Source organism: Fusarium fujikuroi, chromosome FFUJ_chr04, assembly GCF_900079805.1.
Source record: "Fusarium fujikuroi IMI 58289 draft genome, chromosome FFUJ_chr04".
NCBI lineage: Eukaryota > Fungi > Ascomycota > Sordariomycetes > Hypocreales > Nectriaceae > Fusarium > Fusarium fujikuroi.
In genome coordinates, this window is record NC_036625.1 from 618,326 (window position 1) to 890,748 (window position 272,423).

General features: G+C 47.5%; 85 protein-coding genes, besides 1 other annotated feature; 45 read left to right on the forward strand and 40 right to left on the reverse strand.

Moving 5' to 3' along the window:
• Positions 1-2,582: 2,582 nt before the first annotated feature.
• FFUJ_13183 (cytochrome b561-like protein) lies at positions 2,583-3,389 on the reverse strand (the record flags this gene model as incomplete). XM_023575836.1 has 2 exons in its annotated part: positions 2,583-3,196; positions 3,251-3,389. The coding sequence occupies 2 exons, from the start codon at positions 3,387-3,389 to the stop codon at positions 2,583-2,585; spliced, it is 753 nt and encodes a 250-aa protein (XP_023429087.1).
• A 994-nt stretch (positions 3,390-4,383) lies between these two features.
• FFUJ_13184 (probable allantoicase) lies at positions 4,384-5,525 on the forward strand (the record flags this gene model as incomplete). XM_023575837.1 has 2 exons in its annotated part: positions 4,384-4,486; positions 4,546-5,525. The coding sequence occupies 2 exons, from the start codon at positions 4,384-4,386 to the stop codon at positions 5,523-5,525; spliced, it is 1,083 nt and encodes a 360-aa protein (XP_023429088.1).
• A 590-nt stretch (positions 5,526-6,115) lies between these two features.
• FFUJ_13185 (uncharacterized protein) lies at positions 6,116-8,737 on the forward strand (the record flags this gene model as incomplete). XM_023575838.1 has 4 exons in its annotated part: positions 6,116-6,266; positions 6,344-6,720; positions 6,769-7,167; positions 7,220-8,737. 4 exons carry the CDS (start codon positions 6,116-6,118, stop codon positions 8,735-8,737), a joined length of 2,445 nt encoding a protein of 814 aa, XP_023429089.1.
• A 4,233-nt stretch (positions 8,738-12,970) lies between these two features.
• FFUJ_13186 (uncharacterized protein) lies at positions 12,971-16,361 on the forward strand (the record flags this gene model as incomplete). XM_023575840.1 has 3 exons in its annotated part: positions 12,971-14,781; positions 14,857-15,952; positions 16,002-16,361. 3 exons carry the CDS (start codon positions 12,971-12,973, stop codon positions 16,359-16,361), a joined length of 3,267 nt encoding a protein of 1,088 aa, XP_023429090.1.
• A 2,608-nt stretch (positions 16,362-18,969) lies between these two features.
• FFUJ_13187 (uncharacterized protein) lies at positions 18,970-20,533 on the reverse strand (the record flags this gene model as incomplete). XM_023575841.1 has 2 exons in its annotated part: positions 18,970-19,433; positions 19,510-20,533. 2 exons carry the CDS (start codon positions 20,531-20,533, stop codon positions 18,970-18,972), a joined length of 1,488 nt encoding a protein of 495 aa, XP_023429091.1.
• Positions 20,534-26,081: 5,548 nt separating this feature from the next.
• On the forward strand, positions 26,082-26,528 carry FFUJ_13188 (uncharacterized protein; the record flags this gene model as incomplete). Its single annotated transcript, XM_023575842.1, has 1 exon — positions 26,082-26,528. The coding sequence occupies one exon, from the start codon at positions 26,082-26,084 to the stop codon at positions 26,526-26,528; it is 447 nt and encodes a 148-aa protein (XP_023429092.1).
• Positions 26,529-30,654: 4,126 nt separating this feature from the next.
• Positions 30,655-38,540, reverse strand: FFUJ_13189 (related to histidine kinase tcsA protein; the record flags this gene model as incomplete). XM_023575843.1 has 4 exons in its annotated part: positions 30,655-31,305; positions 31,350-35,938; positions 35,991-38,314; positions 38,410-38,540. The coding sequence occupies 4 exons, from the start codon at positions 38,538-38,540 to the stop codon at positions 30,655-30,657; spliced, it is 7,695 nt and encodes a 2,564-aa protein (XP_023429093.1).
• Positions 38,541-40,898: 2,358 nt separating this feature from the next.
• FFUJ_13190 (related to UDP-galactopyranose mutase) lies at positions 40,899-42,745 on the reverse strand (the record flags this gene model as incomplete). XM_023575844.1 has 5 exons in its annotated part: positions 40,899-41,945; positions 42,002-42,352; positions 42,410-42,490; positions 42,558-42,627; positions 42,735-42,745. 5 exons carry the CDS (start codon positions 42,743-42,745, stop codon positions 40,899-40,901), a joined length of 1,560 nt encoding a protein of 519 aa, XP_023429598.1.
• Positions 42,746-48,902: 6,157 nt separating this feature from the next.
• On the forward strand, positions 48,903-50,302 carry FFUJ_13191 (related to triose phosphate/3-phosphoglycerate/phosphate translocator; the record flags this gene model as incomplete). XM_023575845.1 has 4 exons in its annotated part: positions 48,903-49,036; positions 49,111-49,178; positions 49,235-49,866; positions 49,919-50,302. The coding sequence occupies 4 exons, from the start codon at positions 48,903-48,905 to the stop codon at positions 50,300-50,302; spliced, it is 1,218 nt and encodes a 405-aa protein (XP_023429094.1).
• An 812-nt stretch (positions 50,303-51,114) lies between these two features.
• On the reverse strand, positions 51,115-51,817 carry FFUJ_13192 (probable 60S large subunit ribosomal protein; the record flags this gene model as incomplete). XM_023575846.1 has 2 exons in its annotated part: positions 51,115-51,531; positions 51,755-51,817. 2 exons carry the CDS (start codon positions 51,815-51,817, stop codon positions 51,115-51,117), a joined length of 480 nt encoding a protein of 159 aa, XP_023429095.1.
• Positions 51,818-52,153: 336 nt separating this feature from the next.
• FFUJ_14909 (uncharacterized protein) lies at positions 52,154-52,384 on the forward strand (the record flags this gene model as incomplete). XM_023575847.1 has 2 exons in its annotated part: positions 52,154-52,299; positions 52,354-52,384. 2 exons carry the CDS (start codon positions 52,154-52,156, stop codon positions 52,382-52,384), a joined length of 177 nt encoding a protein of 58 aa, XP_023429584.1.
• Positions 52,385-52,496: 112 nt separating this feature from the next.
• Positions 52,497-53,294, reverse strand: FFUJ_13193 (uncharacterized protein; the record flags this gene model as incomplete). Its single annotated transcript, XM_023575848.1, has 1 exon — positions 52,497-53,294. One exon carries the CDS (start codon positions 53,292-53,294, stop codon positions 52,497-52,499), a length of 798 nt encoding a protein of 265 aa, XP_023429096.1.
• A 1,069-nt stretch (positions 53,295-54,363) lies between these two features.
• FFUJ_13194 (probable 4-hydroxyphenylpyruvate dioxygenase) lies at positions 54,364-55,638 on the forward strand (the record flags this gene model as incomplete). Its single annotated transcript, XM_023575849.1, has 1 exon — positions 54,364-55,638. The coding sequence occupies one exon, from the start codon at positions 54,364-54,366 to the stop codon at positions 55,636-55,638; it is 1,275 nt and encodes a 424-aa protein (XP_023429097.1).
• A 418-nt stretch (positions 55,639-56,056) lies between these two features.
• Positions 56,057-57,516, reverse strand: FFUJ_13195 (related to transcription factor TFIIH chain p47; the record flags this gene model as incomplete). XM_023575851.1 has 2 exons in its annotated part: positions 56,057-56,897; positions 56,951-57,516. The coding sequence occupies 2 exons, from the start codon at positions 57,514-57,516 to the stop codon at positions 56,057-56,059; spliced, it is 1,407 nt and encodes a 468-aa protein (XP_023429098.1).
• An 859-nt stretch (positions 57,517-58,375) lies between these two features.
• On the reverse strand, positions 58,376-59,471 carry FFUJ_13196 (related to export control protein CHS7; the record flags this gene model as incomplete). XM_023575852.1 has 4 exons in its annotated part: positions 58,376-58,924; positions 58,986-59,261; positions 59,348-59,383; positions 59,442-59,471. The coding sequence occupies 4 exons, from the start codon at positions 59,469-59,471 to the stop codon at positions 58,376-58,378; spliced, it is 891 nt and encodes a 296-aa protein (XP_023429099.1).
• A 7,260-nt stretch (positions 59,472-66,731) lies between these two features.
• On the forward strand, positions 66,732-69,244 carry FFUJ_13197 (related to sugar transport protein STP1; the record flags this gene model as incomplete). XM_023575853.1 has 6 exons in its annotated part: positions 66,732-66,770; positions 66,820-67,379; positions 67,432-67,509; positions 67,563-68,045; positions 68,096-68,808; positions 68,862-69,244. 6 exons carry the CDS (start codon positions 66,732-66,734, stop codon positions 69,242-69,244), a joined length of 2,256 nt encoding a protein of 751 aa, XP_023429100.1.
• A 516-nt stretch (positions 69,245-69,760) lies between these two features.
• On the forward strand, positions 69,761-70,200 carry FFUJ_13198 (uncharacterized protein; the record flags this gene model as incomplete). XM_023575854.1 has 2 exons in its annotated part: positions 69,761-70,056; positions 70,107-70,200. The coding sequence occupies 2 exons, from the start codon at positions 69,761-69,763 to the stop codon at positions 70,198-70,200; spliced, it is 390 nt and encodes a 129-aa protein (XP_023429101.1).
• Positions 70,201-70,711: 511 nt separating this feature from the next.
• FFUJ_13199 (related to regulator of mitochondrial iron homeostasis) lies at positions 70,712-71,377 on the reverse strand (the record flags this gene model as incomplete). XM_023575855.1 has 2 exons in its annotated part: positions 70,712-70,966; positions 71,021-71,377. The coding sequence occupies 2 exons, from the start codon at positions 71,375-71,377 to the stop codon at positions 70,712-70,714; spliced, it is 612 nt and encodes a 203-aa protein (XP_023429102.1).
• A 417-nt stretch (positions 71,378-71,794) lies between these two features.
• FFUJ_13200 (related to AP-3 complex subunit, sigma3 subunit) lies at positions 71,795-72,417 on the forward strand (the record flags this gene model as incomplete). XM_023575856.1 has 2 exons in its annotated part: positions 71,795-71,863; positions 71,917-72,417. The coding sequence occupies 2 exons, from the start codon at positions 71,795-71,797 to the stop codon at positions 72,415-72,417; spliced, it is 570 nt and encodes a 189-aa protein (XP_023429103.1).
• Positions 72,418-72,563: 146 nt separating this feature from the next.
• Positions 72,564-73,095, reverse strand: FFUJ_13201 (uncharacterized protein; the record flags this gene model as incomplete). XM_023575857.1 has 3 exons in its annotated part: positions 72,564-72,677; positions 72,729-72,799; positions 72,852-73,095. The coding sequence occupies 3 exons, from the start codon at positions 73,093-73,095 to the stop codon at positions 72,564-72,566; spliced, it is 429 nt and encodes a 142-aa protein (XP_023429104.1).
• Positions 73,096-73,425: 330 nt separating this feature from the next.
• Positions 73,426-77,098, forward strand: FFUJ_13202 (probable leucine--tRNA ligase, cytosolic; the record flags this gene model as incomplete). XM_023575858.1 has 5 exons in its annotated part: positions 73,426-73,518; positions 73,550-74,034; positions 74,088-75,666; positions 75,727-75,766; positions 75,921-77,098. 5 exons carry the CDS (start codon positions 73,426-73,428, stop codon positions 77,096-77,098), a joined length of 3,375 nt encoding a protein of 1,124 aa, XP_023429105.1.
• A 4,889-nt stretch (positions 77,099-81,987) lies between these two features.
• On the forward strand, positions 81,988-82,284 carry FFUJ_13203 (uncharacterized protein; the record flags this gene model as incomplete). XM_023575859.1 has 2 exons in its annotated part: positions 81,988-82,087; positions 82,148-82,284. 2 exons carry the CDS (start codon positions 81,988-81,990, stop codon positions 82,282-82,284), a joined length of 237 nt encoding a protein of 78 aa, XP_023429106.1.
• An 820-nt stretch (positions 82,285-83,104) lies between these two features.
• On the reverse strand, positions 83,105-83,415 carry FFUJ_13204 (probable Diphthamide biosynthesis protein 3; the record flags this gene model as incomplete). XM_023575860.1 has 2 exons in its annotated part: positions 83,105-83,167; positions 83,218-83,415. 2 exons carry the CDS (start codon positions 83,413-83,415, stop codon positions 83,105-83,107), a joined length of 261 nt encoding a protein of 86 aa, XP_023429107.1.
• Positions 83,416-84,040: 625 nt separating this feature from the next.
• Positions 84,041-86,323, forward strand: FFUJ_13205 (related to adrenoleukodystrophy protein; the record flags this gene model as incomplete). XM_023575862.1 has 4 exons in its annotated part: positions 84,041-84,553; positions 84,604-84,819; positions 84,869-85,542; positions 85,597-86,323. 4 exons carry the CDS (start codon positions 84,041-84,043, stop codon positions 86,321-86,323), a joined length of 2,130 nt encoding a protein of 709 aa, XP_023429108.1.
• Positions 86,324-87,281: 958 nt separating this feature from the next.
• FFUJ_13206 (related to RING finger protein Dorfin) lies at positions 87,282-88,907 on the reverse strand (the record flags this gene model as incomplete). XM_023575863.1 has 2 exons in its annotated part: positions 87,282-88,116; positions 88,165-88,907. 2 exons carry the CDS (start codon positions 88,905-88,907, stop codon positions 87,282-87,284), a joined length of 1,578 nt encoding a protein of 525 aa, XP_023429109.1.
• Positions 88,908-90,031: 1,124 nt separating this feature from the next.
• FFUJ_13207 (related to hsp70 protein) lies at positions 90,032-91,918 on the reverse strand (the record flags this gene model as incomplete). XM_023575864.1 has 4 exons in its annotated part: positions 90,032-90,069; positions 90,121-90,424; positions 90,482-91,595; positions 91,650-91,918. 4 exons carry the CDS (start codon positions 91,916-91,918, stop codon positions 90,032-90,034), a joined length of 1,725 nt encoding a protein of 574 aa, XP_023429110.1.
• Positions 91,919-93,794: 1,876 nt separating this feature from the next.
• FFUJ_13208 (uncharacterized protein) lies at positions 93,795-94,768 on the forward strand (the record flags this gene model as incomplete). XM_023575865.1 has 3 exons in its annotated part: positions 93,795-94,258; positions 94,331-94,421; positions 94,484-94,768. 3 exons carry the CDS (start codon positions 93,795-93,797, stop codon positions 94,766-94,768), a joined length of 840 nt encoding a protein of 279 aa, XP_023429111.1.
• Positions 94,769-95,174: 406 nt separating this feature from the next.
• Positions 95,175-95,498, forward strand: FFUJ_13209 (uncharacterized protein; the record flags this gene model as incomplete). Its single annotated transcript, XM_023575866.1, has 1 exon — positions 95,175-95,498. One exon carries the CDS (start codon positions 95,175-95,177, stop codon positions 95,496-95,498), a length of 324 nt encoding a protein of 107 aa, XP_023429112.1.
• A 966-nt stretch (positions 95,499-96,464) lies between these two features.
• On the reverse strand, positions 96,465-102,608 carry FFUJ_13210 (related to dock180 protein; the record flags this gene model as incomplete). XM_023575867.1 has 2 exons in its annotated part: positions 96,465-97,039; positions 97,091-102,608. 2 exons carry the CDS (start codon positions 102,606-102,608, stop codon positions 96,465-96,467), a joined length of 6,093 nt encoding a protein of 2,030 aa, XP_023429113.1.
• Positions 102,609-105,925: 3,317 nt separating this feature from the next.
• Positions 105,926-106,680, forward strand: FFUJ_13211 (related to NPP1 domain protein; the record flags this gene model as incomplete). XM_023575868.1 has 2 exons in its annotated part: positions 105,926-106,149; positions 106,197-106,680. The coding sequence occupies 2 exons, from the start codon at positions 105,926-105,928 to the stop codon at positions 106,678-106,680; spliced, it is 708 nt and encodes a 235-aa protein (XP_023429114.1).
• A 973-nt stretch (positions 106,681-107,653) lies between these two features.
• Positions 107,654-108,487, forward strand: FFUJ_13212 (uncharacterized protein; the record flags this gene model as incomplete). The annotated part of the gene is made up of 1 exon (XM_023575869.1): positions 107,654-108,487. The coding sequence occupies one exon, from the start codon at positions 107,654-107,656 to the stop codon at positions 108,485-108,487; it is 834 nt and encodes a 277-aa protein (XP_023429115.1).
• A 329-nt stretch (positions 108,488-108,816) lies between these two features.
• Positions 108,817-109,615, reverse strand: FFUJ_13213 (probable 40S ribosomal protein S5; the record flags this gene model as incomplete). XM_023575870.1 has 3 exons in its annotated part: positions 108,817-109,134; positions 109,212-109,395; positions 109,476-109,615. The coding sequence occupies 3 exons, from the start codon at positions 109,613-109,615 to the stop codon at positions 108,817-108,819; spliced, it is 642 nt and encodes a 213-aa protein (XP_023429116.1).
• Positions 109,616-109,959: 344 nt separating this feature from the next.
• Positions 109,960-110,470, forward strand: FFUJ_13214 (probable ribosomal protein S25.e.c7; the record flags this gene model as incomplete). XM_023575871.1 has 4 exons in its annotated part: positions 109,960-109,962; positions 110,044-110,081; positions 110,143-110,366; positions 110,445-110,470. The coding sequence occupies 4 exons, from the start codon at positions 109,960-109,962 to the stop codon at positions 110,468-110,470; spliced, it is 291 nt and encodes a 96-aa protein (XP_023429637.1).
• A 3,871-nt stretch (positions 110,471-114,341) lies between these two features.
• FFUJ_13215 (probable ADP, ATP carrier protein (ADP/ATP translocase)) lies at positions 114,342-115,688 on the forward strand (the record flags this gene model as incomplete). XM_023575873.1 has 4 exons in its annotated part: positions 114,342-114,380; positions 114,633-114,654; positions 114,762-114,838; positions 114,891-115,688. 4 exons carry the CDS (start codon positions 114,342-114,344, stop codon positions 115,686-115,688), a joined length of 936 nt encoding a protein of 311 aa, XP_023429117.1.
• Positions 115,689-116,211: 523 nt separating this feature from the next.
• On the forward strand, positions 116,212-116,616 carry FFUJ_13216 (uncharacterized protein; the record flags this gene model as incomplete). The annotated part of the gene is made up of 1 exon (XM_023575874.1): positions 116,212-116,616. One exon carries the CDS (start codon positions 116,212-116,214, stop codon positions 116,614-116,616), a length of 405 nt encoding a protein of 134 aa, XP_023429118.1.
• Positions 116,617-118,715: 2,099 nt separating this feature from the next.
• Positions 118,716-119,659, forward strand: FFUJ_13217 (uncharacterized protein; the record flags this gene model as incomplete). XM_023575875.1 has 3 exons in its annotated part: positions 118,716-118,764; positions 118,815-119,166; positions 119,218-119,659. The coding sequence occupies 3 exons, from the start codon at positions 118,716-118,718 to the stop codon at positions 119,657-119,659; spliced, it is 843 nt and encodes a 280-aa protein (XP_023429119.1).
• Positions 119,660-120,010: 351 nt separating this feature from the next.
• FFUJ_13218 (related to DNA damage response protein) lies at positions 120,011-120,872 on the reverse strand (the record flags this gene model as incomplete). XM_023575876.1 has 2 exons in its annotated part: positions 120,011-120,511; positions 120,567-120,872. The coding sequence occupies 2 exons, from the start codon at positions 120,870-120,872 to the stop codon at positions 120,011-120,013; spliced, it is 807 nt and encodes a 268-aa protein (XP_023429120.1).
• Positions 120,873-121,506: 634 nt separating this feature from the next.
• On the forward strand, positions 121,507-123,522 carry FFUJ_13219 (uncharacterized protein; the record flags this gene model as incomplete). XM_023575877.1 has 2 exons in its annotated part: positions 121,507-121,863; positions 121,915-123,522. 2 exons carry the CDS (start codon positions 121,507-121,509, stop codon positions 123,520-123,522), a joined length of 1,965 nt encoding a protein of 654 aa, XP_023429121.1.
• Positions 123,523-124,143: 621 nt separating this feature from the next.
• FFUJ_13220 (related to BTB/POZ domain-containing protein) lies at positions 124,144-125,701 on the reverse strand (the record flags this gene model as incomplete). XM_023575878.1 has 3 exons in its annotated part: positions 124,144-125,177; positions 125,232-125,441; positions 125,539-125,701. 3 exons carry the CDS (start codon positions 125,699-125,701, stop codon positions 124,144-124,146), a joined length of 1,407 nt encoding a protein of 468 aa, XP_023429122.1.
• Positions 125,702-126,161: 460 nt separating this feature from the next.
• FFUJ_13221 (related to replication factor C chain Rfc3) lies at positions 126,162-127,442 on the reverse strand (the record flags this gene model as incomplete). XM_023575879.1 has 3 exons in its annotated part: positions 126,162-126,556; positions 126,609-127,258; positions 127,309-127,442. The coding sequence occupies 3 exons, from the start codon at positions 127,440-127,442 to the stop codon at positions 126,162-126,164; spliced, it is 1,179 nt and encodes a 392-aa protein (XP_023429123.1).
• A 567-nt stretch (positions 127,443-128,009) lies between these two features.
• Positions 128,010-129,964, reverse strand: FFUJ_13222 (related to sphingoid base-phosphate phosphatase; the record flags this gene model as incomplete). XM_023575880.1 has 4 exons in its annotated part: positions 128,010-128,092; positions 128,151-129,412; positions 129,547-129,763; positions 129,823-129,964. 4 exons carry the CDS (start codon positions 129,962-129,964, stop codon positions 128,010-128,012), a joined length of 1,704 nt encoding a protein of 567 aa, XP_023429124.1.
• Positions 129,965-131,119: 1,155 nt separating this feature from the next.
• Positions 131,120-132,121, forward strand: FFUJ_13223 (putative 3-oxoacyl-(acyl-carrier-protein) reductase; the record flags this gene model as incomplete). XM_023575881.1 has 4 exons in its annotated part: positions 131,120-131,546; positions 131,605-131,691; positions 131,780-131,872; positions 131,964-132,121. The coding sequence occupies 4 exons, from the start codon at positions 131,120-131,122 to the stop codon at positions 132,119-132,121; spliced, it is 765 nt and encodes a 254-aa protein (XP_023429125.1).
• Positions 132,122-132,177: 56 nt separating this feature from the next.
• FFUJ_13224 (UBA2-like ubiquitin-activating enzyme) lies at positions 132,178-134,667 on the reverse strand (the record flags this gene model as incomplete). XM_023575882.1 has 7 exons in its annotated part: positions 132,178-132,460; positions 132,508-132,592; positions 132,651-133,502; positions 133,551-133,612; positions 133,662-134,023; positions 134,076-134,246; positions 134,425-134,667. 7 exons carry the CDS (start codon positions 134,665-134,667, stop codon positions 132,178-132,180), a joined length of 2,058 nt encoding a protein of 685 aa, XP_023429126.1.
• Positions 134,668-135,753: 1,086 nt separating this feature from the next.
• Positions 135,754-137,014, forward strand: FFUJ_13225 (probable cobyrinic acid a,c-diamide synthase; the record flags this gene model as incomplete). XM_023575884.1 has 4 exons in its annotated part: positions 135,754-136,165; positions 136,225-136,379; positions 136,438-136,795; positions 136,842-137,014. 4 exons carry the CDS (start codon positions 135,754-135,756, stop codon positions 137,012-137,014), a joined length of 1,098 nt encoding a protein of 365 aa, XP_023429127.1.
• A 209-nt stretch (positions 137,015-137,223) lies between these two features.
• Positions 137,224-137,883, reverse strand: FFUJ_13226 (related to DNA polymerase delta subunit 4; the record flags this gene model as incomplete). XM_023575885.1 has 2 exons in its annotated part: positions 137,224-137,394; positions 137,443-137,883. 2 exons carry the CDS (start codon positions 137,881-137,883, stop codon positions 137,224-137,226), a joined length of 612 nt encoding a protein of 203 aa, XP_023429128.1.
• Positions 137,884-138,547: 664 nt separating this feature from the next.
• Positions 138,548-140,579, reverse strand: FFUJ_13227 (related to GTP-binding protein beta subunit-like protein; the record flags this gene model as incomplete). XM_023575886.1 has 3 exons in its annotated part: positions 138,548-138,918; positions 138,972-139,517; positions 140,270-140,579. 3 exons carry the CDS (start codon positions 140,577-140,579, stop codon positions 138,548-138,550), a joined length of 1,227 nt encoding a protein of 408 aa, XP_023429129.1.
• Positions 140,580-141,246: 667 nt separating this feature from the next.
• Positions 141,247-142,421, forward strand: FFUJ_13228 (probable CDC10 cell division control protein 10; the record flags this gene model as incomplete). XM_023575887.1 has 3 exons in its annotated part: positions 141,247-141,367; positions 141,472-142,034; positions 142,089-142,421. The coding sequence occupies 3 exons, from the start codon at positions 141,247-141,249 to the stop codon at positions 142,419-142,421; spliced, it is 1,017 nt and encodes a 338-aa protein (XP_023429130.1).
• A 2,953-nt stretch (positions 142,422-145,374) lies between these two features.
• On the forward strand, positions 145,375-146,974 carry FFUJ_13229 (probable beta (1-3) glucanosyltransferase; the record flags this gene model as incomplete). XM_023575888.1 has 3 exons in its annotated part: positions 145,375-145,380; positions 145,456-145,755; positions 145,808-146,974. The coding sequence occupies 3 exons, from the start codon at positions 145,375-145,377 to the stop codon at positions 146,972-146,974; spliced, it is 1,473 nt and encodes a 490-aa protein (XP_023429599.1).
• Positions 146,975-148,066: 1,092 nt separating this feature from the next.
• On the reverse strand, positions 148,067-149,912 carry FFUJ_13230 (probable ATP citrate lyase subunit 2; the record flags this gene model as incomplete). XM_023575889.1 has 2 exons in its annotated part: positions 148,067-149,095; positions 149,472-149,912. The coding sequence occupies 2 exons, from the start codon at positions 149,910-149,912 to the stop codon at positions 148,067-148,069; spliced, it is 1,470 nt and encodes a 489-aa protein (XP_023429131.1).
• Positions 149,913-153,359: 3,447 nt separating this feature from the next.
• Positions 153,360-155,383, forward strand: FFUJ_13231 (probable ATP citrate lyase subunit 1; the record flags this gene model as incomplete). XM_023575890.1 has 2 exons in its annotated part: positions 153,360-153,794; positions 153,851-155,383. The coding sequence occupies 2 exons, from the start codon at positions 153,360-153,362 to the stop codon at positions 155,381-155,383; spliced, it is 1,968 nt and encodes a 655-aa protein (XP_023429132.1).
• Positions 155,384-156,186: 803 nt separating this feature from the next.
• Positions 156,187-156,450, forward strand: FFUJ_13232 (probable ribosomal protein L30; the record flags this gene model as incomplete). Its single annotated transcript, XM_023575891.1, has 1 exon — positions 156,187-156,450. One exon carries the CDS (start codon positions 156,187-156,189, stop codon positions 156,448-156,450), a length of 264 nt encoding a protein of 87 aa, XP_023429133.1.
• A 453-nt stretch (positions 156,451-156,903) lies between these two features.
• FFUJ_13233 (related to Chromo domain protein Alp13) lies at positions 156,904-158,982 on the reverse strand (the record flags this gene model as incomplete). XM_023575892.1 has 6 exons in its annotated part: positions 156,904-157,076; positions 157,136-157,251; positions 157,299-157,570; positions 157,672-158,054; positions 158,109-158,532; positions 158,578-158,982. 6 exons carry the CDS (start codon positions 158,980-158,982, stop codon positions 156,904-156,906), a joined length of 1,773 nt encoding a protein of 590 aa, XP_023429134.1.
• Positions 158,983-160,594: 1,612 nt separating this feature from the next.
• Positions 160,595-161,207, forward strand: FFUJ_13234 (uncharacterized protein; the record flags this gene model as incomplete). XM_023575893.1 has 2 exons in its annotated part: positions 160,595-160,891; positions 160,947-161,207. The coding sequence occupies 2 exons, from the start codon at positions 160,595-160,597 to the stop codon at positions 161,205-161,207; spliced, it is 558 nt and encodes a 185-aa protein (XP_023429135.1).
• Positions 161,208-161,367: 160 nt separating this feature from the next.
• Positions 161,368-162,305, reverse strand: FFUJ_13235 (uncharacterized protein; the record flags this gene model as incomplete). XM_023575897.1 has 3 exons in its annotated part: positions 161,368-161,428; positions 161,480-161,897; positions 162,005-162,305. 3 exons carry the CDS (start codon positions 162,303-162,305, stop codon positions 161,368-161,370), a joined length of 780 nt encoding a protein of 259 aa, XP_023429136.1.
• A 1,117-nt stretch (positions 162,306-163,422) lies between these two features.
• FFUJ_13236 (related to general RNA polymerase II transcription factor TAF12) lies at positions 163,423-165,540 on the forward strand (the record flags this gene model as incomplete). XM_023575898.1 has 2 exons in its annotated part: positions 163,423-165,234; positions 165,286-165,540. The coding sequence occupies 2 exons, from the start codon at positions 163,423-163,425 to the stop codon at positions 165,538-165,540; spliced, it is 2,067 nt and encodes a 688-aa protein (XP_023429137.1).
• Positions 165,541-166,642: 1,102 nt separating this feature from the next.
• On the forward strand, positions 166,643-168,493 carry FFUJ_13237 (probable 26S proteasome regulatory subunit p58; the record flags this gene model as incomplete). XM_023575899.1 has 3 exons in its annotated part: positions 166,643-166,904; positions 166,974-168,298; positions 168,350-168,493. 3 exons carry the CDS (start codon positions 166,643-166,645, stop codon positions 168,491-168,493), a joined length of 1,731 nt encoding a protein of 576 aa, XP_023429138.1.
• A 449-nt stretch (positions 168,494-168,942) lies between these two features.
• Positions 168,943-169,031, forward strand: a tRNA (tRNA-Trp).
• Positions 169,032-177,048: 8,017 nt separating this feature from the next.
• Positions 177,049-179,100, forward strand: FFUJ_13238 (uncharacterized protein; the record flags this gene model as incomplete). The annotated part of the gene is made up of 1 exon (XM_023575900.1): positions 177,049-179,100. One exon carries the CDS (start codon positions 177,049-177,051, stop codon positions 179,098-179,100), a length of 2,052 nt encoding a protein of 683 aa, XP_023429139.1.
• A 793-nt stretch (positions 179,101-179,893) lies between these two features.
• Positions 179,894-181,899, forward strand: FFUJ_13239 (related to histone acetyltransferase; the record flags this gene model as incomplete). XM_023575901.1 has 2 exons in its annotated part: positions 179,894-181,024; positions 181,078-181,899. The coding sequence occupies 2 exons, from the start codon at positions 179,894-179,896 to the stop codon at positions 181,897-181,899; spliced, it is 1,953 nt and encodes a 650-aa protein (XP_023429140.1).
• Positions 181,900-186,408: 4,509 nt separating this feature from the next.
• FFUJ_13240 (probable H+-transporting two-sector ATPase lipid-binding protein precursor) lies at positions 186,409-187,034 on the forward strand (the record flags this gene model as incomplete). XM_023575902.1 has 3 exons in its annotated part: positions 186,409-186,520; positions 186,639-186,961; positions 187,029-187,034. The coding sequence occupies 3 exons, from the start codon at positions 186,409-186,411 to the stop codon at positions 187,032-187,034; spliced, it is 441 nt and encodes a 146-aa protein (XP_023429632.1).
• Positions 187,035-190,522: 3,488 nt separating this feature from the next.
• Positions 190,523-193,145, reverse strand: FFUJ_13241 (related to nucleolar 100K polymyositis-scleroderma protein; the record flags this gene model as incomplete). XM_023575903.1 has 4 exons in its annotated part: positions 190,523-192,061; positions 192,112-192,445; positions 192,536-192,735; positions 192,783-193,145. 4 exons carry the CDS (start codon positions 193,143-193,145, stop codon positions 190,523-190,525), a joined length of 2,436 nt encoding a protein of 811 aa, XP_023429141.1.
• A 2,680-nt stretch (positions 193,146-195,825) lies between these two features.
• Positions 195,826-197,483, forward strand: FFUJ_13242 (probable TPS1-alpha,alpha-trehalose-phosphate synthase, 56 KD subunit; the record flags this gene model as incomplete). XM_023575904.1 has 2 exons in its annotated part: positions 195,826-196,135; positions 196,189-197,483. 2 exons carry the CDS (start codon positions 195,826-195,828, stop codon positions 197,481-197,483), a joined length of 1,605 nt encoding a protein of 534 aa, XP_023429142.1.
• Positions 197,484-198,011: 528 nt separating this feature from the next.
• Positions 198,012-200,617, reverse strand: FFUJ_13243 (related to C.cardunculus cypro4 protein; the record flags this gene model as incomplete). XM_023575905.1 has 2 exons in its annotated part: positions 198,012-200,419; positions 200,599-200,617. 2 exons carry the CDS (start codon positions 200,615-200,617, stop codon positions 198,012-198,014), a joined length of 2,427 nt encoding a protein of 808 aa, XP_023429143.1.
• Positions 200,618-201,667: 1,050 nt separating this feature from the next.
• On the reverse strand, positions 201,668-203,541 carry FFUJ_13244 (related to prenylcysteine lyase; the record flags this gene model as incomplete). XM_023575906.1 has 4 exons in its annotated part: positions 201,668-202,603; positions 202,653-202,748; positions 202,797-203,317; positions 203,448-203,541. 4 exons carry the CDS (start codon positions 203,539-203,541, stop codon positions 201,668-201,670), a joined length of 1,647 nt encoding a protein of 548 aa, XP_023429144.1.
• Positions 203,542-204,279: 738 nt separating this feature from the next.
• FFUJ_13245 (probable period clock protein FRQ) lies at positions 204,280-207,311 on the reverse strand (the record flags this gene model as incomplete). XM_023575908.1 has 3 exons in its annotated part: positions 204,280-205,562; positions 205,659-206,951; positions 207,005-207,311. 3 exons carry the CDS (start codon positions 207,309-207,311, stop codon positions 204,280-204,282), a joined length of 2,883 nt encoding a protein of 960 aa, XP_023429145.1.
• Positions 207,312-215,027: 7,716 nt separating this feature from the next.
• FFUJ_13246 (probable phosphoglyceromutase) lies at positions 215,028-216,954 on the reverse strand (the record flags this gene model as incomplete). XM_023575909.1 has 4 exons in its annotated part: positions 215,028-215,839; positions 215,895-216,276; positions 216,335-216,687; positions 216,924-216,954. The coding sequence occupies 4 exons, from the start codon at positions 216,952-216,954 to the stop codon at positions 215,028-215,030; spliced, it is 1,578 nt and encodes a 525-aa protein (XP_023429146.1).
• A 670-nt stretch (positions 216,955-217,624) lies between these two features.
• FFUJ_13247 (uncharacterized protein) lies at positions 217,625-218,065 on the forward strand (the record flags this gene model as incomplete). Its single annotated transcript, XM_023575910.1, has 1 exon — positions 217,625-218,065. One exon carries the CDS (start codon positions 217,625-217,627, stop codon positions 218,063-218,065), a length of 441 nt encoding a protein of 146 aa, XP_023429147.1.
• A 225-nt stretch (positions 218,066-218,290) lies between these two features.
• Positions 218,291-219,547, reverse strand: FFUJ_13248 (probable tubulin folding cofactor C; the record flags this gene model as incomplete). XM_023575911.1 has 4 exons in its annotated part: positions 218,291-218,494; positions 218,544-219,221; positions 219,279-219,439; positions 219,499-219,547. 4 exons carry the CDS (start codon positions 219,545-219,547, stop codon positions 218,291-218,293), a joined length of 1,092 nt encoding a protein of 363 aa, XP_023429148.1.
• A 236-nt stretch (positions 219,548-219,783) lies between these two features.
• Positions 219,784-220,335, forward strand: FFUJ_13249 (uncharacterized protein; the record flags this gene model as incomplete). XM_023575912.1 has 2 exons in its annotated part: positions 219,784-219,874; positions 219,977-220,335. The coding sequence occupies 2 exons, from the start codon at positions 219,784-219,786 to the stop codon at positions 220,333-220,335; spliced, it is 450 nt and encodes a 149-aa protein (XP_023429149.1).
• A 1,106-nt stretch (positions 220,336-221,441) lies between these two features.
• On the reverse strand, positions 221,442-224,157 carry FFUJ_13250 (related to N-acetylglucosaminyl-phosphatidylinositol biosynthetic protein gpi1; the record flags this gene model as incomplete). XM_023575913.1 has 7 exons in its annotated part: positions 221,442-221,750; positions 221,805-222,364; positions 222,418-223,543; positions 223,596-223,723; positions 223,774-223,828; positions 223,885-223,977; positions 224,038-224,157. The coding sequence occupies 7 exons, from the start codon at positions 224,155-224,157 to the stop codon at positions 221,442-221,444; spliced, it is 2,391 nt and encodes a 796-aa protein (XP_023429585.1).
• Positions 224,158-224,744: 587 nt separating this feature from the next.
• FFUJ_14434 (related to MDM35 Mitochondrial Distribution and Morphology protein) lies at positions 224,745-225,175 on the reverse strand (the record flags this gene model as incomplete). XM_023575914.1 has 4 exons in its annotated part: positions 224,745-224,876; positions 224,925-224,998; positions 225,045-225,082; positions 225,135-225,175. 4 exons carry the CDS (start codon positions 225,173-225,175, stop codon positions 224,745-224,747), a joined length of 285 nt encoding a protein of 94 aa, XP_023429635.1.
• Positions 225,176-225,722: 547 nt separating this feature from the next.
• On the forward strand, positions 225,723-227,049 carry FFUJ_13251 (uncharacterized protein; the record flags this gene model as incomplete). XM_023575915.1 has 2 exons in its annotated part: positions 225,723-225,914; positions 225,964-227,049. 2 exons carry the CDS (start codon positions 225,723-225,725, stop codon positions 227,047-227,049), a joined length of 1,278 nt encoding a protein of 425 aa, XP_023429150.1.
• Positions 227,050-227,253: 204 nt separating this feature from the next.
• FFUJ_13252 (related to GAL10-UDP-glucose 4-epimerase) lies at positions 227,254-228,276 on the reverse strand (the record flags this gene model as incomplete). Its single annotated transcript, XM_023575916.1, has 1 exon — positions 227,254-228,276. The coding sequence occupies one exon, from the start codon at positions 228,274-228,276 to the stop codon at positions 227,254-227,256; it is 1,023 nt and encodes a 340-aa protein (XP_023429151.1).
• A 943-nt stretch (positions 228,277-229,219) lies between these two features.
• On the reverse strand, positions 229,220-231,175 carry FFUJ_13253 (related to ferric reductase FRE2 precursor; the record flags this gene model as incomplete). Its single annotated transcript, XM_023575917.1, has 1 exon — positions 229,220-231,175. One exon carries the CDS (start codon positions 231,173-231,175, stop codon positions 229,220-229,222), a length of 1,956 nt encoding a protein of 651 aa, XP_023429152.1.
• Positions 231,176-232,150: 975 nt separating this feature from the next.
• On the forward strand, positions 232,151-232,750 carry FFUJ_13254 (related to copper transport protein; the record flags this gene model as incomplete). XM_023575919.1 has 2 exons in its annotated part: positions 232,151-232,198; positions 232,250-232,750. 2 exons carry the CDS (start codon positions 232,151-232,153, stop codon positions 232,748-232,750), a joined length of 549 nt encoding a protein of 182 aa, XP_023429153.1.
• A 1,490-nt stretch (positions 232,751-234,240) lies between these two features.
• FFUJ_13255 (uncharacterized protein) lies at positions 234,241-234,817 on the forward strand (the record flags this gene model as incomplete). XM_023575920.1 has 2 exons in its annotated part: positions 234,241-234,744; positions 234,800-234,817. The coding sequence occupies 2 exons, from the start codon at positions 234,241-234,243 to the stop codon at positions 234,815-234,817; spliced, it is 522 nt and encodes a 173-aa protein (XP_023429154.1).
• A 960-nt stretch (positions 234,818-235,777) lies between these two features.
• Positions 235,778-236,692, forward strand: FFUJ_13256 (uncharacterized protein; the record flags this gene model as incomplete). The annotated part of the gene is made up of 1 exon (XM_023575921.1): positions 235,778-236,692. The coding sequence occupies one exon, from the start codon at positions 235,778-235,780 to the stop codon at positions 236,690-236,692; it is 915 nt and encodes a 304-aa protein (XP_023429155.1).
• A 406-nt stretch (positions 236,693-237,098) lies between these two features.
• FFUJ_13257 (uncharacterized protein) lies at positions 237,099-237,662 on the reverse strand (the record flags this gene model as incomplete). Its single annotated transcript, XM_023575922.1, has 1 exon — positions 237,099-237,662. The coding sequence occupies one exon, from the start codon at positions 237,660-237,662 to the stop codon at positions 237,099-237,101; it is 564 nt and encodes a 187-aa protein (XP_023429156.1).
• A 463-nt stretch (positions 237,663-238,125) lies between these two features.
• FFUJ_13258 (probable DNA polymerase epsilon, calytic chain POL2) lies at positions 238,126-244,993 on the forward strand (the record flags this gene model as incomplete). XM_023575923.1 has 3 exons in its annotated part: positions 238,126-238,733; positions 238,781-238,923; positions 239,109-244,993. 3 exons carry the CDS (start codon positions 238,126-238,128, stop codon positions 244,991-244,993), a joined length of 6,636 nt encoding a protein of 2,211 aa, XP_023429157.1.
• Positions 244,994-246,891: 1,898 nt separating this feature from the next.
• On the forward strand, positions 246,892-249,553 carry FFUJ_13259 (probable DNA polymerase epsilon, calytic chain POL2; the record flags this gene model as incomplete). XM_023575924.1 has 3 exons in its annotated part: positions 246,892-247,864; positions 247,918-249,472; positions 249,532-249,553. 3 exons carry the CDS (start codon positions 246,892-246,894, stop codon positions 249,551-249,553), a joined length of 2,550 nt encoding a protein of 849 aa, XP_023429600.1.
• Positions 249,554-249,581: 28 nt separating this feature from the next.
• On the reverse strand, positions 249,582-251,598 carry FFUJ_13260 (CUE3-like protein; the record flags this gene model as incomplete). XM_023575925.1 has 2 exons in its annotated part: positions 249,582-250,392; positions 250,451-251,598. 2 exons carry the CDS (start codon positions 251,596-251,598, stop codon positions 249,582-249,584), a joined length of 1,959 nt encoding a protein of 652 aa, XP_023429158.1.
• A 711-nt stretch (positions 251,599-252,309) lies between these two features.
• FFUJ_13261 (related to NUP42-nuclear pore protein) lies at positions 252,310-254,407 on the reverse strand (the record flags this gene model as incomplete). XM_023575926.1 has 4 exons in its annotated part: positions 252,310-253,890; positions 253,952-254,145; positions 254,201-254,296; positions 254,362-254,407. 4 exons carry the CDS (start codon positions 254,405-254,407, stop codon positions 252,310-252,312), a joined length of 1,917 nt encoding a protein of 638 aa, XP_023429159.1.
• An 800-nt stretch (positions 254,408-255,207) lies between these two features.
• Positions 255,208-256,961, reverse strand: FFUJ_13262 (related to benzoate 4-monooxygenase cytochrome P450; the record flags this gene model as incomplete). XM_023575927.1 has 4 exons in its annotated part: positions 255,208-255,898; positions 255,948-256,180; positions 256,235-256,858; positions 256,896-256,961. 4 exons carry the CDS (start codon positions 256,959-256,961, stop codon positions 255,208-255,210), a joined length of 1,614 nt encoding a protein of 537 aa, XP_023429160.1.
• Positions 256,962-258,658: 1,697 nt separating this feature from the next.
• FFUJ_13263 (related to CWH43-putative sensor/transporter protein) lies at positions 258,659-261,971 on the reverse strand (the record flags this gene model as incomplete). XM_023575928.1 has 8 exons in its annotated part: positions 258,659-260,649; positions 260,704-260,749; positions 260,799-260,883; positions 260,935-260,976; positions 261,071-261,197; positions 261,252-261,584; positions 261,640-261,807; positions 261,881-261,971. 8 exons carry the CDS (start codon positions 261,969-261,971, stop codon positions 258,659-258,661), a joined length of 2,883 nt encoding a protein of 960 aa, XP_023429161.1.
• A 492-nt stretch (positions 261,972-262,463) lies between these two features.
• On the forward strand, positions 262,464-263,708 carry FFUJ_13264 (related to UTP6-U3 snoRNP protein; the record flags this gene model as incomplete). XM_023575930.1 has 2 exons in its annotated part: positions 262,464-262,553; positions 262,611-263,708. The coding sequence occupies 2 exons, from the start codon at positions 262,464-262,466 to the stop codon at positions 263,706-263,708; spliced, it is 1,188 nt and encodes a 395-aa protein (XP_023429162.1).
• A 5,289-nt stretch (positions 263,709-268,997) lies between these two features.
• Positions 268,998-272,100, forward strand: FFUJ_13265 (related to SWI1 Component of SWI/SNF global transcription activator complex; the record flags this gene model as incomplete). XM_023575931.1 has 2 exons in its annotated part: positions 268,998-269,673; positions 269,705-272,100. The coding sequence occupies 2 exons, from the start codon at positions 268,998-269,000 to the stop codon at positions 272,098-272,100; spliced, it is 3,072 nt and encodes a 1,023-aa protein (XP_023429163.1).
• Between the last annotated feature and the right edge of the window lie 323 nt (positions 272,101-272,423).

A 272,423-nucleotide genomic window follows, 5' to 3' on the forward strand; every position in this document is an offset into this window, starting at 1 on the left:
GAAGAAGCTGATATTACTTGCAGAAATCCTAGGCGAGAACTGGACAACCACGATGACAACGTAATCGCTGTGGAACAGAAATTACGTTGGATGCTATAGTACCACGCAGTTTATCAACTGAGCCTGTTTGGTCAGCGTTATATTGGATCTTCAAAAGATCGCAGGGTCCCCTTGGGCTGCTTATCACTTTTCACTGCCTGTGCAAGTTTCCAATCACAAATCATAAAGCAATAGGTACGCAGGTGTGAGTCGGTGAGAAGATTTGTCCAAATAGACCTCCCACACCAGAAAATATAATACATTACGGAGTAGGTACACTGCTTTGAAAGGTATTGATGGTTTATCTCCTGTCCCATTAGTCTCATACCCAAGCGGAGATTTTTAGGCAAAGAATGTGGGACTTTATCTCTATCAGCCAGTGTTGACATTCGATGTTGGTTCAATTTGAATTGGGGATTATCCGAGAAGTTCAACTAGTACAATATCTGTCCTGGCCTATCTTGGTAGCTTGGCTACCCTGGATTCACCAGCCGGGTCGGACACCAACGCCGTGACCGTTTTTCTGTCTGATGGATCCTGGCTCATGTTACTTTGAGCTTGGGGTCTAGTGGGGTATGGGTTATCGAATGACCTGAAGATCTTGTGTCCAAAACATAAAAAACCTGTCACACGTGCATGGATAAGACATGGTTTCCTCATTCGATGTACTCCGTATGTCCCCATGGATTCTGAAGTCTCAGCCTTCAACGTGCCTCGCTTTCATCTTAGCTTTGTATTGGCCTTTTGGCATGATGTCTCCATGAAGCTGACCCGGTTCTGGGTAGTGAGTAGCTGGTTCACTTGGCATTGTCGATTGAGCCTTGCACTTAACGGTTTGGCTTCGGCTTCGGCTTCGGCGCAGCTGGTATTTATCGCAAATAGTAAGGTAGTAATTCTATGAGAGACAATCAAATAGATATGTACCTTCAATTGCGTGTAGGTGAAGGTAATAAGACCAGGGCTAGCTTGTCGATTATTCACCGTCATAGTTGCGTTGTGAAGGAAATCTAACGATCTAGGTAAGTTAATCGTTTAGGAGGCTCGGCACTTGGGCAGTAAAATTGGCTGTCTATCATATCATGTTGCATGCTATTTATGGCACCATACCTGGCATATAATGAACTTGGCCGATATATGTGCCAAATTTAGGGTCCAGATCTCGGTTCACTAGTACATAGTAAAACGCACTGTAGTATGTTTTCCACTGGTATCTCTAGTATTGCGCATTTTGAGGAATGCCCAGACCGCAGTCATTAGTCCGAATCGTGAAGATGAGAGCTAGTCAGATTTTAAGTAGAGTATACAGACATAATAAGGGTCAGACAGGGCCTAAGAGTCTCCCGATAATGATATGCATTCTTAAAACTACTTGTTTCTTATATGATAAGTCTCCTAGCTAGCAATTGCATGTACATCTTGGGGCTCTCTAATGTCTAGCTACCAGAATTGGGTTTTCCTGAGTTTTGTATCGCCTCGTCTGTTACTACGCAACCTCCCAGACATGATGTTAGCAATGACTACTCGCAAAATACATCACCAAGGGGCATAGCAGAATTTTATGGTATATACAAGTTTGTTCTCTGTCTTATGCTGCTGCGCCAGAAACACCTTCATTGACAGAAAGTAGTATCATTTATCTCTTGCCAAGAAATTCCACAAGACGGCAGAGTGTGTTTGCACGGGGACATTTCATTACAGGACTTGAGGGGTGGAAGAAAACACCAGAATTCTTCTCTATCTCGCTCCATGAACAGGGGGTCCTCTCTCGTAAGAGCAGAGAGGGGTTTAGGTCTCTCATCAGATACGTGAATGAGTGAAATCTCGGGATTGTAGACGAAGGATTGTCCAAAGTCAGTCCCGGAGTCTTGTTGTTCAAGACTGATCTTGAAATTTATGTCATGCCAAAATTGAAACTTCAAGCTGTCTTAAAAATGTTTCGTCAGAACGTTTTACGATAGATTATTTCTGGTTATTGGATATGTTCGGCTTCAGGTCCTTGTAATGCGATATGACAGATGATATCACTCGAGCAATGGTTCAGTATGAAAGATGGAGGACATGCACATTTTGTACATTTGCCCTGAAGAAAGGGCGAATCTATGACTACGAGTCTTTGAATGGTCAGTATGATACGCAACACTGTAGCTCTTGAGGTCGATACAACTCAGAAGTCGAGAGCACTTAGTTGCTAGTTTCGTCTCAGACATATTTCCCATATTGCATCGTGAGACTGGTAAATTGAGTATATTGTGATAGTTGAGCGCCGACGCCTAGGTAATAAAAAATTCGGGAAAAAAGAATTGAATTAAACATGATGAAATGTCGCTCGCTGGTAGCGGCGAAAGGCGCGACTACTCCCAGTAAATTCCTCACAATTGTGCCAGAGGCACAGTACAAAAGCTTCAGGACGGTTCCAAACACTGAGAACATACACCAGACGCCGTGTTCCAAGGCCATTCGCGAACTCATCGCACATGGAAGTACCTACAGATTCCATGTGATCGGGTTTCCAGCAGTGGTCAAGCGATGCAGACCAAGGACGGTCAAGTCGAGCCAGGACCTGGGAAACCAAGCTTGTGCTTCTGAATCCGAGGCACAACACCCACCAATGTGAAAATAGCCAGCAAGAGCACGGCCCACAGCTTGATCTTGAGCACATTGTAGTTGTAGTCTGTCTCGACAGCACTAACTACGGTAGCCAAGAGCAGAACAAAGATGATATATCCGCTCCAGCGATGATACTTCCAGACAGCCTTGGCGTTGTCCACGCCGCCATACAGGGCTGGCGTAGCCCACATGGTGAAACCAACGCCGTACTGGAGGAGAAGAACGATAGAAGTGATGACACCGAGATAACCATGGACAGAGTGAAAGTGAGGACCGTTATTTGCAATCTTGTTGTACTCGATGATGGTCACGCCAGCAACAAGAACCAAAAAGGCCGCGAGGTTGAGACTGGCATGTACGCGCTGGCCGACACGCTTCTGTTCTGCCGTATGAGTCGGCTGCAGACTCAGAACAGACTGAGCCAGGGTGAGAACCGCGAGAGATTGAAGGAGTGGGTGAGCTGAGAAGAGGATCAAAGGCTTAGAGAGGACGCTTGCCCAGATCAGAATAGTGAGTAGGACCACGCCTAGCTGAGCTACTATCCCAGTACCTTATATACCGTACAGTCAGCTATATGTCGGTTGTTTGCAAATTCGAGGCTTACCGAGAACGAGATTCTTGATCAAGGGAACACCATCTTCTTGCGCAGCATCGCCGGGTCGACCGAGGAGAGGCTCGGTTTCTCTGGCTGACAAATCTTCGATTGGAGGGAATCGCTCTGGGACACCTGTAGCACTCGCCATTGTGAGGTGAACTGGCAGGAAGGATTGTCTTCTGAGCGTGAGACTCAAGCTCTGTGTGTACGATCTGCAACCAAAATAGTAGGTAAAGAGGTGCAGAGTCGAACTCTATAGCCACTTATTCACGCTCCGGGCTTATCAACTGCGCATGCACTTGGAGGGTATTCGCAAATGCAGATATGTCACGTATGTAAGTGAGAAGTTTACAATGACAGATTCGTGTTTTCGTTTCGCTTCTATTTGCAATCACCGTTGACGTCAATGAGATGACTGAGCTTTGGCCAATCACAGGTCATCCTTTTGCAATAGCGCGGGGTAGAGTGACGGATACATCATGTAGCGCAGTAATCGCGTCAATGTCTAGGGTATTCAAGGAAGAGGGAAATGAAACTGGAACAGAAGTATTGGCAGATGATCTATGTATAAACCTGGCATAACTAGTATCTATTACTCGATATTATCGAGCAAGCAGCTTAAGCTACTAGATTAGCTCTTCAACTATCGCTAAATTGACCCGCCACAAACGATGCTCTGGTTGGTCCGTCGTTGTTTTCAAGGTCCCTGAAAAACGGCCGGACGGCTAAACGACACAATCCTCCACTGCCCCGAAGCCGGCGACGGGACAGCAATTGGTCACACGGCCGGCGGCCAGCCGAAACTCCAGACTTATCTGCAGCTGCATCACAATAAAGGTTGGAATTGGTGAAGGATCGTACGTAAGAGGATCATCAGATTGTCTGCAGTACCGAAACGTCCAATAAAAATAAGAGATCAGACCAAAAACCCGGAAGCATTTGCCATGATCCAATATTAACGCCATATCAGTGGGCAGTTCGGAAGTGGCCGATCTCCCGTTCTCCGACTAATAGAACAGATCATGGTTCTCATCCGAAAGAAATAAGGCGATAAGACCGTCTTACAAACTTGTTCAACCCCCAAGTTCAAGAGAACTCTAGATCCGCAGACTTTCATTCGACATTGTATTAACACACACATCATGACTTCCATTGCTGACGAAATCGAATACAAGCTCGACAATGTCGAGGTCGCAACGGTTCGTCCAGACGACATTAACAAGACTTTCCGTTCAACCTGTATTGGTATGACTTATATGTGCTCATTTACACTGACCCGTGGTAACAATGCTGAACAATTACAGATCTTATCTCCAGTGGTCTTGGTGGCCAAGTGCTTGGCTACTCTGACCAATGGTTCTGTGAGGCGTCCAACTTGTTGAACCCCAGAGCTCCGATTGCTCAGCCAGGTAAGATGGTCTTCACAGGTGCTTGGTATGATGGTTGGGAGACTCGACGGCACAATCAGGAGCCCTTCGACTACGCCATAATCAAGTTGGGCGTCGCCTCTGGCACGATTGAAGGAGTCGAGATCGATACAGCCTTCTTCAACGGAAACCATGCTCCTGCTATCTCCGTCGAAGGTGTCTTCAGCCAAGATGATGCCAAGGTTGTTTCATGGGGAGGAGATCGAGGAGAATGGGAGACCATCCTCGGGATCCAGGAGTGTGGTGCTTCTCAGCGATTTGCCTGGAAGCTCAAGACTCCTAGCCAAAAGGCATACACGCATGTGAGGCTCAACATGTACCCCGATGGTGGTATCGCACGATTCCGTCTCTATGGGCACGCCGTCCCTGTCTTTCCTGAAGACAAGGATGCCATCTTCGATCTTGCTGCAGCTCAAAATGGTGGTATTGCTGTGTCGTGCAGCGACGAACACTTTGGAACCAAGGACAACCTTATCATCCCTGGCCGAGGAAAGGATATGGGCGACGGTTGGGAGACAAAGCGATCACGAGGAAAAGACCATACAGATTTCGCCATCATTAAGCTCGGTGCCCCTGGATACATCGAGAATTGGGTTGTCGACACTGCGCACTTTAGAGGCAACTATCCTCAAAAGGTCTCAATTGAAGGTTGTGAGTGGACAGGCCATGGCGATCCTGTCGCAGATGCCACAGCCTGGAGAGTCTTTGTACCCCCCAGCAAGACAGGACCCGATCAGGAGCATGAGTTTGAGAGCAAAGAGAAGGAGAAGAAGGCTCTGGTGACCCACGTAAAGCTTATCATGATTCCTGATGGTGGAGTGAAGCGATTGCGGGCATTTGGCAAGCGAGCTGTCTAGGGTACTCGGCGGACGAACTTTGGATATGTTCGTGATGAATACAAATGAAATTAATTAGCATAACTAAGATTGGCATGTATTGAAAATCATCTTACTATCAGGTGGATACATCGTCAATCTCAAACAATTCGCGTCTTATTTCACGCATCACAAACGTTAGGTGCCATGTCTATGGATCATATCGGTTTTATTTGAAGCAGAGACCTTAGGGAATACCGGATTAGGTACAAAACTATATCCAGTAATGCTGTGGCTGTACCTCGGTGACGACATTCTTGTATGTGTCCTTGTAGGTACTCCGTAGAAGTGATAATGTTAGGCGGTATCTCTTAGCGGAGCAGCTCCAAAACCTAAGCGGAATGACGGTTTCTCCACGACTTCACCAGGGACAAAGTGGGTAGGGCAACTCAGACGACATCAACACAAGCAACCAACTTCAGCTCCAACAATATCTCGATCCGATAACGCCTACTTACCGACAAAACAATAGAGAACTAACACGATTACATTTCTTTATCGCCAAACCATCTCTTGCAAGATTCCATGAACCACGCGACGAATCTGAATCTGTCTCTGCCCCTCCCTCCATCATGGATCTAGGGGACTCTATCAACCCCGAAGGACCGCCTGAGGAGAAGCCTCGCACTCTCCCTGCAGATCTACCCAGATCTCTCGATGACAGAAGGCATGTGCCCAACGAGCACCTCATCACCGAGACCGAGATGTACGATGGTTGGCAAGGTTCGTCGCATCGACACTGCGCATTTGCATTTGCGCTTCTGGTATAACCCGACACGTCACTGACATATTTGTAACAGGCCAGTCCCAGTTCCTCACGACACCAGCCATAGCAAAGCCTCTTAACTTCGGCAATCTGTCGCTAAACGACCCCGAATACGAGGATGACATTACCAAAGGACCCAAAGACAGCGACACGCGATTAATGGAAATGCTGGCCGCCCAGGCAGCGCACCAAGCAGCTCCTGCTTTCGAGAACGAAGATGAGGTTGTGAATAGTGAAAGCCTGTCCGAGGCGGAGAAGAAGGAGAAATTACAAAAGGCCCTCAACATGGCTGCAAGTAACGGCGATGTCGACAGAATTCGAAAGCTTCTCAATGGGAAGGCAAAAGACTATCTTGATTTGGACGCTGAAGACGAGGATGGAACACCGCCCCTTATCTATGCTAGCTGCTTTGTGGGTGAGCCGCCATATGTTGCACATAAGTCACTAACTTCCAGTTAGGGCCATGAACCTGTTGTTCAAGCATTGATCGATGCAGGTGCCGACGTAAACAAACAAGACCGCAATCAATGGACAGCTCTAATGTGGGCCATGACAAATCGACACAAGGGTATTGCTAAACTACTCCTCGATAATAATGCCTCCTCCGACCAAAAGACCTCGTCGGGACGAACAGCATTCGACTTTGTTCCCCCGGATAGCGAGATGTCGTTCTATCTCCACGACAATGGCTACAATATTGGAAGCGCCGGAACGGATGACTTTTACCGACCTGGATTCTCCCAGGATAGATTCGAAGAAGAGATGGCCGAGAATGAGATGCGAAGAAGGCTGATGATGGAGAGTGCTCGTGATCTAGAGGTTGACCTGGGAAACGTGGGTATGGATGACCAACCCGAGGTAGGGTCCATATCAAAATGGTGAAGAGCTGTTGGGCTGACTGATAGTACAGCCTGTCGATGAGTTTGAGGAAGAGCAGCAAGAATTCGACTGGAATCGCTGCTTACACGATCAAATGTTTGTTTTTCAAGAACACGAACTTGAACGCATCCTTGACATCGTTATTACCAATATGACGCCGCAAAGATCACCGACACAGAAACCCGTGCCAGCCAATATGATATTCCTTAGCGCACGATATGCGCATTATCACTCAAGCCCCGAACTTCTGGAGCGACTCTTGGTGTCAGCGATGGATTACATCAATGACGTTGTTGAGAGGTGTCAGTGGGACATGACTATTCTAGCCTTTTGGATCTCGAACGCCACCCTACTGCTTCACTACCTGAAGAAAGACCCTGGGCTTTTCGAGGCAACGGGTGAGTTCCAGGCGCAGCTGGCTGAATTGATAAATGAGATCTTTATTCTTATTGTGCGAGATGCTGAGCGACGTCTGGACAAGGTCTTGGACGTAGCCATGCTGGAACACGAGACCATTCCCGGATTCGAGGATATTACTTTCCAAAATGAGTGGAAGCTCTTCAAGCGAAAGAAAGAAGTCAAAGAGGAGCCACTAGAAAAGCGGTTCAGACCACCATCACCGAAGCAGCGAGCAAAGCCAGCCCCCCGAAACGTCACCTCACTTCTCTCCTCTACTCTATTTGTACTCGACCTTTACGATATCCACTCTGTGATCACTTCGCAAATCATTTCCCAGCTTATTTACTGGATTGGAGCAGAGCTCTTCAACCGCATTATGTCAAATCGAAAGTACTTGGCCAGAACAAAGGCCATGCAGATCCGAATGAATATCTCAATCCTAGAAGATTGGGCTCGGACGAATAACAGACAGGCAGAGCACTTTGAAGGAGGTGAAATGCGCTCTTCAGGGGAGTCGACAATGGACGCTGCTCGAAGACATCTGGCCCCCGTAATCCAGCTGCTCCAATGGCTCCAGTGCTTTTCATCACTTAATGGAGATGATATGGAGGCTCTAGTTATCACACTACAGCAGCTCAAGAGACTGAGTCCTCAGCAACTCATCCACTCAGCCAACCACTACAGGCCAGAAGTGGGCGAGAAGGGATTGCCAAAAAGTGCTATGAAATACTTGATCAATCTACAGAAAGAGGCGGCGCTCAAACGGGAGAGGCGGCGGAGTGGTATACCTTCACCACAAAAGTCAGGACAGGACAGCACGCCAGTGACACCGGTAAAGGGCCGGTCAAACGGGAACAATCTCGCCACTCCTGGAAGTACTGCCAGTCCTCCAGAAGATGATTGGGACGAAGATGATGACATGCCAGAGCATCTGCTGCTGGATCCCGCCCTAATGTTGCCTTTCGTGCTGCCGTCGGTAACTGACATGCTCGTAACTTACGGCGCTGGACTTGGTGGAGTTAACCGTGAGCGAGAGCGCAAGTATATCCCCACAGTGCCACCGGAGTTTCTTGAGAAGTTAGAGGTGAGCGGCGGAACTAGGAAGGGCCCCATGTTCGGCGAAGCAGATTGGGAGAATGAAGAAGTTTGAGGAAGTGACACTCAGGCCGTCAAGGATGCATGACCAAACCGGCAGACAGCGATACTCGACCTGGAAATTCTAATGATGGGGGAGGGCTGCTTCTGAGACTCTTGCGTAAGCAACGGGGTCTCTTGCCGTTGATATTTAGGACTCGGTGATAGAACGTGGACGTCAAGGAGCATCCCACGGGTCAGATTTGGCGAATCAAGCCAGTGGTAGCAGAGACTACGGAAAGTCTCCTATGCAACCTGTGAGGGGCAGAAAGCCCTGAGTGATGGGAGAAACCCCACGGTGACGGACGCGCATCCACTGCCACGTTCTCAACGCGTTGGAAGACTATCACCAGACGGTGGAGCATTTGGCCAACGGCCAATCCTACACAGTTTCCAGGGCAGAAGAGGCAAAATGGAATATGTCTTCATTTGTAATTCTAACGCGAGCGAGGTTGTATAGTTCAGCATATGGCAAATGGAGTCATGCAAGGAGAATCTAAAAACCCGATGTTATGCCAACTCGTTATTGCTTTTTGCTACCATAATCCGTCCATGAGAGGCATATGCCAGCCCTCTCAGTTCTCCCATTTACCAGCCACCTGATCGAACAGTGACTGTTTGACTCATCAGACGTGTGGTTGCAGAGCAAACTTCAAGCTTTGTGGGCCAAATGCGCCATACTCCAGCCTAGCAAGGGTTACGTATCCACTTCAGAACAACGCGGCGTTGTCTTTTGCTGCATGCACTCAACCGTTGGCAGTTGGGATGTCCAGTACGGAGTGAGCTAGAGGGAGTGCACCTTTTCTCGTTTCCCATTGTGCGTTGTTTGTGTGCCCTACCTATGTCAGACCCGTCCTCAATAAGCGTTTGTTGCTTGTTCGTCTGGGTATTTCGTCACCTTGCCAGCTTCGAAAATCTACAGAAGCGGCGCAGGAAAAAGACGATAAAAAATTACTTTACCGCTATTCGTTCCTGTCTCCCGCCTCATCATCAGGAGAAGGGAAAAGAAAAGAAGTCCCCACTAACCACACGGCACACTGATCAACGTGGAGGAAAATGCAGCAGCAAGGGGTTGCCCGATGAGTTGGCATCGGCAGACCAGGACATGGGTCTAGAGCGGTGACAACTATGTACAGTTAGTTGCAGCGTTCAGAGAGGCCATGTTATGGGCAGAACGTGGACTCACTATGGCACCGTAGCCCGGCCGGGATGGAAGGGTACGTGCAGCCTTCCCGGTGTCATCTACATGCGATATATCTTCCTTTTTGTTTTCATTATTATGCAGTCTCCCTATAAGCCAAACGGGGAGTATCTCGTGTGCTTGATGTTGCCTTAGCCGGCTCAACACCAGAGCAGGCCAAAGTCCGATCCCTGCATGTATCCCAGCATAAAAATCTCCCTAGGTTCGGGAGCGGGTAGATCTTCAGGGCAGATGGATATCCCACAGATCGCTCTGTACTCTGTAAAGATTCGCGATAATCATATGAAGACTGAGACAATTTCTAATTTTTCTTTTTCGTCTTTGCCAAGATGACTGTCTCGTTCTTGCTGGGGAAACGAAAAGAAGCATTTCGTATTTCGCGGTGCTTCATGTAAGGGAGAAATAGGTTCCGTGGTGGACCTTGGTTAAGAATGTGATAAAGTGTAAGAGCTCGCATAAAAAGGTCTCAATTAAGCACAGCCTATCGGGAGATCATCATCTGAGTTTGACCCAGAGCTAGGGAACCACTAACTCAGTAGTTGTAAACTCATAATTACTTCGAGAAGAGGTTTTGGTCTTGAATTGCAAAGCCAGAGGGAGTAAAGATGAACGAGTGCTTATTTGCTCATCAGTATTCCGTCCAAGCACGTAAAACTCATGGTGACGAAGTGATGATGATACGAATAGAGAAAAAACAGAGTTTGATACACGTTCTCGTGTATTGAAATTAGTGGCGGCAACGTTATACTGTACTAAGGCTACGGGAGGGCTGCAAAGTTGTGTAGCTGATCTAAAATAGGCGATTGCGTGGTTTACTTGCATAGGTAGTAATGCGCTCTCACTCAATCACACTAGGACATGTTATCAAAGTTCTGTCTTTGTTTTGAGGCTGTTGTTGTTGTTGTTGTTGTAAAGGGGTCTCGGCTTCGGCTAAGTGAGTGATGGCTGAGGCGCTATTAGATGTGTTCCAGAATAATTGACTGTCGTTGAATCAATGGATTTGAGCGAAAAAGAAACGCGTAATTGGAGAGTGTGAGGCTGCTGTGAGACCAGGTTATCCCGTCCCGTGCTGTCTTATTCTCGCTCAATGCAATGTGGTGCTGCGTGCTGTGTTGAGCGATGAATGGCCATCGTTTGGTGTCTGGTCGCGGGTACCTTGCAGACCCCTACATCTTCTAAGCGGCCATATCGCTAATCCTGGTCGGTATGGATGACTCTGACATTGGGCATCGATTGGATCATTGTGATAGCTCACAGAGGCCCAGTAAGCTCGCCCCGGAACCTGTTACGGCATGGTTGGAAGAGATGCTGGTTGGCAGAAGAAGTGCCTCTCTGAACAGCTGAGGAAGAAATGTGAGACTTGACGTTTGCCTACCCTGTGCTGTACTTGTCTTTGTCTTTGACTGGGGGCATGTCTCGGTGATCCTCTGCTTCTGGAATGCAAACGCTCTGGAGATACAGCACACAGCATACAGCGTGTAGATCGTGATGGTAATTAAAAGACTCATCGCCGTCGCCGTCGCCGTTTGGAGTCTTGCTTGCAGCAGCCTCCGAACTCTATACCCTGGTTCATAGCGAGGTATATTCGGCTGTAGAGGTTGTCACCATGCTTAAAACCGGACTGCATGTATAATATTTTCTGTTGGGTCTTCATTTTGGAGGCTGCCAACATTTCTTTGTGCCTGAAGAGCGAGGAGTGTGGGATGGCCGTAAAAAGGGTTACATGGGATGCATGCAATTCGCCGGCCATTCATCAATGCCTCACCTGAGCTCTTCCGAGTGCCTTTTTCTTCCTAAGCCCATGACTAACCCATGTGTCAATGTGTTGTATTCCGGTCGGTCACGTTCATTTATCTGTGATTACCTGATGGTCAACCTCCGACATTTCGACCTATACGTGCTAGACGTGGTTAGCTGGGTGTAAGTGCGGTGTGGATTCGCCCAACCCACACGTCAACCATATCGAGCCATTGAGTTTTCACCGTCTCGACTCGCTTCGTTTGCCTTGCCTTAGCTCTATGCTCGATACCCATAACTCAACTTACTTACCGCATGTAGCGGGCGGGTTCTTGCCGTAGCCAACGGAAAACCGTGGAGTCGGTGGATGATGTGGCTGTCAGTAAATGGACCAAAGAAAGAAGAGAAGAGTGAAAAAGTCAGGTTTTGTTTATTTTTTCTCGGTTGTTGTTGCATTGTCGATGAGTCGGTCTAGCAAGACTAGTCGTCAGTAGTAGAATTGATATGGTGTATAAGGAACGCACTTCCATCTCCATCTTGAGATCGATTCGCCTCGCTTGGCTTCCCCATTGCTTGCTTTAGTCGAATATTCTTGTGAGACCGTGATCTGTGCCTTCCATCAAACGCACTGCACCTCACTCTACATCGACCGTTGTTTCCACCTGCACACGACTTTACGACCTTTGTCTCACGACCAATATTTGAACAAAATTCAAAACACGGGACATTTCAGTCTCGATCAATGTTGTGCCAGCCTTTCGAGTTTTCGCTACAGAACGATCCTTGACCATTTCTTTGCATACCCGCAACTTTCAACTTGACATCTGCGAGATTGCATTGTCTCATTCAAGTCTAAGACCTGGGCGACTCGACTCGACTCAATTCAATTCTGATCGACCTACTTTCGATAGAATCAAGTTCCAGTTCAGTTCAGTCCGCATTTTGGCGCTTATTTTTGAGTCTCCCTTGATAAGACTCTCCCTTGGGTTCCCTCTGGATTCTCGACCCTGCCGCGACTGTCTATAACACCAGCTCACGGCCCTCTCCCTTTCTTCAGCTTGCTCTTGGACTCCTCACCTGAGCTGTTGGGTCTGGTCTTGGGTGTGCTCGATCCCCGGCATTAGCTTTGCCCCCTTGCATTTGCTACTCATCCAACCAACCTGCTGGGGTCTTACTTACAACCAAGCTTCTATTTACACGAGTAGACCACATTGTCGACACCAACCATTCACATTGATAGTTGCTTCGAGGTCTTTAAAACTCGCATCATTCTCGCCGTTGGCTCCTTTGTTCAATTCACAACATAGCGCCATGTTGCCATCCAAATTTGGGAGTGGGCGGCAGAAGCAGCCTGAACGCCGAACCAGTTTACGGCTTGATCCTAGCATAGTGGCTTTGCGATACGAGAAGACCATACCAGCAGAACCTCCGATTCTCATTGTATCACGAGACCCTACTCGGCTCTCACGTCGTCCTTCGTCTTCTTCGGCATCATCTCACAGCTCCCGCCACCGTCCTATTGTGATTGTACCTCCTGGTATTGTCGCACCGCCTGCCGAGGAGCACCCGGCCCTCCGAGGCTCATCATCATCATCATCGTCGTCGTCGTCATCATCATCACTACCAACTCTCAGGACGTCTCCAGTATCAGTGGAAGAGTGGAAGCGTGATTCTGGGGTTGCTAGAAACAAGTCAACTTCAACAATTCACGAAGAGGAGGACGAAGATGGCCACTCGGAACCCGAATGCAAAAACAAGATTCCTGCAGTGGAATCAAACGTATCATCACTGGCATCATCCGTCATGCCGCGGCCTAGTATGACAACGCAGCGAGACGAAGATCCATTTGTGGACGAGAATAGCATCTTTGAGCCGCTAACATCAATGCCTACCGATCCCTTTTGTGTCGTGTACAACGCTCGATGCACCACGCCGCCTCCTCCACCTCAGGTGTCCCACTCCGATACACCGTTACCATCACCAGCACCTGCAACACCTACGCGACTAAGTCGGACGACTGCTTCCACTGCTCCTTTCTCTATTCCTTACTCTGAGTGCCTTGCAGGCAAAGTTCCCTCCTCCCCAACATATCCTCCTCTATCGACTTCTCGCTCTCACAAGTCTCCCTGTTCCTCAATCCCATCGTCTCCTCGTACTTCTTGTTCTTCGTCTCCCCCCACAATCTCCAAGGGCATATCAAGATCGGGGTCCTCTCGGTTCGGTACATTTTCGCAAATGTTCAACACTCCAATTCAACCCTTGTGGCGGGGCACCGCTAGCACCGCCAATTCCAGCGTGTCTAGTACCCCAACCGTCAGTGCACAATCCACTATTACCACAGCCCTTGGCGCTACCGCCAACGCTACCGTCAACGCTCCAGCCACTGATGCCGATGCGGCGATTGATTTGGCTGAGTCTGGGTCGCTTCCGTCGGATAAGGAACAGGGCTCTTCCCGTTTTTGGAACAGGTCCCGTTCTGCCTCCACAACCTCGAATAAGAGCACTAGCACTGCTACATTGGCGGGCACCACATCCATTTCATCTAATAACGATCTCCCCTTTGTTCCCCTCGACGTGTCTATCCCTTGCGAAAGCCTCCTCGATGATGCCTTCATGAACACCGTTTCTTTTTCCAATCGCGGCAGCATCATGTTGGGAGCTCAAGACGCCGCGGCCATTGACGGCGCTATCAAACAGGACACCATATCAATTGATTCGCCCTCTTCTACCAACGCCGACACGCTCGCGACCGCAAACAATGACGAGAGCGACTCGGGCCGCGCCACTCCAACTCCCACTCCCTCCACTGCTGCCCCTCGTTCCATGACTCCTACTCCTACAACGCCAACGACCCCAAAGTCACAGACCCTTCCTCGGCCCAGCGACGAGTCCAACGACATGAACAATTCTGTTAAGGGGGCAGGCGGTGGTTCTCCTCAGGCCCAGATGTCAACCCCTGACATTCGTGTCTTGGCCGCCGACGTGGAGAAGGAATCTCAAAAGGTGAGATCGCTCTATACTGTTGGCGATGGTTCTCACGGTGAGCCTGGCAAGAGGCACTCGTACTGCGAGCGTCTTGAACCAACTCCCGAGGTCCTGTCCGAGGAGAATGAACTTGACCCGTATGGTTTTCCTTGATTGTCCCTATTGTAATTATTGCGGACTATAATTTATGCTAACCTGCGTCTCCTCTTTAGTGTTCCAAATCACCTTTCTCCGGCTTGGCAAATGCCCGCCTCTGGAAGTTCTTCTTCCCTGCGGTCTAGAGGCGGAGGGCTCGAAGATTGGGATGACCTTGAAGGTGCCCACGTTGACCGATATGGCTTCATCACACTACCGCCACCGCCTGGCTCAAGAATGGGCACACCAACAGAGACGCGGTCAGCCTCGGGCTCCCCAAGAAAACGTAGCTTGTTACAGAAACGAGACCCTTATAGTTTGACATCCACTCTCAGTGGTAGTGGCCGACGGACTCCTACCAGGAAGGTTTCCGCAAGGTCGCTCAACACACAAACATCCGAATTATCAATATCAACATCGCTTCGCTCATCTCGATCAGTAATACGGCAAGCCAGCAACTTGCTGCCCCACAATCGTGACAGGCGGTGGATGGACGAAGCAGGTGACATGCTCAATGCAGCCCCCAGCCTTCAGGACATCGTGGACGAGATTCAAGCCGAGAAGTTAACAGAAGTTATGAAGCGCAAGGAATGGGAAAGGTCAGAAAAATGGAGGAAAATGGCCAAAGTTGTTCGCCGGGGCGGCGAGGGTGAGGGCATGGAGTTTGAGTTCGACATGAGAAACCCGAAGCTGATTGAAAGGACATGGAAAGGAATACCCGACCGATGGAGGGGAGCAGCTTGGTGGTCTTTTATGGCCACTAGCGCGAGGGAACATGAGGGATCACCCTCTGAGGACAGAATCGTTGCCGAGTTTCATCGGCTCCAGCGACGAAGCTCCCCAGACGATGTACAGATCGACTTGGACGTGCCCAGAACCATTAGCCGCCATATTATGTTTCGACGACGTTATCGAGGTGGCCAGCGACTACTGTTCAGGGTCCTTCACGCGATATCAATCTACTATCCTGAGACAGGTTATGTTCAGGGCATGGCTTCGCTAGCGGCAACACTGCTCTGCTACTTTGATGAAGAGAAGTGCTTTGTCATGCTAGTGCGAATGTGGCATCTCCGTGGACTGGCTCGTCTATATCGTCCAGGTTTTGAGGAACTCATGGCAGCCATGGGTGACTTCAGCAAGCACTGGCTTAATAAGGAAGTGGCCAGTAAACTGGTGAGTCTGAAGCCTCTCGACATCCCAAGTTAGGCACTGACAATTCTAGGACGAGTTGTGCATTGACACTACTGCTTATGGTACGCGCTGGTACCTCACGCTATTTAACCTTTCCGTACCCTTTCCAGCCCAGCTGCGAATCTGGGATGTCTTCCTCCTATTGGGCAATGACACGTCTTCTATGTCTGAATCACGAAAGTCCGAGACCGGCACCCCTCAGACGGTGGAATACGATGTTTTGCACGCTACTAGTGCAGCATTGGCTCAAGCCCTCCGAGAGGTCCTCTTAGGTGCGGAATTCGAGAACGCCATGAAGGCATTAACATCACCTATCCCTGTCAAAGATGAGGACTTTTTGATGAAAGTGGTCAAGGCGGAATACAAACAACACCACGGCAAGAAGACGTAGCAGGTCTTACTGCCATGACTCAAGCCCAACGAGGGCATTTTTCTTTGTCCTTTGGCCTCCTTTCTCTTTGTACATGCGAAGCTGTATCACGATACCCTCCAAGGTGTTTTCCTGTTTTGCGTTGCGTTGCTGATACCCCCTTCATGCTTCGGCCTCTGAGGGACCACATGCCTAAACGAGGCCATTCTTTTCTTTGTATTCGTTCATGAGAGCGTCATGGATTCAGAAGAAGGATGGGAGTTTTCCCCTTTTGATGGTTGATAGCGTTTGGAGCCACGGAACCTAATCTTATATACCCCTCCTGGCATCACTTTGTTTTGCTGTCTTGCTTCCAGGGTTGTTTTGACGAGGCTTGGGAAATACGGCGTGGATTGCACTTTAATGTACACGACGAGGAAAAAGAGATGGCAAAAGATATAGAATAAGGAGAGCCGAGAGATAAATCAAGGATCGAGCGCCATGTTAGGTTATTAGCCTCGAAGTTAATGTATGACTATGGTATCATTGAATCCATTCCCAGCTTTGCCTCGCTTGTTTGGTCAGATTCATGTAACCCTCTCAGCCTTAGCTAACTGTGGCTTGATCAGATCATGCTTTGTGTGACAGAATATGGTGACATGGCTCCAGTCGTACACAAGACGGTAACATCAAGGTATAACAGTAACTGTTAAGTCGTAGTTGGGTGCATTTGGCCCCTCCCAACAAACCCCAGCAAAGTTTGTTTTCTCCAGGTATCCGTAGTTACTCGGATCTCTGTGATTTCGTCAGCCTCAATGTCTGAAGCTGTCATTCTCTTCTGTCCATCTATCCACCCCCGTTGCTTTTCTCGGCAGAGCAGTCTGTGCCCCTCCACCTCGACCGTGCTGATTGCCTCTTTGGGCATGGGTCTCCGACCCCCCCCGGAGCTCCGGTGCGGGGGAGCCGGCCATGAGGTCGGGAGCGGCTCGCCAACGCGAAGACAAGCGACCAACGTCGATTGTGGGATCACTGTCCATAATACAGCTAAGTTGAGTTATTGATATTTAAATTTGTTGGGATTGATCCATTGAGCTATGTAGCCGTAAAGCAGCCAACAACATTCGCTTACTCCCTGTCCTTATTTCTGGTACTATTGAAGATTTAAATAAAAAAAAACAGAATTGAGTTTGACCCTAGCTTCGATGTAACCAACCTGGCGATAAGTCGATGGGCTATAGCATGAGCCGAATAAGGGAATGACGCGAGATAATAGCTTCTCGAGAGGATCCTACTCTGGTCCTCATGCCTTTCTGCTGATTGCTTCCAAACTTCTTTCAATATCACGCACAGACGGCCGAGTTTACCCCTTCAAGACACCCCCACACAAGCCACACATGCGTGATGAGAGCTGAAATAAGCATGGCATGAATTTTCTGTGAACTTTTGAAAAGCACAAGGCACAGTAGCATAGTGGCTTACATGCAGAAGACCCGGTTTGTTCTTGTAGAGCTCCTCCATAAGTCCTTTCCTCTTCTGGTAAGTCAGATATACTGTGGCTTTTTCGTATTCTCGACTCCCCTCTCCCTCTCTCTCTTTCGATTGAAGACTTCTCTGAAGTTCAACGACATGGTTGGCTTTGGGTCGCAGCCCAGGTAGCATCTAGACTTTTTGAGGATTAGACCTGAGCAGACCCCTGATTTACGAGAATACAAGTTTCGATTCCTGGGTCTCTGATGCAGCTTGGAGCTCATTAGCATAAGCTATGTGCTGCTAGTGCTATGGGCGTTCAGTATCCGCAACTCTGTTTTGAGGCGTTCCTGGGACTACTTTGAGAAATAGGCTGTGAGGCTTCTAATAGATTGAGGCTGCTCTTTTTGTATGGGCCGAAGCCACTTAAAACGTGGCTTAACATTCAAAATAAACAACAGCGAGAGTGTTCTCCATTCCTCGATCTGCGACAATTGTTGTTCATTTCGCTCCGAGTCTGTTTGATGAAGCTCAAATTGACTTGACTTCCTTGAGAATGTCAGTTATGCATTGCCTGAAGCTGCGAAACTTCATCCTCCTCAATCTAAGTCCAAAGGGTGTCTATAGCCGTCCATAGAACAAGTAATATTCCCATTTTCTCCCTTTCCTTCGTCTCATCGAGCCCGAGCCCGCTATAACCAATGCTGTTCCTTAATGTCTTCGACTCATTGAACCGAAAATCAAAGTCAAAAACTCCATTTTGTACCGTGCACCCAACCTTTAGCCAAATCCTTGCCCTCTCCAGTGCAGCTCAACGAGACGTATATTTAACACAAAATGGCGCGCAAACTTCTAAAAGACTAACGTAAAGCCAAGGGACCAACTTCGATGAGTCTGAGTCCGAAAAAACTTTTAGTAGTAACCATGAGAGAATGCCACTCAACTGGTCTGATGCATATTTTGTTTCGGTAGGTAGGTGGTACAGAGCATTGATTCGGGTATGCCTACTAACAAGCCAGGGATAGTTGATCAATCCGGCCGGGCAAATTACTCTTTCATGTTTGTGTGTGATTTGTGGATTATCGTAAATTAAATAGCAGCCACGCTTAGACATAAAATGACTGACATGTGGCGCATAAGCGTGAGAGCCGATCGACAAAACCGCGTCTAGGGTGCAATATCATCAACCGCCTTGTCTGTCCCCTGAATCTTCTCGCGATTTTGAGGTTTCCTCGATGCTTCGATGCGGCTTTAAATCTCCAGGTGATGGCTGCTTGTAGCGGCTTTCTCGCTCTTCGCTCAGGCGACGGGGCCCAGGATACCGTGTGCTAGGCGGTGGCTCTTCTGACAATATAGCTGATACCGACTGTTTGTTCTCGCTACCCGGTCTTTCTTGCGAGGGCATGGGCGTGGAGGCGCGTATCGGCGACATTCGGCGTAAAGGTCCGCCAAAACTCTCTCTGCGAGACCGTCCTGGCCCGACCACTCTAAAGGGTGACATGTCACTTCTTTGTCGTGAATGACCACGTCGTGATCCACGAAAAGCTGCGCTCGACGAGCTGCTTTGACTAAGAGGCGGAGGTGATCGATGTCGCTGCTCACTGCGGGTTGGGGAAGGCGCATGATCGCCCTGTTGCCTTGCGCTTTCTGGGAGTTTCCCCTATGATCACAGAAGCTATGTCAGTTCACAGAGAGTCTCTCTTTCTCTTGGTCTTGGACGAACCAGAAGGACTTCCGGGTCGGTTCGAGCTTCCGCTAGCTTGCGATGTCGGTGGCTGCCAGTGGTGAAAGTATATCGAAGGACTCGACTGGGCTTCTTGCTGCTGTTGTTGCTGCATATGCGGATGCTGATGTGAGTGCATCGGGGGAGGAACGTGTGCGGGCTGTGGCACGTTGGTGTTGATGCTCGGTAATGTCGATATGCCCATGGGTCGTCCTATAGCACCACTCACTGTCTGGCCTCGAGGCCTTGATGGTGATGCCGGATACGCATATCCGGCTGCTGGGGTCGACGCAGATGGAATGCCCGGGTGCTGTGCATGGGTATGCGACAGTGTTTGAGGTTCTCGCTGGTGTTCGGGTGACACAGGCCACTGTGCAGGCATAATCTGGGCACGGGGAGGAGCCTGCCCAGGGGGCATAAACTGCTGAGCCCATTCCAAGGCAGCTTGTGGCGCGACTCCTCCGCTACCCATGCCCGCAAACACCAAAGGAACCATGGGAGGAGGTATACCTGCCTGAAGCGACGTCCGCAGCATATCCATTTCAACTTTGCGCTGCTCTAGACGCAAGCTCTCCTGCCTCGTCCGCTCTTCCTCCTGCTTTCTCTTATCCTCTTCCGCCCTCGCCTGTAGCCAATGCCTCATGGATTCCTCTGCCCCTTGCCATTGCTGAGGTGGAGCAGGTAGTTGGCCCCATGAATCTCTCTGCTGGTGACCAGGAGGGCCCAAGGATGGCTGTGGCGGAGGCGGAGGAGGCGGATGGGGTGGAAGATGTGTAGATGGAGGAGCACCAGCCACTGGGGGCTGCTGGGGAGGAAGAGTCATGGCCGCCGGCGGAGGCAGGCCACGATGAGGAGCCGACATGGGCTGTGATGGTGGACTATGTCCCCGATAGGCGATAGGCAGAGAATTGCTTGCTGGTTCTCGATATATCAAGGGGGGAGAAGGTCGAGAGGTTGAAGGCGGAGTCGGGAGATCATGGACGGACTTGTAGCCGTAAGTTGGTGGCTGCTTGACGGTAAGCATCGTTGTATGGTAGCTGGGCTACGCCAGTGGGGACATGTGTACGGCAAGAGTAAATGAAGGCGCATGTATTGTTGGGAGGCTGGGGCTTGCTGCAATTGACTTTTTCCTTTTATACAGATAAGAAACAGTTGACTGGGTGCTGGGCAGGGGAGGTGGGCAACGATGTTATACAACAAGATTGCACTCCACGCTTGAAGATCTGGGTAGCTCTGGCAGTACGATTCAGCCAGATCAAGTGATCAAGCAAATCAGTGAGCATGGAAAGGGAAGGACTGCCGAAAAAAATATTGTTGTTTGGGCTGCAACTGTCTCGTGGTTCCTCTAATGCAAGTCTCCAACTGGGGACTGGAGGTATACGAGGGAGAAGAAACAGACGACAAGAATATAAAGCAAGTGATATCAAAGAAGGAAGAAGAGGGGAACAGAAAGAAGCGGCGTACAATTTGGGTTGTGGATGTGCAAGCTTTGTATAAGATGGCCAGAGGTGACAGGCGGCGAGCTGGAGATGTCGGCCAGCTCCAGAGTTGTGGCGGTCGAGGTGAGCGGGGCTGATGAAACCAGTTGACAAGCAGGCCAAGTTCATTTGGAACCAGTCATGGATGGCTCTTCCACATAGCACACATGGGGGGCACACGCAGAAAAGAGCTGTCAACGAGTGCTAGTTAGTAGGAAGCTTGTGTGAGAAGTGGAGAAGATCCAAGGCTGACAAGAGACGACTAGAGGCCAACGTTGAACCGATGTGAATGGATTGGGCCGAGATGAAGGACAGAAGGCCCAGAAATGGAAAATTCCGCAGTGAAGGGGAAAACTGAGAGAGATTGGAGCTTTAAGCTCAGCGAAGTTGTCGTAAACGACGGAGTGGTGAGTAAAGATGCATCAAAGGATAACAGCTCAAGACGCAGGTACCAGCCAGCGTGGTGTATTGTCCTGTGAATCACTCTTGTTATTCACAACTGAACGGATACGTCTAGGTTCGTGTTGACATCGATGATTGAGTCTCCAAGAAGAGCCGTCCTGTGAGTTGATAAAAAGGAATGTGTCGAACAGTACCCTCAATCAAGGATATATTTCGTCCTGTTCTGTGTTGTTGGTCGTCCTGTTCGAGCTAGCTTACCACTGACAAGTGAGGCAAATGAGACGAGGTAGCTTGCAAACTTCAAGGAGCTATAGCACGAGACCAACGGCTTCAGGGACCAAGGTTTTTTAATGAACGAATAGGAGGGAAGCTCAAAAAATAGAAAGAGGAGAAAATAGTCGATGATCCTCGATAGAAGATGGAGGAGAGAAAGGAAAGAGAGAGAAAAAAGAGGGCTGAGCAGCTCGAGTGAGCTTCGGCATGAGTGGAGAGGAAGAGTGAGTGGTGGAAAGTGAAAGTACACGCACACGCCCGCACACGCCCACCCGCTTGCTTATACGCACATCATCAAGCGCCGGCCGCCGAGTCGCTCTCTGCCGGTCCGCATCTTGACGCATCGGGGTCGTAATTTAACAGTCAAAGACTGTTCAAGACAGAGTGGAAACGCTGCATTGTGGGAACTTGCCCTGAGCGAGCAGGGTATGCTCAAACTGACAAAATGATTAGGGATCAAAGGACAAGAGACTACGGCCAACAGCTTCAACGGCCATGGCATGCGCCAAAGCACAGGTTCAATCCTCCATCTGGCCAGAACAGTCAGGCATTAGACATGTAAGGCAAGGGATAGAGCCAATGTCGTTCCAGTAGAAAGAACGACTATCCTCTTGATCATCTTATCAAGTGCCAACATGGCAACCTTTGAAGTTAAGGATAAAAGCGTGTATCAGAAGAGATTTGACAGATTTCGGACACATGGTAGGTACAAGACAAAACACTAAAAAGGTAGTTAACCCAGAAAGCAGGGGTCGGTATTGTAGGGGCAGTGGCAGAGGTAGACCGAAGAAGTGGCTGAGGGGTCCAGGGCTGGGATGATTGCTGCCATGGAGATAGAAAACCCAGACAGTCCCATCGAATTGAACGTGCGTCGTACATGCTTCTGGGGTTTCGAGTAGCCAACAAGAAGACAGGATGGAGGGACCAAAAAGGGTACAAGTTTGGGATGAATAGATCATAAGAAGTGGAGTGAGTGGCATCGGGAACCAGGGAGGGGCGTGCACAACACGGTGAAAGAGGTGTGTAGATTGCGGTGCGAGAAGCAATAGAAGAACTACTTCATCAACACATATCCAGATATAACATCGGTATGTGGTAGATAGATGTAAGTTATTAGTCCAAACCCAGTGGACTGTTCTCTCCTCTCCTTTCTTCTCTTTTCCTCCCTTTTGTTTTCGTTGATTGATGTTCTCGAAGACCATGCTGAAGATCAATAAGGCACAAGATGCTGCAGACATTCTTACCCAAGGACTCTTGTTAATAAGCTTTCTTTGTACCGACTGACTCTGCGCCTTACCCCAGGCTGCGACTACGAGCTAATGACACGAGCGCCGAGGCAAAGTGTCTGAGCCGCTGCAGCCTCTGAGCCTCCTGTCCAAACAAGGCTCTCAGCCTTGATATGATACGCGGGCGGGCTGGCAAGACATGTTGTCTCGAATCCGGTAGTTGGGCGGTAATTAGAAAGCCATCAATCGTGTAGTTGGATGGAAGGGTGGACTGGTGGAAGCCCCACGAGTGGCTTGATAGGGACCTGAAATGTACATACGCCAGACACTTGTGGCAGGAAAACAATAATTTGGATGTTGGTTTTTAGCGCCTCAGCTTAATTCAATGCAGTTAGGTTAATGATAGGGCGTGCAGAGCTTGATCAAATACGTACTTTGGCTACCAAGCTTTCCTCAATCTTCGTATTCCCTGTCTTGCGATTGCTTGTGATTTTTGCGTCGCCTTTGTCTTGGCTGTAGTATAAGTTCGAAACAGGTCACGTTGAGTAAGTCAGGTCGTAATGCAGCTTCTGTATTGGATGTAAACAATGGGTTTCGAATGATATGGTGCAATCGAAGTCGTGGGCCCTGTTTGAAATGAAGCTTCAGACTCAAGCCGTTCGTGTGTCACAAGGATGCGACTCTAATCAAGGCACAGGAAGTGGATGAAAGTATGGATCGAATTTTGAAAATACCTACCCAGGCTGCCAGGCTAGAAATCTCGAGTAAAAGCTGTTGCACAAAGCGCGGTTCCCGTTCTAGCCGGGTTTGAGCCGCTCTCTGGTAAAGAACTAGGCTCGAATACCTGTGGCTTGTGATCTATTGTTTCGGGTGTGACGGGGGGGCACTACATGGATAGAAGGGTCGAAGAATTGCGAAGGTCATTGAAGTCTTCCACGAAATAGCGTTTTCCTTCGTCTAAAGCAACTCGGTTCCTCTCTTTCCCTACCATACCTAGGTAGGTACTTGATATAATGTAAGTCCCCCAAGACAGGCAGTAGATACCATGCATGAGCCTGGACGTGACTAGGCTCCTACTGCATTTGGCTGCTACCCGCATCTCGCTTCTGCAAGGACCTCATATCATCTTCTGCTGAGATGAACCAACTTCGGCAGGTATTCGTACATATTTGTAGAGCCTTGGCAGAGAAAGGTCGTGAAAGGTAAGGGAAAGAGAAGCTGGCAGTTGAGCCCCGAGCCACCCTGGCAATAGCCCTGGGTTCTGGGCTTTGCCTAGGTCTAGGCCAAGATGCCTTGCAATTAGCTTGTGACCGAGTTCCTTCAGCCGCTCCTTCCGACCTCATGTGGCGCTGAGTTTGAACAAGCTAGGTAGGAGGTAGGTAGGTATTACTTTTGTGTGTGGGCTTGCTTACATCCACCAAAGACGTCCCCCTTCATGTCGCGGTTCCGCGTTTCATCTTTGCAAATCTCCATCCTGCCAACCCACTTTACCGAAGTTACAGGGAGATATTCTATGTACATATATTTTCCCACCTGCTGACGATTACGCATGAAGGGAAGTTGGCCAAGACGAGGCATTGTCAGACACTAGTCTCCGATCATGAAATGTCCGATCCTATCACAAGTCAATGACTGTATAACGGGTAGCTGGTGCTCACGATGTCCAGTAGCAGCCCAGCATCACATTTCGTCATCATAAAACCGTCTCAAGCTGTTGCAGATCTAGTCTGTTCCCAAACATACTCATACCAAAGGGCCAGATGTCAGAGTAACCCACGGAGGCTACCAGGCCTGCTTGCCTTAGTAGTCAGCCTTTCCAGGATCAGGGCCAACAATGATGCCCAGGTTTGGTCATGATGCATTGGTCGAGAAAATTTGGCACCCTCTTTCTAGTCGATCCAATCTAATACCCAACCCTTCTGCAGGACCTCTCGCCGCCTGGTAGTAATACAGATTAGCGTTGCTCAAGGCTCACCAAAGTGATGGGCGGGGTCTTCCCCCAAAATTCATCCTTGAAGGCTTGAACCTGTCGCCACGCAGCCACACTTGCCAGGTCCGTCGTCAAAAGCACGTTGCAGCATGACCTTCTCGTGGTGGTGGTTCACTAGGCCATTTGAAGATTCTCTCTGCAGCTTTAGTCGAAGGCCAAGCTACCCACCTATGTATTGGGTAGCATAAGAACGGCCAGTGGGACACTCCCTCCTGACCAGGCGTATACTGCTGTGTGCCGGCAGATTCGTCTAGTTCACAAGGATTCAGCAGCTTTACAAGCCCACAACTCGAGACTGATCTCGTTCGACGTAGGAAAGGAAACGGGAAGCTTCTTTGAGTTAGGTAGCCAGAACCCATCCAAGCAATCGTTCATCAACCCTATGGGCAAAGATGAGCAAGCTCAGGCGAGCGGTACCCCACCCTTTGAGAAAGCCCCACCCTCTCGAAAACCGTTACCACACCTTGTTGTGCGCCGTTAGATATCGGAAATGCGCCACGATCCAGGTCAAGGTTCTGACCTGGGTACGCGGATAAAAGATTGTTGATCAGTCCCTCAAAATTCGAATTCGTTTGTTGGGCTAGCTCAGGATCAACCACCCATTCCCTCTCAACCATGGTTAACTTATGAAAACAGATGTTTACATGGCAGCAGCCAGGATATGGCTTTATGCACACAACAAGGCGTACGGGACCCAGGCCATATGAGGTTATCGGACCCTCGACATCCTCAGATGCGATGAAAAGAGCAAAATACGTAGATAATAGAGTTCATTTTTATTTCGACCTTACAGGTATAGTTTCTTGTACCTGTCTTAGCTGCCTCTAAGCGCGCTTCCTTATATTGTTCTATTTGTTTCGCGTAGAGACATACAGGGCTTTCTGAAATCCATCCCTTACCTCTGCGGAATTGTAACTAGTACTTGGAAGCGAGTCACCTGCAAGGGACGATTTCACCTGGGAAGAGATTCAAGAATCTTGGAGTGAATGCAGCGATATTTGCACAAACTTGGCTTCCAATTCGAATCTAGTCTGTCGCCGGTGGTAGTTCTGAGTTGAGCCAAGTTTCGAAAATTTGGTTGACGTTGATGTTAGCCCCATCTGTTGTGATGCCTATTCTTCACTAGCTTTGGCTTGTTGGGGATAATTCAGTGCCTGGGAGTCGTAGAAAGTTCCTGCACAAGTGCCACCATCATAGCATCCGATGCCCTCTCGAACATTCCGTCCGGTTTCTCTGCTTCACAACAGCTTTGTTGTACAAGGAGATCCATGGTCTCTCATACTGGACGAGTCGTACGAACTTTGCGCTCGGAGTACGAATCAGGTCAAGTACAAGGCCCAATTTGTCTTGCTTTACCAACTAGGTAATAAGCACGAACTGGAGGAATCAAGGCGCGATCAAATTCCCACCTTTCTGGGTTATTTTGACCCCTCTGTCCGCTATTGGGATATCGGATCAAATGACAGTATCGGTAGAGCGACGCTGTGTGAAGTACTTTCCTGGATCGAAAATTACATGACCTACAGGTTCGTAGAAGTCAGCATCAAAGATTATCTCACATCTCTGTTGGTTGCACTACTCATCTACATTGGCCTTAGTGATGATTCTATGCAAGCATCTTTTCCCGATGATTGCATAGTACGGAGATGAACGGGAGTACTATGGTACAACGTCTCCAGATCTACCTCGGACTGAGGTGGGAGCCAACATCTATGTAATGGAAGGTAAGGTAGGTGCATTAGTTAGTACTAGCTTGGAGGGAGTGTTCCTAGTGAGGCTCCTTGCAAATCTTGTACCAATGAACATCCGCTAGGGCATGCTCTCCCAGTTCCAAGGACTAGGGATCCCAGGACCATATCATGCTTTGTCCAATTAGAGAATAAGTTGGTCGGTCGGGCCCGAGACGCACCTGCAGCTTGGAAACCCCATGTCGAGAATGGACATCTGAAACACCAAGTCACACCCTGTCCCCTGTCCCTGCCCAGCTCCTTCTACGACATTCCCCTCATCTTTGTTGTTTTGGTGGAAGTTTTTCCAAACTGGGCATTTCCTCCCATTTTCATCTCGTCCAACGACTTCCTTGCTTGACTGCACTCTCATCTCGTCATCTACCCTCTATCCCTGGCTTCCTGTCCCACACTTTGTCATCTCACTTGGACTCGTGCATCATTATCCTTGTCTCCTGCAAGTCTGGATCCATCATCCTACAATGAACCACACATCAAACAGCAGCATTGATATGAGATGAATCATCTCCGTTTTGCATACTTTACCCAACAGAAACGGAACGACTTAACTGGTCGCATGCACGTCTCAACCTTGTCTTAGGTTTGCCCGCCTGTAGTTTGAACGACATAATGGATGTTGCCTCCGATGCACCACAGCACCTGATATCATCTGCGCAAATCTCTGAGCCCGAGTTTAAATGAATCAAGCGACTAAGTTGCCACACTAGCCGTTTACACATGTCATCTACTAGCAAAGCTGTTCAGAGCCTCAGCCGCAACTTGAGGGCATCCATGCATACATTGTCAACAGATGCACTGATCCCTTTGTGGTTCTCCAATTTGCAATCCTGGTCTCGCTCGTTACCTACGCCTACCAACTTGACTCAAGCTTATGATGTGCTCGTTCACATATGGAATACACATGCGTGTGAAAGGAACTGGTGCTTTTTGCCGCACCATGTCAGCTGTAGGGACAGGGGCCTGCCTCAATCAACTTCTACTATGTATGTCCGTCTTCATCTGGTGGCTTGTTGAATAGCTCAATTACATCTAGACGCTTGTCTGTCTGATGCTAATGAACGTGGACGTGATTTATCATGGAGTTTCCTTAACAACTAAGGAAGGAGATTGACTTTCAAATCTTTTTTTCCCTGATCACAAGTACCGTATGCCTATTGACGGGCCACGATTACCTGCTCTACTGTTCATTGTGCCTTGCTTTACGGACTACTCCGTACTGCACATCAAGCAACTCAATTTCGCAGATCCTTTACTAATTAGTCGCAGCCCAGGATTTGCGACAGGGCTCGCTCAGGCACAATGGCCTATCTTGGTAGGCTCGTTTGATTTGCTGCCACCCATGAAGCTGGAGGTTCTTGTTTGCCTGTATGAGCTGATGGATCGGCAGCTAGCCTTTAAGCGACTTTCCCACCCACCCTCGTGGTCGGCCCAATCCGATGATACCCTTGTAGTTTTTGGATCTAAGCTATCCCGATCCATGTGCGGGTCTGGTCTAGACGGGACTCACCTCGAATCCAGTGCCATGCATCCTTTTTAAACGCCCTGCCTTACCTATCTAGTCAAGGGGTAACTTATGGAGACGTGTCAGATAATTCCGCTTTGCCCAACACAAACCAATGGTCACCTTGTTGTTGGTTGACTGACATGACTGAGTCCAAAGCCTGCACTTGTGATCACGTCCACATACTCACAATCTTCGAGTAAATTGACAGACTCGGTTTCGGGTAACTAAATTAGGATACGAAACTCGGCTTTGTTTTGCGGGAACCCACCGCTATAATGTCTGTGTACCTATCTGGCTTCCGAGATTTTTCTGGTGATCGGCTACTTGCACCCAGGCACCGTTACACTACTGGCCATTGCGGTCTAGCTGTAGAGTATCTACCCTGTATGAAGTACCGAATCGACTTCAAAAACTTCCGCATCAAACAAGAAATGGCCATGGTCGATCACTAGGCTACCGGACGTGTCGATAAGTAAATGATTCGATAACCCACATCTCAACCTCAAGCCCTTGATTATTCGGGCGATCAAGATCAGCGAAGTGATTCCCCTGCTAGCGCCCCCCGTCCCATCTGACATGTGTCTGTCGTGCCAGAACCCACGAGCCCCAAGATTTAAGGCAAGCCATTGTGTAGGGATCGACACCAGAGGCTGCACTGGATGCCAGAGAGTATCCTTCTCTGTTTGGTAGTTCGGAATTGATGAAAACCTACCCGCCCTGACTGAAAAGGCCGGCTTCCGTACATACCAGAACCTGCAACACGACTAGATCACTCCGACTTCAACTACGTGGCGAGAGATCTTATTTGCCCGTCTGAGCTCCTTTGTCTCTGTCGATCATCTTCCTCCATTGATATCACCCAAATACGAGATGCTGTTTCTAGATGTTGACTTCAGTCTGGCTTGCTGGCCTAGCAACAAATAATCAAGGAACAAGGACGCGTATCTGTTAGTCCACGGACCACAGCTACTCTCGGTACGTATGCTCCCTTGCCTCCCAGCTGCTATACCTGGTCGTTCCGAGTTCCAAATTTTTATTACATAGAAAGGATAGTGATATTAGATCATGAGACCTCGTCTTCATGTACCAACAGCTTCAAGGCTCGGACTGAACTATGACGAAAACAACATGAGGGGAAAATTGCGCATGGTTCCCAGAGACAAAAGGCAGCAATGTTGCCACGACTGGTTTTTCTTCCTGCTGCAACCCAAATCAGGTCCTGAACTGGCTTAACTCTCAGTGGGCTTGCACATTGCCAGCTGAGAACCCCTTCCCCTCCACAGTGACATCTGCATGTATTTACGCGAGATCGAATCCTTGAGCCAAGGTTCATCATTGACCAACCAGACAAGCCGGGATCTGCAATTGATCGAGAATTGATCGGTTGGTCAGCTTACACGTCAACTCCTTTTCCGCTTCTCCACCCCGTCACCCTCGCCACTTGTTGTGACGGTATGTGTGGCTATCATCCCGTCGACACATGCAGTCAGGCCGTAGGGTCTGACCTATCTTGAATAGATGTCGTCGGAGACTCGTCTCATCTAAGTTAAGTTAATCTCGGACACCAATGCGTTGTTTGTCGCCAACGGCCGCTAGCGTGAGTCCCCCATGTGGCTCCTCACCTCCATCTTACCCTTTCCTCCATGTTGATCATATCCATTTATGGCCATGGTTATTAAGCTTGGTTCCTCGGATTCACTACACCCTTCAATCCTTATGGTGTCAAGCTTCGGCGAACTAACGTGGAGCTTTGTTCGAGGTAAACCGAAGGGCACTGTATGCTATCACTGTGTATCCGTCAACCAAATTACAGTTCCTTAGAGCTCAGAAGGTGTATAAAATTTCATTGTCAGGGACCCTCACAACGTTCTGTATCTGTAATGCTAAACTCTCACAAACCATATCATGCTAGTTCAACTGTACTGTGGCATATTCTCTGTTCTTTTTGGCGCTCTGGTCCCCAAACAGTGGACCATGCTATCTATGCTGAGTCGATGATTTCCGCGAGAATAGGATAAAGCAAAAACGAGGTATCTTGCAGGGTTCCAAACAGCCCACCACATAACATTTACCCCCTTAGCCATCAAGAATCGAATGCCCTCGCTCACCTACGCCTCAACACAAGCCCCCATCCTCCTCGAATGCTCCTCGCTGAAGTAAAAACAATTACACAAAATTTAGATCATGCCCAATAGCATGAAGGTTGTGAGGCGGGAGAAAGCTCTTTTCGCCCACCCATATAGAATGTCTTTTTCTTTGTCCGCATAATCCACCAAATCCATGAACATCAAGTTCCGCTCCACCAGTCATCCTCAATAGTCCCTACCATATTCCGAACACAACCATAAATTCATTTCATCCATTGGTGCTCCCTTCGCCATGTTGGAAATATAGGTCCATAAAATAGGTCAGGCCGGGTGCCGTAGATAATTATGTTGGGATTCAGAGCCTGCAAGAATCGTGCCTCACCAGAAAAGTGATGAGGCTTTGCCTGACGTCGTCAAGCAAAGATGTCTTGATTATCCTAATGAGGGAAAATTCGATCCTTCAATGATGAGGCAGAGGACGTCAGGCTACTGCGTTTGCTAGAATCTTTCCCAGAACTGCAAGAGTTGTTCTCCGCTTTTTGGCTCTCTTCAACAAGATTCGTCGTGCTCTGCCGTTGTGGTTTTTTGAGAACACCTCGCGACTTGTCGTTATATACGTTGCTAAGCGATGGTCGCTCACTGTTTGACTCGCTGTTGCGGCGATTTTTGACAAGCTTTCGAGGCAGTCGCTTCTGTGACTGGGAGGTTGAGCTGTCTGCGATTGATGCCGTGTCTACAGACCGATCATCACTTGAAACGCGGCCAAGGCCAGAGGTATGGATCGAGTGAGGTGAACTGCCACGAATGGCTAGTGGCGATGGCTCTTGTTCTCTGTTGAAGACAGGGCTGTCTTGTGCTTGTAGAGCCGTCTGGTCAACTGGTTGGTTGAACACGACTTCTTCCTGCATCGGATCAAGAGACATGTTGGCCAATCCCTTTGTTGCCACACTCGTTTTAACTACAGGAGATGGAAGAGTAAACGATGAGTTAGATCTGTGAGTAGCGACTCCGGGTTGCGTGTGGGGGCTAGGCGTGGATGATGAGTCGTGTTGCACTGAGGGAGAAGATTCTGGTTTTGGCGGTGGGTGCTGCGTCATGTCAGTGAAATTCCTGCAACACCGGATTCCCTTACCTCAACGCTGAGATATGCGTCGAGCTTCTTTTTCAGAATCTCTGATCTAACTGGCTTGGCGAGATAGTCATTCATACCAGCAGCCAAGCACTTCTCCCTATCGCCTTGGATAGCAGAAGCGGTCATGGCAATGACCAAAATAGTGCGCACTGCATCGAGAGAGTCCTTCCGGATTAGCTTTGTCGCCTCATAACCGTCAAGAACCGGCATCTGGACGTCCATCAAGACAACGTGATACGGTTTGCCCTCTTTGGCCTTTTGCCGGAGCCCTTCCACAGCCTTGAGGCCGTTGTCGTATGCAACAACGCCCTTGTAACCCAATCTCTGCACGTATTGTATAGCGATCTTTTGGTTGATGGGGTTGTCCTCAGCAACACAGATGCGGATCTCATCCTTGGGTACCTTAGACAAGTCCAGATAAGGGTTTGGCGATTCTGCCCTCTCCACAGGTGAAGTTGCTGCGTAGTATCGGTCGACAGATGGCGTGGTTTTGGTCTGCGCGTCTCCTGCAGCAACATCAGGCTTGGCCTTCTCAAACGTGACAGTAAACCAAGCAGTCGTGCCCACATTCTCTTCACTCTCGAGCCGAATCTTGCCCTTCATCATCGTCTCAATGAGAGACTTGCAGATGCTGAGACCGAGACCGCTTCCGCCGTATTTTCTCGCTGTGCTAGCATCCGCTTGGCTGAAGGGTTGGAACAGTTTGGCCAATTGCTGAGGAGGAATACCGATGCCAGTATCTCGAACCCAGAAAGTGAGGGTGGCGTGCTCCTTTGTCTCCTTGTCCAGTCGAGCACCAATAGTGATCGAACCATCTTCGGTGAACTTCAGACTGTTTCCAATGAGATTGCCCAAAACCTGGTGTAAACGGATAGGGTCGCCGTAGATTAGCATGGGCGGTAAGTTGATGTTTTGTACGATCTTGACATTCTTCTTGGACGTCTTCTCACGATTGCTGTAAGAGACAGCCCGGACGACTTCGCGGACCATATCTTCGGGGTTGAAGGCAATGATGTACAACTTCATCTTGTCTGCCTCCATCTTGGAGAAGTCCAATATGTCATTGATCACCGTCAATAGCAGATCAGCGGAAACTCGAATCGAGTCGGCCATCTCGAGCTGATCCTTGTTCAGATCACTGTCGCGAAGAAGCTCCGAGTTGCCGATTACGCCATTGAGAGGAGTGCGAAGTTCGTGCGACACATTGGCCAAGAAGATGGATTTCGCCTTCGCCGCTTCCTCCGCAAGCTTGACATTTCGCTTGGCTTCCGCTTCCGCGTTCTTGGCCTTTGTCTCTGCTTCAAGGGCTTTGGCAAGTGCGCGCTTCTGAACGGCTACCATAGAACGGTTTTCTGCTGATATTTTCTCAACATTCTTCATCGCAAGGGCGTTCGAGTAGCTAATGCCAATTTGGTTGACAAGAAGCTGCAGGACCGTCACGTTGCGATCTGTGAATGCGCCCGGTTCACCCTCCAGATAGAGCACGCCAAGCAGAGGTTTGTTGCCATGACAGATCGGAATCGCAATAATACTCTTGCCAACGGGGTTTCTCTGAAGCCAGGACTCGTTGACATTGCCGAATCTCTCATCAGATATCAGGTCAGGGACAAAAACTGACTCAAGGAAGCGGGTAGAGTAGAGAACAACATTCTCTGCAATAAGTGAGGTTCCTGATATAGGGATGCCCGGTATATGGGCGGAAGCTCCTTTCTCAGGATCACCACTCGCTGCTACACACCAAGTATTTATGTCGTTCTCTTGGACAACAATGGCAGCCAGCGTAGCTGAGCCACCACAAGTCTGTAAGATGACATCGCACATAGTCTTCAAAAGCTCGTCGACTTGCAGCATAGAAGAGATGACCTGTGACGAGACAAGAATGGCGTGCAGATCGATCATATCGAGAGCAGGCAGTCCCGCCCCGGGCTCGGCCTGAATGTTCATTGAGCCTCGCCATGCCCCTATGCGCTCGCCCTTGTTGAGGTCGGCCATGTTCATCGTGTTAGAAGGGATGCGTGCAAGATCTCCACCGTCCTCTGCCTCTCCAGTCCTGTATTGAACTGAGGTGGTATCAGCGACAAAGTCGGTTTGGACACCAGTATCGCAAGTACGGTAGTTTCTTGTAGGACCATGTAGCAACAGGCTGTGTTCCTCCTCGATGGCTTTTGAAACACCGAGAGCCCCCATCTGCCGGAATAAGCCAACTGCTTCAAGAAGTGCTGCTCGAGCTGACCGGCGCGCACTTCGTCGAATGAACATACCAGCCATAAGATAGTTACCAAGAGCTTCATCAAAAACGGAATTATGCTCAGCTGCATGATCCAATGCTTGCTCATAGTGCTGAATGGCATTCCCATGGTTCAGAGATAATTCCTCAACCTGTGCTTGCAGAAACTTCATCCAACTTAGGTAATTAATGTCGGAAACAGTGCACCACTCGTCCATCATCTTCACGTAGTGACGCAATTCCTTTATGACCTCTTCGACCTGCGAGGAGAAGTCTTCAGTTGGGGAGCAGGGGAGTTGGAGCTTTTGTAGCAGGTATCCAGCACGGGCGAGGCCGTGGAACAACAGTATCAACCTACTGTTGTGTGCTGACCAGAGCATACTAAGTTGATCAACGGCATGGCTTCCAATTTCCACGGCACGCTCATAATGTCCGTAAAGGAATAGGGGTATGATCTCGAAGCTCTCATAGAAGGTGACAGAGCGGTTGCTCTTACGGCTACAGCTGATCAGCCATTTCTTGTAGTTCTCCGCGTTATGTGTCTCGTCGTTCATGACTTCCAAGGCGTTGCGAGTGCGAGTCTTGCCCTGAAGAGCCCGGGAGAGCTGCCTGACAGCAATGAGTATTGAACCTCCTCTAGAATCAGCATACCAGTTGGGAATTTCCTCGCAGCCATATTGACAGAAGCCCTCGAGGTCTGAGCAGGCTTCTCCGCTGAAGAACTTGAAAACCGAGGACACGCCGTAGCTCATGATGGTTGATATCCTGTCACCAGCGACTGATGCATACTCTACGGCGTCCTCCATCTGAGCCGTAATCATGGGCATCGTCATGTGAACATGTCCGATACAAATTGAGTAGAGCATCAAACCACGTGCGAGAAAGAAGGGGTCCCGTGATTGGTAGAGCAACTCTTGGGACGTATTGCCAAGCTCTACCGCAAATTGTGTCATATTGAATCGGGACAATGCGATCATCGCAAGATAGAGGAATGCCATTCCGGACTGTGGATACGCGCCTCTTTCGAGATGCATCTCGACCATCATGAGAGTGAGATGATAGTACCGTAACCCGTCGCTCCACCAAGCAGCGCTGATGGTTTCGGCCAGCACGGCTCCGACAGGTGCGACACTAGGATCCTCTGCTTGCTTATAGTTGAGGAGTTCGCCACGTCCCATCGTTTGAATCTGGATTGATAAGCGCTCGAACTTCTCATCGCACTTTTTGAAGCTTGGCTCATCATCGACAGTGACCCCAAGGCCGACCAGGCAGTCTTTGAGTGAAACTAGAGCAGAAGCGGAATCACCACTCTGGGCGTATATTCTCGACTGCAAGACGTATGCTGGTGCTTTATCGAATGGCGATTTCCCATTCTTGAAAATAGTGTTGAGAATCTCGTTCGCCGCGGTATATTGGCCCATGTAAAGATAACACTCTGCTGCTCTGAGGTGGAGCTGCATTGTTTCATCGTAAGATACATCTTCTTTGCCGTCTGTCCAGGGGTCGTCCTGGAGGAGAGTAAGAGCAGTATTGTAATATTTTGCGGCTGTAGGCTTTGCACCGCTCTCTGCGGCGGCTTGAGCGCAGCTCGTCAACAGTTTGCGATATTGGTAACGATGTGAAATTCGTCTCTTGATGATGTCAACCGCTGCACAAATATGTGAGGCTGTATTGTCCAGCTGTTGGTTTTCGCCGCCATAGTATTTTTGAAGTGTCTGTGCAATAATGAAATGCATCTTCCGAGAGTTGCATTCCTGCAGGTCTGCTGAAGCATGAATGTATCGGTCATGGGCAAATCGAAATCGATCGTCGGTCTCACTGGGCACAATGATGTAGGCCTGTATGGCTGCTTGAAGACCAGCAATTGCCTCTCCTTGCGAATAGGTTTTGTGTGTAAACGTTGCACAACATGATCCCTTATCATCCTCATGGTAATCAAACTCACCCCCCATTAAATGACAGATGAGTTCAAAGGAGAATGAATTGCCGATAAGGGCAGCCCAAGCGAGAAGAGTTCGTGCTGCCGCAGGGAGCTCTGATAGCCGGTGTGTTATGAAGCCTGTATCAAGTATGTCGTAATCCTTCTCCCCTTGGAATTGCTCAAAAAGCCTGTCAAGGTCATAATGCCATTGGCTGTCTCTGTAATCGTACCAGATACACTTCTTCCGATGACAAGCACTCAGCATCTCTCGCATGTAGAATGGATTGCCAGCCGTCTTGGATTGCAACACCAACGCAAGAGGCAAGACTTCTTCCTTTGGCCGACAAAGTGTTGTCGAGACGTATTGAACTATGTCGTCTTCGGCCAAGGGTGATAATGTTATACGCGTGACCAAAGGACCGCCCGAACGAGGATACTCTGCTGGTAGCAATTAGTCGTCATTCATAGGACTAGAGCATCTATTAATACATACCTTCGCCTTCAGGGAGGTGGATCATGCTTTGAATCTTATCCCATGTGATTTCTTCCGTTCGGTAGGTCATGATGATGACCATTTTCATCCTCGAAGCGATGATTTGGGATATGAGCTCCATTGATTCATCGTCGGCAAAGTGAAGATCATCCAAGCAGAAACAGATGAACTTGTGTGCAGTGAACACGCGAAGTACATCTAGGAATATATTCATCAACCGCATTGTCTTGGTGGATGTACCCGTTCGAAGAAAGTCTGAAGATGATTGTGAAGCAACGCTGGGGTTCCTGGCAACTGGTTTGGGTGAACTTCCAGGAGATGACCCCCTTCGTTTCAACCCGGACTTTCCATTCCCTCTGATGGAGGCGAATTGAAGAGACGATGAGATCGAACGGCCTATTGATGCTTCTGGGGGGCCGAGAAGAAACTCCGGGAGGCCCAAGAGACGGTGCAACATTGGCCAGACGGGGCGAACGAACTGCTTGAGACCCTGATGAAAAGGAGTCTCCGTGTTCCTCTCACCCCAGACTTGCTTGAACAGGGACGAAAGCAGCTTAAGCAGAGGTCCAAATGCTGTTCTCCTTGCCGTGTCAAATTTCGCAGTGGCACAGTAGCCCCGCCGCCTAGCATCCGCCAGAACGCTCTGAACAAGACAGCTCTTTCCGAGACCCCCTGCACCCTCAATTGTGACAACCTCACAATGGTCGCGCCGTCTAAACTTGGCCGAGCCCAGCTGTCTTGACAGGCTGGACGCCGTCGATTCTACGACGCTGTGGCGATTTTGGGAATCGGGCCCTGAGCTATCGACAAGACTGCGTGTCTCAATTGAGATTGACTGGTGTCTTTCCCATGGTCTAGCAATTCTCGGAAGGGTCCCTGACGGTGAAGATGAAATTGTATCGCCAGACACCGTCTGGGTATCCGAAAATAAGGGGTTGAAGTTGGTCTTTGGTAGCTTAGGGTCGGAAGAAGCAGTGTGGGTAAAAGAACCGCTGCGATAGTTTGTGCCATCCACAGAGCTCGCCCCCTCGCTAGAAATGTCGTCAAAAGCGGCCATATCGTTTGACAAGGTTGAGCCGTCAGAGAACCGGTTCGTGTTTCCCTTCAAGTTCATGGCATGGCTTTTTGCGACGCGATCAATGACCTTATCTAATTCTGCTTGCTCTCGTTGGCGGCCGATCATGATTGCTGGAAGCATGAAGAACGATGATACGTCTTTGGTTCCAATCCTCCACTCCTTAAGTGCCAACCAATCCCCGTCACCGAGAAACTCCTGGACCTTGACCAAATCATGGCGAAGCCCGCTCGCCGAGTGATAACGGTCCTGGACATTCCTAGCCGTGCATCTTTGTATGATCCTTCCAACCACGTCGGGGATATCAAGCCTCACTGTAGAGACATTCGGTATCCTTCGACCAAGAACACCCTGTACGATGTCGAGGGGACTATCACCTTCGAAGACTGGCCTCTGAGTCAGTAGGGTCCAGAACAAAACGCCCAAAGAGTAAATGTCGGTCCGACTATCTGGCTCAGCAGGCATTCGTCCTGTCTGTTCAGGGCTTATATATAAGAGTTTGTTCTGTGCCCCGAGTTCTTTGGAAAGCGTTGACCATCCCGTGCTGGTCAGGCCGTGTTCGAACGAGCGAATCCCAGACCCAAAAGACATAACTTTGACCTGCCCAGTTTCGATATTGAAGTGAAACGCATCGCCTCGAATTTCGCCATGGATCATGCCAAGGTTGTGGTGAAGAAGCTCCAGACATTGAGTTGCACCTATAGCAAAATCTAGAAAATATTGTAGAGAAATTGGCGGGCGCAGTTCGGGTTCGTTCTTCCGTAATGAGCTGAATGTCTCTCCTTGTATGCGAGCTCTGTAGAAAGCTGGTCCCATGTCCAGTACTTCGAGTAGATAGTTGGGTCCAGGATGCTGGTATATAGAAACAACAACCTGTGCGCGATCACCAGGAAGGGGTTGTAGCCTAATCAAGTCGATAGGTTTTACAATGTGCTCCCCTGTCGGATCTGAAGTGGCAATTAAGGTTTTAGCTATGTGAAAAGCCCGCTCCTCTCGCAGGGCGTGATATGATAAACGAGCAACGACTGGTTCTTCGATATATGCGGCATCGCTTGGTATATTGGAGGACGATGAGGCCGGGGGCGTTATTACTTGAGTATCGTACCCGTCGATATTCGATATTTGGGCATAAGGTTCTGACGGCGATGGGCGGCCGGAATGTAGCCTCAGGGCGGATCCTGGGCTCGAGGCATTGTGAGAGCTCGAAGGCGAAGGCACCGACGACACCCACCGCGTGCCGATTACATGCCTAGACGTGGTCAGAGAATGAGATGAACATGGTGAAAGCCAGCTATAGTGCGAGGCCTGATGATGAAGGTTCGCGGAGTACAGCGGAGAATTTACCAGAAGTCGTATGAAGAATGGAAAGGCAGCTGGCTTTCATCCCAGGTATAACCAGCTATCTGACGAAGTCGCTCGTATATTCGAGGCGGGGGATCAAGAAGGTCGTCCGTAACGAGAGAAGCACCGTCCATGATGGTGCGCGAACGACGGCGCGCCTCGTGGATATCACAATCGATGTCAGTAGCAGATCAGAAAGACCAGGAGAAGCGATCGGCGGTGTTCAGTTCAATTAAAGTCTTAGGCTCATGCAAATGAAGCGCCCATCATCGGAGATATATCGGCCGTGGTTTCAACGTTGATGGCGCAGAGCAATGACTGTTATTTCAGTGTCGAAAGATGACAAGTGGAAAAGAGAGTCAGGCGCAGTAAGATTCGGCGTGCAAAAATAAATCAACGACAGGAAGGATATGGGATATTGTATGCAGGATCTACGTTTGGTAGGCCGAGTGTTTGGTGGAACTCTTCCAGGACAGTGTGTAGGTAATTTCAAGACTGTCGAAGGTGATATGATGTCTATGACGGTAGAGGTTCGCTATTAAAAGGCATACGACGTATCGGAGTAGGCGAGGTCGTGGTAGGGAGTCTGGGGTAAGGAGGAAGAGTCCGTTGATCCTGTAACACTTGAGTGAAGAAATGGTGAAGTCAAATGCAGGACAACTTGTGTTAGTGTGTGGTGGTTACTGTCCCGTACCGTGACCGCCGAGCACAGAAACACAGACAGGGTGGGATGGAGTTGGTTTAGATTTGGGATGAGTGGACTTTCAAGGTTGAGGTGGATTCCCGCCCCTCCCCAGGCTTCCCCCCAGTGACAGAGACAACTATGTACGTGCTCCTTATTATGTACCGCACCTAGGTAACGGAGGGGTGTCGGGGATGTTTGTTTAGATTAGCAGAGCCGTTGGGTTTGCAACTTGGTTACTTTCCAGGCCAAGCAGAGACAGTCTTGATTCAATCGATACTTGAGCTGGACATACATATCTTGGGGGGTCAATGATATTCTCCATCGAGTACGGAGTAGTTCAGAACTAATTGGTGAGAATTACCTACCCATGTTTTTGTGTGCGCGCCAAAAGATACAGGGTCCAAGTCTTGTTCACGAGCTGGTCCCGTCTTGAATTAGTAGTGGATGACGGAACAGCAAGGATATCATCCGGTTTGACAGTTGGGCCTCGTACCCATCCATGGTGATTGGTATTGGTGGTAATAGCCCTGCCTCCGCTGAAGAAAGTGGACGCATCAAAGTGTCAAGCAGAACACGTTGTGATTCAATTCAGGGTAGGCATACATATCTCCTTCCACCCTGCATATTCAGCTTCCATTGCATCATCCAGCAGTTTTACCTGAGTGTACTGACTTGTCACCGTTTCAAAACATAATGCAGAAACAACTGTGCTCTCTTACTACAGTCATCGTTAACCTCATCTCACTTCCCCTCTCCGTCCCAGTAACCACGATCCCATTGACTTTATTGTTTCAGCCGAAACTCTACAGCATCTCCAGCGCCACTATTCCCGCTTTGGGCAGCCACAACAACTCGAGCTAATCTCTGGGTGCCTCTTTTTGCCCATCCCTTCTGTTTTGGCCAAAGTTTTCACCGAACTAGAAAATCTTCTCTAGTCTCGTGCTGTCAAGTTGAAATACCAATGTTCTGTTATAGCGCATCCACAACTTCACTCATGGTCTGCTGTATCAGAATCTCATTGTTTACGTCAATAAGTCGTGTGGGCTTCACAAAACCGGCTCATGCGCGATGGACCCTTGCGGCGCCGTTTATGGGGCAGCACAACCAAGTCAGCGCTTGTTTATTAAACTGATCCGTACCTAGGTAGGGTAGCTTTGGGCACGCATTCCCTCCAAGAGGTTTGAAGCTGATAGTAATATGATTTCTTTAGTGTAATTCCATTATTATCATGAGCAACAAAAATGAGATATCTCAACTACATTCTCGCATCTACCCATATATTGCATAACGCACATAGACTATGATGTAAGTGGCAGGGAATTAAATGTCACTGAAACATCAAGGATCCAGGAACCAATCACTGAGACAACAGTTCCGATGAAGAAGAGCTAAAACACCGAAATCCTTCCACGAAAAGAGATAAACGGCCCAGAAACGCTAGAATGGCATCAACGATGGAAACATCAACATCTTCTAAGCTCTATTGTATATTATGTATCTGTATAGGATGATCCGTTCATTTGTCTAACCCTAGAGCAAAAATCCCAGATCTATCTCTATAGTGTCGCCCCGCCTTGTCAAGCGGAATCCTATATCCATCCGTTCAGCTAACTGGAAATCTTCACCAGCAGCGGCCTTTGTCCCGTCATCAATCCTAAATTCGGACTCATCGTTTCCTGAGGCGCTAACTCGCTCTCCACAAAGTTTTCTTGTACACATGTCTCTTGGATATCAAACGTGCCCAATCATAAATTGCTCACGCTATACCTTCAACTCCATTTCCAATTCTGTTCCATTGGCTGTGGATTTACTGGGCCTTGGAGTGGCTTGGAATCTCCTTGGTGCCGTTGGTCTGAGGAGGAGCCACAATGAAGTTCTGAGTGAGGCGTCGCTCAGTGTTCTGGCGGGAGTTGACAAAGTCAGGATAGTTGAGTGTCAGCTCGACGGCACCGCTGTGGATGGCATCGACTGCCTCAACACCGAGCATGAAGGAGTGGTCCTGGTTACCGACCTCGTATCGCCAGCTGCCGAATCGACCACGGGAGAGAATGTCCATGGCCTCGAGCTTGGGGAGGACCTGCTTGAGGACGCCCTCACGCTCAAGGGTGGGGGTGGGGTAACCATGGTCGAAAGCACGGTGGTAAGTAGAGACAATCTCGTCCTCGGGCTTGATCATCTCGGTGTTGATGAGACCCTGGATGCTATCCTTGAGGAGGTTCTCAACATCCACAGGTTTCATGGTAGATTGGGAAACCTCCAGCATGATAGACCAGTAAGGTCCCTCCTTAGCCTCAGAAGTCGCAGGTTTCTCACCATTGGCAAGGTAAAGCGTGGGGAGCTTGGCATCTTTCTGAGGTTGGTTGTAGGGGGAGTAGTTGGAGAAGATAGTGGCACGGTAGAAGGGACAGTTGTCCTCGGGGAAATATAGCCAGCACTTGTCACCGATGCGCTCAGGGCGCTCGCCTCGGATACCGACACCAATAACATGGGTAGTGGAGTAGTAAAGCTGCTTGGTGAGGCTGACAAGCTCCTGGTTACCGAGCTTCTCGGCGAGGTGATCAACGGCCATGGTGTTGATGAGCTTGTTATAACCGATGGTGCTGCCATCGGCGAAGTAGGCAATCTTCTTCTCTGCGTCGATCTTGGTGACCTCACCCTGCTTGCCGAATCGCTTCTTCTCCTTGGGAATGGTCTCAGCGACGGCAATCCAGATACCACCGGTACCATCACGGGCGGGGAATCGGAAAGTAGCGTTGGGGCCCCAGTTACCAGCGACCTTGTTGAGGATAACGTTCTTGGTAACGAGCTTAGCATCGGGGGCAGCGACACGCTCACCGAGCCACTGGCATTGCATCTGTTGGTCTATCAGCACACTGACTTCACTGTTTTATACAGAATCTGTGGTCGTACCTTGGTAGTAGGGACGGCCCAGACCTTGTAGTTGTAAGGTCGCATGAAAATGTTGGCAATGCCCTCACCCATCATACGGACAATCCACTCATCAAAATCCTTGGGCTTGGTGTTGGCAACACGGCACTCAAGAGCAGAATCGATAATGCCCTCGATACAGCTGACCTGGTCCTCCTTGGGAAGCATGGAAATATTGTTCTGGAAGGGGTAAGGAACCCAAAGGCCCTTGTAGCGAACGTAGGAGATTCGCTGGTGGGTGTACCAGTCATCGTCCTTGGGGAGGGCTTCGTCGATGCAGTCGTCGAAGTACTTGTAGTGGGAGAAAATAACGTGGCCACCGACGTCGTACAGCTAGATCGATCGCATGGTTAGGAATATATTTGTCGAAGTTGGAAGACGACGACTTACGAAACCCTCGGGGGTGGTGTCAGTGCCAGCAAGACCACCAGCCTTGTCAGAGGAATCGACAATCAGCCATGAAGGGCCGTTCTGTTAACATCGTCAGCCTGTATTTCTCGGCTTCAAGGTGAAGGTGAAGGTGGCGGTGAGCGCATACAATGTGGTTGAGACGCTTGGCAGCACCGAGACCAGTAGGTCCCATGCCAATAACGAGGACATCAACGTTACTGCAAAGATGATAAATGTCAGCAAGAGGTCTTTTTGCATGAACAAACAGTGCCTTCTAGTATACAGAGACGTCAAGCAATAGCAAACAGGCGCAAGAGCAACTCACATGTCGGCCATGGTGGGGGTATTAGATGGAGCTGAAGAAGATGGATAGAAGACCGCAAAAGGCACAGAAATAAGCAGACGCGGACAACAATGAAGCGATGGAGGGGAGAAGAAGTTGTACAGAACAACAAGAAGACAGCCAGAAGATCAAAGTCTCGTGGTTGTTGTAGATATTGACCGCGATTGCAGAAAGTGAGGTGGCTTCAGGAGTCTGGCAGAAAAGGAGACGGTAACGGATCGATGGCGGGGCTAAAATTATTTTGGGTCGGGTCCCCTCGACCCTCCTAGCCTCCCTTAGTTGGGGCCCCACCCGCGGGCCCCTGATACTGTAGATGGTGGGTGGGCGTGGGTGGCCTGGTTCTAACATCGGATTGGATGATCTATGTGATATATTCTCTGGTTGTTGGTAGCACAATCAGGGTCAGAGTCATGATAAAGACGGGGACTCTCAGGAAAGGAGATTATTTTCGGTCCAGCTTGGGTCATGGATGTGTTGATACCGGATCTGCATAAAATGGCATCCTTTGTGGTGTGACTACCTCAGTGGATTAGAGATTATCTGCTGTGAAAGGCAATCTCACTGCCAGGTATTGACAGATCAACCTTGCCGCCCCAAGCGAGGGACTGAAAGATAGCCTCCACTGTCTATAAGGGTCTTTTGACGACCAGCCTGCCCTGTGTAGGTAGTCTCTAATCGTTTTCGACAGCAGAATACGAATATGACAACCAGCTACAGTGGTCTCAATATTCATATTGCATGGAATCTTAATCGGCACGCTATTCGGCCTATGCCTAACGGACACTGTGCCATGAATGGGACAATTAGCCTCTTTTCTTAGTAGCTGTCGGGGTGGCTCCCGCCGTGTCGACTCCGCCAAGATTCCGTCAACTCCAGTATTAGAGCAGCGTTCCGAGTACCATGAGGCTGATCTTGCATTAATCCGATACCTAGGTTTGATATATTTGAAACCCGCGTTCCCAAAATAATCAACGCGTTGCCAACTTTTATTGCTGCGGTTTGTTAGAATTTCGGACAATGATGGCCAACGGCATGCTTGCTGGTCAAAGATCCCGCGCGATGGATTCGATAATCTGTTGGTACTGCAAAGGAGGTCCACAGAGTCTTTTGCTGTAATTTCCTAAGATGAGGTGTAATTCAACGCTCCATGACAGATAAGATAATTACTCCCAAAAGCGTCTTTGACTGGACAATTGAATACACTCCCAGTCATTTTATGCCGTTGGCCAATCCAAAGCACGCCCAAGACCAGATCTCAATTTCTCTTCTGACCATCGCCAAATTAAAAACGAAGCCACAACTTGATGCTTATATCCGGGTTGGATCAATTGTATGTATGAGCATCATTCTTATTTGCTCGGCTGAAGCTTGTTAGACTTGACAAACAAGCTCGTGTTCCAGAATACCCGTGTTTCGTGCAACCCGAGTTCTTCGCAATTTCTTGCAAACAAATGTCAAGAAAATGTCACTGACTTTTGCTGACGGTCAGCCTGAGAAGCACACATGAAAATACCAATGTAATGTCCAGGGGTGGCTTGCTTGACGGGTGAGTGGGGGGATTCTAATAAAGTAGCGATGTACCTGTACAGTGTAGCGAATTCAGCTTTATCATGATAAGATACGGGATGTCCAATGATTGTCCAAGCAATTTCTACGTTCAAATCTCTTTAGATGGAGTCTGTAGCAAAAGAATGCTGCTAGCACGAAGCGGTCAACCGTTCTAGTACGGAGTAGAATTATACCTGTAGTTGGTTCACGCTAGTTGTTACATGCATGTAACAAGCTTTCGCCTCTCCCTTCTTTCTTTGGCCCATACCTCCGTTGGTCGAGCGATGATCGCGCCTATGGTTTCCATAATATCGGCTCATGTAAACCGACCTTGAAACCATCATGGTCAACATGCTGGAGCAACGAGATGAAGGGCTGGAAGGCCACGCAGAGGGCTTCGTAACCTTCGGTGAAGAAACGTCACTGGACCCAGATATAGCAAAGGATCAACTGGCGGTTTGTGAAGTGTCTCCACCAGGCACGGCTGTTCGATAATCTCTGACAGCATTGTATGGACTCTGAAACAGGAAGCAGATCAACCAGCCATCAGGATCGGTTTGGCGCTACGGAGGTAGGTTTCAAAAGTCTTTACTGGCCAAGAGGGATCGGCAACAACCCCTATAAAGTCAAATAGGGTATCCCTACTGATTTTATTAGTTATCTTCTATAAGTGATTTTTATACTATTCTTTCCCTCTTTAACTTATAAAAAAGATATTATATATAGATATTATAACTTAGGCTTTAATAGTAATATTAAAAGTACCTAATAGAGAAAGGAAAACTATAAAGTAAATTAACTTTTTTATTAGTATTCTTAAATATATAATTAATAAAATATATTTTTAGGCAATTAAGGCAGGCTTTAAGCTTAATAAGAGTCTCCTTAGACTTATTAACGCTTAATTAGAAAATAAGCCTTAATCTAGGCAGCCTTTAAAGTAATTTAATAAAAATTATAGTGCAATTATCGCTAAGGTTAGCTTAAATTAATTTAGTAGGAAAAAGTTACTTATTAATATTTCTAGTAAGCTTAGCAATTAGGGCATTAATATCTTAGCTATAACTATCTCTAGAATCCTTAAATTAATAAGATATAGAAAAATAAAGCTAATAAAGAAGCCTAAATTAACTACAGTAATAAAAAAAGAGTGCTTAAAATAATATATTATTTATAAAGATTAGACCCTTAAAGATTAAAAAGCTATAATTTAGTTAGATAAAACTTCTATAATACTTTTTTATTATTATAGTAGTTATTATATTTAGAGGCTACCTAAAGAGCGATTTTTTTATAGCTATATTTATAAGAGATAGAAAGGCTTTAGTAAATTTATATTTTAAGGCTGCTTTTTATATAATAAAAAGGGTCCTTTTTATTGTTAGTCTCTAGAAACTAAAAAGGAAAAAAAGGAAGCTAAAGCTATAATATAGGCAATAAATAAAGAGCTTAAGCTAATAATAAAAGAGAAATAGAAGCTTAAAAATAGAATAAAAAGGCTAAGGCTTTATAATCTATTAGATAAAAAGCTTAAATAATCTTAAAAAAAAGCTATAGGTAAGCTAATAAAAAAAGGGAAAAAAGGCAATATTAACTAATAGCAATACTATATAAAGACCTTAATTTTAAAATTACTTTCTTTTATAAAGAAATATAAAAAGGAAAGACTAAATACCTTTATATAAAAAGATTAAGCTTTTAGTTATAAATACTATATATAGCAGCTTTTATATAACGCTAAGGGAGTTTAAAGATTTCTTTAGTATTTAAATTTACTAGATTTAAATGCTATTAAGCCTATCTAGCTATAGATAAAAAGGATAATAATAAAAAAAGGTACCTTAAAAAATAGAAAGAAAGCTATTTAGAAGTAAAAGACTATATAGAATAACCTTCTATAAGAGAAGATTTAAATATAAATTAAGAGAATTTCTATATATATTTAGAAAATTATAGCTTTAGAAGGTAAAAATAAGTATAAAAAAGGCAGGGATAAATTAATATAAAAATCAATATTTATAGGTACTAACTCTTTTGCCCCACTTAGCGTAATTTTAGCGTCAGCAAAGACTTTTGAAACCTACCTCCGTACTACATATTGTTTTATCAAGAGCCAACCGTGCGTGGCTTGCAACGCAAGGCTTGCCTCGCGGGTGAGCTCCCGCCCTCTTCAGCCTGGTCTTGGCTCGTTGTGGCATGGATTGTTACTCACAACGGTAACATATCGCTCCTCTCCGCACGACGTACGGGATTTGTTTCCAGGGGACACCAAGTAAGATACCTCATTGCCATTGTTTGCTTTCTTGAGGATGAACGTAATGTTCTTAGTAGATGAGCTCTAGAGTTGGTATCCACCATGAGCCAGCTTGACATGGTTACAGGGACCCCTTATGGGTTTCCAAGGATTGGTATATTTCCTCGGCTCGGTTTGATATCTCACTGTGTCTGTCTCCGTATATTCTCTACATAATACATACCATGGCTTTGGCACGATCAAAATGGGTCCTTGACCCCCCTAAGAATGCTTAACTGAAAGCCAAGTTTGGCAAACTGGGCCGTTTCTTCAGCCAGGGTGATAGACCTCTGGGCCGTCTCGGCTGGATCTGCAGATGTGTGTTGAGATTCTGGTTACGTTTACTTGCCAAGCTGGATCTCCCGATTAACTTGTTGGAGACATGACATAGCAACATGTAATGTTTACTTCAGGTGGCATGCTTTCCTAGGTGAGGATTAGACTTTTAACGCGTCTCACAGTCTGCTTAACCAGCAACTGAAGTTCTAAAGAAAGAAAAGGGAGCAAAACGAGGACAATAATTCGAGGTGGGTTGCCGAAGCTGTCTGGCTGTATGTAGTTACGTACGGAGTATAACCTACCTACCTAGTACCGACTCTGTATAGTACCTTGGAGGTTATAAGGTCAACCATTCCGTGCTGCGGAAGGAAGAAAGAATGCTGTGTGTTGAATACCTGCCGCTCATGGCCAAGGTGCAAACCGAGACGAGATTAGAGTGACGCATGTTTCTGGTCGAGGAGTATTATACGAATATAGACCGCGTAAGTGAGGGCCAGACCGTCAATGTCATGGGAATGCAAGAATGAAGCCTCGCAGTCTGAGGAATCGATAGACCGTATTAATTGCCTCAAGAGAATAGCTTGTGAACTTTAAGGAACCCATATATTATGTGAACCACACTTTTCTTATTTCTGGGTTTGTTTCTTTTCCTAGACAGGATCTAGATCTTCCCCGATAGTATTTAGACGAAAACGTCCAAATTCGAGATGGTTTCGGCAGTTGGAGGTTCGCTCAACCGGGGCGGGGTGTGAAGTCTCCATCATTGACACTTGACAGTTGGAGACTGTGAGGGTAGATGCTGAGCCGACAGTAGTCTCGAAGACAGATACTCTCTTCTAGAAACTGACAGCTATTAAAGGAAGAGTGCTGATGGAACGGCAGAACTACTCAATCTAGCATGCGTTTGTTCTTTTTGTCCCTGGTTTAGGCCTACGACTCTACACACAATAGGTAGTTAGTATGTATGTATGTAGAATTGAGCCATTCAGCCACAAACATTCCTCCCTTGAACTTTCACCACCATCATAAAGTCCAGATTCGCATCGAAATGCAGTAAGCGCACAGTGCGAAAGACCCCTCAGCTTATCTGGCAACGAAAATTGGAGCAACGTGGGCGTGATGATTCGCCAGGCTTGGCTCGACCGTAACTAGCGGATGCCCCTGAATAGAACAACATCAGCCAGTTCCTGTTGCAGCTACCATGCCTGTACATAGTACCTTGCATCCCTCCAGCTGTTGCCCCTGTACACGCGTCAAATCAGCTTTTGCAGGCTTCGGGTGCCACACGGCTGGGGGTACCAGTACCTGAGCATGAGAGTTGTCTCGTTCCCGTCATCCACTTTGTTCGTGTTCAACTGGCTGAGGGCTTATTAGTGCTAGTCAGTCACTGCAGGGTCGGCCACCTGTGCTGAACTTTGTGGCTCCTCCACTAATATGCATCAAAATGCCAATTTCAGAGGGGAAAACCCTTCCATAATATTTTTCTGATTGCCGCGCCTCACCCTTGATCGATTCCTAGCTTGCCTTGCCTCCAACCAAAATAACAATAATAGCCCACATCACACCCCTGGATGAGATTTGGAGATCTAGTCAACATTGCCTATTCCCCTTTTACCAACTAAAGTACCCTTCTTCATCCCTCTCGTTCCCTTTTTCATTTCCTCCCTCTCTCTTCTTCTCGACGACTTCTTGTCTTGCTGCCTTGTTTCTTCAGTCTTTCTCTTCGCCTTATCCCTTGCGAAACCAGGCCACCTTGAACCAAAGCCCAAGGAGATCAACCTCTTTTTCGCCTTTTTTCTCTTCTTTGAGATCTTGTCTCTCCTGGGCCCCGCCAAATTGCATATCAAGCACCCCTCGCCTTTTCCGATTCTATTCCATTACAGGACTCGGCTGTCCGTCCGCTCGTTTGCGCGTCCCCCCTAAAATCTGTCTTCAAGGGGTCTCTTATCTACAACCACGACGTTTCTCGCCGACAGCCTCAACCATCTGCAATCGCATCCTTTACATCACCAACAACCAGATTAATCATAATGTCGGCTGACGAAAAGATCCGCGTCTCGGGCGAGACGCCTCGTGCGACCACTCCTGTTCTTCCAACGGTTAACCCTGGTCTCGAGAAGTCCCAGTCTGCTCGCGCTTCAGTTCATCCTACTTTCTATGTTATGTCAGTAGTTTTCTCGATTATCCCACGAAGTGACTTGACGATGCGCCAGAACCGTTGCTAACCACATTGTGCAGTGCATGGATTGGTTTTTCATCGTCCGTCATCTTGTTCAACAAATGGCTTCTCGATACGCTCAACTTCCGTACGTTTTTCAACATCATTGTATATCTGCTCCTTTGCTGACATCTCGACTCCTAGGCTACCCCGTCATTCTAACGACCTACCACTTGACCTTCGCGACAGTCATCACTCAAATTATGGCGCGATGGACTCCTTACCTTGACGGCCGCAAGACCGTCAAGATGACAGCTCGCGTTTACGTCCGTGCCGTTGTTCCCATCGGTATCTTCTTCAGCTTGAGTTTGATCTGCGGAAATTTGACATATCTGTACCTCTCTGTTGCTTTCATCCAGATGCTCAAGGCTACCACACCCGTCGCCGTTCTCATCTCTGGCTGGATTCTTGGTGTTTCTGCTCCCAACCTCAAGCAGTTCCTCAATGTCTCCGCTATTGTTGTCGGTGTCATCATTGCTTCCATGGGCGAGATTCACTTCGTCACTGTTGGTGTGCTCTTCCAGATGGGCGGTATCATTTTTGAGGCTCTGCGACTTACCATGGTCCAGCGCCTGTTGAGCTCTGCTGACTACAAGATGGACCCTCTCGTCTCTCTGTACTATTTTGCTCCCATTTGCGCTGTCATGAACGGCGTGGTTGCTCTTATTTGGGAGATCCCCAGGTGCTCGATGGCCGAAGTTTACCACGTTGGTCTGTTCACCTTCTTCCTTAACGGTCTCTGCGCTTTCTTGCTCAATGTCTCTGTTGTATTCCTGGTATGTTTTCCTTGGAAGTTGCTACGCAACTTGATACTAACGAGTTGATCAGATTGGCAAGACTTCTGCTGTCGTCCTCACACTCTGCGGTGTTCTTAAGGATATTCTCCTGGTCATTGCCTCCATGATGATCTGGGGCACCCAGGTTACTGGTCTCCAATTCTTTGGTTACTCCATTGCTCTTGGTGGCATGGTCTACTACAAGCTCGGCTACGAGCAGATCAAGGGCCACATTGCTGATGCCAACCGACAGTGGGCTGAGTTTGGTGCTCGCAAGCCCATTCTCCGCAAGGTCACTATCATCATTGCTACCGCTTTCCTCATCTTCACCTTCTTCGGTGGTCTTGCTCCCGGTTACTCCTCAGAGGTTGATCCCACCAGACTGGCCAATGAGGTGTCTAACCGTTTCGGCATCAACGATGCTCAGCACGTCTAGAGCTCTGTATTATACGGTCTCAATGTGAAGCAAGACCCGAACGTTTAGTTGACGGGGTGAATGGCGATCTAAGGAACCTCTTTTCTATATCCGTTATTTCCTTATGTATTACGCCCAACCAAGTTATTGAACTTGGTCCGAATGTGTCCACAGTCGGATTGACTTGGCGCACTTTTCTGTGGATTGGAGACTTTTTGATATATTCTGTTTGATTGGGGAAGGGAGGGTCTTATGAAGTGTAAAGCCATAGAGCTGGGCGCAGAGCGCGAGGCAGCGGTCCCATGCATGAACCGCATCACGAAAGGTCTAATTGATGTGTAACTCTAGACGGCGTTTGGCCATAGACATGTAGAAACGAAACGGTTAAGAAAAGCCTACCATAACAAAAGTTCATTGATCTATCGTCTCTCTTTCATTTCACCGGGCTCTGCGTTTGTGTGCGTCTAATGTACGTTTTGACGGTAAATTTTAATTCATGTTATGGATTTCGTAAACCTCGTAGACGTTTAACCGTCAAGAAAAGTCCTAAAGGTCTATTCAACACCCCATTGATGGCATCAATTCATTGAACGCCGCCAGTGGTATCCTTCGGTCGGGACAACACGTCCGTCCGATCCGCGTTGTATATTGACGCTACAATCACGCGGCAAGTAGAGATCTGGTTGTGTTTTAAGAAACTTCATATTGAGCCCATAAAAACCGGCGTTCCTTAGTGCCATCGATGCTCTGTACATCCCGCCAACTCCCTAACCGTGATGGAGAAACGATTCCTTTTTTAAAACTCTGTGGTAGGTGGTTAGCAACGCTCTAATTTATGTAAATCCCAAGAGTACTCGGCGGGCTTTCATGCAGCTCCGCTCGAGTGGTATAGCGCAGCGATGGGATAACATACTGAGAGGGGTGAAGAACCAACGGTTCTTGCCGCTGGTGTATCGCTCCTCGAGCACCTTCTTGACCGTCTTCTTGGCATCCTCGCGCTGGGAAACCTCCTTGAAGGTGTCGTTGGAGACGGCGCCCTTGAGGCCCTCAAGCTCCAGGGTGTAGCGAGTGGGCATCAAGTGGTTGTAGTTGATGACCTTGATGAAAGGCTTGATCTTGTTTCGCTTCTCCTGGCGGGTCTTGGACATGCGGCGGGTGATCTTGGAAGGGTATCGCTCAATGCCGGCAACCAGGGCGTGACCGAAAGGGTGAGGCTTGTTGCCGTTGTCAACGGGCTGGATGATGACAACCTAATTAAAGCAATCGAGTCAGCGAAATGTTTCCTTGAAGAAAACGACAGTCAAGATCGGCTCCCATCATAGTATTCCTGCGAGTTCTGCGCTCCGCGTCTTGTCATATAAAACACAAACGACCTCTTCGTTTCAATCCCTTCCCTCGACCCTATCTTGCTCGGATGCCGCAGAACTCGGGAAATGCCATAGAATAGCAGTATAAAATCTGTCGAGGTCGTACCTTCTTTCCGGCGTATCTGCCGCGGGTGATGATGGCGACTCGGCCGACCTTGAGGAACTTCATCTTGTCCGGCGGTGTGTTGTCTGCTGGTTAGTGAAGTTGCGAGGAGTTGTCAAGACAAGTTCAAATTACGCACCAAAATATTTTGTGTGGGCTGGTGGCAAGCGAGACCCAGCTAGTCACATGACAAGGTTCCTTCCATTTTTCGGAGCGTCCTGTGTGAGGGGTCCGTGCATGAGGACCTGCCCTGAACTTTTCGAGGCACTCATTCTGTATTACCTAAGCTCCAGTCGTTGGCGGCTCCAATTGTATGGGTGGGTGGGAGTTAGGCAAAGCTCCTCCATTGAGCCACCTCACCTCCATCATTGTTCATGTACTTGATAAGATAGGTATATCACGATGCCTGCACCGACATATATAATCTCCCGCGCTGCGGATCCAATTTTCGGAGTTTTGATTGGCCTTTCAGCCGCTGCAACCAGAATCAACCGTGAAGAAAAGGACAAAGGTCAAACAACTCAACAGACTCTTGAAGCTGCACGACGGTAATCCCACAAATGATTAGCTGGCAATAGGATAAACACTGATTAACAACATAGACGAGTTGGACTTTCTTCCAAGTCTTCGTAATCATATCTGGGCTTGCTTTGGCACTTGAGTCACTACTGGTTTTGCGAACTTCCAAGATGATAATGGCATGTCAAGCCTTTTTTGGATATTCTATCTCATTATATACATGCAATTAGTCACCAAAAGATGGACCATATTCCTTCTTCATCGCTTCCCGAACAATTTGTCCGCAGAGTTTGGCCGTTGGGTTGACACTCACGGCCAAACCCTTTGCAATTGGATTTCCATACCTCCCACCAAATGCCAGGTCTCGAGATGCGGCACCCTCAAAGTCGAGCCTTTCCCATTTGGATTCTTCAAGGGTCCCATCTATATCCAAGGAACGACTAAGCATTAGTCTGGCTGTTTTCAGATATAATGCAGCTCTTTGGGTGTGAGCCATAGACAGAGTGCGCGCGACCTGAGGAGAAATAGGCATGGTTGGTGATGAAGGGCTGAGGAGTGCGATTGACGTTTCGATATCGCTCAATGCTGTCACAACAGCTTTTTTCCTTTCCGCCTGGGTGGGTGACTCTATTAAGGGTGCGGAGTTGTCCTTGGTATCGGAGAGCATCATCGCATCTCCGTATAGTCGCCTGAGGATCTGTACACGGTTGTTTCTGGCGCTGGCGTAGTTGGGATACTCAGCGATGATACTCTCAACCGCCGAAAGGCTTTGCTGATAACCCTTGACAGCAGCGTCTTTTACTTCTTCAGATCCAAGACTCTTCAACTGGGTTTCAAGTCTCTGGATGGAACGAATTATGTCTCGCTCCCCCTCGACTACTCGCTCATATATCGTGGCATCTGTAATGTTTGGGTCCCGTGGTAATGAGGAGTCGAGAACGATACCAGCATATGGGTTTGACTCCGGATCCTTGATTTTCTCGAGGATATTGATATCGTGTTTGCTTAAGCATACAGATGCCATTTCGACTGTTGTCGAGCAGTGGCTGGACAGATAAAGATGACTCGGTGATTCAGTTTGAGACCTGCGATTCTGCTATTTGGCGAGAACGATAGATTCAGGAAACTACCTCTGGAGGTGTAGATCTTGGGACGTTCGGGATTTGATGTGACGTGTTGAGCGACAGACATGGCACTGAAAAGGGTTGGCTCAGGGTTCTAAATACCATTCCTGCTATGGGTATGCTGGATAAGCCGACCTGCTTGAGAGGCGTCTCGGCTTTAGCGGGAGATGATCGATGCTCAGGCGACTAGTTCCTCCATTGTCGCGCATCTCTCATCCGCAAGGATGTTTCGGCCGGCTTTGCTGCTGACAGTTCCGCAGTCCATCACAGGGCATGTCGCCATAGAGTGCTTGTTAAGCCGTATTGGGACTTCTGGAAGATGTCGGCCAATGTCGGCTTGGGGCGGCTGGCGCCGCAACGGGACACTCGGCCGGGGAAGTTCCGCAGTGATAACCTTACAACCACCATCAACAACCTTCGGCACTACCGCCCTTGAGATCGATCAATTGGGCTCTCTTGGCTCTTTTGATGATATCAATCAGACCGCCGTCTGACGCGGAAGCCCCGCGCGTGACCCTTAACCCTGCCATGACGGGCATGGCTTTGCTTTCTTACACCGCAAACCCCATTGGTTCCCAGTTTCATTGAAACTCTGAAAGCCAACGAGGATGTTACCGATGGATATGACTGGTATGAGCTATCTCCTGCTTATCCTGGCAGACCTGTCTTGGGCCGTATAATGCCTTCTCCAGGCGGAGCCGTTCCGTGTGAGAAATGACAAAGAAACAAGCAATACTGTTGCTTCATGGTTAAGCCGGGCTTGAATCAAATTGGGATTTCTTACATATATTCGTCTATAGCCCCCCATCTCATCCATAGCCATCAGCTCAAGTCAGTCAACAATTTCCTGCATACCTAGCTTCTCGAAGCCACCACACGGAAACAATTCGACCCTAAAATACAAGCCTCAAACAAACGTTTACTCTATTCTGATATCAGAGACTCATCCATCAAACCGTCTGTGTGTCAATGTCCCCTTCTGCCGTCACCAACTCCCCTCCTCAGCAGGCAACTCAGCCTACTACTATTCCTATCACTTCTGCCCTCGACCAAGCAGACAACACTTTTGCGGTTCAGCCGCCCCCTAACTTCACCGGCTATGACCACATAACCTGGTGGGTTGGCAATGCCAAACAGGCTGCCTCATATTACACCAATCTTTTTGGCTTCAAGCCCATCGCATATAAGGGACTCGAGACTGGAAGCCGATACTTTGCCTCGTATGTCATTGAGAACAACGATGTCCGCTTCGTTTTCACCTCGCCTCTGCGATCAGAAGCTCATTTCCCAGACGACGAACCTATCTCCAAGTCGGACCGAAAACTTCTCAAGGAGATGTACGCTCATCTGGAACGCCATGGCGACGCCGTGAAGGATGTTGCCTTTGAGGTCGAGAATGTCGACGGAGTATATCACAAGGCGGTTCAGGAGGGTGCTATTGCTGTTCAAGACCCCAAGGTCAGCAAGGACAAGGAGCATGGCTCCGTCTCCACAGCCGTCATATGCACATATGGTGACACCACCCATACCCTCATCTCCCGTCAAAACTACACGGGACCCTTCCTCCCTGGCTACCGAATCTGGAAGAAGCACAGGGCCACTGTGTCTCTGCCAGATGTTCCCCTAGCCCGCATCGACCACTGCGTTGGTAACCAGTCCTGGAACGAGATGGACTCGGCCTGCGCTTTCTACGAGCAGTGTCTGTCCTTCCACCGTTTTTGGTCTGTAGACGATTCACAGATCTGTACCGAGTTCTCAGCTCTGAGCTCCGTTGTCATGGCTTCACCAAACAACATTGTTAAGATGCCCATCAATGAGCCAGCTCTCGGCAAGAAGAAGTCCCAGATTGAGGAGTACGTCATCTTCAACTCTGGACCTGGCGTCCAGCATATTGCACTTCTAACTCCCGATATCATCACTGCCGTCTCAGCCCTACGCGCTCGTGGTGTTGAGTTCATCGACGTTCCACCTTCATATTACACTGACATGCGCCACCGTCTCAAGACAGAGCGTCGCAACTGGGAGCTCAAGGAGGAATTTGAGACTCTTGAGCGCCTCAACATCCTAATCGACTACGATGAGGGTGGTTACCTGCTTCAACTTTTCACCAAGCCCCTCATGGACCGACCCACAGTCTTCATTGAGATCATTCAGCGTAACGACTTCGACGGCTTCGGCGCTGGTAACTTTAAGAGCTTGTTCGAGGCTATTGAGCGTGAGCAAGCTGAGCGTGGCAACCTGTAAAAGGGTTGTCTCTGTGATGGGGCATATCAATGAGGGGAAATAAAAATTGCGTCACATATGCATATACATAGCCCATATTGCATGGGGAGGATTCAAGGATAACCAAAATTTCGTTGGAGCATGAGACGTTTCTGATGGCATGTCATTATTTCAATACTGGACAGCGATACACCACACCAGTGCCTACAAGCCATTTGCCCACGGGATATTTAGACTGAAATACAATAGAACTTGACAGAAACTCTAGTTCCTAATGCGTCGTTTCCAGGTCGTTATGTGCGATGCTTACTCACATTATTTACGACATGGATGAATGTTGCCTCTTCTTTTGTTTACTCCTGGGATAACAACCTCCTTTCTCTCTTATCTTAAGCTACACATAATGACACATAGTTTTACACACATATAGTCTCAACCTCTATGTCATTACAACATCACCGTTGGTGTATGCAGCTGTGCCGTTCGGCTCACCCGATGAGGCAGCGATATCTGTCTTCGATAGTAAGCTCTGACAGCCCGGGCAGTTGTGGACAACCTCATGGGCAAAGACGTCGCAGTCGATGCAAAAATGTTGTCCACACACTTCACATGCATATCGCCCACTTTCACTGACGCCCTTGGCTGTCTTTGGTGCGCCACTGTCTTCTCTAGACTTGTCGGGTGCTTTGCCCTTTGGTGGCTCAGGGAATGGCGCTAAGCATGAGAAGCAGGCTGCAGAGCGGTTGGCTCTAGTCCAGGGCACCTCGACCCAATTTCGTAACGGGAAGAGATGATGATATGAGCGGGCAAGGTGAGTCGATAGAATAAGGGTAAGGTCACAAGCTGGACACTCAGCCGGTATGCGGCACACACGAGCGCCACAACGGGTGCAGAGATATCCCTCTCGGAACGGCCGATTATGACACGCGCAATAACTTGTAGTCCCGTTAGGAACAAGTGTCCGAGACGGGAAGCCCATCATGAGAAGACTGGCTGTGCTCTGTTCCGCCGTGCGTGTCACAGGGGGTGTCGTGGCTGCGAGGAAAAGTTCGCGGAAATGGACCTCGTCCATCGCGATATTGTATTGTGACTCATCACCGGCATTCGTTCGTGAGCACAGATCAGCGCAAATAGCTACCTGGGCAGAAAGACCGACAATAGACACACGTATTCGATCCGTTATCAGGTTGCCAATGGTTTCATGAATATCGCCGGGATCGCTGGATAGTAATGCGCCATAGATAATGAGTACTTCTCGTGTGCCGTGAGAAGGCGCATGGCTACAGCAAGTTAGTTTGACTGTTTCTCTATCGTGGCCCAATTAGAAACTCACAACAGAGCTCCTCGACACATCTCCAGAGCGTTCTGCAAGCTTGGATTGCCTTGGGGATCTTCGTTCTCCAGCCCTTTTAGCTTTTCCAAGTGTTCTGTCGGGTTTCCTCCAACATCGCTAATTCTCACAGCAACTCCATCTCGCATACCAATGATTCCTAGTTGCGAAATAGGATTTTGTTCAAAGAACTCTCGCACGAAGGCTGCCGCATAGCTCAGCATGAGACGATACCTTGTAGGTAGCAGATCCTTCTCTGTCATAGCGAAGGACATATCCAGCACAAGCACCATATGTCGAATGATTCCTCTTTGTAGGGGCGTCGTATCGCGTAGTAGTCGCTTCCGCTTCTCAGCCTCAAGCGCTGTGAGACTTAGTATTCCATCTTCTTCCTCTGGTAGATTCGTCTCCCAAGTTCGTTTCGAGACTTCCCATGCTCTAGCTGAGTCGCCTTTTCTCGACTTGGCCGATTTTCCTTTCGCCGCTTGAGGATCGTCGTCTGTGACGCGGTGATCCATGAGATCATCGTCCGACATGTCGGCGACATACTCGCCGTCAGAGTCGGCCATGGTTGTGGTTGTTTGAACCGTGCTTTGGTCAAAAGACGAAGAGGCCGAGAGCGGATTTTGTGATAGAATCTATTTATAAAGTCGTAAGCAAGACGATGGCTTGCTTAGGGAATAATGTTAAACAAGAGCAGAACAATGAAAATGTTGATGATGGTGACAGAATCAAGTTCACAAGGCTGAGAGAGGTTTGCAGCCTTGCCTAAGAAGATCCACTCTTGACGTTTTAGAGTTAATCGTGTAGCCAATCGCAGGAAGAAGCTTGGTTTCGGTGTATTGTGGCGACCGACTGTTACAATACCTACTAACCTATGACAAACATCGACATAGCATGATAATCACATAGCTGATATTGGGGCAGTGTTAGCTTAACAGTTCATCCAATTTTCAAAAGGATTTCCTTCAGCTTTTAAATTAACTTCGATTTCTTATGCATTAGTCGCTCATCAGGGTATAACTTCGAAGTCGAGAACTAATAAATACTATATCCAAGCTGGCGTATAACAGGTTATTCCACGACAGCACGTAGAACCATACAACTCAACAACCGTTCTTAGATCCAGGCCTATTGGCAAGACTGCAACGCGATCCTCCTTCCATATCTCACCATGATTCGCAGATAACTCTTCATGTAAATACCCAACCACCGGTCTATGGAGTTGCGTCGCATAAATGTCCGTACAACCCAAATGAAAATCAACTTCGTTTTACTCCAGAAAAAAGCGTATTCGTCAACGTATGTGCGTCGTTCGACCGTGAGCTCGGCCGCCGAGTGTAATGAGGGATATCGAAACCGAATAAAAAAGATACGCCACTAAACGCCGTCCCAAGAAAAATACCACCAAAATGCTCATGTACTGCATCAGGGGTAGGTGTTGGTGACCGGCATGGGCCAGTCGTCCTCAGTAATACTGGACCAGAAAACCCAGACCATGATAACGGATAACAGGGTGAAGAGCGTCTGGAAAAGGGCGCCGTCGATCTTTCCACTCGTACCGTCGCAGATATACTTGCTGATCGCGTAGTTGAAGACCTGACCGATGGCGAAAAGAAGAGCTGCGGCGGCAAGATAAATCATAGGACGCGTCTCGCCCAAAATTCGAATTACAAGGATAGCCTCAAGAACAAGGAAGGCGACGAGGAGGATTAGAGGGACAAGTTGGTAAAGGACGTAGAGGGCGATGTTTCGGTTCCTGGGAGCATCGTAGCTATCGTCCCAGTAACCAGTCCACGAGAAACCAGTGTCGAGGGCGATATAGCCAGTTCCAATAAGCAACAGAAGAGCCGAGATGGCAATTAGAGCCATCGAGAGTGGCGTTCCATCGTCGATGATCTGGTATCCAACAACGGCATTAAGCATTAAAATCCAACATGTGGCAATGATCATGCCAATATGGATAGCAGAGAAAGCCTGATCTTGTTAGCACACTATGTAGGGAAAGAGAATCAGCAGAAAAGAGTCGCGGTCTTACAATTCTCACGGTGCTATTCAGTGGAAACTCTCCTACTGAAAAGATCTCGCATATGCTGATGATGATGTAGCCGATGAGAAACATTTGCATCTCCCTTCGACCAACGGCAGCCCGCTTCTTCTCGGATCGCAACAGGAGAAAGACGGCAGTAACAATGGCAGCTCCGGCGAGGAGGATTGATCCTAAATTTCCAAGATGTCGCCCTCCGCTCAGGGAGATACCCGTGAGCTCGCAACCTCCCCAATTGCCATTCTGATCGTGGTTCTGGGATAGAAGCTATTGACGATCAGTAAGGTCCCCATTGTTCCAGACTCCACATGACGAGGTATGGCGTAGGCAGTAGGTAGGAAGGTCGGACATACATTACAGACTGGGAGAGTCGAATCTCTGCAAAAGTCCTGTTGCACATAAATTAGAACGTGAACTCTGTTGAACAACAGAAAATCGAGGGCGTACATGAAAATTTCCAAATTCGGTAGACCCCATTGTGATTGCGGATGCGAAGCTCCTTGATCAAAGGGGGTGCATCCACAAGCAACCACAATTGGGGAGAGTAGAGTAGGTTGAGTTCGAGGTTGGAGTCGGCCGAGCAACAGAATTGCAGACAAAGGAAATTCGGGAGGACGTTTAATCGTATAGGTTTCGTCGGATTTTCGTACAGATAAATCAAAGATGAAGATGTAGAGTAGAAACAAGGAAAGAGGATTTTCTCGGCCCCTGGTCAAGCGAGTGTTCGTGCGGTGGTTGACTTGACGGTGTCGTTGCTAGGACGGGGCTGCGGGTGGCTGGTGGAACGACAAGCTGTAATTTCGCGGTGTGTCCAGCTCCTCAATCGAGAATGTAGGAGATTTGCGACAAAGCTGGAGATGCTGCGGATAACAATTAATAACAAATTGGTTTTGGTGAGAATAATTATGATGCAAGATGCGATATTCAAAGCAGGTCAGATCGTGACGTTCACGGGCTGATTGATACAGGAAGAGATGGTTGGCGTACACACACGCACGCGAAAGAGAGGCGGCAAGAGCCAATATAACATAACGACCTCTAGCAGGTTTTTGGGTAGTCTCAGCGATGGAGGACACCCAGTTCCAGGGTCGCATCACATTGAAAGCCCCGTCTACGCCAGGCCAGGGCAGGCGAGCAGGGAGAGACTCAGCAGGGTTTCCTTGGATGGCAAGTTCCAATTCGTTCCGTTAGTCAAGTTCGGTAGCCTTGGCCCGTGTTCCCTACCTACCTTAGTACCTAGGCGCAAAGGTACTTCTGCTGATGACTCTCTGTTTCTGCTTCTGCGTCGGCTTCTGCATGTTGTGTTGTTAAGGTGGCCCCACGCCAACCTTACGCTCACGGGCATCAAGATGCGGCCTCGCTATTCCCCGGTCACTAACTAAAACGCAGGTACCTACTGCTAAATGGCCGCTGAGTGGCTGCTGTAGCGGGCTTTCGAGTAAACGCTAACATATTTGTAGTTAGTGATTGGCTCGGATCATCAAATTGCGATGGGCCACGCTTGATGAAGCCGGGGTCAATGAGATTGCTGTTGCAGGCATGAGGCAACCTCTTCTCGTGCTCTGGGTCGATAAGCTTGTTCACAAAATGCATGGTCTGTTCAAGAGGGAGGGACTGAAGGGTGGAATGGCATCATATTGAAGTCAAGTATCCAAGCCTAGACGAGTCACAGGTCGAGCTGTTGTTGAGTGCAAAGATTAGGCAGACAAGGTTGTAATGGAGACTCAGATAACGAAAGCCATGTTTACTTTCTTTCTTTGTACTATGCATTCTTGTATCGGTGAATAGTACCCAGACTGGCATAGGGCTTTGATCTCTCAGCGTCACACCCCACCAATCGACAGCAAGTCTGGAGGGTACCTCATAGAGATGTAGAAAGACGCCATGCAAGTCACGATGTGGGTGGTAGTCAGTGCATATGAACTCATTTACGATGCAAACCAACCACTCCTCAATTTGATCTTAAAGAAATCGATTATAGCGTCTATTTCTGGCCTGCATCGGCCGTTGTGCATCGCGGGCTTCTGCATCTCATGGTTCACATCATCATTGGTCTCTAACTTGAGTACTGATGCCCTCAAACTTGACGCTAAATACTGTGTGAGGATATTGAAGGCGGGTCGTAGTGCAGCCGTTTCGTTTCACTCGTCCAATTGCGGCCTAAAGCAAATTACAGTCTTGGCATTGGCTTTTTGGTGGCGCTTTATGCTCAATGCTCAAATCTCAATATCAATGATCCTCTCTAGCGATGAATGACCTGCATGATTCTTGGTGCGAAGCGAGACGACTCCCTTCGCCTTTACCCCGTCCTCTGCCAAATGGCCCCATCCCTCGCTCCATGTGAAATATAGACGTTGGTCAAAGCCCTATAAAACTGATGCCCTGCTCAATATGTGTTCAATTATTTTATTATACATACAGTACTTGCCCTTGGCCCAACGGCCCATGTCTCCCTTGAGCTGCTAGCACGTCTCCAAACTTGGAAGCCCAAATTGCCAAGAGATTTCTGGATGCCCGCCACAGCCGGCCAAGGAACCTGTGCGAATACAGAGCTGCTTCGAATTCCAACTCGTCCGTCGTTGCCACAGCCTTTTGGAGATCGACAACATCAGCCACGTCGCACATGTGGCCCACATTCTATTCTTGCTTCCAGCTTCATCGATATTCACTCCAGTTTCCTGCTTGAGTAACCTTTCCACCATTTGGGCTGAATCCAGACCCTGAATCAGTAGCTTTTTACATCAGCGTGCAGCTGAGCGCTGAGTTGGTCAGCAGCTAAACTTCTTTTTCCCTAGTCGATCGTCTGTGCCAGCAGACCCTGCTTTTGTTTCAGAATCACGACAAAGTTGCTTCATCAACTCTTGGAGACTTCTAACTTCATACTGCAATTGGTGCTTCAGGTTTTCAACGTCTTGTTTCAGGCCTGTTTTCAACACCGCATTGCGTATACCGACCTAGGGGTCCAAGAAGACTACGACACCTTTGTACTCCGTAATTACTGGTAGGTAGGAAACAATAACAACTAGTTAACAAGAATGCTAAGCTCAACTGATTTATCATATAGTACCCTAAACTCGTCTAAATAATTTCTGCCACTTAGGCTCCAAGTCCCTTACTTTCTTGCACCCCGTAGATACAATCCGTATGTGCTACATACTAACCCGGAACTTACCAATGTGATGATCCCTTGAGAACTAAGGTCTTTCATGCATGTGGCGCAGCATCATCCATGCTCGTTATCTTGTGGCTGCATGTGGTACACCTTACTCATCTTTTTGAGGTGATGCCGTTGCTATCCGTACAAGCTTAATCAATCTTCCTGAGTTTGACACGAGTAGGGGTGACGACCAAGGGGCGAGTATTCTCAACTTCCGGGAACTAGCTTTCCTGTCCTCGACAGCCCTCGACTTCGGTACCAGCAATACTATCATTGAGTGCCATGTCTATTCGTAGCTGGGTCAGTATAAGTTCAAGGGATAATTTCTGTGTCAGTCCGAAGTCTGAAAATCTAGTCTTATCTAGCCAGCTGGTAGGCATTGTATCATGTCAGGTACCGTAACAACTGTACACATTATCAGCTTGAATATAATTATGATGTTCATGGAATTCTGTGACACTTCGTGCAAACGCAAGAGTGCGATAAGACAGGTATAGGGTATCCTACCTGAGTACATAGCTCAACTAATAGGCATTACAAAAATGAAACTTACGAAGTTAAGCAGAACATGACTACTGGCATCTATATCGGTCTGTCCTGATGGATGTCTCGCGTGTGAGGTAGTACTCATGGGGGCTAAGATCCTTCATCCAAGTTGCGGATCCCAAGTGACGAGTGCAAATGATGACAATGGAACTGCAACACACGTACGGTATTTCAGCCAGTGATATTTTCAAGCAAACTTCCATAAAAAATGGGCTAAATTAGCTGTCGTAAGGGTCGAAAATGTCGAAAGGTTGGCTTGAAGGGTCAACTGGAATGATAGGTATGCCAGAGGGTCATGGATGTGGTTATATCAACTACCACTAAGTAAATCCTACGAGAATCACTCAGGTCCTATACGCCCCTTATAAAACCAACGCTTGACTCAATTGTACTGAAGCTACTGAGAGCGAATGGATACATACATATTGATAGAAGACGTTGAGTGATACCAAGTTGCGATTTCCAGCTCAACCACCGCTACCCAAGATGCACATTGACAAAAAAGCCGAATACAGAAGGCAACAAACACGAATGTGCGTGCGAAAAGATATCTTGGGCTATTTGGCGTTAGGCCTTAATTATATTTACTATGAGGTTGGCGGTATTTCCTCGTTATAGAGCGCCCCTATTAATGGAACATATGAAGGCAAGAACTACCACGAGCATGCAATGAACGAGTAGCAAACGAGACGAAACACGAGAATACCATGAGGCATCAAATTTAACCATATACGTGAGGTAGGGGTTCCTACTTCACATGACTCAATTTCCTTCCAGAGGTCCAAAAACACCATGACCCATCCGCAGGCAGCAAAGGCCCAGGCAGTTGCTTCTGCGACATAAACATCAGTGACCACCCCAACCCAGCTACAAACGTCGCACAGGAAGATTTATCAGAGATTTTGATCATATGTATATACCGAAGCTATTTCTGGTACCATAGGATCCTGTTATTCACGTGATTCATGTCCGTGAGCCTGCCAGACCCAGACTTGAGTGAGCCTATCAACAGCCCAACACAAATGGCATGGAAGGCTATATTGGGCATTTGGAGCTTGAGGATGAATATATTACATGAAACTAGAATATATCGTTCTTAACCTCTTCTCAGAATTGATAGGTCTACTTTACTTACGTATTACATTCTTGCTCTTGTTGCCGACTCTACTTGTCGTAACCAAAAGATCTGGAATGAAGTTCGCAAAAGTGAGAGTCACCACATCCATTTCTACGTGGTTCAAGATTTAGAGTTGTCTGTGAGAACTTCTATGCACTCTTGTAATTCACAGGATATGCTTGTTGTCCGAAGATTGCGATTTGCTCACGACAACTGCAAAATATCTCTCCCATTATGCCCATTATGATAGAGGAGGATATATCTAATCAGCGAAGATAGATATAACCAATCATATGAAGAAAGGTAGAGTTAGAACTGGTCATATTTAATCTCTATGTCTACCCTTTATATGGTTTGACCAGAGCGAATGCATATGCCTAACACGATATACACACTCCGAACGAAGGTCTCGTCTAACAAGGGGTTGGACCCTGACATAAAATCACGCGACTGATGGAGCAAGGGACAATGTAATTCGCCATTTTGACATCTTGTTCGTAAAAGGTCGGTCAACATTAGATCGTCATGTTCTAATCTTTCAACCTTGCTACATCCTAGTATACGATAGCACGGTTCCTCATTGAACTTGAACTGATAAGTATTGCCTTTTTAAGCAAAGGTCTGTATTGCTTTCAAGAATACCTGGTTGGTCTATCATTGTATCAAGTCAACAACTATTGTGAAATCTGCAAGAGCGAACATCTCGCATTTGACAAACTCGATTATGGGTTCTGTCCAGTCCCACAAGAGTCAATAATGGAGATGGAGTGACGTAGTTTGGATCCACCACGAGTCAAGCGGGCCCGCCAACATCAATATCTCAAGAAGACGATAGGCGGAAGACCAAATTACTGCGAACCTGAATATACCCTGGACTACCAGTTGTGTGTGAGTGGAACTTGAAGAACATGTTGAGATTTGAGTCTTCCCTCTTTGCGATAGCGTATTCTTGGGTGGAGGACAAAGTACTTGATAAGTACATCAGTCCGTATATGCCATCAAGTCTGGGGGTTACTTAGTATGTGGAGAGAACATCCTCGTGAACATTGATTTCGTGGGGAAACACCCAACGATTGGAACCGACCACTTTTAATATTGGATCTTGGTCAAGATCAGGTTGATCTGGGGTTACAAAGGTTGTGAGCTGCTCAAAGACTCACGACGAAAGACGAGGGGAGAGCCAATGGCTCACCTGTGCACTCAAGTTGAGGATGAGGATAAATCAAATTGCTGAACTGCACATGTCATGTCAGAAAGGAATTAATGGAACATGCCTATTTCCAGCTTCCCTTCCATGTCACACTCGAGTTCCAACTGAATGGGTAACAAGGCATGTGACTGGTTATGCTTGCACAGCCCTGGATGCGATTACGAGTCAGATCTAGCAGCGCTTCATCTGACTTGTCTCAGCTGCGGAGAGATCTTTTCAAGTAGCATCCTTATTTTGCTGTCCATTGATTGAGAGCAATAGTGGTTTTTATCGACTGTGAACCTCCACTATGGCTTTCTTGGCTCTATAACGTGTCCACACCCCACACTTCACGATAGTGCTAATTACCTAGTAAATGACCTACAACGGACGGCAAGCTGGTAAGCTTGCCCCGAGCGCCTATAGTAAAAAAGCGTGGAGAAGTGCCCGCTTGGGAACGTGGAGTCTCCAAGACATATTCTCATTGAGTTAAAATGCAAGCATGTGAAGGTACTGACTGCATCCATAAGACCGTTGGAATTCAGAGTTTAAGGCTGGCAGAGATGAGCCATTATTACCCCTGAGAAAATGGTAGAAATTGAAACTCGATAGAGCGAACTGGCTGATGATCATGCAATCAAGCAAGATTAGAGATTGAGTAAAGTGGAATCGCTACTGTACTTGAGATAGAGTAGCGAGTATGGAGACCAGACACAGACAGCCCAGTCAGTACAGTGCAAGAGATCCTACATACATCTCAATCTGACAGCCCAGGCCAGGCAAACGCGACCTCGACCTCCTGAAAGCCTCCCCTGAATGGCAAACTCCCGTACATACTATTTTCCTGCAGCCGTCCCCTTGCTTGCTCTCGATCGAGTTTTAGTCGTCGACTTGTCCTATCCCTCAAGTTACTGCCCTTCCTTCATCTTGAACCGCATTTCCTTCATCTTTATTTCTCTTTCGTTACCAACCTTCATCCTTATCATCAAATCACCTCTTTTCGTCCCGCTTTCCTCACCCTTGAGTCGGTCATTTTCCTCCCGGACGTATCTCTTGCACATTTTCGTGATCACTGCCCCTGCTGCTGTCTCGCCTGACTACAAGTATTATCGAGATTTGTCACTTGTTGCAGCCAGCAACTGTCCGCTTGAGGTCCTATCCTGTCTCAACCGTGGTCATCTGCCTATCGTCCACCCCAGCCGGCTACAGCTTACCTCCGCGTGCTGCACTCCAGCTTTTCCCCAGCTGCGACTCCATTCTAGGCAGTTTGGACTTGTCTCGTCTAGTTCATTCTGATCAGTTCAACTAAAAGGGCCTATGACAGCGCTTTGCTTGTCGATTATTACCGCGTATTCCGCCTGTACCGCGTCGCAACCTCACGCACACGCAATTTGTCCAAGGTCACTCCAAAGTACCTGATCCCCAAATCTGCGCTGCCGAGTGACGCAGTTTGAGCTACCACCAACCAGGGGTCCCGACAAGCCCAGAAGAACAAGGCCTGATACAGCGTATCTCAACTGACTAGGAACCCACCTCACACGCCCAATTGAACCCGCGCCCCAGTCAGGTATCGCTATCTTTTGCTGTGTTTACCAGTCAACCTCTTTTTTACCGATTGAATCCTGCCAGAGACGCCGATAGACCCTGATTCCGTACCGTCCACACCCCGGTCACCCGACCCATCTTTCCCATTCCCCTCCGTCTATCGCTGGGCTGTTCAAGGTGCCGATGACCTCGTTGTCTCTCGGCCTTTCCCCTTCTCTTTCCGTACCTTTTACCTTCAATCTCTCTGCAGACGGGCGCTGCTGCTTAACAGCCCCATCTTCCCAAAATTCCTCCCTCAAAGTCTTCACGTCTTCCCTCAAACATTCCTCTACGGACCCTTCGTCCTGATAATCAACAACACCAAGACCCGGATTCACAAGCGACGTCATTGCTCGCGTCCCGCAACGACCACGATCGTGCCTACGACGACGATAGCGACGATAACCGCCAACACCGCCCCGGCGTTACCAAGTCTCACCGTCGCTCGTCTTATTCTGGCTCCGAATCGTCGTGGACCGACACCGGCGATATTGGCGAGCAGCTGGCCGACGAGCACGACCCTGTTCGTTTACAGCTCTCTTCGGACGTTGAGGACGAACTTCTGGCCAACGTTCATCGCCGACATCCCAAGCACGGCAACCAGAAGAGGGTTCGCATCCAGGACTCACGTCACCACCGTCATTCTCAGTCGCGATCTACCCTTATCAACAAGGAGGCTATCGAGGTTCCTAACTTCAACCCCCCAGGTCCCTCTCGCGCTGAACGTGTACTTGGCGCCATCATGGCCGGACGTACAGGTTCAATCCATGGCCTGACAGGCAAGGCCCTAATGTAAGATTGTGCACTCTTGTTACTTGCAATTTAATAGACTGACCTTTACCAGCTACTTCACCAGTATCTTCGTATCACTCGGTGTTTTCCTTTTCGGATATGATCAAGGTGTCATGTCAGGTATAATCACGTAAGTTCCAATGCCTTTTGAGCTCGTTTTGGTTTTGACTAATCGATTACCAGTGGACCATACTTCATGGATTACTTTGGTCATCCTTCCAAGGCATACGTTGGTACTATGGTTGCTATCTTAGAGATTGGTGCATTCATCACTTCCCTGATGGTCGGTCGCATTGGCGACATCATCGGTCGAAGACGCACCATCTTCTACGGGTCTTGCATCTTCTTCGTCGGAGGTGCTCTCCAGACTCTGGCTACTTCCATGCCCATGATGATGGCGGGACGTTTCGTTGCCGGTTTCGGAGTTGGCATGCTCTCGACCATTGTGCCTGTTTATCAGTCTGAAATCTCGCCTCCTCACAACCGAGGAAAACTGGCATGTATTGAGTTCACAGGAAACATCGTCGGTTACTCAACATCTGTCTGGGTTGATTATGGCTGTGGCTTCATTGAGAGTGACTATTCTTGGCGCATTCCTCTTGGACTGCAATGCTTCATGGGTGCTCTGCTTGGACTTGGCAGTCTGGTCATTGTTGAATCACCTCGGTAAGTCAATCGTATTTGGTGTGCGTCGAAATGACATGCTAATTTCACAGATGGCTTTTGGACAACGATCATGATGAAGAAGGGATGGTGGTCATTGCTAACTTGTACGGAGGTGGCGACATTCATGATCCTAAGGCTCGAGACGAGTATCGCGAGATCAAGATGAACGTCCTTCTTCAACGCCAAGAAGGCGAGCGAACATATAAGGACATGTTTCGTCGATACAAAACCCGAGTTTTTATTGCCATGTCCGCCCAAGCGCTCGCCCAGCTCAATGGCATCAACGTCATCTCCTACTATGCACCGTACGTCTTTGAGTCTGCTGGTTGGGTTGGCCATGACGCTGTCCTCATGACTGGTTTCAACAGTCTCACATATCTTATGTCAACAATTCCACCATGGTACTTGGTGGATCGTTGGGGTCGACGCAAGATCCTTCTTTCTGGTGCCACAGCCATGGCCATCTCACTATCGCTCATATCTTACTTCCTCTTCCTCGACATCAAGTGGACTCCTCGATTGGTTGTTCTGTTCGTCATGATCTATAATGCTGCTTTTGGTTACTCATGGGGACCTATCCCCTGGCTCTATCCTCCTGAGATTCTCCCTCTTAGCATTCGATCAAAGGGTGCCAGTCTGTCTACAGCGACCAATTGGGCGGCCAACTGGCTTGTGGGTGAAATGACGCCTATCCTCCAGGAATGGATTAAGTGGCGCATGTATCTGGTTCATGCATTCTTCTGTGTGGCCAGTGTGGTTATTGGTAAGTTCTTTTGCCATACCTGAACCGACACCGCCTTACTAATATGTTTTAAGTATACTTTATCTACCCAGAGACCTGTGGCGTGCGACTGGAAGACATGGACTCGCTATTCGGAGACGCCAGTACCGTTGCTGGTACTCCTTCGTTACACGGCACTGAAACCGGTTCTTTGATGAGAGCCGGATCTCCTGTAGGATCTTCTCGAGGGCTCATTGGACCCTCATCTGCCATTCCTGGACTTTCCCTCGACCCCCCTGCGATCGATGATGACAGCAAGTCTCAGATGCAGACCGGCGGTGATGAACGAAGTATTGGTGGCTGGCTATCGAGAGTGGTCGGACGAAACAGGTCCGACAGTGGCAGCAGCGCGCAAGGTCGGTATGCTCCTCTTGGTCAACAAGAAGAGGGCCGAGAAAGCCGACGTGATGACTATTGATGAAGTCTTTTGGAGTTTGTCTATAAGAATACCTGCATATAGATGGCGCACAAGGCGAAGGATGCGTTACCGCCAGGATAAGATAGCGCAGCGATCGCCTTGAAGGATACTGGAGTCACTTGATGGGAAAGAATCAATTAAAGGTGCCAGGGCTTAAAGGAGGCTTACGAAATGAAGGTGATGTTAGTGTATGTGTGTTGTTGGATGAGAATCGCTGCATTGCCTTAAAGATCTATGGATCGATATATTTAGATAGAATTTTCATGGATTTAGACGGCTGACAATGGCCTGTATATCATATATACCTAATGAGAAGAGCTGCTTGGTGCAGATAAAGAAGTAACCATGCTAAAGAAAGTGCTGTTGCTGCTGCGGAGTAAGGTTTCGCTCTCTCGCAGTTTACTGTCATGAGCTCGATTTATACCGTGATAGTTAAAGTGGGCCCATTACAACTTCTCACACATCGTGACGGGGGACACCAATGACATCTAAACTGTCTATCTAAATTCTGCAAGCATGGCTACCCCGACCGAGATAAGGTATGCTTACCGACATCTATATCGAAACATTCTCAAGGCAGTGCAATACACAATTCCTGCTCGCTTCGTAGCCCGCGATCAACTCCGGAGAGCCTTTCGCGAGCCAGGTGCTACATATGATGGACGGGGCATCAAGCGAACCATATGGTTTCTCCAGGCGGCAGCGAAAGAGAAAGGATTGGAGCATAAGATCTTGAAGAACTTATTGCGAGTCCGGCAGATGAGATACCGGAAACGAGATTACTCGGCTTATGATCCATTGAAACATGTAGCGTAAGTCTGAATCAATTTCAATGAGTGAGCAGTGCTAATGTTGCGATTAGACAGGAGATGAAGGATGCAAATGTGACTGCGTATAATCATTATGATATGACGGTCGCTATGCTGAATAAAACGATGGGCCTCTGTCTTCGTTGACATTACTTGAGGCTCCCTGAAGTTTATGCAAAGAACAATCCGGTACGCCAGGACTTGCCGCGAAAACCTGCGGTGGCTGAAGCTCTTGGAATACAAACATACAGATATCAAGTTCGCAGACAAAGAAGGAACGAAAATACGGATGTGTATTTTGCTATCAAAGGCTTGAGGTACTGTAGAAGCTCCCCTAGCGGCTCTTTGCTGAGACGATGAAAGGGACCCGTACATTTACGGTACTGGATACACAAGGCAAAAGGAGTTGTATGGTTGATGGCAGATCTTGGGCGGAATAGCCGACAAATTATTTGCATACGTTCTGACTTGGAAATTCCCAATTCCCCGAACGGCGAGATCCTAAATAGTACATGTACAATACATTGAACACAAATCGCAATCCTCACTAGGCTAACCGAAGCCCGCAACGCCTTCATGAATGCTTTTCCTTTGTCTGTGATAGTCTTCTCCTTTAACCATGCTTGCTGTGTCTTTTCTCGGTATTCGGAAGGAAGCTCTACTCCTCACTCGGAACGTCAATGTCGACACCAAGCTCCTCAGAAAAAACCTGGTTTAGGCTGGATCCATCACGAACGTAGATCCAGTCACCCACAGCTGTGCCCTCTTTCTCATTCTGACCCTCTCCAAAGAGGCACCAATCATAGCGCTTGGGGCCAGAGATGGGAGATGACAGCCATATCTGCTTATTAGGGGGCTGCTTGTTGATGATGTATGTGCCCTTGTCAGGCCAACTGATGCTGAGGACTCCAGCCTGTAGATAAATGTATCAGATGGGGATGACGATAATCGCATTAGTTATACGTACTGAGAAGTCGACATCGATGTCTTCTCGCTGGTCTTGGAGTTCCTCAAACTTGCCGACAACATTATCGAGGTACTCGTCCGCAAGGTCATGGTACTCTTGCTCAGTAATATCGGCGACAACAGCATTCTGATGGATCTCTTCGGCTTCGTTCAAAGGCTTGGCAGGATTCTCCGTATCAGGCATGATACCCCGCTTGTCGGAAATTGTAGTCGAGAAGCATTTTTGCGAAAGGGCACATCGGATGGAAAGGTGCGAGATTGCAGGAGCGATACGGAAGCTTGAGCGGCAGATGGGCGTTGAAGAGCGGATCGCTCGCGAAGCCAAGCGGGAAGCTTGAAATGCGATTTGTCGGGACATCTTGTTTGTTAGAAAATCAACTTTCGGGAATTGCGTCGTGACTGTAGTATTGAATGGTTAGAAAGGGCTCGTAAATGAAAACCAGAATAGCATTCGCGGTGACGAGCTTGGTCAATCGCTGTTATTCAGAAGATGAACGAATTGAAGCAACCAAGCTCCCCGCGGTCTGGATAAGTGCAGCTGCCAGGTGGGACTGACCAATTGCACCATGACTTCCATTCGTCAGTGTAGGTACGTACCGGAATCGTAGCTCCCCCATCCCGTCATCATCAGCTTTGCGTCTTCCTTGCAGACACATGCCCCACCATTCACCATTTCAGCCTACAATACCATTTGAATCCATACCTTACCTAACCTACTCTACTAGGTCATCTACGTTGGTTTATGTGAGGGCATGAAGAGCTCCTGTCCCTAATCATGATCAATGCCTTTCTGGTCTTCAACGGCCAAGGTCAGCCTCGTTTGACAAAGTTCTATACCCAATTGGTATGCTTTATCCCCTCCAGCTTTGTTACCAGAAACTCAGATGCGCCTCAAAGGAAACTAGTATACAACAGCGCCTCATCTCCGAAATATTTACACTCGTCTCGAATCGGCCGGCCGGATCTTGTAACTTCTTACCCCTTCCACCTCTGCTCGCCGCTTCAGGCACCTCCCACACCTCCTCGGAAGAACAGAACGATGTTCCAACACTGGTAACATACCGCAACTATGCGACCCTTTATTTCATCGTCATCTCTACATCGACCGAGTCGCCGCTTGCCCTTATCGATTTGATCCAAGTCTACGTGGAGGCCCTCGACAAGCTGTTCGAGAACGTCTGTGAGCTGGACTTGATCTTCAACTTCGAAACCCTGCACTCTACCTTATCAGAAATGATAATAGGGGGCGTGGTAATAGAGACAAACCTAGATCGCATTGTCTCAGGGGTAAAGGCGCAAGGAACCGTCGCGAAGAGACCTGTGAACGAAGGAAGAGGGCCTACTGGCCTGGGAAGTGGACTTGGTATGGGTGCCAATTTTGCTTGGACTGGGCGATGAGGATTACGTCTATTCAGAGCGACGAACGACATGCATGACAGAGCGGATTACAAGATGTGTCTGCCTGTTGAGATATCCATATATGTTTCGTCTCTGCGAGACTAACGCCGAACTCCAAGTATTGAATAATATACATATAGAATACACTATTTTGATTCTGGCTCGTCCTTTGGGGGATGAAAAGGCGGCGCATCTGGTCGTCGTTCGTATCGCTTCTCCGGATCGACTGTGCCGAATAGATATTGTGTCTTCTTACGAATCTAATGATGGCGTTAGCAGTTATTGGTTCTTCTACAATCACAAATACGAACCTCTTCAGAAGGCTTATACTTCTGACCCCACCATTCGAACTCGGAGTAGAAGCAGATCCAGATCAGTGCAGCTGGAGCTCGAGTTAGATAAGTCCAGAAATGATTGCGTGAGGATAATCTTACCAACAATCGTCAGGAGCTGAGCAGTCTTGACAAATTTCACCCATCGCGGTGCTCGACTTGCTAGGATAATGCGACGCTTGTACTTCTTCTCAAACCGGAGTTGTTGCTGGACAGTAAGCTGCTTGAAGTTCGGAGGCCACACTTTTCGGGCCTTGTAAGGATTGGTTGCCACCGTCAGAGGAGCCTTCTTGAGAAAGCCTTCCTTTGAAGACGAGGCCATGCGTCTCATCAGAGTGGAAAACATTGTGATTGAGTCGTTTCGGACCTCTAGTGACTCAATGGTTCAAGACATGAAGCTTCGCATGAGGACTGTGCTTAGTGTTGGATAATCTCCAATAAGCGCCACATCACCGCCACATCTTCAGCCACGTTGATGCACTACTGTACAAGTGTGCCCCGCGATTTTCACCCCTCCTTCTCAAGTCCGATTCAATCCCTTCCAAACAGTGACTCAAAAATTTCCACGGAATTTCGAAGTGCGTATTGTTCACTCAACCTTCATATTTCAACATACTATTGGGGGGAAAACTGACGATATTTTCTCTTTCTTCCCAGGTCTCGTCCATTTGCGACCATGGCTTCTACCGATTCTGTTCCCAAGGCCATGGAGGCTCTCAACATCTCCAAGACCAAGGAGCTCAAAGGTGCAGGTCCAACTTCCTCCACCGTTTACAAGTAGCCACTCTAACTATGAGCAGACTGAGAAGCGAGACACTTTGATCGCACTCGAGAAGAAATATCAACAGAAATGGCAGGACGAGAAAGTCTTTGAAGCTAATGCTCCCACCACGGATGAGGTGCCCCTCCACTCTATTCCCGCCGCCGAACTTCGGGAGCAGCAGCCCAAATTCTTTGGAACCATGGCCTATCCTTATATGAACGGAACTCTCCACGCTGGTCACTCTTTCTCCGTCAGCAAGGTTGAATTCGCCGCTGGTGTGGCACGCATGCAGGGAAAGCGAACCCTCTTCCCCATGGGCTTCCACTGCACTGGTATGCCCATCAAGGCTTGTGCCGACAAGCTCGTCGACGAGGTCAAGATGTTTGGCCAAGACTTTTCGGGCTACAAGGATGATGAGCCTGTTGTCGAAGAGAAAGCCCCCATTGCCAAGCAGACCAAAGAGGATATCACCAAATTCAAGGCTACGAAGGGCAAAGCTGCGGCGAAAGCTGTCAAGATGAAGTATGTAGAGCTTCTGCCCCTTGAAATTTCCAACTTGCTAATATATTTCACAGGTACCAGTTTCAGATCATGCAAGCTATCGGAATTCCCGCTGAGGAAATCCACAAATTCGCTGACCCTCAACATTGGCTTCAATACTTCCCTCCACTGTGTAGGGAAGACCTGACCAATTTTGGTTGCCGTATCGACTGGCGCCGGTCGTTCGTCACCACCGATGCTAACCCTTACTACGACGCTTTCGTTCGATGGCAGATGAACAGCCTCAGGGCGCTGAACAAAATCAAATTTGGCAAGCGATACACCATCTACTCTATCAAGGATGGCCAGCCTTGTATGGACCACGACCGAGCTGAAGGTGAAGGTGTTGGCCCTCAGGAATATACTGCCCTGAAGATTAAGGTTCTCGAATGGGCGCCCAAAGCTGCCGAGACCCTGAAGGATAAGCTTCCGGATGGTGTCAATGTTTACCAAATCGCGGCCACTCTAAGACCTGAGACTATGTACGGCCAGACTTGCTGTTTCGTTGGCCCTAAGATTACCTACGGGATCTTCAAAGTTAATGAGAGCGACTACTACTGTATGACGGAGCGTGCAGCAAGGAATATGGCGTACCAGGGTATCTTTGCTAAGGAGGGGGTCATTGAGAAGGTTGCTGAGATCATTGGCTCCGACATGGTTGGCACTCTTGTTGATGCTCCTCTCTCTCTACACAAGGAGGGAGTCCGTGTCTTGCCTATGGAGACTGTTCTCCCTACAAAGGGCACTGGAGTTGTCACTTCCGTGCCTTCTGACAGTCCCGATGACTTTGCTACTGTGTCCGACCTGGCTAAGAAGGCTGATTATTATGGGATTCAGAAGGAGTGGGCCGAGCTTGAGATCTTCCCCATTATTGAGACACCCACTTACGGTGACCTCTGCGCCCCTTTCCTAGTCAAGAAGCTCAAGATTGCCTCTCCCAAGGATACAAAGCAGCTCGAAGAGGCCAAGGAGCTTGCTTATAAGGAGGGCTTCTACCAGGGTGTTCTGAAAGTAGGTGAGTTCAAGGGCGAGAAGGTCGAGGTCGCCAAGCCCAAGGTCCGACAGCAGATGATCGATGCTGGTCAGGCATTTGCCTACTCTGAACCTGAGCGCAAGGTGGTCAGCCGGTCAGCCGATGAATGTATCGTTTCTCTTATGGATCAGTGGTACCTGGACTATGGCGAGGAATCGTGGAAGAAGACCGCCCTTGACTATGTGGACAATGGTCTCAACACTTACACACCTGAAGTCAAGAACAGCTTTGAAGGAGTTCTGAACTGGTTGAACCAGTGGGCCTGTGCTCGCTCCTTTGGTCTTGGGTCTAAGCTGCCCTGGGATCCTCAATTCCTTGTTGAGAGTCTGAGTGATTCGACTGTCTACATGGCCTACTACACTATCGCACATCTTTTGCACAAGGACATTTTCGGTAAGACCAAGGGAAGCGCAAATGTCGAACCGGAACAGATGATCGACGAAGTCTGGGACTATATCTTCTGCCGCCGTGATTTAAGTGACGAGATCGTCACAGGCAGCAAGATTCCCAAAGAAACTCTGGAGAAGATGCGCCGCGAATTCGAGTACTTCTATCCTCTCGACGTGCGAGTATCAGGCAAAGTGAGTGAAATAAAAGTACCTACATTGAGATGAGGGGAGACTAATCTTCGTGTTCTACAGGATCTGATAAATAACCATCTCGTTTTCAGTTTATATTCCCGTTCGTTTCCTTTTCCTATCTTCTTCCTCGTTTTCTGTTCTCTGATTTCCCCTGGACTTTTGTGAATTTTCTGGATTTTCCTGAACCTTTCTATTTCCTCGCTCCCTTACCTCGTTTCAGGCAAATTTAGTATCCCTTGACTAACACTTCTCAGATTTGGCCCTATTCTCTCAAGAGTACTGGCCTCGAAGCATCCGAGCGAACGGTCATTTGATGTTGAATGGCGAGAAAATGAGTAAGAGCACTGGTAACTTCATGACTCTCCGAGACTTGACAGAGAAATACGGTGCGGATGCTTCTCGTATTGCTCTTGCAGATGCCGGTGACGGTGTAAACGACGCCAATTTCGAGGAGGATGTTGCCGATACGAACATTCTCCGATTATATACTCTCAAAGAGTGGTGTGAGGACATCGTTCGGGATCAGGATCAGCTTCGAACTGGCGAGTTGAATTCGTTCCAGGACGCTTTGTTCAACAACGACATGAACGCGGTTATCAAGGAGGCTGTTGAGCAGTATGCCAACACCAACTACAAGTTGGCCTTGAAGGCTGGTCTATATGAGTTGACGAGTGCTCGCGATTTCTATCGAGAAGCCTGCGCAGCAGCTGGTATAAAACTGCACCGCGATCTTGCCCTCCGGTATATCGAGGTACAGGCTCTGTTGCTGGCGGTCGTTGCTCCTCACTGGTCTGAGTACATTTGGCTTGAGGTGCTGAAGAACAAGGGCACTATTCACAATGCTCGATTTCCCGAGATTAGGGAGGTCGATGCATCCCTGTCGGCAAAACGTGACTATGTACGAACCACTGCTTCCAACGTTAACTCGGCGGAGGGTCTGCAACTGAAGAAGAAGGCCAAGGGCAAGGAGACATCTTTCGACCCCAAGAAGCCCAAGCAACTCACAATCTTTGTCACGGACAAATTTCCAGCTTGGCAAGCGAAATACATTGATCTCCTGAAGGAGATGTGGAACGTGGAGGCCAAGTCGGTCAACGATAAGGAGCTCAATGGCAAGATTGGCAAGATGGGAGAGATGAAGAAGGCCATGCCATTTGTGCAGAACCTCAAGAGACGACTTCAGGCTGGTGAGCCAGCGAGCGTGGTCCTGGAGCAGAAGCTGGCATTCAACGAGAAGGAGACTCTCCTGCAGATGGTTCCTGGATTGAAGCGAACTAGCGGCCTAGTTGCTTGCCACATCATCTCAGTCGAAGAGGGCAGCAAGAAGGGATTCAACCTCGGAGATGGTAAGGAGGTGGAGCTTTCAGTACCTACAGCCGAGCATGCAGTCCCTGGACAGCCAACATTCCATTTTGAAAATGTCGAGGCTTGAATGTAAGAGCTAAGAAAAGGAGATCTTGCTTGTTGCTAAAATAGAAAGTATCACGCGGGAATGCATACAAACCCATCGGTTGAGGTTACGTGTTCCTGCATCAGATGTGTGTACTGTGTGTGGATCGACAGATCTGTGTTTTGAGCTAAAATTGGAAAATACGTCGATCAACTATACTAGGTAGGTAGAGACGACTCGCTTTGTTATGCCTGGCATGATCGCCGTGATTTTGACTTTGATCTGGATTGAAACCCATGTAGGCCTCCCTCTTGACCTCTAGTCACCTCGATGCTTGACACTCCGTGCTCGATACAGTAATCCGGATTCTTCGGTAGGCTATTCTTGTCCTTAGGACTCGGTACACGCATACGCTTACGCTGACATCACGTAGTGCTTTGCCACTATACAATAAGCCGAAAAAGTGGCAGTGATAGTAATGAGATTCGATAATAGGTACAGAGTAGTCATGCGGTGATTGTGATAATTCCGATACTTATTGCAAAGTTGCAAAACAGTAATTATTCCAGAACTTGACAGAACATGGTTGAGCTTACAAGGTTGAGTCAAATGAGACAGGGGTATTTGATAGCATCAACGAGGTGAGAGAAGGGTTTGGTGTTATTGCATGGTTTGTTTCAACGACATGCAAAATTTCAATGGAAGTTTACTCATATCCAAACAGACAGTCTGACCGAGCTTCTACCTTTGGCTTTTTTCTCCGAGCACTACATGAACAGGGCAGGGGACAGTTATTAATTTGATATTGAATATTTCCGGTTGCATCCCCATTTGGTCTGTAACAAACCCCTGGGGACATATAATGGATGATGAATGCTATCGAGAAATGTTCCGGGGCAATAGGCAGTAATAATAAACAAAAGGGGCCCAAAAGCTTGTTCATGCAAAAATATGGAGTCTTCCGGGTCGGTTAAAGGAGACATAGATTGAAGGGGGGATATTCAAGTTCAAGGGACCTAGTCATCATCACTATACCTGGACACTCTCCTCCAACCGTTGATTCAGATTAAAACATGGAATTATGGATACATACTGATGGGTTCCATCAATTGCGCGTCTAGGAGAGGAAAGAAAACACAGGACCTTGACCCTAGATGATAAAAGTACCTAGGGTAATATAGCCTAAGTTTAGGATGACTTTTGCTAAGTTTATTTTGACACCCTACAGTAAGGTTCGCTGTTTTCTTGCCCCCCGAGGCACGTCTTGCGCGGTGTGGGAGCGATGCAGGCGACGGAAGCGGTAGAGGACGGGAGCCAGACAAGGCCAGAGTGCCGGGGCCAAGCTAGCAAGAAGCCGGCAGGGGCAGGGAGCTTGATTTTCTATGGAACCACTATAACAGCACAGGCCATTCATATTTGCTGTTTTGCTGGGGGTTCTTTGGTCTAAGTGAGCGAGAAAGTTCGAGGCAATCGATCATGATGGGGCTTGTCGGAATGTCCGCGCTGTTTCGTTTTAATGCCATGCGCGATAAGAAATGATAATAGAGTGAGAGTGGCTGGACGATCATTCCTGTTTATTCCCTCTCCCTCTCCTTTCCCCCTTGACTGGTGGCTTTGTGGTTGCTGTTAAGGCCGCAGCCTGGTCTGGGCTGTTTGATTCTGCTTGCGCGTCAGAACCACAATTAAAAAAAATCCAACACAGATCTACAGATTATTAGTCCGAGCCGCAAAATACAATCCTAGCACTTGGTCCAGCCGCAAGATTTCAGGGCACAGGCGACAGGCTAACAGGACACAGGGATATGAAGGTCTCATCTGCACCTGCGGGAGAAGGGGAAATAGGGAATACCGGCACCCGCTATTCGCGCGGATTCCTTGTACTTGCATATTATTCCGTCTTTGCTTCCAGTAATTATCAACAGCGAGCTGGTTGGTGTTGTTGTGCAACCCGTCTCCAGTTACCTTGTGGTTGTTTTTAGAAACAATCTCTGGCAGAATCTAGCGGTTTTTTTATTCGCCTTGGTCTGGAAAGCTTGCGCAATCCGCCTCCACCAACCCCAAACAAACTAACCCACGCCCAACAGCGATCATTCATGATTGTTCCCTGATCCTCAAAGGTTCAGATACAGTGCAGTATACATAATCAAAACTTGGTTGCGTTTATGACGCAAGTCTCTTGTTGCCCAGTGAAACTGTGTAGGTCTATGGAACTGCACGGCTGATCATATTGTGGACTGTTCCTGTTTCTATGAATCTTTGGAGGTTGGTGTTGGCGGGCTAGGCTGGACCTGAACATTCTGCAGTGGTGTTATGCTTAACGTCCCCCACCTAAAGACCGGCCACCCCTATAGACTGGCCACCTTATTCTCAACCCAGCCACTTAATTTATATATACTTTAAACAGTTATAACTCTATTAATTTAATTCTAATTAATTTTAAATTAATGTTAATTAATTTAAAATGCCTTTTTTTATTAAAAAAGATATAAATGCTATACTTTAAATAGTTATAGATAATATATTAGTAAATAAAGTAGCTAAAGCTTATAGTATTAACCGTTTTATACTTTAAAGTTAGATTAAAGAAAGTATAATATTAAAAGAAGCCTAAAAACCTTATTAAAAGCTCTTTAATACTTAAGAAAAGAGTCTTTAAAATTAAATTATTATTTAAGCTAATTTAAGATACTCTATATTATATTAGTAAGTTAGAGAGTTTACTAGTAAGATTGCTATCTATAATAGCTTCCTAGAAGGTATTAGAAAGAACTGGTTATAAGGCTTTTTAGGATAAAATCCTAATATTAAGACATTAAAAGGTAAGAAAATTAACTTTAATTAATATTATAAAGCTTCTTCTAAACTAATAAAGGCATTCTTTATACTCCTTATAATGCTAGTAATATACTTAATTAAGTAGAGAAATAGATATAATATTAATAAAGTTAGAATAATAGAAAGAATAGAAATAAATAGTTTATTTTTTAGTTATTAGTTAAAGAAGTTAGTACTTATTTATTAGCCTGATTTTTATGCCTAAATTATAATTTTTAAGTATATTTTAATAACTAGAAAGGTCTTAAGACCTATAGTTATTTTTAAGGGGAAAATAGTTTAATAATAATATTTCCTTAAGAATTTAGACTTCCTAAAAGACTAGAAATTTATATATAGTAATAAGGGCTAGATAAGCAATAAATTAGCATTAATTTAATTAAGAAAAGTCTTTATTCTATTAATATAGCCCAAGAAGAAAAATAAACCCTAACTTCTTATTCTTAATGGCTATAAAAGTTATATTATAAAAGATTTCCTTTAGGAATATTATAATAATAATATATATCTATTATTTCTTTCTGCTTATATTTCTTATATCCTTTAGCTACTAAATATTGCAGTTTTTAGTCCTCTAAAGAGGGTATATTATTATCTTCTTTTAGATCTTACTTCTATCTCTAATAATAGTTATATTAATAAGATTATATTTCTATATATTTACGATAAGGCTTAAAGAGAAGCTATTATAAAGTTTAATATAATTACTGGCTTTAAAGCTATTAGACTGTAGCCTATAAACCTAATAAAGGTCCTAATAAACCTAATAGTTATAGAGATACCTTCTCCTACTATTATAGCAAATTTACTGATAAAAGAGCAAGATTTAAGTCTCCTAAAGACTCCCTATTTATCTATATAGCTTTAGTAAGCTTTAGGCTAAATCCTAGCTTTTATAATATAAGATCTAACCATTAGGCTGCTTTTTAAGAAGATTGGCAGTTAATTAGATTATTATAACTTTAATATTAAGTAATAAAATAGAGAAATAAGTATTTTACAGTAAGAAAATAAAGAAAATTAACTAAAATAGCATAAAAAAGTTATTTATAACCTAAATATAGAGTTTATAAAGATTTTAGTAATAAAAAAAGCTTATAAATAGATATAAAAAACTTTATAATTAAAAAAAATAGTAAATAAAGTTAAGAAATTAAAACTTAAAGATCTTTATATTAATTTCTATATAAATATTTACTAACTAAAGTTTTATTTAATATAAAAAATATAGTATTATAATAATTTATTAATTAATTATAATATTAGGTTTTTAGTGTTTTAGCTAAGGTGGCCAGTCTGTGGGGGTGGCCGGTCTTTGGGTGGGGGACGTTAGTTGGCTATCTCTCCCGTGGTGTGCATCCATCATGTCAATATCTTGTCGTCTTGCATATGGCTGCGGGCAGTATGAGATCTTGGTTGGTTGATCTAGCAACAATATACCGTAGTGCATAAGCATCAGCATCAGCGGAACAGTTGGCGTGAGGCTGGGTCTATCTATTTTTTGCTGATTATTGAATTACTCACTGTACAGCCGCGTCAATCCTGCGCTGCAATCAACCAGTGTAGTCCAGCGTGACTCAACAGAGAGCCTTCCTTTCACTGCAACCTCAACCGACACTGTAGATTGCGTTGACTCTGTGCCTTGATTTCCAGACAGAGAAAACAAAAGTCAGTGTGGACCCTCCCAGCTCTGCAACTGACGCACCGGATCAACTTCCTCGTTGAGGCCCTGGCATCTGGTATTGGGTGATATTGAAATATCCTGGCGGTGGAGTCATGTATACATAGTACAACGGTGGAACTCGAAGACACCAAAAGAAGTGGGTGGCTTGGGATTGGGATGATGCAACCGCCCCCTGGGGCTGGTATCATGTATCATGTATGTACTGCACCGACTGACTCTCCTCTCAATCCTTGCGAGGCTCTCAGGTATATAGGAGTCGAAGCTCCTCTGCTCGTTCAGTCATTTCCTCATTCTCAGCATCCACTCAACAGCTACTACAACTACAATCGCTACATCAACACTCGTTTAAACCCGATCTAATTCTCTTCGAACTCTTCTGCCAACAACCAAACAACCTAAACCCACCATCAAAATGCACGCTTCCGCTGCCGTCCTCGCTTTCGTCGCTGTTGCGGCTGCTGCCCAGACCCCTGTGGCTCCTGTTGCTACTCCCGTCGCTACTCCCGGTGCCCGTTAGTTCCAACCCTTTCTCACGATCCTCTCACGACAGTTCAACTAACATTAGTCAACAGCCACCAACGGTACTAAGCCCGGCTCTGGCTCTGGCTCTGGTTCCGGCTCTGGCTCCGGCTCCACCCCCGCCAACGGCGCTGCTGCCCTCGGTCTCAGCGGTCTCGCTGGTGCTCTCGCTGTTGCCCTTGCCCTGTAAATTTTGACATTTGGAACTTGTACAGGGTTTGGTGGATATGAGGACATGCTGCATTCTGATGCATAGTCCTGGAGGAACCGTGCTGGTGCGCGTTTAACTTTCGATGGAGATAGATCGGGAACGTTTTGTCCTGACTAGAATAGATAGACCAATGGAGCGAAATCACCTCCAGCTATATTAATACTAATCGCATACCACCATCGTTGTCTGGCTTTTCTTTCTTTTTCGTTGACATATTTTTATTTTATTACCCAGAGCCCATTTGAGCCTCGTAGTCCTGCTTGTCTCTGAAAACTTGGTAGTAACACTGAACCAAAGGAGTAACGGCGGCAAATTTATTTCCGGCGTGACGTTTGTGTTGTGCTCTTATCTTAACTTGCTGGGGTCTCAATGACCTCTTCCCTGCTCATCGCCCTTGTAAATTGGCAGATTGTGGCGGAGACACAGACACCCGGTGTTGCAAAAAAAAACACGACAATCGGCTTGGTGACACATGGATGGATTTTCATGTAAGCGATTCTCATGGTTTTTGCAACCCCCTAGACAGAGTTCATTGAATGAGCCGGGCTTCCAGGTAACCTGGAGGCCACTCTTGCCCTACCAAGGGAGAAGTTTGCTGCGCGTATTGGTTTGGGGACGTTGCGAAAATGGAATTTTCAAGGATTCCGGAAGTTGTAGCCGATTTACCGGTGTCGAGTTGGATAGAAGCCACATCCTCCTCAGGGGGTGTCGTGCTCACGGTGGGAGGGCGATTGTCGTGCCGGGCCTATTCGCATGGGTAGTCGCAATTTGTATGATTCTATCGCCATTCTTGCTTCACTCAAGCGGCTATAGGAACCTGTCCGCCCGAGGTGCCTGAAGTGGGAGGTTTTGGTAGGTCATCCTAAAATTGTCAACAGAAAGCCACGAGCAAACCTTTGTCGCAAGACATACCAGATCAAAAATAACCCGGATCATGAGACTGCAACTAGGACATACGGCAATATCCTGCTCGTCCAGCAAATCCTCGAGTGTGATTTGAAACTTGTCGCCACAAGGACATGGGAACTGGTAAACCCCCATAGCCTCGTCAAAAGTCATATCCTCGATCTCGACCTCATCGTAGATGGAAATACCCTCGTCGTCGGACATTGCAGCTGCTAGTTGATGGCTAATATGGTCGTAAAGAGAAAGGTATTCTTCGGTGATGTTGTGTTTATCCAAAATATTCAGAAAAGGTGCCCCGCGATGCGATCAAAAATCAGTCATCCCCGCGTAAAGTGGCTCAGATTATGAAATGTGGCTGTGCTCATCCTGTGGCTGCTGATTCAAATGTCAATCACATGCCGAGCGCAACAGGAAAATGTGGGGAGGCTTGCACCTGCCCCAGATTCATCGACCGAGGAAGCTACTGTATGGGGAAACTGCCATCGATATCTTGGAGCTCACAAGACGTCCTTGGTCATGTAGCGCAAGAATCTTACTCCCTTCAACACTTCGAATTCTTTTTCTCTTTCTTTGGCTTTGATCCCAAGACCTTTATTTGAACCAGTGCTTGATTTTTACTTGGATACCATTCGACTTCTGATTTCCCCATGGGCTTAACTGCTTTGAATAGATCTGTGATGTGACGTCGATACGCCTCGGCTCAACCCCAATCTCGACTACGTTTCGACTTCAAGGGACTACAGAGTTATCGCTAGGGATCGCTCAACAATATTACGGAGTATACAATTATCAACTTAGTCTACAGAGTCTCTGGGTCTGCGCGCGCGTCATGGCATCGCAATCGAAGCTCGCCTTGCCGGGCGATCGCACCCTCCGGGGCATCATCTCGCAACTCACAACCCTCTACGTATCCAATCGCACACGTATCTCGCGCGCTGTATGGATAACGCTGTTCGCTGCCCTCGCTAATCGAATTCGCCTTGCCATCTCCGAGCAAAAGGCAGCCTCCGCCCGTGAATCTGCCCAGCGCGCAGCCCGTCGTGGTACCACATCCAGTGGAACCGAGGAAACACCCCGAAAGAAAGTCGAGTTGAATCGCGAGTTCTTTCGGTCATTGCTTCGGCTACTTAAAATTGTTGTTCCAGGATGGCGCAGCAAAGAGTCGAGGCTACTGATGAGCCACAGCTTCTTCTTGGTTCTCAGGACTTTAATTAGTCTACGCGTCGCCGAGATGGATGGTGCTATTGTGAAGGCTCTCGTGAAAGGAAACGGAAAGGAATTCCTGAAGCGCATAGTATGGTGGATGCTCATCGCGGTCCCTGCGACCTTCACCAACTCCATGGTAAGCCTAATTATTCCCCGATGTTCGTTGCTTGCTCACAACTGCTTTAGCTATCGTATCACCAAGCTGAGCTGTCGCTTAAATATCGATCGCGACTTACGCAGCATATACATGACAAGTACTTATCCAATCTGACTTTCTACGGTATCTCGGCTTTGGATGACAGAATAAAGAATCCAGATCAACTGATTGCGGTCGATGTATCAAAGTTCTCCAATAGTCTGGCCGAATTGTACAGCAATTTAGCCAAACCTCTACTCGATATGGTATGTTGAGTTGCTTGCACTTACCAGCAAAGTTGCTGACATCATTCAGACAATATATACCTGGTCTTTGTCGAATAGCGTCGGTGGTGAAGGTGTTGTCTTCATGTCACTCCTTGTCCAATTATCAGCCAACGTGATGAGAGCACTAACTCCGCCGTTTGGGAAATATGTTGCAGATGAAGCAAGGTTGGAGGGCGAATTCCGCTTCCAGCACTCACGCCTTATCGATTATAGCGAAGAAGTCGCTCTATACGGTGGTCACAACGCTGAAAAAGACACGTTAGACAAGGGTTACTTTACTCTCATCAAGCACGTCAACTACATCCTCCGTCGACGATTTTACCACGGATTTATGGAAGATTTTGTCATTAAATATTTCTGGGGCGCCCTTGGTCTGGTGCTCTGCAGTGTTCCCGTATTCGTCAAGATGCCTGGTCATATCGCGATGAATATGGGCGATCGAACAGAAGCCTTTGTCACCAACAGACGGATGCTTCTCTCTGCATCCGACGCATTTGGCCGTATTATGTTCTCATATAGAGAGGTTATGGAACTGGCAGGCTATACGTCTCGTGTTGCTACTCTACTGGATGTGATGGATGATGTCCAGGCTGGTCACTTCGAAAAGAAGCTCGTCTCCTCTTCGGGCGTTGAAGGCAACGAGGCTGTTCTCAAGGGGCGTGGAACTGTCCACGAGAGCAACGACATCACTTTTATTGATGTGTAAGTTGGAGATCACTGCCCTCTGTTACTACGCTAACCCATTCGCCCAAATAGACCCATTATCTCACCTAACGGTGACGTGCTCATCAAAGCTTTGTCTTTCACTCTCAAACACGGAGACCACTTGCTTGTTGTTGGGCCTAACGGCTGTGGAAAATCGTCTCTTTTCCGCATTCTCGGCGGTCTCTGGCCTGTTTATGGAGGCACAGTCTACAAGCCCCCTTTCCACGCCATATTCTACATCCCCCAACGGCCTTACCTTTCCCGCGGCTCCCTTCGCCAACAAATAATTTACCCGGATTCTCTTCGCCAGATGCGTGCTCGTGGTGTCACGGACGCAGACCTTTTCGAGTATCTCAAAATCCTTGGTCTTGAGCACCTACCCGAATTATACGAGGAAGGTTGGGACGCTGAGGCTGAGTGGCGCGATGTTCTTTCTGGTGGTCTCCAACAGCGTGTTGCCATGGCTCGGCTCTTCTACCACCGCCCTAAGTACGCTATCCTTGACGAGTGTACCAGCAGCGTTACCCTTGAGACAGAGAAGGCCATGTATGATACAGCAAAGGCCCTAGGCGTCACTCTCATGACTGTCAGTCACCGTCGAAGTTTGTGGAAGTATCACTCCCACATCCTTCAATTCGATGGCCAGGGCAACTATGTTTTCACCAAGCTTGATGCCGATCGACGCCTCAAACTTGAGGATGAGAAGGAAGAGCTGGAGGTTCGGTTGCGCCAGGTCCCCGAATTGGAGCGCCGCATCGCCGAGTTGACGGCTGCTTAGGCGGCACAACCTATATTATGGTTTGAGTGGAAATAATACCGAATACCCGTGGCTGAGTAGTTGAACAGATACAAGTGTATTTCCTTAAAGGTACTTAGACGTTGGCGTAAAATGTTTAGTTGATATGGTAGTATGCCACAGGCAATAATTGAAACAGCTTCTTCGCCAACCACTTGATGGTATCCTGCATATTTATAATATACTGAGATATACAACCCATGCCAAATCTCAGGATGGATAACCAAGCTGGCTTTGCGTTATACATAGTCGAGGAGAACAGAGCTTATGTACCCGTCCCTGGAGGTGTCATGGCTCCCAACCCATCCACCAAACCTCTCATGTCAACCATCCTTCCAAAGCCTATCCCAATATCTCACCCACTCCTCTGGTTGCGAGGGTGAAAAGGGCATGTATTCTTATGCAGGCTGTTATCGCCTCTCATGATAGCCTGATGGTCGACGCCGCATTCCCAGCAGAACTCATGCCCACATCTTGAACCTGTGATACAGAAGAATCAGCACTGCATGGGTATTTCGCTTATAGCTAGCTGGGGGGGGGAACTGCGGTCTACCGCATAAACTAAGTAAATTGGGCAGTGCCATGGATCTTGTTGCATTTCTCAATTACTTGATACAGACTCATTGGCACTACTCAATTTAAATCTGAACAAATCCAAAAAGGCACAAGTGTACACTGTTCCATTTCTTGCCGCAGAGCCAACAGAATTGGTATTTGCATTTTGCACCTGCTATAATTAGTGTCCATATAACGTGGCCGGCGTGGAGGTCCTGTGTGATCGCATAGTACCCATGATAGTGAAGCAGCATTATAGCAAGACTTGCATGTGCGGAAAGATAAAAAGAAAACAGCAAAGGCGGCAAGGAACTTACATGTCATATGTGCACTATAGTTCCTGTTAGTACTGTGTTTGCCTTTATAGAACACGAAGATTTGATGCTTACCAGCCGGATCTCTTCTCGATAGCCCATCCGCATCCTCCACATGGTTTTGTTGTAGTTCTCAATGTTGCGTTGCTCTTTGCCTCTTCTTCTCTCCTTCTGGCTGCAATTATGCGCCTTTCTTCTGCTGCATTCTGCTCTCGTTGCCTCTGATGCCTCTCTTGTTCTAGTTGTCGTTGCATTTCCTGGTTCCTCCGCCTCTCTTGTTCCAGCTCTCGCTGCCTCTCCTGATTCTCTCGTTTTTGTTCTTGTTGCCTCTTATGGTTCTCTTGCTCTAGCACTCGTTGCCTCTCCTGATTCCTCTGTCTCTCGCGTGCTCGGGCTCGTTGCCTCTCCTTTGTTTCTCGCTCTAGCTTTTGATGCCTCTCCTGGTTTCTCTGCCTTTCACGTGCTCGTTCTCGTTGCCTCTCTTGGTTCCTCAGTCTCTCTAGCTCTTGCTCTCGTTCCCGTTCTCGCTCCCGTTCTCGCTCTCTCGCTCTCCGATCTTGTGCCTCTTGGCGCCCAATTTCAGCATTTTCTTCGGCGTCCAACCTGCGAGCGACGTCCAAATCTGCCTCTTCTTGAGCTGCTTGAGCCTCCTCCCACCTTTCATTTTCCAGTTCCATATAGCTACGGAATTCTGGATCCTCTTGAAGCCGATCATACTCGTCGCAAGACAAGTCTTCATGCCAGTTGACTCCGTGGCGAAAACATGAGCGATGATTGCATTTAATGCAAACTACGATGGGTTGAGCAGACCCAGAGTCATGGATCTGTCCAGAGCCGCAGTCAGAGGTACACCAAAAGAAGTTCTCCTCGTCTGCCACAGCAGCTCGAAGCGCCTGTCTTTCGTATCTATATGATGTTAGTCGTATTCTATCGGTTTGAGTACTATATTCATACTTGGAAATTGTCTGTTCATCGGCAAGGCGTTGAATGTCGTTATGTTCTAGTCTTTCTTTGCACTCGTCGCAACTGATTTCGTTCCAGTATTCAGTCTTTATGGCCACTTGGATTGATCGCACCATGCAATCCAAACATATAGAAGGAGTGTGCGTGCATTTCGAGGTGACAAAATCTGGAAAAGAATCTGGAGCTTTCATGTCGCTACAGGCAAGACACTCTCGGCCGCCTATTGCGCTTACTGTCACAGCATCACTGTCCGGTGACTCGGGCAGATCAAGGTACGGGCTTGCAGAGGACGAAGACGAAGATGATGCGAGGGCGGCGGTCCTAGCTCTTGGTTGTCCATTGGATGAAGTATTGTTGTGTCTGATATCGGAAATCTTAGTACCTGTATTCTCAAGGTCGAAGTCTGCAAAGTTGAGGATAGACGCGGGGGTAGGATGATAGCCTTGTCGAGGCGACAAAGCAGAAGTAAACCCATGAGCGACAACTATATCGCGAAGATACTCTGCAGTAAAGTCAAATTCATCGAGAAAAGAAGGACGTTGATAGCGAAAATGGGCTTGTGTTGATGGTACAGGGGCTGTATCGTACGCTTGAGACTGAGCTGTGTTACTCGATGAAGAGTCTTGAGGTTTGTTCGTTCGATTTTGCACTGCAGTAGCACTACTGTCATCTTCAAAACCACCCGTAATGGCCGAGTTAATGCGCCCATAGAAGCTGCTATTTTGGGCGGACATGTCGTTGGTGCGCGCAACTTTGGACTGTTGGCGAGGCCGTTGAATAGGGGGGCGTTGCTCAGGGTTGCGTTTTTGAGAGGGAGAAGGGCGAGAATTTGAGTATCGATCAGGGGAAGGACGTGTCTTTTTTGCAGTCACTTTATTCCTGCTCTGAGTGACAGTGGCAGTGTCAGTGTCAGTGTCAGTGCCATTTCTGGTTCTCGGGGTAGATGTCTGATTAGTCGAAGTTGAAGTTGAAGTCGCTGCCTTGAACTTCTTCTTTTTTGGTACCACCTTGTGGCCTTTGTTTCTCCTGAAGCATAGCATTTTGCAAAGACATCAGAGCACTCAGAAAAGGAAACACAGAGTTTCACAAAGGAAGCAGGCACCCGATCTCCCGTCCAGGAATAAGTTGAGGTTTCACAGCCCTGCCCAGGTTAGGAGGCAATGTTGAGTGGGTGAGTATGATGTTTGACGATGGTTTGCAAAAAAGTTGATCGACACAAGTTCAAAGCAGTGGGGGACTTTATGTACTCTGCCAACGTTAAGTTCAAGGGAGATACCTTAAGGCTACCACCAAAGAAAGTAAGTAAGAAAGAAAGAAAGAAAGAAAGTAAAACTGGTGTCTTGGAAGTCAGTTCCGTAGCTGGAGGCCATCTTTACACCACGTTGGCCCGAGAAGCCTGCAGTGGGTTAAAGCAAAGGGTAACCTGTTAGGCTTCATCGGAGGGCAATTGAAGCCATTCACGACCACGAATTCGACACACCATCCTTAGACCCTCAGTCCCCAACCCATGTGCGTGCCGTATTAAGGTTATAACATGGATCCCATGTGGCCCCCCGCCTTCTCAAGCCATCTTAGGCCGATGCACCCACCCCCTGGGGCGGTATAGGTATGGTCGACTACCTTACCTAGGTAGGTAAGGTCCTGAGGTAGGTACAGTAGATCACAAGCGCAATGACGAGAAGTGTGCTACCGACTGGTAATCACTCTTCTTTTAATATGTGAACTAGATCAGCTTGGTACATTTTATCCAACAACCTGTGCCAGAGCCACCAAAGTTTGGTCCAAATATGGATATCATTACCTTGCTTACGGCTTGAGACTCGCAGATACAAGAATCACCGTGAGCATATAGATGGCTTTAAACATATTCACATGACACAGTACTAAAGCGCTGGCCTGTCAGAATAGTTAACATGAAGCATACAAAATTGCCTCAAAGAAACTTACTTTGGTAGATCAGAGTGTAACTAGTGGATGCGGAGGTATACACAGCCTCGATCTTACAGTTCAGCTCGTAGTACCATTGGCCATCGCATCCCTTTCTGCGACGAAGCTGATTCTCCGGAATATGATTGACGTCTGCTTCAACGATTGAGAGAATCTCGACATTGTCGTTGCGGGACAATGGAGCATCTCGAGACAAAGGGTCATTGTATATAGTCATCCTGACCGTTCGAATGCGTCCTCTACTAACAGGATTTGTCCATACAAATGCGGCGATATATGGCTCGTTCTCAGATACTGTAGAACCCTATTGTGATGTCAGTTTGGTTGGATTTGCTAAGTGAAATGGCGTCTGTCAACCTACTCTCGTAATGAACCACTCCATGACTCGGACTTTGTAGCAGCCGTCGAGACCGCACCAGTATCTTTCGCTCTTTAGATTTTTGTGAGACTTTTCATCCCAACGAACACTCCATTCAGTGCCATAGTGTTTTCGGGCCTTGCGGTTTTCCACTTTGACCACTGTAGAGTCTGGGGATGAAAGAGCAAGTCCTTTGAGCACTGCTCCCTGTACAATGGCCTGCCATGCGTTGGGGGGCTGCAATATCCGTACAGAGCTATCTATGGCAGCTCGAAGTCGCTCCTTGAGGTAATTTGAGGACCCAAATCCGCCTACCAGAAGAATGGCTTGAACAGGCACGTTGCCTGCTGTGATCTGATCCTTTACCAATCTAATGACCTCAAGCACCACAGGCTCAAATATTTTATGAACGTCTGATGCCTTCAAGGCGAAACGACCACGACTGATACCAAGGGACTTATTGTTTGCCAATCCTGCTACAGGGATGTTATAGGTCTCGTCAGGTTCAGCGTTGAAAGCGAACTGACGCTTGACCTTGTTCTCAAACACGTCCAAAGCCTCAGCCACGATCTCGTCATCGAAGCCCTCTTCTTTGCCGAGTTTACTCTGAAGAAATTTTGAGAAGCGCATGTTGAGAAATGTTGAGCCGCAAAGTGCACCTGAACCAGGAGCCGCTTCCTGAACCTCCAGGATAGGCTTCGTGCTCAGGATTGTGTACGAGATCAGGTCGACAGTACCACCGCCTGCGTCGACCACAACCATGGTGTCTCCGGGGTCAAGGGCGTCCAGGTCTAAGTCATGAAGGGCATAAATGGCAGCTGCTTCGGGTTCGGATACCAGATGGACATGGTGCTCGGGTGCGGAAATCATAGCTTGTTCGCATGCCTTCTTAGTCTTTTCCTTCGCTAAGTCGCTCCAAATAGCTGGTACGGTGATGAAAAATTGCAAAGGAGTGCTGTTGACAAGACCACTGCCGAGCTTCTCGCGTAAGGTGTACATGAGATGCTCAACAAGCTGGGCAATGAAGTCGGTAACAAGTTCATCGGTATTTCGGCCGCTTCGTACACCCTCGGCACTTGTATTGTGGCCAACAGCCTGTGTGGAAGGGTCTAAGTTCCTTTGAAGGTATGAGCCATCCAGCTGCTTATTTTATGAATGTTTTGACACTTACAGCTTGAACCACTCAACAACTTCATGTTGAGGTGCATTCACAGGGACAGAGAACCCCCATTCGATATTGTCTCTGCTGTATCGCATTCTTGTGGGGACTTTATCGCTAGATTGTCCTTCCTTGTTGGCACTCGATACAGGCCATTGCGTAATGCAAGTTCGTCGTGATGGGTTGCGACTCTCAGCCCAAGCCAATCCAGAGTATGTGGTCCCAAAATCAATGCCGACGATAATCTTTCGATCGGTTGTTTTGGGCTGATCCACTTCCATGGAAAAGGGTTTTGTGGTAATCGGGTATGAAACGAAAATAAATATGATATCAGTTTTACGGCTCGGGGTAACGATGGGCTAGCTGAGCCACAAGTGTGAGATGAATACCTAGGTAGGGAAAAGAGGAGGAGGGTGGTCTTTGTGCAAGAAATACAAATGTGTGTAAATATCTCCAGCGGAAGAGAGAGAATTTAATAAAGGTAGAGAGGAGCGCTGTTCCTTAAGGTAAGGTAGGTAGGCAGAAGGTGGTAGTGATACCGGCAGGCACCTCATAGATGGACCTGCTGCGCGGTTACACACAATTCCACTTCAGTAGGTCCTACGAGGAAGGTGATTTTGCTGTCTACTACCTATGGTACTTCCAAAAATGTATCCTTTCTTCTTGCCTGAACACGCACCCTCGCGGTACTCGCTCATCTACTACCTACCTACCTAGGTATATAAGTCTTTTTTGTTGCTGCTGGCTTTCGATTTCATGTTTAGCAGTGTCCTTAAGGGTCTTACACTCCGGAATTTCAGCCATCACGACCTGAAGTTTGAATTAATTCCAATGGCAGGACGTTGGGTCACAGTGTTTGCCTTCGTTTGCAGAATACGGTACTCGGCTTGAGTAATGAGAAGCGTTAAGCGAGTGGGCTGTTAAATCTCGCAAGGTCTCTCTTGTTCCATCATGGTAATAAACGACTGGTCACAAATTCAGCTTCGGTACTCTACCAGAAGTATACTATCCTTAGAAAGCTGGCAGTAGGTATGCTGACCTGGGCGGTCAGAGGCAGACGTGCATGGACGTTAACACAGAGCAGCCACTAAAGCATTAGTTCCATCAGATACAGATGCGGCTGAGCGTGTATCTGTTTGGTGTGCCACACTCGGCAGGGGTGTAACAGGGGTTTCGCTGATCACTCTGTGGGGGTTGGTTTAAAGGGTTGTACTTCACTCCACTTCTAATAAGAGAGACTCAGACCATGCCCGTTTGGCGATACGATGCAGAGTTTCATGCGACTTGAAGAAGCATCGAATCTATTTCATTAGTCTCACTACTCTTTATCGTATCTAATATGACGGTTTAGCCGACTGACATCTGCCAGCGGCGAGCATCCTGCCCCGCTTTGGATCCATAAAGTGCTTGAAGATATCACCAAATAGAGAATGTCGTTTTCATGAAACTCCAGGGAACTGTACCAAGGTTTCTTATATAGAAACAAGGGAGATCAAAACATGATGTGAAGCAATTGAGCAATCGAGCAATCGAATAATGCCAGTCAGATTAAATGCGAACATCCTGATCAATTGTAGCTGAACGAACGCTGTTTGTGGCTGCTAACGTCAATTACAGAGGTTCGGCTTCTGTTGTATCTAGGTACTGGAGTCTGCAGGCACCCGAAAACTAAAGCGCCTCGCCTTCTCACTCTTTCTTTTACACTGCCCTCGAGGAGCAAGAAATCATCGGCATTGATAGAAAGATCAAAATTAAACTTGGCAAAACAGTATCCTGAACCTAGGCTAAAGTTATATCAAGTAACCTAAATCTTTTCGAGATTTAGGACAAAGGTCCTGGGTTTTCTTTCCTCCCCTAAACTGCATTTCCGCACGTTTGCTTGCTGCAACTATGTAGTACACATCCAGCCGATGCCGCTCAATTAGGGGGTTTTCATGACTTTATTCTAGTTACTTCTTCATTTACGTACATTACAATTATTCTGATCAGAAACACAACTCAACACAACATCTCATTTTTATCATTCTACTCAGGCCTGACTTTGCGCTTGACTCCCCCCCTATAAACGAATTCGTAAAAACGATCAGGCTTAAAGCAATCGCCGAGGAAGGGATTGATTGCGTGCCTAAGGTCAACCCAGGCTCTGAAATTTCCACAATGCAAAACCACTGCCAGAGAGAAGGGCACCGCATACCACTTTCACCAGAGAAGGAACTTCTAAACATGTCATCTGGGGTCATGCCCAGCAGCTGGGACGCTAGAAGCCTTAACACAACCAAGACTCATGAGCACGACGAGCGAGATATTGAAGTTCGAAATAGCCCGTCTCAACATACTCTAGAAGAAATCCATCACTCTAGAGAAATCTTCAATATCCTTAGTAGTTCCGGCGAGGCTGAGCCGCAGTTGCTGCGAACAACTGAACCATGCTCCACGACTGAAAAGGCTGGCTCACTTGGTTCACACTATGATTCGAAAACAGTCAGTTTCATTCATCACTCTAACACCGCTCCAGAGGAAACCCCCCAACTTCGCCTTGTCGAAGGTCTCCTACAAAGGCTATCCGTACCCACTGAGAACAATCAGATTGCCGAGAAGAGGCAAACAGGCTTACGAAGAAAGTCATGAGCATGGAGCATAGATTGAACTCCCACATCGCCCTGGCAAGCAAGACCAAAGAGCTGACCGAGTAGAACCGTGTACTCAGAGACCCTCAACGATGCGCAGTCCCACATATTCAGTCTCCAGACCTACCGCAAGGATCTGACACCGGAGGTTGCGCAGGTACGAGATCCGTTTTCAAGTAACTACACGCCTTTTTTTGCAAATGCTGATCTGAAGTTGAGGATTATGATGCTCTTATTGAACAAATTCAGGACTGGGTACAGAAGCTCATGAAAGCCTGGTTGGAGGACTGTGATGATGATGCTCATGCTTTCTTGACCCATGCGAAGAGGCACATACTCGATGCTGATAGACTTGCGAGATTTCTCAAAAAATACCCGGATCTGATTGATGGTCTGAATTTCCCAGAGACTGACGAGGATATCGTCACATCTGTGATTATGAGACATCTTCATGTTAGGGTCTTCCAGTCTTTTCTCTACGATGCCATACCACACAGCATATAGACTATCAATTTTATCGAAAACCACATGCGAGCCTCAGCTGAACCCAATAGGGTTATGTCAAAGCAGCCATGGAGACCTGCGTGCACACAACCCGAGACCGCTAACACGAGCCTTGTGCAGACCATTTCACAGTGAGAATATGGACTGCTGAAGCAAACAACCTCTTCTCATTTATCCCCAGTTTTTCCCAGTTCGCCAAAGAAAAGCTAAGGAGATAGTTGTACAACTTTCCGACATGCTGAGGATTTTCTCCCGGGAGGATAATCTTCACAATTGCTACCAGGACCTCATCGGCGTTGTTGTGTATCCCGCCATTAGATTATATAAAAACTTGCAAATCTCAACCCACCACTTCTATTTGGACATAAATTCCTTTCCCGCCAGTGTTGGTGGAGAACTCCATCCAATGCTTAGGTTCGCTGATTCACTCATGTGGTTTGACTGCAAGAACGTACTGCAGAATAGGAAGGGATTCAACCTGCGGGAACTTGACCTTCCACCTTACGAAGGAGACTTGTATCACAACCTGCACAGTGTGTGCATCGTAGTACCAGCTTTGTATATGAGACAGGTCGGACAAGGAGATACCCTCAAGAGTGCTAGCGTTATTCGAAAGCAGCAGATCTCGGAGGCTTGGGGTTCGGAGGAACAGCGACGAGTTTACCAAGACAATGGGCGTCGAACACTTATTTCGCATTTGTTTGCGCTGAAGTCCTCCGAAGAAGGTTAACTATCTCTCTCCGAATGAGAGGTTATGCTTGATGGTTTAGGGATGACAGAGCACCATACGACTAACATACGACTGTTTACTTCATGGCAAGGGGCGAGATATATCCTGGGAAACCGAGGAAGGTGACAGCTACAGGCCAGGAAACCTAATGTCGTCTATTTGAAGACAAACTGTGCTCCATAACAGGATTGGTGTGAGCAACTGATATGTGTCCTGACTTAGTCAGTATTTAACAAAGAAATATCAACTGTATTGATTGATGTGCCTCGAACGAGTCATTGTCATAAAGACATCATTCTACCAAGATAAATTTTCTATACATAAACCTAAGCCAGGGGGCCCAGGCTTTTCACACAAGACGCAGTAGAATGAATTATCAAGTCTTGATGCCTCACAGGCTCTAGACGTAAATTGTACGTGTGCTGCAAGCACGCAAACACACACAGTTCCCTATGGCCTGCCATAACTAGGCATAAATAACATCCTAGGTATCCATAACACCAAGCTTACATGACGGAAATAGCCTGCGAAAAGTAAAGAAACAAATGAATGCGAAGAGGTCTTTTTGTGGCGATGCAGGCAACATCAGTGAGGGAAACAAGCCAGAAGATAACAAAATATAAAAAGAAAAGAGCTCCTCTCTGCTTGTAGTCAGGAGAGCAGTGAGGTATCAACACATTGTATATCCATCCTTTCTCCCAGGTTCACAAGTCGTCTCCGTTCCCAAGGTGATCCAACCTTGGGTGCTCTACTTGTGAATATACATCTTCTTTCCCTCTAACTCCCTTTTCGGGTAGGACAACATTCATAAAAGAATCAGAAATACAAAGGAAGGGTATAAAGGGAACCTCTATAGGTCAGTCCGTTCATGCTTCTATCGGTGTTCGGAGAGTCTTGTCCTCAGTGCCGGGACGCCTTATCGTCGAACCCTACGTTGTAGCGGCCAAAATAAGCCCGGAAGTAGTCCTACTCCTCGTCCAGACTTCCCATCATGCCATTGCCTTTGCTGCCCTTACGGCCAAGCTTGAGCATGCTAAATCTCTTGCGGACACTGCCCTTCTTGCTAGGGATCTTGTTCTCGACAGCCCTTTCGTTGCCTCCGCCGAATTGCTGGTCGAAACTCCCTCGGCTGCTAAACCCTCCCGGAGACTCAGGATGCTTCTCGTCGTGAGATTGAGCGCGGAAAAAGCTATGCCGACGGTTTTGTTCTTTGCTTTGACTTCGGCTCAAAGAGCGGCTCAGGTTGCTCGCTGTTTCAATATCAACAGCAGGTTCCTCAGGCTCAGTTGGCAACTCGGGTTCTTTCTTCTTGCTTCCACCAAGGAAACTGAGTCGTGTGCCTCGTTTGGAGACGGGCCTAATGACTGACGCTTCTTCTGTGGTAACGCCGTTCACCGAAACCCCAATATTGTTATGTTTGGGGCTGGCTTCAGAAGAACGAGACAATCGTCTCCAAGTAGGAGAAGGTGTCGTAACCGTTTCGCGTTGGGGCTGAGGAGGCATGAAGTGTGCGATTTCCGACGCAAATGTACTCTCAAAGACTATAATAAATTAGTTGTATGAACCAACCTGTGGTTAAAAGGCTAACTTACACCTATGAAGCTCCTCATGTCTACTGTTGAGAATTTCATTGGGACTTCGGGCGAACATGGCAAGGCACCTCTTAATCATGATAGCATGGTCCACAAGTGCCATCTTGATAGCGCTGTCTTGGGGTGTCAGTTCCGCCTCTGATGCTTCCTGGTCCTCATCATCTTCAGTGTCATCGTTGACTTCCTTGGGTTCTGGCAGCAGTTGGCGGTAACAGGCTACACTACTCTCAGAAGTTGGGTTGACAGAAACGCTGACTGCGTCGAGAAGAAGCTGAGCATGATCCCCGTTACCATCAGCAACTCGATGCTCAAGGGCAGTCATTTCTTGGGTTTTGCGGACAATCCGCTCCAAGGCTGTCTCGTGGGCATTGAGTCTGACTTCCTCCATGTCAACAACTTCGCTACGACGAAGTATTGTAGGGAAAGCATCAGCAGTTGTGAAAACCAGTTTCTCAGCAGAGTGCTCCTTGACAGGGCCATTTGTATTGCGTCGTGTGGAGATAGAAAAGGTCTGAGGATGAGATGATAAAAGAAAATCCCGAATTACTTGTGGCACCCGAGCGCGCTGGAAAACCTGGTGGCTGAGGTCGCGATGAGGAGTGACAGCTGAGATAACCAGGAACTGGCCTTCAACATCTTCAACATCACCCCCAGTGACAATTTGAGCAGCTGGATACTGCTCTTGCATGCGGTCTGTAAAAGCGGAAGCGCGTTCGCTTGGAGATCCCTCGTATATATACTCCTTGTCTCTAAGGTTAGCATGGAATCCAAGCCCCTTATAGACAACCTTGAAGTATTTAGGGACGAGTTTGTCACTTTTGGAGATGGTCTCATATATCGTTGCGATTGCTCGTTCAGTCCTGGCCAGCTTGGAGAAATCGAAGATGTTGGTCTCGTACTGTGCTTGTAGTTCTTTATATGCTGCCAAAGCATGGCTCCATGACTCTCCCTCTTCAAAGTATTTGATCATGTCGAAGTAGAGTCTCTCTTTTCGCTCAAACTGAGACTGTGCCGGAAATTCCGGGTCGGGCAGAGCCGGCGTCTGGCTAGCGGGATCCCACTCATACAGATCAGCATGCAGCCGTAGGGCCAAACCAGCTTCTGTGTGGTTCCGCGATTCGGCTTGCAGGTCTGCAAGCTGGTGCACATAGCGAACAAAGATCTCCTCCTTTTGCATATCGCGAAGGAATTCCATGAGCCGCAAACGATTAATGAGATGTGTTGCTTCGCCAGGATCCTCACTACTGTGGACTGCAACCAGGAGGTCGAGAAATTCATCTATAGTTCCAACGAACTCGCGTAGAGCTGTATAGAGCGGTTCGTCGGGAATTTCTGCCAGGGGCTCAAAACGTTCAAGTAGCTCGGATATGAACAGTTTCTGGAGGATGCTCTCAGTCAAAGGCTTCTCCTTGAAGAACAGATCCAATCGATCGATTGTCTCTGTCTGAATGATGGATAGATCCTCGCTCAGTGTCCATTCGCTGACAATCATAGTCTGTAGCACTTCGACAGCCATTCTTCGAAGACCTTCATGCACGCTGAGGCACAACTCGACGATAGGACCAACAAGTGCCGGGACATATTGAACTTGATACCCTCCCATCTTTGAGAGATTGTATCGGCTTCGTTCATCGGGGGTAGTCTCCCAACCGATCGCCTCCCAAGTGCGACGAAGGAGCTCAGCACCATGTTCTCGAACATCTCCCGCAATCTTCCACACTGCTCTTCGCTTCTGCTCCGGGAACGTCTCTAACGCGAGAGACGTACTGCCCACGAGTTTAAGGAGTGTGGTAAAGAAGAGCTTCCATAGCTCAGTATTAAAGCTCTCTGCTTCCTCTGGGTCGGGAAGGAAAGCTTCTAGCATTGTACCAGCGAGATACTCTAGGGTTCGCATAGTCGATTTGTGATGATGAATGTGGACACTCAACCAGCCCAGGGGATATGCTTCTCCCTTCAGTATGCTCATGTGTACCCTAAGAAGATTCTCTAAAAGAGTAGTCAAGTCGTCCTCAGCAAGCTCCAGTTGCATGCCTGAGGGTGAATTAGATATTGCGGACAAAATAGCAGAAAGCTCGACCAATGCTTCATCGAACTGAAGGTCTTCATTAACAGGTTTAGTAGGGAAAGGGTAGGACGATGGGAAAAGAAGAGAAAGGCGGTCTTTCGGCTTGCGGGGAGCAGCAAGAACCGCCAGGTAAGAATCGATTATTTTTGGAATGTGGTCCGGAATTTCTGAGCCGAGATAGTCGATCTGGCTCGCCAATATGGAACAGCATAGACGGATCTGGTCTCTCCATTGGTCGGTCACCTCTTCAGAATGACCCCAGTGAGGAGTGATCCATCGAACGGTGTTGGTGCTGAGGGCTAATTTTTGGTCAGGGTGAGCAAATAAGTCCAGTTTGCCATAATTGATAATCAGGACAAGCTTATACAGAACAAGTTTGCCCTTGACATCCGTGCACGAGTCCATAAAGTCAATGGCAATATGCAATATTTCCTCTGTGGTCAGCAACCCAGCAAGTTCTGGTAGCCATGTGTGGAAATGCTGGACGGCGAGCGTCTGTGTTCCAACAAGTGCAGGGGTAGAGTTGCGCATCATCGCGTCAAGAGCCTTAAAGATGGCGCGGAGCTCGCGTGTAAAACCGGTGGTGTTGGATGTGATACCAATGCCAGCTTCTTTCTCCTTCTGCTGGGTTCGAGCATGTGTGATAAATTTAAGGATGTGCCTGACAACCTTGAAAGTAGCACGCAGCTTTCGGGCGGTCTCGGGCTCTGTTGGACTTTGAAGGAGTCTCGTAAAAGATCGCATGAGACAGGGAGTCGCAAAGGGGTAGTTGAACTGGTTCTCAGCATACTGATCAACCAATGGGCCTAGGTTGAATCTTCGGTCATGTACAATGCCTAATACTCTGACCAAGGCAGTGAAGACAAGATCCTCAAATTCATGACTTCCGGAGTACTCCACGAGGATTCCGAATAGACCATCAAGCACATCGTTGAGCAGCTTGACCACTTCGATTTCAGGCACAAAAATGAGCTGCCTAAGCACACCTGGAACCTCCTCTCGCTGAAGATCTCGCCACTTCAAAAGCCCTAAGATCACTCTGTCCTGTGAGAACCTTGTGCTGCAGAGATAGGTATCGATACGGAGCACAGCGAGGGGGCCAGTAACTTCCGCAGGATGGTCATCTTTGCCTTGCGGGGTCCACGATAGCGACAGATACCCGCCCTTTCCAGTTGGCCCAGGTTGTGCGGTAGAGGTATGCTCATCTATCTTATAAAGCAGCAGACCGTGTAAACCATCCCTTATGAATGCCCCCTGGTCCCATAATGGCATGTGGCCAATGGCAAATGGGGGGTTGGGCATATCAGAAACAAACATGACAACATGAGCTTGTGGGACTTCGTTAGGGGCCAGAGCAAGACGCAGTGTCTGATTCCAGGGCTCTCCTCTTTCCGTAGCTATCGATTTGAATGTGCTCAAGGCTTCTGTATTGGAGGAGGCAACAATGCAGTTCTCAATCCGCTCTCCGGAGGTCTTTCTAACCTCGAGTGTTATCTGGAGGTTGTTTCCATGAACACTAGAGGGCATGGCCGTTGGGCTACCACCAAATCGAGACAGAAGGTTCTGTTTTCCCAGGGCAGCGTCAGTTAAGGTGAAGTAGATGTCAGAGCGAGGTCTGGTGGGTGCTCCGGAGAATCCCATCTTGCTTGTCTTCGTCACGCCTGAGAGCATCGTTGGAGTGGATTTTATGAGGATGTCAGCGTCGGAGTGATTAAAACTCTTGAGCTGAAGCTGCAATCGCTCACCCCTTCGGGACTTTTCGTAGTGTCCAGAAGGGCTGTCCAATAATTCCTTGACCAGCGGATCCCAATCATCACCGGCGTCCTTTTCACCTGCATGCCTCGAAGATGTCGACCAGATATTAATAAGATGTTCGACCTCGTCATCTTGCTTCATGATTGGATTTAATCGGAGAACGCCAAGACCGATTGTGCGATCTGCAATCTGCACTCCATCTGGGGGGCTGCCGGTTTTTGAGCCTGCTGTACTTGGAGGTCCAGTGCCTTCTCGACTTTCGGCGCCGCTTGTTGAAAGCCGTTCATCATTTTGCTCGGCAACGGCGTCCATCCGCGTCACAGGTGACCCTCTTGAAATGCCAGATCTTGAGCTCTTACCACCCCACATGAGACTCCGCCTCGTTGACTTCATTCCGCCTGAAGATGTCGGTTTCATGTGGTCCCTCGAGTATGGAGCCGTTGGGCCGGTACCTGAGCGCGAGAGAGGCTGAGAGGGTATAATCTGCTGAGATGCTAGCACTTTGACAACCAGGAAGAGTTCTGTTTCTGCTGAAGGAACATCGCCCACGTCTTGTGGGGATAAATCTGTGAAAAGAGTCTTCGTCTGTGCATGCTTGGCCAGGTTGACGATTGTACCCCCAGCAGGGATTTTTACTGTAAACCCTTCTGAAAGAGTAGTGGGCTGACCATATTGAGGTTTGCTGACGAGGTAAAAAACCAGTGAGGTCTCTTCAATCGAGGCACCGGCGAAGCCCTTAATATCGACCATGAGATGGTGTAGAGCAGTCAATTCGACAAGGGGCTGTGGGGGTTCATCCAATAGACTCATCACAGACTGCAACTTGGTGACTTTGACAATACAATCGTCGGCTGTCAAGACCCTTCCCCGAGCTTCAGGATCTCGCACAATAACTTCACCTCCACATAATTTATTCACCCTGACCAAGTCCCAGACAGTCCTTTCACGTAAACGATCGTATTCGTGTGCAGTAAGAACGTTATACAGAAACTGTTGCCGATGTAAGTTGAGGCCTGTAATAAGTTGAGAAAGCTGATCCAGTCGGCTATATTGTCGGGAGAGCAGGAGTTCATGGAGATTAGTGGAATGCCATTCTCGAAGACATGAGGCGATCTCGTCTATTAAGGGTTCTGATAGCGAAGTTGGTGTCTCGTCTCCAATCTTGAGCATTGGTACGGGTGCAGCAGGGCGTGGAGCGTTGGGATCTCTATCCACGGGTATTGATAGACTTCCCAAAGTGCCATTGTGAAGCTCCCTGAAGGGTGTTCTGCCTTTGCTCGAGATCGTTGACCTATTTCCATCTTTTCGGCTCTTGCGCGTTGAAACGTTCGTTACACCACTTTTGGCACTATCGCTCGCACGAGGCATATCACCATCCAAAGCTGGGCCATCACTTGCTGCATCGTCGTTTTCGTCGCCCTCTTCGGGCTCTCCTAGCATCTCGCGAACCTCAACACAGCTTCGTGGGAAAATTCCGCTGAACACGCGCGCCTCGAGTGTCTGGCCCTTGACAGAAGTCAGACCAGCCAGAAGACTGGGAGGCGCTACGAGGTAGCCGCGCAGCCAGTTACCGTCTGGTGTCTCTTCGATAATGTAGAGCTCATCACCAATCTCGAGCGGAAGGTCGGCGGGACTCGAAGCTGGGAAAGGGTAGATCGCGACGGCGAACGCGATGCGGGGAAGAGGCTGCCAGGGCATTGAATATCGTAGGGGACTGGTGCAGCTTTATCGAAGAGTTTACAGCCGCCAGAGCTGGCGTAGTTGGAGGTTTCGCAGCTGGGGGTCGGCAACGGCGAGAGGTGGGTGGGTATAAGCTGTAACGGTTCGAGAGAAGGTCAGGTCAGGAGTTTATGAGTACGGCGGTTGGTCTTTGTTGCACTACTGAACTCATCAAGAATTCATATATCGGAGCGCAGTGCCAGGAGCTGTCGTTAAACGTGTGCCCCGTCGACCAATCGCGGGCTCATGGATCTTGGAATTTGTCCCTGCAGCGCAGTTCCGAGAAGGACAGGATATGATATGGCGTTGAACAAGCGTAGGCACAGGCACAAGGTAGCGAATATGTGTTCGAATGCGCCGAGTTTGATCCAAAGCGAGCGTTGTTGCCGAGTGAGCTGTTCAGTTTGGTTGGCAGGTTGCTCAAATCAAATTCAAACCCCCTGAGCAAACGCGAAATAGCTTGCGGCGGGTTTTGGCAAGGGTTCTAGATCGAGGGGTGGCCTCAGCCTTTTTGCGGGATGAATATGGATGGATGTTGGTTCGAGCGTAGGCTGCAAATGGAATAGACAAGACAGGGTCGCCAAGAAGGGCAAAAGGAACGTCAAAGAATTGCCAGAAGAGAATAGGACAATAAGGGAGAGTTGCTATTGTTGGGTTGAAAGGGTAAAGTGCTACTGGTATGGCGCAAGTGATGAAACCAACATTGAGATGGATCGTTATGTGCTAAAAGAGTCAAGAAAGTTGGGCTAGTATGATACCGTTCCAGGTCTCGGGAGGGGACAAAATGCGCCGGCTCTAGTCAAAGTCTGTAACAGTACCAACATATCTCTTACTGTATATATGGAACTCAATGTACTTGTCTGACAGATGTGAAGAATAATTGCTTTTTGAGCTCTGGGATCATGCCCAATCTCAATTCCATCCCGCCTCCACTAGCGTCTGCGGTATGTGCTGCAAGTTAATGAGGTTGTGGATCGACACCCATGAGTTTGGGGATTAGACGTAACTCGAGATTCTAGACGCGAAGGAAAGAAACGGGGCGGAATTAGCCATTAACATTAACATACCGCTCCCCTGGAGACCTGCAGCCCTCTTTGCCCATTTCGCTCACACTGCATGGGCCGTCTTACACACCACCAAGGTAACATTAATGAGACGACATCCCCAGTAACCTGAAAGCTTCTGCGAGTCCGTGCAGATTCTAATACGATAAATGCTCAGATCAGACGAAATGCGAAATGTGTCCGGTCATCGAGTTGGCTCGTGCCAGTATAACCCACTCTCATCGACGGCCCGCGTCCAAATCGTCTACCTTAGTACCTTATGTATCTATCTCCATCTATATGCAGGGTTCGCATCAACATTCCCAACTCTAGCTCTTGGTCTATCATCTGTATGAATCATCGTGCAGATTTGATGCCCTTGCTTTAGTCGGGTTCCACTGCCTGCCCAGACAGCCAGAATGCGCATCGTGTGATATTCATATTCAAGCCACCGACTTTGATCAAAGGAATGTCTTGTCTTACATGATAGCCTCAAAGTGTCAACCAACCGCCAGCAACCAACTGACCGGACATAAAACGGAATCATATTTCCGGTAGTATAGAGACATCGATGCTTCACCCTCTTCGAGGGAAACCCGATGACCCAAATTGAACAACTACCCTGCCATGCTGGAATTTAAGCCTCCAATTCTGAGACAACCCACGGAACTCAGATCCGTGGTGAGAATGCTTATAACATCCTTGCATCAACCCTGCATTAGTTAGGCCCAGAACTCTGATATATACCACGGTCAACCTCATCCTGCATGTGTGGCTTATGGTTTACAAAGAGGCGTGACTTTGGGATCGTGGATTCAGTGCCACAAGAAACATCTGAAACATTTATAGCTGCATACCCTAAAAATTTAGTCAAATCGGTACGAGCTATAAATGTTTACTCAGTAGCTGCTCGTCTTCATATTTTAATTCAAATACGGTGAATCGAGGATAGTGTCTATTCAAATTATAACGGTCTTTGCCATATGGGATACCAACGTGTTCGCAATAACTTAATCACGTCAATAAACACAATTTCAACAGAGCTTGAAACTCCAGCGAAGCAAGCTTCTGACTCCATTTAGAGAGTCCTATACCGAAATTGAAGCTTCATTGCATGTGTGATATGCAGAAGGAAATACTCAAGTTTGATATACTTAGTTACCCTAGACCAGTCTAAACAAAACCCTTTAACACTACATGATGCTGGATCATGTAATACAGAGCTCTACACACTTGTATGGTGGCGGCATATATATGTGACCGTAGCTATTAGGGGATGGGGGCCGAGTACTGCTTTTGCTTTTCTTTGTCAGTTGCTTTATGACTGCCGACCCAATTTCATAATCCAAGCTTGATGGAAGTATTGACCTTACGTGCGAGTACCTGTGCAGCCTTATGTTGATTCAAAGTCTTTGAGTTTATTCGGACTAAAAGAAATATAAATTATGCTATTGGACATGTAATAGCGAATTTGAATCCCAATACAAAAAGTTTGCATATTGGAAATGTCGGGGTGTTTAAGTGCAGTGGTCGGGTAGTTCCTCTGTTATCGGCAGTCGACAATTGAATAACATAAAGACCCATGTCCTTAAGAGGAGAACCGCCGGGGGCAAACACCCACCTGACAACCACGTCAAGTTGATCTATCCCCAATCAGATGCTTTACTACACCACGGGCTTCTGATCGCCGTCACCAACCACCTTAGAGATACACCATAACAACACTCCTTGAGACCTCTACTCCGTAACTTCGTATTTTATGTCAGGGCAATCGTTCCAACTTGCAGAAGAGGATAGTAACTCAATTATCTTCTGAACGATTCTTGAGTCTTACTCTAGCACCTAACTGAACCAACTCACAACTAACACCATAGCCCATTTACCTCATAATCAGAGCAAACCCCCACACTGCTTCTCCCCAAGACTATGCCTTCGGCCATAATTCCCAATAAGGCAGCCCAAAGTACAACGTCCACGCTACGGCCGGGGATTTCTATATGATCCGCCAATTCAATGTTCTCATACAGCCTCGTGCCATTATAGGCCCTGCGGTTTAACGTAGTATCTCAGGCGGAGGTCCAAGAACGGCCAACTTATAAGCTGGCAGTTTCCCAGCTGAAAGATTGACCTCCGAGTCTCTGATCAACAGGCCAGAGCTACCGCTACGCACTTGATATATTGTCCACCTCCAAGTATGCCTACCCCTCTATGTCTGCCGCTGAATACTGACTTCCGATAGCAACCCCAAGCAAGATGGTGCTCATTACTCAACTTCTGTCGGGCTTTGCCCTTGCTTCAGGTATCCTTGCATCACCTATCGAGCGCCGTGCTGTTATTAATCACGATGCTGTCGTTGGGTTTCCGCAAACTGTTCCATCCAATACAGCTGGCTCACTCTATCTGAAGTACAAGCCTTACCTCAAGGTCTTCAACGGATGTGTGCCCTTTCCCGCGGTTGATAGTAAGGGAAACACTGGGTATGTTAAGTTAAGACGTCCTCGAACTGAGCTGACCTGGTTGTTAGTGGAGGCCTAGCCACAAGTGGCTCATCTAATGGAGGTTGCAGTAGCAGTACGGGCCAGGTCTACGTACGAGGCGGGACTTACAATGGTCGCTACGGTATTATGTACTCTTGGTACATGCCAAAGGATTCACCCTCTCCCGGACTAGGACATCGCCACGACTGGGAAAACGCGGTGATATGGTTGTCTGGTGAAAGCACAAGTGCCACAGTTGTTGGCATGGCAGTTTCTCAACACGGAGGATATGACAAGAGAACGTCTGGTACATTCTCCGGAAACAGTCCTTTAGTGGGATATACTGCCATCTGGCCTACTAACCACCAAATGATCTTTACCAACGACCAAGGTGGCCAGCAGCCGCTGATTGCCTGGGAGAGTTTGACCGCTGCGGCTCGTACAGCTTTGACAAACACTGACTTCGGCAGTGCCAACGTCCCATTCAAGGATGGAAGCTTCGAGTCAAATCTAGACAAGGCAGCTGTCTAACACCCCCATAGATTCTTATGTGTGCAAGAGACGTGCTGAAAGGGATTGACAACGGTTCAGGCCTCTAACCTGCAAGATTCCTAATATACATGTGTTAATCGACAGCCTAAGTCGGTATTCGCATAAGGGATATCCTCTCAAAGGAGTACATATTCCCAATAACCACATCTGGGTGATTCGGGTTTCTAGATCTTGCATCATCGGTGATCCTGTTATTATGTATTAATATGATGGTTGTTTACCACTTTCTACGCATCTAATTATGTACAATTATCGAAAAAGCTTCTCCACAGCGAACGACACACGAAAGACGGGTGGGCCTTGTATCATCGAAGTAGATCCTCTGCGTGTTAGTTAAGCTCAAGTAGGGTCCACCTAAAAACAACAGAATGTGGTGATGACCTCCCTGGGTGGTAATGGCTGCAAAACCCTCTCACACAATTCAAGATATCCTGGAGTGGCGAGCAGATGCACGTTACGTTTTCCATTTTGAACCAATCGATAATCCACGTTTGTTTTTCAGCCATGGATGTTATCAGTGAAACTACTCAGGCAGGATTAAATCGCCGTACATAGGTAGCTCGGTTTTGCTATGACCCCCGCGCTGTGAATTGACATCATATTTGATGGGTGTATCTGACATTACTATCAACCACGTCGCCATCTTTAAGATCGAGTTCTCGGTTGTTTTTTTATTTTATAATTCTTATTATAACGCTCGAAAATTGGCCGAACCCAGCCGCAGCAATTCATAGGTGCCTATATCACACACCTTGCCTTTTTTCTTTTGCGCCTTCCATCTAGTTGGTATTCTGCTATCTCGACGCATTCATATCATTTCTTTTCCACACGGCAGGGACATTTCCCACATTTCCCACCTTCACCGATCTTACAATTTAGCCCTACGTTGGTCAAGTTTTGCCTTCAAATCATACCAAAGAATATACGGAGCTACAACAAAGAAACACTCGAAATGGGGACACCGTTCATCAGTCTCCTCGAGCCTAGCAAGCTTGACGGATACAAACGTGGAGCGCCTCTCGAAGAGCAGCCATCGTCGATCTCACAAACTTTCCTAGATGCCATGGAAGTTCGCGAGCAAGTCTTTGTCAAGGAACAAAATGTTCCAGCCGAGAACGAAGTTGATGACGATGATCCTCGTTCGTGCCACTGGGTCGTCTACGCCAGCGTCAATAAGGTCGAGGAGCTGGAAGTTCGCGATGAAGAGGGAAATGTGATACAACCTCGGAAGAGCTCGACACGCTCAACACCGATCGGAACCATCAGACTGGTGCCGTTTCCGCACGACCCACACCCAGAGAGAGGGGGCAAATACTGGAATGGGATCCTCCAAGACGATAATGGTAACCAGAATGGACACAAGATGATGAAGGCATCGTCGGGAATCAAGCCATATATCAAAGACCGGGAGACGACATTTCATAACGGCCAAGAGCCGTATGTAAAACTAGGACGACTGGCAGTGATCAAAGAGTTCCGAGGACATGGCATCTCTGGACTTCTCGTCAATACAGTGCTCAGTTGGCTGAAAGCTCACCCGTCGTACTTCAATCCCAACATCAAAGTTGTCGGCCTCGAACATCTCAATCCAGTCGGAGACGTCATGGTGATTCCCCAGTGGTCAGGACTCGTCTGCGTCCATGCGCAGAAGCAGGTGGTACAGCTTTGGAAGAAATGGGGATTTGAAGTAGATGAGGAGATGGGCACCTGGTGGGAAGAGGGTATGCCTCATGTTGGTATGTTTCAGCGCTTGGAGATTTCAGAGAAGATATCCCGTCTAGATTAGTTGCCTTCTATTCCCCAAAACAAGTCAATCATACCACTGCAAACGAGTTGAAAGGGAACGACAAAATGTTGAGTTTCTCTCCAGAGGCGAGACAGTCAGTTAAGCCGAACATGGAAAACCATATAATTATAAACACAGACAGCTTTTGCTTATACATTGAATTTTAGTTCATTCACCTCTAAGGGAGCTCGACTTTTATTGAATCTAGAGCCACCTAAGAAAATCCCTAGCCGCGTTCCCAGACCCGATGAACGCAAAATGCAATTCTGGAAAGAAGCCGGAACGCGCCAAAGCCAACCCTTCCAATCATGATACCACCGTTGCACCTTTTATCGGTTGCTCTTGGCCACACGCTCCAACTCGTCCTTCTTCTTGATAGCATAAGAGTTGCTGGAACCCTTGGCAGCGTTGATCAGCTCCTCAGCAAGGCACTCAGCAATGGACTTGACGTTGCGGAAAGAGGCCTCGCGAGCACCAGTGGTGAGGAGAGAGATAGCCTGGTTAACTCGGCGGAGGGGAGAGACATCAACGGCTTGTCGTCGGACGGTACCGGCGGAACCAATTCGGGTAGAGTCTTCGCGAGGACCGCAGTTGACGATGGCGTCGACAGCGACCTGGATGGGGTTCTGATCGGTCATGAGGTGGATCTACCCTTGATGTTAGCACTCTGTGAAGGCCAATAAAAAACATTTCCCCCTTCGGGGGCTTCTTAGGTTGGACGTACGATCTCGAAGGCGTGGGCGACAATTCGGACAGCCATAAGCTTCTTTCCGTTGTTGCGGCCGTGGTGCATCAGAGAGTTGGTCAATCGCTCAATGATGGGGCAGTTGGCCTTGCGGAATCGCTTTGTAGCATAACGGCCAGCAGTGTGGGTGACGTAGACGGGGTTTCGCAGGGAAATGTAGTCACTATTCGTAGGCCATCCGTCAGCATCCCGTCGCGCACAAGTGAAGTTTTTCAAGATAACTTCTTCAGAGTCAAAACGTACGTCAGGGAGATGTCGCGGACCTCGACATCGTAGTCCCACTTGTTGAAGAGCTTGACATTGCCAACCTCCTTGACAACATCCTTGGGGAGCACCTCATAGAGGGCGGAGTTCTCGACCTCGATCTCGCCGGCGTCAGACATTTTGGCTGTTGCAGTGGTCTCGGGACTGACGGGCTGCGGTTAGTACAGTTGTGATCGAAGTGGGAGGGAGTTCGAAATCGAAGTTTACAATGTGGGCGCAACTGAGATTGGAGAGAGACGATGGGAGGGCAGAATGTGCTTAGGGTGGGGCGAGTGCAACCAATCAGGGCAATCACTGACCTCGGGTCAGGGTCGCACCTTCTTTTTTCTTAGGGCTCGGCTGCCCTGCAACATCTCGGGTGGCTCTTTCCACTTTCCAATCGCGCAGTGTCAATCGAGCGAGGTCTTCGGATTGAACACCACACTTTGTCTTGTCCAACCCAGACAACAGCACATCAGACAAAATGGTAAGTCCACGATGATGCCCTCCCTCAGCGCTGAGACGGCAGACTTTGTAAACATGAATTTTTGACTGACTTGGACATCAGGCCCCCGCCGCTGGAGCAAAGAAGCAAAAGAAGAAGTGGTATGTATAAGGCGTACCGTTCATCGACGATTTACCAAAAAAAACTTACGCATCATCAAAGGTCCAAGGGAAAGGTCAAGGACAAGGCCCAACACGCCGTCGTTCTCGACAAGACCACCTCTGAGAAGCTCTACAAGGATGTGCAGTCTTACCGTCTCGTCACCATTGCCACCCTCGTCGACCGAATGAAGATCAACGGTTCTCTGGCACGACAGTGCCTTGCCGACCTCGAGGAGAAGGGCATCATCAAGCCTGTGGTCACTCACAGCAAGATGAAGATCTACAGTATGGCCTCCTCCCCCTTCTCGCACGAACATTCCGGCCCGATGCGTTGTATCAGATCAACTGCTAATATGACCTTAGCCCGTGCCGTCGGTGGTTCTGACTAAATGCAATGAACGATAAACTTGAGTCTCACGATTGTGCGTCTGGGCGGCCTGGACGATAGACAGGCCGCATGGTCGGAGGGTGTTGCAAGGCGAAAAATAAGCCTGGTTTAGGACGCTATTCATGCTCGGTTAAGCATTGGGACGGAATCGCTTTAGCACACAAGGCAACGGAATGAAAAATCTTCGAAACGACCAAACTATTAGTTCCTTGTGATTTACAACCATGTGTCCCGATAGTATGGGAAGATATGCCACCGTCCTATTTCCCACAACCAATCTGCAACTACTTAACGTTTGACAGGCTATCAAACATTGCGAGGTATGAGCACTAGTTGAACCGAAACTTGACTGAATGATATATGATATTGCGAACCCAACATCTGTTGCCTACAATGTGTCGAGGGTTACTTGGGTCACCCGCACATGTAATAAGGTGGGAGATTCACTGGAGCAGGCGGCCGTTGCTCTGGCGTCCTCAACTACCTTTATCAAAGGCTCATAGAATTCGTTGCCAATGTTTTCTACTCTTGACTCAGAGATCCGAGTTTGGCTACAAATTGCGATGCTGGTTTGCAATCGAATTTGGGTCCTTGGGACCTCCAACAAAACTGAAATTCGACACTATGATCACTGCTGACCTGAAATGTCTAACTCTGATTCCAGAGCTTATCTCTTCCATACTAGAGCGACTGATGACTTCGTATGCCAGCAACACAGGTTAGTGAGGCTTGCGAAGAATGATTGCTAGATTATGCGGTGTAGCTGTTAAAACAACGACTTCTCTGCTCCTTCGCACAAGTAGGAACTAGTATTACATCTGCGGCCTTCAGTGCTTGCCAGGAATTTCATTGTCTGTCATCTTACTCCTCAGTAGCTCGACAATGAGTTACCATTTTGGACTCAGACAAACGCTGCGTATGCTGAAGCCTGAGGTGTAAAGTAAAAGTCTCTGTCAGCACCTACAGTCGTTCCCCATAGATACCAGGTTATGGCACTGGTCTTGGTTGCTTAGATATCGTTGTAGTACCTAATAGTGCCAGCGTAGCCTTGTTTATCGTCAAAACCCCAATTTCATCTTAATATCGAACTCAAGCTTTCAGAGAAGATGAGTCTTGTACTGGGAGTCTTGCATCACGGGCAAGAATCTAACACGTTGAAAAGTCTCAATGTAGCACGTGACCTGAAACATCTTCAGAGGTAGGCAATTTAGTTGTGGTATTGAAGTTCACAGAAGATGCTCTTGTAGCATAGCATACGGACCGTGTTTTGCTGTAGATTATGTGAACATACATGTAAATCAGGAAAGGCATCAAGTCCACAGTACTCTGTAAACAATTGAGGCAGTCCTCTTTTCATGACTTTTACTTGATAGCCAGGAGGGAACTCAATGGAGAATGGACGCAGGTCATACACTCTAACCTAGATGGGACGTAGCCGCTTGGTCTGTGGACATATAGGACAGAGTACGTATGTGCCATATATATTTCACATCCGCTATCCGAATGGCAGAGGTTTGGCCACTGATGTAACCAAACGACCGTAAGATTAGAAAGACCGGCCAGTCTGGGTATGGCAGAGCAACAGATATGACAGGGCTTCTGTCCTTTTCAAGAGGTCGGTTTTTATAGGTCAATGGCTCCAAAGAGGGTCAGCAAAAACATTTGGCAAGATCCTGAGCGATTTATAGTTAGATGTTTGAAATGACCCCATGATAAATCTCTCTCAGGAAGAGGCAGAGGACGAAATCATTACCAGTAGGTTTTTAATCATGAAGTTGGCGAACATTACTGTTCACGGATTGTGTTGACTTGAGCAAACGGGCGTCCCGAGAGATAAGCTAAATAAGGACGAACGACATAACTGGAGAGAAAAACCTAGGTTGCCGAATCTGCATGACGATAAGCCCTTTTTCACACTGTATGGTACGGTGCATTTCCAAAAGAGACATCAGGGAGGCGGTGGCGGACTTTTCATTCGGCTCAAAGGGATGATGAGCTTGTTTTCTTTCGACCGAAGTCTGAGAAAAGCTACATATCCTCGCAGCCCGCCCTCGGAGAGCAAGAAATCTTCAGAACTTGGTATGAGAAGCCTAAGCAAACTCATCAAAAAGCCCACTAAGCTCATGCAAAGGGGTTCATCCCTTGAGCAAGAGGCCCTATGTTCTAACCTCCAGCTGCCTAGAGCTGCATACCTCTAATGGCCTCTATTATAGAAGTATGAGAGAAGTAGACTTCTGCCATGGTCTGGGTACTTTATTTCATGAAGCTTCATAAACCGTATTCAGAGAATCTCTAAGGGGAATACATTCTCTCCCGTGGTTTCAATATTTATAAACTTTCACCATGATTCCCTCAGACCGCAAGAACTATCTATACCCTTGGTTCACATGTTGTCCGTCAACATGAAATCAATCATTCCCAGAAGCAGAGAAGGGTTCTATTCAATAGTTGAACGTTATACTGGTAGCACCTTTCTTGTGGGTCTCTGGTTCCCATATAAGATATCGTTGCCAATAGACTAATGAAGCCAGGACAATTGATCACAAGCATTTACTATTGAACTCACAATTTTCGACTATCATAGCGAGCAATATTCATGGACACAGATAAGCCAATACATAGCCAATTGAGCCGGGGTGGTGCGGCTACTCCAGGAGATCGCTGAGCTAGAAGCTTCCTCGGTTGCTGAACAGAACTGGACCCGAGCAAAATTCTGATCAAGAAAAAAAATATTGTTCCCCGTATTCCAGGACAGCTCAAACAAACAGACACCAATTGGACGGATAGGTTGAACCAGGGGGTGCAAGCCGGGGGAGGCGATGAGGAAGATCCAAGGAGACCAAAACCAACACAGCCGTGGCTCACCTTGATTGACGCAAAAAGCTTGCGCACTGTGCCAGGTGTGCAAGCCTTATTTCGGGCGTTGCGACCTGTGGAGAGACCGGAAGCTAGTGGATTAGAGAACGAGCTGGGGCTAGGAAAGGTGGGTGAAAGGATGTCATGATGGAGGGAGGGATGGCAGAGAGATAGCATCCAAAGTAATGAGAGACTGACGACATTTGATCGAGATAAGCCAATTACAGTACATGATATCGAGTGCGGTGAGAGAAATCCATGGAAACACAATGGACTAGAAATTGGTTCAAAATAGTTTATTTATTGTTGTTTCTCATAGATGCTGTGCACACAGAAAACTTTTCCGCCTGCAGGGCAATCAACTATCATGGATGCTTCTGGGGGTCACCTAATCATCACAGGAGCCCATAGGTGCAGCCTACGGCCTATAAGCACCAAATTTAGAGGTAGGTACCTACTGTATTGTACAGTACCCCATACAGTAAAAAATGACCCCGAAGAGAGCTCCCATGTCTTGGAACGGGTCTAGGTCTCGGCGCTCGACAAAAAATCGGGGTGAACCGGCATCTCATCTTGCAGCCGGGCAGCAAGCTCAAACCTGGATTTGTGCCAGAAATTACCCACAATTCAGTTCACTGATTGCCACTGAGTGGTCAGTTGTCCACCCCCTGAAAAAAGCTCAGAGGCGCTTTGGGTACCCGGGGCACACAGACCTGGGCGAGGCTGTGGCCTCAGGCTTCTAACCCGCACTGTTGCCGTGGAGAGTACAGGTTGGTTTGGTTTTGGTTGGCTAGGGTCCCAGCTCCCTTTAGCGCGGGCCCGGAAAGATTCGCTCAAAAGCGCCTCTCATTCAGATCCGCCGCAATTTTTTTCCCTCCCCCCAAATACCTCGCACCCCCCGTCGGCGCAGATTTATTTTCTCTCGACTCCTCCATTCTCTCTCTTTCTTCTTTCATCCTCAATCTCCCCTCAATCCTTTCTTCTTGTTTAAGGGAAAGACCTTCACAACCGCTACCATGTCTGCTGAGCAACCCCAGAAGGTCTTGGGCATGCCGGTAAGTTTCTTCCCTTGATCAAAGATCCCCTCGACCATGAAATGCCGCGGCATCAAAAGATGATGTCTTCATCAATTAGCCACCCGCGAGTTGTCCTATGTTATCGATCATCGAATATGGATGTGTCGATTGCAATTTACTCAAGGGACTCTGGTTGATGAAGATGAGATAATTTTTTTGCTTTGCTGGCCTCTCTGCAGCATTGCCACAGTATTCGCAATATGACAGAGTAGAATGCTAACATGCTTTTAGCCCTTCTTGGCCGACTTCTTGAGTATGTTACCACGTCGCTACCGCTTATGAGCATTAATTCATTGGGCACCATGCCCTTTGTCGTGCTTGACGAATAAACGCCTCGTTCATGATACTAACAACTCATAGTGGGTGGTGTTTCCGCCGCCGTCTCGAAGACCGCTGCCGCTCCCATTGAGCGTGTCAAGCTCCTCATCCAGAACCAGGTCAGTTCAATACGATCAAGCATGCTCGATCTCAGTCATTAACTCCCAGCAGGATGAGATGCTTAAGACCGGTCGTCTCGACCGCAAGTACGCCGGTATCGGTGACTGCTTCAAGCGCACCATGGCCGACGAGGGTGTCATGTCCCTCTGGCGAGGAAACACCGCCAACGTCATCCGATACTTCCCTACCCAGGCTCTGAACTTTGCTTTCCGTGACAAGTTCAAGAAGATGTTCGGTTACAAGAAGGACAAGGATGGCTACGCCCTCTGGATGGCTGGTAACCTTGCCTCCGGTGGTGCCGCTGGTGCCACTTCCCTCCTCTTCGTCTACTCTCTGGACTACGCCCGTACCCGTCTTGCCAACGATGCCAAGAACGCTAAGAAGGGTGGTGACCGTCAGTTCAACGGTCTCGTCGATGTCTACAAGAAGACCCTCGCCTCTGATGGTATTGCCGGTCTCTACCGTGGTTTCATGCCTTCCGTTGCTGGAATCGTCGTCTACCGTGGTCTCTACTTCGGAATGTACGACTCTATCAAGCCCGTCGTCCTTGTCGGTAACCTGGCCAACAACTTCCTTGCCTCTTTCGCTCTCGGCTGGATCGTCACCACTGGTGCCGGTATCGCCTCTTACCCTCTTGACACCATTCGACGACGCATGATGATGACATCTGGTGAGGCCGTCAAGTACAAGAACACCATGGATGCTGCCCGCCAGATTGTCGCCAAGGAGGGTGTCAAGTCTCTCTTCAAGGGTGCTGGTGCCAACATTCTCCGTGGTGTTGCCGGTGCTGGTGTTCTCTCCATCTACGATCAGCTCCAGGTCCTCCTCTTCGGCAAGGCCTTCAAATAAGCGCTTTGTATAACATACCCTGTATAGACATGTGTGTGGGGGATAAGGAATCCGGGGGGATCTTAATCTGCGGGCTTGACATGGTGTCCGCTGGTTGAAACTAAAAGGCGAGATCGAAGTGCAGGTTGAGGGAAGTTGTCACAGATACCCGACGTGGTCCTCTGAAACAGCAGCTCTTTACGGGTTAGAGTGGCATAGGCACGGCGTCTTTTTCTAATCTTGCTTTGCCTTCCGTTCTAGGCCGCTGTAATTTATACACCAATGCAATTTCCCTTTACTGTCCATACATTGTCCACTGATCCTTGTGATGTCAATTCGTTAATAAATACTATTTCATTTTCGTCATTATTTGACTTCGCGATACTGAGGGGTTTGTTGTTTTGTTGTCTGTAACCTGACGTTGGATGCTTACTAAGCTACCAGTACCTACCTAATGTGTAGCTCGACACGGTGCCGAAGTAATTCTTGCGCGGCGCAACAACCTTATGACGTTGGACCCTTAGAGTCTACTTGAACTTTTGACATGCCTCCAAAGCAATCATCAGGTACAGGTCGTGGCCGAGCAAAAGCCACAACGAAGAAAGGCGCCAAGGCATCAGAACCTGAATCCGAACCACAATCGAGCAATCCATTTGAGCTCTCAGATGACGACAACGACCGACACGGGAACTCAACGCGTGAAGAACAAGCTGTAGAAGAAGAGGAACCCGACAAGTCGATCCCGCCAGAGCTGCTCACACGGTTGCTGCACGAATTCTTCGCTAAAGATGCGACGCGGATATCAAGAGATGCAAACGCCGCGGCGGGCAAATACTTTGATGTATTTGTGAGAGAAGCTATTGCGAGAGCGGCTGTCGAGAAGGATGGCGGATTTCTCGAAGTTGAGGACTTGGAGAAGGTATCACCACAGTTGTTGCTGGATCTTTAAGTTGTATCAATTGCTATCTCTTCCACCTTCGGGGTGAATAAGAGTCGAAGTGTTCAATGGGTATGCATTTGGAGAGAAGCCCTGGCGAAGATCGCGCATGACTGACGCTTTCATACATAGAGCGTGTGGTGGCTCTGCGGGCCAGCGACTTCCTATGTTGCGCTTTGACGATAATACGGGTACGTGAATCTGAAAAGCATTCGGCCGACTTTCATTAACATTAACACAATAGCAGCCAAGACTTTGATCTTCGAAAGCTCATTAACGCAACACGATGCCGTCCACTACGCCTGATATTCATCTCAAGCTCAAGGAATTGAGGGCAGAGTCCCATCCGATAGAAGCAATAGTCGCCTGCACTGCGCCTGGTTTCGTCCAACTGTGTCAGCACCGATTGTTCATATCGGTGTTCGCGATCGTACCCCGGCCTTTTACCACAAGTGCGTGAGCTTTCACTAGCTATGTACGAGGATACGGAATCCTTGACTTGGGGCTGTCTGGCAAGTTGCCGTATCACGAATTTGGGTTGTAAGCGTTTTATTAATGTGAAGGAAGAATCAAGACGTATTCGCAGAGTCGACTAGTTGGAGATGCTGTAACATATTTCCAGATCGTGACAGGTTACATTAGCAATAATCCCTGAAACCTCACTCAAGAAGGATCATGTAATCCGCAGCCTTAGATCTCCAAGCCGCTCAATGTCTATAATAGTGGCGAGCTAGACCTAGTATTGTGCTATTGCTCGTCGTTCCTGTTTGTTGAAGGTAGTCTCGGATCTTGGTAGCTGTTCTCGCCCACTTGTATAATGGGCGTTTCGTCTAAGAAGTTCCCTTGTGAGCCTCAAAATCAACATTGGTTAAGGTCGATCTTAGCCGTCTATTGAGCAAGCTAAAAAATCGTTGAACATCTTGTGTAAATAAATTCGTATTAGGAGATTAATCGTAGTGAGTAATGAAGCTGGGGTGTTCCAAATGGCAATACGCACTCCAACAGCTCATCCCCCCACATAGGTACGTTTAGAATCTGCAACCAACACGAAACATCACAGCTGAAACCCGACAAACTAATGCAACGTCAGCGCGGACTTTAATAATGTTATTCTGCGTTAAGAGAAAGCCAAGGCACTCAAGTTTCAAATTACCGTACGGCAGCTTTGCACCCATGTGGCCCTTAAACCCTTTAAGGACCAATAGTGGCAGCGAAACTATATTCGTCTCAAGATATTACGGATGAGGCACTTCCGAAGCAGACGAGCCCCTGGTCGATCTGCTCCGACACGGTTGGGCCTGGAGCCGAGGCCTATAGCCACCGGAAATATCTAACTGTTAGTCTGCTATGGTACGGAGTATAGGTCTGGATAATAGACATACTAAGCGCCATGGGTTGATTTCTCAGTTGAGTTGACCAACAAAATGAACAAAATCATTTCGAACAGAAAGACCACCAAATCAATGCTGCCAATGGAAATCTGAATAAAAGGAAGCTGTCATAATCGTTTATCGGAGTTTCGATAGTCGGTCTTCTGTATTCAGTTGCGAACATTATGTCGTTGAGCTCGATATCTCAACCTGACATATAGCCTGGGTAGTTCCCAAGCCTTACCAAACTTAGCCAAGACACACCCAGCACTATTTGTTTCATTCATCAACTCTTCCAGCGAAGCCTTGTCGATAGTGTCTCATACTACGCCTGTCCTGTAAGTCTACCGAGGAGCCGAGACGGAAGCCCCAAGATCCATCTTTCGGCGCCGTTGAGAGGCGTGCTTCAGATGTGCTTCGAAACTCGTAATCAGGGTCAAGGCCATCATAGGCCAAGCCCCAAGGTAGATGTATATATACCAATCCGTCTCGTCTCTTTTGTTTTGTTTCTCCTCATCTCTCCATCTCGTTCCATAATCAACAGTCTGGTCCTGTTCCCATTGGACGCGTTTCCTTTGTTCTTTCAATCTTTCATTAATTCTTCTTGTTACTTTCTTAGACGAGGCTAGTCCTTGAGAGCGCAAGTCGCTTCTTTTCTTTGCTCCCATCTCTGAACATCTCTCCCAGAGTGCCCTTCCTTTGCCTCTACCAAATATTCACAATCCCAAATCTCTAATCATTATGTATTTCTCTCAAATTGCTATTGTAGCCCTTGCGGCTGTTGCTGAAGGTATGTGCTCATGGAGCCATAAAAGAAGAATCAACTAACAGTCCTCTTAGCCGTCGATGTCCAAGTCGTCTCGGTTGGCAGAAACTCAGCAACAAATGCCACTGGCCTCAAGTTCTGGCCTGAAAAGATCACAGCAGAGCCAGGAACCATGGTTCAGTTTCAATTCTGGGCTGGCAACCACACAGTGACACAGTCTACCTTCGACGACCCTTGTGTGCCCATTGGCAACGTTATGTCGAACGTCACTGGCATCTACTCTGGCTACCAGCCTGTGGAGGCTAGCATGTCCAAGGGCATGATTCCCACTTACACCATCATGGTCAAGGACAAGAAGCCTATGTGGCTGTTCTGCAGCAAGGCAAAACATTGCCAGGGTGGAATGTCAATGGTTATCAACGAAAAGTGAGTCTGCTACGACTTTTATGTCAGGGTTCTTTACTAAACGTTTCCCAGCACATCTGCCAATGCTACAAGATCGCTCAACAACTACAAGAGCCTCTGCAGTTCGGCTACAGTCTCCGAAGTCGTTCCTGTTCAAGGTGGCGGCTCTCCACAAGGCGGAAATGGTGGCAATGGCACCAACACAGGCGGTTCTGGAGGCGGTAGCTCTGGTGGTGGCTCCGGAGACGATAGCTCAGACGACGGCAGCTCCTCCGGCGGTGACAGCTCCGATGACGGCAGCTCCTCCGGTGACGATAGCTCCGATGACGGCAGCTCCGATGACGGTTCCGAGGATGGCTCTGGCACGCCAACTGGTGTCTCTGCCCCTGGAGCTACTGGCACTCCCACATCTGGTTCTTCGGGTGATCCTGTGGTCACTGCTGCTGCTGCTGAGCTCAAGGCCCCTATTTCGATGCTGCTCGCAGTCGGTGCCGCTGCTATGTATGTACTATAAGCTGAGCGTGTGACGAACTTTTGAATGGATAGACATAATGCTGGGAACAATTAATATTTGTACCAATTGCTGGAACGGTTGGGCAGCCTCGGGATAGGCACAGTCATCAACGGTGTTTACGGCCAGGTTCAACGGGAAAGTGTATCAAGGTTGAACGTTTAGATAACAACCAAGAATACCCAAAACCATTAGAGAGATCAGCCTCATTATCCCTTGATTTGAAGTTTCTAATGTATCACGGTTATGTATATCACGACTTTTGAACTTTGGCCCAGTTGGGTTTGGAAAAGGATAGATGTATGCCAATAAGAAAAATAAGTATAAATATAACATCGCCAGTGTGAGTAAGGATCAATCCTTCTTGGGAATCTTTCTGGTCTTCCTGCTTCTCTGAGCCTGGTCACAGAGCTTCTTGGGCTTCTCTTTCTCCAGCCAGCCGGGTTCCCGATACACATATCCCACCTTGGTGTACTTCTTGCTGTTGGCAAAGAAGTCGACCCAATGCTGGAGCGCGGCGTCGGCCCTCTTTTTAGCCTCTTCTCTCTCTTTGATCTTAAGCTCAGCAAGAGCCTCGGGTGTCCAGTGAGAGTCAACTTCAGGATCGTCGAGCGGCAGGAAAGTCTCCTCATAACCACGGAGGTCGGCGGTCTGGTCCTCAGCAAAGCAGCCGGTCACGAAGCCGCGAGCAGCATCGGTGGCAGCGAAGTAGCTGTAGGAGCCCCCTGGGCCGTACATGCGGCGGCCGTTGGAGACATCATAAATCGTACCATTGATGGCAAGAAGAAGAGGTCTATCGGGGTCGGTACCGTCGTGGAGGGAGAGTTCCTCCAAAGTCATATATACAGGTGGTGGCTAACGGAGAACGGTAGTTAGTAATAGTCCGGCAATCATCATAGATTCAACATACAGGTCCAAGAATCAAGTCTTTGTAGAATCTCTGGGTCATCCAGTTAGGCTTGTTCTTGTGTCCCCACCAGAAACTCTCTCCTCCGCTGATAACATAGCTTAGACCCATTGAGGCCACGATAATGAAGCTGATGACACGAACGACATCGAGGTAAGGGGAGTAGCCATCCCATGGGTCTTCTTCATCGACCTTGGCCGAGGACCTTTTCTTGCTCTTTTTTGTCGGGGTGGAAGGCCGAGAGACTTCAGATTCGGTCTCGTTCTCGGGCTGAGGCTTTCGCTGTCGCAGAGTTGATTCATCGGCCATCTTGACAAGTAACAAATATGATCTTTAACAAGTACTAGAAAAGATGCAGAGAAAAGAATTGAAAGGCCACGGAAACAGATTTATAGCAAAGAATGTTACGATAGGGGCGATCTTAATATAAAGTGGCGTGTCCTGTCACCTTGACCTGGCCTCTGCTCGGAGTCGGAAGCTTCAACTTTTTCCCTTTTCCATGGATCAATGGAGTTAACTTGCGACGTTGGACAGCTTTATCGTGATTCTGGCACGCCTATCAGCCAACTCACTCCACTTCGCGGGGTCAGCACAGTTAAAAGCAGCTGATTGGAGCGTTGAGCTCAAAATAGGCTACGAACACACCACTAGGGGTAGCTGAGAAATAAACGTCCAAATGGCTCGCGTGAGGTCACCTGACGTCGTCTCTATCACCACAGCAACAGGTTACTTACCAATTCATACACACCAAAGTGGGATGGTAAACAATCGATACTACCCCAGCACCACTTTTACTCAACTTTGCCTTATCACAACACACTAATAACCTTCAACTTGACTGTCGACCTTCCATAACGGCAGCCATTTGCGATAAAACTCAATCAGTTCAGTTTGATACCTCATATCTACCTCCACGTCTGCATCGAAATCATATTCAACAACAATGGAAGAGACAAACAGTCCACCCGGCTCACCGGGCGGCCCTCTTCAGGCCGTCACCGCGGACCGTGTGAACCAACAAAGAGAGCGGGAGTCCGTATTCTCTCACCTTCGTGGTGGTTCAAGAGATAACTCCGTTCATGATAAGATCAGCCAGTTCAACAACCTCAGTGTTACTATGCAATCAAAACAGCTGGAACGCAAAACAGCAGATGCTGCTTTGAAGCGTGCCATGCTTGGCCGCGAAGAGGCCGAGACTGAGTTGCGCAGATATAGAGAGGAGAACAAGAACCTACGAAAGGCCATCGATGAGGGTAAAGACCGCGAGCGAAAAGTCGGAGAACGTCTGGAGTCGTTAATGGTAGGTGGTCTCGGAAACCAATGTAAGCATTGCATGTTGACCATGTCATAGGAGAACTATGGCCGAGCAAAGGAGACCCATGCACACACACAAGCTTTATGGGAAAAGGAGATACGACGCGCACGAAAAGAAACATTCAAAACACAATCATCGATCGTCAAGCTCCAAGAAGAACTCAAGTCAGCACGCACAAACGCCAAGATGATCGACGAAAACCTCAAACGAGAAAAGGCTAGGAGCAAGGTCCGAGAGCAAGAAGCATTCGAAGCGCGCTATCAGATTGTTGGTGTTCAAGAACAACTAGATCAAGCATTGGAGCGTATCAAGCTCGTCGAGCAGGAACGGGACGCCTACAAGACTGCGGCCAAGAACGAGGAAGTTGCCCGTATCGCTGCCGAGGGTCGTATTCCTCTGCCGCCACAGGATGCTGACGATGAGTTTGGTTCTCCTAACAAGGACAAGAGGCGAGCGTCAAGAGATCCTCGAGTTTCTCTGTCGACAATGGACATCATCTCCTCGGAAGCCAGTGAGGTTGAGATTGAGGAATTGTCCACTCAGTTGCAGTGGGAGCGTCAAAGAGCAGACCGTGCCCATGAGATGATTGAGTTCTTACAGGCCGAATGCCATCTCCGTTGCTGTGCCTGCTCTAAGTCAACCCGTCGTGCCAGTGCTGAAGCCCCTCGCCAGAAACGCCGAAGCTCTTTTGGATTAGAGGGACCAAACGACAAGGTCCAGAAATTGGACAGTGAGGTAGTAGGGGGCGAGAAGCGTGCTGTAACTCCTCCCCGTATCGAGGAACCGTATGCCCGGACCGAGCACGACACAGGAGCAGATGCTCAGCCTGAGCCAGTCCAAGAACAGCACCTCCAAGAGCCTCCTCAACGTATCATTAAATCTAAGAAAGAGCCTCGTCGAAGTACCATATTCTGTCCCAAAGAAGGCATTTTCCGGACAGTTTCGGAGCAAGAGGCCGAGATCATTGAGGCACAACGCAAAATCGAAGAGTCTGAAGCAGCTGCCAAGGGTCAGCGAGAAAGTCATGCTGAGAGCGAATTTCAGGATGTTGACGAGGTTGTGATTGAAGAGCAAGTTGAGGCTGAAACCACGATCGGTGATGGCACTGAGATGGAGACCCGTTACTCTGGCGAGTATGATAACTACCGGAGATACGCACGAACCCCTTCAGTCGAGCCTCCAGCCTTCGCCATGCTTGCTCAAGAAAGAACATCACTAGCCTCACTTCTCAATGCTCCTCACAGTCACTCGGCACCTGTTCCTTCAGTACCGACCATGCCAGACGTGGCCGAGGATATACTTATCTCTCCTGACACTCGACCTCACACCACAAATGCCTTCTACACCGTCACCACTACGACAACCGTGCCAGTTCACGACGACAAGGTCGGGAATAGTGCATCTTTCAACGAACGCCTTCGCACACCATCCCACAACAGCACAGGCACCACCTTTGACATGTCAAATCCTGCTCTCACCCCTACCATGACACGCGAGCAGGCTCTCGCCAAGATTCGTGAACGTCGTGGCCGTGCCCGTTCAATGGCACAGGGCACAATAACACCTAGCCGTCGAATGGTCGAGGGCGTTGAACGACGAGATATGAGTGCTCCCACAGGCAAGGTTGCTGGCAAAGGGCGATAAATGTTGAACGACCAAATTGTATGAGCCATGACACGACCTGACGAACACCCTACTACTCTTCACATTCACCCCTATTTCCCCCTCCTGAAGGATTACTCTTTTCCGACCCGACCCGACCATCCATAAAAAGTTATCGCTTGTCACCTCTCCCGATGGGCCCCTATCTTTCCGCTCACCTTTTAGCCCATCACTTTTTCTCTTTTCCTGCAGGGCGAAGGGGCGTTATTGTGTTTTCCCTATAAACTGTTGCTGTCAAGTCACTTGGGACTCAAGAACATGCAACATCATTCAGCGACTTTCCATCTTGTTTCTATGGGCCGTTCTATGGATGGTCTCGTGGATTCTCATGACATGTGTCAGACAAAGTCTTTTGTCGGTTTTGGTCATAATTAATATGCGTTGGTTGGATTGTGTACAAATTGTTTGTTCCGTATTTGCAATACCACTATAACTGTGTCAAATACCCCTGTTTTCATATTTCCGTGTGGCATCTCATACTATTGGACGTCTCATAACTGCTCGTTATTATCTCCAAGATGCCAGTTACAGATCTGATTCGTAATACAAGAGCAGTTCTGTTCTCGCCACCACGACTGCAAAGACCACATGAGATGTACTGAATTAGCTTCCCAGAAAGCTCCTTGACATGTTGCGCGACAATTGCGAGCGCATTGCATCAAGCTTCGCTGCAACAAGAATACATTCAACACCCCTGCCGTTTGGTGCATTCTGAATGCGTAACCTCCATTGCCCTGTTGTGACAACCCACTCCTCATCGCCTGAGTCACCATCTGCTCGCTTTCGCTTCCGGGGGTATTCGTTTGCGGAAGAGTCGGACGCCGCGGCACTGATGAAATCCTCGAGATAGTCCTTCCCATCGAGAATAATGGCGGATTCGGGCTCCAGGACTATACGAACAAGATCTTCCTTTAATAGTGCGTTTCCGAGGTTTGTCAACTGTCCGTTGTTGGTGAGATGTTCAGTTTTGATCGCTTGGTGAAAGTTTAGCTTTGATGAGACAAGCTCAAACAACTTTGCAACTCGTGCTTTGGTGTCTCTGAAGAATTCTGCCCTAGCATTACTTCCTGAGAAATGAAGCTTGGTTGTTTCGCCGCCAATTTCAAGGACCAGCTCAGCAGGCTTCTCGTCTACATAAGGTCGAGCGTATTGCACAAAACCGGTCAACGGGTCTGTATTGCTGATAAAGACACTAACACCACTCTTCTGTATGTTCTCAAGACGAAGGACAATCTCGTCACGTCTCGTGGCTTGATTGTAACTTAACGAATGTGGGATAAGGCGCTGCTCAAGGCCCTTAAAATGAAAGTAGCGCGCATCGCTGAGGAGATCCTGGCGGTGTGCTTCATCACGTATTCGAATAGGATATCCTCGGAGAAAGTGTAGGAGCTCAGCAAATGTATCAGCGCTGCGCTTCGGAACCGAAGGAGGGAGGATCGAGGGTGGACGGATTAGGCCTTCGCGGTCAAGACCAGGGAAGAGATCATCCGGGCGAGAGAAAAAAGCTGCGAAGCCAAGGGAGAAGTAGTTCGGGGAATTTCCTGGGTCGTTGAAGATCTCACGAGGAATCTGAAACTCGCGATGGCCGATGGAGATAAAGATACTCTCCTCGTAAAGCTGAGAGATTAGCTTGGGCACTGTTTCCCGAAATGTCAGTTCAGAATCTGGGTTGCAAGATGGAGGCGACCAACAGCTATAGAATTGTGCATCTGAAAACAGACGCACAAAATGCTCGCCGTCGCGAGGCTGTACATGGTAGCCCTGAAGATGAAGAGAGATATCGCGAAAGATAGCTGGATCGCGATCGATGTAAAGCGTTCGGATAGCCGCGTTCGACTCGTCGTTTCGTTCTTTTGCCGATTCCAACTGGCAAACAAAGTATTGAGAGAAGTATGAAGGTGCTGCGAGGCGTTAGTCGAGAACTATGAGATAGACAATTGCGCTGGCGCAATTCGACAAGTCAGTTGTCGCAAAGAGACTTGTCAAGTCAAGACTCACCGTCAGAGGATAACGATGCCCCCGAGAGCTTAAACAATTCGCTGCCGATCTGGATTGGAAAGACGCGCTCATGAGGCAGAATAAGCGGGATCCGAGAGACATTGCGCTCTGACAGTGGCTCGACAGTCAAATTTCCAGCATCAGAGGAAGCGATTGAGGTCATTGTCACGGTATTTGTATAGAGGATTTGCTGGTCTTTCAAACGTACAGCGATTTCTCGGCGAAATGCGACAATAAGCTCACAAGTGCAATGCCTCTTGGGCCCTGAAGAGTTGAAGTCGCAGCGCACCGTTTTAACGTTGATAAGCTACCATTGAGGTGCAGTAAATTTATCCGGTGACAGCTCTAAGCTTACACGAGGGTTGCATGAGCTTGCGCCACTAGACATGGATAGTGGCTGACAGATACATTATTAACAGCCTTACAAAGTCGCGGCTCCCAGGTTTAAAATCACCACCATGATACTTCATTGGTTTCATCTATGTTCTATAAAAGGCTTTTGCTGCTTGTAGCGCAGTTAATCGTCTTGTAACATCATACGAATATTTAGCCTTCGATGTCAATTAACCCATTACGTCCTTGTGCAGCAGACAGACGCTAGATATCCCGTAGAGATCCTGAGACTATCTGCTCATCAACTCAACTCCGTTTCGGACAACTCCAACGACTGCTCCAGTCTGGATCAACTCACTGCCTCCACCGGCGACTCTATGCTCGATGTTGGCGAGACCATCCAGCCAGGTGATCATCACCTCAGGACCAACCTCTAGCTTCACCAACTCCTCGGAGAGCGCTGTGATAATATCAGCCAGCGCAAGACCTCGCGACACCTTGAGAGCGCTGATAGTGTTTAGACAACTTGTGACATCCGATGTCTTAAGCAGCGTCGACACAATCTCTTTGATGGCATCGGGTGGGGGTGCCGCAATGCAGTTATAAATAGTCTCCGTTGTGATATTTTCGCGTTCAATTTCGCTGTCAGGTACTTTGGGTGCATCCTTCGCTCGCAATGGTGTACCTGGGCCTCTGTTAGCGCTCACGTTGGGAAAGATAGATGCACGCAGACTCACTTGATGCGTGACAGGCCTGTAGAACGTTCAGTGCTCTTCGCATATCACCCTTGCTCAGCTTCACCAGCGCATCAACTGCCTCTCCGCCAATCCTAACATGCTCCTCCTCCACCACCTTATCAACTAGCACCCTAATGTCGCCCTCCTTTAGCGGACTGAAGCGAAACCGTGTACATCGACTCAGCAGCGCTGGGCTAAGCTTGTGGGAATAGTTTGCAATGATACAGAACCGTGTGTTGGTGGTGTACTTCTCCATTATTCGTCGTAGAGCCATTTGGGCTGTGCTCGTCATAGCATCAGCCTCATCCAGAACAATGAGCTTAAATCCAGCCATCGAGTTGCCTGAGCGGGCAGATGTGCCACCCATGGAGAAGATCTGTTTGGTACTGGCAAATGTCTTGATCTGCTCTCGCACTACATCGATGCCACGGTCATCTGAGGCATTGAGTTCGAGCACCATTTGGCGCATATTCGCAGCTCCGTAGATACGACGAGCAAGGGCCAGAATTGTCGACGTCTTTCCAGTGCCTGGCGGACCGTAGAGGAGTAGATGGGGGAGACGATTCTGATCGATGAATTTGTTGATAGTAGCGAGGATATCTTGATGGCCCGAGACGTCTTCGAGGGTGTTTGGGCGGTACTTTTCAACCCTGGGTTCCGTTAATCCTGATATTTGATGGTGTTTCTTACAAGCACCTACCAAGGGAGACTATCCTCAGCCTCAACTGGCAGATTGGCAGCACTTCGCTTGCCTTGCTTGGCTTCAGAGGAAAATATCACATCTTTGCTGACAACGGGGACATCAACGTCCATCTCATCCCCAATATCGGACATATTTGCGCTTGCTTTCCTGTTGTTTTCGGCCTTTGCAGTTCCTTCAGTGATGTTTCCGGGGTTGCTCGTCCCGATTCTTGAGCTTGTTGCGCTGTATGGAAGTTTGAACGTTGAGGTCAGTTGAGGAACACGCGCTAGGTTACACCTAAACGCGTCTTAAGCGTGTCAGTCAATTAAGACCCTTGCACATAGCAACGGCCAATCACAAGGGCGAAATCGTCAACGTCACACTTCTACTTACACCTTTTAACTGAAGTACTACCCTTCCTTGAGACATCAGTACATCTTTTTGTATGATGTTTATTTTCAAATAAAAGACAATCATAGCACCGATTTGTACGAATATGCTATCGTGAATACAACTCAGTGTCAATTGCAACTCTAAAGTTGTCTAGAGATACATCACCCAAAGAAACCCCGAGGCGACATAACCAATAAACCATTTCCAGCGCCCATCGTTCGTCACCCTATATGTTCATTAAAAAGAAGAATATCTAATTATATCCTGGAGGCCACTAGAAAATACTACAAGGCGGTGGCCTCTCTTGTCTCATTTCATCTCATCACTCATCGTTCACGTAACTGATTCGTCCCCAAGCCCACAATCTCAAACATTATGGGGATAATAGCCACTGCAAACCAAGCAATTCCTATCACATCAGTCAGCAACCCATTTCGCTGGTCAGGAGAAGATCTCCAGAAACTTACCGGTGTAAACCACGAGCTTAGTCACGACCTCGACGTCGTATCGCACACGAGGTTTGATTAGTTGCGAGAACATCTCGCGCTCTCCCAACCCGTCCTCGGTGCCCGTAACAAAGATCTCAACCCGATCATCATCGGCGGCTGGTGTTGTCACAACTTCGCCGGTTCCCATCATCTGCTCGAATTCGACGATTCGGTTTGCCTGTGCACCAGACGCTTGAGCTCCCTTGCCAGAATAGTCTTCATGCGTGGTCTGGAGCTCCAGGTTGCTTGACTTGCTCTTCAGGCTATGGTTACTGCTGACACTCTCGCGTCGCTTGCGCTCTCTATACGCCAAGGTCTCGTATGCATCTGCGGCACTCTGAGGACCAATTGACACAGAGCGACCTCGGGTGGTAGGGTTTCGGATACTCTCGACCATGCGTGGGAAGTCGGACGGCGAAGGGAAAAGTGTATCGATACGAGAGCCTGTTGGTACAGTCTTGTACTTACTGGCAGGAGTGAAGAATCGTCGAGGCATGTTCACCCCAACCTGTTCAAATATTCGGAATAGATGAGGCAAGAGCTTAAGCAGTAGAGGCTTCATCGTCTCGCGCCACGCAAAGACGACAAGAACGCCGAAAACGATCCTGGCTACGTTGGCAGCCAATCCCAGGTGCGTAATATCCACAGATCCTCCACCATGCGCATGAGTCTCCCAAGGATCTAGCGCAATCTTGCCGTACGTCCAAGTGCCGAATTCGAGGCCAATAACAACACCAGCAAAGGCAACACTGTCATCGTAACATGGACAGTCGTCTGCCGGCTCAGGGTGAATGCGCACGAGTACAAGAATAACCAAGGCAGCTACGAGAGGCGCAGCCCAAGAGCTGGAGTGCATATATTCATCCAGGGGAGGTCCGTAGTAGAATTCGAGCAGAGAAATAGCGGCACCCATGATAGACCCGACAATTACGTCTAGGAAGCCATGCATGCCACAGTACAAGCGCCCAAATATGATCGAAGCAGCGTAAAAGTACGAGAGGCATTCGAGTGCGAACTTGGTGGTTGGAGCTAGCGTGTTATCGGGACTGCGTAGTATCAGAAGCGCATAGACGGCGACAGATACAGCATTGGCGCTATGGGTCGAAGGGAAACCATATTCGAGGGCTGCAGAACCAGACATCGTGATCCGGTGCAAAGGAGGCGAGAGTGGTCGTGGGAGAGAGTAGAAGTCCTTGATAAAGCCAGTCCAGAAGACACCGAGCGCAAGAATATGCACTAGTCTACACAATGAAGCATGTCAGTACCCGTTAATCCTGTAATCTCAATCGAATCTAGATATTTGTTGCTGCAACTGCAGCGCAACATCATGCGCCGCAGCGCAGCGTGTGTAGACGTTGAACATGGTGTGACTTACCCCTTGCCAAATGCTGCATAACCACACCAGAAGCAGATGGGTAATCCGATCATGAAGAAGGTATGGGTTCCGAGGTTGGCAGTGATGGCGAAGTAGCTATCGAGAGCTGGAGTCCGCAACTTCTCTTGCATCCACGCAAGGTACGGTGTCTCCCAGCGGATCAGAGGCAGCATCTGTTGGCGCAGATTGTACCGCCATTTTGGCAGGGCGCGCTTGTCTGCGAGAAGAGCAATCAGCAAAGCGCGTGGCGCGAGAGAGGTCGTTACTGAGGCGTACAGTGATCGAGACTTCTCAGTCCGGCATCGGGAACGTCATCGCCTTTGGCAGAGCCGTTTGTCGTAGGCAGAACCGTCGTGGTCGTGGTGGCAGCGGGAATGTGGGCGCTCAACGGCGGGGCATCGCGTTGAGGGTCGCTCATGGTTTTGCGGCGGGAGTAAGCTGAGAGATACGTCAATTGCGACGAGTACAAGATCCAATACAACGACGAAACATTGAGGTCAAAGAGACCCGATAAGGAATGTCGTGGGCCGGAGTGCGGCCTTGGGCTTCAATAGACAGAAGCCCTGCTGAGAATGTAGTTGCAATGGAGGAGTTTAGTGGGAATAGTCAACCAACGATGGATGGAAGCGGCGGGAGTTTGATCAAGTGGAGTTTTGCACTATGTTACATGCACTGAACCAGACCAGCAGAGGTCAAGGTTCAAGTGTGAAAGGCAGGTAGGTAGGTGGTCAGCTAATTGTTTATGCATCCAGTAAGGAACGGCAATGGTCAATTGATCCTTGTCGTGGGATAAAAGGGTCAGATTAGGTAGATGTTTGTGCGATATCATCTTGTTTGACTGTTCATCGACGTCCGCTGTGTTTGGCTTCAAACCCTTGGCGCTCGTAAAGGACAGCAAGACAAGGCACGAAATCAGTGTTTCAGCAACGGATCGGTTACCTCGCTAACTTAAAACTTTGCGGTTCTCCTCTTCAGTCCCTTGTTGATACCCCAGAAGCGAAACCCATCATGGAAGCTGATGAGATGCACTAAACAAGCAAGCCACTTGTTTAAAAGCAGGGGGTTCTGGTCTCGTAAGGTACCTATTTACAGAGGCGAATATGGAAATGATCATAGTAACGGAGAAGTCGTCTTCAGTATGTGCAAAAAAGCAATTGCTACTAGGAGGCGAATATCGGCCATGACATATAGCCAGCCAGGAACCGATTGCTTGTTCAGAGGTGCTTCGATGGTGTTATCTGGGGCTTAAAAAAACCAAACACCGTACAGTGTGGCAATGACATCGGTGCTGCATGGGAGGTTGGTGGTAGGTAATTAAGCATATTATTGAAAAGCAGAGAATATTCGGTTCGCCACGATCAAAAGCAACCTGAAGAATCAAGATGAAAATAAATCGTAAAACATGTTCATTTCGCAGTATGTCGTGAATTTCGATGTACACAGCTTTATCGTAAAAAGTCGGGCCTTCGTCTCCATTCAAGTCGATATTTACAGACTCAAAGTTCAAATTTCATCACCACAACAAACTCACTACTTGTAAACCACCTCACACATCCCGCCTCCACCACCGCCCATGTCCTTCTCTCTCCGCGGTAAACATGCCATCGTGGTCGGAGGTACCGGTACGCTGGGCTTCCGTATCGCGAGCGCGCTTGCAGACCGCGGGTCTGTTGTAACCATCATGAGCCGCAACGCCGTTGATGATCGCCAAGTCCTTGAATCCAGACTCAAACCCTTTGAGCCTCTCCCGTACATGGAGAACTTCGAGGGCAGTAGGCGCCCAACAGAGCACCAATTCAAACGCCTGGATGTTCAAAGGATAGACATTTTCAAGGGTCTATTTCCCAGTCTAGGCCCCGTTGATGTCCTCGTCAACTGTGCTGGCACCAGTCAAGCGTCGGCGCTCAAAAGAACCGGCGAAGAGGAAATTCAACGGATTCTTAATCTCAACCTCCGGGCGACTATTCTCGCCTCTAAATATGCCAAATTAACCCCTCATGGTGCGTCTCACCAAGCAGTTACTTATGTCCGATAGCATCTTCTCACATGTGCTCATAGGATGCATCATCAATGTTTCAAGTCTTATGGCTACCAAAATGGGTGCTGGTGCTGCAGTATACGCCGCTTCAAAAGCAGGTGTCATTGGTACGTTCATGATATATCCCTAATCTTATGCTAATGAATCCCACATTATTATACATTTCAAAAACCTGCTGACTCCATATCGTCGCAGCTTTCACCCGTGCCCTAGCCCTTGAGTATAAAAGTCGCTCTGTCCGCGTCAACACATTGTTGCCGGGCTGGATACAGAGTCCAATGTGGAATGGTGAGTCTCCCCTTCCTACGCCTTCAATCCCTGGCACCAATCACCCTTGCGAAGACGAAACCCAATGTTAATGTACAATGCCCTGTATTAGAACTTCCTGAGACTGCTCGTGAAGCTTACCTCAAGCAGTGTCCCTTGGGTCGTTTGGGCACGCCCGATGAGGTAGCCGACGCTGCCATGTTTTTGATAACCAACCGTTTCGCCAACAATTGCGTGCTGAACCTGGATGGTGGCTTAAGCGCCAACTAGTAAAGCCATGGTTCCTAGGATATATGCATCGTCCTTTCAACCCCTCGAATTACCCTTCAATCGTCAATGACGATAGCGCCGCCGCCGGCATGACTTTGGACTTCGTCCACGTCTACAATATCGGTTCCGGATTCGGTGATCTTGAGTTTCTTGAGAGGTGGTTCAGCGTCCTCTCCATGCGGTCTCTTGATACCCTTCGGCTCGGCACTAACGGCCTGTTCATCGTTGAGTTTCCCATTGCCATTCGCGGAGACTGGCTGGAGCTTCTTTGGTCGACGTGGAATCTCAGGGACATCCGCGAATGTAGCCTTGACTGGTTTCTCGTCTTCTTTCAATGTACTATAAATTGTAAGCCTAGTTCAATAACAACAGAGACAAAGACAGACCCTTCTCGGACATTGATAACCACATTGACGAGCGTGTCTTCGTCGTCCTGGTCGATGACAGTTAAGAACGAGTCCTTCTTGATACCTAATAGTTTTGTCAGTCCCCCGCGAGCAATTCATTTGTCCTTTTAACGAGGCCTTACCGAGATCAGTCAGCTTTTTGGGTAGATTCTCGTCGTCGCCGTCTTCAAAACATTCAACCAAGGTTCCTATGTCATTGTTCACGACAAACTCCTTGCCTTCAAATCCCAGCTTTGACAAGACGATGTCATCAATGAGATCCTTGAGAGTCGCCCGAGACAAGTCTGCAACAATACTTGTGAAGTAAACACTACATACGGGGCATTCGGGATTTGGCTCTCTGGACCTATCAGGGGCCAGAAGTCGAGCTGGGGCAAAGGGGGTCAGGAAGACCTCCTTGGACTGTGCATACTCGCCCTTCAAGACTTTGAAGGACTGAAGAACACAGAGACCAGCGACGATTGCGTTGGTTGTGGCAATCGCTGGAATAATGTTGCCTGCCATCTGTTTGGTATCGAACCGAGACTTCCTGTCAATTCCAAAAATTGTTGAGCGAATGTTGGCACTTGCTGTCACAAAGTCAAGGGTATCAATATCATCCTTGTCAAATGTGATTGTGGGGTCGGAGTCTTCAGGTTTTTTGTTCTTCTTGAGTTCAAGAATTCGCTTGCTTAGTCGGTCAAGACTGTCATTGAAGACAGCTAGACTCTCTTGCAGGGACCAAACCCGCTGATCGTCATTCAGAATCTTGTCTTTGTTGGCGATAGCCTCGCCAGTCTGTGCGAGAATGGTCTGATATTGAAGAGGCTCAGGAGCTCGCCGGGATGTCCACATCCCCTCCACGGAACGTAGTCGCTCAATGTCGGCGTTGAACACCTTATCAAATAGCATCTGAGGGAACTTGGACGTGCCAGTAGCATCCCGAATCATCTTGAGAGCTTTAGATTCTTTCTTCAACTCTTCAATCTCTTTGGCTGGCTCTTGTCAGTATGTGTTGTTCGTTAACACAGCATCTCACTTACCATTGTCGGCATCAGTTGAGTGGTCAAACGCAGCCTGATCTTCACTTGTGCCAAAGATCTCGCTAAATTCTTTGTTAGCAATATTCCGCAAGTCGATATCTATATACATACTTGAGCAAATAACTTTTGCCCCAGACAATGCAGTGGATCGGTTGACTAGGGGTGCTTCGAATTGTACAAACAGGAAAAGACTTGGGTGCTTCCTTGGGAGTACAGTCGTAGCATGCAGTAACGCCTTTTTTGATAACCTGCACCTGGCCATTGAATCCGGTGGTGCCACTCTCGATCAGGGGTACATCAGCTGCCAGGCACATCTTATTGACGTGCCTGCGCGCTTCGAGGTTATCCAGAGCATTGAAAGCAATGCGGAATTGTTGGAACCAGGCCACAGTGAATTCATCATCCTTTATATTGCCATGGTGTGCGACAATTTTGACATTGGGATTAAACCGTTCTGCTGCCTCCTTGGCCACCTGCGCGTTGATTAGTATCTAACCAAACTCCATTTTGGGCAGAACGACGCACTAAAGCCTTGGATTTTTTTATGTGTTCATGACGGAAAAGAAACTGCCGGTTCAAGTTCGAAAGGTCGATGGTATCGAGGTCTACAATATGTATTTCGCCAAAGCCTGTGAGGACCAGGTTCTTGAGCAACTCGCATCCAATTCCGCCAGCACCAACCATGAGCACACGAGCCTGCGCGATCCGAGTTAGCATACCCACAATGATAAGAAGTGGTCAAGCAATATCGCCATGTCGCATCGCATACAGTCCAGTCCTAGACACATCGCTCCTGAGGCGTCGGATCGCGTCGGATCCTGGTGCGAGATCAAGGCTGAGAGGTGATATTTAGTTCCATGCATAAGAAACGTACCTGCTTGACAGAGGTATTGAGTGATGCGCCTAGCGACTGCTGGTTGTGTCGGTCACGCGTCATGGCCGGCGTTCGTTTCCGGGATTCGTTCTCGGATGAAGCAGTTTTCTTTTGCTGCTGCTGTTGTTGTAGTTGTGTTTGTATTTGTCGTTGCTGCTCAGAAACTGGGGTAACCGCTGGAGCTGCAGCCACATTCTGTGTCTGAGCTGGAGCCTGATCGGCGCTTGTCGCATTCATCGTCATATTGATCGTTTTCTAGACGCGGAAACGGGATCGAAAGAATGGAATAGCCCGATCCGAGGGCTGCGCATCAAGGTCGAGTCGGTGCGCTTGTTGGTGAAGAATGTCGCGATCAGTTGAAAGTGGGAAGGTTGAATAAGATGTTAGTGGTCAGAGAGCTGAGATAGAGCATTCAGCAGGGGAGCGGCGTTGCAGGGCGACCAATCGGACGGGCCTATCACAGAGCTTTGAGCTTCTAAAGCCGGGAATTCTTGGTGTCAAGGCTTAATGATTGGGCTCCACTGTGTAGGTATCTAGGTTCCATTGTCAATGAGCACACCGGAGGTCCTCGAAGAGCAAGAAACCTCACACCCTTTACATAGGTAGAATGCTGTAGTAAACTCACCTGCTAGCCCAACTGGGTCATTTCATTACTTAATATCAAGCTTCAAGTTACACAACCTTGCTTGCCCCCTCTTAGAAGGCTTGGCATGTTATCACTCTAGGGGAGGAAAGAAAACTCAGGACCTTGACCATAAGCGATAAAATTATTTAGGTCAAACTAGCCTGAGTTTAGGGGACTTTTTACTAGGTTTATTTTAGCACCTCCTATTTGGTTTTTCTTAGTGATGAGTTGGGTGGGATGGTGACGTGCAGATGCACGGGCATGCAAGGACAGTGAGTGCCTGCCTTCCAGACATGCCTACCTAGTACCTATCTTAGAGGCACTCCAACGAAAGGGTGTACAAAGTGATCCATTTAGTGAATATCATGTGAATCGATTGCTTCCAGAAGCATTTAATTATTCACTAACCATCACACAATTCCTTCCTTTGCCATATTTCGGCCACGGCAAGCTGCAAGGGATGCATGACACACTGGGCTGTTGGTGCATAGCAGTTATGCGACCGCGGGGCCGCTCCCAGGGCAAAAAAAATAAAAATTTAAGGGACCTGGAGACTCAACTCGACCTTGAAAGTCTAGACTGAATCATAAAAAGAAAACTGTCCGCCATTGTCACTCTTTGCTTCCCCCCCTCCCCTCCGCTTCCTTCTCTTCGCTTGGCTCATTCTCCTTTTCCCTGTCGTGTAACAACCTATTTCTGTAGCGATGTCTGACGACGAGGTTGACACCGAATTGTTGGAACTGCTCCGCCAACATCTTCAGGGGAAGATCGATATCCAGGAGGAGCCTGAGACAGGCGTCCTCGAGAGCGCTGAATACGTCTACGACAGTTGCATTGATGTTGCCGTCGACATGCGTGCATCTAAAAAGGCAGCGGAGAGCATTTACGAGCAAATGGAGCAGAAGAGTTACTCAACTGCTACCTGGTCAGAGCATGAACTTCACCCCAAGGCCAAGGACGAAACTACTGTCAACTTCATTTTTACTATGGACTTGCTGAATTTTTCTTTCTGGTCTGAACTGCCTGATGATGAACGATTTGCTATTGAGTATCGTGGGAAAAGATGGACTGGTTATTGGAGTTTGGTGGCAGCTCTCCAAAGAGCAATTGATGAAGGTCAGTTATCATTTTTCACGATGACTCACACAGCAAGCTAATACTTAACCTCACTCAAGGCATTCCTATCACAGATCCTTCCTACTGGAAGAACGAAGAAGAGTGTACCCTGGAATCCCTCACCCATGTTTTCCGGTCATGCACAGAAGAGGAAATTCCCCTCCTTGAAGAACGTTTAGACTGCCTACGAGAAGCTGGCCAGGTACTCTTCAAGGTAAGCTAGAACATCGTCAATCCTGACATTTACTAGTAATTCTGACCACATATGCCAGCACTACGATGGCTCCGTTGCAGAGCTCATTTACGCTGCTGACGGTTCTGCGGCACGCCTGGTGAACTTGCTGGCGCAGGATTTTGATTGCTTTCGTGATGAGCATCGTTTCGAGGATGGCAAGATGATTCGGCTGATGAAGAGAGCACAAATTTTCGTTGCGGATCTCTGGGCATGCTTCAACGGCGTGTCATACGGCGAATTTCGAGACATCGACAAGATCACCATGTTTGCAGATTATCGTATCCCTCAAATTTTGATGACTATGGGCGCCTTGTATTGTTCTCCAACGGTTGCAGCTGCCATCAAAGACAAGAAGATGATAGAGAGCGGATGTTCATGGGAGCTACAAATACGAGGTAAGTCGTTTAAACTGCAGTGTTCTTCTTTTACTGAACAAATTAGCTTGTAGTATCTGGTGTGTTGAGCTGATTCGACGAGAGATTCTGCGTCAACACCCTGACGCCCATGTCAACGCCATCCTAATAGACTTTTTCCTCTATGATAGTATGAAGGAACTAGAAGCGGCGGGTAAAGAGCCCATTCCGCATCATCGGACAAGGAGTATTTGGTACTAGATGAAGGCCGCGAGGCCCGTTCCCTCTAGAGTTTTTGTGTATTATGAGACCCAAGTTTAGATCATAGATTTCTTATTCGACGAGCTCATTATGCGCTTATAGAATAATTGAGACAGCAAATAAAGCCACATCGGCACCTGAACATCATTCCTTCAAACGCCTTACTCCGTGAAACAGCTTCTGGTGACCAAACAACAGGTGGAAACATTTCAGGCACCTACAGCAGTCGAATTGAGGATCTCATCCATGTGAGCCGTTTCGATTTTATTGTTACCCTTGCTTTCTTCCTTGAGAAGGACAGCAAGGACTTCAATTGGAGGGTTGAGACCCAGACGTTCAGCTCGTTTCCAGCGCTTAATGCGAGGCATGCCTATACAGGGCTGCACGAGTTAGCTGTGGTGAATCCATGATAGCCCAAGGTGACTTACACCATATTGTGAGCTGACATCGAAATATCGAAGAACCTTCTCATTCAAAGATACACCTTGCTGGTGCAATCGCGGCGTAGTCCATTGGTCTTCAATGGACTTCCAGTATTTCTTGATCTGTGCGTCTGTAACTTTCTCTGCTTGCAGCTCCAATTCAGACCTCGCAGGTTCTGGGACTACCTCAATCTCTGTGACTGCCTCAACTTCTTCGTCCTTATCAATCTCTATGGACTCATGGTTGTTGACAACAATATCTTCAACCTCACGCTGTGTAGCATGCTGATCGGGGTCGAGCTTTGAGATGGAAGCAGAGATGGCAGACTTCTTGGCGCTTTTGGGTACTGGCTTGGTGACTTTGTTTGAGAAACTCAGAGTAGACTGACCCTTGGCTGGCGGGCCCCTGCTGCGAGTGCTGGCAGCGGATCGTCGAGTTGTGGGCATAGTGGGCTCAGCTCCTAAAGCGAGATGGCGCTGCTGAATGCTGCGAATGACGCTTGACGAATTGTAAGTGGAATCGATAGAGCTGTAAGCAGGCGCTGGCTGTTGCTGAAGAGTAAGACAATTTACGAGCTTAAAAGTTAATGTTGAGAGAACGGATGATTTATGGTGAGTGATGATGATCGAAATGTGAGGTCGTTTGTAAATTGACCACAGGTACGGATGCAGGGTCAGTGACTATATGGGTGGCTCTAATGGGAAGGCTGGAGGGGCCAAATGCATGACGTGCAAGCCTTGGAATTGGCAGGACAACGCGAACTTAAGCGCGAGATCACGTGCCTTGTATCAGACACTGTGGCACTGATTATTGGGTCAGTTCATGGCAAAGCAAGTTTCTGTTCCGAATGACATGAATTGGTAACAATCCTCAAGGTTTAGATCTCAATACCTTACATACCTAGGTACTGCTAGGATTCCCGGTCTCGCCCCCAGTCTGTGGATTTCATTGCAACTCACTTGTCTATCGTATTGATGCCATCAAGTTCCCATATACAAGCTGTTGGTGAAACGTGATAACATGAGCTTGTAATGTCGGGGGGGATCCGACTTTGTCTTGGTGATCGAATTGTCTCATCACTGAGAGCTTCCCGTTTCTATTATACAATGATCAACCACCAGTAGCCTCTCGGTAGAATGAAAGGCTCCTGTTTGCGCCAGCAGTGCAGAACATCTCGCTTCTGACAGTCTTCGGTAGCCACTTTACAGACCAAAGAGCTTTGTCCGTCTCACTGTGGGTTGCCACACACGCGCTTCGCTCAATTGACCATACCTTGACCTTTCCATCCATTGAACCACTGAGCAGGTACTCTCCTGTATCGCTCCAGTCGAGTGATGTGATCCACGAAGAGTGTCCAGTCAAGTTCCCAACGTGTTCTCCGTGTTTCATGTCGTAGAGTGCGATGATTCCAGCGTCACCTGCGGCAGCAAGTCGAGTGTTACCAGGAGAAAAGGCAACCGATCGTACAGGCTTTGCGAGACCTAGTAGCACATGTTAGAGAAATAGTATGTGAGACGTGTACGAGGCGACCTACCAGATAATGAGTACAGGACTCTTCCCGTATCATTGTTGAAAATGTAGACAGATCCATTCTGGTGGCCGCTGGCAGTGTATTTCCCATCCCGGCTTAAGTCCACTGACATGCCAAAGCTTCCAGATCCAGCACTTCCGGTTTCGTACTCACGAATCTTGGGCTTCTTCTCATCCATAACATCCCAAACGTTGACTCGACCATCATTTGTTGTAGTAGCAAGGTAAGATCCATTCTCACTCAATGCCATAGCCCAGGCTTCACCAGGCTTAGATGCAGATCCTGTAATCTCGCCATTCAAACTCCATTCGCCAGTGTCGCTGTCGACTTTCCAAATTTTCACCTCGCCGCCAAACCCAGCACTCGCTGCGACGTTGCCATTCCGTGAGGTGCACACGTGGTGGCACCCCAACTTGTGTGCATCTGAGATGGACTGCTTGAGTGGGAATGAAGGATCAGTTGTGTCATGAACGTGAAGCGTGGAAGATCCACTGCCTGATATCACAGCTTTGGATGTCGTCGCAATGGAAAAGATGTCGGTGATGTGGGCTATACGCTTTTAGTGAACTGACTCTTGCTTCATTGATTCACCCCGCGGCGGGGAGGTCAAGCTCACCATTATCCACGGTATGCGTGGTCAAATATTGTTTCGACTAGCGAGATTAGTTGCCTTTCAATCAGTGGCTAGGTCTTCGGTCGGCCTTACCATCTCTCCCACGCCGTGCTAAATGCCGTGCTTCTCTCGCTCTTCAATATGACGTTGTATGAATGAAAGTGCTTGGCTTGGACTGGACTGCGGATGAATGCCAGTGGCCTTGGTGGGGCAACACAGGGTCATAAATATAAAGCTCCAAATCAAGACAAAGCATTCAAGATATCCCATACCTAGGCACCTTAGGTAGGTATAAAGGAATACAGCAACTCCTGGTTGACCATTTATGTATTGATAGGCAGGATACCACACTATACTCTTGCATAATAAAACCATGCTGATTCGATGTTGTATACACAGAGTTAAAACACAGTTCTCGTAGATCTTCACGCTGCCAGAATATTATTACGGTAGTTCAAACTTTTACATAGTATATTGTTCATATTCATACAAGGCTCAAACTAAGCCAAAACGCCCATGGTATGCATGATTCCGTGGTGACTGTACAGTGGTAAATCATCAATGTTCCATATCCTTTTTTCTTTAGATCGACCTATCATTAGGATAGTCCTGACGCCAAATTTGTCTCATTTCTATAGATTGTTAGATTGGACATGGCATCGATTATGTCAAGAGAGCAACAACATACCTTCTAAGCAGGTTTGGCATAATCGGTGTGTACGCTTGGGTTGACCACATCCGGGACATTTGCACAAGTTGTTCACATCCTTCAGCGCCTTGCCAGCCATTTGTCTGTGTCGTTTTCTCGAATGGGAGACCTTGTTCTTAGGTACCGCTCGTAGCACAGACTCCCAGATATCATCGATGGTGGGGAGGTTTAAGGAAACGCCAGGGATCGCAATCGACAACGACGGGAAGAGCTTCTGGGTGAACTGGCGAAAAGACACCGTAGATAGTACGGTCGGGGAGTACATTCGGGGGAGAAGCGCAGCAGCCATCTTCATAGAGAGACGTTGATGGGCTTAAGATGATGAACGATATCGGCTTTGGTGTTCAAGTCCCAGTCGAAGTTGCAAGGCCGGTGCTGGGGTCTTGGGAAACGAAACAAATTGAACCGATAAATTAGTCAGTACTTCGATGGTGAGTGGTTGGTTCCTGATAGAGCTGAAGCGTCTATAGGTGGTCGGGCTCGAATTGGGGTCGCGATGATCAGAACGCGCAAGGCTTTAAATTCCAGCTCAAAAGTCTGATGGCCTGGGGCCCTGGGCTATCTCGAAATGCCGCCAGCCAATCATCAGCTAGCCGGCGCACTGATCTTCTTGAACCAATGAGAAGCTCGAAACGCGCTTTCCCCCTTTCTTTGGGACCCTGGACCTCCCTGACACCTCCCTTCCAGTAGGGAAATTGTTTGCTAAGGTGGCAGGAAGCCCAGTGCCCGAAAAGTTCCCCCTAGGATCGGTTTCTACGCCGCCTCTCCTAAACCTCCAACTCCCAGCTTCGCTACATCTTAAGGTGTCACTTTGACCTTGCCAACTGTTCGCGCTCGTGTTGACCTTAGCTGCTTCGAGTCCAGTCTTTCTTTCTTGGAATATTCACAACATTCCCGTGCTCTACCTTCGTTCACCGTTTGAATCGAACACTTCTCTCCCGTACGAGTTATTCAAGATGGCTGCCGCTCCTCCCAACACTATCTATCCTCAGAGCCATGTCGGTTTCGACAGCATCACTTCTCAGATTGAGAAGAAGCTCTTGAAGCGTGGTTTCCAATTCAACGTCATCTGTGTTGGTAAGTGACGACTCTGTTCTAATCGTCCCCTATGGTTTAACCTACCATGGTGTGATTGCCGGTCTACATTAAGTTTCTATACTAACATGTCTTGCGCATTGTAGGTCAGACCGGTATGGGCAAGTCAACGCTCATCAACACCATTTTCGCTTCTCACCTGATCGACTCGAAGGGTCGCTTTCAGCCCGACGAGCCTATCCGCCAGACCACTGAGATCCAGGCCGTTTCTCACAACATTGAGGAGAACGGTGTCCGACTCAGACTCAACATTGTCGATACTCCCGGTTACGGCGACCTTGTCAACAACGACCGCTGTTGGGACCCCATCGTCAAGTACATCAAGGATCAGCACTCCGCGTACTTGCGCAAGGAGCTCACTGCACAGCGAGAGCGCTACATCCAGGATACCCGTATCCACTGCTGTCTCTTTTTCATCCAGCCATCGGGCCACTCTCTTAAGCCCATTGATATTGTCGTCTTGAAGAAGCTGTCTGATGTGGTCAACGTGGTGCCTGTCATTGCCAAGGCCGACACTCTGACCGTTGAGGAGCGTCAGGAGTTCAAGGAGCGCATCAAGGAGGAGTTTGCTTTCCATAACCTCAAGATGTACCCCTATGATAACGAGGAATTTGATGATGAGGAGCGTGCTCTGAACGGTCAGATCAAGGTTTGTCTCGTCGCTCGAGTTCAATCGGATTGTGCACATACTAATACGTAACAGAATCTTGTTCCTTTCGCAGTTGTCGGTTCCGAGAAGTCGATTATCGTCAATGGTAAGCAGGTCCGCGGCCGCCAGAACCGATGGGGAGTCATCAACGTTGAGGACGAGACTCACTGCGAATTTGTCTATCTCCGAGACTTCCTTCTCCGAACACATCTCCAGGACCTTATCGAGACCACCTCTCAGATCCATTACGAGACTTTCCGTGCCAAGCAACTGCTGGCCCTGAAGGAGAGCAGTGCTCATGGTGGAGCTAGCAGCCGACCCATCAGCCCTGCCGCTGACCGCGAGTTGAGCCGAAACTCGCAACGAATGACTATGAACGGCTACTAGGCTGTCTTTTGTTTTTAAAGTTGTGCTGGCGATGGAGCAACGGCGTCTCTGGGCAGCTCGATAGCCCGCATTTGTTACGACCCTCCATATCTTTCACGGCCTGATGTAGAGCAACTCAAAAGTAAATGCTTTGTCAGGAGGTTCGCAGGTCGACTTGACCGTAATAGAACCAATGCCTCTTACATCATTTCGATGACATCGGCATGCGAGTCAGGGCAGGGGTAGAATGTTTCGAGGTCCAAAATGAGACAGGAACTGGTCGAATATGACCAGGCTCTTCCTGGCTGCGTACTATTTGACATTTCTGCCCGTCAGCCCATATCGAAGCTGTACACGACTTTCTTATTTTTCTTTCAGTGTTACCCCGGAGAGCTATTTGGCCTTTTTCTATGCTTTAATAAGACCGATTACCCCATACTCTAATCTAGAGTTAGTTTCCTGCCTACATAGTGTATCAATTCCCTTGGAGTTTCTGACGAACTTGATGTGCCCAATGAGAGTGGAATGACTTTGAATACATTTGCCTGGTTGTGTAGTCCTCATAAACCTCACTTGGTGGACATTGGCTTCATATGGCCTATCTTAAGTTCGGTAAATCCCAGTTATGTGTAGAACCATAGCATTTTTATTAGTCTATTGCATCGTCGCCGAGCCATCGTACTGGATCATTGTAGAAACTAGCTATATGGGAATCCGAGAGTATAGGGTAGCCTAAATAAATAAGTCGAGGATACAATAAAGGTAGCTCAAAAGCACCTCTTGGAACGCTGATTTTGTTCGGTTTTTCTGGTAAATTCCTTTCTTTGTTCTTCGCCTATATATTATGAAGCAATGGTAAGTGTTTGGCTTGTGTCTCTGGTGGCCAATATTGAAGTACACAGTGTTTGCCAGCCAATTGTGATGAGCAGAAATCTCCACATCGTGAAGATGTAGGACGTAGCTCAATTCTCACCTTATGTTTCATGAGACGATGACAATAAGTGTGGACGGGCTTTAGCCTGAAGATAATCATGCCCGAGTATTTGGACCTCACACTGCGCTGTAGGCTGCCACAAGTAGAAATGTCTACGTTATCAACAACCATAGTACAGAACTCCGGTCACGAGGTATCACAAAATTATGATCAATGACACAGAAGCCATTAAAGCGTCGCTCTGAGTTCGGTGACCGAGTATTTATGATACGTTCCATGAACGGGGCATCTTCATTGGGTATGATATGTAGTTTTCAGGTGAGCTCCTGTTATACAATTGGCTGGAGGATTACATTCTTAGACGACAACAGTCCAAGTCCTACGCTCCACTGGTCCTCATTGATGGCCAAACTGGCATCAATATGCTGCATTTCGCTGTGTAGGTGCAAACATCTGGCGACCCAAGGAAAGTGTACAGCAACTGTACGGTATGCAGCACGATTCATTTTAGGGAGCAAAGGTAAAGATTGCCTACGGTTTACCGACATAGCTCCCTGTTAGCAAAGTGATACTGATGCCAAGAAAAACGTTGTTACAGCCAAAGTTGCCAGTAATTTAACTCATGTAACTAGAGATTGCAGCGAGTAGTGGTGCAAGGATGTCGAGCGACAAGCGTACATTTAAAACGTGGTGGGACCGTTCAGGAAACCCTTCAACGGTTTTGTTTGAACAACAATGAATGGTTGATCGAACCAGATCGGATCTGAGCATGGTACATACAACGTCGGTTGGAGGGCTCGACAAGCAGACCTGATTCATCAATGGTCGTCGAGCATCCCCGTATCCCATCTTTGACTTTTATAACTGTCTTATGTACTGTCTCAGATGCCTTCTGTTCTGTCCACCCGTGCCCGTCAACCTGCCTTCGAGACCCCGTTCTCATCGTTCAATCGCCGGATCTAGACTGCAAACAGTAAAGCGAGTTTCCCATCCAGCGCCAACGAACCCCGGCAACGACTCGACTAGGTCGCGGATCCTTGTAAACACAAGGATCCTGTAATTCTTCAGTTGCTCCTTTGGGCAAGAATAATGAGTGAGTTAGATGACCTGCAATCGACGTTGATTGATTGTCATTTCTCTCACCTTATGGGATGATACAATGGCATCTATCTAGTGCGACCGAAGTACGATACTGTTTGCTATTCATATTAGAGACCTCGTATAGAGTATTCTAAAACCCAATACTTAACCTGCTTGCCTATCTTGGCTTGAGGCTTGGCTTCTGCCGGAACTTGATCTATTCATGCTAAGAGCCAAAATGCCATGGCCGGTCTCCCGATAGTGGTGTAATAGACTGCAGTCTGCAAACGGTCCAGGCTTGCGGCGTTGATGTCAGGTTGTGTTTATTGTTGATTTCGATGGGATCTATGCACCAATCCCCTTTCCATCGATTAAATGCTTGGCCTCGGTATCCTTTCTTATTTGAGCTTGCCTCTTCTGCTGCACTGGGATCTTGTCTGAAGCTAGATCATACTGCACTTGCTCGCTCATATCTGCTCCCGTCTAATCTTCTCGTTTGGTTGGCATGCCTGTAACACTTCCGCCTCCACCTTGAAGCAATATTTGCTGCTTGATCCATCACTGCCAGTCGCTGACATTTATCCTAACCTCCACCCACTTCCACTCTTACTCTTCGTCCTCCACCTCGTTGCTTGCTCTTTCTTCCAACCCCATACGCTCCTTCTTCGCCAAGCGATTGTTGTCGAATTGTGGCCCTTTCGCTTCTTATCGCTCTTTCTCATCGAGATCGGTTCCTTTCGTGCCTTGATTTTACCTACTGCCTTACCTTACCTCAGTACCTAGGTAAGGTCCTTGTTCATCCTCGCGCTCCTCACCAACACCATCAGTCAACAACACAACCTTTTGCTGTGAATCAAGCTGCTTACGCTGCGTCTTTCCAGGCCTACAATCGAATCTTGTACTGTTACCACGACCTTTGGGAAAAGCCAATACAGAAAGATTCAGTAGCACGTTATCGCTATGCTTGTATGTTCCCTCACCTTGCGCCACTGTACATGGCGCATTGCCATTCGTTACACCACATACTGACATGCGTACTAGATCAAGGCCGCCCTCATGGCCCTTGGGGCCGCGGTTGTCGGTGCCGTGCCGCCTCTAGAAATCAAGGGAACTGACTTCATCAACCCTGAGACTGGCGACAAATTCCAGATTGTTGGTATGGCCTACCAACCTGGAGGCAGTGCCGGTTACGATCCTTCCAGCGGAAAAGATCCTCTCAGCCACAAAGACGAATGCATGCGAGATGCTGCTCTCATGCAGATTCTTGGTATCAATGCGATCCGTGTTTACAACCTGGATCCTAACATCAACCACGATGAGTGCGCTAGTATTTTCAATGCTGTAGGTGATTTGGCTTAGCCTACGTGGATGATGATCTAACATACTTTGTTAGGCCGGCATGTATATGATGATTGATGTCAACTCTCCTCTGCCTGGCGAGGCTCTTCACTCGGAGAAGCCATGGGAGAGTTACTACACAGCCTACCTTAATCGTACCTTTGCCATCACCGAGGCGTTTGGTAACTACCCAAATACTCTTCTATTCTTCTCAGCCAACGAGGTCATCAACAACCAGGCCACTGCTGAGTTTGCCCCTCAGTACATCCGTGCTGTCACCCGCGATCTCAAGAACTACATCAAGAACAACTTGAAACGCCAAATTCCCGTTGGCTATTCTGCCGCTGATGTCCGCGATGTTCTGTGGGATACGTGGAACTACCTTCAGTGCGCCGATGCGGAGGACAAGGGTGATATGAGCCGTGCCGACCTCTTTGCGCTCAACTCCTACTCATGGTGTGGACCCGAGGCCACCTTTGAGACTTCTTCTTACGACGATCTTGTAGCTGGCTTCAACTCAACCTCTATCCCTATCTTTTTCAGTGAATATGGATGCAACAAACCTCAACCCCGTTACTGGAATGAGACTCAAGCCATGTATGGAGACGAAATGACCCCGGTCTTCTCGGGTGGCGTCGTGTACGAGTATACTGAGGAGGACAACAACTATGGCCTCGTCAAGATTACTGGAGACAAGCTTCGCATTCTCGGAGATTTCAACCGCCTCAAGAACCAGTTTGCTAGGATCAACTGGAAGGAGGTCCAATCTAAGCCTGCAAGCAAGAGCTCTCCGAAGGCCCCGGCCTGTAAGGCTAGCATCATTGAAGATAGCGGTTTCGACAACAACTTTACTCTTCCAACTATCCCTGACGATGCCCAAAAGCTGGTCGAGAATGGTATTAAGAACAAGCCTAGCGGAAAGATCATCGATATCTCGGACTGGAACGTCAAGCTTGATGTCAGTAACGCTGACGGCAGTGCTATGAAGAACCTTAAGGTCATTCCCCTGAAGGACGACGAGTCCAATGCGTCCGGTAAGAACGATGCAGACACAGGGAGCGAGACTACCGATGACAACAACAGTACCAACACTGACAACAGCACCAACTCAAATGGTGGAGATGCCAAGGACGGAGAGGATGATGAAGACGCTGCTATTCTCAACCGTCCTTTGGCTTGGGTTATGGCCCTACCTTTGGCCGCCATGGTGTTTGCGCTTTAGGAGCCTGTCTGGAACAGGCACAAGAAGCAAGTAGAACACAAATAATGTGCTGCATTCGGTCCTTGGAACGGGAAATTAAAACACGCTTGATTTTCAGATACGAAAAGTATACGATACCACCCGCCCCACCATCTGGTGACATGACCACTACTTCTCAGGCTCAGATTGTGAGCCTGCTCACTGGAAGATTTTTGAGATCCTCCCTATTTGAGCTTTTATACAGACACACTGTTTGTTATTGACTTAAGAATTACATGGAATTAACTGCTCTGGATCGCACAACATCTGTCAGGCTGAGGCATATGAAAGTAACTGAACAGTAGGGCATAAAATGTTAAATCCCCAATGCCATCAGTAGTTGGTTGACTTAGCATTATCATACCCTGCCGCCAATTTGATTATTATGCCGTTATTGCCCAGTATCTGCATCCATATGAAAGAGGCAGTAAAGTTCCTTTCCTATTGTTCTTATCAATATGAACCGCGAGTAAGATTGCTCCACAGCACACATTTACAACTGTGCCTATAGACCTCCTTCGAGGCTATTACTCCGTGCTCTTATTGTATGTGTTGAAAGACGTCGCGTTTTCATCAATCCCCCCTGGTGCTACTCTTTCAAACAAGATTCTGCGTTGGCGTCATTGTATGCGGCTCGAGTCTGTCCCTCGATTACGCCATAGACAATGATTAGGTATTCGCCTCTACATATAGCAAGATACAACGAGCTCAATAAACCAATCTGGCTTGATCAACAAGGGGAAGACAAAGTATGGAAGAAAATCGCACGTGGGCAGAAGATACATTGGAATGTATTTAATATCTATGCAGCATCAACGGGCTGCTACACAGCATCTTAATACATAAGCATCTTGCGAAACTGAGAGGCTCATCAAATCCATAAGTGTCATCAGATCTATTAGCTTTCTTTCCGTTATAGCTCAAATACTGCCGTACACGGCTTGTTCGACCATTTTTGGTCCCAAGCCCCAAAAATTGCATCGCACCACCTGGTACCCGTTTGTCTATCTTGCAGTACAAAAAGTCGTTCATCCCTTCATACTATACCAATCCCTTGGTAAAGTTTTCAACCCCTTAAGCCTGGAACTCCTGTGCCTTGCTCTCCTCCCACTTGCCAGGGACGAGGGCCAGAGGCACAATACCAGAGACGTGCATCTCAGGGCCAAAGATCTTGGCGTTGAGGCCGAGCTCCTGGGTGGCGGCCTTCATGTTCTTCAGACCCTCTTGATAGTTGGGACCGGCACGTCGCACCCAGATGGAAACATTGTGCTCGATCAGCTTAGGAGCGAAGTCTCGCAGAGCCCGGATAACACCCTTGAAAGTGCTGGCGACGTTGGTGAAGTTGGCAATACCACCGCCGATGAAGAGAACCTTGCCCTCGTCGCTTTGAGGAGCACGGAGGAGAAGGTCAAGAACAGTTCGAGCGTAGTGGTAGGTCTGAGACTCGGTGGGGGCACCGGAGTACTCACCGTAGTTGGCGAGCTCGTCGGCGAAACCAGCAGAGGCAATGGCATCGGCATAGACGACGGAAGCACCACCACCAGCAACAAGGGTCCAGATACGGCCCTTGGCGTTCAGAACGGTGAGCTTCAGGGAAGCACCAGTCTTAGCGTCGAGGTCAGCGATGTAAGCCTCCTCCTTGGTCAGCTCACGACCGAAGGGGGCAGGGAACTCCATAGGAGGGCCGGCATCGATGTTGATCTTGCCATCAGCAGAGGGAGCAATATTGGTAAGACCGAGAGCAGCAGGAGATCGAGCAATGGCCCACTTGACACCACACTCGAAGTCGGCAGTCTGGTCGAGCTTGGCAGCAAGATCGAGGAAGTGGACAGCGGCAGAGGTCTTGTCCTCGTTGGGAATGACAACGAGAGGGTTGATCTCGAGATAAGTAAACTGACAGTCAACGTAGACGGCATAGAGGCGGGTGATGAAGTCAACTAGGACGTTGTGGACGCCCTGGGGAACCTTCTTGAGAAGAGTAGCAGCAATCTCCTCGTTGGAAGGGTATTCGGCGAGGTCCACAGGGATCAACAGCTTCTCAGCCTTAGCGTCAACATCGCCGACATCAACGCCGCCCTCATGGGTGAAGAGAATCCAGTCGCCCTATTGATGAAGGTGTCAGTAAATGAGGCACAGATAGTCTGGCAGTGGTGTAGGCCGGAAAGCCGGTACTGGTTGTGGGGTTGGTCGCAGGAGGGACTGAGAAGAACGGGGGCTGTTTCCGACGATTTCTTATAGCGACATCCGTTCGCCCGTTTCGGTACAAAGAAGGATTGCCGGCACAGGTAGAACGAGCCCACAATTAGACTATGCAACGCCGAGCAGCAAATACAAGTTGGTGCAGGACCCCTTTCTTCTCTTCAGATTCTTCTCCCCTCTTCCTATTCCCTTCTTTCGATTCCAGGATCTTCGCATTGGGAATATGAAGCGCCCAAGAAACTCTTCCAAAAACACAAGAGGGAATAATGCTTCAACTTACATCACGGACTGAGTTGATGTTGATGTAGTACTCAGTGTCTTGGGGATGAGGAACAAAAGGCTCGACGAGGAATTGTCTCAACACACCAGTGGTATGCTCAACCTGCTGCTCCTTACCGGCTCGCTCAGCGACCCAAGCCTTAGCCTCAGGCCAGGTCTTGTTAAGGGCCAAAAGACCACTCTTTCCTCGTCGCTTGATGAGCTGATCGGGCTTGGCAACGAACTTGGCGTCGGGCTGGAGGAGCCAAGGGTAGGTGACCTCAGCCTGGTTCAGAATATCCTCAACACTGGCATCCTCTGGGAAGTGCAGCGAGGCGAGTCTGCTGGGAGGGTTGTGAGTAGTGGGCGCAGGAAGAGGGCTGGGCTTGATAACGGGAGCGCGGGTGAGGTGGTAGTTGAGGATGGCCTTGCCGTCGGCCTCGAGAATCGATTTGGCGGACATTTTATTATGAGGAGAGGAGGAGGAACGGAGAGCTTAGAATGAATTGGCGAGTGCCGGTTTATCCCTTTTCTTCACTTCAATTCTGGTCAAGACAATACGGTTAGCAAATGCTGAGTCTGGTCTGGTTCAAGGATGATCGGTGTTGTCTCGTAGACATGAAATCGACTCGAATGGTTCAGCTCAGGATTGGAGTTGAAACAACAGCCAGGGCTGACAAAACGAAACAATGGATTTCACAGCAGCTTATACGGGCGTAAAACTCAATGCTCAAGTGAAGCAATCATGATTGCGATTGGCTTTGGCTCTTTGATGAGAGTTGACGACCGTTCGGCGGGGGGAAAGGCACACACACTCACCACTGTACACGAGCTCAAGTGGGCTGCAACAATGAAGTCGAAATCTAGTATTGGAGGGGGAGATGAGATTATGACAGAGAGACGGGCAAAAGGTAAGAGAAAGAGAAGAGGATGAAGATTGCTCAAGGCGATGAGAGAGGTGAGAATGGAGGAGCAAATAGAAAGAAGCAGCGAGAGTTTGGAACGAGTCACTTGAGGAGTGTGTGAGTGAGGGTGAGCTCTCGAAAAAACCACTGGACCTGAACTGAAGGAAGCTCAATGGAAGGGGAAGACACCCGAAGCGGGTGGAGTGGAGGGGTCAAGTTGAAGGGGGGAGTGGAGGGGCGCTCGACAACCTGGCCTGGCGTGGCCTGGGCTAGTAGCCTGGGGCGGGCGGTCAGTGGAGGGTACCTGGAGCTACAGAGTCGATCAGCGCGTGGCGGAGGTACCTGGGCCCTGAAATCCATTGGGGACGGGGTCCAAAAAGCGATGAGGGATTGTCAAGTACCGGTACATAAACAATGTCACTCCGACTTCAAGCTGTTGAGGACCAGGGTGGACCAGGGGAAGACGACCGACACCTTGAGTTACGTACGACAGATTGATTCGAATTTCATCAAACCGCCGAAAACCGCAGCAGTCAATTTACGCACCGCACGCTACGATCCGATTTCTATCCAGCCCAACCTGATCGATTCAAAATTTCGGAAGCTTTCGTGAGTTATTCGGCCACTTCTTCTCCTGAGTCTTTTTGATTGCTTTTTGGGGAAGACCATGATCCAGATATCAACCTAGATGGCCTAAGCACCGGTTGGCTCCGGGGTACGCGAAGCGAGTTGCCTGCCCCAAAGACCTGGATACCAAAACAAAAATGGAAGTCTTCAATTTGGTGAGATTGGCAAAGATTGACTCGGGTTCCGGGGAAGTGCCCAAAGCTGACCTTGCGGTGAGTTCGAGGAGGTCAACTCAAGGTGAAGTAAGCCTACGAGGTGACACCAGCCCAGTGGCTTGTTTTGGTGGTCAGCGCCTGGGCTGGACGCCACCCCCGACATGGTCTAAGCTTGATTTCCTGCCCCTCCATTCCCCTCCATGATGGACATCACCTCACCTCAAGCTCTTGAGCTATCCGATTCTATTCAGTGCTATTCACTCCGAACCCACAACTACCGGTTGGCTACGGGTTCGGTATCCATCAAATCGCATATCTAAGCTTCCGATGTTCGGTGGAGAGAAATTTCCCTCCAGGACAGGACAGCAAGCATCCATGCCTTTTTGGAACTGCAGACCATCTGTGGAACATCAATCGGACAGTCTAGACAGTCCAGGAGGAAGAGACCCAAGATGAGAAAGCGGCTTCGTTTTGACGGGTAGGGAATTTCAACGCAGTTACAGATGCAAATCCAGCTGTTTAGTGACAGCCAGTTTTCACTTGATTCATCTTTCTAGCCTTGCTATTGTACCAAGCGGTAGGGCTAGCTTCAGTCCAGTCGCCCTTGGCTAATGTGAGCATGTGTGTCCCACTCAACAATGATTCCATGCCGCCTTTCCATTCCCCTACCGTCTTCCCTGGAAAAGGGTCTGGTAGGATTGGAAGGGCTGTCGGACCTCAACGTGATACCACCACCAGCCAAGAAAATCACCGACTTGACCAAGGGAGCCTGATCATGAGCCGGCCAGTTTTCTGAAGCAAAGGCTTACGACATTCCGAGTATTATTGTACTGTCAGTTGAAGTTAGACGGACTAGTGAACTCAACTGTCAGTTCATGAGATACCGATGATCTTGCAAGATCTTCGACGGCACTCTATATGGATTAATGCAGGGCATGGGTTGGCTGCACACGAAAACACGGGATGACCCCATCGTTTCACCGGACCACAGTCGACATGTCTCTTTTCTCTTGGCCGCGAAACAACATGCGCAGATTCTTTAGGCATTACCAGTGTTTTTTTTATTACTACATATTGATGGTCTCAAATTTGGCCATTCATGAACTTCTCGGGGCCATAGTGGGGAATAAGCGCCATCATAAAACGCCTCTTACAAGTACAGACTGGCATGGACAACGGCCCCCTCACGGTGTGGCAGCTCCAGTCTTCAAGCTCAATTGCAAACCGCCTTGACCAGACGAAAAAAAAAAAGCCCGGATTCAACAGATCAACAAGAAAAAAAAAGAGGACCCTGCAACAAGCGACATCCCCAAAGAAAACACAGGCTTCTTCCCCAACTGGCTGGTTGATCAAATTCAACTACATCACCCCTTGCCGCCTGTAGACATTGGACGTCCATTTGGTCGGCCGAGGAATTCCCCATCTTGGCAATTGAGTTTCTCAATAGAGATATCACCAAAAAAGGCATTAGGCAAGACCCAATTGTTGGTTCTCAAAAAGCGAGTGAGTGAGCTTGTTCCCGTCCACCTGCTCCAAAAATATGGCCTGGGTGCGAGTATGGGCGATGGGTTGCGTGAGAAACCTGGCGCGAGTGGTGGCTAGTGATGTACCGGGAGGTGGGTCAACAGGGGTAAACTTCCTGCCCCTCGATGTACTGTACCTGAGGTACCTGTTACTTGAACCCCAAGCAGCGGTCCTTGCAGTTGCAGAGGCGTCAACCCCACTAAGTTTTTTGGGTGTGGTGAGACCTCAAGCTGGACCCGACAGGACATAGCACCGCGGTGAATTGGTGCTACAGCTGTCCACTGCTTGCTGAGAGAAGCCTCATCGACCCTTGAAAGTCAACCAAAACCAAAAAAACACAAGCCCAGTCCAGCTCTCACTTGCCCACCTCCCACCTCACCAGAGACGTTCAGGCATTCCTCCTGATTTCTAGGTCCCGTCCCATCCACTCACTCCCCTCCCCCTCGTCTTGTCTCGTCTCCGACTTTGTCTCCTTCAACTGACGGATCTTCTCGACCGTTTCTTCTACTCATCTCAATTCCTTCCCCATCCTCCTCTTCATACATCTCCCCCCATACCTAATTCCTTTGAGCCAACTTCTCCCCTGAGAGCTCAGAGCGTTTCCTCTCCTCAGCAGCTGACACCTTATTTGGTTCCTCCAGCGCTTTAAACCTTCAGTTCTCCTGCCTCTACTCACACCGTCCAAGTTCGACATTCACAATGGCTCCCGCTTCCTCCAGCAGCCTGTCGGCCAACGACAACATTCAGCGTTTCCCGGCTCCCAGCCGACCTCTGAGCCCTCTTCCCGAGCACGCTCTCTTCACCGACAAGACGCGATGCTTCGTCTACGGTCTTCAGCCGCGAGCTGTCCAGGGCATGCTCGATTTCGACTTCATTTGCAAGCGCTCTAAGCCCTCGGTCGCCGGTATCATCTACACTTTCGGTGGTCAATTCGTCAGCAAGATGTATTGGGGAACCAGTGAGACTCTGCTGCCCGTCTACCAGCAGGTTGACAAGGCAATGAGTAAGCACCCCGATGTCGACGTGGTCGTCAACTTTGCTTCTTCCAGAAGTGTTTACAGCTCCACCATGGAGCTTATGGAAAACCCTCAGGTCAAGACCATTGCTATTATTGCTGAGGGTGTCCCTGAGCGAGTAAGTACATGCCAATTGCCATGTGCCGAAACAAATAACTAACAATTACTCTTTAGCGAGCTCGTGAGATCGCCCACGTCGCCAAGAAGAAGGGTGTTACCATTATCGGACCTGCTACGGTTGGTGGTATCAAGCCCGGCAGCTTCAAGATTGGTAACACTGGTGGTATGATGGACAACATTGTTGCCTCCAAGCTTTACCGTAAGGGTTCCGTTGGCTACGTCTCCAAGTCTGGCGGTATGTCCAACGAGCTCAACAACATTATCTCCCAGAATACCGACGGTGTGTATGAGGGTATCGCCATTGGTGGTGATAGATACCCCGGTACCACTTTCATTGACCATCTCCTGCGATACCAGGCCGACCCTGAGTGCAAGATCCTTGTCTTGCTCGGTGAGGTCGGTGGTGTTGAGGAGTACAAGGTCATTGATGCTGTCAAGCAGGGTATCATCACCAAGCCCATCGTCGCCTGGGCCATTGGAACTTGCGCTAGCATGTTCAAGACCGAGGTTCAGTTCGGTCACGCTGGTTCTTTCGCCAACTCTCAGCTTGAGACTGCCAAGATGAAGAACGAGAAGATGAAGGAGGCTGGCTTCTACGTCCCCGCTACCTTCGAGGATCTTCCCGCCACTCTCAAGGAAGTGTATGACAAGCTTGTCTCCCAAGGCACTATCGTTCCCCAGCCCGAGCCTGTTGTTCCCAAGATTCCTCTCGACTACTCTTGGGCGCAGGAGCTCGGTCTCATCCGAAAGCCTGCTGCCTTCATCTCCACCATCTCTGATGACCGTGGCCAGGAGCTTCTCTACGCTGGTATGCCCATCTCCGACGTTTTCAAGGAGGATATCGGCATTGGCGGTGTCATGTCTCTGCTGTGGTTCCGCCGCCGTCTGCCTTCATACGCTTCCAAATTCCTCGAGATGGTTCTCATGCTCACTGCCGATCACGGTCCCGCCGTCTCTGGTGCCATGAACACCATTATCACTACACGTGCTGGTAAGGACTTGATCAGCGCCCTCGTTTCTGGTCTCTTGACCATTGGCTCCCGGTTTGGTGGTGCCCTCGACGGTGCGGCTGAGGAGTTCACCCGTGCCTTCGACAAGGGTCTCAGCCCTCGTGACTTCGTCGACAGCATGCGCAAGGCCAACAAGCTCATCCCCGGTATTGGACACCGTATCAAGTCACGAAACAACCCCGATCTCCGAGTCGAGCTCGTTAAGGAATACGTTCTCAACAACTTCCCTAGCCACAAGCTCCTTGACTATGCTCTTGCTGTCGAGACTGTGACCACCTCCAAGAAAGATAACCTGATTCTTAACGTTGATGGTTGCATTGCTGTCTGCTTCGTCGATCTTGTCCGCAACTGCGGTGCCTTCTCTGCCGAGGAGGCTGAAGATTATCTCAAGATGGGTGTTCTCAACGGTCTCTTTGTTCTTGGCCGAAGCATTGGTCTTATTGCCCATTTCCTCGACCAGAAGCGTCTGCGTACTGGTCTTTACCGTCATCCTTGGGATGACATCACCTACCTCCTCCCCAACCTTCGGGAGGCTGGAGCCCCTGGCGCTGAGGGCCGGGTGGAAGTTTCTCTGTAAGAGATGGAGAATGATAATTCAAATGGGAAAGGAAGAAATAAGGCGTCGAGCATTTGATGATTTAGTGCCAGCCTGGACGCGTCGTGGGAAAAAACGACGGTCTGTACGAGGATTCCAATACAATGTAACTAGTGCTGGAGGCCGCAAGATGGACCTCCATATTACTCGCTTGATTCTATAGACATGAATGTTGATGTTTGCTATGAAATATTTTCGCGCTACATGCTTAATGTGTCATGATCAACATGATAGGTGGTTTGAGAACCCTCGTCTCTTCAATCCGAATCACTCTTCTTGTATCAACCCGAATTTCTTGTAGATGTGGAGCGCTCACCAGCTCCCGAATCTTTGATGATATCGACCATATCTGTAGGGAAACATTGCGGCTGTAGATATCAGATTAAGGGAAAATGAATCACGGCACCTCAGGAAACCTCTTGAATCAGTGAGCACATCTTGGAAAAGATATCACTTCAAGTTTGATGTATTTCTGAGGCGGATGACTTAGCTCACGTGGTTCATCACGAGAAGTCCTCTCAGGGTGGTCACATGATATGCTCCCAAAACGGTTTGGCGTACCCAGTGGTTTTGACGCCGATTCTTGAGCTCATGCTTTCTTTGACGACGGCCGACGAAACGTGAACGGCGGGCTGGTGTTTCTGGGGCTTCTTCGATTCCAATTGCAGGCTATCTATGGTAGGTCGCCCACATCTCCCATTGATAGGTAGATCTCGCTCACACAAAGTATAGATCCTGCGCTCCATTTTCTCCCAAGGATCAACCACTACAAACCACCTCCAACAATGTCTTTCTTCCGCATCACCCTTCATCGCTCCGCCATCGGTCTTCCCGAGCGCACACGAGGTGTCCTCGCCGCTCTAGGCCTGCGCCGCCGTATGCAGACCGTCTTTCATCCCGTTCACCCACAGTTCGCCGGTATGATCCTCAAGGTGAAGGAGCTGGTTCGTGTTGAGGAGGTGGATCGCGCCCTGAGCAAAAGAGAAGTGAAGGCTGCGCGGACGCCGGATCCCGGGTTTTATGTTGAAAAGGCTGTGCCAAGAATGTAAAAATATGTGATGATACCAAGAAAGAGAAATGGGAGTGTACTATACTGTAATGATCCTTGTACAAAAGGTGGTGCAAGATAGGACGAAACTTTAGAAGTGCGATCAAGTCACATCGAGTTTTAATTCACAAATCACTTGGATGTAGAAATGAAATACAAGAACTTCGCATTGAGACCCTAAACACCCCGAACACGATATTCATTACAGATGTATCACGAATACCCCAACTCTCACAATTACGCGTCTAGCCCTCCTTTATCCCAACCGCAAGTCGTACTACCCTAAAATGGGCCATCATGTGAGTAAAACTTCTAGTCTGTCTCTCGCTGCCCATCTACCAGAGTTAAAACCTGATATCGCCCCAACAAAACAGTCTCAAGTGGTGGAGTAGACAGCGCCCAAGGCAAAAGCCCTGATACTAGAAACTATGATTTCCTTGGTAAACTGTGCTGTTCAAAAGCTACGAGCTTTGTCAATATACTCCTGGCTGGGAGTCTCGTACTCATTGACAAAATATGTCTCGCAGTTACGTCCTAACCAGACATTGAACTTTCCTATCTCCTCTCGAAGACGGGACACGGACTGCTGGTCCATGTTGGTCTGCGCCAACAGTTCGGGGAGAGAGACTGGTAACATCAAGTCAGCAAGAAATTATTTATAACTGGGGGCGAAGGGAAATAGGTACCAATTAGTCGAGCAAGATGCTCAGCGCCATAGACATCGCAGACATTGGTGATTTCTGGGTTCGCCTCAGTGTTCTCCCAGAGCTTCCTGATATCCATGTACTGATGGCGCTCGAAACTAGTCCCAGTCAGTTGTCTGAACCGATGAAAAGTGGTTAGACTTACCGGTACAGCAAAATTCTGCTAAGAGCCTTCTCGAAGTACTCACGGAAGCCTGCGACGACTTCTTCCAATATGTCCATGCTGGAAGATCCCTCTTCGCGGTGTGGACGCTCATGCGCAAGATAGTCTTCAAATATCTTGGTGACTGGCTTATTATGAGGAAGAGGGACAAGCTGGTTGTTCTTGGTGATGTTTTCCCAATCATCAACCAGCATCGCTTGAATGTGGTCGGGCACCGGGATTTTGATCATAGGTTTGTTGTGGAAAGCATCCTCCTAAGGCAAGGTTAGTACATGAAGCATTACGCAAGCTGCGAAACAGCTGGTGGCCGCTGCATAGGCATATGAGATCAAGGAGTGTATATGGGATCGAATACCGTCTCGAGCTGGTCGCATGAGCGCGGCTTGGGCTTGGCACTAGGCTTGAGAGGCTTCTGACGTGGCTGCTTTGGCTCATCTTCGACAGTCAGGGGCATAGCGTAGCGATCATCATGGATCAGTTTACCCGACTCTGATACATAGCGATGATCACTAGAGGGGAGAAGAGTAAGATGGTCCTTAGGTTCTTTGAGCTTGGTCAACTTGACCTTCTTAGAGGACTTAAGGGAATCCATCGACTTGTCAGGCTGGGCCAAATCAGGAGAGCCCCGAACATTGGTAGTAGGGAAAAAGCCTTGCGGAGCAGAAAGGTCGCTCGCCGAATCCATGACGCCGCAGTGCCTTGCCGTTGATGAAGGGCTGGGGGTAACAGGGGCAAGTGCTTAAGCAAGGGAAATGTTATGATGGGAAGAAGAAGACTAGGAAGCACGGGAACTTTGAAAACAGTAGAGCAGACTAGAGCTGCGGGAGGGAAAGGATGTAGTGCGTAGAAATGATGCCTTGTCAAAGTGGGATTTTGATGCTGGGACAAGGGCGAGTAGTGACAAGAAAGGAATCATGGAGGGGAAAACGGCAGCGCCATAGGCAGTGTTGGGTATAGGCGGAGGCTGGATCACAATATAAGGCTCGGTATGGCCCTGGTTCAACCGATCAGATGGGAAAACACACTTTGATACAATAACAACCTCTTCCCCAATTTTGAGATAAGGAGGTATCGGTGAATAGTGTAACAGAGTATGGATGCTTCTTCTTTCAACCAGTCTCACCAAAGGGCCAACTGGGCCAAATTTGCATATCACAGCCCAGAACTGCCGGAGAACACTCGCAAAAAGAACAAACAAAGCATTGGGTGGTATGGTCTGGGCGACGTAGCAAAGAATATCAATGAGCAAAGAATTTCTTACCTGTTCCAATTCCCAGTCTTTGCCTCGTCTTCCTCCCCTGCCTCCTTGAACAGTGGCAGAGCCTGATCGCTCCTCGCTGACTCTAGCAGACTCAGCACCACTTCTCAGGCCCTTCTTCGGCTGCTTAGTGCTTCGTTGGATGTTATGCTTCAACTGCGCGTGCAACTGTGCAGCCAGCTCTTTGTGCTCATCGTCGAAGGTCCGGATGCGGTCTACCAGCACCCAGTCGTCCCAGGTGTTCTTCCACCCCTTGTAATGGACTTTGTACTTGTATCCGTCACTGGGCTTCTCAGCTGGCTGAACATCCATAATCTTGGCTTCGTAGAGCATATCCATGTGGAAACAGAGCACTTTTTGATCTTTGCTGAACGGCGGTGGTGCCGGTTGCTGTCGAGCAGGAGCCATGTCTGTTATGTAAAGGACAAAAAAGAGAAGAAGTTACAAGAGTGGTAAAAAAGTGGTATAAAAGCAAAGTTAACAAAGCACGGATGCAGTTCTCGAAAGTCTAGCCAAGTCCAAAATCGATGAGTGTTGATAATAAGAACAATGGGTATGGGGATGGATGGATGAGATTGAATGCCCAGATACAGTGCAGATACAGGTTTCTGTTAACAATTTACGGTAAGGTACCCGTAGTTTGGAGAAGAGAAGGTAAGGTACACACTTAGTTCGCGTTAATGAGGGAACAGGGGATGTTCACTGTGACCACGCGACGCGACAGCCCCCTTAGGTTGGTTCAGAGTCAAAAGCTGATGGAAGTACTTGAATGGATGTGATAAGATAAGGGATTTGTTGGTAACAAAGGAGTGGATAGTGGAAAGTCAATGCTTACACTGGGCTGGATTAGTGGGAGGTGACCGTCCCCACCCCCCCCAGGCCCGCTCTCGAGACATCCAATCCATCCATATTGGATTCAAGCCAATTTAGGTTCTTGTCACTAGGAAAAGGTCTTGCACCTTTGAAGTTCACTAGAACTGATATTAGCAAACCGGAAACGGTCTGTGATTTCTTCTCTTCTCTTTCTTTTCCTTTTTTTTTTTTTTTTTTTTTTTTAACGTTTATTCAAGTTTCTTAGACTTGCAGTAAGTCGTATAGACTACACCCAAATTCCCTAGAGATATCTACAGCTCCATATATACACATCGTTCTTGACCTCAGCTTCTCCCGTCTAGCTATCATTTAGGTGGCTCTTCATCGTGGTATCTAGCCTCGAGTACTTAAGATACATATATGTCGAGGTTAGGTACACGTAGTGGAAGGCTTAAGCTAGGGAACTGTGTTACTGCTAGCAGACAACAGAAGGGTCATAAACAGTATGCTTTATGCCTTTATACTACTTTCATGTAAATCATCCCAGCTGATACAAGAACCCCTAAGCCATTTAGCTTTAATGATGTTGTGATCCTTTCACTACCGAGTGCTGACACTAGAAAGAGGACATAATACGGTGTTCCATAAGTAGACATTAGCCGTTTCCTCGGACCTTTGGCAGGAACTTGATTCATTGACTTGCTGGCACAGGATGATGACCAAATCTTGAGGTCAACTTGACAGCGGCTCAGCTTCATCTATTACTACTGTTATCAGTCGTGATGAAAGAGCGGCGCCGGCGAGCACTCCAAGGTCTAGAAAGAAGCCCAAGAGACATAAAGGTATGATATCATGAAAAATAGATGTATGTAACTACACTGTTCCCAGCTTGTGTTTGTACGAAACTTCGTTTATCAACAAAGAGGGGAAAACATGAAGAAGAGGAAAAGAGACGAGGAGGACACCGAATGGTACTTAGAAGGTCTACCAAAACCCCCTATTGTCTCGTACCTACCTATCCAGGCATTGAACAACGTCCTGTTGTGTAAGCTGGGGATAATGTGGGGCACTTAACGCGTTTCATTTTCAAGACGCGTCCTGATTGCATTCCATACCAAAGCTGAGCATATCGGTCCAATACCTTTCTTAGCATCAAGGGCCTTTTTCAACAATCGCACGGGGGTTAACTCAACTCGAAAACATAGATATGGCACCAACAGAAGCAGAACTTCTTGCAAATTACCTCATACAGCCATCTCCTTTGACCGCTATCGTCACACTCGAGCAATTCAAGACCCTCTTTCCCCGTCCACTGCAGTCCTCACCTCAGGTTCGATCACTCTTTCGAGATCTACAAGCTCAACGCGCAGATCTTCTCGACCAAGTCGCCGAAAATATCGCACATGAAGCGAAACGGGGGATCACAATGCGACGAGAAGTCGTGCGGGCTAAGCGCGAGGCAGAGCGAGAGGATATAGACGCCGAGATTGAGATGGAGCGAGCAGTATGTCCAGACGAGTACACATCCTCGTGCAAATACTGACCGACGCTGCTTACAGCTATTCGGAGATGTTTCAGGTGCAGCGAGTGCCAAACATACTCTCAACTCTGCTATTCCAGAACTTGAGGGTGCCGCAGGTGTACTACATGCCGAACTTGCACATTTGAAAGAGGAAGAAGCAACCTTGCTCGACTCTGTACAACAGACTATAGGAGCTTTGAGCGATCTACGATACGGGAAATTCGCCAATGGTCGAATAGGCGAGGGGGTCATCGATGGCCTCAAAAACGTAGAAGCAGCTTGCGAAAACAAATCATGAACGAACAGATCACTTCAAGGGTGTCTACAACTTCACGAGAATAGTCATCTCTCTGAGCCAGAAACTTCATATATTTGCACGACAGATCAACATTTTCCCATATATCGAACGATTTGACGGTTCCATCACTAAAGCCTGTCAAGTGTTTGCTAACAATGAATTATTGGGCGCGCTGAGCACCGGCCTGGGGGGCACCGTTGGCGCCTTGCATGCGACGGGACCTAGTGCTATTAGTATCACTTTTGTTTGGTTCAGGGGTTGTCACAACTCACATCATGGCGCGGCTACCGAAAGAGACAACGAGCATGAAGAGCCAGTTGGGGATGAGGCCCATAGCCCACATGAGGTAGCCGAAGGGAACAGCTACGCCGTACTCGGCAAGCTTACCGTTGAAGGGATGGAACCAGCTGCTGTCAATGCGATGGAACTGGTCCTTGCTACCGGACTCGTGGAAGGCAACCAGAGTGTCTGAGGTTGTGGTGGTCAGGTTAAGCCTCTTGCTATAAATCTCGACGGGCGCAGGTTCGGGGAGCATCTCAATGATATAGAGGCTGGCGGGACCTGCAGACCAGGCATTGCAGAGAATGGGCTGGTTGTCGCAATTCAAGTAGGCCATATGGGGGGTGTTGTCGAGGAGCGCAAACTTGGCAGCGGTCTCGTTGAAGGCCTGCTCGACAGTTCCGCACCGACCTTTAATTACATGTCAGCATTAGTTCATTACGACTGACACGGTGGTAATAATTTAATCTTTTTGTGGCATAAATCATATGGTGTAAATTCCTGGTGGGCAAACGTACCGTAGCATGTCTTGTTGCCGCCAGAAATGAGCAGCCACCACTCTTCAGGCGAAGTAGTACCAGCGGAAACAGGCTCGTAAAGGGTTTGTTTCCAGTTTTCCAGGGTCAGGACGTTGAGTCTCATAGAGCCAGCCTTCGCCTCAGCGGCTGCAACAGGGTCATGATGGCCTGGGTTGGGAATATATGAGGCGAATTGTCCGATGACATTTTGGAACTGGGCCTTGTACTGGTCGATAGGCGAGTCTTGAGCGGCAGCAAGGGCGGGCAGAGCCGCAAGAACAGTTGAGGATGAGAAGCGCATATTGGCAATTTACTTCTATGAGCTTGGGATATTTGACAGCGAAGTAAGGCGCAAGTTAATTAACAAATATCGAACTTGAGGAGACTGCTGGAGAGGAATGGAAGAGAGGAAGAAGAAGAAGAAGAAGAAGGAAGGGAAGATAAGACAGGCAGGCAATGGCCAGATGGAAAGATGAACGGGCTCCGGTGGAGATGAATGAATGGATGGGCTAAGGTAAGGGTAACTATGGCTAAGCTTGGATAAAGACCCCAGTGAAATTGGATACATGGGGAAAGCTGGACCCTTGTAATCGTTGGGGAGATTCTTCAGTGGCTTATGTACTTTGTTATTTCCTCTTTATTACCTTGGCTGCTGACTTATACGTGAGGTACGGTAAAGGGAACCTAAGTATCTGTTTAAACCTGGAAATCCTGAGCAATGGAGGAGACAACTGGTAATTCAAAGGCTAAGAAAGAGAGAGGTAGAATCAAATCAAAGCAAAGGAACCAGGTGAATCAATGCACTTTTGCGCATGAATGATACTCCAGAAATCTGGTTCTTGATAACGCCGGTAATCGACGTGTTATGGTCATATAACATGGATGCTGAAGTTTCCATCCACATTGCGTATTCCCCCGCGCAAAGTCAACCCCGACCGACAAGTTGAAAACCAATGATGACACCTAACGAGCAACGATTTGATACCTCCAGCCCACCCTGACAGCTAACACATGCCTAGGTAGGTGTCTAGGTACTTGTTAGTAAGTTAGACCAGTTCCACTAAATTGGGCAAACCTCCTGTTCCGTCACTCCACGAGACCCCAACAGCTAGCTACCTTACCACACCCCAGTCATGATCACAAATACAAAGACACGGACCGACACTTATTCCGTGTCATTCTCACGTCCTTTCAGCGCGCGTGTCTGTGAAGTGATTCACGACACTACCAGATTTTAACAATTAGTTCTATTCTTGGTCTTGAAGTTTCTGATCCTCTTATTTGTTGTATTCTACACTTGTCTACTCCAATTCTCTACCTACGTAACGTTCTCCAACTCGTATAATCGGTGTGCCCATACCATTCGACCCGTCTCGTAGCAACCACCGTGCCCCCGGTTCTATTCCATCACGTTCACTATGAATCCTCAGATGGGCCAGCAAGGCCAAGGCCAAGGCCAGCAAGCTGGTGCTGGCCAGGCACAGCAACGTCCACCACCTATGTATCAACCCAACCAGATCAGGAACCTTCCAACATTGAGTGACGAGGAAAAGTCCAAGTACGAGGCCGGATTGCAAGGTCTTTGGAACAAAGCCAACAACTCTCCCCAGAACAGCCCAGACAACATTGCTGCCCGTCAAAAAATCATAGAGTTCTCGAAGATGCTTATCACAAAGATCCAGCAAAGACGATCCCAGCAGATGCAAGGACAGAATGCCCAGAGCCAGCAGGCTCGCCCTCAGCAAATGCAACAGAACGCTGCTGGGCAAGCAAATCAAGCACAGCCTCAGCAACAAGCTGCCGGGGCTGCTGCAGGTAGCCAACCAGCTACTGCTGCTGCCGTTCGACGAAACCCAGTCCCCGATCATATCCAGCAGCATGTTAATAAGGTTAATTTTCGAGTTCCTCAGTCCGTCATCGATAAATCCGCTGCCGAGGCTACCAAATGGATAGAAGAGATCAAGGAACGTTATACCCGAGCCTTGATGACTATGGATGCGAGCAAACAGAAGATGGCTCAAATTGATAAAATCATTAATGATAGAGCCGCAGCTGGACAGCCATTCAAAGAAGATGAGCTTCGACAGCTACAATTGAAAAAGGATCAACAGCTCAAAGCCCATACGGATGCCCACAAATGGGTTGACAGTGTGCGCAAGCAACAGGGAAGTCTGCAGGGCACTGGCCAGGCCCAAGCACAAGCTCAAGCTCAACCGCAAGCACAAAACTCTGCCAGGTTGTCGCAACAAGGAAGTCAGCCAGTGCAGCAGGCTGCAGCGACACAACAAAATCAACCCCAAGGACAGTCCAGGCCACAGCAGCAGCAACAACAACAACAAACCCAGGCAGCGCAAAACCAACCTCAAGCGTCTCAGCAACAGAACAACGCGCAAGCTAATACTGCCCCTGTTAACGCGGCTGTTGAAGTTGCTAAGCAGCAGTTAGCCGCCGTTAGTCGAGCTTCCCCAGTTAACGGAACACCTGGAACAGCACCGGCGCAGGTACGTCCTGCGCAAGGGACACCTCAACCAGGACGCCAGCAACTACCAGCGGCGCAAGTTCAGGTTAAACAAGAACCTGGTGCTCCCCCCATGAATCCTGTGATGGCTTCGGCAGCTGCGCAGAATCAGGCTGGGACGCCGACCCAGCAGAACGCACCACGGATACCTACGCCCCAACAAGCGGCGGCGGCTTCTGCTCCAGTAACAGCGGCGGGTCCTCAGCAAGCTCTCAGTCACTCAGCTGCGATGGATCTTGCAAACCAGAAGGCTATTAACACTCCAGGAAGTGCCTCGGTGCCTGGCCGGCCTGCCGCGACTGGAACACCTACACCGGGTAGTGCAGTGAATCAAGGAGTGATGGGACCCAACGTTCCCCAGCAACCAACACCACAAGGTCATCCACATGCACATCCCCCACAACCTCAACAAACGCCAATGCAGTCTAAAATGCCTATCCCCAAGGTGCTTCCCGAAAAGGCCACAGCCGTGCCTCAAGGTGTTTCGGTTGGTGGCGGCGTGAGCGCTGGTCGGCCTACAATGACCCAAGGAAGCGGAACCCTCGGCGGCGTTATGAGCCAACCGGCGATGGCTAGAATTCCAGCCTACAATCACGAAGCTGAGGGAGATCACGTTTTGAGTAAGAAAAAGTTGGACGAACTCGTTCGGCAAGTATGCGGAGGCCCAGCCGAGGGGCAAGATGGAAACCTGCTCACTCCTGAAGTGGAGGAGGTGAGTTGATCGCATGCTGCAGTTGAGACGAAATTACTAATTTAGTCCTAGAACGTCCTGAACATGGCAGACTCGTTTGTTGACAGTGTCCTACATGCGGCGTGTCGAAACTCAAAAGAGCGAGGTTCCAAAGTGCTTGAGATTCGCGACATCCAACTTGTCCTGGAGAGAACTTACAACATTCGTGTCCCTGGATACTCTTCTGATGAGCTTCGTACTGTCCGCAAGATTCAGCCATCTACTGGATGGATTGCAAAAATGAGTGCAGTTCAGGCGGCGAAGGTCATGCCTGGCAAGGGTGAATAATGCACCGGCCCTGGGAAAGTGGTGGTGGATATGAAAATGCCCATCCGCGAGCTAAAAGAACATCTGGTGTTGGTACACTTTTGTGTTTTACAAAAACAGGCGTTGGGTGTATACCCGGAACAAATCGGCGTCAAGGGGTATTCGTTTTGGTATGATGAGGCTATTCTCGGAAAGAAGGTAGACCATGATATGAGGTGCCTCTCTCATATGCAAGCGTTGGCCCTCTAGGTTACAATGCAAATAATAAACGTCTGCTTACTCTACCTAAGTATGACTCGACACTCGCTACAGTCCTAGAATTTGAAGTATTGCCAAATTGCCATCTTTCTTGTCAGCATGAGGAAAGGAGAAGTCTGGGAACCATACACATTTATTCCCCTAGACGATACTATTTGCATATCCATTCTTGACTAAAAGGCCCTTTCTCGATTTTGGAAGCTGCTATATTAGTAGGGTATCGTCACTTTATCACTTACCTACCTACTTAGGTAGACACCTATGTGTTAATACCTACCTGTAAGAGGTGACTTAGTAGGTAGCATAATATTTGCACAATTTACATAAGCATCGCGATAATCTCAAGGTTGTGCAAGAGGCTGCAGGCAACATCGAAACGTCACTGCTCCAGGCCCCACAAGCTGCCAGCTTATTAAGAATACCTGAGAGGTACAGTTGAGTGCCGCGAAATAAAACGCGAAGGCAAGTAGCTTCTTAGCCCATTCAAGTACCTACCTAGTCTCTCAGCAGTCGCCTCACCTAGTTGCCCACTGACCAGTCACCACGCCCCGGTCTCCATTTGGTGAGCTAGCATGAGCAAGCAACCAGCAGCATCACGTCGAACCTCCCTCAACCCATTGCAGCACCAATCTCCACACGACGACCACAGTCTTAATTTCTTTCGCAAAGCGTGCCTTGCTCTCTCAGCTTCGGCACCGTAAATTCTTCAAGCCAATACCGTCCAGGCCCAACCAACCCAGCGCCACGACAAGCTGAGGCGCGCGCACGACTCACGGGTTCAACAGTATTCTCCCACTATCGTTATCAACAGCTTCGGCAGCCTCAGCATCGTGTTCTTGCAATATACACAAATAAACCCATCGTCATGCCCAGCAAGAAGCCAAGCAACAACGGAAAGAAGCCTGCCGGGAACAACGTCCAGAAAAATAAGGACGTGGAGATGACGGACAGCACAAAGCCCAAGGGCAAGAAGTCTGCCAAGGATGGCGATGAAGAGATGACCGTTGTTGTTCCTCCTTCAAAGTCGAAAAAGTCTGACAAGACGGCGGCCGACGCTGAAGGTGATGTGTCAATGGGCGAAGAAGAGGAAGAGGCCAAGGTTGACCCTGTAACACAGACTATCGCAGGTTAGTAGTTGCCGTCGAAGCTTGACAAGACCAAGCCAAACAGTCACTGACATGTCTTTCCAAACGCAGATATTAAGAGCAACTTTGCTTTGATAGATCGTGCGGTTTCACTTTTCGACGCCAGATTCTCCCTTCGCGCCTTGCGATCTATCTCCATCATCCGCAAGCGTTTGACCACCGATATCATTGCACAGGTCATTTCCGAGGCCTTCCCAGCTACCGCCAGCTCGAGTGCTATTGTCGAGCCGCTCTTGTCCGCCATTGAGCGCGAAGATGTTATTCTGGGCCGACAGAGTGGTTCAGAGATGGAAATCGATGAGGCGAAGACGTCTAGCAAGAACGGTGCCAAGAAAGAAGCCAAGGAACCCATTCCTGAGATCGATATTTTCCTTGGTATTCTTGTCCAGGTCTACCTCTTTGATTCCAAGCAGTTCCAGCGCGGTGCCGACTTCTCTAGGTACCTTTCGGACAGAGTCCAATCCCTCAATCGCCGTACACTCGACTCTTTGTCTGCCAAGGTCTACTTCTACTACTCTATCTTTTGCGAGCACATTGCACCTCTTCCCCCTTCTCCCCAATCACCCGTCGTCGCTATCCGGCCAACTCTCCTCGCTGCTCTTCGAACCGCGGTGCTACGCAAAGATGTCGACACACAAGCCTCGGTTATCGTTCTACTGCTGCGAAACTACCTATCAACTTCGCACATCAATCAGGCTGATCTCTTGGTCTCGCATACCCAGTTTCCCGAGAACGCTGTCAATAACCAGGTAGCACGATTTCTCTACTACCTCGGTCGCATCCGAGCTATTCAACTGCGCTACACCGAGGCTCATGAGCATCTCACTGCTGCCACTCGAAAGGCTCCTTCTAGCAGCTGCGCCCTTGGTTTTGCTCAGACGGCCACCAAGCTGCTCTATGTTGTTGAGCTGTTGATGGGTGATATTCCTGACCGAGCTATGTTCCGACAGCCAACAATGGAGGTCGCTCTCCAGCCCTACTTCCTCCTGGTCAAGTCGGTCAGAGTTGGAAATCTTGAGGACTTTGAGACAGCCATTGCCGATCATGCCGATACCTTCCGACGAGATGGCACGTACAGCCTCATCCTCCGTTTACGACAGAACGTCATCAAGACCGGTATTCGCATGATGTCTCTGTCCTACTCTCGCATCTCTCTTCGTGACATCTGCATTCGCCTGCATCTTGGTAGCGAGGAGTCGGCTGAGTACATTGTTGCCAAGGCTATCCGCGACGGCGTGATTGAAGCTACCTTGGATCGCGAGAGGGGTTTCATGAAGAGCAAGGAGGTTGGTGACGTATATGCAACTCGTGAGCCGGGTGAGGCGTTCCACGACCGAATTCGAGCTTGTTTAGCTCTCCACGATGAGAGTGTAAAGGTTTGTTTCCCATCGACTTGTGAGACAGGATAAGAGACTAATTCGCACTAGGCTATGCGATTCCCTATGAATCAACATCGTCTTGAGCTCAAGAATGCCCAGGAGGCCCGCGAGCGTGAGCGTGAGATGGCCAAGGAGATCCAGGAAGGTGACTTGGACGAGGATGATCTCGGCGGAGACTTTGATGGTATCTAAACTTTGTATATTGTCTCGGCTTGAGAGCGTTTGCAACCTATTGATCAATGCCCGTGGCTTCTCCTTGCCGACATTGCCAGGTGGCGTTAGCTGCAATTTCTTTTAATGACCCGCTTAGAGTGATGGTAGTGGGTAATCTGCTGGTATACGTCGATAGAAAGGGGAGGGGTTGAGGTGGTTTGAACGTCTCACCAAGACTTCAGTGTAGGTGTATTAAATGCCCGCACGGAGGGAATAAACTTGGAGGCATAGAATACTGTATCATCGCCGATGACATAGGAATTTGAACACCGTTTTCTTCAGGGTAGTATTCTAAACTCAATACATTGCTTCTTTTAGTGAATAGATGCGAAGTTCTTTCTAGATGGCGGCAAGAATACCTTATGCTAAACCATGTGATTAGTGTCTCTGGAATATAGTATGTCTTTGATTTATTATTTTCAACAAATGGGGAGCTGGCGCAACGGTAGCGCGTCAGATTCCAGCTATCAAGCACGGAGATTCCTGAAGGTTATCGGTTCAAATCCGGTGTTCCTCAAATTTTTGTCATTTAAGTATAATTCCCTCGGTATTTTTTTTAATCTTTTTAAATAACTTTCTTTTTAGCTTTATCACTTATGTCAGATTGGGAGAATGAAATAATTGCTTATATTTAGGTAAAACCTCAGTAAGATACCAGAAGTTAAGGGATTTAAATATAGAATTTCCCCTCTTCTAGAAGAAAGACAATATATAAACTTTCTAATAATTAAAAGTCTTATTTATAAGAAAAACTACTATAAGTATAACCAAGAAGGAAAGCCTAGTACTTACCGAAAATATTTAAAATAATAACTAATTAGATAATTAGGCTTAAATTTAGTAATAAGTAGATTAGCTAATATAAGGCCCTAAAGGTCAAATTAAAGAATAAAGATCTATAGGCCTATATTAACCTAATAGCATTTAATAAGCCTACCCTTAAGGTGGTTATACCTATACCCCCTAATATATTAGCAGTAGGATAGTAAAGCACTATAACTGCCAGAGCGGTAACTACTATAAAAGTATTATCTTTATTAATATAAGAGATAGCTATATAGAAAGTTAATCCCCCTATTATTAAATTAAATAGAAACTATATTAAATATAAAATATAGACTTAATAAATACTATATCTTATAGAAAAAGATTACTAAACGGTTACTATAATAAAAGTGATATATAAGATATATCTAAAGAACTATAAGGACTTAAAGAGAAGGATATCTATTATTTAAGATTAAGTATTAAATACAGTAAATAAAGGGATTATAAAATACTATTTTTTAGAAAATAATATTTTAGTAAAATAGGTTTAATCTCTCTATAATAAGTTCTCCTTAATATAAATAAAGTAAAAGCAGGAGGCTTATTAAGTATATAAAGAAGTCTTAATAAAACCTATATACTATAGATATATAACCTATAAAGAAGTAAGTAACTGACTTAAGTAATAGAAGACTTTAATTAATAAAGCCTAAAATATAGGCCTGCAAGAGGCTAAAGAGGTAAATTAGTAGTTTCCTAATCTTATTATAGCTTTAAGGTTAACCCCACTAAAGTTATAAGCAAATGCCTATAGTATTACCTAAATAAATTATATTTAGTCTAATACCCTATCTATTAGTATAGTAGCAATAGATATTTAGCTAGTACTAACATTATAGCCAGATATATAAAGAGCTAAAGTAAGTTATAAAGCCTTTCTAGTTAAATAAGGGAAAGAGGCTAAAAAAGACTAAAATATCCTAAAAAAGCCTAAGTAAAAAAAGCAAAAAGAAAAGAAGTATCTTTACTAAAGACCTAATAAAGATAAGGCAGAAAGATATAAAGTATATAAATTAAGGCATACCTTATTAAACTGCTTTTATACTTTTCTTAAAAAGGCCTATATTAAGTTTAAACCAATATAGGCTCTTACTAACTAAATACAAAGAAAGATAAAAGAAAATAAAAAAGGTATAGCTAATTAAATTAAAAAGCTAAAACTAAAAGGATTAGCCTAACTATATTTAGTTAGCTCTACTTAACTAAATGCAGGCCTAACAGTAGCTAACTATTACCCCCTAAATAAAAGTATATTATTAAATTTAAAAGTAATTATATATATATTCAGGGATATAAAGTAAATAAAAAACCTTAAGGTAATAGCCCTTAAGGACTTCTTTTAGTTAAAAGTAATATAAGTCCTAATAGAAAGATATAATAAAGCATAAATTAAACTTAAGTTAAGTAACAGCATGCCAAAAACACTATAACTTTATAATATAGCCTTATATACTATATTAGCTATAAATCTAATATTATTTACTAAGCTAAAAAAATAAAAAATTTAATAGGATATAAGCCTAAGAAATAATTATTTATAGCATTTAAATAGAAGTAAACTTAATAAGGTCTTAAAGATTAAAAGGCAATAAATACTTAAATATAAGTATTTTCCTTAAGACCTAAAACTAATATAAGCTAGACTAGCAGTAAATACACTTTCTATCCCTTTAAAACGGCATATATATATAATATAAACCAAGAGAAAGCCATTAAGAGGTAATACCTTAATATAGCACTTAAGGTTAGGCCACTTAAGGCTAAAGGCTTTCTAATACCTAGCCATATCTATAAGAGAAGTATAAATAAAGTTAGAGATTCTAATAGAAATATAGTAAATAACTACAGTTAACTATAATATATATAAAGTAGTAAAAGCTTACTAACTAATATACTGCACTTCTTAAGAGTTAATTTAAGTTATAAGTCTAGGAGATTAAATAGCTATAGACTTCTACCTTATATTATTAAGATATATAGGCTATAGTTTAGTATAGATATTTACAGATAGAGTATTAAGGTTTACCTAAAACTATTATATAACTAATTAAATAACCTCTACTATACTTTTAGCGCTAAAAGGCTTCTTAAATATAATAGAAATATAGTACTTTAAGAAAGTAAAGGTAATTAAATATAATAATAAAATTATAATAACCTATCTATAAGTATATGCCAAGATAGTTTAATAAGGAATATAATATAAACCATCTACTTTAAATATATAGGCTTAGAATAGTAATATAAAAAGAGTAGCTACAGTTATTATCTAGAAAAGCAGGGCAATAAAGGCAGGTATAAAAATTCCAAAATACCTCTAGCCTAAATTAATAAAGGCAGCTACCTATCTCTATAACTGTATGCCATTAGTTTAAAGACAGTATAAGTTACTATATAAGATATTCTACTTAAAGTGTATAGCTAAGCAGTTAGTAAAACTAAACCTATTATACCTTAAAGTATATAGATATAAAGTATTTACACTAATAAAGGATATATAACTATAATATAATAAATTATATTATTAAACCCCTAAAGGATGGATTAAATACCTAATAGGATATACATTAAGTAATTCCTATAGAATCTAAAACCTATTAAATAAAGAGGTATTCTTAATATAAGATATTACCTTTAATAAATATTAGTGCTTTAATAGAAATATAGTAACCTTTTAAGATAACCTATAGGCTAAAGACCTAATAGTAATAGAGAAATAAATTAAAGAACTAATCTTACTTTAGCAAACTTAGCCTAATTTATAGCAAAGGTATTTAGTAAATAAAGAACTAAATAAAATTATTAATAAAAATATAAAATTTATAAGCCCTAAAGCTAATAACTTAATAAAGATAGATAAGGAATTAAAACTATATATTTAGTTTAAATTTAAGCTATTATTAATACCTCTAGAATTATCTCTATTAAGTTTCTTTTATATAATAGAAAATAACCTAAAGGTAAAGAGAGGTAGTAAGCCAGTAAGTAAAACCCTTACTAAAATATAAGTAAGAAATTATATTTTATTTAATATAGCATTTCTAGTAAGGATATTGTAGCATAAAATATATATAGGTACCTAATAGAAAACCTAAGGTTATAAGAATTAAAAGAGTCTAGCTAGCTTTAAGAATTTACTAAAAGGAGGGAGCTTATTTTAGCCTCTAAACCAATCCAGTATAGAAAAGTAAAAGGCCTAAAGGGATAGGATAAGCTCTATACTAAATAAGGAAAAGGGGCCCTATATCGGTATATATTAGAAGCTCCTAAAAAGGCTTTCTAGCTTATATATTAATATAAAAAGTTATTTATACCGGAATATAATCTAAAAGGCAGAAAAAGCTTATTTAGAGAGCTATAAACTCTCTTAATTATAGATAGAAGTAGCTAAGACTATAGTAAAAGGTTACTAAATACTTAAATATTACTAAATATATATCTATAAGTTAGATAAATATAAAAGATTCCTAAAAATCAAGGTAAGATTAGTAATTTAGAGAGATTAATAGGTAAAGAATAGCTAAGATATATATATAGCTATACTGGCTAAAATATCTTTTAGGGTTTTAATAGTAATTATAACTAAATTTAATTATAAAATACTTTAATATAATATAGTTAATATATTTATATAATTAATATTAAATAAAGATATATATATAGAAATGCCAATAAGTTACTGAAAACCTAGTATAGTCCTTAAGCTATAAAAGGCATTATATAGACTTTAAAGGTTACCTCTTTTATAATAAAAACACTTTAAGAAAGGTCTATTATATATAGAATTTCGCTAAATACTTAGTAAAAACTATTATTAGGTTTAAGGCAATATAGTATTTTTTTTCTATATAGATAACTGTATCTTCTATTACCTAAAGGAATAAGAAAAAAAGGCAAAAGATTTAATAAAGAAGTTATAAGAGATATATTATATTAAAGAAGGTAAGACCTTATAATAATTTTTAGGTATTAAGGTTATAAAGAACAGACTAAACTATTACCTATAGCTCTTCTAAGTTATATATATTAATAAAATATAATAATTACTTCTAAACCTCCTACTAAAATATAAAGCAGTTATTTTAATAGTATAAAAAGAGTTATTACTATATATTAAATTATTAAGCCTAAAAAGTATAAATAGTTACTAATAGAAAGTAGGTACTATTATATATACTGCAGTAATAACTTACCTAAATATTGCCTTTATAGCTAGCCAATTAATAAAATTTAATTAAAACCTAGAACTATAATATTATAAAGCGGCAGATAGAGTACTATAATATCTTACCTAAACTAAAGACTTAGCCCTTTAATTTAGAAGTAATAATAACTCTTTAATTAATAGGTTACTAATAGCCTTAAATATAAGCTTTATTAATAACTTAGTAGACTATTAAAGCTTATAGGCCTTTACTATATAACTATTTAGAGGAGTAATAAGCTAGTAAGTAAATAAGCAAGATATTATAACTATATCTACTACTAAGGTAGAATTACTTGCCCTATTATAAATAGCTAAAAAGGCTATCTTTATAAGCTAGCTTATATCCTTATTATAAATCAATCTAAAAGATAAGATCCCTTAGCAAAACCCCACTAAGCCACTAAAGGTAACTATTTAATATAATAACTTATAAACTATTTAACTAGTTAAAGAGAAATTAGTTAAGCTGCATATAAAGCTATAATATATATAGATCTATAACTATTAGCTAAAATAAAAAGTAATAAATAGGACAGTAAATATAATATATACCCTATTAACTCAGCTAATAGCTAATGGCCTAACTAAAAACCTTATCAGTAAGAAATTCTAAAATTTTCTTAAGTAACTAAAGCTTATTGAGATTATAGCAATTAGATAGCAGATAAAAATTATTTTAAATTAGGTTATATAATAAAATAGATACCTAAAAGATTTAATTTAAATTTATTATCCCTAAAAAACTACTAAAGTATAAAAGGGGTAAAGCCCTAGCGAATACTTATATAATTAATGCTAACTATATAATAAAGACTAGAGAACTAAAAACCTCTAGTTAAATTATTTAGGGGTGTAAAAAGGCTTAATAGCGCCTTAACAATAGGTAAGAGTAAACTAGCCAGAATAACTAATAAAAGTAATGCCAGTAAAAGTAACTAAAATATTAAAAATAAGGTTATTTAAATGCTTATTAAGCAGAATATAAAGAGCTAGCTTAACTTTAAATGCAGATAGGAGTTTATTGCAAATCCCCTTACCCTTAATAGGAATATCCTTATAGATATCTAGATAAAGGATTGCCAAATAAAGGCAGGTTACAGCAGAGATATTATAGGCATAAAAGGGCATTATAGAGGTAATCTAAATAGATATTTCCTTAGAAGTAAGTTTAATACTACCCTAAAAATAAGTTAGCTAAAAAGTTAAAGAAGCCTTAATAAAAAATATATAAAAATAAGGTACTAGAGTGCCTAAAGGTCTTAAAGGGATATAATATCTTAAGACTGAATTATAATAGTTAAAGTGCTATTACTACTAAAGGCAGGGTTATATATACAGTTAGTAACTACTTACTAAGCCGCGCTATAAGACTTAATTATAGTATAGGCCTGCTAGACCTAAATAGAATTAAGTTTCTTATTAGTAAAATAATCCTAAAGGCACTTAATTGCTAGGTAGTAAGCCTAAACTGCACTAAAGTACTTATAAGGAACTGGTAAAATGTTAGTAAAAACCTAGCAATTAAGGTAGAGAAATATATATAAAGCTATATTTCTTTTAGTTATTAATATAGAAAATATAATACTTTAGCAAGAGGCCGGTATAATATTAAAGAGAGAGATTGCAGTAGATATTATAAATACAGTAAAAATATAGGATTTTACTAGGAGATTAATTAATTAGCTAAACCTCTAGATTATAGATAAACTTTTAAAGAATATTTATATAGAAGTTAATATAAGATATAGTAATAAAACTATTAGAAATTATAACTAAAAAATTTTAAAGATAAGTAAATAAAATATTAATAAGAGCTTACTAAAAACTAATAATTTTAGTAAGGTAAAAAAATATAAATACTAAAATCTAGTTATTAAGATAATATAAATATAGACTACCTTATAACAGTCTACTAATATCTTACTAAAATAATATAATATAATACTTAAATCTTTAAGACTAATATATTACTATTAGAATTATTATATATTAAAGAGGGGTATTAGATTAAGAAAATAAAATAATTGCTTATATTTAGGTAAAACCTTAGCAAGATGCCAGAAGTTAAGGGATTTAAATATAGAATTTCCCCTCTTCTAGAAGAAGGATAATATATAAGCTTTCTAATAACTTAACGTGGTTGATAAGCATACCGACCGGACAAGTATACCGACCAGCTTAACCTACACCTTAAAATCCAGATTATAAAAGCTTATAAAAGGCTTAAACTAAGCCTAAAATGGCTATAAATTTAATAGTTTATATATAAGTCTTTAATTAAACTATAGGAATATTTTTAGATTTTTAATAAAATTCCTTATAATTATAAACCTTATTTTATATTTATACTGTAATTTATACTGTATAATTAAGCTTTACTATATAAAGGAGATTTTTTAAAAATCTAAAAAAAATATATTATATAGTTTATTATATACTATTTTAAAAAATAATTTTATTAGATTTCTAGCTATTTTATTTAAGGTAGTTAGGTCTTATAGGGTAGGCTATTTTTAGGTATACAGTATACTGATCGGCTTACTTGTCCGGTCGGCATGCTTATCAACCACGTTATATTATAATAAATAATATATGTATAGTTTTTACTTACAAGGTAATTAAATTAAGCTATTGAATTAATTAATATCTTTATATATATATAACTCTTTCATAAAGATAAAGGTAAGCTGAGTCTGCCTATAGCACGAGATACCTATTTAGTTTAGGACTTTATGACACTCAGTTGTCAATCTTACGCCCTTGGATCGACGGGTGTGGGCCATATCCATGGTTGCCTTACATGCTGCATGATCCAAGCCACGATAGGATTCTTAAACACACTCTGTTAATATCCGATCAGTATCAAATCGATACGTATACGACAAACACACAAACACAAGGCGCTAGGAACATCAATCAATCTCAACAAGTCAAGAGTGGATGAGGGGTGATTAGTGTTGCTCTTGTCTTGGTGATATTATTATGCTGCAGACGACGGAGGTCAGATTCAACGTGAAACCGTGAATATTTTGATTGTCATAACGCAGGCAACTTACACCTTTCCAACTTTGAAACTCATAACCGCATGGCCACCAGAGAGCCCTATTCACGGCCCTTTCCTGAACACAAGTGGAGGCCGCCGCCAGAAGCTGCTGGAAACACGAGAGCATGTTCAAAGTTTGAGGTGAGGTTGACTCACTCGGCAAACAAGCCGCCAGTTGTGCACTACACAGAGTACGCCCTGCGTTTGACAGGTTTCAACAAGCAGCAAGGCAGTGACTGCCAATGCCAGGCCCCCCTTGAAAGTTTCGTTTAGTTCATCGGCGGTAAGGCTGAGCTTAACTCAATACCTAGGTAGTCAGATATATTGTGTCGGTATATAAAAGGCTCGAGGAGACTAGTGGGAGCCCTCTCTTCCTTTTCCTATCACACACAAGCCTGACTGCTTTGAATTCACAAGTACACTCTAGAACCTGAATCCAAAGTTGCGGACTTGAGCATGGCTTCCGCTACTGAGCTTCGGCCTACTCAGCCGCCCTCATTTTCAACACATCAGCACGCAACACCATCTTTGCCTTTGGTACCATCGACCAAGTACCACGATGAGGTAGAAATGGACCTAGCTATCCATCTCGCCACGCTCTGCCGCAAAAGCCTTGTCGAGCTCGACTCGCATCTTCCTGGCTTCAAGCCTTCTCATCCTTTCACTGCAGATGAGATCGTTTCTCTGCCGCTTGATAAGCATCGGATCGATGATACCCTTCATGAACTCCCTCGACGCAAATCTGCTCGACACAACCTGGCCGTCGCTATTTCCTCCTTTTTGTACCCTGTGCATCAGGGTTCGCTGACAGCCATCATACGCTACGAGGAAGACCGTGTGCGCCTCCGTGCTTGGGCCGCCTTGCAGCGCAGGTATGACATGCTAAAGGCCACTATTCGCAACGGTCATACCACCCGTGGCCTGTCCAGTGGTGCCGCCCCTGGTGTCCAGGCGCCTGTTTGGGCCTCCCGTATCACATCACAGGGAGTTTGGGACCCTGCCAAGTATCCCATTTCTCTTGAAGGTGTGCCAGCAATCCCCATGCCTGTTGAGATCGCCCACGAGGCCGATCTTGCGCCATTCCTGAACCACCTTGGGGGTGGGGGCACTTCCAAGCTGAATGGTGATGAGAAAGGCTTCGAGTTGGATGATGGGCGAGGTGAGCCTTACTATGGTGTGAAAGGCGCCGAGTTCCGCAAAGGTGTTGTCTATGAGGATGGGCGCATGGATCTATGCAAAATGGTCGTTGGACCTGATCATATTGGTAAACTGATGGACTCACTTCGACCTAATAAGTTTGTACGCCACTTCCTCCTGGGCAATAACATCGTCGGCCCTGCAGGTGCTCATGAGATCGCCAATTTCATCCACGACCTCCCTGGACGAATTGATACTTGGTATCTCGCTGGAAACTGCATCGACGGACCCAGCTTCAATATTCTCGTCGACGCCATGGTCAAGTCCGACGCCATCACCAACATTTGGTTGAAACGAAACCCACTTGGACTCCATGCATCTGAGGATGTTTATCGACTCATAACTGGAGTTCGGAATCTGCGAACTCTTGATCTCGACCAAACTCAGCTCGGTGACCGTGGAGTTTCGGACCTGTTCAACCGCTTGGCAGGTCACAGGATGCCCGAGGGTGCGAAACTACCCCTGAAACATATCTATCTCAACGGCAATGGCATCTCAAATGAGGGTGCACAGGCCCTTGGTAGGTTCCTCGCATCTCCGCACTGCGGCTTGACGTCCATCTACATGTCATCAAACCCATTAGGAGATTCTGGTGCAAATGCCCTTGCTCAAGCACTACCCAAGGCACCGTATCTGACTCGATTGCTCTTACAGTCGATCGGAGTCAGCACCAAAGGTGCCGTTGCACTGTGCAAGGCTGCTACTGGCCATCCCGTTCTCGAAGTGTTAGATCTTGGACAGGCTTATGCCACTCATGATCTTGGGCAGGCCTACAACTACATCGAGGATGGTGCCGTAACTGCCATTCAGGACCTTGTCTCGGCCAAGAGCCGTCTGTCCTATCTCAACTTTGGACATATGGCAGTGGCACCTCCGGCAATCAATCTCATTTCAGAGGCAGTGCTCAAGAGCCCGTCGCTCGTGTTCTTCGCGGCCTACCCAATTCTGCCAGATCCAGACCTCAGGGCCGCAACCTTCAGGCCAGCAGTTGACACGACTTTCGCCAACCCAGCTGAGCCGACCAGGCCGCAGATTCTAATGAGCAAGGCAGTCCAAGAGCATCTTTCTGCCAATGTCAAGGCTCGGTATGGTGAGGAAACCTCGTACAGTCAGTTCATGGAGGAGGATAAACGCTGGCTCGTGAGCGATAAGACCGATGTGCGCAAAATCGACAGCGTGTACCGTAATCGCGATGCTGGTCTCGCCCGTCGCCGGCTCCTGACTCTAGTCAAAAATTGGGAGGAGGGTGATGAGACCCTTGACCGTGTCATGACAGCTCATGCCCCAACCTGCTCTTTGCGTCGACACTGAGTAACAGAAAGGGTCGAGGAGCAGTTGCTTACTTTTGACTGTCTTCGCATTGGAAGTCTATTTCACTGTTTGAATGGTTGTTTCTTACATTGTTGGAATGTACCTAACCAGGAAGTGGAGGATAGGAGAGCATTTGCTTATCTAACTTGGAGAATGGATATATTCGCTCCCTTGAAAGGTTGTTATTATTCTTAGAAACCTGCACTTCGAATTGAGTACGTTGAGAAATGTCCATTCTAACATGATGCATGGAGTAGTATACTTGCAGAAGGCTGTGGTGCTGTGGGTGTGGGTGTGGGTGGTAGTAAACTCAAACACTATCAGGCATGTTATGTTAGTACCTTGCCTGATAGCTGAGGTAGGTATCGCACGTGATAGACGTGGTTGTGACATGATAGGAAGCTTCCGCAACAGTTACCGTATCCCCCGCGTCACGTCTCACGTCTTGCCCTTGCCATACTTACCAACCTACCTTAGTACTAATAAGGTACAATACCTAGCCGTAGATCTGATCGCATGACGTTCCGATCCCTTTCTCTCCAAATAACTCACAGACCCAATGTCGAATCAACCTTAAAGGAAATTAATATTCCAATTATACGGATAAATAAACCATGTTTCTACGTGCGTAGCTTATCAGTCGCTAAAAACGCAAACCACTTGACAACACCTTCTTAGTCTCCTTTGATTAGTTGAGGACCTTATACCAGAACTCCACGTCCAACTCCTAGTGACCTCCACGCAAAGCGCCTCTATCAACCACCATATTTCTAAATCGAGGGCTCGCACAGCGATGCCTCAAAAGCGCAAGCGACCAGACCAAGATCCCTCTGAACAAGAATTGTTGCCTGCATCCGCACTCAAATCAACATCTTCTGACTCTCAATCAAAATCCACCGGCGCGCGTCGGGCGACGCGTCAAACCCCAGTAATTCCACCAACACCAGTGACGCAACTACAACCTCAACCACGCACGGAAACGGCGGTGCCGCCTCCTATAATACCTACACTATCATCAGCTTCTTCGAAACCGACAACCTCCCCAGAGCAGAAGCGGAGTCGTGCCTCCAACGGCCGTCCCCAACTACCTTCATCACAACCCACGACGCAAAGTCAACACCCCCCTTCTGTGCTGCGATGGGCTCCGCTTGAACAGCCTGGCCCAGCAGTAAGGCCTCCCCCTCATCATCTCCATCCAACAACGATGGCAGCCATGCCCCCACCTCGGCCGATTGCCGCTGGTCGTCCACCATCAGACTTGGTTGCGCCTGAGATCACCTATCATGTGCCCCAGTCGCATACAAACTCATTCCAGCGGACCTCAGCTCTTGTCCGACCTCATGGCCCTACGGCACAACCACCACGTATACTCGAACGACCGCCGCCTCCGACAGTCACGCCAGTTCACCCTCCGAAGCCTCCTGTCCCACCCTCTGTACGGCCGCCTCTTCGAGCTGATCGCAACATTGATAAAGTCGTGTTGGGTAATATGTGCTTCAGTACGTGGTATCCTAGCTACTATGGAAAAGAAGTGCTTGGGGAATCATCAGGCAATCTAGGCAAAATAGGCAGCAAGGACCTGGGGGCCAAAGATCAAGCTACAGGTGGTAAATCATCATCCCGGCGGGATCGCGAACATCACCCAGTAGTTGATCGCCTCTACGTGTGTCCTACCTGCTTCAAGTACTCCAAGGAGTTGGTTGCCTGGTGTCATCACGTCCATGTGTGTGAGAGGAAGACTCAGATGCCTGGTCGGAAGGTATACACTCATCCACGGGGGCGCAGAAAGATTCTTGTTCCCCATGACAATAAAACCTCTGGCCCCAAAAGACGGAAAGGAGAAGGAAATATTCGGTTAGTAGAGGAGATCGTCCAGGACGAAGGAGAATGGAGCGTTTGGGAGGTTGATGGTGAAAAGGATGGGGTACGTTTATCCATTATGCCAAGGAGAGCCCCGTTGCTAACTTTTGCTCGCAGCTCTTTTGCCAGAACCTGTCACTCTTCGCAAAGCTCTTCCTCGACAATAAATCCGTCTTTTTCGATGTCACAGGTTTTAACTACTTCCTACTTGTTTACACACCTCCGAGTCGATCTTCGCAGACTGCAACCGAGCACGAGCCCGAGCCCCCTTCGCCTCGAATCACGGGATTCTTTTCGAAGGAGAAAATGTCATGGGATAATAACAACCTCGCTTGTATCCTCATATTCCCCCCATGGCAGCGAAAGGGTCTTGGTGCGTTGCTGATGGGGGCCTCATACGAGATATCTCGGCGGGAGGGTATTCTGGGCGGGCCGGAGAAGCCAATTTCTGATCTTGGTAAGAAGGGCTACAAACGTTACTGGGCAGGCGAAATCGCGAGATGGCTATTGACTATCAATATGGACTCAAAGACGCCCCAGAAAGAGGTCCTTGTGGATCTCAGCGACTGCAGTAAGGCAACCTGGATTCTTCCCGAAGATTGCCTCCAGGTGTTGCGAGATATGGGTGTTGTCGAAGAGGCCGGTTTGGGTCCAAGGAAGCCTGAGGAAAAGCCTGTCCGCGAAGCCGAGGCCGAGGAGAAGAAAGGCGAAGACACAACAAGGACATCGCCCACTGCTGACGGAGGCGCTAAAGAAGAGACTGTGCCAGTTGTCAAGATGGTGCCGCGGATACGGATAGACAAGCAGGCGGTCCGTCGATATGTGGCCGAGAATCGTATAAGCCTGGAGCGGATGTGTGATCCTGCTGGGTTTGTCGAGGGCTACGCGATCAAGGCACCCGAGGTAGTGGAAGAAGAGGTGGTCGAGGCGGAGGAGTGATGGAGTCCAGATGGAGTCCAGATGTTGTCATTGTACAATTTGCTGACATGTACCTATAGATTAGACACTTCGGCGATAGTGATACCCGTGCTCGAATTAGATGAGCTTCCTCTCATCATCATTGTTCTCTTTCTTTTTAGAGCTGGCAGGATCATCAGGGTCTTCTGTTCGCCTGGTTCTTGATCGAGAATCATAGCTTTATGCCAGAATTCAGGTGTGACTTACAAGGGACTCGATCATGCAGTTGAGTCCCTACGACTATTGTGGTTTACATAATGTGTCGGGATGCATGTTGACCACCTACCTACCTGTGTCATGCCACTTAGCTCAGATCGTGCCGAGGTCGAACGGGAAAATGTTCTCGATGCGGTCGGAGGCATTCAGTATGGAAAGGCGCTTCAGAATTGCATCAGGGAATTCAGAAATAGCACTAGTATCGTAATTGAGACTTCCGGCGCGTATTTGAATGGTATATCGAGGCCAATGGCTCTGAAATAGCCTTTGTTCTCATACCTAACTCTTGACACCCATCAAAGCCTGATTTAACGAGCTTTCCCAAAAGGGTAAAGAGCTCAGACAAGCTAGTGTAGTTTCGCACAGGGTCGAGGTTTTTCAAGCTCGTCCCGATTTTGCCCTTGCCTAACAGTGTGAGTACTGGCATTGGGACTGACACACCCCCTTGGGCCGAAGACTTTTCGTCCCTGGAAGTCAGCAATTTTTACAGTGCCTAGGTATGTATGTGCCTACCTAGGGGTTAGGCAATCCAATCTCTCAGGCCCGAGTTGCCCCAGACTCCCAAGTGTTGTCCGTTGCAGATTTGAGATTCAAGATGAGATGCAAAATATGGGGAGCACTCCTCTTCTCATAGACGTGGGTATAGAGACGAGGCTGGAGCTACCATTATACAGTGTCAGCCTTTCTTTTCACACGCAATTATTAGATATTCTGTGGCTGCGGAAGTGGTTATGTCAACGCAACTTGACCTCTCCATACTCTTACGAACCTTATCTAATGGACAAATGGGCTCTGTTCTTTGTAGCAGAAGAGCATAAGCGGTGCCATAGTATCCTCAAGACGATGTTGCTGTAAGGCTAAATGTCGCCCTTGAGACCTGGTATATGAAAGGCAGTGCTTGACAAATTGAGTATTTAGTCAAAACGACATTACTCGTCATATCAACCTTTTCTGACTTTCTTCAGCCTCGCTGTAGTGCAATTAACTATTGCAGGATGTTGAAGGTTGCAGCCACCCGTTGCGTCCATCATTTGATTCGCGCACTGTCCCAACTCATCGACGGCCAAACCTAAATTCGATCTGGGCTGTTTGATCGAGCGGGAAAATTTTTTCCTTTCGCCCAACGATAACTAGTGCCTAGGTACGGAGGTCCCTGCCAAAAGTTTTATCTCGACCCCTGGCCACGCTAAACCAGGCTAAAAACAGCTAGTGCTATTAAAAGTGGGGTAATACTTCTAAAAAGGTTAATTTTATACTAAATAATCCCTGCCTTCTTTATATTTATTTCCTTCTTTTAGTTTAATAATTTTTTCTATATAATAAGGTATTTATTTAATTTAAGCTTAAATTAACTTTTGCAGTATTACTAACTATACTGCTTCCTATCTGTAAATAGCTTTACTTTTACTTTAAGGAGTGCCTTTTTTTATAATTTCTCTCTTTAAATAAGGCTAGGCTGCTTTAATTATATTTAAATCTAGGCTATTTCTATACTAAAGAAGTTACTATATATTAGTAAGGTTAAAAACCTTCTGCTATATATAATATAAATATATTAATGCCTTATCTTCTTAAATAACTATATTAAATCTCTCTTCTTTATATTTTTATATAAAAGGAAGTAATTTTAAAATTAAAATCTTCTATTAATATTACTATTAATTAATACCTCCCTTTCTTTTCTTTTTTATAAGTTTTTTAGTCTTTTTATTTTACTTTTAAGCTAGCTTTTTATTTAGTAGATTTTTTAGACCTACTCTTTTTATTACTATTAAGAGCTCCTATTTCTCCTTCTTTTTTAGCTTAAGCTTATAGTTAAGCTCCTTAAAGATAAATATAGAATTTACCTTTTCCTTTTTAATCTCTAAAACCTAGCAGTAATAAGGTCCCTTTTTATTATAGGAAAAATACCTTTAAAATATAAACTTTATTATGCCTTTTTACTACTTATAAATATAGCTATATAGAAACCGCTTATTTAATCTCTACTATATATAATAACCTCCTTACTGATATAAAAAAATTATAGCAATTTTATTTAATTAAATTACTAACTTTTAGTCCTTTAGGGTTTAATCTTAATAGGCAAAACATTAAGTAAGTCTCTTAGCTCTTATTAACTTTATTAAGTCTAGCTTTCTTATTAGCTTTATTTTCTAAAATCCTAAAGAGATTAATATTTAATAGATAGTTAATATAGAAATTATTATTTCTGCTTTATTAAGCTTACTAGTAATATTAATATAGGTTTTTTCTTATTTAAAGTAATTATATTATATCTTATTAATAATAAGCTTTTTATTTTCTTTTATTGCCTTTATTAACTGCCTTAATTATAGCTTATCTTAAAGATATTTATTTTTTAAAATTAATAATTTAATATTAGGGTTAAACCTAAAGTTAATTATATAAATATATATTTAATTAATTATATAGATTAAAAGTCCTGTAATTTCTAATACTTTAAGAGAAGTCTTACTGCAATAAAGTGCCTTAAGGAAAACAATAAAAGCTTAAATTATAATATCTATATTTAGGGCTATAATTTAAAGACTTGCTAGATTATTAGAAACTTTAGAAAATTAATTAATAGCTTATAGAGGGATTATAAAAGGTTTATAGGTCAGGAAGTCTTATACTGCTATTTTTGCTTTTTCTAACTTTATTAGGGTCTCTTATTATATAAGCCAGGGGTTGAGATAAAACTTTTGGCAGGGACCTCCATACGGATAGGTACTCCATACAAGCGTAGTAAAGGGCTAATAAGCTTTTCAGAACTACAGTACAGATCCAAATCCTACCACTTTTAATGTACTACGGTTGTTCATCATCGCAGAGCATAGATCGAGAGCTCGTTGTCTATTCACCCGGGCTCCTTAACAAAAGTCAATTCCAACTCAATGTCTAATAAGCAAGAGACAGAATGTTCATCGACCGCTCTCGCGAGATCAGCGAGAAGCCCAACACTTAAGTGCTTGATATTGCAGTAACTTGAACTTGTGGGAGATACGACCCATTCGTACTGTACATGTCTTTTTCAATAAAAGCTTTGATTCTCGTCCCCTCCCTCCCTCACAGGAATGACTTTACCTTCACTTTACGGTATCAAATGCTTCCTTCGAAGTGTCTATCACCATCCGTACACGTGGGAAATTCGTTCCTTGATTCGCCGATTAGGCTCTGCAAAAGCCACCGAGAGGAATCTCACCTCGTACTGTGTCATGTCACTGTACACATCGCTATTGCAGCATACTCACAACCAATCAATATCATTTCTCGGCAGCATCCAATGTCCAGGTACTCTGATATCAATTCTGTTGTCTTTCTGTTCTAGCCTTGGCTAGACAAGCGTCAGCACTGTAATGGTACCTCGTGTTATCAAGATAAAACTTCTCGACGACCTTGAATTGAGATGCTTTCCATAGTTGTATGATTTTTACCATTTCAACGGGATTTATATGATTGAATGTGATCTCAATTCCCTACTTGTTTTTAGGATACATCTCATTGAAGCTGCTGGCTGTATTGTCTCGGAGATCCGGTACGACCGTCGTTGTCCGTTGCCGCAAAATGTCTTTTTAGTCTTAGCTGTAGGGTTCTCGTTGTTCCGGCTTTGTCCCTCCTCCGTACCGAAATTTCACTCAATGTTGCGCGTTCCATCGCTGGCCCAATCTGTTAGCTGGCGCTCATTGTAGCCCTTCAACCATGATTCATGGTCCACCGCCAAGTGTGTCCCTCCGGTTGTAAAAGCCTCAGGCCTGAATGTCTCTCAATTCCTCCAGAGCAATCACAGCTCAGTATTGTTGTATCTCACTCCACCCGATTCCCTCCGACGGCTAAGCAGCCCGTGCAGAGCTCAATCCCCTTGCCTAATTCGCACCCGTGATATCATCCCCATTTCCATCATTTTTCAGCGGTCCTGGACTGCTGAATAGCGGGCAAATATCTTGTTTGTGGGAGGTTTTCGTCTGTTCAAGTTCGTGCTCAAGTCATATTCTCACCCGTGTTCGCCGTAACAATCATCTTTCCCATATTTATCGTTGTTCCCTTCTTCCCAGCGTTGCCCCGGCTGACATCCTCACCCCCCTGACAATATCCACCCGTGTGGGCCCACCTATCCTCACTTTCTTCCCGGCTCCAGACGCTCTCTCTTCCCTTTTCCTTTTCCCACTACCGTCCTGTCTTGTGCTGAGCTCCGTATCTCTTTTCTTTAAACCTCCCATCAGCCTCTCCCTCTTTCAAACATCAACCATCTCCCCTCACACATCAATCACAATGGCCTCTTCTCGTGTCTTCGCCTCTCGCCTGGCCTCCCAGATGGCCGTCAAGGCCGCTCGCCCTGCTGTCCGAGCCCCCGTCGCTGCTGCCAGCAAGCGAACCATCTCTGGTAAGTTTCTGATGCGGCAAAAAAATTTCTTCGAGCTCAATTGAGCTGGTGTCGAACCCGACTCGATCGAACTTCGCCCATCACGATGAATGAACAATTCGCTCACAATCGATTCAAGGCGCCAGCCCCCTCCAGGCCATGAAGCGTCAGACTCTTCTCCAGGCTACCAGCCGCAACGCCTTCCAGGTCCAGCGCCGTGCCTACTCCTCCGAGATCGCCCAGGCTATGGTTGAGGTCTCCAAGAACTTGGGTATGGGTGCCGCCGCCATTGGTCTGACTGGTGCCGGTATTGGTATCGGTCTCGTCTTCGCCGCCCTCCTCAACGGTGTTGCCCGCAACCCTGCCCTCCGTGGCCAGCTCTTCTCTTATGCCATTCTGGGTTTCGCTTTCGTCGAGGCCATCGGTCTTTTCGATCTGATGGTTGCCCTCATGGCCAAGTTCGTAAGTCAATTTCCTATTCTCACACTTGTATTCCCTTTCAAGCATGAACTAACATGCTCCACTTTAGACCTAAGTTATTTCCCGGCCAATTGGGTAGGCTCGTGCCGAATGATCGAGTCAACGAGACAGAGGAGGCTGCTGAGCATAGTGCATTGTGCCATGTCCTGAGAAATTTGACATGGGTGCGCTTGATGCCAGCTTGCACGATAGAGGGGAGGTTGTCTTGTAATAGACGGGATAGAGATCTGGGAGTGACATTGATCATAGGCACTTTCCTATGATTAGAGTTGGGGAAATTCTGCATAATTCCTCCCAGGGATCAATTTGTAAAATAAAAAGCCTCATTCATCCCGCTTCTTCCAATGCATATGGATATTTTCCTTGTTCCACCATCACGAAATAAACGGTTCATCTGATAATCGTGACTTCACATATCGATGGTCCCAATTGACGTCTCAATTAACTTTTGGTCGATGACATCGTTCCGAGTAGCTTTGTCCGCTGCATGAGAGCTGTAAACATGAGGCATTTGCTGAGCTCCCGTGGACCGGTGCCGGGGGCTGGCGGACTAGCCGGAGACAGTCTTGAAGACACTGTTCTTCCAGCTTAGCCGAGTTGACCCGGGCATAGGTGTATGGTCTGTAACACATAATGGGTCGCTCGGTGCTTGATGCCTGCCTTTCAAGGCACACAATTGCGATCGAAGTTTCTTCATGATATGAAAAAAAGCAGGATCCACACGGTGTAAATTCTACACTCGCTAGCGTCTATCGCTAGCCGTAGCGCACAGCAAAGACCAATAGGGCGGGCATGAGCGAGTCGTTCGAGTGGGTTAAGAAGCAACTGGATGATCTGTGGGATTTGATAGTGGAGCTGCTGAGAGGGTATGTAAAGAAAGCAAATCCACCTGACGACAAAGCCCCGAGCTGGTCTGGAGTGATTGCTGGGAATACTGGTCGAGATGCCATGCTTTCGAGCTCCAGGACAGTCAGCATACCACTTCCGATGGGTTTATCGGGAAGGCTTGAACTGCAATTGAGTCGCATGATCTCAATGAGTATTGCTCAAAGTTCAATCATTGTAGTCTGACTGGTTGCACCATGGGGCACTGACAACAGCTTCGACGAAACGAATGAGGCTATAGCCGACAGGGTCCTATGCAAGATTCATCAATCAAACATCATCGAAGTTTCGAGGAAGGCTAGGGCGACGTCTCGAACGGAATGATACCCCGAGCTCGAATGGGCACCAATATGAGAAATAGACGGCATCTGGACGCGCGATGTGTTGCACAACCGAGTTGGTATCGACGGTTGCTTGTGGGGCCATAAACAATTTCTGGGCCCGGAAGGCCTGGGGGCAAGTTGAACAGCAGACGATGCAAACGAAGACGTGCCAGGGAACTCCAGGGGCATTGGTGAGAACGGGTTCAAGTGAACAGATTGGGGGCGCTCCAGTGTGGATCGGAGGATTGAGGTTTATGTCGAAAATGTATCGTCGTCAATGACTAAATGTGTGTTGTTTTGCCGTCGACACACACAGAGGGTCCATTTCTCTCCCGATTTGCCTGCACCGAAAAAGCAGGGAGGCTAGGGCTTTGATGGGAGTATGAAAGAAGAGAACTTCATCACAAACCTGGATACAGAATCATAAGGCCCTGGTGAACTCTGGCAGTTGTACGCCTGTCTGTCTATTTGTCAGTATGCCGCCACGGGGCCATTCATCTCCGAGGTCCTGCTTTGACTTGCTTTATAGATTATCGTGTGCTTTGGTTCAGGCCCACTCGACTCCACCGTTCTCGAAAGATTGGTGTCGTTCTTGCTGGTGTAAGTTGCTCAGGGCCACAACGAAGCTCAATACGGGTACAACGACTTGGAAATCAACAACACCAACAAGAAAGAAATCAGAAGGAAGAAGAAAGGGATGTGAATGCTGCATCTTGGGTTTCATCCCGTCTCTTTCCCCTCACTTGGAATCACATGACCTGTCGGTCTTGTCTGGCCATTTACCACTCTCTGCTGTGTCAAAGGCATAGGCCACATCATCGACGTGATTCGGAAACCATGGCTTGCTCAGGAGACAGCGGGTGTAGACGACGGTAACGGTGTGTGTGTGTGTGTGTGTGTGTGTGTGTGTGCGTGAGATATTTGCTGTCGGCGTTCTTCTCATCGTGCCTTATGTGAAATGGAACGCAACTGGGTTGGCGGAAGGAGCGGCAAGACGAGGGCAAAGATGCAAAAGGCAAAGAAGAAGGAGAGGAGGGGTTTCAAGAACTGGTCCTATTGTTATTGACAAAGCCAGGTTTTGAGTAATGCCACGGCCACAGAGTGAGATTATCCGAGTCACCAAATGAGGGGAAGTCAACGCCGTGGCTGCCGTGCAAGAGATGAAGGGGGCAATCAGCCGAATAGGGTCTCCTGCATTTGGCAGGAACAGCCTCTGGATGGCACCTTCCCGTTTCCTGCGATTGGCCATTACCACCCATCCACGCCGCGTTCCTTGGACGTTGGGGTGCCATCGACCACCATCCAAGCCGTCAGCAGAACCCAAATGGACGCGTAGTGGTTGTGATTTGTCAAAGCGCAAGGGGAAAGGACATTCTAGCCTACGGTTGCCATTTTAGATATTTTAGCTTGTGTAACTAGGTATGTTATTGTGAATAGCTCTAATTTGCTATTGCCCAGTACAATGTTTTATATGACTTCGCACGCGACAATTCTGAATATTATTTGCATTAAAGTCGGCAGTCATTACGGCCAGAAGCCATTCAAAGCGGGGAAAGTGGAAAATCCGGGGTAATTAGTACGGGTAACATTTGCCTCCCTTCCGTGGTGGAGCTGCATTGCCGTATCACGTCCCCGAAGGCAGGTATTGGGTGTACACCTTGTCCCCATCATTCGATTTTTATGTCCAAGTGCTTCGATAGCCAACAATTCAGGTTTTTTTTCGTGCATATTACTAGTACAGTCTCCAGTATTATAATGCGAGACGGCTGCCTACTTAGTAGGTAGTAGGTAAATACCCTCGGAGGTTATGCCCTGTTCGATCCTCGATGTACCCTCGACTGTGGCTCTCGACGCTAGTGTGGTTCGACAAACAATCAAAAGAAAACATTCTCTGCATTATAGACCTAGTTAGGGGATTGACAAAAGATAGTGAGTGCTGGTCGAGAGAATGAGAAGAAACCTTCTTTTTTTTTTTAGATCAAGTCCGCAACTAGTATTACTATCATTCTCAAGTAAAGGAATTAGACATTTAATATGTAAGCTGTACGGATACTAGAAGTATTGATCAGATAAACTTCAGCATATGCGTGCTCACCAACATAACCGTCGAAAATAGTTGGCTTTCTTAAATATGCAGAATGGTACATTTAGTTCTACAAAAGTTCAGCTTAGACAGAATAGCAATCCCAGAATGAAAATTATAAATGGTAGCGAATGAAGCCATAATGATTAAGCTACTGACTAAAAGCCGGCCCCCCTATGGCCTACCTATGCCGTAGTCTGCGACCCAAAACTCCTGTTTAGCCGTGGTCATCCGGCATCCGACACCTTGAAGTTATTTTTTGAATGTTGCACTTCGCTCTCCTCTCACTGGGGGCGCTTTGCGTGCTCCCTTGATGTCCGTGTCCGCAGACTTCGAGTAGGGGTCGAAAACCTTCTTCTTGCCCTTTCCGTCTGCCTGTCCACTATTAGAATCCCTGTTTGAATGAAGCACCGATGCAGCCTTGCTATAGTCGAAAGGCACTGCGTCAAATTTCTTGGTCTTGTCGTCCTGCTTCTTCTTCTGCTTCTTCTGAGCTTTGCGAATCTTCTTCGCTTCTTGTCGTAGGAGTCGCTCTTCTTCAGCCTTCTTCTCCTCTGCCTTGCGAAGCTTGCGGCGCGCACTCCTGGATGCTTTTTGGGAGGGTTCATCTTCGACAGCGATGACTCCACCACCCTCTTGCATCTCCTCGTCACTATCATATTGTGATGAATCCGTGCCCTCTTCACTTGACTCGGATTCTTCAATCGCTTGCGACTTTCGCTTCTGGCCCCTCCTCAACGTAAACTCTTCATCATCCTCTTCAACTTCAGCATTGCCAGCTCCGCTCTCCACATTATCAGTTTGCTCAGGGACTTTGACTTCTTCGGCGGCCGTATCATGTTGAACATCTCCTTTAATCGAGCCTTGTTGTATGAATCTCTGCCAAGGGAACGGAATAAGCTCCTCCCCAGTTTTGGTTGGTCGCGTTGAAGGATCCCATTTAGAGCTGATCGGCATATCGCCAAATAACTGCGACCGAGTCAGCCTACTGACCGTGATCTCTTCATCAAGGTCCGGTAACTTTGTAGTTTGCCTGGCTGCAATAGGCATTCCATTCTTTCTCACGCTATCCGGCGCCATCGAGGTAAAGAAATGAAGCAAGCTAGGTCCACCCTTTGCCTTGGTCTCTTTAATTTGCTCCCAGATCTCATTGAAACGCGGTCGTGCTAGAGAAGCATTCAGGGGTAACAAGCTGTGTAAGGCCTTTGCGTCCGGGGGGTTGATTCGGGCAATCTCTGTGATATCCCTGGTGCTGAGAACGTAGTTGGTACTCTCGTCCTCTTTCCTGGCGGTATTGTCTCTCCACCTCCACAAGGCTCTGAAGACAGCAAATTGTTCGCTATCGAATGCTAAGTGCGAGTTCTTGAAGATGTACCCATACCAGCCACGAGAGCCTTCACCAGTCTCTTCATCATAACCGGGATGTTCGTAGCGGGAAAGTGACTGTTCCTTGGATTTCTCCACTGCCCGGCCAATGTAGTCTTTATTGACATCACCTCTATCAGAGGCAGCAACAAGCTCGTTTCGTACCCGATCGTAGATGTAGAGCAGGTAGTGGGTGTCGGACCGAGCATAGTACATCATCTCCTCTGGTAGTGGGCGTATCCTCCAGTCAGCCAGTTGATACTGCTTGTCTGCATCGAAGTCGACGAACTTAGACAATAGATAGGCTAAGCTCTTGGCTGGATAGTGAAGTTGCTCGCACGCAAAGAAGGTATCGAAGAGACCATTCACATACAGTCCCAAATCTCGCTGAAGCCAAACCATGTCCATGTATGCACCATGGAAAACCTTTTGATATGTTAGTTGTAATTTTGACTGCTCGGGCTTTGGAGACAAACCTTGACGATATTGGGATCGGTGAAAACTTGGTTCAGAACCTCAAGTTTATGGCGCCAGGGCTGTAGAGTATCTACGATCCAGTCCTTCTCTCGCGTGCTGATTTGCATGAGAGATACGAGTCCAACATAGGACCTAAAATCATGGTGTTCCAGATCTATCGCAATCTCCTTGGCGCCCTTCAGTTCCTCCAGCATCTCCAGAATGCCCTCGTATGTGTCGACAAAAGTCACCGCGGTTGTTTCGACCGGCTGGTACATGATGGGCTCGGATTCCTTGAAGACTCGTTTCGGATATGACATACGGACAATTTCGTGTTCATAAGGATGTTGGTATCTGTGAAGCGAACATTAGTATTTGACTATCATCAGTGGTCTAAGATCGCAAATGATTCATGAAGGGTTGTTTTGAATATGGCGGACATACTGTGGTGTGCCAGCCTCATTAGGAACGACCTTGAGACTTTCCTCCAAAGATAACTTGGCGTTTGGCTTCGACGTAAGCATCGGTTTCCATGGAGCAGGAGCAAAGTTATCAGGCTTTCGTTCGAAAAGGAGTTGAGGCTTGGTCATATTGGCGTTTCGGATAACCTTGTTCGTGGACTTGGGCTTCTTGGACTTGTTCGCCTTCGTTAATTAGCTGCATTACTCCAAGAAAGGTATATTTAACATACAGGATCAGGTAAGGTCGGCTCCTTTCTCTTTACAAGCCCCGTGTATTCATCCAAGGCTGTGTCGGCCTTCTCGAGTGATGAATCGACAACGTCAACGACGCCCCTCCAGTTCATTTCGATGTCTTCCACATCTTCAAGCTTGGGCGCCTTGACACCACACGCCTTACCGGCAGTCAGAAGAAGTTGTGTGGAGAGTTCGAGGATCCGCGACGTTCGATCTTCGAGTAGTTGGCCCACGCTAGGATTGACTGTCCGTTGGAAACTTAGGTCTTCGGCGGCGATTCGGTTCACAGTCTTAATTGTGGAAATAAGCGACTTCTGGACACTCTCCTGGAGCGACTTGAAGTCTTGAGATTGCTCCATGTTTGCGACAGGAGATGCACGTTGCGCGTGCAGTTGGTAGCTGTGCCTAATGTTGCGATGCCGTGTTGATTCCAGAAAAATTCCTAGATTTAGTTGCGCTTATCGATAAGATAATATTTCAGTCTTCTGCGCGTTACTTACCTACCTTAGTATTAAACTATGGGGTAAAATTAGTGTCTAGGTTAGTGACATGGTAGTTGCTCGAGTGATAATGATAACAATGGGTGAAAAGTTTCAGAATGTACTTTTATAATGGATTTAGGAGGATGTAAAAAATGTCTGATCTATTCATATGTCTCTACATACTATATATCTGAGTGAAGTAGTCGCGGTTATGTCTAATATGCTCACCTCCGTTATGTGAAAGAATAAAGACATGTCTAACTTCCACACTTCAAGTTATGAGATGCTGTCTTCGCTATGAACCTCAAATTTGGGGAGGTCAGGAAATCAAAATCCAACATTGATATACGTACTACATATTAGTGTTTTATAGTATAGGATAGTACCTTTTGCGCAAACGAAGGAGTTTTAGAATGGGAGATTCATTCTATTTATGTTTACCTAGACGTGCAAAACGTCTGAAGTCAGCTTGAGGTGATTGATCCTAACATTGCCCACCCCCAGACCGAGACACATTATCATAGCATGCCTGCAAGTATTAAGTATTACAGATTACCAAGTAGTCCTCATAGTCGATTAGATAACACGATGAAGAAATGTTGATCGAAAAGCTGCTACAGTTTCCAGACACATATACTTGGACCAAAGATACCTAGATATGGGTGCAATTTAGTTGCGGCTACCGGGCCGACGGCTATGCAAACCTCGCCGATTTGAGACGGGCAGATGGTTGCAACCCAGTGATAAGTTTGGGTGCAGGCTCACCCCATCAATTCTCTTACCTATTTTTGGGCTTTATCTTTGTTGCTGACAGAGGTTCAGGACGTTCTGGTCCGGCCGATGAACCCCATCAAGGAAAAAAACATGGCCTTGTCCTTGTTATCAATTGGTTCATTGGCCTGTGTGTAATGGTAAAGCCCACTTCGTGAAAAACAGCGGCAGAAAATCTAGTACTTTGGCCTTGTAACCTGTGTGATCCGTGGAACCCGGACGAAGAGTGCCCTGAATGCGTCACGTTTCCATCACTACAGCTGGCTGGGCTGGCCCCAGGGAGCAAGAAAACATCGGACCTTGGCATAGGATGTCAAAATAAACCCAGTAAACGATATTTTAAACCTATGCTAAGTTAACTAAGTCTTTTTGTCATTTAGGATCAAGGTCCTGAGTTTCTTTCCTCCCCTACCAGGCTGGCTGTTAATAGAGTCACAGAATCAAGCTTGATATCGCAGATGTGGAGACCCGCACGTTCTTGACCGGCTTTTGCCATTTACTGAAGTCCTGAACAATATCGAGAACAAATACTGTCCGTAATGCCCGTACAGTGGCCGATGCGATCCCGTCTCCGGAAACACCTCCGGGCAGCCCTCCGGTTACAGGCCTTTAGAAGCACCAATAGGCAGATGTATAGAAGTGGAGATCTTGTTCACACCCGGGACCTTTCAATTCGTTGCTGGCACTCTTCTCGTTGTTACTGTACACGAAAGCCAATGCCTCTCGTGGGTGATTGACAGGCGTAGGATGGTGTTGAGTGTCTAGTGGTGTTTTTCTTTGTCGATAGCGACCCGGCCCGTGTAAATGCCTCCTCCCTCCACTCCATTCCCATCTTGAGGTAAACGGCCCGGATCTCGATCTCAACGAATAGAGTACAACCAGGAGGCGGAAGCTATCGGCTTGCGGGATAATACCTACTGAGGGAAAAGAAAGCATGAGACATTACATATTGCAATGAAATCAGATCAGGTATGTAGTGAGTGGAATGAAGAGGAGCACGAGAGAACAAGTTGTTGATCTCATGTTGTTGATCTCCCATGTTACTACGAATGTGCTCGAATTTGCACATGTTGAAGTGAGTCGTAAGTTTGTTAGCGCACTCTCCAACTCATGAACTAAGGTTTTTATCAGAATCAGGCACAAGGTAAGGTAAATAATAAGTGTAACTGGCCAGCCTGGGTAGTACTCAGTAGGTATGTAGACTGCTGGTTGCGGGCAGGTGTCAGATGCCCCTCACTTGCCATTTCTTATGCCCCTCAGCCCCATCCATGCTTCTGGCCAGTTTCTGCGATATTCTTCTGCTGTTTTATTAGAACCTGATCTCTCGCCTCTAACTTCTCCCAAATTCTCATTCGAAGCTTGGTCTTATTGATCCTCTTTAGATCAACTCCCTCTACTGCTCTCAACAGTTGCAGACACATCTGGCTCTTGATATCAACAGAAAGTCCTTGTTTCTTCAATTATTTACCGTCTCCGCTTCCCACGCTCTTCTCCAATAAATCGACTGACCTTACGCGCAATAGCGTCATCGTTTCGCTATTCAACAGCCCAAAGCTTCTTACACTAACTCCACTACTGGGGATCTACGCCTCTCGGCTCTAAACCAGCTGCCAGGTCAATTACCTGCCCCTCCACAATCGACAATCGATCATCGGTCATCGACCACAAAGAACCGCGACGAGGCCGACTACACTCCGACCTTTTTTCCTTTCTCAAGTTATCTTCTTTCAACTATTCAACATCCCAAATCTCCCTGTTTGAGATTATTTCTTTCAATACCGTCATCATGCCCGGTGCTGTCGATGAGAATGGCCAAGCTGCCCCAGGCCGCCTGTTGCTGCTCTCCAATCGATTGCCCATCACAATTAAGCGATCGGAAGATGGTAGCTATTCGTTTTCCATGTCTTCTGGAGGTCTTGTCACGGGTCTCAGTGGTCTTAGCAAAACCACCAGTTTCCAGTGGTATGGTTGGCCAGGTCTCGAGGTACCTGACAACGAAGTCGAGGGTATGAAGCAACGACTGAAAGACGAGTACGGCGCGCACCCGGTTTTTATCGACGATGAACTTGCCGACAGACATTACAATGGGTTCTCTAGTAAGTAGTATGATTTCGACACCACAAGAACGTGCCTGACATGATGCTTGCAGACTCAATTCTTTGGCCTCTTTTCCATTACCACCCTGGTGAGATTACATTCGACGAGTCCGCTTGGGCCGCATATCAAGAAGTCAACCGCCTCTTTGCCAAGACCGTTATCAAGGATGTGCAAGATGGTGACCTTATTTGGGTTCATGACTACCATTTGATGCTCCTCCCCCAAATGCTTCGTGAGGAGATCGGCGAATCGAAAAAGAACGTCAAGATTGGCTTCTTCCTCCATACACCATTCCCCAGCAGTGAAATTTACAGAATTCTACCTGTCAGAGAAGCACTCCTTACTGGACTTCTTGACTGCGACCTTATTGGTTTCCATACATACGACTACGCTCGTCACTTCCTTAGCAGTTGCTCCCGCATTCTCGAGTGTCCCACGACCCCCAACGGTGTCGATTGGAATGGTCGTTTTGTGACAGTTGGCGCCTTCCCTATCGGAATCGATCCCGATAACTTCGTTGAAGGGCTGAAGAAGCCAAAAGTACAAGAACGTATCGCTGCGCTCAGCCGAAAGTTCGAGGGTGTCAAGCTCGTCGTCGGAGTCGATCGCTTGGATTACATCAAGGGTGTTCCTCAGAAACTACACGCTCTTGAGGTGTTCCTGACTGAGCATCCGGAATGGATTGGAAAAATCGTCCTGGTTCAGGTTGCTGTTCCTTCGCGACAAGACGTTGAAGAGTATCAGAATCTCCGTGCTGTGGTCAACGAACTGGTCGGCCGTATCAACGGAAAGTTTGGTACCATTGAGTTCATGCCCATTCACTTCCTCCACCAATCCGTCACTTTCGACGAGCTTACTGCCCTGTATGCTGTATCTGACGTCTGTTTGGTCTCATCCACTCGAGACGGTATGAACTTGGTGTCCTACGAATACATTGCGACACAACAGAAGAACCACGGCGTCATGATTTTGAGCGAATTCACAGGTGCTGCTCAATCGCTCAATGGCAGTCTCATCGTCAATCCTTGGAACACAGAAGAACTTGCCAATGCTTTACATGACGCTGTTACCATGAGCCCCGAACAACGTGAAGCCAACTACAAGAAGCTCGAACGTTATGTCTTCAAGTACACAAGTGCTTGGTGGGGTGCTAGCTTTGTCTCTGAAATGACCCGTCTTAGCACGGAGGGTTCTCAACCCAAGACCCTGCGCAACGTCTCTGGGGCTGTAATCGGACTGGAGCAGAAAGCCCAACAGGCTGTCGCTGATCTTGAGAAGAAGGCCGAGGAACTATTAACAATTGACGAGAAGAAGGAAGCCAATTCGCAGACAGAGCCTTCTCAATAAAAACGATCTCGTAGCAGGGAAGGACATTGTTGTGCAAGAACGAGTTCACGGTTTGGGCAAGCGGTCATGATTTAGGTCTCATTATAAACTGTTTTTCTTTTGCTATAATAAAAAATATCATGATGAAGTCATCGGCCTTGTTTATGAGTGTGTAGATTGCGTTTTAATGTTCATTCAGATATGAGTTCCTGCCATTGAATCATGTGTGCATATGTAAAAAGTTAATTGGACTCTTTCTATTTCTGCCCATGGTAACCTAAAATATCAATGCCGAGGGCAAATGTAAGCTACCACAGGCCCGAAGATGATAGAGTGCATTGATTGCGATGCAAATACATCAGCAGATGGTATCTAAACAAAAAGAGAGCAGACAGGTTACGAAACCCATGCTTTACAAATTCCAAAGTCCACCAAAACTCCGTCTCGGATCTCATCATGAAGTCGGAACACTTCAAAGTATTCCGACTTCAAAGTACTGCCCTAATTTACCGAATCAACCGCAATTGCGCAAGTGACAATCTCTTCCACTCAATAAGGTGCATTGACAATGTCGTCCTTTCCAAGTTTGTATCGGCCACTGTCTCGAGTCCCGATGCGTCCAGAACCTCGACGCGAATCACTCAGTCGAACGTTACCAATGATGCTCTCGCGGGTGGGTTTCCTTAGGCTTTGTTTTGCAACCATGTTTACTTCGTTGGGCAAAGCAACAATGACGTTCTTGTCCGAGCCGTATTTGAAGTCGTCCGCTTTGACCTCCTCTTCATAACGCTTAATCTTGTAAGCTGCCTTCATACCCCGAAGGATTCGCTTTAGGTTCCATTCGATGATGTAGGGACCAGTTGCAGTGATGATACTTGTCTCCTCTGCGCCCTCTCCAGTATTGAATTTGGCAGGAGTAAAATCAACGGGTTTCCCAGTCTCGTGGTAGAACTGGGCGACATGCTCAGGGGTAAGGGCGAGTCGTCGAGGATGCGGCTTGTCATTGGCAGCGAAAGGCTTCTCGAAACCAAGCTTACCCTCGTTCTTTCCAGACTTCTGTTGGGCGTCAACAAGCAGGATGTAGTTCTTGGTTGTTCCCAAGATCCACCGGCCATCGGCAGAAACGTCAATACCAGTGATGGGGTCACCAAGAGCAGGAAGCTGTGTCTTGGCTCGAATGCCGAGCCGGTCAAAGAGACGAATGTCACCCTTATTACTTGCAACAGCAATGTAGCCCTTTTCAGTAGTTGCGAGGGCAGAGAAGTCGTTCTTCGAGGCATATTGCTTCATATCGGCATCAACAAGCTTGTTACCGGATAGACGGGGATCAACTCGGTAAAGAGCATTGTTTGAGACGCCCAAGAAGGTCTGTTCAGAGGTCATCTGCGCAAACTTGTTCTCGGGGGCAAATGTGACAACGGGGATGTCATCGTGAACGTTCCACTCATCCACAACCTTTCCATACTCAAGGTCCATACGGTAGAGCTTGTTGGGGTCAATCTCATTCTGTAAGATGAGATCTCGATCCTCACTGTGCAGCATGACTTTCTTCGGGTTCATGAGTTTGCCTGAAGGAGTTGTGACTTTGGAAATATTCGTGGAGAATTCGAGGTGATTGTTGGGTGTATGTTTGAATACACCAATCTTGGAGCCGCGAACGACGAATGAGCGGTCATGCTTGTAACCAACAGCCAGTTGCGAGTTGACCTCACCATCAGCGTTCTTGGGGAAGCTGCTATCGTTCTCCTCATCTGTGTCGTACTCCTCCTCTTGCGCGCGATCATCCTCTAGCTCTTCTTCTTCCTCTTCCTCCTCCTCCTCTTCCTCAGTGGAAGGCGCATCTTCCATCGTTAGATCGCCAAATGCGTCAAGAACATATTCGCGTTCTTTGTCTTGCATCTTCGTCCACTTGGTCTCGTTCAGCTTCTCCCAAATGGCTTGCATAATCGCTTCTTGAAACTTTTCCAAGGTGGGCTGATCCTTAAATCTGAGGAGCCATGATCGCGCAGTTCCATCACTACTGAAATGATTGAAGACGAAAGAGAGATATTCAAAATCAAAGACAGGGTTGAAGTCAGCGACGACAGGAGTACCCAGATACGCCTTATCGTTCGACTCGATCTGGAGCCAGTATTCCCATTTTCCAACTTCTGAGACTTGAGCAATTATGGAATCATCAACGAGAGCGAAATGACCGGGCTGAGGGTCAAAAACATGGAGTTCAGCCACAACAGCGGCATATATATCCAGAGGCTCGGGAGGGTTGCTAGCGTCCGGACCAGTCAAGACTGGGGCTTCGATTTCCTGTTCGGGCACAAAGGCAGGCTCACGCTTAGCAGCGGAATTTGCTTGGGTCTTAGATAACATATCGTCGACAGATTCGATAGATCGAGCCAACGTTGGGCTATGCAGGGGACTAGCAGGCGGTATCGGGTCCTCTTCCTCGAATTCGAACTGCTGAAGGTCGGAGGCTGTTGCTGTAGAGTGCGACTTGCGATACTTGCGCTCGTATTGGCACTGCTGAGCAACTTGCACAAACTGCTGCACCTGAGATGTTGTAACAGAAGGGTCACAAACGAACTGGAAGAGGTCACCAGTATCACCGCTTAAATCCTTCCAAGCAAGAACTTTGTCACCACTCTCGCGAATCTCAGAACGGAAAAATAGAGCCTCGTCGAGTAGGAAGGTCTTCTCGTCTTTCTCAGATGCGAGGGCGTCGATTTCGGCGTCTTCACCCTCTTCTTCGGCAAGAAGCTCTGCCTCACCTTCTTCAAAGACGCGTTGAACAACAAGCTGATACTGGAACTCCTGATTTGTGCGTCGGATGCGGATAGCGGAGTCTCGAAAAATGAGTTCGGAATAGCCCTTGGGAGATAAAGGTCGAACAAGGTAGAGCTGTCCCTGTGGAAGCTCGATCAGTGCCTCCTGCGTGCTTGAACCGAATATCAGTTTGCCGACTTGAGAACGATAGTGTTAGTAGACTTGCACGAGTGTGAAAGCGGCGCGTCAGAAGGGGGAAGATGCAGAAGTGGCGGGAGAGATAAGGCACAAAGAAGCGAGGCTGTTCCTCTTTATGCTCAAGATGTAGATGTTGGTTGTAAGGTGGGAGCAGGGATGATGCGGGGCAGTAACTTACTTCCTCGTAAGGCGAACATGCTGACCCTTGGCTTTCGATAGAGGAAAGAATCGGGCAAAGATAGGAAGAGAAAGTGTGTGATGCGACACTTGCACGGTTGGAGATATTGTTGTAGGCGCTGAATCAGGGAGTCGTGGGGAGTATTTCTCTAAGGTTAGGTAGGATGGAAGATTAGAAAAGGAGGAAGGTGAAAGTTGGCGATGCTGTCGGTGCACGACAAACAAATAAAAAAGCTGTGACGTGACAAGTCACCAGAGCAGGAACAGGCAGAACCAGGCCAAGAACCTTCCCATTCACTCACAAAGGCACCTTAGGTATTTCTTTAGGTAAGTCCCGCGTTGTCTAGCTTGTGACAGCGAAAAGGAAATAGAAAAAGGCGGCCGGGATTGACTGGACCAACAGCTTAGGCAGGATCAAGCTTGAGCGTGCAAGGAGGACGAGTGCGTCATAACATGGAGGAAGTACCTAATGTATGAGAAAAAGGCCGTGACTGCCTCCCGCCTTTTCTTTGTGTACTTTGAAGAAACCTGGGTTGGAGGGGTGAAGAAGGAGGGGTCATTGGATGTTTGCCACAACTGACGTGCGCCACTGAGGCTAGTGGACCAGGGTATCTGGAACTATTACAGCCTACTAGGTACCTCACAAGGAGGATTAGGAGGAGATTGATTGGCCTGGGGGAAGAGAAAGCTTTAGAACTCTCCATTCTGAGCTAAAAAGAAAAAGAGCCTAGGGATGTTCAGTATGAATTTAGGGGGGCTTGGGATTAGCTATCTCTGACATCGTGTTTTGTTTTGTTCTTAAGAATATCAAGATGCTTTATCAAGTTACTTCACATAAATGACCACATAAACACAGATACTTGAACTGCGATTCACGACAATGTTAATTAGCTACGCTAACTGCTAGTAATACTAGTGACACATATCTTGATTTAATATCGTCAAACGCATAACAATAGTTTAATGGAATTTCCCTTATGTGCTTCCAGCCATTTTCCTCGGATGGTGAATTCATTCTGGCACGTAGATCTCCAACGATGATAAGGCGAATGCATATATCCTAGATTTGATCAAAGTTCACTTCCAGCCTGAGCACGAATGCCTCCCTCCTCTTCGTCATCGGCTTCATATCCCTCCCATTCAGTAGGTGGTTCCGGGCGAGAAATACCAGCAAATTTATCTACAGCCAACCGGGCCACATTCTTACCCATCAAAGCACTGGTTTCCATACATGACACGAAGCTCTCAATACCAGACGTGTAGTATACGCCCTCACCGATAACAGGGTCCTCAAATGTGACACGAGGGAGCTCAATGGGGTAAGAGTTGAACCAGTGAGAATGATACCAAGAGATGGGATTGGATGTATTTGCATCATCCTGTAACTTTCCAGAAATCACAGAATCTGGGATATCGGTGCCCAAAAGACGCGTAAGGAAATCAGCAGTGATGGGTGTGGGCGAGAAGATCTTATAGACACGTTCCTTCTGATATGTCTTAGGGTTGGCGAGATATTTCAATGTGCTGACAGAGTAGAAGCCAGTACGACCGACCCCCTCAGCCCCTTTTCTTGGTTCTTCGTCTTCACCAAGAGTAGTGTAGACAGTAGCGGGCGCTTTGCTTCCGGCCTTCAAGCCAAAGAATTCGGGACTAAGCTCCAATGGTGATGCAAAGAGTGTAACGTGCAGTTTGGTATAGGGGATCTCATCGATTTTGCGATCGAGAACACCCTCTCCAGCTTTTATCTTACTGAACTGCCAGGGGTTGGCGATGATGACGTTATCAAACTCGACACCATATTCTTTCGAAGTGCCGTCCTTTGAGCTGGCATCTTTCGTTGTGATGACATACACTGGCGAAGATGACCGCGTTTTCTTTTGGACTTTTTCGATTGAAGCCACGGTCGTGTTGCGTGAGATAGAAGCGCCGCTCTCTATCACCATATGCTCAAAGATACGCCAGTTGCCGCTGTCCACAGACATCGCGTTGTCGGTTGCCAAAGAAACCTATCGTAGTTAGGCAAGAAGCGTGCAAGGGATCATATTTTCCACTCACTAGAGTCTCCAGACCATGAATATGTGCCAGGTTTGAAGCATAGTTGACACGTGTCCCAACCTGTAAGATCTCACGGGCGAAACGAGGATCAATTTCCTGTCCAGTCAGTCATCACTTGTTTACAATTGAACAGTTTGAACTTACGTTTCGCTTTAACATCTGCTCTCCCGTTATACTTGTAATGTCATTCCATCCCAACTGTTCGGCTCTCCGAGTGAGCGACTTGAAAGGAAAGTAAGGGGCTTCGTATAACTTAAGGAAATGTTTGACCATGGCATCCACGATTTGTTTAGACCTGTAGGGTGCGAGCCCATATCTCCAGAACATCTTGGCCAGATCCCACCATGCCCAAGACCTCTCGGTCGTCTGAAACACGAACTCATAGCCATCCCATATAACAGTCATATCATCCTTCTCGAGACGGTGGGGCTCGCTCACTGGGAGATGATAGCGTTCACTGGCGTTGGCAAGAATATGATTGGCGCCAACAAAGATAGACGCGCCGAGCTCGATGGGCATAGAAGGGTCATCATACGCAGGGACTGTCAATGTACGGCCTCCGATGCGATCCGTCTTTTCAAAGATGGTGATATTAATAGCAATATCCTCTTCTATAGCATATTGCCACAAATGGAAGGCTGCTGACGACCCAGCTGCTCCGGCCCCTACACTCCAAGTTAGTACATGGCAATCCTGATATAGGGATTGACCGGCAACATCGTAAGGGAATGCATCTGTAGCACTTGGGGTTCGTGTTTGAATCATGTCTCTAAAATACCGAAATCAAGTACGGACCAATGATGGCAACGTTGTGAACATCTTCTGCTCTACACAGGACACTTGCGAAGGCGCCGAGCAGAGCCAAAGGTAGCGTGCTGGTTAAATACATTATGTTTCACGACAATGAGATGAAGGTGTAGAATCCAGGTCGCCTCATGCATTCCAATGGGAGACATCGAATGATGACCCGAGTGAGACGTGAGCGTCCATTCACGTGACACATAACTCGTTGGCTCCAGGCAAGGACAGAAACAATATGCCCAGACAACTCTAAATCCGTGTGAAAATAAGGAGTATGATGTCTAGTCCCCTATACAAAGGAAAGAGGACCGGTGTTGATTAAGTTGGCAGCTCGAATAATCATATGGTTTCGAAGTCTGGTTTTAGTAGATCATAGATGGATCGTTCATAAGCCAAGGCGCGCTGTCAGTACCAGCGCGCGGCTGAAAACAATCAGCGTTCATAAGAGGTACCGTACAACGGCGACCAAAACAACAGAATAGTGTTTCAACAATAAATTTGGTATCTCAATGTGACACTAAGTTCCCTAGTGATTCATCCTTGTGAGATTCAGAAAATAATTCATACCCAGGCCCACGCCGTTTTACGCAACCCTTCATCTCGTAACAAATATTACCCAGGGAATCATTATCCATCCTCATAAACGCCAAGCTAAATGCAAAATAACGCAACCTTCCTTTGTAAACAGAGACTGAAGGTCAAGAATGTCACACAAGGCTGTACACAAAATCTTTTTTTGACCTTCCGTATTCGTGAAATCCGTAACCCCTAATCAAGTCGTGAAGTATGAAATGTGTAATAAGTAGACTGAAGTGATAGGTAAAGATTAAACGCTTTCTTTGCTACTGCTGTAACCACTTTCGATCGCTCCAGCAGTATCAACAGAAGTCTCATCATGCGAAAGCGCCGGGTTGGCGCTATTACTCTTGCTTGCACCCCTAGCAGTGCCAGCAGCCGCAGCAGCACTACTGGTACGGCGTGCGGCTTGCCGGGGCCGATTTGGCAATGCCTTTGGGTCTCGATTGATGTCATAAATATTCTGATTTGGTGAATCATCAGGTTCATCACCTTCTTCGTCACCACTGCTAAGATCAACGCCATCAGGATATCCATCTGAACGGCGTTGTGCTGTTTGTTGGCCAACAAGATCTCTTAAGGACGAAGACATGTCGAGATCGTCTGAATCATCATAATCGTCATCGGCTGTGGACTCGGTAGGGCTGAACGGCGGAAAGAAGATTGCAGGGGGAGGCAGCGAAACTGGCGCCAGCCGCTTGATACGGCCTGACATGTATTCGATCTCAATGGGAAGAGAGTGCGTAGCAGGAAGCGATTTTGAAGCTCCTAAGTCCGGTGAGAACGTTGACATGGTTGCCAATCGCCGAATGATACTATCCGTGTTTTCACTAAACCTTCTACCGCCAACTTGCTGTAACGCAGACAAATCGTCTTGCTTAGGTCGCTTGGTTGAAACAACAACCATGAAATGGTCTTCGGGTAAAACTCCTCCTAAGCCGCAAGGCTCAAGGGGGAAATGCTGCATGTACTGTGCATTATCAGACCACGTGAAGTCCAGATCGACCTCGCTCAAATCGTCGGCATCGTCCGTCAGGCTGGGTGGATCTTCACTATCGACATCCATCGCTGTACTTTGCTGACTAGACAAGAGCCCACGATCAGTCAACGGCCGATAGTTGATGAAAGAACCAGAATCTGTTCTTCTGAGAGGTGATGGGGGGATCTTGAAGTTATCTTGGTCTGTCTGAGTCTGACCAGCAGCGCGCATCTGTGTCGTTGGCGACATATCTCCGGGATCTCCAGATAGATCCGTGCAAAATAGAGCACCGCTATAGTAGATGATAGCACCATCATGGCGGCGCTTCCTGCGGCTGGAGACTCCTGAGCCACTCAATCCCCATCTCGATTCACCGATATTACTTTCCTCTGGAGGGCCAAAGGAAGAGACGGTTTCATCGAGTGATGTTTGACCACCCGATGAATCCTGCTGAGCGAACAAGGGCTTGTAATGGAAGCTTTCAGATGGAGCACATAGTTGCGGGTCAAACTTCAAGCCATTCTTGCTTGAGCTTCCAGACTGGAACTCGTCCCCTGTGGAACGTCCAGTTTTCTGACGCTTGCGCTTATTTTCCATTCCATCCTCAGTATCGTCTGTAGATGGACTCTTTTGAGAATTATATCCAGAACTGTCACTGCTGAATCTTGTTCCCTCCGTTCCACCCCGCCATCGAATCTTTCGGCCATCAGGCGACAGCTGAAATTTTGTGCTTATCCCTGAAACAGCTGAGCGGACAAAATCGGGCGTCACATTAATCATGTGAAGTTGAGCCAAATTGCACAACAAATTCAGATAAACCCATCCCTCTGCATCGGGATGCACATCCTGGCTATGTTGTTCGGCTAGCAGCTCTGGAGGTACCAAGCCTAGATGGCGAATATAGTCCATGTTGTCGGCTGGAACCTGAGTACGGTCAGGGTCCAAATCAAGAGGCCGTGTGGGCCGCTGTTCGGGTACGGTCGTCATAGGAGGAGTAGGGTTTGTGCCTGACCCTGTACTATTGCCATTACCGCCGGACTCGGTATTGTCGCCATTGGAATTGGAGGCAGATGCATTGTCAGCAGATCGACTCTTTTTACCAATGTGACCAGATTGCTGCTCAAGAGGAAGAATTCGAGCTTCTCTCGTGGGCTCTTTGCCACTGGTATTCAAGGCTGGTGGTTCGTGGATAGAATTTGACGTGTTTGAGATAGTGGGCTGTGTCTCGGCGACAACTGGTGCTAGGGCTGCAGAACTTCCATTGGGCAACACGGGCTGCTTCTTCACCACATGGCGCCCACCAATCTTGCCTGTGAATAATTGTTCAAGTCGGCGAACAACAAGCTTCTTTCTCTCTTTCTCCGTCATAATCATGTGTCTCGGGTACAACCCTTCAGGGATATCACGGAGGTAACTTTCAACCGCCTCAGACGACTTGGCCTGGGAGCCCATGCTAGGACGGCTCACAGACGTTCCCGAGTTGGCGCCGGTTGACATAGAGGCGTATGCAGAGTCAGCTGGGCGAAAATTTGATCCTGAAGATGATGAGGCATGTTTCGATCCAGATCCAGAATACATATTTTCGCGAGTAGCGTGTCGGGAATTCTTTTTCTGTCTTGATGACGCGTTGGGAGACCCCTCAAGACTTGCAGCGAAATCTCGGAGTGTCGCCTCCAACTCTCTCTTCTTCTTCTTTGGCAGTCCATGAACCTTGATTTCGAAGAGCTTCTCTTTTCGGAGCATATCGGGGCCGGTGTTCTTGTATCGCTTAAGCTCTTCCCTCAGCTTTTGTATCTCTACCGTGAGATCATCAATGACACTTCTGTAATCGTCTGCGCTGCTGCTGTGTGCCGCGGTGAGTTTAGGGGGACCAAGTTGGTGATTGTAGTACATCTTCTCTTCATTCGAAGAATCGGACTCTTTTTGAAAGAAAGGGGGGTCAACTGCCAACTCAATCAGTCTCCTGCTTGATTCAATTTTTAAATCTGGCTCTTACCTTCCATAACGTTGCTGTCGAAAGTTGCCGTTGGGTTTTGATTTGACTGGTCAAACCATGTGTTGGGATCGCTATGGCCAGTCTCATGACTATCGCCCGATGAGTTTCGTCGAGGTGATCCTGTCTTAGTTGGCTTGATAGCGGGTCCTGAGCCCTGGCCGGCGTTGATTGATGCATCTTGTGCTAATCGGTGATGGCGCAGGGTGACAGAATTCGCGGGAGAGGTGCGCCGAGGTAGAGGATGGCCGGTCTTGGACGAAGACGGCGGAGGTTGCGTTCCGTGGGAGGTGCTTTCGTTAAGTGGCATTGTCTTTCATAAAATTGATCGATGGCTTAGCATTTCCAGAACTGTGAAGCAGCAAGCATATCGTGAAAAAAATAGTCGCCGAGAAGGGTCCTGGTATAGACCAAAGGGTCCGACGATCTGTGACGTAGGGCCTGGAAGCACCTTTGGGCTGAGAGCCTGAACGTCAGGGTATCATTAGCACAATCCATAGGTTTACGAAGCAGCTGGATGATGGAGGGTACGAGGAATAAAGGTTCTCACAGACGACAGAGACGAGCTCCTATTGGCTGCGGAGTAAGGACCGATCGATCGATCGAGACTTCATCGCCAAATGACGAAAGATGATGAGACGCGGGTTACACTGTCTCAGGAGGGGAAAATATCGGGTGTTTCTGGGACACTCACCGTTTCCAAAAACCACTTCAAGGCAATTGGATCGTTCTTAGGTATTCCTCTGCCAAATCTCAAAGTTCTCCGGTTCAACAACACGTTGATTGATGGTTTTCCGAAAAGCGTCGTTGTATGTTCGTGGGTGGTATTGAGTTGGCGCGAATCAGAACTTATCTCCACAGTCAAGCCGAGCCACGAACAAAGGTTGCATCCACCCAAAAAAGAGTCGCAGTCGTTCAGTGGTAGTGATCTTTGGTCGAACGAGGAAACTCTTGGAAGCTTGACTTATTCGCTACCGTAGAGAAATCGTTCGATGTGCCAATCCTCGTCGATGCCCCAATATGGTTCGGACTCAGTTTGCAATAATGCAACACTTTGTGATCTACTACTTCTTGTAGTTTGCTGATTGATTGTCAATTCAGATCGTTGTGCGAGTTACTGAAGTCGGTGGCTCGAAGGAGCGTTGGCGTGAAGTGTTGGTACGGAATGCCGGCCAAGTAAAAAGCGGCTTCTTCGAGTGTCGTGGTGAATACAGGAAGCCTATGCGGTGCAGAAATAACAAAGATATTACAGCTTCAAGGGCTGAAATGTGTTGGAAAGAAGAGAGAGCAAGTGGTGGAATCAGTATTCCAACGGTCGATATATGAGTAGACCAGGGTGGCACCAAGGTGGCACTGAAGCTGATGGGTGTGAAGAAGCTGGACTTAGGAGAAGCGACTGCTTACTACCGTTCCACGGAGCTGAGGGGGCAGGGAAGGTCTGGGAGAGTGGACGGGATCGGGATTGGGGTTGGTGTCCAAGCTGAGCCTGAAGAGCTCAGGAGTCAAGCTAAGTTCAAGAAACAAGAAGAGTAAAACAAGCCACAAGCCGGAAAACCTGTCCTAGAAGGATACTTAACAGGAGGAATCTTATGAAGACTGAAGGCCGATGGCGAGTCTGGGGGGCAAATTCAAGACAGTGGCAGTGGGAAGAGGGCATTCAGGGCCTCCACAAGATGCAGAAGAGTTTTGTCCTTCACTCTGGTGCAGTAGAGACAGCGAGGTACATACTATCCATGCGCACCCGCCAGGGCAGCCGAGTGCCGGGGCGCGACGGTGGCACTCATTCACAATAGGTACGAGCAATACAAGGCGAAGGCGGCGAGGGGGAAAGGCTGGGTTGAGCGAGGATGCCAGGTTTGGACGAGGATGCAAGAGCTAGAATGGTAGATCGAGCCCTTATTGCTCCGATTTCCAAGTCGTTGGAGAAGCATAGAGATCAGAGACCATCGGACCCAGAAAAAGCCAAAAGCAGGGACCTCCTCTAACGGGCTCAACTAGCGCCTCGGTGCACGACTAGATGGTGTGGACCTCTAATTCGTTCACCCCTTTTGTCAGTGGCCACGTCCAACCTGCTCATGTTTTAATTCCGTAACCCGCTAGGGACTAAGTTCATATCAGGGCAGACTTTCAGGGTCGTTGTTGGATTTTATTACGATCACACCCCTTTGACTTGTCACCTCCGTCGCCTCGCTTACGCCCCAACTTTGTCTGAGTGCGGGGGCTAGAAGAGCATATCTTGACCAATGGTGAATCAGCTTGCTGGATGAAAGAAAAGTGAGGTCCATTGTCTTCCACAATTTCCATTAAGCGAGTTGCCCTGTTTTCTTTCACCCTCTGTGTTCAAGCTGCCTGATGATCTTGGTTTCTGTCTGTCATCGGTCCTGGCTTGACCAAGGACAATTTGGTTTGGAGGCTTCCAGACTTCCGCCGAGTGCTAAATAGGGCCTTGCACTGTGCATTTGCCGGATGCTTTCCATTTACCGAACTGACTATCAGCTCACATGTTTTCTCCCAAATCGCTGCAGTCTCTTGGAAACTCGCCAAATCCCCTGATCTCTTATTGGCTTCGAATTATAAAGGGCCACACTGTTCTGGTTAAGATACCATCAAAAGAACCGGCGGTTATGAACGCCAACACAGTCCGAGTCAGCGAAAGCAGGACACCTATAGAAAGTCAAGGAAAATGGGCTGTGGTGGTTGCTAGATACCCACTATATACCCGAAACTCAGCTCTGTCAGGAAAATGATCTCCAGTCATCTCAAACACAAACAACCCCGATACCATGTTAAAAGGAAAACATCTGCAATCGCCATTTTATATTGCTATCTTTCAGCTTTTGCTTATCTGACCCGTGAGCAAGTATTCCGCACTTGCTCACCTTATCATCTCACGATACTCTCTCTGCCTCTTGTGATGTGTGGGATATCCTGACACAAATCACCGGGGAACCGGACTAACGGTGTTTCTAGCTGGAGACCACGCGTACCTAATCCCTGGCAGGCCCATGCACGTCCCAAAACCCTTTCCAAGTTTTTGATATTCAATTTCGTGATGTCTCTGCATACCAAGTAGTACTTCCCTGTTGCAGGTTACAGTAAGCTAACATGCTCAGAGTAGCGATTGTGGCCTTTTCCAGCGTGTGATATGACATGATGTGGTCTGGCCAAAACCCCTAGAAACCTGTCATTGACTACCCAACTGAGGCTCTGGTTTGCAGATCATTTGCCATGTGACGTCGATCCGTTATCCGATTGAGGAAATTCAGGGTCCTTGCAAGGTCAAGTCCCCTGAGCGCTTAGAACATTTCGAATGGTTTCTACAGACAGAAATCTCGATTCCTTGTTTTCGCACAAAACTTAGTACGTAGTGGGTGACGGATTGAAACAAGAAGTAATGCCATGTATTTAAGGTTTCCAACGGATTTTCTGAAGAAAGTCACGAGACTGACTGGACTATGTCAACCGGTTCTCCGTCCACTCCTAAGTTCATGGTGTTCTTGATGGACAGGGGCAAGTTCCTACAACACCAAAAATGTATCTCCAATTAGATGCACACCTCAAACCCGATTCTCCGTGGCAATAGGATATGCGAAACTTTGGGATGCGAATCGAATTCTCAAAACCTGCAAAAATTCCTGTCTCAAATGGCAATACACACCCCTATCGCACATTGCCACATCTCTTTCGGATGTAAGCGACCGAATACGTTCTGATTGGGTAAATTGGCGCTTCAACCTTCTCGATCTCGAGGAAGCGCAGTTATAGCTAGGATCGAGCTCCACGGGACGACCCTTCGTGCAGCTGGATCGCGGGCAGGCTTGAGCAAAGATGGCTTGGGTCCATCAACATCACCCAATCCCTTGTTTCGTTTGGGAGGTTGATTTCTTGCACAAGTGTCGATTAACGTCCCTGAAAAGAGAAATCTAGAGGCACCCTCTTAATTGGAGTTTGGCTCACTCCTTACGCCAAAATGCGATCCCAGATGATGGGGATTTGAACAATCTCCATGTTGATCACCCGTTCATTGTCGGCGCCGCTCCCCCTTGGATCTAGAATAGGTGAACGTGTTGATGAATGGTGGATTCGTTCGAGACCATCGTCAGGGACGAACCTGTAGGCGAAGTGTCGTGGCTCTTCGGTATGAAGGAAGGATTGCGAGATGAATCGCAGATCTTGATTGTTGTACTTGGGATCTTGTCTTATCTCAGGTCAATCACTTTATTGCATTGTACAATCGAAATATCACGAAACCCTTACTTTACCATCATTGCCAGGCACAAACAGCCTACGCCCCCCCCCCCCCCCCCCCCACTTTCAAGATCTATCGGGACGACCCATGGGTTTGATCTCTAGGCATTACAGATTTGCACGCGATCTGTGAAACATCCTGGCCACTTGCAACGGATGGATGAGCTTCCGTGTTCGTCTTCATGACTAGGTAACCTTTGCAATATGAACCAGTTTACAGGGCACAGCACAGAAGCGTGATTACAGATCGTTGTATCACAAGTGTGGCCGTCGTCACAATTAATTACTCAAGCCTTGCGTCTTCATGTCATACATATGCACGAGCCACTGTGGTTGAGAGGCAAGGCACGTGTGTTTCTGCTTCTTTGGACTATTCACCGCTTACGATAGGTCTAACCTAGGATTCGGTTGAAGGCCTCGAGTCTATGGCTGTTGCTTATTTCCGCTCGATCTTCGGGACCTTGCCATTCCCCCACGATCGTCACCAGAATTGGTACGTACACCAACAAGCCAGGAAAGGCTGGACCCTCCCTCTCTTGGCTCCCGCATCAAATCTAGATGCATAAGCTAAAGGCTAAAATTATACTCCAAAAGTCTGTAAATACTGCCCCGCCAACCGGTTATCTATTACTATAAAAGTTAACTTAACCAATTTCTTTAAATGTCTATAACTTTAATAAAAAATATTATAAAAGAATAGAATTTTATCTATTATATATATAGGCCGCTAAAAAAACTATAAATTTATAAATATTATAAAAGCTCTTATCGTTTAGGCTATAAAAAGTAGAAAGTTATATTAAAATATTATAATTAAGGCTAAATATTTATTAGCTGCAATCTTTAATATCTTTTAATGCTAAAAAACTTATTAAACCTTAAATAAAAAGAGTTATTTTAGGCATTTTAAAAAACTTATAATTTAGTAGATTTAATATATATTAATTATACTTAAATATAACTATAAGATTATATATAAATTGCTAGTTAATTATCTAAATAGTAAAATCTTATAAATAATAATATATTAAGTTATTAGGTATTATTATAATTATAAATAGAGGGCTATATAGTAGATACTGCTATTTAGGGAAACCGCTTTTTAGTGGCTTTTTTAATATTAAGCTTAAAGGGAAGATATTAAAGAATTACTAAAAATATATTATTTTAAAGTTTATAAATAGATATTACTTAAGAATCTTTTACCTAACTTTTAGTACCTTTAGACTATTTTTAGTAATAAATTATTAGTTTAATTATAACCTAATTATAAATAAAGTTAAATATTTTAGAAGCCTTATAAGAAATTTATAAAGAAATTAATTAATATAATAGTTTATAAAAAGTTATAATTATCTATTATAATTTAAAAAGCAATTTAAAAAGGCAATAAGTTTAATATTATTATTATAATCTGCAATTAAACTATATAAAAAAAAGGATATACTTCTATAAGTTATATATAGGCTTTAGAGAAAGGTTTACTTCCTATTTAAATCGATTTTTACTATTTTTAATAAGATAATGCTTATATATATATATTAGAAGCTATAATAAACTAGCTATTAAAAAATAGCATTTTTTAAATTAACTGGCCTGCTTATAGTCTTAATCTTAACCTAATTAAGTATATTTAAAAGCAATTAAAGTTAAATATCTATAAGATATTTCCTTAATTAAACCTCTTAAAAAATAATAAGGTTAATAAAATAAAGTTAATTAAATATATTAAGTTAATATAGGCAGTAATTATACTATAGTAAATTAACTATCTAATTAACTTACTTCCCTGCTAACTTAATGCCTATATTTGCGCCTAAGGATAGTATATAAAATATTAAATAGAAAAATTAAGGCTTTAAAATAATATACTTTTTATTATTACTAGATTTAAATTAAATTAAATATATATAAGTAAAGATATTCCTATTAAACGGATTAAGTTACTACAGGGTGGGGTATTCACAGACTTTTAGAGCATAATTTTAACTCGCCCTTTTGGGGGACCCTTGGTTGCCGGAGCGGGACCTCTGGCGTCCCTTGACCTCTTAGGATGTTTTAAGGATGCTGTTTGAGTATCCCTATCAGATATCTGCTGTTTGAAGCCCTCGGAGGGGCAAGAAAACAGCGAACCTTGCTGTGAGGTGTCAAAATAAATTTAGCAAAAGTTATTCCCCAGCTTAGGCTATATTACCTAAGTCTTCTTGTCATTCATGATCGAGGACCTGTGCTTTCTTTCCTCCCCTAGGAAGCCACATATAACCCCTGGATGATCGTCGAATTGAGACGAAGTGATTGCTTAGATAGAAGAGCATGTGGTTTGGAAGGTTGCACAGATCTGAAGTACTGTGGATTCTGATCGCCCAGGAAGCGGGAGTGATCTGACCCCTTGGTACGTGACACCAGACTTGAACACACCATTGGCTAAACAGCTTTTGGTGTAAGTTGAGCCTCCTAGCCTCCATAGGATTGTGAAGTTGCTCCAGTTGATATGCTTCTGATGACCCACCATCACGGTTCCAGCTCCTTTCACTCCTCCAATCTGAGGAAGTCAGGTATTATCTCAATACTCGACTTTGATCTAGTTTCACTGCCACTTTCCTCATACTTTCGGAGACAGTCCCTCGGAAACCATGTTCCCACAACAGGCGAAAGTGGTGTTCTGCATGGGAATACTACCTATTTATTGAGCTTCTGTGATAGGAACCGGGGTGCCCCCTCAGCCTGTTTGTATCCATCCGGCGACCTGGCCCTAAAGACTCTGGTCCAGTATTCACCACGGCAGACTACAGTTCGCTAGTTTTGGTTCTCGCATCAGCTTCACAGGGGACTTTTTAACAGCCTCTCCTTGTTCGTTGTTACGAATGAACTACGTACAACTGATTCGGCTTGATGTTGCCACCCTAACTGCCCGGAGCAAGCAATGGCATGTCTTGCTCATATCGGTCTTGGGCTAAGTTAATCGTATCTATACGATATGATATAGCGGTAAAGATCTAGCGCGTTACGATGAATTCAATTTTTGTTTCTTTTTCAACCCCTATTCACTGTCACCAATTTCGAACGACCCAGACTTAATTCGGTTTTTGTTATTTCATATGAATTGACCCACGAAATGAATCCCGACAATACTCACACTGTCGGTGTATCATCCCATCTGATGGGACAATTATGTGTAGCTGATATGGGATGTCCATTTGTCAGGAAAGGGCATTGTTGGTTTCTAAATTGAGAGATCACTAGCCACCTACTCTGAATTTCTATATCACATACCGACCTTCACATTAGAAGAGATTTCGTTAGAATTATCTTGATGGGAATTTACTAGCCAGTATAGGGTGGACTGGTTGTTGTAGTGCTTCGTTGTCGTTGTCTCTGTGTATTTTAGGTACAGGAAACAAGCAGAAGCGATGCACTGGTCTACTCATCGGTGCCTTGATCTGCCCCTTCAGAAATTGGTATTATCAATCGATTCCGTCGACGGCCTTATACCTAGCGGACCAATTCCCTTAGACATTTGTCTGATACAGGCAGGAAATTGAGAGGCAGTGTTGTTCGTCTCTATTACTGGTCGTTTTACTATTTTAGGATTACGACTCCATGTCTATGCAGCCGAGCATAACTTCTAACCCTTCCGCCCTCAACTCCAGAGTCATCGCATCGACTCACGCGCAACAATAACCAACAACCCACAAATCGCTAATGCCACACCCACTACTGCTACACCATCCCGAGGGACCCTTGTTTTAGATACGTGCTCTCATCATCGTCATAAACATTAAGCTTTTTGGAGAAGAGACTTGCCAGTCATCTCCTCGGGTTGAGGTAGACCCATGGCAGCAAGCACGGTAGGGGCAACATCACCGAGGACACCCTCATCGGTCTTCTTGAGGCTCCAGCCCTCGGGGTAGTTGGCCATGAGAAGGGGCACCTTGTTTGTAGTATGGCTAGTCTTGGGCTTGCCGTCAGGGAATTTCATTTCCTCAGCATTGCCGTGATCGGCTGTGATGAAGAGGACGTAGCCCTCCTTCTTACAGCCCTCAAGAATCTTGCCAATGGCCTTGTCGGTGGCCTCACAGCCGATGACAGCAGCGTCATAGACACCAGTATGACCAACCATGTCAGGAGGGGCAAAGTTATTCATGACGAAGGGGAATTTCTGCTCACCCAGGCGCTTGACAACCTGGTCGGCGACACCATCGGCAGACATCTCAGGTGCAAGATCGTAGGTAGCGACAGACTTGTTGGAGGGGACGAGATCCTGGGACTGATCACGGGTTTCGAGAGGGAAGACCTTCTCAACACCGCCATTGAAGAAAAAGGTGACGTGAGCATACTTCTCGGTCTCAGCGATATGGACCTGCTCAACGTTTTGCTTGCCCAACCACTCGGCGAGGACGTTGCCCATGTGCTGGGGCCTGAAAGCAACCTCGAAGGGGTAGTCGCCCTTGTATTGAGTCATGGTGACAAGGGGCTTGATCATGGGGTACTTGAAGTCGGGAAGAGGAGATCGATCAACATCGCCCAGAAGCTGGGTGATCTGGCGGACACGGTCGGATCGGTAATTGAAGAAGACGACGGTATCGTCATCTGTGCTGCTGTTAGGGGTTGTGTTTGAAATGCAACTAATTGAAAGTGAACTTACCCTTGATGCGGCGCTCATCGCCACCAACAATGATGGGAGTGAGGAACTCATCCCTATCAAGATCACCACCGCGCTCATATCGAGCCTTGACGGTAGCAACGGGGTCCTCAGAGGCCTCACCCTCACCGAGGACGAGACCCTTAAGGGCGATCTCGAGGCGGTCCCAACGCTTATCGCGGTCCATGGCGAAGTATCGGCCAACAACGGTACCGATCTCACCGATGCCAATCTCCTTGGCAGTATCGACAAGTTCCTGCATATAGCCGGCGCCGGACTTGGGGTCGGTGTCACGGCCATCGCCGAAGAAGTGGATGAAGACCTTGGGCACGCCATACTCCTTGGCAGCCTTGAGGAGGGCGTAGAGGTGGGTTTGCTTGGCGTGCTGCTCTGGTGTAAGTGACTGATAGTAGAAAGAAGGAACTGTATATGATATGACTTACCACACCACCATGGGAGACAAGACCGCAGAGGTGTAGTCGGCCGTTTCCAGCAGCAGCACTCTGGAAAGTCTTCTTGATAACATCATTCTGGGCCAGCTCGCCGTTCTTGATGGTCTGGTCGATTCGGACAACATCCTGCCACACAACGCGACCAGCACCAATGTTCAAGTGTCCAACCTCAGAGTTACCCATGAGACCCTCTGGAAGTCCCACCGCCAGCGATGAGGCCTCGAGCTCAGTGTAGCCCTTGGAGTCCTTGTAGAGAGCGTCCATGACGGGGGTCTTGGCGTTGGTGATGGCATCGCCGTCCTGGGGGCTGTCGGCAGAGGGAATGCCCCAACCGTCAATGACGACTATAAGAATGCGAAAACAACATGATTAGCCAGGCCAATTCCAAATATATGAGGACAAAACACGATGTAACAATCCAATCTGGTCGCGAGACAATTGGCAATTCCTGAGCAACGAGAGTATTTATCTTCAAACGTTTCTCAGGATAACGAGCCATTGCAGTGCTGTTGCTATCGCGATCGCGGGGCATGAAAATGGGTTTGTTGGAATTTGGAGGGGGCGGGGCATGACGACGTACTGAGGCAGGCTTTTTGATCAGTCTTGGACATGATGACTACTGTTTGTTGGTTCTTTCTTTCTTGCACTGGCAATGAGAAGAAAGAAGAAGAGAACCAGGGAACACGAGAAAGAAATAGACGAGGTATAAAGAAGAGACTCTAGGAAGATAAGGATAAGACGGAGAGTAACTCGGGCCTGTCTTGAGTAAAAGAAATGATGCGTGATTTGATGGGCCCAGAGACGACTGATGATTTTGCAGGGAAACACGTTGTAGTGGTGGGGGTTTATGTCATGTCACTCAGCGGCCATGATTTGTATTCACACGGTGCGTAGCATACGAGAAGTCCCATTTTGTAACGTGTAATGATGAGCTCACACTGTCAACCTTTGACCCTTTTTCCCTCTCTTTCGGACCGTCAACCCAACAACAAAACGGCCCATCGGCCCAATCGATCTTTTCCATTTGCCCACCACCATCTGTGATAAAACTCGACGCTATTACGAGTTTTATGCAAGGCTGAGAGAACCCACTCGGCCTATTTCCCCGAGCTGTATGTAATAGAGATACAACGCTATCAGGATCACTCACCTTGAACTGCCTGCCAACATCATACTACACCGCATCCACACCTACGTCGCCTGATTCTCTCCTACCATCCTTTCCGAGCGAGCCCTCGAGCGGTCAAAGTTGAATCGAGTCATATCATAGAACGACAGACCATGTCTCCATCATCTGCATCTGCGCCTGCATCCGCATTTGGTCCACACCCATTGGCCCTCCCACCGACGTTCTCTCCGGATACTCTAGACGCCCTTTCCGAGCTCTCTCTCGTCCTGGCCCGCGTCCGCGCTGGTATTCAGTCGTCGGCTGGAATCACTACAGAGCCTGCCCCGGGGACCACCGGTCACAACGCCTCTGGACCTACATTGTCTTTCAAAGATGTCCCTGGAGCCACCGATGGCCTGAAACACAAGCTGCAGCGTGCTCGCGCACAGGTCCGAGAGCTCCCGGATATGGACCGATCCATCGCCGAACAGAACGATGAGATCCGTGACCTTGAAAATCGCATCGAGAAACAACGAGCATTACTCCAACGATTAAGAGACGAAGCCACTGGAAGGGATCGGAAAGAGGAAGTCAGTGCTGGTGACAAGATGTAGTCATGATACACGTCCAGTATTTCTTATGATGGGTCACGTATGATTTTCGGCATTAGACTATTACTTTTAGCAAGATTGTCATATTGGTTTTATCAGCAGGGTGTTTGGAGTTTTGCATTAAATAAAAGGATTTATGTTGCGCGTTGCGTTCTACCTGATCTGCGGATATGAAGCCCTACGACCGGGTATGAATTTCATCCTTTCACTAGGTATTCATTGTGGCCATCACTTCCGTGGAATGCCCAGCTTTTTCAAGGACTCCTCCACACTGACACCAGGCTGGCCAGGGACGACAGATCTCCAAAGGTCATCACGGAGCCTTTCGTTTTCGGACAGAGTGGTCCAGTTAGGACTGTGACCAGCCTTTAGCCACTTAAAGTCATCGACCTGATCCCACTGGTTTTCTTCAGGCTCCTCAGCGTCAGTCGTCTATACGCCTGTTAGTCCAGCTATTCAAACATTGAAGATTATATCTTACATAGGGCTTGGGCAGAGGTGCAAATCGCATGCCAGAGCAGTCCTCAATAATAGGATGGCTTCCACAATGTAGGTAGATGTCAACGTTACTGCACTCATGAATCCGCACTTGCCTGGCCACAACAACTATAGTGCTGTCAGACACTCCTGTGATATGAACTGCGCCGTTGACGCGACCCCCGACGATGAGGCTCTTGGACACGTTCTTAATAGCAAGGCCAGGGAAAGCTGGGCCCGAGGATGTCGGAATAGACATATCGATGATACAATTCTTGAGATCGGTGAGACTGCCCGAAGAGGTGGCACGGGATGCCGAAGACGGTAGAATAATGTGTAGCCCTGAATGATTCGAAATGCCAATATTCTTGGCAGCAGAGAAGCTGGGCTTACGAAGGGAAGATGCGCTGGGTCGAGACATCTCTTCATTGTAATTTTTGTAGGTATCCTTAGGCGGTAATTCGCTGAGAGTGTCTTCCTTTGTCGCCGAAGGAGGACTGGCGATGGTAGATGCAATGGTCGTGTCATGCTTGGCCCGAGAATGGCTTCCAGGGCTAAGTCGAGGGTCGTTCTCAGGAGCGCCCATATCAACGTGGTCGGTCTTACGACGGAACTGGAATTTTGACTTTGGTGTGATTTTGGTGATTGTCTCATTCAGTTTGTCCTGGAGAGTCTTAATGGTCTATCAGGCATGTGAATGTCAGTCGAAGCAGCTAGTCAAAGAGGCCAGCTGGGTTACCTCAGAATACTGTTTTCTGTCATAAGAAGGTGTGTAGTCGGCAGCATCAGACACTTCGTTTTGTAGCTTGGCGATACTGGCTAGAATGTGATCAATGGCCTCCTGGCGCTCACCACCGACACTAGCAATGGATGGTAGCTCATCGATCAGGTCTTGGAGTACTACGCAACATGGAGGTTAGGCAATGGAGAGCGTCTGAAGACCTAACATCTATTCTTACCTGTAACACTCTCCAGGAAATGGTTATAGAAACGTTGCTTAGGATCCATGGCGGCTGATTGAAGAATGACCTGATGGGTGGCAGCCCAAGGGTCGTGTTGATGGGTTGTTGTTTGGACCTGTGTTTCCATTACGAACAGTGTTAATACAAGTTGCTAGTTCGAGTTTCCTTCTATATGCTCTGCTTGGAAGAAATGTGAAAGATAATATTACAGCAGATGGTGTCAGAAAGCGGACGAGGACGACTTTATATGGGTAGTGCAATTGACCTATGACAAAAACAGGCATGAATCAGAGAACTGGGAGGCCGATTTCACGTTCTGGTGAGGACGTAGTAAGGGGACTCTGGGCCGAGGATGATCTCTCCAGTCCTGGAGGTATGTATATATACATGACAGTATCAAGAGACCGAGAGAACGTGTCAATCACTTACCAGGAAGTGAAATAAGCTGCAGCAGGTGATGCGAATGTGCCTCTAGTTTCTACTACCCCAGAGCGCTGCACTGCTACCCCTCGTCTCCGTACGACTTTGGCAATGCTTCCTCAGCTTTCAGGGTCACGACTTGAGGTCTCGTCGAACCAGCAGCTGGTAGTGACGTCAATGCCGCCTGATGGAGCCGACGAGAATGGGAAGACGTTGTTGAACGTGGTGATGAGTGGAGCAGCCTGCCCTGGACAGTTGGGGGATAGCCTGTTTGAGATGGATGGACGGGATGAATTGGTGGATGGTTCGGCAGGACAAGTATTCGTTAGTGAGAAATTGGCGGGCGTCACAAGGCACGGGACAAGAAGTGCGAGGTATTATGTGTGCTGCAAGAGTGGTGCTGTTACCAAATGATGGTGCCACTATAAATCGTTTAATTCTTTAGAGCTGGGGTTGACCATCCTTTGTTGATAAAAGTACGGCGGGGAGACTAAGAGAGGGTTCTGGACCCTTTGAATAGGAATGGTGGGCCAATGCCTGTTCTTCAAGTTGAAAAAGACAATAGAGCATTAGAGAGCACTTAGGAGCATTGTTAGCTTGTTAGAGTGGACCGAACAGGAATTCGAGAAGCCTACGATCAAGACTTTATTAGAGGGACCCTTGAAGATACATACCGACGATGTCTTCGTTACTATTGGTGACTTGCGAGTCACACTGGCAACCAACCATCAGCAAGCTTGTCGTCATTGCTAGTTTGCACAGACATTTTCGGATACAGCATTCATATGCCACAACTTGTTAACTTCATCTGGTCTCTGCCGAGGAGAAAACAAGGTTGCCGTTTTTAGGGATCTGGGGGTCATTGAGCCTGTCTTAGTTCAACCCCCGTGCAGCGCGGGGAACAATAGTAGTTTTGAGTATTGGAGGATGTTACATCATTGGGTAACCACTTCTGAGACGATAGAATTTGAGCTGAGAGGTCTCTACGGTAATCAGCCAAGTCAATCTGTGGAACATTGTGGCGATTAATTGGATAAGGATTTGGCCATTTCAGTTCCAGCCCGACTTGCTCAGGCGGATCTGTACCTGTACCTACCTACATCCATATCTACTGAAGTAACCCATGGGTGACACAGGACCAAGAGGGCCGTGAATCCGGGGAGGTGGGGTGGAAGAATAAAGTTCGAATTATATTTCATGTGTGTAAGATTAGAGGATGGAAGCAATTGCAACCGAACTGCATAGCCGATTTACATTCAATATAACGAGTGCCTTTTGGATTAGCCTGACCAACGCTTGTAATTCATGACGATCAACAAATTACTCGCACAATACGAGTCAGGATAAACGCCCGCTGGGGGTTCTGCTTCCTACTAGGTCTCGATCGATGCATAATTACTGGATCTAACCGTCTATCAGTTGATCGCCAGAACAATTCACTTTCACAGCAATTTCTGCAGAACTTATTGATACTTCTAGCTATTGCTCATCACTACTCAAGCAATTCTCATGTCTGTCATTCATCTAGCCCGTCCATTATTCGCTGAGGTTCTTCTGCCTGCATTGGGCAATGGCGGGATATAAGGTAACGGCATCCGCTTTGCTGGTCTGGTCTCTGTGTTCAACGCTCTCCACATCTCCCAGATGGTTGCCCGACGAGCTGGCAACATGCTGTATTGCAGACTATACAAGTTCTTGCGGTTGATTGGCGGCACAAACTTGCCAGTCAGCAAGCAGAAGAAGACTTTTGGTGACAGGTAGTGCTTCCGGATGCGATTTGCCATCTGGAAGTATTGGTTGAACATGATCCGGAATGTCAGAGGAATCGACTAAGAATGGTGTCAGCGTGCTATGTTGCATACGAGTAATCGGAAACTACACACCTTGAGGTAGATAACCGATGTAGGCGGCAATCCGTCAGCATTATTATCTTTGTCGTGCCTATAGTCATGGCTATCTCGGAGCTCAAATCGTATGCCACCTGGAAGTCTCCTCGGATCTTTTATTCTCAGCATAAGTGCAAATAAAGGAAAGTGGTTTAGACATGAAAGAAGGGTATCAAAGCCAGCCTTTAAAGAGATAATCGCCATCCTTGCGATGGCAAAGTTGAGATAGAAGACAGCGACTGTTGGCAAGAGGAAGAAGAGTAGCGTAAAGAGAATAGTGCCAACAAGGAGTTGATCTAAATCGTAGTCGCAGGAATCGATACGGTTGCGAAGAACGTTATGTTTCTTGCCTCGGAAAAGATGAAACAAGGACTGGAGAATGGTGAGCTGCCAATGGTATATACGTCCTGACGCGAGGTAGAACGAGTAGATGTGAATGGTTAGGGTGGAAAGCATATCAGAGAACATGGCAATTGGCATGCTAGCTCCGGCAAAGGAGGAGAATCCTATGAACCACACCATCTGGGGCAATGCTGGTGTAAGAGTCTCGATACAACCTATATCCAAGTCAGAAAGGGTATGCACTTTTGAGAAGGTTCCCAAGACTCACTAGACCAGTAATCAATGACCCAAAGGAACAAATCTCCCAAGAAAGCCGCCAGTTCACCATTGAGTTTGAGACCAGCCGGCCAGCCCATGAGCCATGATATGCTGCTTTGAAGTGCGTCTACCGTGTAGGTCTGGAGTAGATCCCCGATTTGCTCAGCAACCCAGTCTGCATTCTCAATAATGTATGAACCTAGGGCGATTCCGATGATGACATCGTTGGCAACAAGCCATAAACTGTTATAGAAACGGATATAATCTGGATGACTAGTCGTGACACTAGCCCAGTTGTTTTTCCGTTGCCGCAATTTCATATACTGCATCGGCCAATAGCAGAACTGTTGTAGTCGTATCTCAACTTGTTGTGCTGTAGCCGATATGTCTTTCAGGGCCGCATAATCAGGCTTGGCTCGAAATTCAAGCAGCAAGAGCAGCATCTCTGCTACAACGCGGTGGCCCATGAGAATAAGGACAAAGGTCTTGCGTATAGTAGGGAAAAGGTAGAGCGTAAACCATGTCCACAACTGAAGGATGACATAGTTTCGCATTGTCGATGCTGTCTCAACAACCCTTTCAGACACACTAAGGCTGCGGCGTGGTCTTGATCCCAGCCGTCCTACATTTTTCTGCAACGTCTTCTCCAGCTCCCAAGACCAGTTGATCTGACTGATGATTTTGGGCAGGGCCCTGTCGCGTGCAGAAGGAACTCGTTTGAAAATGGTGTGTTGCTTGAGCTTCTCAACCAATTTGCGATTCTCTTCTTTCTTTTGGCGCTCTCGAGTCTCTTGCTCCCCTTCCGACACTGTTGTGTCGCCTAATAAGGAACCATCATGACCAAGCGCTAGTGCGATCGGATTCAGCGAAACGTATTGCATTCCCTGGGGTTGAGGTCGGTCATATAGAATGAGCTGTACGCTCACCGCCTTCGCGCATGTAATTTTTGGTTCTCTTGGATTTGAGTTGGTCGTAGCACAGAACCAAGAAGGGTCTGCGGCGGCTGCATCGATGGCATTCGAAAGGCCAAGGACATGCATTGAGCTGTGGCCACACATATCGGTGATCTGGCTAGTCGGGTGAATCTCGCTACGGAACAAAGTGCCGGCTTTGAGATGGAATTCGGTATTTCGTGCCTGAGAAAAATTAGCATACCCCTGCTATCGTATTGCAATACACCAAACATACATCGACATCTTCGAGGATGGTTACGACAAACACGTCCAATATGGAATTGCGCCATCCCACCACGACGCCAGGGCGATCAGACTTGCGAATGTCCGTCGGCCAGAACACTCTCATCAGCCCATCATGCTCTACCATGACAAGCAACTATGTCAACTGGAACGAGTCTCTTAAAATGAACCACGCCTTCTGAGTTGCTCCCGCGCAGAGACACCAGTTCCTGTTCCTCTTGGATGCTGAACAGATCTTGTTAGCCATTGCCAGCGGCTTCGAATGTTGCAATCGGGCGTACCAGATTCGTTTCTTTTCTGGCTAGGAAGACAGTCGGGGCGCAAATAGACAGAAAGAGGACGGAAAGTGCAGCAAAGGCTTTCGCTGCGCGTGTCTTTGTAGTTATAGGTTAGTCCTTTCAAAGGTTGCGCAAGAAGGAGGGGCATGGACTCACGACAACACCGTTTTCCCAAGCGAAGATGGCAAGTTCATAGAGACGAGTGACGAGATCCCAACGGGCAGTGATGTAGCCAGCGACGAAGATGCCGAGCGTCAGAATAGAAAAGGGGTGCATAGAAGCGCTATTCCTCGTGGCAGTACATGCCGTCCTTCGGTAAAAGCTTAGAAGATATACCAGTAGAGGCTATGCCAAGCTGTCGTTAGTGGGTTTGCTGGCGGGACGAAGCGAAGGTGACCGTAGGTTCGCAAAGCCGATAGTCCTGAATAAAGACGAGAACGTTTGGTAATGAGCGTCAGATCTAACAAAAGGGAATAGGATGCAGGTCAAGAGGGCATTGCCGACCCAATGGAAGAGATCGAGTTGATTGGTTCCCCTTGCATGTTGTTCTGTCCCCGAAGAGCAACATGGCATGGACTACCAGTAACAGTGGGTCACCCAATCAATGAAAATCACGTGTGAGCGGCCTGATTCCGCATCCTTCAAGGCGATGACGATGGTAGCAGACACATAGGAGCATGATATGGGACGGACGGGGAGGAGGAATTGCACGGGAGTAGAAATTATATGGGAGTTGAGTAGAGAGAGATACAACAGGAATATCTGGAGCTCTCAATGACCAAGCTCCAAACATTCATATTTTCTTCATCCGGGACGCCGTGCTCTCTAGTGCTCGATATATGTCATTCATTCTAAAGGCAATATTAGTAGGTTAGAGGGCATAGGAAGTAGGGACGTATCATACTTCTCGGTCCAAGGTGTTTTAGATCGTTCTCTTTGTTTTCTTCTCGGGCCTCTTCCACTAATTTATCCACACCTCGATCCTTTAGAGCAACCTGTGGTAAGTGAGCAACAGGAAGCCTCTAACATTAAATGAAGAGTACCTTGAGACAATTTTGGTATTCTTTAAACATGTCTGCACATTCCTTGTTGTCCTTTTCTTGGCCTCGAAGGTACTCTGCATATGTTCAGCTCAGTGCCACAGTAGAGGTCGAGATACATACTTTCGCTGTACCATTTTAAGAAACACGTATCATACCGCCTAGAATTCTGTATAAGATGGAGCTCTTATCCATTATGTGAGATGAACTTACTCCTTAACCTCGTTGCACTCTGGAGCTAATGAAGCTGACATTTTGAACTGATGGTGGTCAATGATGTAAGATGTTTGGAGCATTAAGAATTCTACGTAGGGGGGAATACTTAGGTGCTGCCCCCGGAGTTAAAGACGCCAAGCTACACCTAAAACTCACTCTACCAGGTAAAAGGTTGAGTGCCCAGTCAAGACAGAACAGTCGTTATATATGTCCGTTTTAGGAACTTTGATATGATAACCCGCCACATGAGCATATTAATACCGGGCCTTGTTTCTTCGAAAAACGGAGAAACATTGACAATTCTATTGTGTTCATTAATGTAACGACCTCGACAAGCAGGGATGGGGTTTTCAGAAACGCAACAAGCTGCCATTGGTCAAAGCTCTCCCCCGCCAAACAGAAGTCTCCACAATAAACGTCCAGGGCTGCCAGGCTCACTCAAAGCCTGTCGCGTCTGAACGCGACTCAAACCCAACACTCGACTACTCATCGTGAAATGCTATGAGCCATCAAATCACTCTTATTCAAGCAACCCCGACAAAGGGCCACTTATTGACTTAAACCGATTTTATATTAAATTTAAATATGGCGCCTTCAGAAGATGAAATCGAGCAGGCGCTCCTTGATGCCACTTATCAAGTCTATCAAGCTACACCGGACGAAACTACTGTGAACAAGGTTCGCAAACAAACCGAGGAGAATCTCAGCCTTGATGACGGTTTCTTCTCAAGTGCAGAGTGGAAGCAAAAAAGCAAAAGTTTGATCAAGGACAGAGTGGTATGTTTGCTTATGAACGACGTCTACATCATATACTTACACATTTCAGGAGAAACTTATGGACGGATGGGTTCCAGACAGCAATAAAAATGCAGATTCAGATAGAGAAGACAAAGCTGGCGTGAAGCGCTCTTCTCCTGATGCCGAATCTCCTGAACCAAAGCCCAAGCGTCAGAAACGCGTCACGAAGCCCAGACCAAAACCAAAGTCAAAAAAGGCAAAGAAGAAGGAGGAGTCTGATATTGAAACTGACCTTGAGTCTAAGCCCAGTGTATCCAGTGAACTGAGCGAATTAAGTGATCTCAGCGAGGAGGAGAAACCGCAGAAGAAGCGAAAGAGAGCGGCGCCAAAGCACAAGTCTAAAGCTGTTGAACTCGAGGAAGAGGACGAAGAGGATGCGATCAAATCTGAATCTGAAGTGTCAGGAGATGACGATGATGAGGTTGAGAATGGAGAACTCGCAAGTGAAAAGGCAACAAGTTCAACAATACCACAGAACTCAGAAGATGGAGAGGAGGGTTCCAAAGGGGATGAGAACAAGCCAGTTGTGGACGAGGAAGACGAATATTCCGATGTCATAGATGAGCCAGTAAAGCCGAAACGCAAGAGGAAGGAAAAGAAAGAGGCAGGCAGCAAGCCAGCAAAGGCCACCAAGGTTGCCACAAAGAAAGCCGCTACATCTGACGACCCTAACACCGAGGAAATCAAGCGACTGCAGGGTCAGCTTACGAAGTGTGGTGTTAGAAAGCTTTGGCACAACGAGCTGAAGAAATACGGCGATGATGCCAAAGCAAAGATTCGACACCTTAGGAAGATGCTCACTGATATCGGAATGGACGGCCGCTTCTCAGAAGCGAAGGCGCGCGAAATCAAAGAGAGGCGAGAACTTCTGGCCGAGGTTGAATCTGCGCAGGAGATGAGTGCTCTCTGGGGTGTAGAGGGCCGTGGTCGTGCAAGCCGCAGCAAGAGCAAGAGTGCCAAGGTCGTTGAAAGCGGCGGTAGTGACGCCGAAGAAAACGACGGCGACGAGCATAATGATGATGAAGAGGACGAAGAGGAAACGTATGCTGCGAGACGCAAGAGAGCAAGGGCGGATTTGGCGTTCCTGGGCGATGATGACAGTGATTCCGATTAAGGCCTACGGGTATTCTATGCATATGATTCACCTGTCTATCTTGACAGCATGTAATTTAGGGACATCAGGATGCATCACGAGCAACTTTGTACAAAACGGTGTCTGGGAGCAGGACCTGGTTTTTCTTTCCAATTGTCTTACGGTAGCTAGGCGTTCAAAACAGCCTCTATTTAGCAGATATTCTTTTCACCTTCGTGATCCAATTCAATCGGCCCACGCCTTGTATACGGTTCTGGCACCGTATGTGTCGCCCTTTTTGAGCAAGACCTGGTTCTTCCACTCAGGTACATTGGCAGCGTTAACATAGCGAGCAGGCTCACAGCAGAAACCGGCACGAGCACCACGAGCAGGCAAACCGTTGACGGCAGGCACATTAATGCCAGCGCCAGTGTAGATCTGGAAGGTGGGCTCAGTGCTGTAAACCTCCAGGTTCACGCCGGAGCCGGAGTGGTGGGCCTTGACATTGAGGTTGAGGGGCTGGTTGCGGGTGTCTAGGGGCACAGAGGATGGGTCTGTGTTTAAGACGAAGCAATGATCGATATTAGGCTCCTGGGGGCCCAGTGTGAAGGTCTTGTTGGCGGTAACACCGGGGAAAGGCTCAATCTTGCCTGTGGGGATGAGATCGCTACCAACAGCCAGGTAGTTGGCTGTAGGCAGGGTGATATCTGTACCAGCAATAGTCTCCTTTCCGCTGGGGTTGAAATAGGAGTGGTTGGTCATGTTGATGACGGTCTCATCAGCGCCACCAACAAGCTTTGCCTCGTATTCCATGACAAGAATGATGACTTCCTTGCCATTGACGTTTTGTGTACCAGTTATGTAAGTAACAGTGACTTCGACGGTGCCAGGGTATCCCTCGTCACCATCCTCACTGGTAAGTGTAAAGGCAACACTCTCCCCACCCTCGAGTCCCTCTATGCCTGGAATTTGGCGAGTTCCAACGGGCTTGGGGCCGTCCCAGACGCGGCTGCTCCAGCCAATCTTACCGCCATGAAGATGGTTCTGTCCATCATTGGCGGCGAGAGTAACTTCCTTACCATTGAGGCTGTCAATTCGAGCACCCTTAATTCGGTTGGCGACACGACCAACAGTCACGCCAAAGTAAGGGGAGTTGTGCTTCTCATAGTCTTCTTGCGTGGGGAAGCCCTGGACGACGTTGATGCCGTTGACGACAAGGGACTGGATGATGGCGCCAAGGGGCAGGAAAGAAATAGGAGCGTCAGCCATGATGGATGTTCTCACTAAACTGTGTGGTATGTGTTCGAATACGGGTATCGCTGAGAATGGGTATACGAGGGTTGAGGGGTATTTATATCACACCAGCAAACCCAGCATAGAACGGGAAGAACAACTAAACAACAATATGATGGTGCACTGGATTGAGATGCGACCAGGTTTATCTATTTCACAGTGTCTGCACTCAGCAGCAGACTCCATATAGGGATAAATGGGATAGCTGTAGGACCCATCATGACACTTCAGGCTAAACTGCCAATGGAAATGGGGTCATGAGCCGCGGGGTCTTTTCATGGCAAATACGGAACAACCAGAATCCCACAACATGATGACGGGCGGTATTCGGGCCAGCTTGACCGAGTGTGTGGTGACTTGAGTGCGGGGTGCGTCATGGGTGCTCCATCAATATCACGTAGTGACTGGTGCGGTTGTAAGCGATAATTTGGTACAGTAGTCCGTTGTTTGCGCAGTACGGAGTACTATCACTGCATATTTTATGAGGCTTAAACTGTGCGTTGTACATACCCCAATCGCCTGTATACTAAAAGTATTCCTATGTGCCCATACACGTTTTAACAGGTGTAATTGTAATGTTGTGGAGGAGCTAAAGGCTGCTTGTGAAGCCTAAGCATGATCACGCTAGGCTCAGGCCCATGGGTTCCACGACATGGTGTAATCGTTCACAGGTGTTCGGAGAACGAAGTCATGTCCAAATGCCACAAGAGGTTGTTCTATGAGGCATAGATAAAATCCCTGAGTATCATGCTCTTCATGAATAACATGTATCTACCGACGCTGTGTACACAAACTATCCAATCAACCCTTTTGTAGCCCCGAAAACGCCATCTAAATGCAAAGTCGCTAGAGTGGTATCTCAAAGTTGCAAATCACACAATTCCAAACAATGATTCATTCCTGGTCTTGCGCAGATGCCCTACCATTCCAAACGATCGTCGCAAACCAGCTTAACATCAAATCGCTCATTGCCACTCCAGACCTTATTGCCCGAGTTGCACCCAGCCACAATCGTGCGAAGATCACTGATCATTCCACCGGGGCCACTGGCAAAGACTGTCGTGGGACCAGTAATCGTGTTACTCACAAAGTCGCTGATGAGCTTGGGTAGGTTAGGGTGTCGGTCCTCATCGACAATGCCGTTTCCGATTTTAGCAACAGGGACATCGTTTCCACACGCACAGCCTTCTTCTATCACGTCTGACGATGATGATGAACCGAGTTGTCTGGTAGCATCTGTGACATCCTTCTCGTCACTGACCTGCAGCTTGGAACTGCTGCTGGAGTCTCGTGTAGCGTATACGCGGATCTTGAGATTGAGAGCCTTTCGGGCCTGCTGCAGGAGGTCCATCTCCTCCTGAACCCATTCAGTGTCAGCGGCATGGCGGATGGCCCAGATGAGCTCAACCTTGCGGTCTCGGGAAATGGGTGATCGTGCGAGGTTAAGGAGGACAGGGAGTACATAAGCGATGCCAGTGCCACCAGCAACACAGACAATATTGGTGTCAGGTGCAACATGGTCCATTGTGGTCTCACCATAGGCGCCAGTGAGAATGACAGAAGTAGTAGCTTTCTCAGAGGTCGTGAGCTTCTTGGCAGCCAGCTCAGCCATTTTCTTAGTTTCGCCGCCCTTAGCGCGCATGATGTACGAGTGCTTCACGACACCCTTCTCAACGACAGGAGCATTTAGCGGGGTGAAGGGGTGTGATTGCCAGATACTGCTCTCAGTGAAACACAGGAAATAGTGCTGTCCGATCTTCCAGGGGTCCTGGTCGTTTTCAAGGTCGAATCGAAGAATGTCTCCATGTTCAGCGTCAGGGAACCTAGTGATTACAGCTTGAGTAGCTTGAAACCCCATCTTACCCGAGGGGAGATGGTGATAATGCAGATAAGCGGTACGAAGCAGTCGGAATCCACGGTCAGCGAACCAGAACAGGAGTGATGGAAGCAGAAAGCACTTGAGCTGCTTCCAATGACCCCAGCAGGCACCAATATAAACCATGGCGAGGACGTAGTGAGACTTGCGGAAGAACTCGTATCCTGTTACGCGAATTCCCCAAGGAGTACTTCCGATGAACATGAGGAGAAGCAGAATCATGGCAACGACACCCCAGATCATGTATTCCTGGACAATCCACTCGGCAGCCACCTTGGGTTGAGGCTGGTATAGACGGACCTCAACAATAGACCAGGCAATGGTGTGAAGGGAACCCTGAAGGAAGATGATATAGCCCAGCCAGCGGTGGAGGAAGATGAAGCTCTGGTAGGGTACTCCTGTGATGAGAGAAAGGACAGATTCTCTGCTAGCCAAGAGGACAGACAGAGGAGTCAGGGCATACGCGAGAATACCGACTCGGTCAGACCAAGGACCGAGAGTAGTGCGAGTGTTGTAGACTCCGGGCATGTCTTTGACGGGAGTGACCCATTTCTGATATGTCATGCCGACAAAGCTCCATACAGTGAGATATCCCAGGAGGGACAGCATAACAGCAACTTGAAAACGAGTGGTACGGCCAAAGATCGCGCGGCAGGCATCTGGGAGGAGATATTGCCGTGTAAACGAGCTGAGACTGCTGCGGACCTTGGCGAGACCGGCTTTTGGGTTTGCTCCAAGAGTGATAGCCGGAGATGAGGGTTTGCCGACATGTCGCAGAATAGCCCAAAGGAAGAAGACAGCGAGAATAGTAGCCCAAAGGATTCCGGAGTAGAGCATGCCTAGATCGTGGGCATAATAGACCAGATCGAGATACTCGCAAGATCCCTTATCGTTTGTGCAAGGGAGAGCGCGATCAGCATATCCCCAGTGAGGTTCCAGGGTTTTGGCTTCGCTCATGTTTTGGATGTGGCGAGCATCCAGCTGGTTGAGAGACACCATCGTGAAGGGCGTAGTGGTCCTGCTGTTCTATGAAAGGGGCAAAAATATGTCAAGAGGCAGTTGATTTTTTCATAGAATGATGGGACAACAGATCAGCGGATGGGCGATCTGTAGCTATCTCATATATCACGAACCATGAGAAGAGATGACTGTTGAGTATCAGGATTGGAGTAGAATGATCAAAGACGCGATACCATTAGATACAAATAAGAATCGACCCATCGGTCGAGTCTCCACTGAAGAACCAACCGCCGCCACGGTCTTGACGACCTAGTATGAGCATGTTTGAGGTCTACGAGATAATCGGGTACGAAGTGATAATAAGGTCTACTTGGCGTCGGGAGCCAGGCCATATCGGGGAATCGTTTCCTGATTACTTGCTCAAAACGCCCTCTTGGAGATTGGCCGGAACGATCCTGATGAAGAAATGATACCCTGAGATAGAAAGAAACATACGAAGCTGAGGCAAGCGAGAGACTATTCAAGAGGAGTTGAGCAGGAATGAGCATGTTTTACAGGGATCTTACTCCATAGTGTCTCCACCAGGGGAATCCACCGAAGCACGGCAAACCTTGGGATGTGGATGGAACATGAAGCTTTCCAGCCCTAGATTTGGGTTTAAAGTATTATCAGGGATCGAATCAGTGATGGAATAATATCGCGTTATTAATATCTCCCTCATCCTTCGGCATAACCTTAATTCTTTACCCTATTTCTGCTCTTGCATGCTGCTTCTTAATTCTCCGGCAGTCTTACTCCATACAAGTCTTGGAAACAGCTCAATCTTTCTCAGTGGAACCTCAACTCCTTGATATTCATTCGCCTTACGGATACTTATCTCCCCAGCCAGCCACTTTCTGGTTCAAAATAATACAGACTTGGTCCAGTTCAAGTCAGATTCACTGTCCATTATCGATTATATCATCCAAGCACCACTGTTCAACTCGAGTGAAAATACCAACCTAACAATTCATCATGGATCACGGAGGAATGGGCGGTAGCGGTGCTGCCTGTAAGGTCGACGTAAGATTTACTACCAAGAGATACCAAGTTTTCGTTGACTAATAACCTCAGATGTTGTGGAATTGGAACACAATCGATGCGTGCTTCCTGGCCTCATCATGGCAAATCAAGAACCAGGGCATGATGGCTGCTACCTGTATTGGCGTTATCCTCCTCGTTATTCTCGTCGAGTTCTTCCGGCGTATGGGCAAGGAATACGATGCCCTTCTTCAGCGTGGCTTCCAGCGGCAAGCCACCACTCACAGTGTCGCTCTCGCCGCCGCGGGTTGCACAGGAGCTGTCGTTCCCACAAGTCAAACACTTACATATCGAGCCTCACCTCTGCAGCAATTCATCCGCGCATTCATCCACGCTGCTACTTTTGCGGGAGCCTACATCATCATGCTCTTGGCCATGTACTTCAACGGCTATGTGATCATTAGCATCTTTATTGGTGCTGGCCTCGGCAAGTTCTTTTGTGACTGGCTCGTTGTAAGGATCAATGTCGAAGATTTGACAGCCCCTGATGATAAGGCCAAGGGGATTGAGGAGACAACTGTTTGCTGCGGCTGAATATATGCCGAATGTATGGACCAGAGCTGATATATACAATGGAGGTTTGACATGACAAGTCTTTTTACTAGTGATACCCGTAAAACCCTTTTTGAGATCAAATTACCTCGGTCAGTAGAGACCCACACCGAGGATCTTGATATCCTTGGGAAAGCATTAGTTGTGAACATCTTGTAGAGGCTTCCTACTGACTAAAGTAGCCTGTGGTAAGGGAGCGGTATCACAATTTTGAGTTGTTGGTGTACCACTGTACGCCCATTACACTATTTGCGAGTGACCTTGATCACTTATTTATAGTATCACAGGTTTATTTCAACAGCGGCAAAGAAAATATTTGCATACAACTAAAACTCAAAGAACCCATCTCGAGAATTTATCTATACTACGACCTTGCTCGAGGAATGCATACTGGTTATTCCGACCATCTCCAGGTGTGAGGATATAGGGTGGCACGGCATGGATCTTGTGTTGTGAGCCAGAAGGTGACATAAAACTTTGAACATGTGTCCTAATAAGTGATGGAAAGACTCGGATAATACGGTAATATTTTATAGTATCTTCTGACAAGTTTAACATAATCTTTAGCTTGCTTACTTTCTTGTCCCGATCTAAGGTCTGAAGGTTTCCGGAACCCTGCCTAGAGGTGGGATAAACCATAGCCTACTCTCCAGGACGTTTGCTGTTGATTGCACCAAAGCATCGGGCCATCAAGGTTGACCTACATAACTTGATTGAGACAGTTACCAGTGGCTCGTTCCTCATGCTGTCCACTTACAAGACTACTGTCTGATAATTATGTCAAAGCACCATGTTTCAAGTAGCTGTGCTTTGCCCAACCAAGGTAGTCACAAGTAGTTCGAGACCAATACTAAAGCTTTGTGAAGTAGTACTCGACAGGGGTCACGATCTGAGGCCTCAGCCGGCATTTGATGTATGGACAGCAGTGGAGCAAACAGGAAAAATAACTTGCTCATATCTCTCTCACCACCCTAAATCCATAGACATTCACTATATGATACTCAAATGGAAGAATAGAGAAGTATGGTCTTTATCTCTGTCAATATCTTGCCACTATCATGAGCGACTTGGTCAAAATCGCCGAGGGGCCGTACCAGGAAGGCCCATAATGGATCTGTGATTACCTAGGGGATCGAACGTTGGTTGGAAGAGCCAGGGCGGCCTGAGACGAGAATGGTGGCTTTTTGGCATCTGGGAGACTTCCTTAATAAATACGTGCTCAATCCAGCTCCAACCAACTTATGACCTAAGGTGATTTATTTCCAAGCGGCCCCGGTCGCCGTCAGATCGACCACGCCACAGATCAATCCACCACATACAAGACTGTCAAGAGCCTCGTCAGCGCTCTACAAGTCAACTGCAATATTTGAAGTCAGAATATCCTCTGAGATTAATCTCATCTTCATCTTCTTATATTTGATATTTAACCTCGTTGAACGACTACACAGCATACGCAGCAGGCCTTCAGCATCATGTCTTCATATTCTTCCAGTCTATCGAGTTCATACTCAGGCTCACCAACTTCAAGTTCTGCTTCACTTTCATTCCACCATCATCTGTCTTCCTCAGGAAGAGATACCGGCAAGATTGGAGACGAGATGGGAATAATCAGAACCTGGTTTTCAGTATTGGACGATAGTGAACGGTCATCTGCCCTCCACTCGATCGCAGAACTACCAAGTCTGCGAGAGATTGAGCCATTGATCCAGGCACTCAAAGACCGCAAGCGAGAATTATGGAGGCAACAAGAGAATCTCATCATCCAGCCTCCCGTAAAGCCGAAATGGATCATGCCAGTATTCCCGCATAACTCTCAAGATCCTCGATGGGCTGCCAAATGGCTTCGAGCTTTGAGGTTGCACAAGTATGAAAGATGCTTGTCGGGAATGTCTCCAGCTCAAGTTTCATGTCTCGAAGACGAGGATTTGCAGCAGCTGGGCATTGATACCGTTGGCGCCAGGGCAAAGATGCTTCGCGTAAGTAATGAGGATACCGAAGCCTGTATTTGTTATGTTGCCTAACATGATATAGGCCATCCACAATGTATAGAACTCAACATGTCATGCTTAATTATCAGCAGACCAACGGGCTTGGTCATGACTCTATCTTCGTCATTAATGTCCATAGCGAGCATTCCTTCTAGGACATTTCACTTTCACACCAGGCTTAGGGAAGAGTAACAAAATCAGCGGGGAAAATACGGCATTGCCAGATTTTATACAAAAAAGCCACAACGGAACGGCACAGTGGTCTGAGATCTGGCATTAGTGGTGTTGGGGTGGTTTGACATGGGAAACAATGGCGTTGGGGTATGGATTTGGAGGGGCTATAAAACGACGCCGCATCCGGCATCAGATAGCTTTGGCGTCAGAGGGTCTTTACATGATACAAATTTCTATATAACAACTGTACATATTCATATTTTATTACCATTCAAATTGACCATGCTAGGTATCTATTATTATGCCCTAAACATCTGAGACTTGGCGATCAGCGGCAGATCTACAACATGGTGCTGGTCCAACCAGATCCAACGTGACCCGAAAGTCCGAATGTGACGCTGAATTTGCGGGTTAATCACGAGGCTCTTACGAACCTGATACTTACATAGTTGGCTTTGTATTTGTAGTCATGCAGTATAGTAATCCAATACTATTCTTATTATTCTCATTATTGGAACACAAAATAAAAGGCCCAAATTGGAATATACCCTCAAGTCACACTGCCACTCGCGCTTCCCTTTTCCAGTTTATTAAGGTAGTGAAGCAAGTCAGGTACTGACAGAAGGTCACAAGTAGCAAGTGGTGCTTGCGCAACCAAAACCAATAGTTCAGGTGCCATCGACTCAGCTCAAACTACCTACTAACTGATCCTCCCTTCAACGTACCTCGACAAGGCATCATCAACAACTAGAACGAGCTATCGACTTTGTTTTCGATAATAATTACTTGGCTCTGGACTCGGCTCGACTCGTCTTGGTCCTGAATTGCCAAACAATGAATTATGGCCATGGCCACCGCGTCAGCAAACATCTCTAGCACCCCGAAACGCAAGCGTGGAGAAGAAAGCTGGGCATCTCCTATACAATTCACTTTTGTGCATGACCCTCTATCGTCTTCATCTCACCCTTCTTCAGTCCCAACTCAAGCAGACACTGAAGATGGCAGCGATAGCTCACGATCAAGGGTCCTTGCCCACAAGTTCCGTGGTCTTGCACTGGAAAGTGGGGGCGGGGCAACAGTCAGCAACGAAGACAGTGATAATCTCATGGATGAGGACAAGTCGATGAGGAAGCGACAGAGACCCGATGAGATTATGAGCGAGGTAGAAGCAGCTCCAACTGTCCAAGAAGTGGTCGATCTTGACGGAAAGTCTGTCCTACCATCAAAAGAACCGCTGCAACCTTTCGAAGGTCGCGTGCACGAAGAACCTTGGCAACAAAAGCAAAACCACGGGAGCCTGCATCATGCATACCCATCTATCAACCGGCTCTCCGAGTCAAAATCGAGAGTCAAGAAGAGAACAGGCTCGCCGCCACTCCGCATGAAGCGCCCTTCTCGGCGGCCTTTTGAGGACCCAGACGAAGAAGAGGTCCAGATCGTTGACCCTGTCAGAGCTGCGCTGACGTGGCATGAAGATGAGATCACCATCTACGACCCTGATGATGAGGATGACGACGGTATTGGAATCAACGGTATCGGATTCAAACCCACACCAGCTCTTGCGCATGCACGCGCCATGAGACGGAGACAGCAGATGGCAGAGTATCGCAAACGAGAAGAGAGTGAGGCACGAGCACGACGCAGTCAGCGACGTGGTCGTGGTTCGGGAGTCAAGTTCGGACGATCAGAGGAGCAGTCACCGCCGCGAAAGGTCAGATTCACGGACACGGATGCTTCGAGTGTTGCGATTACTACAGGATAACGTTATTATTTGGCGCCAAAGCTTATAAGGACGCTGGCTGCGGCTATAGATTTTTTTGACGATTACTTTGGCGTTTCTTATTCTAGCGACTTGGAGGAAGCGGCGTATCAATCACGAAGAAATTTGATGGTTCTTTCATGGGGATTCACGGTTGGTGAAAATTGAAGGGATCGTTGGCAAATACATCCAAGGCCTAATCAAGCCGCTTTATACCCTGGTCTTTAAAGATGATACAACACCACTACGATTCGGTGCCCAATTCACGGAAGCACTTCTTTATATTTGCCCTTTTCGTCTAGGTTTGTCTTTTTGCGCTTGGGATTTTACAAGCTATATCCAATCCATAAGATATACACCCTTACACAAATAATACTACATAGGAGAGGCCATGTGCTCAACCTGATGGTCACCAGACCTTATACCATGGCTTTACTGCAGCCTTCTTTTCAGCCTCCAGTTTGTCGTGCTCACGCCTTGCCTCTTGGATCTTTCTTGCTTGCTCTCTCCTATTCTCTGATACCACCTCAATGTGTCGTTTCATTTGTCGACGTTCCTCGCGGCGTAGGTACTGGCACCATTCGTATGATGCCATGCTTCCAAGAACAAACATTCCAACAGCCCAGTTTGCAGCGCTACCAGGATTCCCTTCACTCCTTTTAGACCATGCCTTAAACTTAAAGTTCAACATTGTCCACTCACCTTTGAGGACAAACCTCAATCCTCCAATACCGGCACCAGATGCTATTCCTGTGATGAAGCCCTGTCGAGCACAAGGAGTATTTGCAACATTGGCAAAATCATCCTTCTTGATCATAGAAACGGCCTCTGAAATAGTTGGCCTATTATTCGTCGGTGTCGCTCCATGTTCGCCGTTGACTGTGGTAGCTTCGTTTTGCTCTATGGGTTTCGACCAGACATGCAGAGTCTTATCGCCGGGCATCGGTTGCCCATCCTGTGGATTTGAAGCCATTCCTGGCTATAATTGCGACGCAACTGGTGTCATGAACAAGATCGTACAGCCAAATCTCAACTTTCTTTAGAAGCACGTGGGATAAGACCGATGACGCTTGACAAGCAAGGCTTGCATCGGGAGTCTTGATGGCCCGTGCACACCTCGTTGCTCTGTCGAAAGTCCATTAAAGTAAAGTGGAGTGCAATCGCGTCGCGAAGGCGCGTCTAAACGCGTCTCACGCTTCCAATTTATCCAATCTCGGTCCAGGCTTTTAGGGACTCCCTTCATTTACTTTGTTCCAGATACGCTCCGCTCAGTGTTGACTTTGCAAACAACTTTTTTCTCTCGATTCTTTTCTTCTTCTGTGTTATTTTAACTGCTCTTATACAATTCCCCTCTCTCCATGTCGAATCTCTGTTCCCTGACATCGTCAACTGCTTGTTAAGCCACACTCCTTTTGGGGAGACCCCCAGAACACTCAATGCCCAACACAAGTCTTCGTCGCCCTCAGAAGGGCTTCCGCCGAGGAGGCAAAGTTGCCTACCATGGCAACCGAACACGCACATTCGCGGCCTCATCCAGGAACGAGGCCACATCAGCAGACGAGAAATGGGAACGAACACGGCTAGCACACAGCATTGACGAGAACATGGGCTTCGCGCGTTACGAGAGCGGAAAGAAGAGAGAAGGCTGGCTAGTCAACATCCAGCCCACATCTATCGAGGACGAACGGATACCGGGTGGTCGAGCCGCTGTTGACTGCTATTTTATCGAAGAAGACGGCTCGACCTTCAAAGCTACTGTGGAATTTGACCCATACTTCTTGATCGCTGTCAAGAAAGGACGAGAGTCTGAGGTTGAGGAATGGGTCAAGAGGGTTGCCGGAGATGGTGTTGTCAAGTCGATTCGAAGAGTCGAGAAAGACGATCTCAATATGCCCAACCACTTGCTCGGCTACCGAAGGACATTTCTGGAGTTGAGATTTGCCAATGTCAATGACCTCATGGCTGCGAGAAAAGATATCATGCCTATCGCGGAAAAGAACAAGAAGAATATGAATGCTATGGATGCCTACGCCGAGGTGGCAACGTAAGTGCTCAACTGATCTTTGGCAGGATCGAGCTAACACGAAACAGCTCAAATGGCGACTTCGACCTTTTTGATGATTCACGAGATGACGACCGAAATATGAATACTGCCCTTTCCGATGCGAGCGACTTTATCGTCGATATAAGAGAATATGATGTACCATACCATGTACGAGTAATGATAGATTTAGGTATGATCAACCCTTGCCCACACTCTTCTACAAGCTTTACATGATGTTTGCAACCAAGTATTTGCTACTTCAGAGCCCTCAAAGGCCATGAGACCACTATTCACCATTGCCCTGATTATTGCTTCTATACAGTCCTCCATTCTGCCTTAAACCCTTTCTAATCACCTACTGACATGGACACCTAGATATACGAGCCGGAAAGTGGTACTTTGTTGAAGCCAAACATGGTGTCACCAAAGTTTACCCAAACGAAGAGAGGTCATTGCCGGCTGAACCTGTAGTAATGGCTTATGATATTGAAACATCAAAGCTACCTCTCAAATTCCCTGATGCTGCCACCGATCAGATTATCATGATTTCTTACATGATCGATGGCCAAGGGTTCTTAATTACCAACCGACAAATCCTTTCAGAAGACATTGGCGACTTCGACTACACACCCAAACCAGAATACCCGGGCCCCTTTATGATTTTCAACGAACCCGATGAAAAGGCTGTCATTGAGAGATTCTTCCTCCACATCAAGGAGGCACGACCTACCGTCATTGCGACTTACAACGGTGACTTTTTTGATTGGCCCTTTGTGGAAGCACGGGCTAGCATCAATGGAATTGATATGTATCAAGAGATTGGATGGAAGAAGGACAACGAGGATCAGTACAAGTGTAACTACAGTGTGCACATGGACTGCTTCCATTGGGTCAACCGAGATTCGTATCTGCCTCAAGGTTCTCGCGGTCTGAAAGCCGTCACTGTCGCGAAGCTCGGATACGACCCAGACGAGCTGGATCCCGAATTGATGACACCATATGCGACTGAGCGACCACAAACACTCGCTGAATACTCGGTCTCCGATGCCGTTGCAACATATTATCTGTACATGAAATATGTGCACCCTTTCATTTTCTCACTTTGCACGATTCTCCCTTTGAGCGGCGATGAAGTATTGAGAAAGGGAACTGGTACACTCTGCGAGATGCTCCTGATGGTACAAGCGTTTCAACGAGAAATTGTACTTCCGAATAAGTATATCACACCAAAGGAGGCCTTCTGGGACGGGCATCTCCTCGATTCAGAGACCTATGTCGGTGGCCACGTTGAAAGTATCGAAGCAGGAGTCTTTCGAGCTGATATCCCGGTTGATTTTGCTGTCGACCCTGGAGCTATTGATGAGCTCCTTGGCGATTTAGATGCTGCCCTCAAATTCGTAATCACAGTTGAGGAGAAGAAGAACTTTGATGATGTAGAGAACTACGAAGAAGTCAAGGCTCAGATCGTCGAGAGGTTGAACAAGCTCAAAGAAGCGCCGAACCGTAACGAAAAGCCCCTGATTTACCATCTGGATGTTGCATCGATGTACCCCAACATCATGACAACCAACCGATTGCAGCCTGACTCTATGATTCAAGAGTCCGACTGTGCTGCCTGCGACTTCAATCGACCTGGAAAGACATGCGATAGAAGGTTACCGTGGGCTTGGCGAGGAGAATACTTGCCCCCAAAACGAGATGAGTATAACATGATTAAAAATGCACTTCAGAACGAGAAGTTCCCTGGTAAATATCCCAGTTCTCCTATGAGAACCTTCCAGGAACTCAGTGCCGATGAGCAAGCCAATCTTGTACGAAAACGCCTTCAGCTATATTCCCAGAAGGTCTACCACAAAATCCATGATTCAACAACTATTGTGCGAGAGGCAATCATTTGCCAAAGAGAAAACCCCTTTTATATCAACACCGTACGAGACTTCCGTGATCGTCGATATGACTACAAGGGCAAAGCCAAGGTTTGGAAGGGAAAGACGTCATCCTTGCAGTCTGCTGGTGCTGCCCAGAGCGAGGTTGATGCTGCCAAGAAGATGATTATTCTCTACGACTCGCTGCAATTGGCGCACAAAGTTATTCTAAACTCATTCTACGGCTATGTGATGAGAAAGGGATCTCGTTGGTACTCACTTGAAATGGCTGGCGTCACTTGTTTGACGGGTGCTCACATTATTCAAATGGCTCGACAACTGGTCGAACGGCTGGGACGACCTCTGGAATTGGATACTGACGGTATCTGGTGCATGCTTCCCGCAACCTTCCCCGAGAACTTCTCCTTCAAACTCAAGGGTGGCAAGAAACTCAACATCTCATATCCCTGTGTTATGCTTAACCACCACGTTCATGCAAAATTCACCAACCATCAATACCAGACACTCGTTGATAAGAAGACCCTCAAGTACGAAACACACAGCGACAACTCCATCTTTTTCGAAGTCGATGGTCCATACAAAGCTATGGTTCTGCCCACATCGAAAGAAGAAGACAAAAACTTGAAGAAGCGTTACGCTGTCTTCAACGATGATGGCAGTCTTGCTGAGTTGAAAGGTTTCGAGGTGAAACGTCGTGGTGAGCTCAAGCTCATCAAAATCTTCCAGCAACAAATTTTCAAGTTTTTCCTCGAAGGTGAAACACTGGCCGAATGTTATGGAGCCGTTGCTAAGGTTGCCAACCGTTGGCTGGATGTTCTGCACAGCAAGGGCACAACATTGGCAGACGAGGAGTTGATGGAACTCATTTCTGAGAATCGAAGCATGTCCAAAACACTGGAGGAATACGGAAACCAGAAGTCAACCAGTATCACAACTGCCAAGCGTCTGGCAGATTTCTTGGGTGAGCAGATGGTTAAGGACAAGGGACTAAACTGTAAGTTCATCATCTGTGCTCGACCCAAAAATGCACCCGTTACAGAACGAGCTGTTCCGGTGGCCATCTTCTCTGCGGAGGAATCTGTCAAACGTACATATCTGAGGAAGTGGCTAAAGGAGGAGCCCTCTGACACTGATCCTCGTGCACTCCTTGACTGGGATTATTACCTGGAGCGATTGGGTTCTGTTATCCAGAAGCTGATCACCATTCCTGCCGCTCTCCAAAAGGTCCGCAACCCTGTACCTCGAGTGCCACATCCTGACTGGCTTCAAAGGAGGATCAACATCAAGGACGACAAACTGAAGCAGAAGAAGCTCACTGATCTCTTCAAAAAGAGTCCACTGGAAGACATCACCAACATCAGTGGTTCTCGACTGGATGATGTAGAAGATTTCGGTAGCAAGCTTTTGAAGCCCAAACAAGTCAACGCAGTCATTGCATCCTCGCAGGCCGCAACGACGGTTCAGAAGCGCAAGTCTCCTGAGCCAGCAGAGAACCCCGATCCCATGTCTGCACTTCCTGAAGTTATGCCAAGTGCTTCGGAGAACTATGAGGCATTCTTGATGTACCAGAAGAAGAAGTGGAAGTTACAGAAGCAAGCCAGAATCCGTCGACGGCAATTGTTTGGTGACCGAAGAGGCGGTGCAGTCAACAATCTTCAGCAAACATTCATGAAGCAGGCGCACACTACTTACATGAGTAACTGGCAGGTCTTGCACCTCAAAGCGACTGAGACTCCTGGTATTGTCATGGCATATGTCCTTATCGATGCCAAGATCCACACGCTTAAGGTCAATGTTCCTCGGCAAGTCTTCCTCAACCTCAAGAGTAAGGATCTTCCCGATGTTGAAGTGGAAGGCTGTGAAGTCGAACAGGTCAATTACACTCTTCCCAATGGCCATCCATCAAGCCATCTCTTTAAGTTAACTGTATCGGAAGATATTTACTTCAACGAGAGCGAGAAGTTCTCCTTACTCTTCAACCATCCTAGTGTTGAGGGTGTGTATGAGAAGCAAGTACCCCTGAACATCAGAGCTGTCTTGCGTCTCGGAAATCAGTGTACGATTGACGCAACACAACATGCTGTGCTGGGAAAGGGTCTTGAACAAGGCTTTGATCTGGCTGGTCTGAAGCGACCAGCCAAGACACGAACGTATCTCGAGACGTCGCCACTGGCTTACATTTACGTTTCTCACATTACAACTGGAGAACGACAGATTTTTGGTATCTTCTCTACCACTAATGACCAAGCTCACGTCGTTATTCTGCAGAAGAACAAGGACTCCGGTCAAGATCTTCCCAATATCTCCAAAATGTATTCAGAGATGCTCGCTAGACGGCATGCGGAGGCAGCTGGTACCAACTGGCAGGATTGTTTTACCTACCAGGAGAAACTCCACATCAAGATCACCCAAGTGACGACCCGACGCAAGGCTCACTTGGAGATAGGTGATGTTGTCAAGAAGATGCGCAAGGACGAGCCACGACCACAGATGATGGTTATCCAGTCGTCTCAGCGTAAACTGCTCATCCATGATGTCCCTATCCTGGGAGAATTCCCAGTCCTCCCCTTGAAATACGATGTAGGGGATAGCTCTCTACCTCCTCTTGGTTGGCAATCTGTCATCGCCAAGCGACTTGTTGGCCATTATCTTGGTCTTGGATCCTGGATTCTACACCTTACCGCTTTGGCTCGTTACGGTGATGTGCCTCTGTGTAATTTGGAACGAGACGATCCCCGATTCTTGATCGATGTTGCCTATGCCCGGCGCCTTCAAGCCAATGGAGTCGTGCTTTGGTGGTCTCCCGATGCTCGTCCTGATCATGCTGGATATGAAAAGGACGATCTTCTGGGCCCTCTCGACACAGTCAAAATGCCAAATGTCAACAATCCAGGAACCTTCTCGTCTGTGTGTATCGACATAGATGTCAGAAATCTGGCTATCAACACTATCCTGACCTCATCTCTTATCAACGAGCTTGAGGGTGCCGACTCCGTCTCGTTCAATCCCGCTGCTGACGACTCAGAGACGCTTGCATCCGAGAACGCATTTGCCAATGCTGGCGTTCAGGTGCTGCGTGAGATGGTGAAGGCTTGGTGGACTGAAGCTTGTCGTGGAAGTACCATGGCCGATGTTCTCGTGCAACATCTTGTTCGCTGGGTTGAGAACCCCGACTCTTTCATGTACGATCGAGCCCTGCACTACTATGTGCAGATGATGTCTCGAAAGGCCTTCCAGCAGCTCATGGCTGACTTCCGTCGAGTGGGATCTCAAGTCATTTTTGCCAACGCCAACCGTCTTATTCTCCAAACCACAAAGGCCGAGGTCGGCAACGCATATGCGTATAGCAAGTATATCATTAAGTCGATCAAGAGCAAGCCACTCTTTCACTTTATCGACTTGGAGATTAAGGAGTATTGGGACTATCTTGTATGGTACGATGAGTTTAACTACGGAGGCAAGGCCTGCCAGGAGGTTATCGAAGCTGAAGAACAGAACCTCGAAACTGTCATGCACTGGCAGATGGCAACCTTCTTGCCTGTTCGACTACAGTCCACATTTCAGGACTGGGTAATTGAGTTCATACAGCTGATGCATCAACTCAAGCGGCCTCATAACGGCGACCCAGATGGTACACCACGTCTGACACAGCTACCAAGCAATGGCCTGGAGGACCATGAAGGTCAGATTTTATTAGGCAAGGCATTCGAGAAACCTCTGAAGAAGGATATCATTGGCCTCCTCAACAAGCAGAAGCGTGAGCTACTTCATCCAGAGCTTGCACAGGACTATACATTCCCCGTCCTTCCCGGGTCACACCTTAAACCTCGAAATCCTATCCTCGAGCTTGTCAAGTCACTTATGCAAGTTTTATCGCTTGACAAAAACATCACACTTGAAGCTCGATTACTTCGGAAAGAGCTTCTAGCCTTGTTCGAGGTGCGTGAGTTCTCGAAAGACGGTAGCTTCACAAACCCATCAGAGAGCCTTCGTCTTCCTCAGATATCTTGTGACAGCTGCACTATGATGCGAGATCTAGACCTATGCAGAGACGAAGATCTCTTTGGCGAAGGTGCTGCTTGGTGCTGCGGCTTCTGTGGCACTGAGTTCGATCGTGTCGCCATAGAAGAGCGATTATTGGGCATAGTAGAGAGCTGGATTGTGGAATGGACAACGCAGGATCTCAAATGTGCCCGGTGCGGTGCACTGAGACTGAACGACTTTATGGAACACTGTACCTGCAGTGGAGAGTGGAAGGAAATTGTGTCACGACAAGACGTGAGCAAGAAACTCGGGGTTATGAGGAGGGTGGCCAAATTTTACGGGCTAAGAATGCTCAGTGATGTGGTCGAGGAACTCCACAAAGGTTTATGAACGGCGTCATGATGGTTACAATGGAGTTGCTTACACTATAATGAAGACCGTAGTGGAGGAGTAGAAGTGATTTAGAGCATAATTATCATACCCCATAATGATTTAGGCAATGCAAAGTCAAGCATTATAGTAAGGAGGGCATTCTAACGTTGACTGAGCTTCTTTATGATTCCCGCACAATGCTTTCCTTCTATCATTTGATAATTCTGCTCGTGCTGAAACAATGCCATTAGCCTACGCCAAGAACACTATCCCCAGTCCTTCAGGTTCCCAAGGTGGAGTCCTATCGAGGACAGAATCCTCAGCGAGATCGAAAACGGCATGCTCCAATTGCTGTATCTTCATATGGTTCTCTTGAGGCATGATAGAGATTTGCCGTGTCCAGTGGATGAGCCCACTGATAGTGGTTTTCCCTAGCAACCATGATTTCCCCATGTGTGGGATCAGACAATGTAGTAAGGGGTTTGGTCACCAAGAGCGGAAAGTTCTGCCATATACTAATCTCTAGCATAGGATACACAATTGGTCCCAAGAGTTCCGTGCCAAGCGGATCATTCCGAGAGCCAGAGAGTAATTAGATGGGTAAGAGGATTTCTTGGGAAGCTGCCTATATAAGGCCGAACCATTTGAATTCAAAGTCGAATATGATTTCATTAGAGATCATATGGTTCCGGCTAACCTTCTGGTATATATTGCTTAATAACTCGGCAAAGCTTGACTTTTTCTTCTCTCAACATCAGAGAATCGTTGCAACATAATGAGCTTACAAGAAGTATCAACGCAACTGATCAATGTTCGGCTCAGTTACAGGGCACCAAATACAGTAATAATGACTCCAACAAAGCCATTAATAAAGAGTGCAAGATCGATAGAGAGAGGTCAAGATTCAAGGCACTTGTTTAATAAGACATTGGCAGGTCTGACTCTCGAATGCCCGTTGCCTTCATCTCAATATGCACTGTAAAGGGAGGTAAACATATCTAATAAAGGATTCTTCCCTCGTTCAATGTGAAATAATTCAGGAACCTTTAACCCAGAACCTCCACTGCTACGTAGGTGCCTCGCCTACATAAGCATCTACTGCTCAAATTGAATGATGATAACGACCCTACACTACATTTCCTGACTACGAAAAGGAAACTTGGTTAAGCTATCTATAATTCTAGGATGGACTTCCTTTCTTCAAGCAACTTCCAATTGCAAGGACACTTTAGGTACAATAAAGGGGTGAATACTGTGAGATAAGCAATCAAGTTATTTGATAATTCAATGAATGATAGGAAGATTAGCAACTCTTATGGTACGACGCATAACAATGAAGCACAAAAAAAAAAACCCCCCATGCACTATACCAAGAATAAAGACCTATGAAACTACGAACTTCTGCCAAATCGTGAGGGGTTGATCAAACACAGTTGGGGGCCAAAAAGTCCTAGGTATCGCCAGTCCGCCTAACGTACCTCGCGTGGAAAGGGAAGAGAGAAAGAAGAGCGAAGAGCAATCAACAAGTCCAGCATGTTTATGACAATACCAGCCATCAATGCCCGTGGTCATTTGGGCCTCATTTTCATGTTTTGCTTTCTTTCCATATAGTTCAGCTGGACCCAAGTTGTTTAGGCCCCCTCCCCCTCCCCCCCCCGTATGTCCTGCATCATCAATCAGCCTTACTTTACCACTTATACTTGGCGCCCCTTCAGAGCCCGAGTGGTTCGCCCACCATCTGCAGAGGCCGCCAGCTTTCTTCAGGCAACCACAGTCCCCTATGACCAAGGGAAGGCCCCAGTTCCGAATGTTTTGCATTTTCTCCATTCCTTGTTCGACCCCTCCAAATTTACTTTGTCCGTTTTGTTCCTCAATTGCAGCCTCACAAAGCCATTGTGAGTTAACCAACCCACACAATGAACAACCTCAGGCGCAAGGACCACCGCGGGGCCGTTGACTTCAACGGTCCCGGCCATTACCACGGCCCCACAGCCCGGCATCGGACCGTCCAAGCAGTATCGACGCCTCTCACGACACCGGCTTCAATTGCTCTGTCGATGTCAAAGACTACTGTCCCCCCTAGTCTCATGTCTTTTGATTTTTTTCAGCAGCCAATACAATCAATTCATTCCGATTTCAATATTGGCTGCTATCGGTCTGCATCACCAGCCAAGTTGGACCTGGGCCTGGAGTCTGGTACCAATTGGGCTGGTGAACTCGACATGCGAGAGATGAGTACAATTTCTACCATCAGTGCCGATACTTCTTCTACTGGTTCCATTTTCTCCTCTGTTCCGACCGAATTCAGTGATGCAATGACCGTCCGTAACGGTAGAGGTCGCTCAAGAGGTCCGAGTCCACTAAGTCGAGGTGGGCGAACTAACAGCACTGATAATTCGACGCCTTCTTTCGTCTGCCTTGGCCCTCAATGCCAACGAGCTTTCTCGTCTGACAAGGACCTCAAATCCCACGTCAAATCTTGCCACACGTATCTGTGTAACTGGGCTGGCTGTGACCAGCCGAGCTTTTCCACCAGGGACGGACTCATCTACCATGTCAAAGTCAAACATCTTGTCATTTGTCCATCACCCGGCTGCACAGAGACGACATTCCAGAGTGTTCGCCTTCTTCAGTCCCACATAGCCATGGCTCACCCCGAGGATGGCAGAGATGATGCAAAGGAATGGGAGCTTCCAGCAAAGATGAATGCAAGCATGAAGACGGGCAACAGGTCCTCGTCTAGTGAAACGCCCACCACTACTCTTGCGTCACTCAAAAGAAAGAACAGAGATCATGATACAGATATGTCTATGGATGTGGTTAAGACGAAGCATCAATGTCAAGATCGCCTACAGGTCGTCGTCGAGAAGCGAGCTAGAAAGAACACTGGTAAGGTCATCAAGTCTCCCTTACCTTGATAGCTCACAGACTGACCATCAAAGGTACTCCACGAAGTGCAGAAAGTCCGACAGACCTTATCAGAGGGCGAGCCTCACGGTGTATAGAAGTAACGAGCTTTTCCCTGGTCTTTGAGCACGCCGTTCTTCCTTTTCTTTCCCAATATCTGCCTATCTGGGTTGGACCCCGTCACGTAATCACTGTCACTCGAGGCAAATCCCCACAGATGAAGCGAATTTGCATCATGGCTCCAAGAATCATTTCTCGTGCTCGAAAGATTATCATTGCCAGCCACGTTCAAGATCTTATTCCCAGCAACTTTTCCAAGCTAGTCACGTTTGCTTTTACGCAAGGAGAGATCAATCGCACCGTTACTTGGGCTCGCGGCCTAGACAAAAATCACAAGGACGATATTTGTGCCGCGAGAAATCCCTACTTCTTCCGCGATCCTTGCATGGGTGACAGTATCGGTGTCACAGGAAATGGGGTATTTGAAGATAGCACTGCTACCCTTGGTCCTTGCATCACCGTTGGTGGTGGGAGTTACTGGTTGGGCAACTTTCATCCCTTCATGGAGGCCTACCAACAGCTCGCTCAAGTGGAGGTTGAGCATCCATCTTCCCAAGATCGCAAGCGATGCATAGACGAGGGGCATGATGCCATGGCCCAGGAAACGAACTTCAGGCTTGGCAAGCTCGAAGTCACGTCAGGTCTGAACCTCAAGACAACGAGAATTTCACATGATCCTTATTGGGATGAGTGTGATACGGATAAGCCCCTTGTCGTAACAGACTGGGCTCTCATCGGTGCTCGTACTTCACAAGCAAACATTCTTCGCAAATTCCCCTCAGAAACCCAGCCTCCAACTCAGGAACCAACCGTAGCTACTACAACCACTATTGTGCCAGGTGCAGATGTTCTGTCTAGCGGTCGAACATCTGGCTATCAGCGCGGCCAGATTTGTGAGATTCCTGCGTATGTCTCTGGCGTGGAGAACCAGACGCAGAAGGCTACGAGAGAATGGTTCATCGAGGAACCATGGCCGCAAGAGGATGAGGATGCCTGGATACGTGGAGGCATTGGAGTCAACGGCGACAGTGGCGCTGGAGTTGTTGACGCCAATACACATGGTTTAATTGGTCAAGTCTGGGGTCGCAATAACTATTGGGGGCCCGGACAACGTGTCACCTACTTCACTCCCATCGCAGACATTTTCGACGATATTCAGGAAAAGTGTGGGCAGCAGTCACGCCCTCAACTTCCGCAGCATCGCGATGAAGCAAACTGCTTTCCGTTACATCCATCATGTCGTCAATGCTTCGATCTACGGGTATACCTCAATAGTAGCAGGAGGAGCTCGCGGATGTCGCTCCAAAGCATGATAATGGGTACAGGTGATGGCGACCAGGATCTGACCTCTATTGAGGCTGTCTCGGAGCTAGCTACACCAAAGGATTACCACCGCCATTCGGGCATCGAAGAGACTCTGGTTTCTCTGAGCGGAATCGTCTCTCCAGCAGGGCCCAGTGGTTATCCTGGCACTCCCATGATAGCCGATATGAAGAGCCCCTATGCTACCGAGCTGGATCTTGGTGATCTGTATGGGCCAGAAGCAACTGCGCCAACTCAGGCTCGAAAGAGAAGAACGTCTTGTCTAGCGCCGGCGCCGGCTCCAGGTAGATGGAAGAAGCAGAGAACTGGTGATTGATCAGCCAGCAAAACCTCCTCGTGCTATCTTCTTTGCCCGAGCATCGCGTCTATTGTGGTTCGCCCGAGACCCCTTATTTGCTTCCTTGTTCTTCCTAGCACTTTCTGTCTCCTTCTCGCCCGTAGGCCCAGCAACATTGCCGCCTCTTCCCCGGCCTCGCCCTCGTCCACGGCCACGGCCACCACCTCTGCCACCCCTAGATGATCCACCGTCAGGTTCGCTTCCTTCTTCTCCTGATCCAGCTGGAGATTCTCGCCAAGATGTGCGTTCTAGTTGCGCTTGTTGTCCACTAAATGCATACTTGGCCTCTAATCGTCGCTTCTGCTGGGGGTTCCTGACTAAGATGAGGGCCCATCCCTCTATGGCTTCATCTGTCATTCCAGTCTCTTCCCGCAATTTGGCTCGCGGGTTACCTCGCCTTGTGCCAGCATCACGGTCAAACAGCTTTGAATCCATCTGGTAGGCACGGAATAATGCCTCCTCGTTGCTGTCGCTCGCCGCATCGGCTTCCTGGTTGGAGGCGTCAACAGTGCCACCCACATCGTCAGCATCATAAGTATCATCACGCTCGTCATCATCAGAATCGAATGCCGCGAGGGCAGAGAAAATGGCCGATTTGTTAGGCGCATTTGCTTTATCTTTGAGCATTTCATCGGCGTTCTTGCCTGGTTTCTTTCCAAATGAAACCTTGGAAACGTCCATGGCAAGGCGGTCGAAGTCGTCGTCGTCAAAAACATTGTGTCGTGTGGGAACCTGAGGCGGAGTAGGTCGTGGTGCGAGCTCTGTGCGTCCTGCTTCAGGGTGTGATAACCTGATGATGAATTAACAAATAATCGCCACTTGAGAATAGGTAGATTGTTGTAACGTACAAGGACTCACTGCGGTCGGCATTAGCCAAGTGAGGCGGTAGAGTCTCACTCAGTAAATTGGCAACGACCTGCTCCACGTCCTCTCCGTATTCATCGAGACATTTGGACACAAAGCCGGATCCTAAATCGGGAAACAAATCCTGAACCTGAGTGATTTGACTCATTTTATGAACATGAATGTCGGCATTCACTTCTTGCTGCGTTATTTTGCCTTTACCTTTATCCAATCTCCGTCTTGTAAGTCGTTTGGGACGGACCATGGTTCCCTTTCTGTAGCCCTCCAAGGCCGTAATTCGCTTCTTGAAATTTTCGGTCGCCGCGCCGGTATCCTCCGCCCTCCGTAGTAATATCTTCAAGAGGGGGGTGTTGGTGATGAGTTCAGGGACAAGTGAGTCGTTGACATTGAGAGGGCCAGCCTTGTGGGCATCAGCCGCTTCCTTGAGGGCGTATAGTTGATCACTCAGCATCGACCATTTGGCTGGTTCAGTATCTATTAACCCAACCAGACATAGATACGTCGTGGTCAATATCACTTTGCGTAGAGGAGGATTCATGACGCGGAAGCACACGATGAGGCCATCGAGGAAATCAGATCCCGCAAGGAATAAAGTGCAGGTATCCGACGAAGCATGTAGAAGATAGTTCAGTCGTATCAAGCGAGCTTCGACGCTCTTCAAATCGCCCTTGATACCAGCCTCTAACTGTGGAATAAGTTGCTTCTTCAGGGCAGTCAATGCAGCCTCAAGCGCAGCAGCATGTCGTTGAAAGAGCTGTGCAATGAGAGGGGCAGTAGCTTTCCTGGGGAATATTCTTGCGATGTTTGCCAAGAACGCATAATCGAATAGCTGAGGAGGCGGAGATACATTGAAAACCCTCGATACGAGCTGAAATACGGCTTTTGGTAGTGTTGTCGAGTGAGAGTCTAGTATTGTGAAGCCTGCCTCTGCTGTCTCCTCTGCGAAGGAGACTAGGAATGTTGCAATGGAGTCGTCGCGGGCCAAGGCTGCCTTGATTTCGTTTTCAGAAAGGGACGAAATGGCACGGCAAATAGATGTCCAGGATTGTAGAAGCGTATTCCATTCGCTGGAGGAGAGATGCTGTCGCCATGATGACTGGGGGAACGGTGCGAGGGGTGGTAAAGAGACCATGGTTGTGTGTCTTTGTGTGCGTGGTAAAGTCCTGATTTTGTGCGCTGAAATGAGTGCAATTTTGTGCTTGAAGAGGATTTCAAGAGAAAGGTGAGTCGATCTTATAAACTGCCGTCCATGACCTTCATAAATATCGTGGCTCAAGCCTGCGTTTGCATCGCCGGATGATTCATCAGAAAGTGGATTCTCACAGCTGCAAGCTGATGAAGTCAACCTGGAGGAGATACAAAGATACTTTTCTACCGCTCAAGCCAATCAATGGCTCTGATTATGAAAGCGCTTAAGTGCTCCTGGACTAGTGCATCTTTTACCCGAGAGCTGCCCTGGTAGGTAGTAGTTAGTGCTACAAGGCAAACACTATTAGATGATTTCACTGATCAGCTTTATTGATATGGATGTTGTGAATAGTCTTTGTGAGATCTCTGGCATTCGATAAAACCCTTATATATTTTATCACTTGAAATAGGGCCTGCTGTATCAAAACCACACAGCAACTCTGAAAATGCACTGAAACTGATGCCACTCTTCACTTTGCTTGCCTCGTGAAGTTGTTTCTTTTACTGTCTAGATTATGCATCCAACAATCCCCAATGATTATACACAACGCCAATTAATGCATTGTCCTGAATCGTCTAACGCCATCTACTCATCCTCGACTCCTCATCTCCACATCATATATAAAACAAGTTGTGAGCTGCCTCGACTCCTTGGTTAGAAGTCCCATAGTGTACATTCTCGGGGAGGCGGGAGTTCGGGCATCAGGCCACCCTCAAAGGTCCCAGTCTGTGCGAAGGCCATCCACTGACCCTTGGACTTGTCGTCGTACATCTCAGGGGGCAATTCTGTATCCGCTGAGAATGCCGGAGGACCATCTGGGAACCAAATCCGTCGCCAGGTCCCATCAAATTCTCGGATTCCGGGCTTGCCGTCCTTGTAAATAACTGATTTGCCCTTGAACATTGATAGCCGACCATCCATGCCTTTTGAGCTATAGCTCTCGATTGGTGGATGTTGTCTACTGCTGGTCGGTGGATATGGGCCTGTCGAAGTGGCGGCTGTCGCTGCTGCTGCTGCTGCTGCTGGGGGTTTTTGAGCCTGTGTTGTAGCAAACGGGTTCGCGGCAGCTGGTGCAGCGTTGGAGGGTTGGCCAAAAGGATTCGCTGGTTTCTGCTGCGAGGGTTGACCAAATGAATTGCTCGCTGGTGGTTGGTTATTCTGCGATGCAAAACCATTCGACTGAGTTCGTGAAGGTTGGCCAAATGGACTGTTTGTAGGTGGATTTGAGGTCGCGTTAGATGTACCAAATGGTGTTGACGTTGCCGGTGCTGCAGCATTTGAAGGTTGGCCAAATGGCGAGCTTCCCTGAGCAGGCTGTGAGGGCTGTGAGGGCTGTCCAAACGGATTCGCCGGGGCATTGTTCTGGTTATTATTGTTGGATCCAAAAGGATTGGCAGGCTGACTGGCTGTTGCGCTACCACTTGGAGCACCAAATGGGTTCGCTGCAGGGGCACTATTGTTATTTGCGACGGCACCGAATGGGCTAGAACTGTTGTTCGTTCCACTTGGTGCCCCGAAGGGACTCGATTTCTGGCCAAGTTGGCTGGCTTGGCCAAAGGCACTGCCCTGCGCATTTATCTGTGACGGTTGACCGAATGCGCTGCCTTGTGTATTTGGCTGTGACGGTTGGCCGAAGACACTGCCTTGGGCATTTGGTTGCGAAGGCTGTCCAAAGGCTGGTGTGCCAAACGGGTTGGGCTTTGCGCCTAAAGCTGAAGGTTGGCCAAAAGCAGAGCCTGGCTGTGACGGCTGGCCAAAGGTTGAGGCTTGCGCTGGCTTGCCGAATGCTGAGGCGGTTTGATCCAACTGTGATGGTTGTCCGAACGCTGAAGGTTGCGATGGCTGACCAAAGACCGAGCCTCCTCCTTGAGCTGGCTGCGATGGTTGACCAAAGGACGGTGCACCAAACGCGCTTGGTTTCGCGCCGAGAGTCGATGGCTGCCCAAAGGCGCTTCCACCGGTCGATGCGCCACCACCAAAAGGACTTGAAGCATTGGTGTTGTTGGACCCGAACGGGGTTGGCTGAGCGCCAGTATCGGCGATTGTCGACTTGGGTCGCTTCCCAACGAGAAATTCGCCAAAGGGAGCTCCTTGCGTTCCCTGTTTGCAAATATCGTGCCGATTCGGGTGGTTGTTTTCTTCCCCTACAATAAACTGAATTGCTCCTTTAACGTCGCGCAGAGCGGTCTGCATTTGTTGTTGTGCTTGAGCATATAGTTCTTGGGCTTCGTTAAGCTACGGTCGAATCTAGGTCAGTCTGGACGGTCGCATAGAGACCGATTGAATGGGCGCTCACAGCTTGCTGTTCGTTCCCCGACGCTTTCCCCATCATGAAGTGTAGCCGCAGCTCTTCAAAGCTCTGTTCGCGCGGATATCCGCCAAAGAGCTGACCAGGAGCATCTCGCCCTGGCGCATAGGCCGAGAGGATCCATTGCGGAACTTCGTTCGTCAAATCCTTTTCGATGGTGTCGATAGTAATGTTGTATTTGTCTGCTCAGTCGTCAATTCTTATCCCGTGTATCGACATCTATCGTGTTGTTCGTACCAGCAGGGTTTTGATTGCTCCCTCCTCCAAGAGCTCCAAAGCGGTTCGAGTGTTGATTTCGATTGTTTGGGTTTACATGTTCGAATCTGCAACTATCTGTAGACAAGTCAGTGTGATCACAAGGAGAACAATGCAGCCCACAGAATCCAAATTAAACGTACTGCCAAATTTGCAGTTGCCCTGCTGAAAAAATTTACACAAAGTCATCCTTTGACGATGATTGACTGGGAGTTACGTGTTGGTCGAGTCAAATTATGAGCGTAGAAACTTGGACACGCGCCAGGAGTCAAATGAGCCAAGTGCCAAACTGCCTCATGACATACTCCAGTTGCGTATTAATCGCGTTCGCTGGATTCGGGAGGATTATTTCAAATGTCTAGAAAATCGAAGTTAAGAGAGGGAAAGAAAATATCTAACAGAGAAAGTTTAGAGAAGGATAGAAAGCATTCTCAGCCTTTCCCCAGCCTCGTTGGGCCCATCGGGTTTTTGCGAACGCTTGTCACAAGTGCTCAATTAGTGGGTCGTCACCGATGGGCTAGAGCCTGAAGCTCACTGGAGCTCTGCCCCGTGGAGCAAGAAAGCTTCCCGTCCATCGTGTTCCTTTCCATTTGGACTGGGAAGAAGGGATAAATACATTCAGAAGCGTCTCTGCCACTTTATCTCTACCTACCTTACCTAGGTAGGTAGCTAAGTTAGCTTATCTAAATACTTGTCACAGCAATTATTTAACAGAATTTATACTGCCTCTAGGAAGCTGTTTGAATTCTACAGCAAATTCCCAGATAAAAAGGTCTTTATTCCACTTGTTTCACTTTCAATTTTAACACGTTTATTTTTGCTTCATTCAACTATTCGTGCCATTCAATCATGAGTTTTGAGTTCTTCTCCTACCGGATCCAAAATTAACATCTCCCTGACTACCTTACCTAGGTAGGTGTCTGTATCTTATGTCCTGTACATCCATTTCATAAACTCCTGTCTGTCTCCTACTCTTTATACGTTTGAGCTCACGCCTTGATATGTGCCGCCTTACGGAACTCAATCATAGGTCCGTTCTTAGCACTCGTAAATGTATCAACCAATTGCATCTCGCTTGGTCGGTGTCGACCCCATTCATTCTTAGGGTTGCCCTCAGCAGGATCCACGATACCAATAGCCTTGCGCATATCATAAAGATACATAGTGCGGGCAAGTGTGTTTGTCATCTCAACATAGGCGAGACCCTTGCCAATACAGCCACGGGGCCCAATGCTAAAGGGGCAGTATGCACTGGCAGCCAGAGCAACCTCATCCTCGGTTGTCTTCTCGCCAGTGAGGGGGTTGAGGGCACCAACGAGCCATCGCTCAGGGACGTACTCATATGGTGAGGGGTAGTAGGACTCATTGTGGTGGATGGTATAATGGGGAACGCCAATAACGGTGCCCTCGGGAATCGCACGGCCTTCAACGGTGATACCTCCGGCGAGAACCTCACGTGGAAGAATACCACCGACAGATGGAGAGAGACGCATAGCTTCATCGATACAGGCTCGAAGGTAAGTGCAAGATGCGAGAGCAGCACCTTGGCAGATCTCCTCGACATCGTTGAACTTGCTTCGGATTTCTTCGGTGACTCGCTCGAGAGCCCGGGGGCATCGGACAAGGTAGAAGAGAGTGGCAGCCATCGCTGTCGATGTGGTGTCAGATCCAGCAATGATACTATTCAGTTATTAGTTGGAGTGTAACGGAGTCGTCTGGTGCCACTTACAGTAGGTTGGACTCGGACCAGAGCTCAGGAGTGCTGAAGCCCTGGCCAGTCTCGGGATCGCGAGCCTTTAGAAGATAGTAGAAGAAATCGCGACGATCTGTCTCCTCGCCAAGCTTGGTGCGCTCTGCAAGTTGGCCCTTGCTGTAGCCCATGTAGCGAGCACGACCAGCAGCGAGTCCAGGGAAAAGGATCTTGTCCAGATTGAGTTTGTTCACGATGGGCATGGTTCCACACTATGAAGGTCAGTTTCATCCCTTGCCAAATCGGAAGATAGCAGGTACACTTACCAGAAGGTGGCGGGTTGTAGCAGCTTCAACAAGCTCCAGGGCAAAGCGGTTAGTCGGGCTCTCGAGCATGTGGAAAGCCTTGCCGAAGCACAAATCGCCAAGAATATCCATAGCAAGGTAATTGCACCAGTCGCTCATCTTTCGAGGCTTGGTCCAGCCCTTAGTCTCTTCTCCGGAACCCTCCAACATACCAATCTGCTCGCAGAAAGTACGGACGTTACCCAAGATGTATCGCTGCATCTCCTTCATAGCGCTCTCGGAGAAGGCCTGAGACATGACACGGCGCTTACGGGCATGGACCTCCTTATCGCGCGTGTTATGCGTATTGGCGGTAGGGTGAACGAAGGCATTGTAGAATTCGGCCTTGCGGACGTTTGTGCGGAAGCCGTAAATCTCCTTGAGAGCCTTGTTGGAGTTGAAGCAAAGCGAGTTGGGGCCGAAGCGGACAACTGGGCCGTATTTTTGGTGCATGCGCCAGAACTCGAGCTGCCTGTCACCCTTCCAGGCGTGGTAGAGCTGGTATCCATCTGTGATCTTAGCGATGAATGGGCCTGGGTACTTGGCTAGAGGGTGAAAGAAGACCCGGTAAACAACAATGCCGAAGCCCTGGCCACATATGAGTGTCTGATTATCATAGAAGCTGTAGGCAGTGTTGACTTACATAGAGAGCTAGTCCTCCAAACAACAACCCCACGTATACCAACAGATGTGTTAAGCTGAAGGTCATCTTGTCTGTCTCACACGCAGAAAGGGTGAGTCTCTAAGAAGCTGTGAGAATAAGAGGTAGACACCAGATCAAGAGAGACGGATGCCCCGGAGGAGTTATATACGTCTTATCAAGAAAGAAAGCGATGCACCTCCATACCTACACGACGACAGCAGCCCCATGACCACCCTCTTTTCTATCTAGCCCATCATGCCCGCCCACTTCTCATGTTTCGCTGACTTCTTCCATCCCTGGTCTGGGTCTAGACGAGACGCTCATAATCGGCTGGCGGCGGCACACAAAGCTTGTCAATAATCACAAACCTGTTGAAGGTGGAGGGGTGAGCCATGAAGTCTTCAAGCGGCTAAGTTCGGATTGGAAACGACGGAACAGTATTGGATCGCGGAGAATTGAGAGACTGTGGGGGAGCTTCTTAGATTGTGGGGTTTTGAGTTTGCCATTTGGGGAATTGTTATTATTTCCATCCATGATTGTATCTAGCTTTGACTCTCAGTTACGAGGGGCATGAACTCGGGATTTTAATATTTGGTATTGGCGGCGTTCTTACAATGGTAGTTATCCGTCCAGTGTTCAGATCTACTATATAAATCCCCTTGACTCCCACTCGTGAAATAACCATCATAGTGATGCAATACATCGTTGGCTCGCTCACAGCAATGCTCAGGCGTTGTTCCTAGTCCAGCCTCTTCACCTCCAAATGTCACCTGTCATTTCAAAAAAGGACAGTCAGCCGCCAATCAGTTATCTACGTCAATCCAAGGTCTTTATGCCGTCATGAATAATGTGTGTAATACGAATGATTGTTGAACCCTCGGTCTTTGCTCCAACTCGGCACTCATCACACAAGCGGCTCTGGTCCGTCATGCGGAATCACACAAATACTCTGTTTTTCTTGGTCACACCTGGCGCAGCAGCGGGCGACAGGGGCTTGTAAACCTCACATGCCCGACGATGACCGCGGCGTTGTGGAGTTTCGGCGGTCCGAGTGGGGACGGAGATATTTCTTTGCGGGGTGGGCACGGAAATCTGCAGTTTTCGTCAGTGTACATACACGATGCAAGCTTGACAACGGTTCTTTTGCTGAAATACATCCAGAAATGGATACGATAGGGTAATTCTCTCGGCGGACCTTGTTGGTCAGCAGCTGACCGATTTCGTGGTAAGTCTGCGTCAATATACTTGAGGTTCATTGTAACTCTGTTATCTCGCTGTGAACACGAGCCTTTACGCCGGTCGTGTAGGTTTGTGTGGAAGGATAACAAACATTATTGAGACAATGGCAAACTATAATGCCACGCGCTGACCCCCGTAAGCAATACATACACTCCCCGTCAGACACCTAGTACACAACTGCCTCCAAATGGATCTTATATATGGGCGACACCACGTAAATCACCGGCTCCGTGAATAATGGACGGGGAATACCCTATAGCACTGGCCTCAAGAGACAAGTATTTTCAACAAGGAATATTTTGCTGCATCTTCGGATCACTATCATACAGCCAACACAAATACAACAAGAGTATATATTGCGTGCACAAGAATTAAGCACATGAACATCACCGCCGTACATTATTCATCATCCATATCTGCCCTATCCCATTAACTCCTCCCATTAATATGAAGAGCATATACGGCATCGAGACGTACCCTTGTCGTATTGCCCAAACCCTTACCCAGTGTAATATACAGTCCCTCTAGTTGAAATACCTGGGCTCGTTGAACACATGGTATCTGTGCTCTCGCACGCCGTCACCCCGGAACATTGCGGGGAATCTCCAGCCTTCAGGGACCTCCTCCTCCTTAACTCGGCGATTGCGCTCCTTATCTGGCTGGGCATCCAGTTTCTCGATCTCCTCTTTGGACTCGGGGATCTTGAACTTGGCAACCTGTAGTTCCGTATCGGTAATGGAGCTGCGACTCACGCGCGCGTATCCCACACGTTTGAGTCTCTTGAAAAGGATGTATTCGCACCATCGGTCCCAATCTGACGGGTCTACATCTTTCATACCCGACTTCTCGCTCACATAAGTGTTGTAGTTACCCTCCTTTGGTTTTGTCACCAAATAGCTAAGCAAGAATGCTGGCCGAGGGGTCGAGCCCATTAGGTCAGCGAGATAAAGTGACTGCAGACGTCGGTCTTCAGGATCCTCTTCTTGCCCGGAGTGGAAGACAAATACATCGACGAGCTGACCATAGACATCCAGCGTCGCATGGATAGCAGGAGCCAGTTCACCGACAGGACTAGGTAGAAGGTGATGCGTCGAGTTGAGGATGGGAAACTTGGACAGAAGAGCCGCACCCCATGTATGCTTATTGGGGCCAGGACCGTAGTCGACATACATGCCGAGATCCTCAGCAAGGAACTGAGTAGCATCACGGTTACCCATGATGATACGCTGGTTGTCAGACTCAAGAAGACCGATGACATCGATTTCCAGCTCCTTAATGAGGTCTCGCATACGGTACTCTGATGCCCACATATCGTTGTCAAACGAAAAGTGGATCGTCCAAATACCTGCAGTGAGGATTCGGTCATCAGCGTGATAAGGCTGATAGTTATTACTAGGAAACCGCTGGAAGGCCGAGACCAAGAAGCAAACATTGATAAGGATGGTCGCAACACCAAAATACTTCCTTTGCTGGATTGGCACAGACCGTTTCGAAGGTTGCTGTTGATGACCTGAGGCGTTCATGCCATACACGCCAGCACCAATGCAGGTCATCATCGTATACATGATCCAGTCAGTGTGCTCACGAACAAGTTGGCCACCTGGGACAAAGGCATATGCCACAACCCAAACGTGGAAGAGTACCAAGAAGTTGTAGAGGAGGAAACCATTGCCAAAAGTTGTCGTAGGATTTGTCTTGGCTGCATGGGTCAAAATGGGCACAGAATATGCCATCAAGTAAGTGGCAAGCGTCAGAGCGCCGTAGTAACCGGGCCAATGACTGAAGAAGGTCAAAAACATAGCACCGACCGTACCGATGATATAGACCCCCCAGCTGCTTGCAAGCCTAGGCTGCCAGACTCCGCCGAACAGACCAAGCGACATGGCAAGAACAGTGAGCCAGCCATGTGTGGAGAAGTATGGGCCACGAATGGGATAGCCCTCCCATCCCCAGAGGATCATGGTGCTGGTATCAGAGAGTAAAGAGTGGAGGCCAAAGAACAACCCAGCAAGACCGAGTGATGAGAGGAAACTCGAGCTACTCTTGGCAGGCCGTGGAGCCAAACCGGCAGCGAGGGGTGCTCGTCTGGTGAAGCGGAGAGCGGCTAGAACACCCAGCACAAGACCAGTGTTGTTCCAACCGCCATTCGCAGCATGCATAATAGGCCAAATAGGGTTATTCGTCCACCACGCAAACTTGGCAGTAGAGGAAAGAATAAGACCAATCATCCAACCCAGAATCTTGGATTCGAGGCGGCCCTCGTGAACAGACTCTGCAAAAAGGGTACCGGCCCACCCCAAGCACGACATAAAAACGCCAAATCCAACTGTAAACAGGCGATAACTGGGTTCCTCAACCAGATAGGCCGCGATGCCTGCGAGAGACAGAAGGTGCACTGCGCGCAAGTTGTTCACCACTAGAGACCGAGCTGAACGGCTGGCCAGAACGAAGGGCGAAATCGTTGTCATGACCAGAACTTCGTATCCTGAAATGCCCATGTACCAAAGCGGGAAGTCTGAGATTGAGTTAGGGTCACACAGGTCTCAATCAAAGATTTAGATTGACTTACACCACACTACAAGCCCCAGACTAGTCAGAATCGTCCAAAAAACATACTAGGGTAGGTCAGTAAATCGTCGTTTTCGCCCAACATAGAGAGCTTACTCCATGGTAGACTTCAGCGGCAATATCAAGTGCTTCGGGCCAGCTGAAGCGAACAGCAAAAATACCGCCGGTCGCTTTTTCCTTTCTGAGGACTTGGTTAATGACAATATTCTCCTCACGCTAGTTCTGTACTTACTCCTTTTCCAGGACGGCGGATGGGATAGACGACAGGTTCTCACTGCAAAAGACTTAGACAATGGCCTGCAAACATGTATATTTCGCAAACGGCTGTTCTGGAGGCCAAAGACTATCTGGGAAGCCATTGAACGTACCCCTTGCTCGCACCCTTGATATCTCTAACCTCAATAGCGAAGGTACTGAAATCGAGAGCCGTCACGGCGTCAAAGGCCACATCAAAGATGATCAACGACCACTCGAAGAAGGCGTAAGTCGTGTAAGCTGGTTTATAGCGTTAGTGGGCCATATTTCAACGACGCTGAACCATTGTCTTACCTCCAGCGACACGATGCACCTTGTGCTGAATGAAGAAATAGATCAGTGGCACAAGAGTACCGAAAAAGGCAGATGCCAAGTATTTGCGATATTTGATGGCCTGAGGATTGGCGGGGCTGAGTGCGATACAGCCAGTTGTCCACGGAAGCGTCGCAACAATGTAGGAAATCATGAGAATATCATGCCAATCGTGGTCATCCGTAGATGTAATGTATGTCCAGCCGCCACAGGTTAGAGTTCGAAGTAGGCCCATAACAGCAACGAACGTAGGCAGCTTCTGGCCGGGCTTTCGCGTGAGGAGATACCATAAACCGACGAGGGCAAACCGAGGACCTAGGAGCCATCAGTACAATGCGGATATGGTACAATTCGATCAATTATGCTGTACCGGATGTAATGGCAATGAATATCATGAAGAACGATCGCTCGGGGTACCGATCGCCAATAGTCGCTGAGACTGAGGGGAACCATTCTTGCGGATAACCATAGAACTCATTCTGTACGATCTTGTGGTAGTGTAGGTAAACGCCAATAACCAATGCACTAAAGAAAGCAGCTACAACACCACGAATCAGCGTCTCAGTCATCCAAGTTGCATATCTACAACGGAGGAGGATGCAAAACCATACTATACGCGACAGCAGTATGCGCCCAACTGACCAAGCTTCCATTGAAGCTGAGGACAACGCCTGTATCTTTGTCCTTGTATTTTGAGGCCATTTCGAAGGAGAGAAGGACTGAACAAACACTCTAAAATCCCATCCGGGCGATCCGGGAACCAAGAGTCAAAATCTCAGAACGAGCGACGAGAGAACACGATCATGCAAGTGGTGAGATTCACTCTCGGACAAGACAAACAGACCTCGGAGCTTTGGCGTTACCTCCACCGCGACGTAATACTTGGAAGTGTAATTGCTAAGTGGAGACCGACCGGGGCAGGGGACACTCGGAAATCGATATTATTTTTTGACACTGGCCCGCGCGCTCCCGAAGCGAATCAAAGGCCAGGTACTCCAAGCGAGAAATACACAGCCTAACATTAGACGGCGATTTCCATTTTGGTTCCCGCCTTCGCGACCACCACGAGGCTGAAAAGTGCCCCGCTAAAAAAGTTATTGATCTGCCAGCCTTGTCGGCAAAAAAACTTCCTAAATTTGCTGTCTACCTTACCTTCTGAACCATACCAATACCTCTTGGTCGCACAAACGCAAGATGGCTGGCGTCGCTGATAAGGCGAGATTCTATCTCGAACGCGCTGTACCGCAGCTACGAGAATGGGAGGAGAAAGAAATATTTTCAAAGGTAATTGCGCTCCAAGTTTGCCAGAGGACATTGTCAACTAACCCATCATTTTCGTAGGATGAGATTCGCACAATCGTCCAGAAGCGCAACGACTACGAGCACAGAGTCCTCTCACCTGGGAATAAGCCATCGGATTGGTCTTCTTACGCGCAATGGGAGCAGTCCCTTGAGTCCCTCCGCAGCAAACGCTGCAAGCGTCTCAGAATCCGACACCTCCAGTCCGCCCATGCTGGCCAGGGCCGTACTCTTGCGATTTACGAGCGAGGTGTCAATCGACATCCAGGAAGCAGTGCGCTGTGGAGAGAATATCTTTCATATACGTCCAGCGTCAAAGCATCCAAGCGCTGGCGCAAAACCATGACCAATGCTCTACGCATGATGCCTACAGACCCTGAGCTGTGGACAATGGCAGGTCGAAGGTCAGCGAAGAATGGCGACATGGCTGCCGCGCGTGGGTTTTTCATGCGAGGTTGCCGCTTTTGCACGACGAATGAAAAACTCTGGGTTGAATATGCGCGAACGGAGATGGAATGGCTCGAAAAGGTCGATAAGCGCAAGGCCGTCGCAAAGCCCGGCCAGGACGTTCTCCGGCCTGATCGTGAGGAGGATGGCGACGAGCTGCGACTTGTGGACAGTGATGATGATGAGGACGACGATGATCTTCCCGAGCCATCCAACGCCCAAGCCAAGGTTATTGACAAGCAGACGGCTCAGCATTTGAAATCAAACCCTGCCATGGATGGCGCTATTCCTATGGCTATCTTCGATATCTCAAAGAAGCAGGCCTTCTTCAGCGCCAACACTGCGGAGGTATTCTTCGACCTCTTCGTGTCTTTCGTACATGTCCCAGCTCAGCCTAGGATATCACAACATGTTCTGGATACCCTTGATCAGGAGTATCCCAACCACCCAGCCACATGCAACGTCCACATTCGCCAGCCTATTATGGGCTTAAACCCACAGACAGCAGAGTTTCCCAAGAACCTCAGAGAGGTACTTTCACGCTTGAACCGGTACCTGGAAACCACAACAGATCGCACGGAATTACAGAAGAAGACCGTTGCATGGATAGATGGGTACCTTGCACTGGATGTTTTGGATGAGGGTATTCGGGCAGTTTTGGAACATACCAAACAGAAGATGGAGTCCATTTAGATGGGTATGAATAGAGCCAAGTAACTTTTTTTTAGTTACCTTTTAAATGCTATGGTCAAGATTTGAAGATGCTACACTTGTACTATGTTGTTACTTTAGAAATCAACATCCTACATGCACCTTGTTCTTGTTGCATCGGCGGCAAATCTTTAATCGTGGATACCATATAAATGGATAGTCGGAAGGAGTTAAAACACAACATGTAATAAGAGACAGATATCGTGAGAGGGGGGCTATGGTCACTGGAAGAATATTTCTTTTCTTTCAATAAACACAATCTTGGGTTATAAACTGTAGATTGTATAATCGATTTTTGAGATCCTCCGTCTGGGGAAGCCAAGGGACCAAGGCAGAGCTGAACCTCTAAGAACTTAAGGCCCTAAGTGATAATTATGTAGATGGTCTCAGTAGGTATGGAAAATATTCAATGACGGAATTAACAGGCTGTTCGACTACATCATTTTCTTACCCTACCTACCTTGGGCTAAGGCCCGAAGTCTCTGATATCCAAAGGCCAGGCGACACTGGCCGAGACTGGGGATCGCTTTGTGGTGGTTGCAAGGCCCCGGCCCGATATTAGGGCGACCCAGCGTTTTGGGATCATCCCGTCAAGGAGGAAGCCGCTGTGGGGCTACGTGTAGGCCTGTAGGGAAACGATGAGCTGAAATGAGCAAGTCAAAGATGTGGAAAGCTAAATGAGACTGAGCAGCTTCTATGGAAATCACTTCGGTAGCAACAAGGCCAGTGCATTTATTCGATATATTCCCAAACTCAAAGTTGATATGCGGGAAGCATCGCATCCACTAACAGATGTAGTTTCCTGAAGAAGGCTCCATGCCACGCGATTGTTGGTCCCGCAAGCGACTGGAGCCGTCTATCGATGGCATCATGCATCATGTAACTTGTATATGCATGGGGAAGCCAGAACGGCATCTGGGCCGTTTTATATGCAGGCTTCTGTACGCTGCTTACTACGTAGTAGTACCTCCTGACCGTCCAGCCGTGACACAGTCCCAAGCTCCAGGGCTGATGTGATGCTTGTCCGGAGGTGACCCAGAGCAATGATTGTTTCTCTTTTCTGGCGAGTCTTAGGTTCAATCTTCAGGACCTGCTGGGATCGGGCCTGTCTTATTTATCAATGATACGAGGCGTTTCTCCCCAAAGTCTCAGGGCGTCAATGGCTCAAAGGCTAATGAACGGCAATTACATGTCGATCATGTTGGGTAGGAGAAGGTCTTTTGCCTTTTGGGGCGATACAGATCTGCAACCATCACAGGTGGTTGGCGCAGCCCTGTCCATGGATTGCTTACCCTCACGTCCAGTTCCACCCACGACTGAGTTTGCTGACCAGCCAGCAAAAGACACTTTTCACGAGAGGTAATGTGAGCAATCCGAGGCACAATTGACTTCCTGTAACCTGCGGCACGACAAACTATTCGCCACCGACCCCGTTCTCCATCAATGTGGGGAGTTCACGACAGGGGAAGAGAGCGACCGAGAAGCACATGGCATGTAGGGCGACTGGATAAGGCGCAGTTCACGGCTAGGAAATGAGGGGACTTGAGAAACCGATTTCAGGAGGGATTGGGAGGGGAAAAGAGGGGAAGATCAAGCCTTTTTCTAAGATAGCGAGACCGCTTCTTTGCAATTCAGACTTGGCAAGGCAAAGCCAGTTCATCCTCCAATCTCTGTAACAGTCTGAGGTGGAGGATCCATAAGCCTTGATGGACGCGTTCAGTCATCGCCAGTAGAATTCAACAAACCTAAGAACCGCCCACAAAAACATAATTGAAAGATTCTGGCAGAGAAGCAGTCGTTGATCGAAACCGATCATTGTTATTAGGGCCGTGGCACAAGCAGACCCTGCCAAGTCAGTCGCCCACCTCAGAATCAGAACAGCGCGCGGGTGATCTGGAATCGTACAGTACAGTGCGCAAGCGACCCTGGGTGGTCGGATCGTGAGAGAGAAATGAGAGGATCAGAGGTTGGAAAACAATAGGAGACCTGGAGAAACAACGAAGGGAAACCAAGCAACATGTATTCCTCCAGAGCCTGGCACATGGCCCGTATCGATACATCTTTTTCTAAACAAAACATCATTAGTTAAATTTTCGTGGTTTCGCTGGTCAGACTCAATCAAATCCTTGGTCCCATCTTGAAGATGAACGGCAGACATGCGCCACTCAGGAACCACGGCTTGACCAGATAAGCGTGTGAATAAGAGTTTGAAGCCAAATGAAATAAGATACACAGATTGACAATAACTTTGAATGGGAGCAACAAAATTGGAGCATATTTGAGCGGAGAAAATTTCGTTAATCAAAGCCCCCGAAGTGAGAGCTCAAGTGAGGTCGCAAGCCCAGGCACAGCACAGGCTGGTCGTTGGCGGTACGGAGAAAGGCAAGGCAAGGTAAGGTATTTCACATATCTACCCCCCTTCCCCCGTTCCTTCTTGCTGCCCATTTCCCGCCTGTTTTCCCCTCTCAAACCTTTTGTACCTCTTCTTCTTGACTCCTTCACTTTTGAAACCTCTCTTTTCGACGTGTGTTGCTGTCGTACGCACGCCTGTCTTTTGGTCTGCTCACTTATACAGACGCGGAGCCATCTCCAAATTGTCGGGTGGTTTTCAGGGCACCCCAAGCCGCTGGGCTGGGCTGTAAGTGGGATGGCAGTTCGCTCGATTGCAAATTGATTTTCAGACACGACACGCTCACCAATCCGGCGAAAACAAGCATGATTTGACCAAACAAACCCAAAAACAAATGGATTTCACGAAAAATCGCGACAACCTTCACCGGCACCTCAAAGACAGCCCAGAACGAGCTTGAGACGGCGCTGGCTGTTCTGGCCATGACGGCCTGCCTGACAAGGATCCATCCACTGGCATCCACTCGGGAAGCGCCAGTGGTGGGTGGACAGCCCGCATCAGGCGCCACCACAGACAATCCCCGGACTCAAAGCCGATAGCTCTGTGTCTGCGCCTCTTCCAAGGAGAAACAAGCAAAGACAAGTTCATGTTTCTCTGACCCGAAAGAATGGTTATGGAGCATGCTGGCTGTTAATTTGGGAGCGCCTGTGCAGTCGCTGCTCCGAGGGGTTTGTCCTATTCCTGGTGGCGAATGGCCCTTTTCTCTGTATGGGTCTGCCTTTGCGGTATGGCCGTGGAGGGTCACCCCAATGGAAAGCTATCCCAGCAGTCCGGGCCATTGCTATGGACACAGGGGCCAAAAAGCCATGCGTACCAGCACAGTCAGCTACCCCTATCGATTGTGATTGACTTCATTCTCAATGAGACAGTGCCTGCACAAGTGTGTTAAGGCAGTGTTGGTCTCCAATGAATCGTTACATTGGGTATTTGGCCCGAAACTGTGCGACGCATATGGTACATGCGCGCGCGGATTACGTCCACTGAGATACGTGGATAAATACAGGAGCAGATTGCTGGACGATTTGCACATGAGGCGTACTACTTTGACAGCACTGACATACTCTTCGAGTTTGGGTGTCAGAGTGTCTGCAGTTGCGAAAATGGTTCAGCGTTCTCCGGTGCTTACACTACGAGCTTGGAAGCCTTCCGCCAACCTCTTTCGATATCGACCTGAAGGTCTGTAGCAATTGAGCGTATCAACTGGAGAGAGCAACCCGGTTGCATCAAAAAACAGTCGGACCGGAGACAAGATAATGGCAAAACTTTCGTCATGGCGTTTCTAGGCTAGCTTCAATATCGCTAGAAGTCAATAGCCAATCCATGCAGCCATGGACTGAGCTTCATTGATGACTGGCAGAAGCAGTCCCATGGAGCCATGGGGCACCTTGACCGAAAGCCTTTTGTTCGTCTGTCAGGCGCTTGTTGTCACATGCAACATCGCCAGGAATGCCGCTTCCCAGTTCGATGGAATAATGGGATAGCAATATGATAACAGACTCGGGCCCGCTGTTAGAAGCTTCTGCTACTTGTCATGGTAATCTTATCTGATACTGAGCTAACCTTAGTCTCTCACTAACGCAAATAGCTGATTCGTCTAGGTGCGCACAAGTGGCTTGACCTCGAAATTGCGCTATACCAGGAACAGTCAAGCACCACGCGCTGCAAAACAGACTCAGCCTCCCCCCGACTCTCAGAGATGTCTTCGCCGTTCGCTGAAACCCAGGCCAATCCATTCAGACCTGACCCGACTCGACGAGCATCCATTGCAGTTTATCGCAAACGCACTGCAAACGCGCCCTCACTCTTTGTCTAGGTAAGGCTATCTGTTTATATGGAATCTCAACATCATTTTATGCATCACAAGAATCTCCGTTCCAAGTGGACGATGGAATGCGATGGATAGAGTTGTACGCTGTCGCTTCTCCTCGCTTCGCTTCACTTTTGCCTACCTATTTGCACCCACTATTTCTCTTGTCTTCCCTTCCCGTTGGTCACTCAACGAGCGCCAGGTTTCATTGGCTAGTCGAAGTCGCCTGCGCTTGGTTTGGTCTCAGTGTGCTGCGCGTCCTTGCCCTCCCGAGCACCACCTCCCCGGCAGCCCATGGTCCTGGTGCTGGTACTCCGTACTGCTGACGGAGACCCGCCCAGCGAAAAAAAATTCTCCCTCACTGGCTGGCTCAGCTCCCCCATTACCCTTCTCTCCACTGTTGGCGGCGTCGCTTGCTGGGTTGCCTGCTAAAAAGGTGGCTGCTAGCCTGCTACAGTGCTGTCCAGTCCGTTGTCCGCTGCTCGTTTGCTCTCTTGCTCCCGTCGCGCGGCTTTCGCTTTCTCCCTCTACCTTTCCATCCATTCTCACCCGACCCGTCATTCCCATCTATCATCTGCCGCTTGATTGAAGCGCGTCGCCCTGCACCGACCACCGTGCCAACCAATCCAATCTGGGCGTTTTTTATTTCCCACTTTCCTGTCCCCTTTGCCTAAGCCCATTCCCAGTACTGGCAGGCTGACACAAGGTCTTCTCGCTGGTCTGGTTCTGGTTCGGTCTGGTCTCTCGCACTACACTGCTCTCCACCAAACCCACGCCGCGACGCGACTTGTCCCATCACCACCGTGTCACTGCCTCATCTCCCACTCATCGCTTCCTATCTCAGCCTTCCGTCATTGTATCCTCGTCTTCTTGGCGCTCCTCCATGGACGCTTTTCGCGTGCCTGCTGATCGCTAACTCTGTCGCGCATAGCCTGTTGGGTCGATCGCCATGAGCACCTGGATGAACGACGCCGTCCCCAACCACAATGGCAACGGCTTTCCACACATGAACGACTCTAACGCTGCCGGTAACATGATGGATCCTTCCGCTTTCATGGCCAATCCGGGCCAATTCAATCCTGCTCAGTTTAATCAGCAAATGGGCGGCGCTATGGCTAATGGCCCTGGCTCCATGCGCAATGCTTCACCTTCTTTTCAGAATCCTGTATATCAGACCAATTCCGTTATTCCATCGAAGCGGCCTCGCCCTCGTGAGGATAGTCTCGCCGGCTCTCCTAGCCAAAATCCCGGAATGCTCCCAACGTCGCGCTCTGAGACGCCGCAGCAACAACCATTTGCTGGAGGCTTTCAACCCGGCGCGGTTCAGCAAAACCCTGGCCAGTTTTCTCATCTTCAACCTAATGGTTCCGCCAATGCCAGCCCCTCCCCGATAATGAGCAACCAAATGCGACCAGGAAGTGTTCCTCAACGGGTCGCGACCGCGTCACCACACCCATTCTCTCCCAGTGGCCAGCAATTCAACCCTCAGACGTCACCGATACCGTCCGAACATGGCACTCCTCAGCCGAACCCCTATATGCAAAATATGGCTCAAGGTTTCAACCCAAACTTTGCTTCATCACCTGCGAACGCGCGACCTTCACCGAATCCGAATGCGATGTCCGGCAACCAAATGATGGCGCAGCAGATGGGTCAAATGCCGCAACACATGGGCCAGATGCAAGGCAATATGTTTCCTCCTCAAATGCAACAGGGTCAGCAACAACAAGGCACACACAACAGCAAGGCCAGCAGCAACAAGGGCAACAAACCCTCAACGCCCGGGCATGATGGACGCGCAGAAGATGGCCGCCTACCAGATGAGATTGCAACAACAACTGCAAGGCAATACTCAAATTCAAGCACAGATGCAGGCGCAAAACATGGGTCGCGGTATGATGCCTAACAAGCCGGTACCTGGAATGCCTAATGGCCAAATGCAACAAGGAGGCATGAGGCCTCAGCAGAGGATGATGGCTAACGTGAATCCTGAACAATTTATGAAGAACCTTACGACCCTAATGAATTCAAAAGGCTTGCAATTGGATCCTAATCCCATGGTGATGGACCGACCGGTTAATCTCATGGTGCTGTTCCAAGCGGTTCAGAACAAGGGAGGATACAAGCAGGCAACTACGACCCCTAACGGCTGGCCCCATGTTGCTCAGATGCTTGGCCTGCCACCCCAGAATCCTATCGTTCCGCAGACGTTGAAGACGATCTATGAACGCAACCTTTATAAGTTTGAGGAAGTGTGGATCGCTCAACAGCAGAAGCAAAGGATGATGCAACAGCAACAGCAACAGCAACAGCAACAGCAATCACAGCAACAGTCCCAACAGCAACCACAACAGCCACAAACTCCAGGCACCCTCATGGGACAAGCTACTCCACAGAAGCAGATGCAACCTGGACAACAAATGACCCCTGGAACCATGGGCCAATCTGGACCGCCAGCTCAAATGCAACAAACTCCCATGAAGCAAATGCAACCAGGACAGCCTCCAGTGAACGGATTTTCCACACCCCAGCCTCAGATGCAGCCACAGCCTCCAGTAATGCCAGGCCAAAATCGCACACTATCACAAACGATTGACCCTTCTGCTGTGCCAGAGTTCCCGGGCGCTCCCTCTCCAGCAACCCGTAGGGCTGGAAGTATGTCGCACAATGAAGGGCGTCAGGCCTCGGCGGCACCTGTGGCTGTGGAGAAAATGCCTCGGCTTGCACCTCAAACTGACGAGTACAGCCCTTGCGCCCGGGAGCTTTCAACGTTTGGCGGTGTTGACTTGAATGCGTTCAGCAAACTAGGAGCGGAACTCGAACGCTGGAAACCCGATGTACCTCCTCTTCAGGAACTGGGGAACATCGATATCGGTGCTCTTACTAAGAGTTTGCAAAGCGGGATTCATGGCGAGACGCGCCTAGCCCTCGACGTATTGGCAGCTGCATCGTGCTCCATGAATCAATTGCATTTTATTCAGCTTCGGTACTGTGACGAGCTAATAGAGGCTCTCATCGAATGTGCCGAGGATCAAGTGGAGATGCTGGCTGAGCATACAGCCGAAGTCTCCGATGAGATTCAAATATCACCATACGAAGACGTCTTGAGGGCCTGCCGTCTTGAGCGGTTTAATATCCGGGATTTGCCTGTGTTTGGCACCCAAGAGTATGAGCTCGACCGGGCTGTTGACCGTCTAATATGCGTCACAACTATTCTTCGAAACCTGTCGTTCCCTGGCGAACAGAACGATAATCATTCTGTACTTGCCGACGAGATTGTTATCAAATTTGTCTGTGCTGTCATAAGATACCTCGGTACCCGAACTATGCTTCTTCGATCACACAACAATACTCTCGATTTCATGAAAGATGTTGTAATTTTACTCTCCAATATTGCAGGGTCTGTAGAGATACCTGGACGCGAACAGGCTCTCTGCCTCTTGCAGTTTCTCCTGGCATTTGCCCCCGCTCCCAATCCTACAGTCTCAGACGGAACATTATTCTTTACGCAATACGAACCAAGCTTGCACGCCTACCTGCCACATGCTGTCGATGCACTTGCGAAGTTACTAGCTCGTGATGAACCCAATCGGAGTCATTACAAAGCTGTCTTCGCACTCGACTCGAGCAGCAGCCCTCCTTATGAGTTGCTTACTCGTGCCTTCGGTTTGGCCATAGCACCCATACCGGACAAGGCCAAGACACAGACGAGACAACCTAACCTCCCATCCCTCGTGGAAGTTCGAAAGCCTTTCTTGATGCAAGGGCTTCTTTCTGCTGAAATCTTGGCTTCACTTGCTCCGGGTCACGACAGCGGAGTCGCCCAATCTTGGCTATCATCTGGCAATGATTTCGCCCAGAATCTATTCAGGCTTATCCGAGAGCTCAGTCAACTGTACGAACAACCCCAAGTTCAAGGTCCCCGAACAGCACCCCGAAAAGACCCCGAGCTGGTGTATATCGTTGTTGTTGCAGTTGCTCTATTAAGACGACTTGCTGAGAAGGCCAAAGATCCCAACGATCCAACGTCATCCATACCCGCCAAAGCTATGCCGGCACCTCATGCTTTGCTTGAAGCTTTGTCAATGCAATCTGCTGAATGGTCAAAGGATGAAGTACTGCAAAAGCTTTCAACATTTTTTGCTCTAGGGAGGTGATAGTCGCATTGGGATTTTGTTTTTGGATCAAACTCTATAGCATTACCTCATCTTCAGGCTTGTATGTTAGTGTTTTGAGAAACATGGGATTGGTGTCCTGTCATTTGAAGCGTGCGCTTCTCGTTTAGACTTGCATTCTGGAGTCGATGGTTTGGGGACAAGACAGGTGATGATGAAACTGCTTGTCTATGTACAGGTGTATAAAGGAAGTTGGGATGGTGAACAAATTCAGACATTAGGGACAAACAAAAATATGCTTCTATGATGCGCTCGCATTACTACATGTATTGTACATCTTGTGTCGCCCCTGATGGTGACTGGTC